This window comes from Hyla sarda, chromosome 5 (assembly GCF_029499605.1).
Source record: "Hyla sarda isolate aHylSar1 chromosome 5, aHylSar1.hap1, whole genome shotgun sequence".
NCBI lineage: Eukaryota > Metazoa > Chordata > Amphibia > Anura > Hylidae > Hyla > Hyla sarda.
The window spans coordinates 91,652,490-91,940,847 of NC_079193.1; the positions used below are offsets into that span (position 1 = coordinate 91,652,490).

General features: G+C 42.7%; 1 protein-coding gene across 3 annotated transcripts; it reads left to right on the forward strand.

Annotated features, from left to right (window-relative positions):
* The first annotated feature begins 22,629 nt into the window (after window positions 1–22,629).
* PLCL2 (phospholipase C like 2) lies at window positions 22,630–230,774 on the forward strand. 3 transcript variants are annotated; one of them, XM_056519927.1, is made up of 7 exons: window positions 22,630–22,780; window positions 26,736–27,188; window positions 136,842–139,322; window positions 151,380–151,583; window positions 183,958–184,033; window positions 214,492–214,601; window positions 230,223–230,774. In XM_056519927.1, exons 2-7 carry the CDS (start codon window positions 26,901–26,903, stop codon window positions 230,400–230,402), a joined length of 3,339 nt encoding a protein of 1,112 aa, XP_056375902.1. In that variant the 5' UTR covers window positions 22,630–22,780; window positions 26,736–26,900; the 3' UTR covers window positions 230,403–230,774. The 3 variants fall into 3 exon arrangements, with proteins under 3 accessions (XP_056375902.1, XP_056375903.1, XP_056375904.1); XM_056519928.1 differs by lacking the exon at window positions 22,630–22,780 and adding an exon at window positions 22,807–23,001; XM_056519929.1 differs by lacking the exon at window positions 22,630–22,780 and adding an exon at window positions 108,468–108,539 and having other exon boundaries at window positions 27,117–27,188.
* The last annotated feature ends 57,584 nt before the right edge of the window (window positions 230,775–288,358 follow it).

Below are 288,358 nucleotides of genomic sequence, written 5' to 3' on the forward strand. Positions count from 1 at the left end.
GTTTTTTTTTATATTACAGGATTATTAGTATTGGATGTAATATTATGCAATTTCAGATGATATCAGAAATAAGGCTCTGACCCTATGTTACATTTCATGCATACACTTTTTTTTTTATACAATATTAAATAAAATTGTAATGTAGTTATTGCATGGGATGTTGCAGTACTATCAATGTGAATACCTAGTCTTCTGAGATTTTCCCCATTCACAATCTGGAGGACATTATGTAGCAAATTTAGGCACATTTTAGCTAGTCAAGGTAAAATCATATCATTATTATGCCTCATAACGCAACTTTATAAAGTTTCGAGCAACTTGTTTTCTAATAGAGAAACATGGAAGTGTCTGGTTATACTTTTGTCCAGATTGCAGATATTTCCAGAGTGGGAATTACAGTGTCGTAATTCCCAATAATAACTCACACGGTATACTGCATTTCATTAGAAAATAGAGTCATGAACTGCTAACTTGATCCATTATGTAAAACATGATGCATTTACCAGTTCATTTGATTCAATTCTGCCAAATAGAATTATTTTATTACACCCTGAATATGTAAGTCCAATAAGATTGAGCAGAAAATGAAAAGCCGTCGGGCACTTTCTGTTGATTTTCAGATTATTTTCTGTTGACATTCCCATTTTCTCAGTGATATTTATGTTTGCATTGTTCTGTTGATCTAGTGCTCTGTACTTACTTGAACTTTTAGATTCTCTGTCATGTCATTGTTTGCGTTCCACACTGAGCTACAACTGGTTTCCTGCGTGTGTTAACAGGATATCCCCTCTGCTTAGGTTGTGCCATCTCTGTCTATTTAAATGGATTTACCACATTTCCTTCCACATGATTCTTAAGGCACCAAAATATTTTTGATACTTCCTCAGCATTTCTGCTTCTTCTTGACACGTAATGGTTAAGAATTATGACTGGATGTGAAACCAGGACTTTTATCCATAGAGTATATCTTCCTCCGGAAGATGTTTGTACCACACCCTTAAATTGTACACATTCCAAAACAGTCAAGACGTTCTGTTGTGCATGCATTAAATGTACGTTATCATTCCAGGTTAAGGTGTGTCTTTTCAGAATGTTTGATATATGACCCTTAAAAATAGATCACTTCACTGGACCATTTATGCCTCTTGCACATTCTTTTTTTGTAGAGTTCTTTTGGTTTAAAAACAAAAGAACAATGTATGCTTTTTTTGTACTTATCCCCTATCCAAAGCCCCGTGGTCACTGGTAATCCGACCCGGAGCGAACATGCTGATTTTAACTGGGGTGCTGCGTGCAAGATCACGGGGGTCCAAAGCGGCGGGTCCCCCGCGATCAGGCATCTTATCTCCTATCCTTTGGATAGGGGATAAGATGTCTAAGCGCCAGAGTACCCCTTTAATGACATTTTAGCATTTTTTCCCCAAAGATAATATTCCACAGTATTGTAGATAGCTTTTCATCACTCAAATTGGCCTCTGTACCCATTGGGGCCCACAAGCTAAATTCCAAATTTACCTATAACAGTATGTTTGTGGGCGGAAACCTACAGAAATACAGGAAGGACATACAAACTCTTGCCTTGATGGGATTTGAACCTAGGACCCCAGTGCCACAAGGGAATAGTACTAACCACTGGGTCACTAAGTGTGTTTTAGTAAACCCTTTTTTGTTGTTGCATTTTTCTGCGGCATTTTTCCCATTACAAGTTATGTATTTTATACTCAGGCGATTCAAAAATTTCTCATAAAGAATGTGAAAAAGAAGCACCAAAAACCACATCATGACAGCACAACACACATTTAGGGTAGGGTCATATGTAACGGATCTGCAGCGTAAAATATGCTGTGGTTCCGCCTGTGACCCGACCCATAGTGTGCCTCCAGCTGTTACAACCGCCCTGCCTCGTTTTGCGTCCTGCTCGCAGCGGCAATCCGCCGCTCCGAGCAGCCACACAGGGGAAGCTCGGATCTGCGGATTGCCGCTGCGAGCAGGCCAGGGGGCGGGGCGAGGTGTTGTTAACAGCTGCAGGCACACTATGGGTGGGGTCACCGGCTAATCCGCAGCATATTGCTGCAGATCTGTTACGTGTGACCCTACTCTTAGTGTACGTTCACACTTGCATATTTTGTTTCATACTTTGCTGCAGATTTTCCACGGTGGATTTTGCTACTCAGTTAAAGGGGTATTCCAGGCAAAAACTTTTTTTTTTATATATCAACTGGCTCCGGAAAGATTTGTAAACAGATTTGTAAATTACTTCTATTAAAAAATCTTAATCCTTCCAATAGTTATTAGCTTCTGAAGTTTTCTGTCTAACTGCTCAATGATGATGTCATGTCCCGGGAGCTGTGCATGATGGGAGAATATCCCCATAGGAACTGCACAGCTCCCGGGACGTGAGGTCATCATTGAGCAGTTAGACAGAAAACAACAACTCAACTTCAGAAGCTAATAACTATTGGAAGGATTAAGATTTTTTAATAGAAGTAATTTACAAATCTGTTTAACTTTTCGGAGCCAGTTTTTTTTCACGTGTGCATATTTTGCTGAAGATTTTCTGATGTTGATTTCACTATGCATTGGCTTCAATGGGTAGAAAAATCATCAGCAGAAAATCTGCAGCAAAATCCACTTATGTGATTGTATCCTTTAGCAGGAAAAAGAACAAGTCTGCTGTTTATAGTTGTAATTGTGACCCCCAGATTTACAGGTCTTTGCTAGAATTTTATGTACATCAGATGGTAAAAAGTGCTAATTGTAGTTTACCACAGATATGCCATTTAAATGGATTATATGTTGCACCCAGGTTAGGCTGGGTTCACACCACGTTTTGTTAAATACGGCTCCCGTATACGGTTGGGAGGAGGGGGGCGGGGCTTAATCGTGGTGCCCGCACTCGGGAACCGTATTTAATGTATGTCTATGAGCCGACCGGAGTGAACCGCAGCCTTCGGTTGGCTTCGTTTTTGGCGTATGCGGTTTCCCAACCGCAAGCAAAAACGTGGTCGACCACGTTTTTGCCTGCGGTCGGGAAACCGCATACGGCCGAAAACGAAGCCGGCCGGAGGCTGCGGTTCACTCTGGTCGGCTCATAGACATACATTAAATACGGTTCCCGAATGCGGCTGAGTGCGGGCGCCACGATTAAGCCCCGCCCCCCTCCTCCCAACCGTATACGGGAGCCGTATGTAACAAAACATGGTGTGAACCCAGCCTTATGCCATCAGGGATACAGTGCAGTTCTCAGATGTGTATACTTAGCCAAACTTGGCGCTGAAATCATAACTCTTTTTTTTCCCTATTGATAGGTAATTCCAAGATTATAACTATTCAGAGGATAGAAGATAAGCCATTGGTGGGGGTCTGAATGCTGAAATCCCATTAATCACAAGAACGGAGGTCCTGAGTGCCACTGTTCAAAGAAAAACGGGCAGCCTGTTCACACTAAACCACAGGAGTCCAACGAGGGCTCACTTACTTAAATATGTCCAGTAGGTCCTGATATATGTCCCCCAGAAGATCCTCTGCTAAATTCAGTAAATTGCACGCAGAAGATCGTCTGCTAAATTTAGTGAATTGTGCCCAGGATGTGGAGTCACAGACAATGGATATGTAAATTGAGCTGGCGAAGCCCCGCCTCCTGAGCACAATTCAATAAATTTAGCAGAGGATCTTCTGGGGGACATATCTCAGGACTTACTGGATATATTCAAGTAAGTGACCCCTCGTTGGACTCCTGTTTACCCACACTATATGCCAGTAGAGATGCAGCGAATTGTTCGCCGGCGAACAGTTCCCGGCGAATTTAGCATGTTCGCGTTCGCCTCGCCGGGCGAACATATGTGAAGTTCGATCCGCCCCTATACTTAAACATTTCGGTAAACTTTGACCCTGTGAGTCAGAGTCAGCAGACACATTACAGCCAGTCAGCAGCAGTCCCTCCCTTCCAGACCCTCCTACCTCTTGCACGGACGCCATTTTACCCTCATTCAGCATGCTGCAGGCTTAGGAAGTGGAGGGTCAGAGAAGCTGCTGCTGCTGTATAGGGAAAGCGATAGCTAGGTTGCTGCTAGGTGGTGTATTCAGGGTCCATTTTACTCCTAAAGCACTAGTCTAACATCTGCTTTAAGGACAGCACCCAAAAAGGCCCTTTTTAGGGCTCAAATATCAGTCCGTGTGTCTTGAAACAGCTGGAGGCACCCTGGTTGGGAGGGAACCGCTGGTTAAAAGGGGTACTCCAGTATAAAACTTAAGTTCTTTCAAGCAACTAACTACTATAGTATTCAAAGGGCTGAAAGATATCAGTCCGTGTGTTTTGCAACAGCTGGAGGCACCCTGGTTGGGGACCACTGCTTAAAAGGGGAACTCCCATTTTACACCTTAGGATCAGAGCATTTTTTGAACATCGGACCACTGTCACTTTAAACATTAATAACTCTGGAATGCTTTTAGTTATCATTCTGATTCCGAGATTGTTTTTTCGTGACATATTCTACTTTAACACGGTGGAAATTTTTTATGGTAACTTGCATCCTTTCTTGGTGAAAAATCCCAAAATTTGATGAAAAAATTTAAAATTTAGCATTTTTCTAACTTTGAAGCTCTCTGCTTGTAAGGAAAATGGAAATTCCTAATACATTTTTTTATTCACATATACAATATGTCTACTTTATGTTTGCATCATAAAATTGACAAGTTTTTACTTTTGGAAGACACCAGAGGGCTTCAAAGTTCAGCAGCAATTTTAAAATTTTTCACAAAATTTTCAAACTCACTATTTTTCAGGGACCAGTTCGGGTTTGAAGTGGACCCCATTATAAAAACTGCACCCCCCCCCCAAAGTATTCAAAATGACATTCAGTCAGCATTTTAACCCTTTAGGTGTTTCACAGGAATATTTCATAATAATAAATAATAAAAAATATTATAAAATTTATACTTGTATTTGTAGCCCAATTTCTCTCAAGTAAGCACATACCTCATATGTCTATGTAAAGGGTTTGGCGGGCGCAGTAGAGGGCTCAGAAGCGAAGGAGCGTTTTTGGGGGGCATGTTGCATTTAATAAGCCCCTATGGTGCCAGAACAGCAAAAAAAAAACACATGGCATACCATTTTGGAAACTAGACCCCTTGAGGAACGTAACAAGGAATTAAGTGAGCTTTAATACCCCACAGGTGTTTCACGACTTTTGCATATGCAAAGAAAAATAAAAAAATTTTCACTAAAATGTGTGTTTCCCCCCAAAATTTCAAATTTTTGCAAGGGTTAATAGCAGAAAATAACCCCCAAAATTTGTAACCCCCATCTCTTCTGAGTATGGAGGTACCCCACAAGTTGACCTGAAGTGCACTACGGGTGAACTACAATGCTCAGAAGAGAAGGAGTCATATTTGGCTTTTTGAGAGCAAATTTTGGTCGGGGGGCATGTCGCATTTAGGAAGCCCCTATGGTGCCAGAACAGCAAAAAAAAAAAAAAACACATGGCATACCATTTTGGAAACTAGACCCCTTGAGGAACGTAACAAGCTGTAAAGTGAGCCTTAATACCCTACAGGGGTTTCACAACTTTTGCATAGGTAAAAAAAAAAGTAAAAAATGTGTGTTTCCCCCAAATTTCACATTTTTGCAAGGGTTAATAGCAGATAATACCCCCCAAAATTAATAACCCCAATTCTTCTGAGTATGGAAATACCCCATGTGTGGACGTCAAGTGCCCTGAGGTCGAACTACAATGCTCAGAAGAGGAGGAGCGTAATTGAGCTTTTGAAGAGTGAATTTGTTTGGAATGGTAGTCAGGGGCCATGTGCGTTTACAAAGCCCCCCATGGTGCCAGAACAGTGGACCCCCCCACATGTGACCCCATTTTGGAAATTACACCCCTCACAGAATTTAATAAGGGATGCAGTGAGTATGTATTCCCCACTGGCATTTGACAGATCTTTGGAACAGTGGGCTGAGCAAATGAAAAATTTAATTTTTCATTTTCACGGACCACTGTTCCAAAAATCTGTCAGACGCCTGTGGGGCGTAAATGCTCACTGCACCCCTTATTACATTACGTGAGGGGTGTAGTTTCTAAAATGGGGTCACATGTTGGGGGGTCCATTCTTCTGGCACTATGGGGGCTTTGTAAACACACGTGGCCTTCAATTCCGGACACATTTTCTCTTCAAAATCCCAATGGCGCTCCTTCTGTTCTGAGCATTGTAGTTCGCCCGCCAACCACTTTACATCCACATTTGGGGTATTTTCTTACTCACAAGAAATGGGGTTATAAATTTCAGGGGGCTTTTTTCCTATTTTCCCTTGTGAAAATAAAAAATTTAGGGTAACACCAGCATTTTAGTGAAAAAAAAAATTTTTTTTTCATTTTCCCATCCAACTTTAGCGAAAATTTGTCAAACACCTGTGGGGTGTTAATGCTCACTATACCCCTTGTTACATTCCGTGAGGGATGTAGTTTCCAAAATGGGGTCACATGTCGGTATTTATTTTTTTGTGTTTATGTCAGAACCGCTGTAAAATTAGCCACCCCTGTGCAAATCACCAATTTAGGCTTCAAATGTACATAGTACGCTCTCACTCCTGAGCCTTGTTGTGCGTCCGCAGAGCATTTCACGCCCACATATGGGGTATTTCCGTACTCAAAAGAAATTGCGTTACAAATTTTGGGGGTCTTTTTTTCCTTTTACCTCTTGTGAAAATAAAAAGTAAAGGGCAACACCAGCATGTTAGTGTGAAAAATTTTTTTTACACCAACAGGCTGGTGTAGACCCCAACTTTTACTTTTCATAAGGGGTAAAAGAAGAAAAAGCCCCCAAAATTTGTAGTGTAATTTCTCCCGAGTACGGAGATACCCCATATGTGGCCCTAAACTGTTTCCTGGAAATACGACACGGCTCCGAAGTGAGAGAGCGCCATGCGCATTTGAGGCCTTAATTAGGGATTGCATAGGGGTGGACATAGGGGTATTCTACGTCATTGATTCCCAAACAGGGTGCCTCCAGCTGTTGCTAAATTCCCAGCATGCCTGGACAGTCAGTGGCTGTCCAGAAATGCTGGGAGTTCTTGTTTTGCAACAGCTGGAAGCTCCGTTTTGGAAATACTGCTGTAAAATAAGTTTTTAATTTTTATTGGGGGGGGGGGGGACAGTGTAAGGGGGTGAATATGTAGTGTTTTACCCTTTATTATGTGGTAGTGTAGTGTTTTTAGAGTACATTCACACTGGCGGAGGTTTACAGTGAGTTCCCAGCTAGGAGTTTGCGCTGCGGCGAAAAATTTGCCGCAGCTCATACTTGAAGCAGAAAACTTACTGTAAGCCTGCCTGTGTGAATGTACCCTGTACGTTCACATGGGGGGGGAAACCTCCAGCTGTTTCAAAACTACAACTCCCAGCATGTACTGACAGACCGTGCATGCTGGGAGTTGTACTTTTGCAACAGCTGGAGGCACACTGGTTGGAAAACCTTCACTTAGGTTCTGTTATCTAACTTAATATTTTCCAACCAGTGTGCCTCCAGCTGTTGCAAAACTACAACTCCCAGCATGTACTGATCACCGAAGGGCATGCTGGGAGATGTAGTTATGCAACAGCTGGAGGGATTGCAACTACAACTCCCAGCATGCTGGGATTTGCAGTTTTGCAACATCTGGAGAGCTAAAGTATAGAGACCACTGCACACTGTGGCCCTCCAGATGCTGCAAAACTACAAATCTCAGCATGCCCAGACAGCAAACAGTTGTGTGGACATGCTAGGAGTTGTAGTTTTGCAAGATCTGGAGGGCTATAGTTCAGAGACTACCATATAGTGGTCTCTAACTGTAGCCCTCCAGCTGTTGCAAAACTACAACTCCCAGTATGCCCAAACAGCTGTCTGGGAATGCTGGGAGTTGTAGTTTTGCAACATTTGGAGTGCTACAGTATAGAGACCACTATATAGTGGTCTCGGACGGCAGCCCTCCAGATGTTGCTAGGCAACTTACTGGCTTCCGTCGGATCTAGGGAGCCTGCTGCACGACATCGCCGCCTGCCGATCTCCGACGCCGATCGTCGCCCGCAGCATCCGCAGTTGGGTAAGTGGACTCCGGCACCGGTCCTCAGTCGTCTCCTCGTCCTGCCCCGCCTATTGTGGGTGGGCAGAACGGGGAAAACGAAAGTTAACCCCCCCGCCCCCAATCTGCTATTGGTGGTCGCGTCTAGACCACCAATAGCAGGGATAGGAGGGGTGGCACCCCTGCCACCTCACTCCTATCTCTTCAGGGGGATTGTGGGTGTCTTAGACACCCGCGATCCCCCTTATATTCCAGGTCACCGGGTCACCATAGACCCGTAATCGCGCAATCGCAAGCCGAAATGGTGGGTCCCGGGACCCCCCTCAGCGTTTGCCTTGGACGCCTGCTGAATGATTTCCGCAGGCGTCCGGTTTTGCAACCCGCCCGGCGTGCGGCGGGATGCGAAATTCGCTGGGACGTATGAGTACGTCCCTGGTCCTTAAGACCCAGGGCGCAGGGACGTACTCATACGTCCGTGGTCCTTAAGGGGTTAAAGCAACTAACTACTACAGTATTCAAAGGGCTGAAATATATCAGTCCGTGTGTTTTGCAACAGCTGGAGGCACCCTGATTGGGGACCACTGCTTAAAAGGGGAACTCTGCTGGCAAGCTTTTTTTCTTTAAAGCAACTAACTACTACAGTATTCAAAGGGCTGAAATATATCAGCCCGTGTGTTTTGCAACAGCTGGAGGCACCCTGGTTGGGGACCACTGCTTAAAAAGGGAACTCCGCTGGCAAGCTTTTTTTCTTTAAAGCAACTAACTACTACAGTATTCAAAGGGCTGAAATATATCAGTCCGTGTGTTTTGCAACAGCTGCAGGCACCCTGGTTGGGGACCACTGCTTAAAAGGGGAACTCCGCTGGCAAGCTTTTTTGCTCATTGTCACACTAGTGCATATCATATTTGGTGTGACAGTTGTGCAAATTAAAAAAAAATACCTTTTTTGGCTGTTAAATAAAACCAGTCACTGTCAGTTCACGTCACAGTTGCCAGTTTTTTTTTTCCTGCAGGGCAAATTGTGTCACCCTAGTTCAAATCACATTTGGTGTGACACTTGTGCAAAAGAAAAAAAAAACTTTTTTGGCTGTGAAATAAAATCAGTCAGTTCACTTCACACTTGGGAGTTTTTTGGCCCTTAGGGCCCATTGTCACACTAGTGCAAATCCTCTTTGGGGTGACCGACCATAGTGTAAATAAAAAAAAAAATACCTTTTTTGGCTGTGAAATAAAATCGGTCAGTTCACTTCACACTTGGGAGTTTTTGGGCCTGCTGGGCTCATTGTCACACTGGTGCAAATCATATGTGGTGTGACTGTAGTGTAAATTTGAAAAAAAAAATCCTTTTTTTGGCTGTGAAATAAAGTCAGTCAGTCCACTTCACACTTGGGAGTTTCTGGGCCTGCTGGGCTCATTGTCACACTAGTGCAAATCATATGTGGTGTGACCGAAGTGTAAATTTGAAAAAAAAAAAAAACTTTTTAGGCTGTGAAATAAAATCAGTCAGTTCACTTCACACTTGGGAGTTTTTGGGCCTGCTGGGCTCATTGTCACACTAGTGCAAATCATATGTGGTGTGACCGTAGTGTGAATTTGAAAAAGAAATCCTTTTTTGGCTGTGAAATAAAATCAGTCAGTTCACTTCACATTTGGGAGTTTTGGGCCTGCTGGGCTCATTGTCACACTAGTGACACTATTCTTTTTCAAATTTACACTACGGTCACACCACACATGATTTATATGTGGTGTGACCGTAGTGTAAATTTGAAAAAAAAAATCCTTTTTTGGCTTTGAAATAAAATCAGTCAGTTCACTTCACACTTGGGAGTTTTTGGGCCTGTTGGGCTCATTGTCACACTAGTGCAAATCATATGTGGTGTGACAGTTGTGTAAATTGAACCAAAAAAAATCTATTTTGACTGTAATAGATTGAATAGCAGTTAGTTGTCTGCAAGCGTGTGTGTCAGGCCTACATCATCTACTCTACGTCTACGCCTGTCAAGGACATGTTTGAGCGTAAGATGCCAATGTCACAAGGTCACCCTCTAGCCCGGCGTCTGACAGCTGGCTTGTCTGAACTTATAGCCCGCCAGCTTTTAAAAAATAAATTTAAAAAAAAATTACAAAATTTAAAAAAAATTTAAATTTTTTTTTATCTATGGGGATACAGCAGTGGAAGGTACCCGGACAAAATTTCTTTGCACAAAAGGCAATCCCCAACCAGTACTCGATTGTGCAACAGGAAGTAATGGCATGTCTGGCACACAGTGTTGGGGCAAGGGTCCATCTGACCACTGATACCTGGTCTGCAAAGCATGGTCAGGGCAGGTATATCACCTACACTGCGCATTGGGTAAACCTGGTGATGCTGTGCAGGGTTGCCGCGGTGGATTTTGAATGAAGACGGCTCTCTTGAAGCTGATTGGTCGCTCGCTGCTGGATGGTATGGGGGTGACCAATCAGGAACGTGCCATACATGGCTGTGTACAGTTACGCTGTCATATGAAAAAGTCGGTGAGGGGATGTCATCCAAACATGGTAGGCTCAACTCTGATTGGCTGTTCGGGATATCGAGTGAGCCAATCAGAGAGGAGACGTATGAGTTCAGGTTGCAAGTCTTAGCCGCTGGTGGCGGCAGGATGTCTTTCAGCCAATCGCTGCTGGGCAGGTCCGGGCAGCGACCAATCAGGTTAAAGACGTATAATTCCTCTATGGGGGATTCCTAGAGGCATCGGCGGCAAATCTTTTTTGGAGAATTCGACCAATCGCTGCTGGGCAGGTCCGGGCGGCGACCAATCAGGGATGAGACGTGTATTTCCTCTTTTGAGGATTCCAAGAGGCATCGGCGGCAACTTTTTTGAAGAATCCGACCAATCACGTTCCGTCTGGGTAAGGTGGCGACCAAGGATGACTTGCATGACTTATCCGCCACCAACTATGGTTCAAGCCGCAATGTTTTAGGGCTCTTTCTGGCTGGGAAACAAACAGAATTTTTTCTGGCTGCTGCTACAGCAGCGGCTGCAACAATACCAAATTTTTTAGCTATGTGTACATCCCTAATTTTTCTCGCCTCTAGTGCTGCACTTTTTCCGCTGCTACAATTTTTCTGGCCGCTGCTACAGCAGCGGCTGCAACAATACCAAATTTTTCAGCCATGTGTACATGCCTAATTTTTCTGGTACTCTCTGCTGACATCTCTGTCCATCATGCCAGTGAGGCGCTTGATTTGCGACAGCCCAACACATTGGAATTCAATGTTCGACCGCCTGCTCCAACAAGAAAAAGCCGTTAACGAATATTTGTATGACCGGGGTGCTAGGACATCATCTGCGGAGCTGGGAATTTTTTTGCCACGTTACTGGACGCTCATGCGCAATGCCTGTAGGCTCATGCCTCCTTTTGAGGAGGTGACAAACCTAGTCAGTCGCACCGAAGGCACCATCAGCGACATCATACCGTTTGTTTTCTTCCTGGAGCGTGCCCTGCGAAGAGTGCTGGATCAGGCAGTAGATGAGCGTGAAGAGGAAGAGTTGTGGTCACCATCACCACCAGAAACAGCCTTATCAGCATCACTTGCTGGACCTGCGGCAACGCTGGAAGAGGATTGTGAGGAAGAGGAGTCAGAGGAGGAATGTGGCTTTGAAGAGGAGGAGGAAGACCAACCACAACAGGCATCCCAGGGTGCTCATTGTCACCTATCTGGTTCCTGTGGTGTTGTACGTGGCTGGGGGGAAGAAGATGATACCTTCCCTGACATCACTGGGGATGAGGAACGGGACATGAGTAGCTCGGCATCCAACCTTGAGCAAATGGGGTCTTTCATGCTCTCGTGCCTGTTGAGGGACCCTTTTATTTTTAAAATGCTATACACATGTTTATTCTCTTTGTGTGTAATAGAACTAAACCAAAAAAGAGAGGAAAAAAAGCAAATTGGACATAGTGTTCCACCAAACTACAAAAATGGGCTGGACAAAATTATTGGCACCCTTAACTTAATATTTGGTTGCATACCCTTTGGTAAAAATAACTGAAATCAGTCGCTTCCTTTAACCATCAATAAGCTTCTTACACCTCTCAGCCGGAATGTTGGACCACTCTTCCTTTGCAAACTGCTCCAGGTCTCTCTTATTGGAAGGGCGCCTTTTCTCAACAGCAATTTTAAGATCTCTCCACAGGTGTTCAGTGGGATTTAGATCTGGACTCATTTCTGGCCACTTCAGAACTCTCCAGCGCTTTGTTACCATCCATTTCTGGGTGCTTTTTGACATATGTTTGGCGCCATTGTCCTGCTTGAAGACCCAAGATCTCGGATGCAAACCCAGCTTTCTGACACTGGGCTGTACAGTGCGACCCAAAATCCGTTGGTAACCCTCAGATGTCATGATGCCTTGCACACATTGAAGGCACCCAGTTGCAGAGGAAGCAGAACAACCCCAAAACATCATTGAACCTCCACCATATTTCACTGTAGGTACTGTGTTATTTTCTTTGTAGGCCTCATTCCATTTTTGGTAAACCGTAGAATGATGTGCTTTACCAAAAAGCTCTATCTTGGTCTCATCTGTCCACAAGATGTTTTCTCAGAAGGATTTTGGCTTACTCAAGTTCATTTTGGCAAAATGTAGTCTTGCTTTTTTATGTCTCTGTGTCAGCAGTGGGGTCCTCCTGCCATAGCGTTTCATTTAATTTAAATGTCGACGGATAGTTCGCGCTGACACTGATGCTCCCTGAGCCTGCAGGACAGCTTGAATATCTTTGGAACTTGTTTGGAGCTGCTTATCCACCATCCGGACTATCCTGTTTTTACACCTTTCATCAATTTTTCTCTTCCATCCACGCCAAGGGAGATAAGCTACAGTTCCATGGGTTGCAAACTTTTTGATAAAGTTGCGCACTGTGGACAAAGGCAAATCTAGATCTCTAGAGATGAACTTGTAACCTTGAGATTGTTGATATTTTTCCACAATTTTGGTTCTCAAGTCCTCAGACGGTTCTCTTCTCCTCTTTCTGTTGTCCATGCTTAGTGTGGCACACAGACACACAATGCAAAGACTAAGTGAACTTCTCTCATTTTTATCTGCTTTCAGGTGGGATTTTTATATTGCCCACACCTGTTACTTGCCCCAGGTGAGTTTAAAGGAGCATCACATGCTTGAAACAATCTTATTTTTCCACAATTTTAAAAGGGTGCCAATAATTTTGTCCACACCATTTTTGGAGTGTGTTGTGATGTTATTTTGCTTTTTTCCCCCCCTTTTTTGGTTTAGTTCCAATTGACGCAAAGGAAATAAACATGTATATAGCAAATCATGTGTTACTGAAATCCTTTTCTGTGATAAATACTTCACTTTCTAGAAAAATTTCGGGGGGCAAACATTTACGGCCATGACTGTATAAATGTACCCCATTGTACCCAAAAGTAGGAAAGCGGCATGAAAAAAGTAATTTTATTCACCCATTCATGTTACAAAGATGCAACGTTTTAGCCTCTCTATGAGGCCTTTCTACATTGTATATGTCTTACCCCCCAATCATTACGATTATGTGTATTCATGCTTTTGAAAATAACAAAACACATTTTTATAAAAAAATAATTATTTTCTTCATTTTTACTGTACTTCTTATTTATTTATTTATTTTAACCTGACATATTTTATGGTCACTGGTCCCATAATGCTTTGCTTATATGATACTTTGATATGCTCAGCATAACAATGCATTATTACTATTCACGTTCTAATAGGCTTAAAGCCATGGCAGTCCTGGTGTCCTTTGTTATGCCTAACATAGCAACCTATCAGAGCCCTGTGATCACGTTGCATGGCACTGATGGTATAAGATATGATGGTCAATAGTGGGTTAAACAGCTGGAACTTATTGCAGATCCTGGCTGCTGAAGAGGGATGTTGGTTCCATATTATAGCTGGCACCCATTACTGTGCCCATGCCAGTAGATCTTGTGCCAATGCCATCCACTGAATGTAGTTGTAAATTCATTTTTGGAAATGCAGTGGCAAAATGGACAAACAGCTAAGCTAGAGCAGGTAAGAATTGGCATGTCACTGCTTTTCATATTGACCATAAAGTCAATGAGAACCTCAGGGCTCAAACACCACATATTTTAAAACATTATTAATCAACTTTTCTTCCTTTTTATTTTTGTGGCCAGATATTACTGTAACCGCTATAGACACCTTTGGAAGAAATTATTTTTTTATTCTTGCTTTGTACATACTATGGTATAAAAAACATTTTTTTATTTCTTACTTTTTGTTTCTTGCAGCTTGCTGTTTGAGCTCTATTTTCTCGCTCTACTCGTACACGGCCTATGTGATTCTTCTTGGCAGACTTCCTTGCATCTGTCCTCCTCTTTCTCTCCAACCTATGTGAGTTGTCCTCCAAGGTTTCTCTCGCCATCTACTCTTTAGGGAAATTTCGGAAAACTACAGTGATCCCTCAACTTACAATGGCCTCAACATACAATAGTTTCAACATACAATGGTCTTTTCTGGACAATTGTAACTTGAAACCAGACTCAACATACAATGCTACAGACAGTCCAGATCTGTGAAACGTGTCACAACTGGAGGAACTGACCAATCAGAATGGGCATTTTACTGGTAAATCACATCTATTATTGAAGTACATGCACTGAATGGCTGTCTGGTAGCGCCCCCTACGGTACAGGGAGGAACTACATACTACTCCTTACCTGTGCCAGGGTTAGCTGCTCCTTTGGACACCAAGTAAGGGCGGCTCCATTTGGGACACTGTGTGTACTGTATAGGACCCTGAAGAAGCTCCTGTCCTCTACATAAACCATTGTTTCCCAACCAGGGTGCCTCCAGCTGTAGCAAAGCTACAACTCCCAGCATGCCCGGACAGCCAACGATCCAGGCTGCTAACGATAGCTGGGACCCTGGGCTAACAGCATTTGGCACCGATCATTGTGCCGCGTGCTGTTAACCCTTCAGACGCGGCGATCATAGTTGACCGCCGCGTCTGAAAACGAAAGTAAACGGTTCCCTGCAGCTCAGTCGGGCTGATGGGGACATCGCAATAACATCGCGATGTTCTGATCAGCTGGGACGCAGGCGGAGGTCTCCTTACCTCTCTCCGCGGCGTTCGATCCGGGATTGATTGCTCCAAGCCTGAGCTACAGGCTTGAGCAATCAAGCCCCTATCTCACTGATCCCTGCAAAGCTATGGCTTAGCAGGGATCAGCATAGGAGATCAGTGTGTGCAGTGTTATAGGTCCCTATGGGAGCTATAACACTGCAAAAAAAAAAAGTTAACAAAGGTCATTTAACCCCTTCCCTACACTAAACTGTGTAAATAAAAATAAACATATGTGGTATCGCCGTGTGCGAAAATGTCCGAACTATAAAAATATATCTCAAGAAGCTAATAACTATTGGAAGGATTAAGATTTTTTTAATAGAAATAATTTACAAATCTGTTTAACTTTCCGGAGCCAGTTGATATATAAAAAAAAGTTTTGGCCTGGAATACCCCTTTAAAGGGTAAAGGGGTAAAATGAAAGGAAATCCCTTACTGGGTCACTATTTTTAAGCTACAGCACAGATCTGCTGCAAAACCTAGCACTCCCTAGATTTCACTGTTGGGTAATCCTTTACTTTCCCTACAGTAAGAATGAGAATTTGCAAAGCAATTCCTTGGCAATAACAGAAGGAGGTTAATATCATCATAGGGGCACATTAACACAGTGGAATTTCTGAGCAGAATTCAGCAGAAAAATTCTGCTTGGAAATTCGGGTGCAGCAGCCTCCCATTGTTTTCAATAGGAATCTGCTGCACTGTGCTGCAGACACGTATTTCCGAGCATTGCTAGCAAGGGCTTGTTCTGCTGGTGTCTGCCGTGCATAGCATGTCCTCCCGGAATTTCACCAGGCGAATATTCTGCCATGTGAAAAAGTCCCTTAGGTCCCACCTATTATGTCAGTGTTGAGGCTGGGGCTACATAGACAGTTTGCTGTAGACAGTAATAAAGAATATTGCCCTGCAACATCTGTGGTCTATAAAAATACACATGGCATGGCCATCTGACACAGGAAACTAAAGTGACGCACAGGTTGCACTTTATTCAATTGTTGTACTCAAGACTAACATTGTGAACTGAAGCTGCCATGTTTCTAAAGTCTGTGTCAGGCTGTGCTAGCAGTAGTTTTTACCTCCATGGTGATAAAGCTCAATAGGAGTGAAACGCGCGTTGGGATGCACATGCTTTGGGTAAGGGCTCTCTACAGGGCAGATATTTGGGCTCTACAATATAGTGACGATCTTTCCTTTGTCCTTACAGTATATATGTTTGTTTAAATTTATAGTGAACTAAAGGGGTAGTCCAGGGAACTAAACATTTTAGACAAGTTAAGGGAGATTTATCAAAACCTGTCCGGAGGAAAAGCTGCTGAGTTGCCCATAGCAACCAATCAGAGCCCTTCTTTCATTTTTCAGAGGCCTTTTAAAAAAATAAAAGGAGTGATCCGATTGCTTACCATGGGTAACTCAGCAACATTATTTCTGGACAGGTTTTGACAAATCCCCCCCCCCCCCCCCCTTCGATATCCACAGGATTAGGGTCTATTCATACGGCAGAAATTCTGAAGTGTGAATGGGAGTGCGGAATCCCATAGAAGAAATTCTGCCGTGTGAACAGACCCTAAGGGATAACTGTCTGATCCAAGGAGATTCCACCGATGGGAACCTGCTACTGACATGTTCTCACTGCACTCTGACCCCCACCTTCCTGGATGGACACAAATTACGGCCCACAATGCCAATCACCGGCTGAGGCTGGACATCGCTGCAGGTGATGATTGGCTGAGCAGACCACCACTAGCTTCCATCCAGGAAAGAGGGGGCCGAAGTGTGCTGAGGGAGCATAAGTGGCCAGGGCCCTGTACAGGAGATCTCGGGGAGTCCCAGTGGTCTGTCTACAACCAACTGCCCCCCCCTCCCAAACCCAATTGGCCACCCCCCCGTCCCCAAAGCCAATCACCCACCCAACAACCCAACTCCCCCCCCACCATTATCAGACACTTATCTCCTACCGTGTGGATAGGGTATAGGCATCTGAACAGTTCAGTCCCCCGGAGTACCCCCTTGAGTATTGATATTCTATTATGCTGCACATCATTTTTCCAATTAGGCACTGATGTTTCATTTTACTATCATCTAAGGCTGCTTTCACACTATAAAATTCATCCGTTTTAAAGATCCATTTGATGTTCCGTTATGAAAACCCTGAAAATCGGCATTAAACGTCCGTTAGAAAAGCCCATTATAGTCTATGGGATTTTTACATAATCCGTTTTAATACGTTATAGTCCGTTATTAATAACGGACATTATTTTGTGCATGCACTATTTCTCCCGTTACTATCTTCCGTCACAAAATAGCAAAATCACTAAATGTTTTATAAATATGTATTTTCAATAAAGTGACATTTTGATCCATTTTTGCTATATTCTGTTGTCAGTGTTTTTGTTTGGAGATAATTATTGATCTCTGCACAGGTCTTTTTTTTATTGTATTGGTTGCCCCACCCTTTTTGTTGGTGATGTTGATGTGATACAAAGATGGTCACATCAAAAGTATTGCTTGTAAAAGTGGCTGCATTTCTTCACATGCCTTTGCCAGCTTCAATGAAAGTTGGGTACGACTGCAGCGATTTACAACATTCTGTTTACACCATTGCAGAACTATATCTGATATAAGGTTGGATAATTGTATTCATTGCCTTTGCAGCCCAAAATAATACAAAAGGTGGGCCTTTTAATAGGATCTAGGTAAAAATCAGACAGATATGGATGGATTAACATGAAATATATTGATTAGTATTCGTGGGAAAAATCAGGAGAGGGTCAAAAACATACAAAAAGGTGCCAAGTTTTGATTGTGCCAGTTAAACTGCTGGTTTTGACTAAAACTACTGAACAAAATGAGGACCAAATTCTGACCAAAATACAGTGTGCATGACCAGAAAGCTATCCCGGATAGATTTTTTACAATTACATTAGCTGCGATGCATTACAATTCAGGGAGCGCAACACAGCGATCTTCAGATGCGCAATCCATGCTGTGGCCAAAGTTGCTCTGTAGCCCTAGTTTAATAGAGCTCAAGTTTTATAGGGCAACATCATCATCCGGTCCACCGGATGATGCGTCATTGAAGTGAAACAGCCTGTCGTTCCTAGGAGCCCCTGCTGACGGCTCCATGCAGACTTCCCTCCCTGCACCGTGGTGATGTTCCTTACATGTCACAATTGATGTTCAATAAACCCAGGGTAGATGTACTAAACTTTTTAGTTTTTTTATTTCTTTTCTTCTCATTTCAGATTCCTGATTGCGGAGGACTACATCAGATTCAGTGGATTGCGACGATGACCAGCGGTTTTAAAATTTCAATAAATGGGTTAACGAGGGATGTGGGGGAGTGTTTTTTTTTAATAAATTTTTTTTTCTTCAATGTGTCATGTTTTTTATAATTGAATTTTTAGGCTTAGTAGTGGAAGCCGTCTTGTAGAAAACAGCTAGCGCTAACCCCCAATTATTACCCCGGTAATCACCGCCACAGGGGTGACAGGAAGAGCCGATACCAACAGGCCCGGAGCGTCAAAAATGTGGCGCTCCTGGGCCTAGGCGGTAACAGGCTGGCGTTATTTATGCTGGGGAGGGCCAGAAACATCAGGCTGTTGCTGCTTGGTTGGTATCTGGCTGATACTGAAAATAGGCGAACCACACACATTTATTTATATATATATATATATATATATATATATATATATATATATACACAGCAACAGACGAATGCAGCAGCACACTGCCAGCACAAGGATATATGTGAAACATGAAAATGCAGTTAAAACATGGAGAGCTATACAGCTATGGTGTAATAGATGCAAATGTGAAACTATGAGATAGTGAGGCACTTAGCTCGCAAATTTGTCTCCGCCGGCGGTCAAATAGCTTGGACCGTCCCACCGCGATAAGGTAGCCTCCTGGGACGGACCCTACACTGTGTATATGCCTCTGTGTGAACAGTTCAGTAAGCATGGCAGGATCTGGAACATCCAAGACACCTTATATACACACCTGATTGAGGTGGGTGGGGTGCAAGGCCAACATGGAGGTAGCCACTCCCCCGTATGTGCAATACAGACAAAGAATAAGTCAGCCAGCACTTCATATATATATATATATATATATGAATAAAAAAAACCTGCAGGGGTTCCTCCTATTTTCATTATCAACCAAGCCGGAACAGCCTGACGTTACCAGGGTGGGCAAGGACCATTGTTACTGGCCCTTCTCAGCATAAATAACGCCAGCCTGTTACCGCCTAGGCCATTTTTGATGCTCCAGGCCTGTTGGTACCAGCTCTTCCCGGCACCCTTGGGGCAGTGGGTACTGAGGTAATAATTGGGGGTTAGTGATAGCTGTTTTTGGGGCTAACTCTAAGCCCCGACTTAGTAATGGATTCCGTCAATAAGATGGCTACCACTACTAAGTGTGAAAAATCAATTATAAAAAACACAACACATTGAAAAAAAATTTATTAAAAAAGACACTCCCCCACATCCCTGGTTAACCCTTTTATTCATTAAACACTGCTGGTCAAAGTCGCAGTCCACCGAATCAGATGTAGTCCTCCGCATTCATGTATCTGAAATCAGAAGAATAAAAAAACACGAAAAATGGGTTAGTAAACTTTTTGCGGTCTACCCTGGGGAGAGCGCACATAATGCAGCGTGTTCCTAAACAAGGAGCCTTCAATCATTGCTAAACTACAACTCCCATCATGGGGGGCTGTAGTAAAGCAACAGCTGGAGTCTCCCTGTTTGGGAACAAACTGGCAGAAAGGCTCTGTTCTGTTATGCAAAACGCATAATGAGAACAGTCAGGTCTGGACTGTGTAGCTCCGCCCCCTAATGACATCATCACTAGGGGGCTGAGCAGTAAAGGTAGCAGGGGTCTCAGGAGGGAGACCCCCCTTTCGATCTGTCCCTCAGCCCCTAGACTATAACTTCCATCATGGACAGAGTTGTAGTACCGCAGCGCTGAGGGATGGATGGCACTTACATATCCCCCGGCTCGGGGACTCTTTTGGGACTTATGACTACTACTTCCATCATGGATAGACTCTGTCCATGATGGAAGTTATAGTCCAGGGGCTGAGGGGCAGATCATTCTCCGGAGACCCAGCACGTTCATACACACATACACTATGGATCCCTGCACGCTCATACACACATACACTGTGGGATCCCTGCACGCTCATACACACATACACGGTGGGATCCCTGCACGCTCATACACACATACACGGTGGGATCTCTGCACGCTCATACACACATACACGGTGGGATCCCTGCACGCTCATACACACATACACGGTGGGATCCCAGCACGTTCATACACACATACACGGTGGGATCCCAGCACGTTCATACACACATACACTATGGATCCCTGCACGCTCATACACACATACACGGTGGGATCCCTGCACGCTCATACACACATACACGGTGGGATCCGGCACGCTCATACACACATACACGGTGAGATCCCTGCACGCTCATACACACATACACGGTGGGATCCGGCACGCTCATACACACATACACGGTGAGATCCCTGCATGCTCATACACACATACACGGTGAGATCCCTGCACGCTCATACACACATACACGGTGGGATCCCAGCACGTTCATACACACATACACGGTGGGATCCCAGCACGTTCATACACTATGGATCCCTGCACGCTCATACACACATACACTGTGGGATCCCTGCACGCTCATACACACATACACTGTGGGATCCCTGCACGCTCATACACACATACACGGTGGGATCCCTGCACGCTCATACACACATACACGGTGAGATCCCTGCACGCTCATACACGGTGAGATCCCTGCACGCTTATACACACATACACGGTGAAATCCCTGCACGCTCATACACACATACACGGTGGGATCCCTGCACGCTCATACACACATACACGGTGGGATCTGGCACGCTCATACACACATACACGGTAAGATCCCTGCACGCTCATACACACATACACGGTGGGATCCGGCACGCTCATACACACATACATGGTGAGATCCCTGCACGCTCATACACACATACACGGTGGGATCCGGCAAGCTCATACACACATACACGGTGGGATCCGGCACGCTCATACACACATACACGGTGGGATCCCTGCACGCTCATACACACATACACGGTGAGATCCCTGCACGCTCATACACACATACACGGTGGGATCCCTGCACGCTCATACACACATACACGGTGGGATCCGGCACACTCATACACACATACACGGTGAGATCCCTGCACGCTCATACACACATACACGGTGAGATCCCTGCACGCTCATACACACATACACGGTGGGATCCGGCACGCTCATACACACATACACGGTGGGATCCAGCACGCTCATACACACATACACGGTGGGATCCCTGCACGCTCATACACACATACACGGTGGGATCCCGGCACGCTCATACACACATACACGGTGGGATCCGGCACGCTCATACACACATACACGGTGGGATCCCTGCACGCTCATACACACATACACGGTGAGATCCCTGCACGCTCATACACACATACACGGTGGGATCCCTGCACGCTCATACACACATACACGGTGGGATCCGGCACGCTCATACACACATACACGGTGAGATCCCTGCACGCTCATACACACATACACGGTGGGATCCGGCACGCTCATACACACATACACGGTGAGATCCCTGCATGCTCATACACACATACACGGTGGGATCCGGCACGCTCATACACACATACACGGTGAGATCCCTGCACGCTCATACACACATACACGGTGGGATCCGGCACGCTCATACACACATACACGGTGAGATCCCTGCACGCTCATACACACATACACGGTGGGATCCCTGCACGCTCATACACACATACACGGTGGGATCCGGCACGCTCATACACACATACACGGTGAGATCCCTGCACGCTCATACACACATACACGGTGGGATCCGGCACGCTCATACACACATACACGGTGAGATCCCTGCACGCTCATACACACATACACGGTGGGATCCGGCACGCTCATACACACATACATGATGGATCCCTGCACGCTCATACACACATACACGGTGAGATCCCTGCACGCTCATACACACATACACGGTGAGATCCCTGCATGCTCATACACACATACACGGTGGGATCCAGCACGCTCATACACACATACACGGTGAGATCCCTGCACGCTCATACACACATACACGGTGGGATCCGGCACGCTCATACACACATACACGGTGAGATCCCTGCACGCTCATACACTCATACACGGTGGGATCCGGCACGCTCATACACACATACACGGTGGGATCCGGCACGCTCGCTCTCCTCCTAGATGCAGCAGCTCACCCTGTAAAAATCCCCGGGGCCGCAGGTGGGCGGGTCCTAGCGCTGACAGGTGGGTGTGGCCAGCAAGCTCATGGGTTGGTTTGTGCTCCAATGAGCAGAGAAGATCCAGATTGACTGGCAGTGGGAGCCCCGCCCCCCACGGGTGTTGTGGTTTCACCCCGGCAGTGCAGAGGCTGCTCAGGGTGCCGGTGGTAGCGGCTGGTGCTACGGCCGGGGAGTCCGGGAATCGGGGTAAGTGCTGAACAGACGGGTGCAGATCGCTGCTGTGCCCGGGAATCTGCATGCACTAATCATGACATGTACAGATCCATAGGTGCCGGGCTGTCTGTGTGTCCGCTACATGTAACCCCTCTCCCCGGAGTCCCAAGTGACAGGCGGGTGTGCACACGTTGTGTGTGACAATAGTGAGGATTACCTACGTGCCGGGTGACACCTCAGTGCAGCAGCATATGGTGTGTACACAACCTTACATTACACACAAAGCCCGGACAGCTGTCATCATATAGTGAATGGACTGGCGGTATAGGAAGGGGAGACGCCTGGCTGTGCTGTGATGTGTAGTGGATGTGATGTGCTTTGTGCAGTGTATTGTTCTTCAGATGTGCTATGCATGTAGCTCTCATGTGTGTGCAGTGTATTGCACTTTATGGGCGCATGTGTGATGTTCTGTATGCAGTGCATAGTATTGTGTGATGTTCTGTATGCAGTGCATAGTATTGTGTGATGTTCTGTATGCAGTGCATAGTATTGTGTGATGTTCTGTATGCAGTGCATAGTATTGTGTGATGTTCTGTATGCAGTGCGTAGTATTGTGTGATGTTCTGTATGCAGTGCGTAGTATTGTGTGATGTTCTGTATGCAGTGCACAGTATTGTGTGATGTTCTGTATGCAGTGCATAGTATTGTGTGATGTTCTGTATGCAGTGCATAGTATTGTGTGATGTTCTGTATGCAGTGCATAGTATTGTGTGATGTTCTGTATGCAGTGCATAGTATTGTGTGATGTTCTGTATGCAGTGCATAGTATTGTGTGATGTTCTGTATGCAGTGCATAGTATTGTGTGGTGTTCTGTATGCAGTGCATAGTATTGTGTGATGTTCTGTATGCAGTGCATAGTATTGTGTGGTGTTCTGTATGCAGTGCATAGTATTGTGTGATGTTCTGTATGCAGTGCACAGTATTGTGTGATGTTCTGTATGCAGTGCATAGTATTGTGTGATGTTCTGTATGCAGTGCATAGTATTGTGTGATGTTCTGTATGCAGTGCGTAGTATTGTGTGATGTTCTGTATGCAGTGCATAGTATTGTGTGATGTTCTGTATGCAGTGCGTAGTATTGTGTGATGTTCTGTATGCAGTGCGTAGTATTGTGTGATGTTCTGTATGCAGTGCGTAGTATTGTGTGATGTTCTGTATGCAGTGCATAGTATTGTGTGATGTTCTGTATGCAGTGCATAGTATTGTGTGATGTTCTGTATGCAGTGCATAGTATTGTGTGATGTTCTGTATGCAGTGCATAGTATTGTGTGATGTTCTGTATGCAGTGCATAGTATTGTGTGATGTTCTGTATGCAGTGCATAGTATTGTGTGATGTTCTGTATGCAGTGCACAGTATTGTGTGATGTTCTGTATGCAGTGCACAGTATTGTGTGATGTTCTGTATGCAGTGCACAGTATTGTGTGATGTTCTGTATGCAGTGCACAGTATTGTGTGATGTTCTGTATGCAGTGCACAGTATTGTGTGATGTTCTGTATGCAGTGCACAGTATTGTGTGATGTTCTGTATGCAGTGCACAGTATTGTGTGATGTTCTGTATGCAGTGCACAGTATTGTGTGATGTTCTGTATGCAGTGCACAGTATTGTGTGATGTTCTGTATGCAGTGCACAGTATTGTGTGATGTTCTGTATGCAGTGCACAGTATTGTGTGATGTTCTGTATGCAGTGCACAGTATTGTGTGATGTTCTGTATGCAGTGCATAGTATTGTGTGATGTTCTGTATGCAGTGCATAGTATTGTGTGATGTTCTGTATGCAGTGCATAGTATTGTGTGATGTTCTGTATGCAGTGCATAGTATTGTGTGATGTTCTGTATGCAGTGCATAGTATTGTGTGATGTTCTGTATGTAGTGCATAGTATTGTGTGATGTTCTGTATGCAGTGCATAGTATTGTGTGATGTTCTGTATGCGGTGCATAGTATTGTGTGATGTTCTGTATGCAGTGCATAGTATTGTGTGATGTGTGTAGTGACTGTGATCTGGGGGATGAGCCCGGGGGTGCTGTGTGCTGTGCATTGTTCTTTAGAATGGATCTATCATGTGCTGTATGTAGCCATGATGTGTGACATGATGTGTGCAGCGTATTGTACTGTATAGACATGAACATGTGTGATGTGCTGCATGTGTGACATGATGTGTGCAGCGTATTGTACTGTATAGACATGAACATGTGTGATGTGCTGCATGTGTGACATGATGTGTGCAGTGTATTGTACTTTGTGTGTGATGTGCTGCATGTGTGATATGATGTGTGCAGCGTATTGTACTGTATAGACATGAACATGTGTGATGTGCTGGATGTGTGACATGATGTGTGCAGTGTATTGTACTTTGTGTGTGATGTGCTGCATGTGTGATATGATGTGTGCAGCGTATTGTACTTTATGTGTGATGTGCTGCATGTGTGATATGATGTGTGCAGCGTATTGTACTGTATAGACATGAACAAGTGTGATGTTCTGCATGTGTGATATGATGTGTGCAGTGTATTGTACTTTGTGTGTGATGTGCTGCATGTGTGATATGATGTGTGCAGCGTATTGTACTGTATAGACATGAACATGTGTGATGTGCTGGATGTGTGACATGATGTGTGCAGTGTATTGTACTTTGTGTGTGATGTGCTGCATGTGTGATATGATGTGTGCAGCGTATTGTACTTTATGTGTGATGTGCTGCATGTGTGATATGATGTGTGCAGCGTATTGTACTGTATAGACATGAACAAGTGTGATGTTCTGCATGTGTGATATGATGTGTGCAGTGTACTGTACTTTGTTTAATGTGCTGCATGTGTGATATGTGTGCAATGTATTGTGCTGCATGTGTCATATGATTTGTGCAGTGTATTGCGCTTTGTGTGTGATGTTCTGCATGTGTGATATGTGTGCAGTGTATTGTGCTTTATGTGTGATGTTCTGCATGTGTGATATGTGTGCAATGTATTGTACTTTGTGTGTGATGTGCTGCATGTGTGATATGTGTGCAATGTATTGTACTTTGTGTGTGATGTTCTGCATGTGTGATATGTGTGCAATGTATTGTACTTTATGTGTGATGTGCTACATGTGTGATATGTGTGCAGTGTATTGTACTTTATGTGTGATGTGCTACATGTGTGATATGTGTGCAGTGTATTGTACTTTATGTGTGATGTTCTGCATGTGTGATATGATGTGTGCAGTGTATTGTACTTTATGTGTGATGTTCTGCATGTGTGATATGATGTGTGCAATGTATTGTACTTTGTGTGTGATGTTCTGCATGTGTGATATGATGTGTGCAATATGTTGTACTTTATGTGTGATGTGCTGCATGTGTGATATGATGTGTGCAATATGTTGTACTTTATGTGTGATGTGCTGCATGTGTGATATGATATGTGCAGTGTATTGTACTTTATAGGTCACTGTTTTCCAAACAGGGTGCCTCCGTCTGTTGCAAAACGACAACTCCCAGCATGCCCGGACAGCCAAAGGCTGTCCGGGCATGCTGGGAGTTGTGGTTTTGCAACAGCTGGAGACACCCTGGTTGGAAATATGGTTATGGGTGCATGTGTGATGTGCTGCATGCCGAGGGGTATGTGGTGTGCTGTGTAATGAAATGAGAGGTTTCATCCAGTAGTTCAGAGGAAGCACCCCCGGGGCTTAGTGTACATGTGTGTGACAGCTGTGGCTGACCGTCTCCCGCCGCCTCCTATATACTTACGTGTCCATTTGTCACCGAATCCCTCAATGCATTATAACGACAGCAATACAGGATGTCGCATTCCTGCCTATTATTTGTTACCATTCCCAATAACCGTTCATGACCATGATGGATGGCGTTCCCCGCTTTATCATTGACAGTCCAGGCCTGGTTATGTCTTTGCAGTTCCTAACATGGTTATTTTCCATATTTCAGGTCACCAATGCTGAGGATTGGATCTGTACATGTCCTCTTACATATTAACCCATTGTAGTTGATGACGGGAGGGACTGGGCTGCGGACTGTCTGCGTTTACCTTGGTACATTACCCTGATCTTGAAGAAGACTTGTTCCAGAAAAGACTCTGCTGTTGACAGCCCCATGGCAGAACCAGGTGGGGGAGGTGGAAGTGCTGGCGAGGGTAGCGTGCCCTTGCCTTTAGAGTCTGCGAACGGTAAATTACCTGGAACCACCAGCAATGGCGACAGAGGAAGCGATGAGAGTAATGGAGGAAAGTGCAAAATTGAGAATACTCCTGGCAGCGGTGTATCCAATGGAGACTGTGCCCGCTCAGATAGCAGAGATGACGGCGGGTCTGGGCAGCCCGAGAGCCCTGGCATTGACAAGGTGGACAAACAAGGATTGCCTCGGAGGAGTAGCATTATCAAGGTGAGGGGGTGTTCTCTCATACTTGTCATCTATCTGTGGGTGACGTCATATTATTTCTCGGTGATGGAGAAGCCTATCTCACGTTGTGTAACATTATTAGGAATGCGCCTTTGATGGTAAATATCCTGCTGTCGGGTGGGGGAGGGGGGGGGGTGACCTATAGATTGGTTTGATATTTGTTATATATTAAAGCGGAAGTGGCCATGTTATCATCTCAACCAATACTTACCAATTCCTGATGATGGGAATAAGCACGGCAAGTCATGGCGAATTGATAAACCTTGGGCATTAACACCAACTGATCTTGAGGAGGTTGTGTGACGCTTTCTTGTTCTGGATTTCGGATCTCACTATATTTATTCCTAATATAAAATATACTATAATAATATATAAATTAGGGATCGACCGATATTGATTTTTTAGAGCCCATACCGATAACCTGTGAACTTTCAGGTCGATAGCCGATAACTTATACCGATATTCCGTGCATTTTAATTCCCCCCCCCCACACAAATATCCTTGGTAAAATGAGGGTGCATGTGTGTGCAGGTATACCCTCATAAACTGTTTGTGGCCCCGCAGAAGCCGCTGCAGATCAATGATTTAAAGCGGGCGCTTTAAATCAATGAACTGCAGCGGCTTTTGCGGGGCCAGAGACTGCCACCCGCTTCTCTCCCCCTGCCTGTCCTTTTGTCCTGAGTCCAACCACCGATGCTGCCCGATTGCCTCCCCCTGCCTATCCTCTGGCCAGAGACTGCCGCCGCTGCTGCCCCATTGTCTCCCCCATCCCCGGTTTTATAATTACCTGTTCCCGGGGTCCGCGCTACTTCTGGCTCCTGCGGCGTCCTGCGCTGTTGCTGTGCGCTGCGCAATGACGAGTGACGCCGCCAGAGCAAGAAGTAGCGCGGACCCCGGGAACAGGTAATTATAAAACCGGGGATGGGGAGGCAATGGGGCAGAAGCGGTCTCTGGCCAGAGGATAGGCAGGGGGAGGCAATGGGGCAGCAACAGTGGTTGGACTCAGGACCTCAGGACAGGCAGGGGGAGAGAAGCGGGTGGCGGTGGTCTCTGGCAGCGGCAGTGGTTGGACTCAGGACAGGCAGGGGGAGAGAAGTGGGTGGCGGCGGTCTCTGGCCCCGCAAAAGCCGCTGCAGTTCATTGATTTAATGTGCTCGCATTATCGGCAGGTTAGATGCCGATACCGAAAAAAATCATGAATATCGACCAATCCGATAATCAGTCGATCCCTAATATATATATATTTAATATATATGTGTGTGCACAGATTAATAATAGGAATAGCATGATAGAGATAGCAGTAAACACCTAGAATCCTTATATTTGTGTTTCCCTATGATTGTGCCTCCTGCTGTTGCAAAACTACAACTCTCAGCATGCCTGGACAGCCTAAGGCTGTCCAGGCATGCTGGGAGTTGTAGTTTTGCAACCGCTAGAGAGACACTGGCTGGGAAATCCAGCCTTATGTAGTGACTTAGTGATAGAATGGGCTACACACTTATGACGGTTATCTCTGCCTCAGGCCGGTTTCACGCCCGTGTATATGTATATGTCGGTAATATGGATCCAAAGATATATTATGGTAGAAATACCATATATTGCATCTTAATTACTGTACAGTAAATACACATAGGTGTCCTCTAGGCTGGAAATTTAATGCAGTATGGATGCATCTGTCATTCAGTCTCTCCCCATAGAGCAGTGTTTCCCATCCCGTGTTGGGAAACACCGCCATAGATTCACATGCTGTGTTCTTAAAAGACGCGCATATTTTATATAACCGTGTGAACAGTCCTATAGATTTAACGTTCACTCCCTATATGGTCTGCAAACAATGGATGAAATATGGGTGCAAAATATGGAGTGAATATACAGCATTTCTATTTTTTGCAATATGTAAGCAGGTTGGGACACATCTAGATGAATAGATACAACTATGTGCATGCCAGTGGCGGCAAGAATTATTATAATTTGGGCCCTTGCGCTGTGTCCTCTGACAGCTCTGAGATCTCATAAGCTGCAGGCATGTATTTCGGCTTTAGTAATACCGTGCAGCGTGTGTGACTTCATCACAACCTGTTATTATGACCCTACACAAAGTCATGCAAGTTACACAACGTGCCGTACAGGCCTGGCAGCCTCACGCAGACCACACCTGTCCGAAATAGCTGCTTTATATGTTCTCCTGCTGCCAGAAATGTGTAACGGTGTGTGGCATTGGGTGGATCTCCTGACAGCGGCTACCACCATCACATGCCAGCCCCTTATCTTGGGTGATCTAGGTAGTTGCCGGTCCTCCCCCTAACCCCGTAAGTGGGGGAGCTTTTACTGTATACTCTTTCACTTCTCACATTCACGTGTTGGTTCATTTCTCCCGTGCCACCCCTGTTCCTATGGTGTTGGTGAAAGTTGTTGAGTGAAAATGTGTTGTTAGTCAGTAGTGCATAGGAATGGGTGTGAGCCTCAGCTTTAGCTATTACTAATGCACCGGATCTCACTAGAGGAACTGGGTGTTAGAGACTTGTGCTTACACCACCTTACTTGTGGTCACTATACTTTAACCATTTGCTTATGTTATCAGGCTGTTCTACATAGCTTAGTAATACCGGCAGCTTCCTGAACTGTCGTGCATTATAAGCTGATTTATATTATTGGTTTTATAAGCCGTATAATTGTCATAAATCGATTGTTACAGTGAATCAACCATGATGTGTGTGTCAGGAAAGAACGACTGATGTTGTTGCAAGGCTCTGTTCACATTGGTGTTATTATTCCCAATCCGTCCCAAGTTTAACTGTGTCAAGAATAACCTAGTAGGCTGTAGTATTCCTGCTGTCATATGTCCTGAACTCTGACAGAAAACTGATTGACCCGGTTATAAGTCATGGGGTCCTTTCAGAATTTGTGGTATCTGCAGGGGTCAAGTCCAGGGAAAACTCATCCAAGATTTCCACTCAAGGGCATGTCCTGCGGGACTCCTGCTAATGGGGACGGTGTTCCTGCTGTGGAAAAAGTGAAGGATCTCAGTTCCCACGCCTTTCTGCAGGACTTGAGCCCTGTGTATCTGTTAGATGGTGCTAACAGCCTTTTTTGTTTGGGTGTTTTCGCTAAAGAAAAATTGACATTAATGCTTTACCTAAGGGTGCTTTCACACCACGTCTTCAGCCTACGGCTGATGGATCTGGCTGGGGGAGGGGAAGACCGTGAGCTCCCTTACCCCAGCCGGATCGGCGCTGAAATCCATTGACTTTAATGAGCCGACCAGAGTCACCGTTTGACTCTGGTCGGCTCATTTTCGACCCGTATCTGGTTTTCTGACCGGACTTAAAACCGTAGTATACTACAGTTTTAGGTCCGGTCACAAAACCTGATATGTGGCTCATTAATGTCTATGGATTTCAGCGCCGGTCCGGCTAGGGTACGGGAGCGCACGGTTTTCCCCTCCCCCAGCCTGATCTGGCAGCTGTAGGCTGAAAATGTGGAGTGAAAGCACCCTTAGACTAGGTTTACACCACAATTGTGCCTTATGGTGGCAAACTGTCCAAATGGGATACCGATGTATATGACATTGGACAGACACAGGCCCCATTGACTTTAGTGACCCAAACATAATCAGCTATTGAGTCCAAAAAATTATAAGAAAATGGACCGCCCTCACCACATTTGCCTATGAAAGTCCATGGGCATGTCCAACCACATACATTTCCAGTAACAATGATCCTTTTGTGGTGCTCACCTGCATGAACAAAGTTTTTCATATAAAGTGCAATTAAAGAAATCTTCTGGGGCACTTACTATACAATCAAGTTATTTTATTGCAAACATCGGTTAATTATATAGCCAAGTAAGGATTCTTCACTGCTTTATCCAGTGACCAATTTTAGCAATAAACATATCGTTTGAATATATGGTGAGTACCCTAGAAGATTCTTTTTTTTTGCACATTATAGTCAGCTATTGCATGTGGTGGGGTACTTTTCCAAACGTACTGGAATATGGCTCAAACACCCATTGCTCAATATGTTCAGGCCATTAAAGAGAATGATACCCATGCCTGTCTGTATACATTGGCATCTGATTTTGACAGGTTGCCAACACATACGTGCCACAGAATGTACCCTAATTCTAAGTCAATCCCATTTTACCGTTAAAGCATAACTGTCATCACGCAGATATGCCAAAAGTTCAGTCTGGGTATTAGTGCTGGAACGCCTTCCGATCAGAGTCCGACTCCTGTAACCAGAGTGACTAAGCGCCGAGACGAGGACTGGCCCGACTCCTGTAACCAGAGTGACTGAGGCCGAGAGTCGGACTCTATAGACTTATAATGAAGCCTGTCTTCTGCGATCATCAGATGGAGTGAGCACCACGCGCACAGCTGCATGCTTCACTAAGCTATATCTAGAGATCAGAGGGGGCCTTGACTGATCAAACCCTTTGACATATCTGTGTATAAGTATTTTAAGGGGCGTTAAAGGGCTTTCCAGGACTTTGTTTATTTTGTTTATTGATGGCCTTTCCTCCAGCAGCTTCTACAGCTAAAGTATCTAGTCCTTATACACTTGCAAATCACTTCCTGAGTAGAAGCAGCATAAGCCTATATACAGGTAAAGGCATTGCTATATCTAGTGGGCAGTAAGCTACTGATAATTTTCCAATTTCCTATTTGGGTTCCTAAGAGTTGGTTGTATGTTCTAATAAAACAGAGGGCAATAATACATGCAAAGATCTGTATGGCTGTATAAGATGAACTGGTGAAAACCATATACTGGGCCGGAAAGTTTAATACAGTCCAATTCATCTTCTCCAGCGAGGATGCTAAAATGTGCCCGACTACTTTTAGATAATCAAGTTTTTTTTATATATACCCTCATACATTGTGTGTTATTTATTTGGCATGAAAATCAACAACGTCCTTGCCGACAAGACTGGATTTCACACATTTTTACAAGTACGGTATATTTCCTCTGCACTAAGGCCAAAGAGTCATCATGCCGGCTTCTAAAGCTAATGATAGAACTGATTTGTCGGTAAATCTAGCCAATTTTGGCAGGAGTTGCCAATTGTCTACCGTCTATTGCCTGTTGTAGATATTGGATTATTCATTAATTCTAACAGATTAGCTGGATGTATCAATTACAATGATTTAGTCCCTAATCTCATGGTTTATTCCTATATAGCCATTTATGGGGACAGGTTAGGCCGTGTCCGTGCTGTATTTCAGTCTTTCTGTTTTGTTATAGTAAAAGAAAAGTGAAAATGACAGGAGTGCAAGAACCTGACATCAATGTTGCCCGACAGATCCCTTTTGGGTTTCTGTCATGGTGTCTTACGAAAAAACTGTGTAGCTAATTTTTCTGGCTTGGGATCTGGAATATTGAATGGAATCTGGAGAGCTCCTAACATAGATATTATCACAACCTTATATTGGGGCTGTGTGAATCCAAGGAGCCAGGTAACCATTGTGTTGTCTGTCTGGCTTGTATAGTTCTTAGTATTTTTTCCACTGCTTTATGTACATACTAGCTGAGTACCCGGCGCTGCCTGGTTTTTCCTTCCTAATCCTTGTTGTGGAGGAAAATCAACAGAGGAAACTTTTGACTTCATATCCCATCCTCATATATTGTTGTCATATCCCGTCCTCCTATCTCGACCTCCTATCTCGACCTCCTATCTCGACCTCCTATCCCGACCACTTATCTTGACCTCCTATCCCGACCCGTAATATGTGTACCAGGTATTGAAATATCTCCAGCTGTACGGAAGTTATGTGGGAACATACATTTCCCATTGATTTGCATGGAACTTTTAAACAAAAACCCCGACCCTCACAAATGGGGGTAGTTAAGGGTTAAATTAACTATCCTATATTTTAAGTGAACATATGAGTAACATGTGACCAAGTATTATCGAAATATCTCCAGCCGTTTGGAAGTTATGCAGGAACATATATTTCCCATAGACTTGTATAGGACTTTAAACAAAAACCCTGACCCTGGCAAATGGGGGTGAGTAAGGGTTAAATTACCTATCCTATGTTTGTTGTTGACATATAAGCAACATGTGTGCCAAGTTTCATGTTAATATCTTTAGCCGTTTGGACGTGATGCTGGAACATACACACACACACACACACACACATTGAGTTTTATATCTATAGATAAATATGGACAAGAGTGTAAAAATAAATGCTATACTCACTGTTGCGTTTGAGATACCACAGTCTACATATCACCTATGGGAAGATTTGCTGAAACTTACCAGTCATAAGACATGGAGGTGGAGGTGTTTTCAGCATTGTACTCACTCATGCTAATACTTAATATTCATGACCGTATTGCATTTTATGGTAGTACGCAAACCCACCATACCACTCGTACACCAAGTGCCCACTCTCAGTACTAGGAGTTGTATTTTTCCACCTTGCCCTTTCCCAAGCCTCCATATTTGCAGTTTCTGAAGGACAATGATTTACATTGGTTACATGTAAAGATAGAGTATTACAGTGTAGCACAGAAATGCAATCCGGCCTGAGTCAACTAAAAATAATGAAACCTGCCTAAGCTGAGAGAAGTTTGGAGTCAGGTTTATGGAGTAGAGTGCCAAAAATCTGTCATGGCATAAAGGAGGAAACAAACCGTGTACAGATTGTGGAATGCGCGCCTTGTTGTCTCCTAATGAACTATGAAAGAAAACAAGTTTGTCCCTTTATAGACCACAAGTCATCCCTTTGAAGATATTGACTGGCATGGTTAAGTGCTATTGTTGTTCTGTATAATTTGGATGCCAGAGATTCCGGTAAACGCTCCCTAGTCGCCTATATGACATATTAAAGTGATGGCTACTTTAAAATGTTGCCCAATGATCTCCTCACGAGAAAGCACAAGATAGGCTCCATCAAAGCAACATGTACCTATCATGGGCTATATTCTAGAATTTGGTTCCTTTTTAAAGCACCCAAAAAATGTTAAGAAATTGTTATCTCACAAGCAACGCTTTTGTTCGCACTTTCAGCTTTTTGGAACTATGAACATTGCACACTTTTGTACATTTTAGTACATTCTTTTGTACTTATTGTACTTACATGTTTGTTCTTGTCTTCTATGATAAAAATTCAATAAAAAGTTCCAAAAAAGAAAATAGAAAAAGTGAAAGTATTTAAATCTGCACTGCAGATTTTTTTAAATTAGTTTTCCTCTTCAAAATATATGGTGAAAATCTACATTTAGTCGTAGTGGTTTCCTTGCAGGTTTTTTCTACAGCACAAGAAGCAATTTCAGGAGAAATGCGGCTGAAAACTTTTACCCTCTCCTGTGCCCAGGCTGTAAAAACAAATAAAAAAAACTTTGTCTCACCTTCCTACGTTCCCCCGTTGCACCAATATCGTCGTCCCGGTACTCCTCCCTGCTTCTTAGGCTAGTGCCGGCGCCCCGCAGTTTGCAAAACATTTGCACGAAGATCATCCATGTAGACATTCCGTCATGTGTTTTTGGTAAATCCATGTAATTTTTCAAAAATTTTCTTCAAACAAAAATAAACACAAACAAGAACAACTTTATTGTTTTTAGTTGTTTAAATGTTCTAGAAAATAATTGACCTTGTGAAATCTTTGTTCTGCCTGATTTTTGCCAAGGATAAATGGGTGATCTGTATATGTTGCAGCTGTGACTCCTATTGTTTCATGTAGTTTACAGACCTTAAGTATTAATTAGCAGTGGGCTGACTGGAGAGAGTGTCACCCAGACGTTTGGGATGAATTGGCACATACCCAGCATCTTTTATGTTATGGTATGATGTAAGATCATTGCCATGTGAAAGGCTTTTGTACCTTTTTTCTTATCCTATGTTTTAATTTAAGCTTCTTCAGAAACCGATAAATGTTTTATTAATTTGGTAATGTGTAATTATTTCGTAGAAGAACCTCCAAATACTTTTTTTATTTTTTTTATTTTTTTTTTTCATCAAAAACAGTAAAACAAGATAAAATAGGCATATAGAGATCAAGGTTTGTTCTGCAGAATAGATGATGATATACTTTCATCTTGATAACTCTGTTGTTGCTCTCCCAGGAATCATCTGATCGCTATCTGTCTACCCTCTGGCAGCCCCAACATACAGTCTTAGAAGAGCCTCCCTAACTGAAAAGCAGGGCCCCTAATAGGACACAGTCAGATGTGTTGGGTCCAGATTAATTTTTGTTTGAAATGTTCCAATCAAATTTGTCCTTTATTCATTTAAACAGGTTGTCTTCATAAAAAAATATTTTTTAATACTCTCCAGCATGCCTGTATTTAAGCCTTAAACCTTGTCTTGCCTACCACCACTCCACTAGTGTTGCTGAAGTCCCCGTCCTCGCCTCCGTTGTTGTCTTCTTCCTGCTTCTGGGGGTAAATACGTAACACTGCCACTCAGCTGGACATAAGCTGAGCAGCAGTGTGATGTATTTGGCCCAATACATGACACTGCTGCTGCAACCAGCCATTAGCTGAGGGGCAGTGTTATGTGTTTACCCCTAGAAACAGGAAGATGACCGCATCAGTGGATGGGCTGGGGATTCTAGTGGCTGTAGGAAAGTCAAGGTTTATTGTTTTAATGCTGTTATTCTAAGAAGAAAAAAAAAAAGGATTAAAGGAAACAACCCCTTTAAACTTCATTCTGGTTTTAACCCCTTAAAGACAGTGATTTTTTATTTTAGCACTTTAGTTTTTTCCTTGTCGCCTTCAAACGTAGCCATAACGCTTTCAATTAAAAGAAAAATTTGAAGAGGGGTGATAAAAAAAATATATATATATTAGGGGCTTATTTACACATTTTATTCCCTATTTATAGTCCCCAAAGGGGACTATTACATTAATTTTTTTTGTACCATTCACTGAAAAATGCTGTCTCATAGCACAGCATTAAAGGGGTACTCAGGGGAACTAAATCCATAGGCCATCCTTTCCCTCTCACCAACCTATGTATTTGTCTAAATATCATTCATTAGCTATATAGCGCAGTTTCCCTCTTTCAGCTGTCACTTACATGCAGCAAGTGAGAGAAAAAACAAATTTTTTTAATCCACTTTTTCTCCTCAGTGAGACCTAGCCCCTCCTTCAAGACTACACCATCTGATTTCTGTCTGATTTCTGTTTGGTCTAGAGCTCTGCCTGTACAGCCACACCTCCCCCCCCCCCCCTCTCTGTGTGAGGAGCTTGTGCGCTGTGAGAGGAGAGCAGTGAAGATTCTCAGTCACAACTGAGCACATTGATTAGATTTTCAGCAGAAAAACAGCAGCTCTGACTTCTGCTATTCATAGCACAGCATGATTTATTACTGAGGAAAGGATAGTCCCAAAGAAAAGACCTGTACAGTGTGTGAGTTGCAGTGTGAACATGCACACAGATAGTGAAAGCAGTTGGCAGGCAGTCATTACACATAGCTGCACTGACTTCTGGGAGTTGTAGTCTGTGCTGCAAACAATGAAAAGCCACCTAGATAACTACAGGGTACGCAGAACAGGTATTGTGGTGGCTTTGGGGCATGTTTATGTTTCTTAAAGGACAACTGTAGTGGAGCACTTTTACATATTCCCGTGCCTCAAAAATAAACTCATACATACCTTCCTACGAGCCCCAGTTGGTCCGGCACAGGCCTCACGGTCCGACAGTACTGACGTCATTCCACTTCCTGTGACATTCCCGTCCCCAGGAAGCAGCAAGAGGATCGCAGTGGAGGACCGTGAGGCCAATACCGGAGCAACAGGGGAACGTAGGAAGGTGAGTTAAAGTTTAGTTTGTTTATTTTTGCAGCTGGGCACAGGAATATGTAAAATGTATGCAGTACAGATGTCCTTTAATATATCTTTGTTATTGGAATTGCTCCCTTTTAAGAAGCTGGGTTTTCTCATAAGATGAATTATGCAGCAAACCTCAGTTTGTAGACTTCTTTGGACCAGTCACTCCCAGGCCGTAAAATAACCCTTTAAGGAATTGCTATGTTAATAATTATCACATTTATATGTATGTGTGTATACTATTTTGATAGTAGTTTATTCTGTGAAGCCACTACGATCTTTACTTATGTATGTGTTGCAGCAACATGAAAACATCTTGGCTGCAAAATAGTTTACAAGCCGATTGTGCCCTTGAGCCTTCCTGTTCTTGTCCGTATTTCAAGTCAGTAGTATCAGACAGTTTTACCTGCCTGGGTAGAGACCTATGATTTCCTCCTCTGTACTAGTGTTTGTCTTGTTTTATTGTGTTCATAGTAGACAGGTTGGTGTCCTGCTCTTCAGGACAGGACATGTGTTACCATAGATTTTAAGCTTCATCTAGTTTGGTGACATTTGTAAAGTAGCTATGTGTTCATTGTTATTAGCGATCTTTCATAGGAACATTGGTCATTTGTAGTCTGTAAGAGAGGAATGGTGTCTTTATTAAGGAAGCAACACTTTAAAGGGATAATCTCATAAGGACAGTCCTTATATAATATTAGAATACAGTATACCGACTTTCAAAGTTTCCCCAACTATGACTCAGGACAGAAAACTGATCTACAGGAAATCCATGTATTACATTAATAGCCATACATTTCAGTGGCTACTGTGTAATATATCTGGCTGGCTGCAGCTTTTTGCAGGGTTGTTGAGAGCCCGACCAATGGCAGCTCTGATAAGAGCTACAGATAATGCTGGATAGCTGTTAGTTTATAGAAGCAAACTGTACCCTTCCAGGGGCTTGATGGTGGTTGCCAAACTTCGATAAAATTGCCTTTTTATTTCTTAAGTGTCAGGGAGGTGTGCCTGAGCTGCTGAAGTGCCACAGCTTGGTATGGCTTCTCGCTCACCCACACCTCCCCACCCCTATTTAAGTGACATACAGAGCTCAAAGAGGAGCTAGGGGTAAGGACAAACCTCAATGTGACACCTTCAGCATATAGATTAAAAATAGGTGAATCAAGGGTTAACTCATCCAAAACGGTTGTGCAAATTCCGGCACAACACGTATATGCCTGAAGAAGAAACCGGTCCGGTTTCATAACGCGTAGCATGTTTTAATAAGTTTTCAACATCACCCCTGGATCTCCTTGTTGGTAGCGCCTTTTATCCTCCGTGGAGTTTGGAATGGTATTGAAACCATATGGACAGTGACTTGGAGCTCTGTTTGCTTTACAACTATAATTTCTCTGAAATGCATCAGGATTTTATAGTAAAACATACATATCTTTGTACAGAGGAAGCCTGTCAGTGTTTCATGCTGCCCGCGGTTAGAGCAGGATGAAACTGATGACAGGTTTTCTTTAAACTATTTTACAACACCGCTCCTTATTGCACTTTGTGTTATGAGCCACAATGCACATTAGGCCAGTTTCACATTTTTTTGGATCCATAATAGAGCCGTATGTTACATCTTGTCAATTAGGCCAAGACTTGTGAACCTTATAGAAAGGAGGCAGAAATGCGTCTGTATTACACTCTTAAGAAATGGACCTTAAATGTATAGGGTTTAACTGTAACAAGAAACGTACAACAAAAAATAAATAAATGTAATTGCTTCAGAATCCACATATGGAGTAAGGGAAAGAAGTTTGTGTAGGTGTCACGAATTCCATGACCGATAGAACCGCACATTCAATGGCCCATGCCTGAAATCCAAACTGTATTGGTTTTCCCATAACAACCAATCATAGCTCAGCTTTTATATCTTTAAAGAGTTTATTCAGGATTAGGAAAGCATACCGTAAATACTCGAGTATAAGCCGAGTTTTTCAACATGATTTTCCGTGCTGAAAACGCCCCCCTCTGCTTATACTCGAGTGAACAAAAAAAAATATCGCTTTAGGCATACCGGTGGGGGGGTGGGCCGGGCCGTCTATCTTCACTGCAGGGACCATCCGCATTCAGGTGGGGAGGGTGAGCTGGTCCGGGCCGTCCATCTTAACCGGGAGGCCTTCTCCACTCCGGGCCGTCCCCGGACTAGTGATGCTGTATTGACGCTGCCGCGCAAGGATGTCCATGCTGGGCAGACATATGACGTCAGGGGCATCCCTGCGCACAGACATCTGCTGCGCACGGACGTCCCTGTGTGGTGGCGTCAATGCAGCGTCACTAGTCCGAGGATGGCCCGGAGCAGAGAAGAAGGTCTCCCGGTGAAGATGGACGGCCCGTACCGGCTCACCCTCCCACCGGAATGCGAACGGTCCCTGCAGTGAAGATCACCCTCCCTGGGCGGTCCCTGCAGTGAAGATGGACGGCCCGGCTCACCCTCCCTGGACGGTCCCTGCAGCTACTAGAGCAACAACTGGGGAAGTGAGAAGAAAACGAAAGGGGGGTCTGGATGATGACAGGGGGTCATATGGACAGGGAGGATATTGACAAGGGGGTCTGGATGATGACAGGGGGTCATATGGACAGGGGGGATATTGACAGGGGGGTCTGGATGATGACAGGGGGTCATATGGACAGGGAGGATATTGACAGGGGGGTCTGGATGATGACAGGGGGTCATATGGACAGGGAGGATATTGACAGGGGGGTCTGGATGATGACAGGGGGTCATATGGACAGGGGGGATATTGATAGGGGGGTCTGGATGATGACAGGGGGTCATATGGACAGGGGGGATATTGACAGGGGGGTCTGGATGATGACAGGGGGTCATATGGACAGGGGGGCATATTGATAGGGGGGTCTGGATGATGACAGGGGGTCATATGGACAGGGGGGCATATTGACAGGGGGGTCTGGATGATGACAGGAGGGATATTGACAGGGGTTCATTTGGACAGGGGGGGTCTGGATGATTACAGGGGTGGGGGGGGATGATGGATGATGACAGGGGAGTGGGGGATGATGACAGGGGGGGATGATGTATTTCCCACCCTAGTTTTCCTAGGTTTTTGGGGTGAAATTAGGGGCCTCGGCTTATATTCGGAACGGCTAATACTTGAGTATATACGGTAGTTGTTTTCTTATATAAAAAAAAGAAAAAGTAAAAAAAAAAACAGCACAGTTCCACATCTGTCCCCTCTGGTTGTTTGAGGTAATACAGCTCAGCTTCATTCACTTCAATGGAACTAAGCTGCAATACCACACATAAGAGGAGGACAAAAGTGGCTCAATTGATAGTCATGGTGTTTTTGTAGTGAACTCGTTATTGGCAGCAGCAGATTCTACATTGCAATTGAGAAAAAGAAAACAATTGATACTGGAAAACATCTGTCACACCAGTAACTAAAGCTGAGTTAATGGGAAATGAAGCATTCTTTCCTTCAGTTTTGTATCTCCATGAGTAAAGATAACACAGTAGGTTTCCCTTCATTCCTGTATAAAATCACAAATAACATACTCCTCAGGATATCATGACAAAGTTTTACAGGCAACTTTCCTCAATTCCGTTCCATTTCACACATTTTCAGTGTTATTGCAAGAGAGTTAACAGGCCTTAGTTGTGAAAGGACACATTTAAAGGAAGAATCGCTCCTTCCTATAGTTATGTGTTATGAAGTATTGGTCAATTGTTACCAGTTGTCTCAAACTGTGGCGCTTAAAGGGGTACTCCAGTGGAAAACAGTTTTTTTTTTTTTTTTTTTTTATCAACTGGTGCCAGAAAGTTAAACAGATTTGTAAATTACTTCTATTAAAAAAAGAGCTCTCTGCTGACATTATGACCACAATGCTCTCTGCTGACATCTCTGTCCATTTTAAGAATTGTCCAGAGTAGGAGAAAATCCCCATAGAAAACATATGCAGCATTGTGGTCATGATGTCAGCAGAGAGCACTGTGTTCCAAAAAGAAAATAATTTCCTATGTAGTATTCAGCAGCTAATAAGTACTGGAAGGATTAAGATTTTTTAATAGAAGTAATTTACAAATCTGTTTAACTTTCTGGCACCAGTTGATTTAAATACAAAATGTTTTCCTCCGGAGTACCCCTTTAAGATGTTGCAAAACCTTAACTCCCAGCATGCCCGGACAGCCAATTGCTGTCTGGGCATGCTGGGAGTTAATGTTTTGCAACATCTGGAGGGCCACAGTTTAAGACCACTGACATACACCATAACTGGGTATGTGATTGATGTGGTGGTATGCTACTTACAGATGAACACTTCATTGACACATAAAAAAAAAATAATAAGGGTACGTTCACACATTGATTACTCCCAGCAGGTTTTCTACTGCAGAAAATCTACTAAGTTTCACTACCATTCACTTTAATGCGTCTACGAAAAATCTGCTATAGTGGCAGCTGGCAGTTTACCCATTGAAGTGAATGGTAGCGAAACTCGCAGCAGGAACGTGTGAACGTACCCTGAAAGTGGGTTTCTATGTTATGAAAGCATAGACAGCTATATGAAAGGTACCACGTGTCTCCACGTGAACATTTTTCTGCTTTTAACGGCCCTTAGCGTGACGGAGCCCAATGGGAGGCATAACAGGCACAGAAGATCCCATTCACTTGAATGGGATTCTCTGACGTCTGTTATTGTGGTCGTTATTCTTCGGGAAGATAGTGGGAGAAAAAGACATTGCAAGCACAAATTTTTCTCCCACTATCTTTTAATGGCCGTCACACTGCCGGGCACCAACAACAATGTGAAAGGAGCCTAAGGCTAACATGGTGCCAACTCTGTGAGATCTCAGTAATCCCATGACGAACACTACAGTCAGCCTCTCCCAGGCCCGGATTGGCTTCTCTGTGTTCAGATGTTGCAGAATTGCTTTCCTAGTCACCTGATGCAGCTGCAGAAACAATCCTATTTAGATGTGTGAAATGGATTTTTCACAGAATTCTCTGTAACCAATCTGCCATATGTAAACTTAGCCTTACATTGAACAATAGTTTGCACTAAAACACACAGCAAATACTGACGTAATAGACTTTAGGTTGATCACTACTAAAAGAGACAAATGTTCTAAATATGAAAGCTTGCATCCTAGAGCTCGTTCACGCTGCAGTTGTGCTCCGATAAAGGGAGCTTTGTTGGTCGGCTTATCGGGAGGACGGGAGTTGAGCAGAGAAAGTTGTGCTCTGACCCATTCTGCTTCCGCCAAACAGACCAGGAAGGGTTGAGACACAACGGCAGTGTGAACTTAACCTTAGGATAACTTCAGTATGCGTTCGGGACTCCCTCTCTGACATACTTATGATTCATGTCAGATCCATCACACATAGGATCCCATGTTAAAAATAATAGAAACACTTTGTGGTATATGAGGACTTTTCCTGAATCTGGATGAAAAGTACAAAAGTCTATCCAGCAAACCCTGACATATACCACCCAAAGAAAGAAAGGAGAGCGCTCCATAGCGTGAAACCACCTACAGGTAATCTAGTATAATAACTAGGAACTCTTACCATCGGTGGTTGCGTGAACCCACACACAACAATGGTCCGGTCTGCAGCCTTCCCAATCACAGAGCTAAAATGGAGAAAAGACTTCCAAAGGATGAATGGCTTTAAACGGCGCTGACCAGGAGCAGGAGCATAAGGTAAAAACAGCAGGTTTATTTAGATTCCCACAATGCAACGTGTTTCACCTCACCTGGGCGGCTTCATCAGTTGCCTGATGAAGCTGCCCAGGTGCGGTGAAATGCGTTGCATTGTGGGAATCTAAATAAACCTGCTGTTTTTACCTTATGCTCCTTCTCCTGGTCAGCGCCATTAAAAGCCATTCATCCTTTGAAAGTCTTTTCTCCATATACCACCCAAGGTCAAAAAGACACTCTTGGCCTACTTCAGAAAATGGGGTCTATGTTTACCATCACCATCATGTAGCTTTTCTTTTTCACAAAATGATATTGAATAACTCCCCTAACATTTTGTATGTTATACATACATATATTTGTGTGTGTATGTGTGTATATATATATATATATATATATATATATCTGTGTGTGATACATTTGCTTTCTCCACTTTTTGTCAGTGTATTTCCACCAATTGATTTTAACTCTGGAGCTCCAGCAACAGTCCGCCACAATACATTGAGTTATATACAATGCTGCAAATGTCACTCCATAGGTAAAATCCATCAGTAGCGCTACAGAGTACTGCAGGCCTTATTCGGAAATGGTTAAAGATTGATAAAAAAATAATAATAATAATTTTGGTTCATTAGCATGAGAGACATTTATCACGAACTGTGTGACATTTCAGAAATATGTAGGAGCCTTCAGTCAAATGAATGTTCTTACACCGTGCCAAATAGCATTAATAAATCTACTCAACTGTATTCTACTATATTCTGCATTGTACGGTGACATTGCAGATGAGACAGGAAAACGTTAGGCTGTTTCTGACATGGTTATGTAATCGCTTGTCTTTAATTTAGGGAAGTGTGTAACAGTATAGGGCTCAAAGTGTACGGCAGATTGTATTGCTTAATATATGGGAATACTAACAAACGTATACATTGGTCAGCCAAATGACGTAAATAACATTGATGATCTTGGGACAAGAACTCCTATATAGAGGTAAGAGGGTGATATCAGACAGAAAGTGATAGGTCAGTTCGATGATGTGTTAGAAGCTGGAAAAATTTGCCAGTTTAAAGATCTAAGAGAATTTGACACAGGACAATTTGTAGTAGATAGATAAATGGATCAGGACATGTCCAAAATAGTAGGTCTTGTAGGGTGCTTATGTTATGCAGTGGCTAGAACTTACCAAAAGTGGTTCAAGAAAACACAACCAGTGGCTTGTTGACATATAGCACACAAGAGCAACTGCAGCACACATGGCTCAAAAAGTTAATTCTGCCTATGAAAGGAAGGCGCCCGAACACATAGGACATCAGAGCTTTTATAGACGAAGATTGCTCAGAGTTCCATGCTGACCCCTGTCCATGGCCGAATTTGGTAGGTGTTCACACTGGTGTGGTACTCTGTAGTGACCATTGTTGCTGTGATGCTTTGTCTGTGGGGTGGTGTGGCCCGGGGGTTTGGTTGGGAAGCAGTGGGACTGCCTGGCCACTTGGTCGTTCCCCCTGTGGGCTCGGTGTTGTGGAGGAAATGGTCGCCGTCCGGCGCAATGCCAGTGTTAGGTTAGGGACCCACTCTGACTTGGTGGCCTTGACATGGCTAATGGGCTGGTACTTTTTGATCAATTTGTATACTAACAACCTGTTAGTTTTTTAAATTATGCTGAGAAGCAAGTAGATCAAAATACTAATTGTGGATGTGCGGCTGTGTTTCTCTATTTGTGTTGTACATGGCTGAATTTGCCTGCAGTTGGCACATGGGAATCACAACTAGAACATGGAGCAGTGGAAGATGGGGTCAAAGTCTAATTAATCACATTCTCTATTACATCATGAGGACAGATGAGTGCGAGTATGTTTTTACTTGGAAAGTTATGGTACCAGAAGCACTATAGGAAATAGGCAAGTCAACAGAGAGTAAATGGTCTAGTGCTCTTAACAGTGCTCTGCTGGGAAAACTTGGGTCCTGGTATTCGTGTCGATGTTACTTTGACGCATGTCACCTACCTACACATTGTTGTAAGCCTGGTACAATCCATCATGGCAAAGGTATTGCCTAATAGCAGTGACATCTTTTAGCAATATAATGAACTTTGCCAAACTGCAAAAAAAAATAGTTCTTGAACGGCTTGAGAAACATGACAAAGAGTTTATGGTGGCAGCCTCCAAATTTCCCAGTTGTATCAAGCATCTGTGGGATGTGCTGAAATAACATGGAGGCCATGCCTTGCATCTTACCGGATTTAGAGGATCTACTGCTAATGTCTTGGTGTTTGATACCACAGGATACCACAGGGGCTTGAGGACTCCATGGTGCATTGCTGCTTGTTTGACATCATAAGATAGACCTACACAGTATTCTGCAGATGGTTTTATTCTTCTGGCTGATCATTGTATAATTTTTCCCCTTCATCAGGGCTTAAGTCCTGCAGGAACGGATTGGGAACAGAGTTTCTGTCCTGCAGGGCCAGCCCTTGAGTGGAAATCTTCGGTGAGTTCCCACGCGTTTTTTCCAAGGACTTGACCCATGCCTTTCCTCTGTCCCAGTTTTGGGGGTATATCCCTATTATGGACACAAAGCCTTTTGCCCTATTTGCCCCTGTTGCCCCACTGCCAGAGATAAGTAATATTCCATTAGCAAGAGCAGGTATTAGTGTGAGACTCTTCTCTCTGGCTCATAGTCTTAACAAGGCATATGGCAAAGGGGTAACTTCATAAGACATAAGAAACCTAGTACATTATTCCAGTGTCCATCTAGTTCTTAAAGGGGTACTCCGCCCCTAGACTTCTTATCCCCTATCCCAGTGGCAGGACCCCCGCGATCTCAGCTGCGGCACCCCAGATATCTGGTGCACGGAGCGAACTTCTAGGCGCTCTAAACGAACGCCAGGTGCAGCAGGGAGAACGTGGGGGTCCCCAGCAGCCGGACTCCGCTTTCAGCAATCTTATCCCCTATCCTTTTGGATAGGGGATGATATGTCTAGGGGCAGAGTACCCCTTTAAGTGGATTATTTCATAATTCCTTGCTATTTCATGCATATACATTTCTATATTCAGCGGATATATTTGTGATTGGTAGGGGAAAAACTATTTGACTATATGGCATAGTGTCTCATTCACACAGTATCTTTTATAAGTGTGAAACGTTGGGAGCTATAGAAATACATGTTCTCTGTTTACTGACTGTAACTGTTGGTATCTTTTCTCTCCACCCAGAGGCTGTAGTTTTGCTGTCTTCCTGATAAGACGTATTTCTCCATTTTTTGCTGACTCCTCATCATCATCAGCCACTTCTGTAACCTGATGATGATGTAACCTGTGGCTTCTAGCAAAGGGAGAAAAAAAAGGAAAGTGTTTTTGTTGTATTCCTCCTTGGAGACTGACCAGAGCCTGGGAAGTTTCATTTGCTGAAACCAGTTATTTAATGGTTACTTGGAAAATGTGCTAAAAAGTGTGTCTCGTGTGATTATATAAAAGCATGAAGAAAACAAGTATATTCACTTTGCACGTAGGGCTACATATATGAAGACAGCTTTCAACCAATGCAGTTTACAAAGAGCTGAGCCTGGATTAGTGGTTTTGGGTTAGGCTGTGGCGGCCTATAGGCTGCGTTCACATTGTCAGGTTTTAATTGCAGTTCTTGAATACAAAGTCAGGATCAGATCATAAAAGGAGAATACATATAAAGATAAGACTGAGACGTATCCTGTTTTTTGATCCTTTTCGGGCTTTCTATTTAATAATTGCATTAAACACAGCCTAAGGCTTTCTGTAGCATTTACTGATTCATTTTAACTATTGAGTGACATAGGCTACAGGTGATATAAAAAAAAAACTCAGTTTCCTTGGGCTGACCAGTTTGTGGGTACATTTACTTGTGGCACAAGGGCTCATTCACACTATGTATTTTCACTATGTTTGTTCATTCTTTCGGTGGAATCCGCTCCTGGCGGTCCTAGCACCGGCTTGTTTTGCCGGTGCCCGCTACAGATGGACTCTCAACCCAGAATATCTCCAGGGCTGATATTCTGTAGTGTGAATAAGCCCTTACTGCACAATGCAAGACTGTATATGTACACTGCTCAAAAAAATAAAGGGAACAACAAAATGTTACTCCAAGTCAATGACACTTCTGTGAAATCACACTGTCCACTCAGGAAGCAACACTGATTGACAATCAATTTCACATGCTGTTGTGCAAATGGAACAGAAAATAGGTGGAAATTATAGGCAATTAGCAAGACACCCCAACAAAGGAGTGGTTCTTCAGGTGGTGACCACAGACCACTTCTCAGTTCTTATGCATCCTGGCTGATGTTTTGGTCACTTTTGAATGCTTGCGGTGCTTTCACTCTAGTGGTAGCACAAGTGGCTCAGGTAGTGCAGCTCATCCAGGATGGCACATCAATGCAAGCTGTGGCAAGAAGGTTTGCTGTGTCTGTCAGCGTAGTGTCCAGAGGAGACAGGCCAGTACATCAGGAGATGTGGAGGAGGCTGTAGGAGGGCAACAACCCAGCAGCAGGACCGCTATCTCCGTCTTTGTGCAAGGAGGAGCAGGAGGAGCACTGCCAGAGCCCCGCAAAATGACCTCCAGCAGGCCACAAATGTGCATGTGTCCACTCAAATGGTCAGAAACAGACTCCATGAGGGTGGTATGAGGGCTCGACGTCCACAGGTGGGGGTTGTGCTTACAGACCAACACTGTGAAGGACGTTTGGCAATTGTCAAAGAACACCAAGATTGGCAAATTTGCCACTGGCGCCCTGTACTCTTCATAGATGAAAGCAGGTTCACACTGAGCACATGTGACAGATGTGACATAGCCTGGAGACGCCGTGGAGAACGTTCTGCTGCCTGCAACATCCTCCAGCATGACCAGTTTGGCAGTGGGTCAGTAATGGAGTGGGGTGTCATTTCTTTGAGGGCTCTCCATGTGCTTGCCAGAGGTAGCCTGACTTCCATTAGGTACAGAGATGAGATCCACAGAACCCTTGTGAGAGTGAGACCATATGCTGGTGCGGTTGGCCCTGGGTTCCTCCTAATGCAAGATAATGCTAGACCTCATGTGGCTGGAGTGTGTCAGCAGTTCCTGCAAGAGGAAGGTATTGATGCTATGGACTGGCCCGCCCGTTCCCCAGACCTGAATAACACATCTGGGACATCATGTCTCGCTCCATCCACCAACGCCACGTAGCACCACAGACTGTCCGCCACCTCATCAGGAGCATGCCCAGGCGTTGTAGGGAGGTCATATGGACATATGGAGGCCACACACACTACTGAGCCTCATTTTGACTTGTTTTGAGGACATTACATCAAAGTTGGATCAGCCTGTAGTGTGGTTTTCCACTTTGATTTTTAGTGTGACTCCATATCCTGACCTCCATGGGTTGATAAATGTGATTTCCATTGATAATTTTTGTGTGATTTTGTTGTCAGCACATTCAACTATGTAAAGACGAAAGTATTTTATACGATTAGTTCATTCATTCGGCTCTAGGATGTGTTATCTTAGTGTTCCCTTTATATTTTTGAGCAGTGTATATATTACATACAAAATAAAAAAAAATTTAAATAAAAAAACCGAAAAAATAAAATAACGGCCACCTCTTCCATGCTGCCCAAAACATGGGTAGCATGAAACAGATACAGACAGCAGGGTGTTGAGATACTATGATTTAAGTCTTTGATGTATCTGAGGAATCATAGATTAAAAAAGACACCAGATGCTGGGTAAGTAGACACATTTTGGGAGAGTTATCAAAACCTGTGCACAGGAAAAGTCAACCTATTGCCCATCGCAATCAATCAGATTGCTTCTTTTATTTTTTGAAGTATTTTTTACAAATGAAAGAAGCGATCTGATTGGTTGATATGGGCAACTGTACCACTTTTCTACTGCACAGATTTTGATAAATCTCCCTCAGTATCTGTATCTGTACAGGTACACACACACATCTGTTTCATGCTGCCCGTAGTTTGGTCAGCATGAAGCAGGTGTACAGTGCAATGCTGCCGCTTTCCCTGAGGCTCCCATTGACTTCAGTGGAAGCTTCAGCACTGAACCACACTTAAAGTGACACCATGCTGTATTGGTCGTGGAATTCAATGTGTTTCCTGCATCAAAAACAGCATGTTTTGTGCTGTGTGAACATACCCTTAGGGCAGTGTTTCCCAACCAGGGTGCCTCCAGCTATTGCCAAACTACATCTCCCAGCATACCCGGAGAGCCAAAGGCTGTCCGGGCATGCTGGGAGTTGTAGTTTTGCAACATCTGGAGGCACCTTGGTTGAGAAAATCTGTCTTTATGGTATTTCACAAAAATATGCAGCATATGCATTACTTGAACTTACCCTTATAGCTTCAGTCCTTCCTGCCAACTGTACTTCCCTGCTGCGATGATTTGCCCGTTCACTTTTTATTTTTGCCCAATCACAATAGTGATCATTGCTTAGGATCCACACTGCCAACCCCCAGCATAGTCGTGCGTTTTTGGGAATGAATGACTGTGCCAGCTGACCTCTTCTTAGCATAGCCAACTTGCAGTTATAATATAATTTATTATTATTATTTTTTTCTTATTCCAAAATAATTATTAATACATTTTTCTCGATTTGCTTTCCGACTAATTCCTGCCACGATCCTTGCGCCTGGCAGCCTGTGCGGAGATTGATGCACAAGTGAATCCTCTTTTAAGTGTCCCATAGGGGCTGTAATTGAATGATACTAAAGTGACTGCTGACATATGAGATGGATTAACTTATTTTAGCCGCTGTTTCGGTGCTTTGCAAAATGCATACTGCACGTGTCTCGGAAGATGGATGAAATTACTTGTCTCCTGTGAAATTAGATTGCACGTAAATGTGAGCACAAATAATCACGGAAATGTGAGGCTCCTCCTGGAGTGTAAGCGAGATGATCTGCTTCTTCGGGGACAGAAGAGGGAACATTTTTCCTGTCTGAAGTTTAATACCAGAGATAAAATCGTCAAAATGAAAACTTACTCATGTTGTTTGTGTTACATACACACACGGCTGATCCATTAAGCCAAAACTCGCCTTCTTTTATTAAAGGGCAAGTCTTTTTCTGACAGCTCCCGTTGATGGTCTGGATGCTACTACATTTCTAATATTTGTCACATTATGTTTGTAGTGTATGGGTGCCAGATCTGGTTGGGAGGAGCGGAAACCAGCCGCTCCCGTATCCTAGCCGGCCTGAGCCCCATTCATTAAAAAAAAAACACAGTTTTAGGTTCGGTTAGAGAACCGTATATGGAGCAAAAATGAGCCGACCGGAGTCAGCGTTTGACTCCAATGGGCTCATTGGAATGAATGGGGTTCAGACCATATCTGGCTGGGATACGGGAGCGGACGGTTTCCGCTCCTCCCAACCGGATCCGGCACCCGTACACTACGAGAGTAGTGTGAACTCACCCTTTTTTTTATATTCAAAAAGTTTTTATTTTATGAAAAAGAATACATACATCATTACATAACACAAAAATACAAATGTTCCTAAAAAAAAAAACCTCCTCTTACCCTCCCACCCATCCCTTACCCCAGCCCACCCCACTACCAGCTAAGCTACCTCCTCCCATTTCTCCCATTCCTTTTCTATTTTCGGGCCCAGTTTTCTCCCTCTGTAGTAGATATCCTCAAATCTTCTCATTTGTTCTACTTCTCTCTGCCATTCAACACAGTTTGGGCCCTCGGGTGCAAACCATCTCCTAAGGATGAATATTCTAGCTAGACCAATGACTTTAAGAATAACACTATTCTTCACCTGCTCCCTTAATCCTATCCCTAAAACCGCAGTTTTAATATCAAATGTTATTTTTACTCTCAATTTCTTCTCCACTGTTTTATAGACTTCTTTCCAAAAAGACTGTAATTTTGGGCATGCCCACAGCATGTGTACCAAATCTGCTTCTTCCATATCGCATTTTGGGCATTTAGAATCAGTTCTTTTCCCTAACCCACCCTAACCCTAAGCAAATAAAGGCTATCCGAGAACCCTTATCACATGGTCAATCTAACATGGGAACACCAAAAACACAGACCATAGTGAAACAAATCAATGCCAAATAGAAATTCATCTTTATTAATATACAATAATATGTAAAAATCACATAAAAGCAGAAAGGGGGAGGGTACATAGAATGCACAAGCAGAAAATTAAGAGGTAAAGATGATAATATACCGTATTTCACATAATGATGCAGATGAATACCTGGAAATGTATCACTGTAGATATATAAATAGTCTACAAATGGCAATTAATGGCTTGATGAGGCCCAAGTGTATACAGGGTATCTATACCAGTATACTGGATGCCATATATCACTATTGGAGGTACCGTACATATCGCAAATATCACAGCAAGAGATAATAAAGTATCACAGTATTCAATAGCAGCATTATGATGTACATAACAGAAACATGACCATGCACCCTATAAGGAACACCCTGTATACACTTGGGCCTCATCAAGCCATTAATTGCCATTTGTAGACTATTTATATATCTACAGTGATACATTTCCAGGTATGTGAAATATATTATCATCTTTACATCTTTATTTGTCAAAATAACGGGGATATTCATCCATTAAGACACACATTATAACATCCGTCATGTACGGTAGTTTTAACACCTCTGCATACAGACTCCCACAGCCGGGACTGCTACTACTCCCACCATGGAACAGTCTTGTTTCCATGATGGGAGTAGTTCCCCGGCTGCGGGAGTCTGCCGGTGGCTGGGGAGGCTACATTAGTGTTTGTACTACTTCCCCCATCATGGAACAGACTCTGTTCCATAATGGGGGTTGTAGTACAGGGGCTGAGGGAATGATCGCACTGGGTCTCACTTCTGAGACCCGATGCGATTAGAAGTTATTAAACAGGGGGGGCGGGCGGCATGCTGCAGTCCCCAGCGATGTACATTGTATTTTACTTTCATTTTTAAATTCCCTGCCGGGAACCCTGAATAGCCAGTACGGATGAGCCATTCAGGGCTCCCGGAGGGGTTTTTAAACTTTAGTGTTCCTAACGTGTTCAGTAACGGCCGTTTGGAAGTTTATATGGGGTCTTTAAACAGAGCAACATATATATAGTGTGAAAGGGGCCTAACATGCTGCCTGCTGATCAGACTGCCTTTTCTACAGGACAGGTCCCGTAATAGTTGGACAAGCTTTAGTAGTGCATGTTTTTGTCATAGAGAAAAGTCCCTGATTTGTGACTGTTGTCTTTAAAGGAGTTATCCGGGGAAATAAACGTATCCCCTATCCACAGGACTGATCGCGGAGGGTGTCTTATCACCGAGAGTCTGACTGCTGGGACTCCCCTCAATTTCTTGTGTGTGTGACTCGGCTCTCCCCACTCTTCTCGCCAGTTTCATTCAGCACTGCATATATCTGGAGATACTGGATAAAAACTAGACCATTGACGGAGTGGTCCTTGATGGGTTTACAACAGCTGAATAGAACAGTGAGAACTATCATGGGCTACAGTGAGGGATTTGTTACATTGTGTTACAAGCAACACCCTGTTGATAGGCTTGAAAGGCAACATTATTAAGAAAGGTGTTAATAGAGGCAGATTTATGTAGGATTATGAGCAGCTCAGTCTTTGACATATTAAGTTTAAGAGGATGAGTAGCAACCATAGGGAAAAAGCAATCTGAGATCTAAGCCTGGCTATCAGCATGTGAGGTTTTAGTGAACGTCCCTGTATATAAAAAAAAAAAATCTCAAGATTAATTCACGTTTATTCAGATGCTTGTAGTTTTGCCACAGCTGGAGGCACCCTGGTTGGGAAACACTGCTCTATGCAGACAATGTGGTGATCATAGCAGCCGGGGCCCATCATTCTGGGTAATAATTTTGTTCTGGGGTGTAACCTTCTAGAATTTGATTGAGAATATGTATAATTGTTGTTCTATACATTGACATTTATCCGAATTATATATCAACTGGCTCCAGAAAGTTAAATTTGTAAATTACTTCTACTAAAAAATCTTAATCCTTTCAGTACTTATGAGCTTCTGAAGTTAAGGTTGTTCTTTTCTGTCTAAGTGCTCTCTGATGACACCTGTCTGAGGAAACGCCCAGTTTAGAAGAGGTTTGCTACGGGGATTTGCTTCTAAACTGGACGTTTAAACTGTTCCAAACGACTGTGTGCGGGCTTGCGTGTTCAGGGCTGCCCCTCATGACGTCACACCCACCCCCTCAACAAAAGTCTATGGGAAGGGGACGTGACGGCCATCGCGCCCCCTTTCCATAGACTTTCGTTGTGGGGGCGGGCGTGACGTCACGAGGGGCGGCCCTGAACACGGAAGCCCGCACACAGCCGTTCGGAACAATAAACTTCCGGATGCTGGCGAGTGGAGCTCCGGAAGCAGGGCAGCGGAGTACCCATTTAACTTTCTGGCACCAGTTGATTAAGGAAAAAAAAATTTCCACCAGAGTACCCCTTTAAAACCCAAAAATATATTAAAATATACACGTAAACAAGCACCCAAATGATTTTCCGACTCAGAGGCAAACATGTTACGAGGGCTGCTAAAAAAAAATCTCTTGTAGTCTCTTTATAGTACATAATAAACACCACCCAAGCTGTAGTAAACATGGTCATACAGTATAGGAAAATAGAAAAAGTTACAAAAATGAATACAAAATGCAAAAGTCACAATTAACCCTTTACAGGTGCTCAGCTTTTTCCAGTTGCTGGTTAGGTAGGGGTAATAAGGGCATCATATAGTGCCAAGGAGGGTCATCCATAACTTTAGTAATAACCAAGGACCTGGGATGATGAAATACAGAACATAATACTCTGCTTCCTATCTATTTTTGCCTTTAGTAAGCTGGCGGTGTCTCATAAATAGTTAATTCTTTCATGATATATCATTGTGCAATGCTGATCTGTTCATGCTTGCATTTAAAGAGATTTCACCTAATATATCCTTGAACAATGCTGTATACACACCAGTGCTGTGTAATGGTGCAGCTCATATCCTCTCTTCAGTGATTCATCCTATTGTAGCCTTGCACTAGTAAAGCGTCGGTATTACACAATCGCATTGGATTAGAAGAGGTTAAGTCTGCTACAAAATCTGATCCTTGTGACTTCTCCATGCAGTGGATTGTGATGGCACCAGCGCACGGTGTCCCTGCATGACTCCCCTGTGTAGCCGCGGGCACGCGCTTACACTACACTAAATGGAGATGAATGTGAATTGATCCTTTGCAGTGTGTAACACTGTGTCTTCCTGAAGGGAGTCTGGTCAATGGCGTCAGGAGACACGTATAAGGACATTTTCAGTCGAGTGCTGGGAATATCAAGGATTATTGCACTATAGTAGTCAGGAGTGTCGCTCTCCAAAGCCTCTGTCTATCCCCATTCTCGTGTGACATTAGAGAATGCAGCAATGTTGACGTAATCTGAATTATTTTGGCACACAGCGTTCTGTACAGTCACACAATGAATTGTTAACAAAGTGAGGGAATATTTTTCTGTGTCTTATCACAAATGGTAGAGGGTAGAAAACACAGCTGCTGAGCCTAAAACAAATGCCTGAAATATTTAGAACATATTTCCCATCCATGACTGAGACTTTTATATAAACCAGTTAAAGTGTACATCCAGTGTTTTGAGCACATTGATGAAAAATTATTATAGTGTTACAGCACTGTGCACAATAATCATTTTTCTATATCACTTTCATTTTCGATTTGGCACTGAATATAAGCCGAGGCCCCTAATTTCACCCCAAAAACCCAGGAAAAGTTATTGACTCGACTATAAGCCTAGGGTGGGAAATACATCATCCCTCCATGTCATCATCCAGACCCCCATCATTAGCAGCCCCATCATCATCACCCCGTCATCATCCTCCCCTTCATCATCACCCCGTCATCATCCTCCCCCTTCATCATCACCGCCTGTCAATCCCCAGTGGTCTTCAACCTGCGGACCTCCACATGTTGCAAAACTACAACTCCCAGCATACCCGGACAGCCATCGGTTGTCCGGGCATGCTGGGAGTTGTAGTTTTGAAACATCTGGAGGTCCGCAGGTTGAAGACCACTGCGGCCTTCATCATCATCCAGACCCCCCTTTTGTTTTCTACTCACCTCCCCTTGGTCTGAAGGAAGGGTGAGCTGGTCCGGGCCATCTATGCTGCAGGGACCGTCCGATGGGGAGAGCTAGTCGTTCCGGGCTGTCCATCTTCACCGGGAGGCCCTCTTCACCGGGCCGGCCCTCTTCTCCGCTCCGGCCCCGGAGTAGTGATGTTGCCTTGTTGACGACGCACACGTCACGTCCGTGCTCATGAACGTCCCTACGCGGTGGCGTCAATGCATCGTCTCTAGTCCGGGCCGGAGCGGAGAAGAGGGCCTCCCGGTGAAGATGGACAGCCCGGAACGACTAGCCCTCCCCACCGGACGGTCCCTGCAGGATAGATGGCCTGGACCAGCTCGCCCTTCCTTGCCACCGAGGGAAGGTGAGTAGAAAACAAAAGGGGGGTCTGGATGATGACGAAGGCCGCAGTGGTCTTCAACCTGCGGACTCCCAGATGTTTCAAAACTACAACTCCCAGCATGCCCGGACAGCCGATGGCTGTCCGGGCATGCTGGGAGTTGTAGTTTTGCAACATCTGGAGGTCCGCAGGTTGAAGACCAATGAGAAGGGATTGACAGGCCACTTTTGTTCACTCGAGTATAAGCCGAGGGGGGTCTTTTCAGCACGAAAAATCATGCTGAAAAACTCAGCTTATACTCGAGTATATACGGTACCTTCAACGAGCGCCTGTTTTCCCTGCTCCCCACCACTGTGCATACAGAGACTCTTGGTATCATATATATATATATATATATATATATATATATATATATATGTGTGTGTATACATATAAATGTGTGTGTGTATGTGTGTATATATATATATATATATATATATATATATATATATATATATATATATAAAACACTTGGTAGTTACTACTGTTACTGTTACTACTGTTGCCTTTCGTTTTCTTTGGAGCTGAAGAAGGAAATTATGAAATTCTTACCGGAACCGTGTCGTTGACTAGTGGGATGATTCACTCAATCACATGATGGATGATGAAGCTGTATACAGTAAAACTACTGACAGATGTGACCGTGTGTGTAAGATACACAAATCTTAATGATGTCTCTTCTAGAGAATTAGAAACATTCACCCTTCAAGGCAAAATACTAGAAGAAAATTAGGTAAAAAAGCTGACGTACTGTGCCGAGTTACTACTGCTTGAAGTTACAGTCCTTTAGGCTCAGTTCACATCTGTGGCAGAGACTCTAGTTTATATGATATCAGGAGTACACACAAGAAAGCAGCTATGTTTCTCTAATCCTGAATAACCCCTTTAACTTGCACATGTACCGTATTTTTCGCCCTATAGGACGCACCAGCGTATAAGACGCACCCAATTTATAGGTGCAAAATCTAAAAAATTAAAGATTTTGAACCCAATAGTGGTGTTCAACCTGCGGACCTCCAGATGTTGCAAAACTACAACTCCCAGCATGCCCGGACAGCCAACGGCTGTCCGGGCATGCTGGGAGTTGTAGTTTTGCAACATCTGGAGGTCCGCAGATTGAAGACCACTGCATAGGAGGTAATACTCACGTGTCCCCGCCGCTTCGGACCCGTCACCTCTGCCCTGGATGTCGCTCCATCGCTGTCGCCGTGTCCCCATCGCTCCGGAACGTCTCTGCTGCCGGCCGGGTATCCTTGCTCTCCGTCGCCGCCATCACGTCGTTACGCACGCCGATGCACGTACGCAACGACGTGATGACGACGTGATACAGGGGATCCCTGAATGGAGAAGACACCGAGGAGGCAGGTAAGGTCCCTCCCGGTGTCCTGTAAGCACTAACCCGGCTATTCAGTCGTGCTGTTCGGGACCGCCGCGGTGAAATCGCGACGGTCCCGAACAGCCCAGCTGCACAGCCGGGTTAGTGTCACTTTCCCTTCAGATGCGGCGGTCAGCTTTGATCGCCGCGTCTGAAGGGTTAATACAGGGCATCACCGCGATCGGTGATGTCCTGTATTAGCCGCGGGTCCCGGCCGTTGATGGCCACAGGGACCGCCGCGATAGGGGTGTATTCGCCATATAAGACGCACCGACTTTTACGGCGAAAAATACGGTATGTCAGACATCTGCCTGGATGATCTTATGAAGGGGAATCACGAAATGCCTTATTGTTAGGCTTCTAGTCATGTCAATAAACATTTGTTCAGCACCTTATGGAACGCAGAGAAATCCTTTTACTTTAAAGGGTTTTTCTGCCCCTAGACATCTTATCCCCTATCCAAAGGAAAGGGTATGAGATGTCTGATCGCGGGGGTCTTGCCACTGAGGACCCCTGCAATCATGGCTGCAGCACCCCAGACATCTGGTGCACAGAGTGAACTTCGCTCCGTCCCGGATGACTGGCAATGCGGAGCGGAGGCTCGTGATGTCACGGCCACGCCCCCTCAATGCAAGTCTATGGGAGGGGGCATGATGGCCATCATGCCCCCTCCCATAGACTTTCATTGAGAGGTTGTGTCCATGACGGCACGAGCGGGGCGTGACCGTGATATCACGAGTCTCTGGTAGCTCTGCACCCAACGTTCGAAACGAATGTTGGGTGCAGCAGGGAGATCACTGGGGTGGTCGTTAGGATAGGGGATAAGATGTCTAGGGGCAGAGTACACCTTTAAGCTGTGCTGTTTATGCTGGACTATGCAATAGGGGACAGGGATGTATAGCTCGTATACAGTGTACAGTACTGCTGAGCGAATTATTGCTATATCAATAACATTTCAGGAATTGTGGAATTGCCATGTATATTAGGGATTGACCGATATCGATTTTTTTAGGGCCGTTACCGATAATCTGTGACCTTTCAGGCCGATAGCCGATAACTTATACCGATATTCCAGTATAAGTTATCGGCTATTTCCCCCCCCCCTCCACCGGGCCCCTCAGAAGCCGCTGCAGATTAATGATTTAAATCGGGCGCTTTCAATTAATGAACTGCAGCGGCTTTTGTGGGTCCAGAGACCGCCGCCGCCACCCGTTTCTCTCCCCCTGCCTGTCCTGGGGTCCTCCCTAGTCCAACCACCACCGCCGCTGCTGCACCATTGCCTCCCCCATCCCGGGTTTTTTAATTAACTGTTCCCGGGGCCCGCGCTACTTCTGGCTCCGGCGGCGTCCTGAGCTGTCACTGTGCGCACGGACGGTGACGTCACAGGACGCCGCCAGAGCCAGAAGTAGTGCGGACCCCGTTCCCCCGGGAACAGGTAATTATAAAATCGGGGATGGGGGAGGCAATGGGACAGCGGCAGCGGTCTCTGGCCGGGGCGGGGGGGCTTAGCATTATCGGCATATCGGCAAGGTAATTGCCGATACCGATAATGTCCAAAATCGTAAATATCGGCCGATAATATCGGCCAAACTGATAATCGGTCGATCCCTAATTTATATGTATCTAAATTGTATAAAAGTCTCAGGCTAGGGCTACATAGTGACCAAATGTTGCAAGTCAATATGGTTGTGTTGCAACATGCAAGTTACAGTGACCATTACCCAACAGCTGTTAGAAATCTACCTGGGATGGATTTCTAGTCATAATATAGTGCATTTACACCACATTTTGTGTCTCTGCAGCAGACCACAGTTTTTTTATGTGACCAAAATCCGGATATGGTTGGAAAATGGCGCAACCGGAGTCACCATCTGCCTGTGTTCGGGTGATTGAATTGAATAGGGTACAGCATGGGTTTGGCAGGGAAATGACAGCAGGCGGATTTGAAATTCTCCTGCGGATCCGGTGCCTAGAGGCACAAAATGTGGTGTCAGTGCACCATAAATGTTGTGTCACTATGCAGTCACATTCACTTTCATTAGTAGAGATGCAGCACTGTGATCTTTGGCTTTACTGTCTATGTCGCAAACAAAGATTCTATGTAGCCCTAGTCTTAACTGTTACTACATAATATTCAATATTTTATAGTATATATTTAGATATAAAAGTGTTCATTCTTTTGCATCCATACTGCTAACACTTTACAAGAATGTGAAATACCCTTGTAGGATGACTCAGCCGCAGCAAGAATGGCCCAAAACTGTGAATTCGGAAATAAAATGTGCTGTTTTCAGCAGGACCCTATGGATATGCTGAGTAGGAAATCATTGAAGCGGCAGTATTCTCGCCTGGACATCTTCTGAAGCGATGAAGCCAAGTTGTGAATTTCTTATAAATCACCTGATACTAAAAGCAGAATAAAAGTATACAAATTGGTAATTGAAAACATTAATCTTGTGGAATGCGCAGCCTTTGCTGCAGTTGGCTGTGGCTGTAGGATGCATGCAGATAAATTACTGTAAGATTCCCCAGGCGGCCATTTATCCAGTGCATTAATTGCGACTTTCTGATACGTAATAGTCAAGTGCCATGCTTTAAGCGTAGCTCCTGTTACCTTCAAGTTATGCTCCCTTCTTTCAGCACACGTTCACCAGATTTATGACTCCCCGAAGCCCTGAAGAGCACATGAAGGTTGCATAACATAACTGGCAACATTTCACAACCCATAAAATAAGAGATTATTTTTGCCTTTTTAAGTGATGTAGTATTTTTAAAGTGTCTTTTTAACAGCCAGGGTAAGTAGGAATTAGGGTTGTTAATATTTTAGGTAAAAGGAGGCAAATTAATCTAAACTTAAGGATCAGGTAGATCACTCCAGGGTCCAATTTGCTTTTCTATACAGCCGGTCAAAGGAAATTGTGGGTACATGCATGCACTGCAGGAATAGTGTGACTACGGAATGTCGCCATGAAACGCACTGTATGCCATGAAAACTCTACCGTGTTAGTGGCATTTCTTAATATCCCATTCAGTACACTGCAATCTTTGTTATGATAAGGTTCTGAAGGTATACATCAAGATACTGTCAAAAATATGTTTTTGATATATACCACAGTGTGTTCCTGGTGTGTCCATAGCGTTAAATGAACCAAATAGGGTTAATGCTTGACTGGTCTGTTTTATACTAATACACAAAAGCATAGTGTAATACACTTTTTTGCCCCACAAGTAAAACGTGTACAAGTACACCATGTTTGGTCTGTTAAACCTCACAGCCGCACGACATTATACAGCATAATTTTTTTATGGTCTTCCTACATATAGCCAAAAAGTGTAGTGAACAGCTTTTTATTGAAAGCAATAAGAGTTCTTTTTATTGGGTTAACATACTAACAGTTTTTTTTTTCTTTTGATATCAAAGGAACATGTACTTTAAAGGGGTATTCCGGACAAAAACATTTTATCCCCATCCAAAGGATAGGGGATAAGATGTCTTATCTCTGGGGGCCCGCCACGATCTCCCTGCAGCACCCACATTCTATGCGGGAGCTGTGGCTCCAGTTTCGGAATCCTCCGGGTTTCCGGGACTGGGGATGTGACGTCATGCCACGCCCCCTCCATTCATGGGGGCGTGATGACGAGCCTATGCATTGAAACATGCAACATGCAGACTAGTGGTTGGGAGGCCTGTGGGGGGGGGGGGGGGTCGCTTGTCTTGGTTTACCCAGGCATTGAGTTCAATCTCCTCTTAAAGGGGTATTCCGGTGCTCGGAGCCGGAGACCGTGATCGTGATTTCACGGCCACGCCCCCTTATGACTCGCCACTCCACCTCCATTCATGTCTATGGGAGGGGGTGTGTTGGCCAACACGTTCCCTCCCTGTGACATGAATGGAGGAGGCGTGGTGTGATGTCACGAAGGGCGTGGCTGCGACGTCACAACCACTGCTGCAGTGAATTTGTATAGAATTCCTAGTGCTGTGGGAGATCATGGGGGACAACTCCAGCCACATGAGGTCTAGCATTGCCTTGCATTAGGAGGAATCCAGGGCCAACCGCACCAGCATATGCTCTCAAAAGGGGTCTGAGGATCTCATCTCGGTACCTAATGGCAGTTAGAATACCTCTGGCAAGCACATGGAGGGCTGTGTGGCTCCCTAAAGAAGTACCACCCCACACAATTACTGACCCACCGCCAAACCGGTCATGCTGAAGGATGTTGCAAGCAGCAGAAGGTTCTCCATGGCATCTCCAGACTCACATGTGCTCAGTGTGAACCTGCTTTCATCTGGGAAGAGCACAGGGCACCAGTGGTGAATTTGCCAATCTAGGTGTTCTCTGGTAAATGCCAAACGTCGTGCATGCTGTAAGCACAACCCCCACCTTTGGACGACTTGCCCTCATACCACCCTCATGGAGTCTGTTTCTGACCGTTTGAATGGACTTATGCACATTTGTGGCCTGCTGGAGGTCATTTTGCAGGGCTCTGGCATTGCTCCTCCTGCTCCTCCTTGCACAAAGGTGGAGGTAGTGGTCCTGCTGCTGGGTTGTTGGCCTCCTCCACGTCTCCTGATGTACTGGCCTGTCTCCTGGTAGCACCTCCATGCTCTGAACACTAAGCTGACAGACATAGCAAACCTTATTGCCACAGCTCGCATTGATGTGCCATCCTGGATGAGCTGCACTACCTGAGCCACTTGTGTGGGTTGTAGATTCTGTCTCATGCTACCAAAACATCAGCCAGGAAGCATAGGGACTGAGAAGTGGTCTGTGGTCACCACCTGCAGAACCACTCCTTTATCCTTAATTTCCACCTGTTGTCTGTTCAATTTTCACAACAGCATGTGAAATTGATTGTCAATCAGTGTTTCTTCCTGAGTGGACAGTGTGATTTCACAGAAGTGTGATTGACCTTGAGTTACATTGTGTTGTTTAAAGAGGCACTGTCATTGTTAAAAACTTTTCATATATTGCCCCCTCCTGCTTGCACAATGAAAAAGTAACTCACCAGCAGATAAATGCTTATATCTCTGGATATATAGGTCCCAGGCACATAAAAATTATATGCACATGATCAGGATTGGGTCCTGAGTAACATATCACTTTTTTTTCCTTTTTTTTTGCACTATGACAGGTATGCTTTAAGTGTTCCCTTTATTTTTTGAGCATGTGTATGTGTGTGTATGTATATACATATATATATATATATATATATATATATATATATATATATATATATATATATATAAAATATATAATATATTGCTGAAAATGTCTTTAGTTTTTTTATGCATTACATTTTTTTTTTTTTTGCATGGATAAGCTGTCAGTCACTTGGGAAAATTGCTATTACCTGTCTGAATGGTGGCAGCCTCTCCTTTCATCCCCCGATATCAGTCAGAACATTTCATCTCCCATTAATACTGTCCTACAAGTCCCATATTTCAACAGGGACTCCCTGAGGTGCAGCTGAATTTTCTTCTTCTTCTACTGTCTGCTTGAAAATAGTTCAGTCATCTCCGTGAAAATTGTTTAAGCCCCCTGCAATTTGAAAGCTGCCCAGGAAAAGGCCTTCCAACCACCAGGCTGCATGTTGTATATTTCTGAGTTTTTGTGTCATTCTTTTTATGGATAAGGATTCTAAAGGTTTACTGTGGTAACAATTTTTTGAGGGCTTTTCCATTTTTTTCTTCTACTTGATACAAGGGTAACACTATATATTCACTAGTATAATATGAATGAATGTTACAAAGCCAACTTTTAGCTATTTTTTCCTTTTCTAATATTGGAATCTGCACACTATTTTTCTAAAATCAGTATAAAATGTAATCCATTTCAGTCAATGGCAATACCATCTATGCCCATAAAGATTTTAACTAAACTGAAGAAGAGAAGTGTAGCATTTTTCAAAGTGTGCAATGTGTAGCATTATATGTAAATTTGTAATATACATTGATTAAAAAAATTCATATATTTTTGGGGTGAAAAAATGCTGGCCCTGTAGGTTTTGCCTGTGTGTCTCTATGAGGAGTCCAAATACAGGAAGTGAGGGTAGGACAAGCAGGGCTCTGTGCAGGTTCCTGACTTGTCAATCATCCTGCTGTGTGAGCCGGGAGCATGTCACAGAGCATTACTGCACAGAGCCCTGCTTGTACTCAGTGTACAGATCCCTGCTTGTCCTCAGTGTACAGAGCCCTGCTCATGCTCAGTACACAGAGCCCTGCTTGTCCTCAGTGTACAGAGCCCTGCTTGTCCTCAGTGTACAGAGCCCTGCTTGTCCTCAGTGTACAGAGCCCTGCTTGTCCTCAGTGTACAGAGCCCTGCTTGTCCTCAGTGTACAGAGCCCTGCTTGTCCTCAGTGTACAGAGCCCCGCTTGTCCTCAGTTTACAGAGCCCCGCTTGTCCTCAGTTTACAGAGCCCCGCTTGTCCTCAGTTTACAGAGCCCCGCTTGTCCTCAGTGCACAGAGCCCCGCTTGTCCTAGGTTTACAGAGCCCCGCTTGTCCTCAGTGCACAGAGCCCCGCTTATCCTCAGTGCATAGGGCCCTGCTTATCCTCAGTGCATAGGGCCCTGCTTGTCCTCAGTGCAAACATTATAAATCTCACAAAGCCAAAATTTATTGAATTGTATACAGTACTGTGAATGGCATTCAACTAGAAAGGATATGTGGGAGGAGCATTGTCATGACGGGCCTGTCAATCACATGCTCTAAACCAATCAACATTTCTGGTAACACTTATCTCTACCTTTAATGTTATTTTCAGCTATATGCTAGGCATAATTTGCTGCCTCCTAAATTCAAATTCTGTAAGATGTACACTTAGTACACATTTAACCCCTTATTAAAAGGTTTGGTTACAACAACATCAATACTGTTTTTCAATATGCTACGTCTGCACATAGGAATGCATGTCGTATCCTTTAATAGCCCTTAGCCAATACATTGTGTACCACCCTCCAGCTAAAACTCTGGAGGCTATAGCCTGCCGTCTGCTGTTATTTCAGTTCCTACTGCAGTTATTTATTTTAGTTTCATAAAGTTAGAGGTGTTCGTACACCTCTTCACAGATCTTTTTTATTGTTAGGCAAAGTTGTTTTTATTTTCTTATCCTACTTTAAAAGGCTTCTGTAGAGGTCTTGGGTGGAGGTTTTCTTACCATGCTCTTTGCTAAAAACAGATTACTCACACCCCGAAGGGCCCTGACAGACTGACGGACTGTAGATAACCAGTGCTGATCACTAGATTGTTTGTGTGACCCTTTATATTCATTTTTCTTAGCCACACATCCCCGGTCTACACAAGCAATGTGCGTTTAATAAAATTTATTTTATTGGTCTTACAGAAGATGTGATTCGCCGACCAACTAACTTGTTTGCTTGTTTGTCAGTGAATCACTAGCCCTTTTACATGGGCCAAGCATTGGGATTGAGCTTGTATACAGAGGCTTTTGCTCTTTATTATATATTATCGGGTTCTATTAGGGCTCAGAAGAAAAAAACATATTATGGCATTATTTTACTGCAACTATACAGGTGATACTGCGCCACTGGAGTCCCCTTTTTGGGTAGGAATGACAAATTTCTTATGGTCTGAGAATCTTGGATCACTCTCCAAGGTTCACCTGAATTTCACATCCTTTCTTCTTGAGATTTAATCATCATACTCCCTCTTTTCCTTGCCATCATCTCCTTTTTTTTTTCATCTATTTTCTTCCTCGTCCTTTCTTTACTGCATTCCAGTGACAACTACAATTGCTGACTCATCTCTTCCCATTTTGTTCACTGGTATTTGGGCTTTTAAGCATTGTGATGTTTAAATGGATACATCTAAGGGTATTAGATTGTTCCTGTTTCCCTTTATCTGTATGTCCCTCCCTTGATGTATTTTTTGCCTATCATTGTGGCTACTTACTCAGGTTTTTTTTCCTTTCCTATTGATGTCCATGTCTTTTGATATTCTTTGTTGCTCTTGGCCCAGCTGGACCTTGTTTCGAATTTCTATATTTGAAAATTTTTAATAAAAACTGATTTAGCATAAAAAGTTGCTGTATTGACCAACTGGACCCGATACCTGAGTCCTGATCTATCTCCTATCTCTGACTGGCTACACAAGACTAAGAAGGTTTATTTAAGGAGTTTGATCAACTTATTTAAAGGGTACCTTTCAGACGCCACAATTTTTTTTTTACTCTGTACCTAATCCTCACTATGTACATCTATTTTTTATGCCTCTAACACCTATATTTATTATAAAAATTCCTCTTTTTATTAGCTCACAGTGTTAGAAATCCTCTCAGGGGTAGGGGGCGTGTCCCTTGTGATTGGTGTGTCTGCTCTTGTAGCCTTGTCCATGAGTCATCTCTTGTCCATGACATATGGACAGGCCTAATGCTGCAGGACTGGTTAGTGTCCCAGTAGATATGGGGACCCATAGTGGTGGGATTTTCAGGAGCTGTTTTCTTTATTAAAAATTGAAAAACTTTAAAACAACCGTATTGCAAAAAGTCTTTAATTTTCATCAGTAGCAACATATCAAAAGTATTTGGATCTGACAGTGCCCATTTAAGGATACCAATTGCTCCAATCTGTTTTTCTCAGACATCCAGACATCAAAGACAGTTTCTAGTTTATGTCTAGGGGTATCTTTTCAAAAAAATCTACTGGTTGTTCTTTCTGTTCTGACATCACATGAGGAAAAATAATAAAGATTTATGCCGGCTGTTCATTTTATCTAAAGACAAACTATTGTGAGACCTGGATAAACATCTCAAATTTATTGGCATCTCTAATCTTTTTCTTCTCAATCAAGAGGTAATTTAGGGAATCGCTTGATATACACTTGTCTACCTTTCATCTTGTGAGAGCACAACATGTCCCGGCTTTGATGTCAAATTAAAGGATAATACAGCACATTAATGGTCTTTGTATTTATTCTGCGTTTCTGTTGGACCTCGGCCTGTTTTAATGGATTGGTGAACTGCCTGCACATAGGAATTGATTTATTTTGGAGCAGTGCACTACTGCACACTTTATAAATACTCCAGAAAGGGTAACTTGAGAAGGGTATGATGCTTTTGATATCATCATCTTTGTTTAATTCTGTGTACAACAAATAAAAGTGCAATGCATTTTTTCACAGAACTGTGGTACCAATTAATCATGGAAATCACTTTGTTATTCTGGGCTCATTTCTTTTTCTTGCTACAATGCTTACCCTGAATAAGAAAAAAATAATCTCTTTTTCTCATTGGCTTGTGAAATTGGGACCAATTTTTGCATGCTATTAAAGGGAACCTGTCACGTTTCAGCGCTTGGTTGATCCTACTAAATGACTGATATCTCTACATGTATGAAGCTGAATGCTTATTTATCTGAAGTTTCTCCTGTTCTCCCTATATTCAGGGGTATAAGAATGCATGAATTCACATTGGGGAATAACCCAAACCCCCATTTACTATAAACAAAGTAAAATCCTGCCGCCAAAATCAGGTATGTCTCAGATTTTTAGGCCATAGGTCACAGCTGAGTTTTCTGATATAAAGAAAAATATCAGTTGTGTAAGCATGTCTTAAGACAAGCAAAAGTGAGAATTATTGCCCAAAATATTTGCTAATTTCTGTTGAAATGTACCAAGCATGTGTTAATACAAGCATTTAAAGTGTACCTGTCATTTTAAGTGACTTTTCAGGATATGGAATTTGTCAGCAGATTTTTGCTCTGCAGGCTTCATCCTCAAATTACATTTCTACCAGAGCTCATGGTTGGAGCTTCCTCCTCCCCTCCCATAGACTTGTTTTGTTTTGTCTTGCAGACCTAGGACAAACTGAGCTGATTTTTAGAATGGAATACAGTCTCACAGGAGAGGGGGAAGAAGGAAAAAGTTTGATAACATGAGAAAGAAGCATTTTTGTCTAATAAGATCTATTACTAAGTTTCATTTATTTACTTGTATTATTAAAGGGAAACTGACAGGCTGCTCAGCTGCACTAAACCCAATATACTGGGTTATAATGCGGGTGAATAGCATTAAAATGTGGGGTCACTTACTAATTGTATTAGTGAACTATAGCCAGCAATAGAGGTCTTTAATCTTAAAGCTGCTGAGCAGGAAATATGGAGGAGACAGGGGAGTGTGGTGAGCTGGCTCACCGCCTCCATTGTACAGAGCTGCACAATGCAACTACAAGAATAAAGACCTCTATTGCTGGCTATACTTCATTAATATGAGGAAGTGACCCTGCATGTTAATATTGTTTACAAACGCTATAATGACATTGGCTAACTCTCAAAACTGATGTTAAAATTGAGCCATTAGCCAGTATATCCTAATATGAAGGACATACCTGAGCCCGCACACCAACACCAAGGTTTCTCAAGTGGCACGGACCTAACACTAAACCTTCCTGTGCCGTATGGGAAAAATCAGGGGCCAGTGGGCAATTACAGCAGCATTAGGTCCGACTCACAGCCTGCTCCCAGTTAACTCCAGTGTGGCTGAGCACACATACAATGGGAGTAGGGAGGCAGACTATAAGCCCCACCCAGCCTCACAGATGAACCTTAATGCCTCCTAGAAAGTGATCAAGGCGCATTAAATGTGGAGTTTATACAACTCCAAATATAAGATTTAAACAACAACAAAGACGTGGTCTCAAATGGCAGGAGGTGCTCAACCCCAAATACAGTTGTGCATTTATGCTGGGGGAGAAGATCCTGTCCTTGTAGTCCGTTGCTAGGGCCGATCCCCAGCATAAAATGCATACAATGGGGGATGCCTGCAGCAGACCACAAGTGCCACAATGGCATCCTACACCCGATGAAAGGTTTGGATGTGTAACATATAGAATAATACAATAATCCTACTACTTTCATCGGGTGTAGGATGCCATTGTGGCACTTGTAGTCTGCTGCAGGCATCCCCCATTGTATGCATTTTATGCTGGGGATTGCCCTTAGCAACAGACCACAAGGGCAGGATCTGCTCCCTCAGCAAAATTCCACAACTGCATTTGGGGTTGAGCACTTCCTGCCATTTGAGACCACGTCTTTGTTGTTGTTTAAATCTTATTCTTGGATGTGTATGAACTCCACATTTAATGCACCTTGATCACTAGTATAGGCAGCATTAAGGCAACACATTAGCCAACTTAAGTGGGGCTCATAGCCTGCCTCCCTTCTCCCATTGAATGTGTGCCCAGCCACACTGGAGGTAACCTGGGAGTAGGCTGTGAGTTGGACCTGATACTGCTGTATTTGCCCACTGGCCCCTGGTATTGCCCATACGGCACAGGTAGGTTTATTGTAGGTAGGACCCGTGCCACCTGAGAAACCTTGGCGTTGGTGTGCGGGCTCTGGTATGTCCTTCATATAAGGATATACTGGCGAATGTCTCAATTTTAACATCAGTGTTGAGGGTTAGTCATATGTCACTGTCTACATCTACCACAGTAGTGCACCTAAATTCCTGTATTATTGTACAAACACTATAAGGGTACGTTCACACGTGCAGATTTAAAGTGTATTTTACGCTGCAGATCCCCCGCTGAAGGACCTCTGGTGCCCTTAAATGTGCCTGCTCTGAGCGGCAATATGCCGCTCAGAGCAGACACACTGCAATGTGCGAGTCGCCGCACGGCGACTCGCACATGGCAGTGTGTCTGCTCGTATCGGCGTATTGCCGCTCCGAGCAGGCACATATAAAGACAGCATATAGGAGGTCCTTCAGCGGCAGATCCGCAGCAAAATCCGCTGCGAAAATCCGCACGTGTGAACGTACCCTTACCCAGAATTTTGGATTAAAGGGGTATTCCAGGGAAAACCTTTTTTTATATACGGTATATCAACTGGCTCCGGAAAGTTAAACAGATTTGTAAATTACTTCTATTAAAAAATCTTAATCCTTCCAATAGTTATTAGCTTCTGAAGTTTTCTGTCTAACTGCTCAATGATGATGTCACGTCCCGGGAGCTGTGCATGATGGGAGAATATCCCCATAGGAGCTGCACAGCTCCCGGGACGTGAGTCATCAGGGAGCAGTTAGACAGAAAACAACAACTCAACTTCAGAAGCTAATAACTATTGGAAGGATTAAGATTTTTTAATAGAAGTAATTTACAAATCTGTTTAACTTTCCGGAGCCAGTTGATATATAAAAAAATGTTTTGGCCTGGAATACCCCTTTAAGTGTGGATGAACAGCCTGTCAGTTTCACATTAATCTATGCAAAGCATGTTCAAATGACAGTTCCTAATTAAAAATCCCTTTACAGCTTCTTAAAAGGTTATGTCACATAGTAAATAGGGAAATAGCGTGCTTTGCTCTTGTACTGATTTTAAGTTGCATGGTGTTTTCTTTCGCCTTTGTGCCAAAAGCTAAAGTCACAATTTTATTGGTTAGCAGGCACCAAAGTGCAGACTATGGTGGGAGCTCAGATGAAGGAGGTCACATGTCTGGCAAATGAATGGGATTAAACTGCTGTCTCTTTATAAGGGAACCAGCTGAAGTTTGTTAGAATCTATATATGAATGGATAAAAAAAAAAAAAAAAAGTTAATGCGAAACAAATACTGAAAGGTCTCGACTTTTCATGTTGAATTTAACTGTTAAATGTTATAAATCAAAATGACTCTTAAAGACTATGATATGTGATAAGGTAATTGCATGTGGTCAAATATGAAGAGATATTAAGAACTTCCTAAAATTGGTGTCGCACAGGGACTTGAAACATGTACAAAAATCTAGCAGTGATTTGATCTCTTCTCTCGCCTGAAATGATCCTGAAACCAATCTTTTTAGCTTTTTTCTTGTATGAAGTAGTTCAGGCTATCAAGTCAAATGAGATCTCCCTCCCCTAACAAATTGTAAGGCTGATGTTTCCATGTGTCATTTTGGGCTATTTTTGGAGCATAGCCCCATGCATAAAATGCTAAAAATAAGGCTGAATATGGACCAAGAAACTGAGTGAGAATATATTCGTATATGTACAAGGATATAGTCTGGACATGGCTATTCTTTAGTTTAAGAAAATTAGGATTTTGGTCACCCAAGAGCAAAATTATTACTTTTGTGTTACTAAGGCTATGTTCATTTTTTTCTTTTACTTGTTTTATGGGCCATAAAATGGCTGTTTTGCTGTTTAAAAAAAACATATAAACTCAATAGTAAAACAGTCCTTTGTTGCCACATGTATAAATTGTATGGCCTTAATTTTTACACACGTAGAAGTAAGCATCATGTCTCTTTTTCATCACTATTTGATGCACCCACCATTTGAACACCCATTTTCACATTGAAAATATAGCCCAAAAACTGTGTATAAACTTAAAGGGGTACTCCACCCCTAGACATCTTATCCCCTATCCAAAGGATAGGGGAAAAGATGTCTGATTGCGAGGGTCTCGCCGCTGGGGACCCCCGCAATATAGCATGCGGCAACCACCTGTTTCTGCTCTGGAAGCGCTGGAGGGTCTGGGTCCCGACCACGGGAACGGAAGTTTGTGATGTCACGTCTCCGCCCCGTGTGACGTCACTCCCCATCCCCTCAATGCAATTCTATGGGAGGGGGCGTGACGGCGTCATGCCCCCTCTCATAGACTTGCGTTGAGCGGACGGGGCGTGACGTCACACGGGGGCGGAGTCATGATGTTACAGACTTCCGTTTCCGTGGTCAGGACCCAGACCCCAGCTATATTGCGGGGGTCCCCAGCGGCGGGACCCCCGCGATCAGACATCTTATCCCCTATCCTTTGGATAGGGGATAAGATGTCTAGGGGTGGAGTACCCCTTTAACCTTAACCTCACAGACTTTTTTACTCAATATTTAAAATCCATTTTGTGGTTGTCAGACTAAATTTCATATACATTTTTGTTCTATTTTATCTCCCCATTGCATCCTTTCTGGTAAGGGGGTTGGGGTGGGGGGGGGGGGGGGTCTATAATTCCAAGATGATCATCCAAAAAATCTAAGGTGGTCAGCAGAACAAAATGCCCTTGTATTTGAAGTTAAAAGATGATCTTCACAAAGATATACATTATTTTATGAATATCTCTCTTTTGAGTCTTGGCTAGTAGCAGCAAGGTATAATAATCATATATAAGGCAACTGCTAGCTAGTCTATGGGAATAACTAGGATGTCACTCTTCTCCTTATTTGCTAAAGGGAAATTCTGCAGTGCAGTTTCCCAATCTCTGCACCAGTATTTGACATCTCCAGTAACAGTGACAAGACATTTTCAAATGTTGTTTTTCAACTTGACACTTTAATTCCCAAGGAGAATAAACCTATATTCTTGGCCCTCAGAGTGGGAGTGCAGAATGCTGTGAATTTGGCTGGTGCCTCAGGCTGGAAAATTTAACATCTCTGCAACTGCATTAACACCTTTGGTATAATATTCACTTCTATATATGAGATTAGTCGATGTTTGAATGCTTCCAGTGCTTCACATACAGGTCTTCTGTTATTGCCTGTTACTCAGTCAGTAGATTGTAATTGACATTTATGAAGAGCCGTTCTACACTATCATCCTCCTCTTCCTATTGCCATTATGTTACAGCTCATCCCTTAAAGGACAACTGCAGCCATAACAACTTATCCCCTATCCACTGGGCCCCCCCTCCCCCGCAATTTCCCAAATGGGCCCCGGCATTGCCGCTCTGTGCCAGTGGCTAATGCGCGTAGCGTCTACCTCAGTGAGGTCGAAAGTACGTCCCCTCCACATACAGCTCTATGCGAGAGGTGGTGAGGCACGAACGCTGGGTCCCCGACTCTCCCATAGAACTGCATGGAGTAGGCGTGTCATGCTGCAGCTTGCACGCCTCCTGCACAGGAGAGCCGCGGCAGAGCCGGGACCCGTGCAGGAAGTCATGGGGGGTCCCAGTGGTCAGACTCCACCAGGATAAGTTGTTAGGGCTGCATATTTCCTTTAACACGTCATGCACAGCAGGTCCTGGCTGCTATCAGCAGTCAGGGACCCGCCGGTAACGGTGGACATCAGCGATCGCACTGATGTACACCATCACGGCATCTTCGGCAGTGTGGCACTTAAAATGGATGATCGGATGGCCCGCATCGCTGCTGCGGGGATATGATCATCCAGCATGGCGGCCGGAGGTCCCCTCATCTGCCTCCGGCCATCTCCAGGGATCTTCTTTTCCGGTCTGAGATCAAGCAGACCAGAGCAGAAGATCGCCGATAATACTGATCAGTGCTATGCCCTATGCATAGCACTGAACAGTATTAGCAATCAACTTATTGCTATAAATAGTCCTCTATGGGGACATAAAAAGTGTATTAAAAAATAAATAAATAAATAAAGTGAAAAATCCCCTCCACCAATAAAAATGTAAATCATCCCTTTTTCCCATTTTACCCCCAAAGAGCGTAAAAAAAAATGTAATAAACATATCTGGTATCGCCGCATGTATAAATGTCCAAACTATCAAAATATAATGTTAATTATACCGTATGGTGAACGGCGTAAACGTTAAAAAAAAAAAAAAAAAGTCTAAAATTGTAGCTTTTTTGTCACATTTTATAAAAAAAAATAAAAATAAAAGGTGATAAAAAAATAAATGTAAGCAAACGTGGTACCAATAAAAACTACAGATCACGGCACAAAAAAATTAGCCCTCTTACCGCCCCGTTTATGGAAAAATGAGAAAGATACTAATTTTGCTAAAATAGTTTGAGATTTTTTTAAAGCGGTAAAATAATAGAAAAGCACATAACATGGGTATGATTTTAATTGTATTGACCCACAGAATAAAGAAAACATGTCATTTTTACCATAAAGTGTACATCGTGAAAACAAAACCTTCCAAAACTTCATAAATTGCAGTTTTCTTTTCAATTTCCCCATATAAATAATGTTTTTTTGTTGCGCCGTACATTTTATGGTAAAATTAGTGATGTCATTACAAAGTAAAGTTGATGACGCAAAAAACAAGCCCTCAAATGGGTCTGTGTATGAAAAAATAAAAGAGTTATGATTTTTAGAAGGTAAGGAGGAAAAAACGAAAATGCAAAAATAAAATTGGCCTGGTCCTTAAGGGATTTAAAAGTACCTCTCACCAAATAAACTGTTCTAAACTACCTCAGGCTATGTTCCCTAACTAGTTCTAACACCCCTCCAGCCCTTAATTTTTTTTTTTAGAGTTTTAAAAAGCTGTGTATCATACCTTTTATGCTTGCTCTCATAGTGCAATCTCCCAGAAGGAGAAAGTGGGCGTTTCCCAGAAGGCATGACATAACTGAAGCCTGCTGGTGGACCACTTCCGCCCTTACATGGTTGCAGTGCTGTGATGAATAGAAGACCTCAGGCTCTGTGTATTTTTCAGTCTGTGTTGCTATCAGTGAGGCTCTCCTGCAGCCTTCAGTCTGTGCAGATTTCTGTGAGAATCTGTGGAGCTTTCACTTTCTGTGCAGCTGTCAATCAAGCTCAGTGCAGAGAAACACTTCCTGAGTTTGGACTCCAGCTAGGCCGGGAGGAAACCAAACTCACTGTATTAATTGTGTCAGGGAACAGAACATCGCCACCTAGTGGCCGTTTTTTCTATTACATTTTAAACATATTTATGTTGATAATTTTAAAAGCAAGTGAATGGGAAAGTGTCTGCTAATTACACCAGGAACACTACATGAAAAGTTTTATTTGGTGACAGCTACTCTTTAAATACACCAAAATATCTACTAACTGTGTGTTAATAAATGATAAGATACAACTCTAGAGTAATGCAAGAATTAATGCAGACTACCAGGAACTGATGGTAGAAGGCCGTGCCCAGACTGTGATGCCAGCCAAACTTTTCGGTGTTACATATAATTGCTTCAATTTAATTTTTGGGGTGATTTTAGTTGTTTGGAGTGGGGTTTCCTTGTATGTCAACTTATATTTGTTGCAGGATTGTGATGTAATCTGTACCACAAGAAGCAACAGCATCTTACAGTCACTAAATTCTTCTTGCATTGACAGCTTACCTCCCGTTTTGTAGGAAGCGCCTGCCGGCAACAATGGCTAAATGATTCCGCTTGTCGCTTTGTATTTGTGACCCTTAATACATGTGGGATTAGAATGAGTTTGATGGACAATTTATATGCACATGTTTACTGCAAAATCAAAATTGCCTTACCGTGTTGCATTCCGCTGCGCTGTAAATGATCTGTTTATCTGATCCTATGATTGGGTGGATTTGTTTGCAAATACTAATTCAATGGCTGCTTGTTTCCTGATAAACACAGCTATGTTTTCAGAGCCAAAAGTCCTTCTGATATTGTCTGACATTGGGGCCTTACTTAGTATGCAGTGTATGTCCTCCATTAATTGTCATTGTCCTTTTTTCTTCATGCCACCCTGTGAAAAGATCCCTTGGGTCTTTGAAGTCTAGCTGAAGAACCTGTAGGGTAATTGCTCCTGCCTTACACTCAGCATGGATAGAGGAATCTGTCTTCCTGGCTTGTCTTTGTAATTAGAACAGACTTCCAACAAATTACCGCCATCTACTTAAAAAAGTGGCTTCAATGTTCATTTGTTAAAGCACTTACTAAGTGTAACATGTACTGAGGTCTGGCGTGCCAAGGTGTTAATCAGTTAAAATGGTTGAAGTTGTATGTTGCATTATTAAGGGGTCTTCAGTAGATTATTTATATTTGGTATGTACAGATGATGTACTGTATTTGGCTATGTTGGATTAGGGAAAAAAAGTCTTTACAGTCTTCACCCCAGGAATTCAACTGCATGCATCAGCCTAATAGGCATTGTAGGGAATTTAATCTGTCTAATTCTTAGATAGTTTAAACTGTTTAGTCTACTGTTTGCACTGTCGAGTTTTGATTTACACCGTTTATTTCTCGCCTTGCTTAAAGGGGTACTCCGCTGCTCAGTGTTTGGAACAAACTGTTCCAAACACTGGAGTCGGAGGCTCGTGACGTCATAGCCCCGCCCCTCATCATGTCATGCCCCACCTCCTCAATGCAAGTCTATGGTAGGGGGCGTGGCATCCGTCACACCCCCTCCCATAGACTTTCATTGAGGGGGTGGGGTTTCATTAGGGGGCGGGGCTATGATGTCACAAGCTCCCAGCTCCAGCGTTCGGAAGAGTTTGTTCCGAACACTGAGCAGCGGATTTTTGTGAGGCTCATTTTCATCTTTTTGTTTGCATACAGCCTAGTAAATGTGTCTCATTTTCATATATGGAGCCTATATTTTGGGGCAATACAATGCCCAGATGTTGTGGCCAATTATTTAGCAAGGAAAACTGCATAATAACTAGCAAAATTATGCAGCCAGTTAGTCACCGAATGTGGGCATGGTGGCAGTGTGAAAACTGGGCCTTAGATATAAATACCCATTGCAGCTCTTAACTTATTGGCTATTCATGTGATTCAGTTTAATGTGATGACACAGGACTTCCCTAAAAGTACAAGGAAAATTACAAAATAGTGTCATAAATGTTTAAAAATATGTTTAACATAAAAACTTGACTAAACAATAGTTTAAATGTATGATTAGGTGAGGTGAAATCTTAGTCATTGCCAAGGGCATACATTTAATAGAGATAGACCTCTCAGCTGCTTGAAGAGAGGGGGTAGCCCTGGTTGGTCCCATTATTTTGCCACTGGTAGGGCTTCTCTTCCAAGGGAACCGCACTGTCAGCAAATTAGGTTTTGATCTTAGGGTCAGGAAATTAAAAGGATTGAAAACACCACCTCTAAAGGCCCCCATACACATGAGAGGCAAGTTGCTGATTTTTGCCAACTGTCATATGTATATGTGGGCCTCCTGACTTTCTCATGACAGCGAACTTATTTAATTTCAATAGCCTAATCTTTTGTTCTGAGGGAGATAAGCAATTGCTAGAAGAGTCCCCATTCATGTAGAGCGCATGAAACCCCAGCTTTGGGGGATCGGAGAGTTAGCTATCAGCTAATAGGAGGTCCATTTTGGACTTTGCTTCTTCTACAAATGCCACTGGTGATTGCTTATTAGTCTTTCCATTATCTAAGGTGTCAGAGAAGAGGCATCAAATATAGATCAATGTCAAAGGTTAGGTTTTTCTGTTAATGCAATTTCCTACTATATTACCACAGGTACACCATGAGTAAAGCTATGATTTAATATGTAAAATTTTTGTTGCATTTATTCACCATCGTTCATTTATGATGTTATCAAACAACAAATTCTGTTGTTTAGGTTTTTTATCTATTTTATCATTATTATTATTGTTCAGGTTTTTTACAGTGCAATTTTGCTTTGGGAATTACTTGTGCCTGACATTGATCTTGTTGTTTGACCTTGCTCACTGCCTTTTCTCAGTAGAAATCCCAATGGAGAGAAATACTGGTCTCCTATAGTGTTAGTGGGCATTGACTGCAATAGAAAATTAAGCAGTTGTGTCAATTACGTGTCTGCTACATTCATCTTGTGTCCTTGACTGTTGGGATCAACAGCCCCCATTCATGTAGAGTACAGTAGAAGATACTTTGACCGTGAGGTTAAGCATAGCTCATTGCAGATATGTGCGTTGCACGTAGCTTCATCATGGGTTACTGACTTTATGGATTTTTATTTCTTCTTGTTTCATGTAAAGGGTTTGTTAGCAGACAGCATGTATTTCCCTGTGGGATAAATCAGACCTGGATTCATAATCAGATTTATCTCTAGGATCCTGCTAAAACTTGCACCAACAACAGCATTGCCTAAAATTGACTCTATATCCTGTGATAATTGAGTATATTCACTAACACATTCCCTATCCATTGGCTTGTGGAGTCAGATAGCTCATTTAAAACCATATGAACCATACTTTTAATGATATTTATATTAAAATGTTTAACAATTCTCTACAACATAGTGAACTAATTCTGGTGGTATGTGAGGAGTATCAATAAAGTATTATAAATCATACACAGTAATGATATATACAAAATACAAATTGACGCCCAGACTATATGATTCTCTGTAGAAATACATACAAACAATCAATAAATATGAAATGAACATCATGTGACTTACAGTTCAGATGGACGTAGGCTTGGAGATTGAGAACCATATGTTCAAGAATGTAACAAACAATGACTGGTATGAACAAAAACAGGAATGAATACAAAACATCCAACGATCCCCAATCAGAAGGAATAACAACGTGTCCTATCTAGAGTCACATAGCAGCTTACCATAAAGCATACCATACGTGGGCATAATACAGTAGTACACTATATGTATACAAGGGCGTCAAATTGAAATGATTAAGACATATGATGATGCATCATCATGCCACCCACAGTGATTAAAAAATTATAACATTAAACCACAGATAAGGAATGTGGAAAGCCACATAAATAATAACCCAGAAAAAAAACAACCTCAACGCATTGGGAGTAAAGAACGCTATCTCATTAGGTAGGGTTCCTCAGGAGGTGTCAAGGATAGGTAAAGAGAGAAAACAAAAAGCTAAGCTCCAAACTCCAAACTCGGGCCCATAATAAGCCAGAGTCCTGTACAGTCTTGGAGCTTAGGGGTGCACACAAATGGTTATGCTTGCCAACGATATGGCCGCATAGCCTGTTTTATATACCTGTGCATGGTGTGCTGTAAGCGTTCATCGTCACCTCCGGTCATCGCAAAATCTCGGCACACCGGAAGTGACGTCTGCGTTCCAAGTTTTACTCGAAAGTGATGTATGCGCTCCAAGCATCACTTGGAGTACCTGGGAGCGAGAATAGCACACACGCTCCAGGTATATTAGACGCAAGAATGCGACCGCATATGATGTAACGAAGCGTCCTGATCTAACTGCTTTCCATCAATAGCCAATAGGAGTCACACATCACTCCACAAGTCCAGCATGTGCATTCACGTCTGCAGAACCGTGGAAAGCACAAACCCTGGATGATTTAAAACCACAGAGAGTAAAATGCACGAACAGATAAATATATGTACATAGATTACAAATATAGATCCACATCTATTTACAAACAACATAGTAATATACTAGTTATAGTGAACAATTTCCATCATATAATGGTGCGTACATTCATATGATAATATATAATATATGACATAATAATAGTAAAACAAGCTAATATACAATATATGACGAAATAATGATCAAACAAGCTAGCACCACATAAACAATGATGTCCATAATGATAAAAATAGTATGTCATAATTTCATAAATATGGATCAATATCAAGACGCGGCATGATAGCCTCAGTATATTAATATATTATATCATAAATATGATGCGCAATTCATATACTGTAATATAAACATGATGGTGTAATTAACAAACAAGATAGACAGAATAACAAATATAATATGGTAACCTTACATTAGTGAGTACAATTGTGTTCAGTGTACAGATGTAACACAAGGAATATAATAATCATGAACAATTAATGGTATAGGTGGATAAACTCCAAAGTAAAAACTGGTGAAGGAACAAATTATGCATGGTAAAATACATATGCACATACAAACTTAATGAAGTTGACATGTTGAGAGAGAAAAGAAGTGAGGGTGTAGATGGCCCACATATAATTAACAAGTTACATGTCACTCACCCCTATAATATTACAAACAGACCCCCAAATCTCTAGCATAGGGGTGATGCTAGTCAAACCGGAAAAAAAAAACCATAGGACACCAAAACAGAAGGACTGGGATGACGAGTAAATATAATTTGTTCTGTAGTATATAGAAGAGCGGGTATAAAATGAAAAAAATCTAACCCAAAACTTATAATCAAAGAAGTGGTTATTCAATAAAGCACTGGAAAGACCACTAGTCATTAAGGCCATTTGGTGATACCGTCCCCATCCTAAAAATCCATTGAGCCTCCTTTTTTAGAATAAATCTGTCCCAATCACCACGACGGGGGTTTTGTCTTACTACCTCAATAATTGTGAATGATAAAGACTTTACATCACCCTGGTGTAGTTCTTGAACATGGTGGGAGATCGAAGTATCCCTACCATGTCTGACATCCCCCAGGTGTTCCCCACTCTTCCTCTAAATGTCTTTTCCAAAGTATTGTTTAGAACAAATACAAGTGACGAGGTAGACTACCCCTTGGTTACGACAATTCGCAAAATCCCTGATTGAATAAATCTGACTTGTCCGAGAGTTACAAATAGTGCGACCAACCTTAATATAGGGGCATGCTATACAGCCACTGCATCTAAACATGCCAAGATGGCGCTGATCCAACCAAGTACCTTTTGGTATGGGGGGTTTATAGTGACTATGTATTCTGTGGTCACCTATCGAGCTACCCCTTCTATAGGTGATCGAAGGTCTCTTGGCAATAACATCCGCAATATCAGGGTCAGCTAGGAGAATCCCACAATGGCGTCGTAGAATAGACATCACCGTCATATTTTTATCATCAAAAGTCCCAACGAGGCGAATTATGTTTTCCTCCTCTTTCTTTACCTTAGGAGTCAGAAGTGTGGATCTCTCTTGACTAAGAGCATTTTTATATGCCTGACAGAGGGGTCTAGATGGATAGCCCCTCTCCAAGAATCTTAACTTTAAGTCAAAGGGCTGATGTTGATAATCATGAACAGTTCCGTCTAATTCTAAGGTATTGACCCTTTTGACTTTTGCCTCTTAGGGCGGTGGCTCTCCCAGTGAAGTAGACTATTAGTTGCAGTAGGTTTACAATATATTTTTCCCAGGGAGCATTGCCTAGTCTATAGGACTACCTATACAAGCTTGGTGGTCTCCACAAGGAGACACATTACCCCCTCAGAGCCTTCAGGAACACATGGTAATAAAGTATGGTGTTCAGAATCTTGGATGCCCACCTTAATGTTTCAGAGACCACTATTATGATCCCTGTTAAAAAAAAAAACTTATATTAGTGAATATAATCAGATTTCACGATGGAGGAACTTGTGGCTTAGTTTGCTGAATTTTAGAGGTGATTTAGGGATATGTCTTCTGTTTTACCTTCTGCTCCTTGTTGCTTTGAGTTTTTATGACTGGGGATGATTCTCTGCCCTGGAGTTCATAAGGGGAAGTAATTTAATATAACAATTTCTGGCTTCAATTTACTCTGTCCTTCATTTTACTGTGGAAAACAAAATATGGGCAGAGACGCAAGACTTGGTTATGGCTATTGTTTTATTGTTATTGGTACAATTAGTAACAGCTGCAGTTTGTAGGATGCCAGAGCCGCGGTCTTTGTCCTCTAAAGACCCGCGTTCCCCTGTACCGACCCTTATCTCTGCTTTATGCTTGTATAGTTATAAATAAAGGAAACAGTGTTAGGATTCTCATTAATGTTATTAGGATACAATTATTACAATATTATGTAAAGCACAGCGGTTTTAATCTCTGCAAAATAAATAAGGTACTTTATTATGCATGCAACATCTTTAATGTTACCCATAGCAACAAGCCAACAGAACCTACAAAGCTATATATTTTTTTTCATTTCTACTTGCAAATCACATAATGGGAATAATATGAATGGCTTTAAGCATTTCTGCATCTTAAAATGTGAAAAAATAACTATGCAGAAAACATTTGGCATATGGGTAATTTATTTATGGCAGCGCGAAATGAACATTGACAGGGTTCTCTAGGAGTAGATACGCAGCATGTTCTCGAAACTCTTACTTTTAAAGTACAGTCATGTGTCAAATTTATGCAACTAAGACTTGGTTTATTACAACTAAATGTTGGAGGGAGGGTTGTATGTGCAGCAGTGCCAGAAACAGTGCCAGGAATTGTTGCAAAATGTCTGCCACATATGAATAAACCCATACATTTCAGACCCAGAATGCAGATCTTGTAGAATATGTCACCTATCTATTCACATATTGAACTTCATGTACTTCCATAAGACCCATGTAAATGCAAGTCCACGATCTTTAGCTCCAGCGTGAGGAAATGCAGGCTATGCTGGACAGTATAGTTGCCGAGGCAACCGTACCACCCTCAGTGAAGTTTCGTACACTAGTCACGTTTATCAGATAAGGGCTCGTGCATGGTACTTTACTGAACATTATACGGTTGCCTCGCCACCCAGCATCTCCCCAGTGGCCATTTTTTCTATTACATTTTAAACATATTTATATTGATAATTTTAAAAGCAAGTGAATGGGAAAGTGTTTGCTAATTACACAAGGAACACTATCAGGGGTGTGGGAAAAAAATACTTGTCCAAGGGACTAAAGAGGAACACAATCTACTTGTCCCTCAAGAAAATCCACTTGTCCTGGTAGATAAAATAATTTAAACCAAAATAGTATGTAAATAAGGTCTTTATTAGTTTTTGCACTTTCCTTTTTTCCTCCTCGCCCTATAATAGCCATAACTCTTATTTTTCCATCTACAGACCCATATGAGGCTTGTTTTTTGCGGGGTCAAGTATACTTTGTAATGACATCTTTCATTTTTCCATAACTTATGCTCTGAAACTAAAAAAAAATTATTTGTGATGTGAAATAAAAAAAAAAAGCAAATTTGGGGTTTTTCTTTTTTTCACCATTCACCTTGTGGTCAAACTTACATATAATTTTGGTACTTTAGGTTGGCCTGATTTGTTTAGTTTCCGTCATGTTTTAATAATTAATTTAAAAAAAAAACTTTTTAAAATTCCCTGACCCCTATAATATTTAAATGTTTCCGTATACTGGGCTGTATGAGGACTAATTTTTTGGGCCATAATATGCTGTTTGTATCGGTACTATTTTGGTATTGATCAGACTTTTTGAACACTACGTTACGTACATTACGTTAACGCCATTTACCGTACGGGATATAAAATGTTATTTTTAATAGTTCGTCAATTACGCACGTGCCAATGCCAAATATGTTTATTTTTATTATGTTTACATATTTTTATATGGAAAAGGGGGTTGATATGAACTTTTAATATGGAAGGGATTAATGGGTGTTTTTAAACTTATTAAACTTTTTTTTTCAAATACACTTTTTTAGGAGGAATCATTTAAATTGAACTCCATTGATCTGTGTTCATTTGCTTGAGCCTGATCAAGGCAGGCTCAATCAAATGCAGATCTATGGGGGCAGCCATGAATGCAGATGCAAGCCTACCTCCACAGGGGATCCCCCCCCCCCCCCCGCGATCGCACTGCGGGGCGGGGGAGGGGTGATCCACCCCGCCATACCACCAGGGATGGTTCAAAGATCCCTTTAGACACCGCTGTCAACTTTGACAGCGGTGATCTATAGGGTTAATAGCTGTCCACGGCAATCACCGCATGCCGGGCTATTAGCGGCAGCCCCCGGCTACTGAAATCAGCCAGGGGCTGCCGAGTATGGAGCGGGCTCGAGTCAGGAGCCTGCTCCATACACCCTGAGTGCCGGTGTGTTGCAGACTTGCGTCCCATGCAAGTCTGCATCCGCTCCTGCACCTCACACCGCATAAAAATAAAAAAAAGGGGGAAGTCGGTCCGGCTCTGCGTGCCCGATACAGGGCTAAATCTATGAAAAATTTGCCTGCCCGGCGATAAGATTTCCACATCCCTGCACTATACGAAAAGTTTAATTTGGTGACAGGTACTCTTTAATGTCAGGTGCCGTATTTATTTAGGAAATCTACATATATACAAATTAGTAAAGATATCACAAAATCTTGTGACTGTTTCTTTTTCAATATTACCACCAACATATGAACCTCCATCTCAATTTTATGGGTTTTCATTTCTTTAGAAAACTTCAGTAGGACTGAATATTAAACTATTTCTTTCTTGTAAATGGTACAGCTATATGTATATGCTTTGATTTTTATTTTTTGTAGTAGTAAATTTTAACTGGGGAATATGTTCTCACGCAAACCTAAAATACTATCACATGTTAATGTTAATGTGTATGTGTAAGTACTTATTACCATCTAACTGTACGAAAATTCAGTCAAACTAGGAAATGGTGCTCTTGTGTGGTTTATTTGCTTTCTATAAAAAGCTGCAAAAGTCAGACAGGAAATGAGACACAAGAACTATTTTCAGGTCATACGATGCACATAAAGACAAGAAGGTTGCATGGTATCTTTTATGGTTCTGAAATTCGTTGATGCTTGTAATTTTAGGATCGGTTTTTGATTAATTCTGTACCGAAAATATATAAATAAGGCAAATTTGTCTTCATCTTGTAGCACGTCCTTTCACCATTTATAAAGCACAATTCTATTTAGCAATACTTGTGATATGATTTCAGTAAAAATTAGTATAGTGATGCACATATTCCATAGATTTTCTTACCAAAGGTAACATCTGTTTTTTGTGTATATTATTGTCCTTTAATCACCGCTACTGTCAGTGATTGGCTGCAGTGGTCACATGTCCATGTCGAGAGGGACCAGGAAGTAGAGACCAGTGGGGGACCTGGAATGTGTCTAAATGGGAGTTACAGGGGGATCAGTGGGGTGCATATTATTTTACAACATTCTTGGCTTGCTTTTTTTTTAAAAACAAAATGGCCAGACAACCCATTTAAAGGACATGTAGACATAATACAGTACATGTTTATTTTTCCTCGGAGTGTTTTTTTAAAGAGAATTCTGCACTGATACACACAAAAGCAAATAGAGTAGAACTAGACCAGGTCAACTTTTCAGCCTATAAATATTAACAATAATAATTCCATTCACTGCCAGCAAATGGAGATCTAATATGGTGGGATTTGAAAAACATGGTAGAACCCTGCATAGTATTTTTATTATTCATTTGTTTATTTACCGTTTGTTTATTTTCATAAGTACTGGAGACTGGAATTCATAGAAAAAAAAAAAAAAAAGGGATTTGGTTTCTTTAGTTAAAATTAAAGATCTGCATCCATAGAACACTTATCCCCCTTTCCGCTGGATAGGGGATAAGTGTCTGATCGCTGGGGGTCTGAATGCTGGGACGCCCGCCTTCTCCTGTACGGGGCCACGGCTCTGCTACGGCTCTCGCGTGCAGGAGACCCGTCGCCACCTCTGAATACCCCCTCCATGTATCTATTTGAACTGAGGTCGATGACTCATTCATTAGCCGAACAGAGCTGCAGTAATGCCGGGTCCCCGTATGGAAAATCCCGGGAGGTCCCAGCAATTGAATCCCCCCGCGATCAGACCCTTATCCCCTATATTGCAAATAGGGGATAAGTGTCTACAGCTGCAGTACTCCTTTAACATTTGCGCTAATGCTGAATTCATCATAGATGTGATATTTAACCCCTTAACGACGCAGGACGTCCTGCACCGACTCCCGCAATATGAAGCGGGATCGGGCCGCGATCCCGCATCATATCGCGTTGGTCCCGGCACTCATCAACGGCTGGGAACTGCGGCTAATACCACACATCGCCGATCGCGGCGATGTGCGGTATTAACCCTTTAGAAGCGGCGGCCAAAGCTGACCGCCGCTTCTAAAGTGAAAGTGACCCGGCTGCTCAGTCGGGCTGTTCGGGACCGCCGTGGTGAACAGCTTACAGGACACCGGGAGGGCCTTTACCTGCCTCCTCAGTGTCCGATCGGCGAATGACTGCTCCGTGCCTGAGATCCAGACAGGAGCAGTCAAGCGCCGATAACACTGATCACAGGCGTGTTAATACACGCCAGTGATCTGTGCAAGAAAAAAGTAAAAAAAAAGTGTTAATAAAGGTCATTTAACCCCTTCCCTAATAAAAGTTTGAATCACCCCCCTTTTCCCATAAAAAAAAATTACAGTGTAAAAAAAAAAATAAATAAACATATGTGGTATTGCCGTGTGCGTAAATGTCTGAACTATAAAAACATATCATTAATTAAACCGCACGGTCAATGGCGTACGTGCAAAAAAATTCCAAAGTCAAAAAGCGCATTTTTTGTCACTTTTTATACCATTAAAAAATGAATAAAAAGTGATCAAAAAGTCTGATCAAAACAAAAATCATATCGATAAAAACTTCAGATCACGGCGCAAAAAAACTGCCCTGTACGTGGAAAAATAAAAAAGTTATAGGGGTCAGAAGATGATATTTTTAAACGTATAAATTTTCCTGCATGTAGTTATGATTTTTTCCAGAAGTGCAACAAAATCAAACCTATATAAGTAGGGCATCATTTTAACCGTATGGACCTACAGAATAATGATAACGTGTAATTTTTACCGAAATATATACTGCGTAGAAACGGAAGCCCCCAAAAGTTACAAAATTGCGTTTTTTCTTCGATTTTGTCGCACAATGATTTTTTTTTCCGTTTCGCCGTGCATTTTTGGGTAAAATGACTAATGTCACTGCAAAGTAGAATTGGCGACACAAAAAATAGGCCATAATATGGATTTTTAGGTGAAAAATTGAAAGGGTTATGATTTTTAAAAGGTAAGGAGGAAAACGAAAGTGCAAAAACTGAAAAACCCTGAGTCCTTAAGGGGTTAAAGCGTACCTGTCATATCCCACAAAAAAAGGTATGTTGCACACTACCTAATCCCGTTCATGTAGATTTTTATGTGTTTAGCATCTACATTTCTCACACAAATACATTGTTGCTGTGTTTGTCATACTTTGGAGGGGTGTGTCCGTCTCTTACCCTCATTCATGAGGTGCATGACTTATCTTCCTTCCTGAATCTCCTGTGCTGTGCTGGTTCACTTCATCCAATCACTGCAGGCTGCACTGTAACACCCTCCTATCTGTTTTCATGCTGCAGGCTGAATTGACAGGAGTGAGCACAGAGTACTAGTCCTGCCCTCACTTCCTGGGCTTCGGGGGACGTTCATCAAAACTTGTGCTGAGGAAAAGTTGGCAAGTTGCCAATAGCAACCAATAAGATCACTTCTTTAATTTTTAAAAAGGCTTCTGAAAAATAAAATCAATCTGATTGGTTGCTATGGCCAATTGGTCAACTTTTCCTCAGCACAGGTCTTGATAAATCACCCCCTTTGTCCCAGCCTGTGCTTCAGCTGGGACAAAGATGATGCTGCAGCTGGACAGGATTATTTCCTTGATGGTATGGGGACCTCTAGTGGTCCTTTTTATATGCCACGATTTCCATTAAAGGGAGATGATAAAAAAAAAAAAAAATGTTTATGAAGTATATTAAAAAGGTTAATGTTTTGCCAAAATGAAAAACTTATAAAAAAAAAAGGTTTGAATCCGACAGTGCCCATTTAAAGGGGTTGTCCAATAAAATGTATTATTTTTCTGTTTTCCCCAGCCTGCCTAAAAAACAAACAAATAAAAAAAGCCACTTTATTTCAACTTCCTCTGCTCGCTCGTAGATCCAGTGTCAGGACGGCCCATCATTGGCTCCATCATCGGCAGTCTGCTTCACGAAGCTGGCCAGAGCTGTAGATGTGACATCACAGTACGCCACTGTCAGTATCCCCGGCTGTAGACTCTATGCTCTGCAGCTCGGGGGAAAACAGACACCTGCTGTGGACGGGGGTATCCTGATACTGGCACTACAAGGGACCAGAGTTTTGTTATTTTATTAGGCAACCTGGTGACAATAGAGAAATAATACATTTTTCCGGACAAAACCTTTAGGCTCTGACCATGATATTCAGAGCTTAAGGGTAGCCCCGTCTTCGGCTGGTGACACTACTTTCCCCAGAGTTACACATTGCAGCACCTGCAGCTGGGGGAACTGACAGTACTGAGACGGGGCACCGCTGGGACCAGTGATTGGCTGAGCAGAATTGTGTGACATCATGTTTACAGCTCTGGCTGCCCCTGGCAAGCAGACTGTCTGGGTCATCCTGATACCTGATGCTATGGGAAGTGGAGGAAGGTAATCTAGGTGAGTTATTTTATTAGGCAGGCTGAAGACATTTCTATTTTCTTTTTCACCGGACAACCCCTCAAAGGGGTTGAGCATTGACTGACAAGGAAGCTACTTCCAATAGATGGCACCAGAGAGAAAGCTACACCAGGTAGTACTTTTTCTGAAGGAGACACATTATTCCCCCAATAATTGATGACAAAAACCTCAGTTTTATTGCCTGGGCTCACCTTACTGATGTATAAATGTTGTGCTGCTCTTAGTCCTTTATGTGTAAACCCCTTCTGATGAAGGGGGCTCTGTGTCTGGAACACTTACCAATATACATTTTCTGGTTAGCCAATAAATGTGTCATTCCTATATGTCTTTTTTGACACAAAGGTATTTAACATCACAAAAATATATTTTTTTCCGACCTCAAAGAAGTTTACAGTGTACTGAAGCTTTTCTTAATGCAGTAAGTAGGCCTAAGTATCTGGCTTCTAAATGATTTATGACCACATGTCCTGGTGAGGTCTTCTCTAGGGCAGCAATATATTTATTGCAGCAGAAAACCCTGTTTGACCTGAAAATGTGACTGATAATTAGTTTGACATGAAGGGAGTTTATTGTGGGTAGCACGGTATGTGCACATTTTATACAGCCCCTGAAAGTACTCCTGTATGGACCTGAACCATACTTTTGATTCCTACAAGAAAGCACAGCATAATGTTTTTAATAATAATTTCTTTATATAGTGCCAACATATTCTGCTACACTGTACAGAGGTCATCACTTCCCTCAATGTCCCCAATGGGTCTCACAGTCTCAATCAGTATGTTCTGATATTTTGGAGGAAACTGGAGTACGCAGAGGAAACCTATGCAAGGCAAAGCCATTGTGCAAATTTGATAAATCTGCACCCTGACTACAGATGTGCCCGATTTAGCAAAATAGATCCTGCTGTTTATAAATCTGTAACATTTTCTAATTGTCTAAGCTAAGTGTAGAACAACTATTAGGGCTCATTCATACTAAAGAATCATCTGCAGCGGGCACCAGCTGAACAAGCCGGCAGTAGGACTGCTTATAAATTGCGCCATCTCCAGGGCTTAAGTTGAGTTGCATTAACACTGTTGCTATGAAATAAAAATGCAGACATCTCTTTCTAATACTAGAAGACAAACCTCTTTTATATCGGCATTTGTACCCAAAGTATCCAATTCACGTAAAGAAAATGAGTGGGCCATACACAATGATTGCCAAGGAAAATCCATAGTCTATGTAATTTGTCCCTTACTTGAAGGTGTTTTCCAAGATTTAGGCATTGGTGACCTATCTTCACGATGGGCTGTCGATGTCTTATCATTGAGGTGCTGACACTGGGCACCCCCGCAAATCAGCTGTTTGGCAGAGCACCCAGATGTACACAGTAAATGGAGCCAGAATCCACAACTCTGTTCATTGTGTAGAGGTTGTGCCGAGTTACTGCAGCTCTGCTTCCATTCACTTCAATAAGAGATGAGCAGCAGTAACCCTGCATGGCCACTAAAAAGTGTATGGAGCCATGTCCTCTAGCTCCATACATTCTGTTTGTCTGTGCACTGTGGTTCTGCTAAATAGCTGCTTGGAGGGGGTGCCAGGTGTCAGCACCTCACTGATCAGATATTGTTGACCCATCCTGAGGGTAGGCCAACAAGTCCTTAAAAAAACCTTTAAGGAAGTCATCATCATTGGATCAAGGATGTTTAAACACATGCACCTTTTTTGTGACAGTGACAATTGCCACAATGGTCTTCTATCATGTATGTTGTGCATCAAGCATAATCCTACAGATCAATAAAACTTGGACATTGACAAGCTGCCTTCTTTTGGAAGGGGCAAAAATACATTTTGTAAGACATAATTTTAAGTCTTAGGTGTTTTACAGCGTGAACAATGCTTATGCATATGGTAGAATAACAAATAGAAACTGTTTAGCAGTAGGAAAAGTATTTATCTTCAACTGAGTCATGTTCAGTAATTTACATTAAACAGCTTATATAACAAGACAATGAATAACAGAGTAGCAAAGACACCTTATCTACATGCCAGCTTGTCTAGACGGAGGGAAAAAAACTGTATAGCAGTGACTCTTCAGCCATAGATATAAATAATGACTGCAGATGGAACTCAAAGCACGGTATCATAGTGTAAGCAAACGGGGCATATGTGGAAAAAGATGTTATGTTATATACAATACTATATGTGTGATGAGCGGTGATACCTATATTGGGTAACTAGAAAAATTATATTTGCAAGTTTTGGGAGCACAGAGGCCCCATTCATCAGGCAGATAGATGAATAGAGAAGTACATTTGTTCTAATACTCAGTGGGTGTTTCAGTGGTTGGACCCTCACCAATAAGCTAGATATCACCTGTTCTATGAATAGTGAATAAATCATAACTCTTGGGACAACCAGTTTATTTTTATTTTTTAAAGCAGTTTGTTTTATTTTTTATTTTTTGTTACAGATGTAAAGGCAGGGTAGGCATAGACCAACAATTGCAGAGATCCGAAGTCAGTCTGGTCCAAGGATATGAAATGTGTCATAAATCTATGTTTTAGTCCTGACTAGACAATGACTGGAATGTTATTAGTTTGAATTCCTAGATTTTCCTTTACATTCTTCAAATGACCTTTAATAATTAAAACCATAAAATCTGTCATACTGTGTCCTGGTCCAGACAAGTGGTTACCCACAGGTGTATCCAGAATTTTCTTATAGCGTGTCTATGTAGATTCATTCAGGATGTAGTTTATGCTTATGTTTTGCTCATATCAGAGTCAAAGTTTCTGTTAGGATCTTCCTTTGCAGATTCCATCCAAAATCCAGCATACCGTGATGAACACCATGACAAAAACCTGGCAGAGACCATTAAAGTCAACGGGCTACATTAGGCAGGATTGTGCTTTAATTTAGAATGTTTCTGAAAAGTCATCACTAAGAGGTAGAGGTCAGAACAACATCAAAAATCAAGGTTGGAAAGAAAAAAATAATGCATCCTCTAAAGGACAATATATGTTCTGTAAAACTAAATCTTCATTTTAAGGTACCCACAGGCTGTAATTGAATGTTTAATCTGTAAGAGTCTCTTGCTATCCCTCTCCTCCACCACTACCGTTCTCTGGAACACGGCGTTCAAATGAACATAGTTAACAGCTGTCTTCATACAAATCAAATGACAACTCATGTTCGCACAGCAGGGAAGAGCACCGCGCTCTTACTATATAATGTTTAATTATTTTAGCAGACGCTAAATATATTTTTTATTTGCTATATTAAGCTTTGACGATCAGGCTTCTACCAGTTGCACAGCTACTAAATCTGGTCGGAATCCAGACAAGTGTTTTGTCAGTCTTCTGTTTTCGTTTTGGGTAATTGGGAGCCCTGTCTAAACTTCGCTCTTACGTTTACAGCATTTATATGAGTTCATGTTTTGAAAATATGTCACATAAATATAATTAGTTCTAAAATCAAGTGGTCTGAACCCTGAGCTTGTGTCTGAGAAAACTGTGAATTCCTTGCTGAGTAACTCCTGTTAATGTTGAGTTGTGGGCTTCTGCTTTTTGAGGAAATTGTTAATTCTTGGAAAATGCAAATAGATTCAATGTAAACTTAGGCTAAAATTTTAATATATTCTTTATGAATATATTCGTTTAGTAATTAAAGGTAATTTTAACCTTAAATGACCTAATCTAAACAGCCCTCCTTCTAAACTTTCATTCACTCGGCATAATTAATTTAAAAACAAGACAGACTAGCAGCTATCTGAGGAAATAATTACATGCTGACAATAGAAGGCTATAGAGAATGGAGGCCTGAGAAGGGAGATGGAAGTGAGTGGAGAAAGACAGAGGCAACACAGACTGCAAAGGGCCTACTGTGATTATTAGATCTCACCCAGTGCTTAATTTACAGCTTAGACTATTTAGTATGGCTCTGTAATGTCCTTCGTGCTGCTGCTTCTGAGGGTGAGCTATTCTGGTATAGAACAGAATCCCCTCCTCTCTGTGCGTGCAGTGTATGGTAGATTATATAGAGATTAGATACCACCAAATGACATAAGGAGAATAAACAATTTAAGATGAAAAATACTGTAGAGAAGTTATGTAATGGCCAATAATAGCACTACACTTCATGTACACAAAACATTTTATCCTGAAAAACTAGCTAAAACAACAGGTATGCTTTAAAATTGAATTGAAAAATTCTACCAAAAGTTTTCAAGGTTCATTGGCCCAGCAATGCATGTCTATAGAGGATTGGTTCATACTTGACGACAGTACTAAACACCTGGGAATCAGTTTTATGTTTTGAATGAGAATGGTCCTGTTATTGACCATTATATAACTTGCAATGCTGTCTCTAAGGGGCTTTTAAAATGGTAAAGGACACCCAACTGACCCCATGCAAAGTCAACGGGATCCATTTGGACCCGGCAGTGCCTGCTGTGCTTTTACCGGTTCAGGGTCTGTTAAGCACAAAAAATCAGAGCCTAATGGACCCTCAACGGGACAGGACATAATGGCGGTGTGAAATTAGCCGAAGAGTGCAGAAACTCTCTCTAAGTATCAGACTGAGGATCAGCTAAATCGAAGGAAATATTTGAAGAAGACTTTTTAGAAAGTTGTTTAAAGGGGTTCTCCGGTGCTTAAACATCTTATCCCCTATCCAAAGGATAGGGGATAAGATGCCTGATCGCGGGAGTCCCGCAGCTGGGGACGCCCGTGATCATGCACGCTGCCCCCCGTTTGTAATCAGTGCCCGGAGCGTTTTCGCTCCGGGACTGATTACCGGCGACCGCAGGGCGGGCGGCGTGTGACGTCATGCCTCCGCCCCCGTGTGACGTCACGCTCCGCCCCTCAATTCAAGCCTACGGGAGGGGGCGTGGTAGCCCGCCCTGTGGTCGATCATAATCAAACCCGGAGCGAACACGCTCCGAGTCGGATTACAAACGGGGTGCCGCGTGCATGATCACGGGGGTCCCCAGCTACGGGACTCCCGTGATCAGGCATCTTATCCCCTATCCTTTGAATAGGGGATGAGATGTTTAAGCATCGGAGTACCCCTTTAATTTTACATTCAAGAAACAAATCAACAAGAAAACTAATCGGTGCAAAAGTGTTTATTACTTTAAAAAAAATAATCACTCATAGCAGGTCCTCTGTGTATATACAGGTCAGCACATGAGGAATGCATACAGTACTTACTAAAGAACCCTACATCATGCTTGCATTATGGACACATTCCAGAAATACTGTATGCTGTGGTTCCCAGTATATGATTTTGGCAGCTAAACTGCTAATAGAAAATATTATAATGCAGGAGCCACTGGGCTCGCCCAAATAAAGCTTATGTGTTGGTGTTGGAGAGCCCCTTAATTGGTTTTAAAAGAATATATTTAAATGTCCATCAAACAATGGCCTTCTTAGTTGTGGAAATTACCCTAAATTCCTTTCTGGTTTTCACAAGACTTATTATGTGTTCATTACATGTTGTTTTTTTTTTATGTGTTTTGGAATCCTTAAAAAAATATAAAAAGTGGCTTGTATGTCTATTAATAGTAAATGTATTTCAGCTTTAAATTTAGTTGCGGAGCTTCATAGTAGTCTCTCTACACTGCAGGCCAGCTCTATGAATGGTGTTCCAAAATATGTTACAGTAAACTTTGATGTTCCTATTTCCCTGCTCGCTTGTTTAATAAATAACCCCATTATGGTTTAGGCTGCAACATCTATAGCAAAAGAAGAGGAAAGTCATGGGACTGGCCAGGGTTGCTATGCCAGAGATTAGTCAAGTATGAATAAATAAAATGAAAACATATCAAAAGTGCCATTTGTGGCAGACATATCCCGCTGTGAGATGAACTTCATGTGGAACAGTTTGTCTACAGATAACTTTACTTCAAGTAGATATTGAGTGTAAATGATTTCAGATCATCCTCGGGCTGAGGCAGAAGGTGTAACCTGGGAAATGGAAAACTGCCTGCAACATTGTCATTGAATCCAACACTTATAACTGTTCTTAAGATTTATAGCAGGGGACTGGGTCCTACGGCAAGTCTTTTAAGGGGGCACAACCCAACCCCGTCTACTTTAGCTGCAATGGACTTTTGGACCTGCGGGGACATCATTGGCTTTACACCAGCCTGTTTGGCTGTGAACAAAGCAGGCGGGCAGCTCTGAGTGTTTAGGACTCCAGCATGAGTCAGAAATGCTTGCTGACAGGACTGATCGGGAAAAATACAATAGAAAGAAGCATATTTTTCATTAACATGCTATTGGAAAGTTATTCAACATTCATTAATCTAAAATATATCAAAAGTTTATTTGATAAGAGGTACCCTTTAAGCCCATTTCTGCAGCCCACTGTTTTCTACAGTTGAGCAAAATTTATCAATTCCTGTGCACCTTTTTAGTAAATTTTTAGCAACTGTGCAAACAATACACCAAGCGAACAGGGGTAAAATCTATTCTACCTTACACCAACATTGATAAATGTCCATGATTACAGCCTGTACCATTGTGACAGATTTGGGCTATGTTGCCATTTCTTATGCAGTGGGTGGATAGGAACTTTACTTTCTGTAGAAAAAGTGAGAAAGGGGCTCAGCACCAAATTTTTTAGGAGCTCCACACACGCTGATCCTGCCCTGACTGGAACCGTTGCTATAAATCTACAGGTTTACAACATTGCATCATTAAATGCAAGTTACTCTTATTGTTAATATACTGCAATTCTACATTATTAATTACATATAGTTCCTGGATTCATATATGGTTTTGTGAGTTGCGAACCCATTTCAGAAGTTACCGCTTTATTAGCGACTATAGAATATGCCTCAAAGCGTTTGTTCGGAATATCATTAAAACACAATTTTATACATGAGTTTCCTTTTGTTCATTTGGCCTAAATGCTAATTGGAGCTTTCTGTATATGCAAAAAATGTATTTGTTATGTAACACGTAGAGTTGTGCCACTTGTGCATTGAAGTGGCTCTAAAAGCAGGTTAAGTTTACCCAAGGAGCTTTGTTGAAGGGGTTGTCGGGCAAAAGAAAATGTTTTTAAATCGAATCAGGTTAACATAGTAAGGAGTAATAAGGAATACTCACCTGCCTGAGCCCCACTTCAGTCATGCTGGCAGTCCCCGGTCCCTGTTCTGGCCAGTAATGATGCATCTGAATGTCCACACAATTGATTGAGCCTTATAAAGGATCAGCAGATAAGCTGCACTGTTGGCCCTCTTGAGCCACTAATTTGGCTGAGCAGGCATTTAGTTAAGATAGGGGCCAGCTACCACCAGAACAGTAGCAGATATTTTTTTCTTAAATGCACATATATACTGAGGCATACTTAAAAAGACTAAAAAGAGTCCACTGAGTTTATAGACTGAATGCTGACAACCAGTGATTATGTTCAGTTCATTTCCAGCATATTTTTTACATGCAAGAAATGGACTAAACATTAGTTGACTGCATTCAGCCCCTTTAAGGGGTATTCTTGTATGGGCGAAAATTTTTTTTTTTTTGTGATGGAGCTGGAGAGGCAGTGAAATAAAAAACAAACAAAACTATACTAACCTATCCCCAAGTCCTTTCTGGTCTTTAGAGTGTCCGTCTGCTTCTGGTCCCCTGATGCTTCTGTCTTCTTCCTGCTTACAAGATGAGAGCTTACAGCAGAACCTGCCTACTCAGTCAGTTACCGGCTGAGCTTGGGCATAGCTGCTAGTAATTGGCTGGCCAGACAGGGCCAGGAGGGGACCAGAAGGAGATGAATTGGCGCTGCAGTGAGGCTAGCAAGGGACTGGGCTAGGTAAATAACATAGCAACCTAGTATTTACTGCCAGTATGCAACAGTATACTTATTTTGACATATTTTGGCAGGTTGGCAACAGATCCCACCAATAATTTGGGGAAATAGGATGTGAACCTAGCCTGTGACAAGATTTTACCCTATTTAACTGGTGGCAGCAGATTGTGTAGGGTAAAATAATGTTTCCTAACATGTCAGTGTAAGGACCCGAAGGGTTAATCTGCACTGAGAGCTTTTGTTTGGTCTGGTTTCTATGGTTACACCTGTCTGCTGAGACTGGTCAGCTTACCTTGATCAGAGCACCTGTTCTGGCTCCTATATAAGCTGGCAGTCTGCTCTCACACCTTGCCTGCTAAAGAGCTCTGTGTACTCCTAGCTAGCATTTAAATTGAATCTGTTATATTGAATCTGTTATAAGGTCATTTTGACCTTTTGGCTCCGCTCTCTGATTCTTCTCCTGGCTCTGTGAATTGGCTTATCTGAAACCTCTTGGTATCGACTCGGACTGTGGGCAGCGACTTATTGTGTGCATGTTTAGTTAGTTTGAGTGATTCCATTCTGTTTCCCAACCTCCATCTGCATTATAGTTTATTATTTCTACTGGACTGCCCTCACTTATTGTAAGTAGGGACCATCACTGTGGTTATGGACCCGGTACCAAGGGTGGGTATGTAAGTAGGCAGGGATAGGGGGAGTGAGCGAGAATAGTGTGCACTCCATCCCTGCCCATAAGTGACATTCAGGAGCACTGTGACTACTTCAGGCGGCCTCATGCTCCGATGTCTACTTGGGCTTTATTAGCTTAGGACATGGGACACTTTTACAACTACTTTTCTACACTAAAGTATGCTCAGGAAGACATCCAGACATGGTAAAAAAAAATACCTCAAATTATCATCCAAGGTATGGCTGAAGTAGACTTTTAAAGCTCTACTGAGCGATGTGTACAGCTTCACAAGCCTATTTTATGTGACAGATGCACTTTAAAGAGGACCTGTTGACTTTCCTGGCATGTTTGTTTTAGTGAATATTTACCTTCCCCATAAATATCAAAAGCATTCTTCCCTTATATTGTTTTTCCTCATGAAAATGTATTAATTAATTGACACCTGTCAACTGACAGCAGAGCATGTGGTTTCCTTATCTCCTTTTTGCATGACAAATATAGATCCCCCTAGGAAAAAGGGTGCCTTCTTAAAACTTAGCTTTTACTGTATTATGTTAAAATAACACCAAAGTAAACAAAAATGTGGATACCCAATAGAGAAATAATATATACATATGTGTACGATAAATTGTCCACCTATGATAAGTCAACTGTTCACTGGTCCGCTAACAATGGGCAATAATACTTTAAGGGGTCAAACAAATGTACATCACTACTTAGTGGCAGTGACTACATAAATGCATAATGAGATTGCACCATACAAATATCATACAACATTCCCAATCCCGACGCGTTTCTGCATGCATATGAATAGAGTATTTATAACGCCTGCTTCCTCAGGGGAAACATGGAGGGACATGTGTTGGCACGAATACCATATGTTATATGGCATAATTGAACACTCAGATAGTATATTAATGTCAGAATGGTATATCAATGTAAAATGAACCCCTCACACACATATATATATATATATATATATATATATATATATATAGTAGTTTAGAACCGTAGCACCACATATTCTCTCCCTGGGGTACAAAGTTATCATGCATATTCATGGATCTGTAAAAGAAACAGAGGGAAATACCACCTTTTAGTTATCCTGCTTACCCCTCATATGATATATAGGGAGCCTTAAGGTATCGGCGCTACCTAAAGTGAGAACATACCATGGATGGACTAGTTAGATAATACAACGAGAACTTAGCTGCTGCTCTAAGTTATATCTATATGTAGAGAATACTTAGAAGTACTCAGACACTATAGTGGCAGCATTCCCGGTGCGTTTGCCCGGGACTGCGCGCTAGTGAGCGCCCCGGCGTGTCTTACATCACGTGAGCGCACCAGTATTTGCCTATAGCTCCGTCCCCAGTGATGCCACACTGAGGAAGAGCCTACTTACAGGATGATGTAGCACCCGTCTGTTAGCCCATTACAAGCGTGGGCGCAAACATGACTGAAACTTATAAAAGCTCAGATTTTAGACCAGCCTTCTCAAGTAGTATATATAATGTAGGTAGTGGACCATTCCATTATTTAGCAAAGTCAGTGACTGGCCTGAAAAACCCTATATTAAAGTCTGTGTAACCTCTAGACATGGGAATGATAAGTTACCAACCAGTGTAGATGTCATACTCATTATAGATAATTTCAGAGTGTAGGGTTAATCCCTAAAGCTAGACAAATAAATATTCCAGACTGATAGTATATTAATATATATATGAATTCGGGTAGAAAAACAGACATGGTGCACATCTACAATCTTGTATAATGATCTGACTTCTTCTCAGCATAATATCAAAAACTAACAGGTTGTTAGTATACATTTTTGATCAAAAAGTACAAGCCCACTCGCCACGTCAAGGCCACCTATTTAGAGTGGGTCCCTAACGTCCCTAGCATAAAATGGCGCAGCACCGGGCGGCGACCACCACCGCCGCGACACCAATGCCCACAGGGGGGAACGACCCACCGGCAGAGCAGCCCCAATGCCACTCAAACCAGTTTATTATCTCCAGTAATAGAATTGGCATAAATAATGCCGGTTAATGTGAGGACCTATCTCAAGGCCCCCACATTGCGACAAACTCTAGCTTGTATTTATCCTCATAAAATTATACAGTTACAGTAATAGAGACTAGTATAAAATAAAATAAATTATGAATTAAGTATATTAGTAGTAAGTAGTAACCTAGTTCCAGTAGGGGATATACCTCCCGGCAATTAATTAATAGGTATGTAAAACCTGGCAACCATATAGTAACTAGAATATGTAGTGTTCAAAGCAAAGGGGACCAGTATTCATAGAAATGGTGCAAAACAAAGTTGCTCATTTAGTCCCCTCAGGGCCAGACTTTGCAGGTAGTATATCCACCTAAATTCTTTCTGCAAGAGCACCTTGTCGATATCCCCTCCCCGGTGTGTGGGAACAACCTGTTCAACTCCCATGAACTTGATCTGTTTAATGTCACCTTGGTGGTGCATGTTTATGTGCAAGGCAACAGGTGTATCCCTACCATTATGGATATCTCCAAGGTGCTCCAACACTCTTACGCAACTCTCGGGTGGTTTTACCTACATAATATTTCTCGCAGGTGCACATGGCCACATATACCACTCCCCTAGTGCTACTATTGATAAAGTGATTAACTGTCTCCCCGTACAGGGGTCTATCACATACTTAGTTTTTAGAACATTTTCACATGCTTTACAGTGTCCGCATTTATTGCAGCCTCGGGCTCGTGCTGCACTAAGCCATGTGCTTGTAGATTTAGAGGTCAGGTGACTGTGTGTAAGGGTATCTCGGAGGCTCTTTCCCCTTCTGTATGTTATTGCTGGTGAAGTGCCTATAACATCAGCTAGGTCTGGGTCAAGCTTGAGTATATCCCAATGTCTGGAAATTATTTGTCTAATTTCCCTTGTGTAGGCATCAAACGTACTGATAATTCTCATTGGTTGTGGAGTAATTTCCTTACGTTTAAGTATGAGGAGTTGTGTTCTATCCTGTGCCAATGCAAAGTTGTATGCTTGTCTAAGAACTGCATCGGGGTACCCATGCTGGTGAAATGGTTCTCTTAAATCTCTGGCTTAGCGGAATTCCTGAGTATTTGAGCAGTTCCTTCTGAGGCGGAGGTACTGCCCCTTGGTATCACCTTATCGTACACATATGTACAGTACAGACCAAAAGTTTGGACACACCTTCTCATTCAAAGAGTTTTCTTTATTTTCATGACAATGAAAATTGTAGATTCACACTGAAAGCATCAAAACTATGAATTAACACATGTGGAATTGTAGACGTAACAAAAAAGTGTGAAACAACTGAAAATATGTCATATCCTGGGTGGAAAGTGTCCCCAAGTGCAGTCACAAAAACCATTAAGAGCTACAAAGAAACTGGCTCACATGCGGAGTGCCCCATGAATGGAAGACCAAGAGTCACCTCTGCTGCGGAGGATAAGTTCATCCGAGTCACCAGCCTCAGAAATCACAGGTTAACAGCAGCTCAGATCAGATTAGAGACCAGGTCAATGCCACACAGAGTTCTAGCAGCAGACACATCTCTAGAACAACTGTTAAGAGAAGACTGTGTGAATCAGGCCTTCATGGTAGAATATCTGCTAGGAAACCACTGCTAAGGACAGGCAACAAGCAGAAGAGACTTGTTTGGGCTAAAGGACACAAGGAATGGACATTAGACCAGTGGAAATCTGTGCGGTCTGATGAGTCCAAATTTGAGATCTTTGGTTCCAACCACCTTGTCTTTGTACAACACAGAAAAGGTGAACGGATGGACTCTACATGCCTGGTTCCCACCGGGAAGCATGGAGGAGGAGGTGTGATGGTGTGGGGGTGCTTTGCTGGTTACACTGTTGGGGATTTATTCAAAATTGAAGGCATGCTGAACCAGCATGGCTACCACAGCATCTTGCAGCGGCATGCTATTCCATCCGGTTTGCGTTAAGTTGGACCATCATTTATTTATACAACAGGACAATGACCCCCAAACACACCTCCAGGCTTTTTAAGGGCTATTTGACCAAGATGGAGAGTGATGGGGTGCTGTGCCAGATGACCTGGCCTCCACAGTCACCAGACCTGAACCCAATGAAGGCAAAAGGGCCAACAAGTGCTAAGCATCTCTGGGAACTCCTTCAAGACTGTTGGAAGACCATTTCAGGTGACTACCTCTTGAAGCTCATCAAGAGAATGCCAAGAGTGTGCAAAGCAGTAATCAAAGCAAAAGGTGGCTACTTTGAAGAACCTAGAATATGACATATTTTCAGTTGTTTCACACTTTTTTGTTATGTCTATAATTTCACATGTGTTAATTCATAATTTTGATGCCTTCAGTGTGAATCTACAATTTTTCATAGTCATGAAAAAAAGAGAAAAAACTCTTTGAATGAGAAGGTGTGTCCAAACTTTTTGTCTGTACTGTATATATTATTTCTCTATTGGGTATCCACGTTTTTGTTTACTTTGGTGTTATTTTAACGTAATACAGTAAAAGATAAGTTTTAAAAACGCACCCTTTCTCCTAGGGGGATCTATATTTGTTTATCATTTATTAAAGGAGCTATATTATTATATTTGTTGGCATACGTGTAGCCGATATACTCTATACACGATATCTCTTCTTTTTGCATGGTGTACGGCTGCATATTGTAATATTTTTTTTTCAGCTGTAATTTTTTTTATGACAAAGCAAAGTAAACAACAGCCAAAGGTATGTCAGGCTTAGTACCTAGGCAAACAAAAGCCTGGGAAGGAACAGGTAGAGAAACTGCAAGTCCAATGAATTTAGCAGAGTAACATCGCAACCAGTACGAAAGAAGGCACTAATATGGAAAGACACGTAGGGTCACCGTATGTGAAGTAGATAGAAATGAGCAATCAGAAGACACAGAAGACTGATAACACGGAAGACTGACAACGCAGAAGACAAAGACCAAAGAGGGCGGGGTGGGGGGGTAGGTATCAGGGAGGTTGCTGATCAGATAAGCGATTTCAAGGTTCCCAAACAGATGAGAACAGAGCAATTGTATTATTCAAGGAGGCAGTGAGCAACTCTAGGGATCAGATCTCCCGCACCCCGACAAGGAGGTTGAACATTGACAGGGGAGAAACCGTCTTCCAGTACTTAGCGATCAAAGTCTTGGCAGCAAGGAGAATGTGGAAGAGCAGCCTAACTTGCCTTTTGCCCAGGGAGGTAGGAGATAAGTGTAGAAGATAGATCTGGAAACATAGGGCAGAGAGGTAGACCCTTACTGGGAGAGTTTTAAAGTAATAGAGTAGCTTAGGGAGGATCGTCATCTTAACTGCACGTTGTAATTCAACATAGCTTATAGAGATGTCACAAACTAAGCTCTGCTACACTGACAAACTTCCGTTTTGCTGTGTTTGTAGTACACAGTGTGGTTGCGTGTAATGTCCAGCATTATATAATTCTAACCTTAATATGTTCCTTTAGAAGCTGTGCAGAGGGCCGGGAAGCTAATATTTAATGTTGATTTAGAGCCAATTCACAGCATGGTTAATTGGCAGAGATGGGAATGAAAATTTATCATGCATCATTTAACAAAATCTTTATATGACATTTTTTGCATCATTTGCTGTCCTTATTGGATTACATTATGGTCAATGATTATACCTATGTAAATGGTGAAAAATATGTAAATGTAAACTTGAAATGTGAAGTAGTATTACTTAAAGGCTTTCTGACTGCAAGGTCTCCTATACTAACCTCCTAGTTCAAAAAAGTATGTTTGGTGAATGGGGGCATTCTCTAGCCCCTAACTGCACCGATATACCTGTCCGGCAGGTTCAGTAAGAACTCCAACTAATTAAATCTGCATAAACTTCCTCAGCAGTGTTGTGGCTACTATGTGTTGTGAGATCAGCTGAGGAGGATTATGTGTCTTTATGTGGGGGCATTATCGAGCCTGCCAGGCAGATGTAGTAGTGCACTAAGGGGCTAGGGAACGCCCTAGTGCACCAATCATACTCATTTGCAAATTAATATTTTTGCCCATATCTCCTAAAAGGTGGAATGTAGAAAAAAAATAAAAATACCTTTGCAATAACCATCACCCTCCCCATTACCCAGTACTAGCAGGTTAGTACTTTATTACATATATTAATGGTTTAAATTAGGGATCGATCGATATCGATTATATAGGGCCGATACTGATACCGATAATCTGTGGAGGTTAGGGCCGATAGCCGATAACTTATACCGATATTCTGGTATAAGTTATCGGCTATTTAACACCCCCCGACACCGCTGCAGATCATTGATTTAAAGCGGGCGCTTTAAATCAATGAGCTGCAGCGGCTTTTGCGGTGCCATAGGCCGCCGCCGCCACCTGCTTCTCTCCCCCTGCCTTTCCGGGGGTCCTCCTGAGTCCTATCACCACCACTGTCCAAGGTAATTGCCGATACCGATAACGCCCAAAATCGTGAATATCGGCCGATAATATCGGCCAAACCAATAATTGGTCGATCCCTAGTTTAAATCATTTAAGTCTTAGTCTTAGTTTGCACTATGTTTTCATAATACAGCTAAGGCTTAGAAAGTACATAGTTATTGCTTACTACAAATAAATGTTTACTGCTACATCAGGATACAACATTATACAATAGATTCAATGAGACCACAGTCTTTAATATTCTTGGTTTTTCATGAGCACCTGACCTAGACTATTCCAATAATGCATCACACGCTGTCCACTGAAATTCGGGGTTAGTGGCTTTAGTAAAGACTTTTACATGATATTTCCTGTTTAAAACACTGTAAAGTTGATGGTATTTTCTTGTAGTGAACACAATAATGACATTTTATAAAGAGCAAGAAATGATAGAAGAGGTCAACAGATCACTGGTTGTAAGCCACCTCTGTCCAGCCAGATCCACCACATTCTATAGACCTGTTGGCTGATCACGTTTTTTATACAGGGCTGACAATCATTGTATGTCAGAAGCCTCTCTCTCAGAATAATGGAACTTGGTGGCTACACAAATAATGGGCAATGCAGCCGTTCAGCCCCAATAATGGCACTGAGTATATGATCCTTTTTTAACAACCGCTAATTCACTTGCTATGTAGTTTAACATCACTCAGATGGCAATTATTTGACCTAGGAAAACAGTAACAAAGTAAATATGGCTGAAAAAGACCTATATCTGCCCAGTTGAAAGTATTACCCCGCAGTGTTGATCCAGAGGAAAGCAATATTGCCCATTGTAGAAGTCAGTTTTCCTTCTGACTGCAAATCTAGGAATGAGGATGAGTTACTAGATGAACAACTCTTCTTCAGAGTCTGTATAGATATTGTTTTAAATTTAGACTTGGTGCTCTTGTAATTGTTACAGTCTTGGGTGCAAATAGATCAGGAAGGGAGAGATCACATTACACAGTATCGTATGTGTGATCTGACTAGTGATTTCTACAGTGATACAACTATGTTTTTTATTTTGTGTTTAAAGGGGTACTCCGCCCCTAGACATCTTATCCCCTATCCAAAGGATAGGGCATAAGATGTCAGATCACTGGGGTCCCGCCGCTGGGGACCACTGGGATCTCGGCTGCAGCACCCACCTGTTGCGGCTTCCGGAAACGACGAAGGCTCCAGCTCCCGACCACGGTGACGTGAGATCGTGATGTCACGACTCCGCCCCGTGTGAAGTCATGCCCAGCCCCTCAATGCACAAGTCTGTGACGGCATAGACTTGCATTGAGGGGGTGGGGTGTGACGTCACACGGGGCGGAGTTGTGACATCATGATCTCACTTCACCGTGGTCATGAGGCGTTAGGATGAGAGCCTCCAGCGCTGCCAGAAGCCGCAACAGGTGGGTGCTGCAGCCCCAACTGCGGCACCCCCGTGATCTGACAACTTATCCTCTATCCTCTCGATAGGGGATAAGATGTCTAGGGGCGGAGTAAAAAAAAACATGTCAAACATAACAAAAAGGAATATTCATATAGACACAATAAAACCCCTTTAAAAAAGGGTACAAAACCCATCAGGACTGGTCCCAAAATAATCTCCCCCTTTAATGTGGGGAGATTATTTTGGGACCAGTCGTGATAGGGTTTGTACCCTTTTTTAAGGGATTTTATTGTGTCTATATGAATATTCCGTTTTATGTTTGACATGTTTTTTTTATATTTCTATTTGATCAGTATGTGGGGTTGATCTGTCAAATAAGTGTTCCTAAGCCTCTAAAGTGAAGGATCAGATCCTTGCTCCCTCTCCCATCCCTATTCTTGCTTTACTTTCTGCTGAAAGACAAGTTCTGTCTTTAAATCTCGTTCCTGCGCTGTAATAAAAATTGGGTGCATGTGGGAGAATTGAAAAAGGTTCCAGGTTCCAGCTTACCGTAAATTAACATGGGACAGGCATGGGGGCGGTGAGGAGGTGTTTCAGCCCTCAGAACTTCGGGGACACTGATGGAGATGGAGGCACTCCTGTTTGGAACATATCAGGGGCTTGGGAACACTTTTTTGACACTTGACACCGGATAACAAAAGCATTTTTTTACATTATGTAAACACAGGCAGATATATGAAGGGTACCATGTGTCTACTTGTCCTAACCACTATCTAACAGTGTCACCAGTATAGAATGTGAATTGCAGATGACAGATTCCCTTTCATTCTTGACATGTTGTTGTTTCTTAAGGGCTGAAGTTGGCACATACTGGTCTGAGATGCATTCACATATGTCTAGCAATCCAGTGTAGTTGTGTAAGATAAAAAAAAAAAATGTTTATCTAGTTAGTGTACAGGTCTGACACCATGCCCATAGGTCTAGCACAAAGCTTCTTCTGAACCTATGAAGTGAGGTGTGCATCGGGTGCAATGTAGGGCTGGGCGGTATGGCCAAATATGTGTTTCGCAGTATTTTTGTAACTTATGGCGTTTCCACAGTGTATAACGCTATTTCCCCCCCCCCCCCCCCCCCAAAAAAAAAAATTATTAGCCCAGCGCTGTGCTGTCCCCATCGGGGTACTACTCACGTCACCCGCAAGCGCTGCCTCCTCGTCCTCCTGTTTGTTGCCGGCGCTGACACTCTATACTGTATCCCTATGCCTGGGCTGCAAATGGTAAACAAAAATAAACTTTAACACATGTTCCTACATTGGCCTTACACTCTTGCTGGGGACGTGAACGTCGGAGAGCCGTCAGCCTATCACTGGTCGCAGCGATGTTCCGCCTCCCCGGTGATAGGCTGAGCCCACTGTCATGTAAGGAGCCGGCTTCTTACATGACAGTGGGCTCAACCTATCACCGGCCGAGGCGGAACATCGCTGTGGCCGGTGATAGCCTGACGGCTTTCCGACGTTCCATTCCCTTGGAAGCTGGTCCGGAATGACGGGGAAGGTGAGTTAAAGTTTATTTTGTTTACCTTATGCAGCCCGGGCATAGGGATACAGTATAGAGCAGTGGTCTTCAACCTACGGACATCTGGAGGTTGAAGACCACTGGTACAGAGTGTCAGCGCTGGCGGCCGCAACAAACAAGAGGGCTGCCCTTGCAGGTGACATATGTGAGTAGTACCCCGATGGGGAAAGCGCTGGGCTGGGCTAAAAAAAATTTTTGGGGGGAGGGGGGGACAGCACAGTGCTGATTCATTCATTCCCGAGGGGGAGCGGCCAAACCAGTAGTGCGGGATGGGTTAAAATTCATATCGTGCAGCACAAAAATGTCGGTATTTGGTATGAACCGGTATACCGCCCAGCCTTAGTGCAATGTATTCAACTTCTTGCATCTGACTTTCCCATCTGGGGCTGTCCAGATCATTGGGTTTATGGAAACTCAACCTGGGCAAATAGAGCAATGTATGGTATTGCTCTTCTTCTTTTCTGCTTGTCTTGTAAATGATTTTGTATACTTTCTTATCAGAAGCAGTAGGAGGCGAGAGAAAACTGTATTTATATATTGTCGTCTTAACATAAGCAGTAGACTGCAGATTATCTAAAATGTGGCTGGCTATCAAGCTTTCTTTAAAATACTCAGTATCTGGAGTTTGTATATCTCTTTACTGTTTTGACTTTACAAGTTAAACTATGCAACTGGAAAATAATAAACCAGCATGACACTTACTTTTGCAATTACAGTACTATAAATGTATTTGGAGTACCTGTAGGTGTTAAATAAAAGCCAGCCGCAGCGACAGATTGTTAGTTCAGTGGTGTGAAGCTTCCCCACAGCAAAAGTGAACAAACTCCTGAAATCCATGTTAAGCATCGACAAATTAGAGGCGACGATTCTCCGGAGCGCCCATCAGAGGCCTTGTTTAGCTACCACCATGTGGCCTGGTAACTCAATACCATTTTATTCTCGTGGTGTTACAAAGAGAAACCTCTTAAGATCACAAGTAGAGGTTTGTATGATCATTTATTTATAGATAAGGCTACAAAACAGTATCGCAGTATCACAATATGTGTGTGTTAGGACTGTTCTTATAAGCAACACTTACTGACTAACAAGAAACATTGATTCCAACTTGGAGTATCTTCAAACCTTTTGAGAAAATGTTAAAAGCAAAATATCCAGAAAATAGGCCACTTTGTAACATGAACATAGGAGAAAAAAGTCATCCAGCGCATTTCAGGCCACTATTTATCATAGTCTGATGAGGGAGGTAACTGGGTGAAACTGTATATACCCCATGTCCCACTTCTCTACTGTGGCCTCAAAAGCTACATCTCTTGTAATACACAACACATTGTATTAAAATCCAACATAACAGAGAGCCAAACAATCACATCTCATTGTTTGAGGTCTGGTAGTGAAGTATAAGTTTGGTCATTTTGAATTGTAGTAGTGGACAAAAATATCTTTCTAGTGAGTTTGGCTTTTAAGATGTTCTTGTTACTATTTAAAGGGGAACTGGTGCCAGAAAGGTAAACAGATCTGTAAATGATATTAAATAGTAGAAAAGAACAAACTCGGCACTGCTTCCTTAATTGTTAGCACCTGACATCCAATGCCTCTGCTGGCTCAACCACGTCTGATGGTGCTCACTGGTAATAGCAAAGTCCAATGCAAACAATCCGTAGAAAAGAGAAAAGAAAACCAGGGCAACTCACCAAATACGTAAACTTCAAGCTTCTTTATTGATCCATGAAGGGTATAAACAGTGCAAGACACGGGTGGACAAACAACAGGGGGACGTTCGTTCGGGCCCCGAACGAACGTCCCCCTGTTGTTTGTCCACCCGTGTCTTGCACTGTTTATACCCTTCATGGATCAATAAAGAAGCTTGAAGTTTACGTATTTGGTGAGTTGCCCTGGTTTTCTTTTCTCTTTTCTACGGATTAGATCTGTAAATGACTTCCATTTAAAAATTTCAATTCTGCCAGTACTTAGCAGTTGTATGCTACAGAGGAAATTCTATTCTTTTTTTATTTTTTTGTCTTGTCCACAGTGCTTTCTGCTGACACCTCTGTCCGTATCAGGAACTGTTCAGAGCAGCATAGGTTTGCTATGGGGATTTTCTCCTGCTCTGGCCAGTTCCTGATACGGGCATCATGTGTCAGCAGAGAGCACTGTGGACAACACAAAAAAAATGTCAAAAAGGAAAGAATTTCCTCTGTAGCAAACAGCTACTAATAAATACTGGAAGGGTAAATATTTTTTGAATAGAAGTAATTTACAAATCTGTTTAACTTTTTGACACCAGTTGATTAAAAAAATAATAATTTCCACCGCAGTACCCCTTTAATCTATAATCTTACCAACAATGCCGTCTTTTATTCTGTAATCCCTGTATACCATCCAAATAGTTTTTTTTTTTCCATAGGCCTAACCTATAAGATTCTGCCAAGAATGTCTTTAAGATTATCCCATGCTGCATTGATTCTCCTGAATGGCCTACTATTATTGAAACCAGCAAGTTCTTCAACCTCTTCTAAAGGGGCTGTCCATAAGGTTGACATAAAAATAATAAAAAACAAAATAAAGTTGTATTTACCTTTTGTCAATCCTCCAAAACTGCTGTCTACATGGTGCTTGGTCTGCAAGGAGTAGTGGTTTCATAGCAGTTACCAGTCTCACCCATTGATTGGCTAGGTCAGCGTATCTTGCATTTTAAAACAGTCAGGACGGATGAAAATGTTTTGTGTAGATAAAGGATGACATAAGCGTCTTCTCTTTTGGAGGACCAAAGGAATTTTAGTTTTACTGACTTAGAAAATCTATGGTGTTTTTGGAGCTTACCAAGGTTAGACACTCCAAGGTCCTGTTCATACAAATTGTACAATGACATTAAAATTATTGAAATTCAACATACCCAATCCAACTTTTGGGTTTTATGGCCACGGTTTAGGGAAAAAAAAAATCATCAGCTAGAACAATGAATGTGATGCCACATGCAAATGCCAAGGATCTGCCCTACTGAATGACAATGGGGGAAGATTTTATGTGGATCCGCATTATATTTGTGGCATATCTGCAGCAAAAATCTACTTGTCATTTGAACATCATTTGTTGGCTGATCCTGATTTAAAGGGGTACTCTCGTGGAAAACTTTTTTTTTTTTTAAATCAACTGGTGCCAGAAAGTTAAACAGATTTGTAAATCACTTCTATCAAAAAATCTTAATCCTTCCAGTACTTTTTAGGGGCTGTATACTAAAGAGAAATCCAAAAAAGAAATGCATTTCCTCTGATGTCATGACCACAGTTCTCTCTGCTGACCTCTGCTCTCCATTTTAGGAACCGTCCAGAGCAGGAGAAAATCCCCATAGCAAATATATGCTGCTCTGGACAGTTCCTAAAATGGACAGCAGAGGTCAGCAGAGAGCACTGTGGTCATGACATCAGAGGAAATGTATTTCTTTTTTGGATTTCTCTTTAGTATACAGCCCCTAAAAAGTACTGGAAGGATTGAGATTTTTTAATAGAAGTGTTTTACAAATCTGTTTAACTTTCTGGCACCAGTTTATTTAAAAAAAAGAAAAAAGGTTTTCCACGGGAGTACCCCTTTAAGCTGCATCCAACCTTATCCACTGTGTATGGCAATTTTACTGATTGTATAGAGATGGACTCTATCAAGTAAAGGTGCTTTACATTGGATGGTTAGCGACTGCTAAAGAAATTCTTGATGCTGTATAAACTGAAAATTATTATAATATATCTACAAGAAATAATTACTTTGATTGGTCTCCAATATCAGTAGTCAAATACCCATCTCTTATTACATTTCTTGAGAGCCATGTGTCTGTTTGATAGCTGAGCCCTAAGCAACAAAACCTAATTAGGTCGACTAAATTTGGGTTCACTCAGGGACACCAAGCCTGATGAAGATACTATTGCCTCTATAAACTCACAGAAAACTTGTTTTAGTGCAGAATGTATATGCCGCTATTGATGCAGTTGCTCATGTTTTCATTTTCTTTCTAAAAAATAGGAACGGTTACCATAATTTGTTATTATTATCATTATCGTAGACCAGTCAAAGGCTGTTCGGGCTTGCTGAGAGTTGTAGTTTTGCAACAGCATGAGGCACGCTGGTTGGTTTGTTGACTATATTCCTTTTTGTTGTGCCCTAAAGGGGTTTTCTGATTTAAATACAAAACAAATGACAGTCTACTATTGGTGTAAAATAAAATACAGAATACCCCCCTTGCTAAGTCCAAGAGTTCTGGTCCACCCTTATCACTTCTGTTTATTTACCCAGATGACGCATCATTAGAGTAAGCAAACAAAGGTATCCGGGACAGATCAGATCACCTGCATGGGAACTGGCAAGGTGAGTATAGTGTATTTTGTAAATACTTTTTAAAATTTTGTAAATTTTATGTCGTTTTTATTTAAATCCTTGTCTTGTGAATTGCTGATGCAATAGGACTGGCTTCTGTGGTGATCAGAAATTTTCCGCTCCCCAGTTTGTGCAGCCCTGGCTTAGGTTATTTACCAACAATAACAAGTTTTCGTTACCGGTGACAAAGGTTGTCACACAATAGCTAAGTGAATAGATATAGTTTATTTAAGTTATAATAACAAATACAAGCAGCAATCTAAAAAAAATTCCAAGGGGCACACGGGCACAGGCAGGGGTAGCCTTAGGTGTGAACACTTGTTCACCCCTTAAATTTCCAACTCACAGGCATGCTAAAGCATATGTTAAAGCACAACTTCAATGTTGGTGCGGCGGCAGGATAACTATTAGAACTCCTGGCAACTCTGTAAGATATGAGTGGGATATCAAAATGCTGAATAAAGGGGTTGTCCAGGGTGAAAAAAAACTGACTGGGGCAGTGTAATGAAAAGCACTGCCACTCCTTGTCTTCATTTACTATCACTACTTCCCGATTCATGTTGACACATTGTCCCTGTATAGAAAGTACCCCGCTCGACCAATCATTGGCCACAGGAGTGTTCCGCCTCAGTCAGTGATTGGTTGAGGACTTCACGCTTGTGTGTCACCAGGAACCAAAAACTAACATTGGTGCTGCAGGGGATTGGGATAGGTGAGTATTCCATCTTGCTTATTCTTGCACTTCTCCCCGATACACATAAAAAATGATTTACCCCCGGACCACCCCCTTTAACACTTGTACAAACACCTGTGCTATTGCAGTGCACACAGACATTCATTGTTTTCAATGGATGTTGACAGGTGTCCAAAAAGTGAGCCTTACGGGACGTCTCTCAAATTGAGAAACAAGACGTCAGCATAGGATAGTCAGATAAGATAAGACACACACCCTTCCTCTTCCACCAGGTCGTTGTCTCATGTTTGTCTCCCCTTGTGAGTCCTGTCTACCGAATAACCCCACCTTCTTTCTATTCTCCCATTTGCCCCACACACCTCATCCTTAGACCCATTCTGTCCAGCTCCGCATCTACTTGGATTCCTCCCCCCCTTACCTCTTTCACATTCCCGCTCCCTCTCTCCTCTCCCCCCCCCCCCACCTTTCTGTCCTCATTTTCCCTCTCTTTACCTCTTCTTCACCCTGTCTTCTACAACTCTCTCTTCTTCTTTGAATCACATGCTAATTCTCTGATTGGATGACAGGCCCTGTACCTATGGCTTCTATCATAATGTCTCTGCGTAGACAATGCCTGTATGTTTTACTATGGACCTGTTGACCCCACGATGTTATTGCCTGGGTGGCGTTGACACCCACCTCATGTTACTGTTTATATACTGTTTCATTTTCTTAAAACAAAAATAAAGAATTGATTTTAAAAAAAAAGACACACACAGCTTTTTTTTCTTAGTCCCCTTTTCCTATAGTGGAAAGCAATTGTGCAAAAGTGTCCATCTCTTCTCCAAGACACTGCACCAGAATCATTGTCATTCCCAGCAGTCACCTCCATTCAGAGATTTATGAGATTTCTACTCAAAACCCTTTTTCAGGCTTTTTAGGGATTTTTTTCAACTCAAAATAGATCCCGCAGAGTTGACTGCATAGTTTACAGCAATTGACAGATGGAAATCAGTCAGACTTGGGGAGTTCTCTAAAAATAACCATCTGTATTATTACACATACAGTCAGTGACGTAGAGTTTTGGAATCCTGCATACAAAACGCCTACACTAAACGATAGCAGGACAACAGGCGAGCCAGAGAGAAGCCTGTGCTGCGGAATGAATGCTTGTGGGAAAGAAAGCTAGTGATTTTTATTTGTATTGTGTCCTTTCCTGGATACGGCCAGTATAAAGCAGAACATAGAGCCTGGAGATCATGTACATTTCTTCTGACTCTTGAAGAACATGAATAATTTACTGTGCACTGTTTTTTTCTTTGGAGGCTTGAATTGTGTGTGAATAATCAAAAAAAAAATTTAATAAAAAAAAAAACACCTCTCTAATATAAATTCTTATTCCTCTTTTTTTTTACAGTGTGAGTACATAATTCCAGAACAGTGTTAGGTCTCATTCAAATCAAATTTTACAGAAGGCTTTTGATATACCGTATATACTCGAGTAAAAGCCGACCCGAATATAAGCCGATGCCCCTAATTTTACCCCAAAAACCCAGGAAAAGTTATTGACTCGACTATAAGCCTAGGGTGGGAAATACATCATCCCCCATGTCATCATCCCCCCTGTCATCATCCAGACCCCCGTCATTAACACCCCCGTCATCATCACCCTGTCATTAACACCCCCGTCATCATCCCCCCCCCCCTTCATCATCACCGCCTGTCAATCCCTTCATCAGTGGTCTTCAACCTGCGGACCTCCAGATGTTGCAAAATTAAAACTCCCAGCATGCTCGGACAGCCATCGGCTGTCCGGGCATGCTGGAAGTTGTAGTTTTGAAACCTCTGGAGGTCCGCAGGTTGAAGACCGCTGCGGCTTTCGTCATCATCCAGAATCCCCTTTAGTTTTCTACTCACCTCCCCTCGATGGGAAGGAAGGGGGAGCTGGTCCGGGCCATCTGTGCTGCAGGGACCGTCCGGTGGGTAGGGTTAGTCGTTCCGGGCTGTCCATTTTCACCGGGAGGCCCTCTTCTCCGCTCCGGGCAGGCCCCGGACTAGTGACGTTGCCTTGACGAAGACGCACAGGGATGTTTATGCGCAGAGATGTCTGCTGCGCACGGACGTCCCTGTGCGTCGTTGTCAAGGCAACGTCACTACGCGGAGAGTTTAGAGTATAAGCCCAGGAGGGGCGTTTTCAGCATGAAAAATCGTGCAGAAAAACTCTGCTTATATTGGAGTATATACGGTAGTTCAGAAATTTGGCTGAATGGCATGCCTTCATATAACACATGTACTTGCGTCGGATCCATTAATTCCAGTAGACAGTCTAAAGGAGTCTAAAGGAGTCTAAAAGTAAATATGTTCCATCCATCTCTCAGTAAATACTATTTCTTTGCGGGCTTCAAGTGAATACACTGTGGTATATGTCTGCATACCACTCAGCTGGTTTTCCACTATACCACTACAATAGCATTGGAACAGATGTGAACAAGGCCCTAAAATCACTTAATGCAGCAGGTTTCTGTTTATCATGACATATTTCATATGAAGAAATACGTATCCCTATACTATACTCTCCTGTTTAAAGGTAGCATACTATGGGAACAAATCTGCTGCACAATTTCTACTCCTTCTAGGAGAAAGAGCTTCGTTTCATACACACAGGACTCCAATGGGGTGAAAATCAATTCTGATTATGTAACGATCACACAATGGCACTAAATAACAACAAGATCCCAGAAAGTCAGTGGGCAAATCCGTATGGTCTAAATTCCCTTGGGGAGTAATCCCCTAAGGCAGTGTTTTCCAACAAGGGTGCCTCCAGCTGTTGCAAAACTACAACTGCTGGGAGATGTATTTTTACAAAAGCTGGACCACCCTGGTTGGAAAACACTGTCCTAAGGGGACTGAAGCCCACTAACTTAATCCCTCACCCTTTAAAAATAACACTTGCATTAAACTTTTTCTACTAAACAGTAGTGTAAAATGGTGTAAAAATGTGTTAAATGGGCACTATCATTTGCAAAAACTTTTTATATAATGTAGAAAATGATATTTTATGTATATTTGTAATATACTTTGGTTAACTAAAAATGCTGTCTTGGGTGAAAAAATGATTTCTTGTCCCTGCAGCTATTGCCTTTGTGGCTGGGACAAAATACAGGAAGTGTAGGTGGACAAGCAGGGCTCTGTGCACCGAGGACAAGCAGGGCTCTGTACACCGAGGGCAAGCAGGGCTCTGTACACCGAGGATAAGCAGGGCTCTGTACACCGAGGACAAGCAGGGCTCTGCACACCGAGGACAAGCAAGGCTCTGTACACCGAGGACAAGCAGGGCTCTGTACACTGAGGACAAGCAGGGCTCTGTACACTGAGGACAAGCAGGGCTCTGTACACTGAGGACAAGCAGGGCTCTGTACACTGAGGTCAAACAGTGCTCTGTGCAGTGAGGACAAAAAGTGCTCTGTGCAGTGAGGACAAGCAGGGCTCTGTACAGTAAGGACAAGCAGGGCTCTGTACACTGAGGACAAGCAGGGCTCTGTACACTGAGGACAAGCAGGGCTCTGTACACTGAGGACAAGCAGGGCTCTGTGGACTGAGGACAAGCAGGGCTCTGTACAGTAAGGACAAGCAGGGCTCTGTGCAGTGAGGACAAGCAGGGCTCTGTACACCGAAGACAAGCAGGGCTCTGTACACCGAGGACAAGCAGGGCTCTGTACACCGAGGATAAGCAGGGCTCTGTACACCGAGGACAAGCAGGGCTCTGTACACCGAGGACAAGCAAGGCTCTGTACACTGAGGACAAGCAGGGCTCTGTACACTGAGGTCAAACAGTGCTCTGTACACTGAGGTCAAACAGTGCTCTGTGCAGTGAGGACAAGCAGGGCTCTGTACACTGAGGACAAGCAGGGCTCTGTACACTGAGGACAAGCAGGGCTCTGTACACTGAGGACAAGCAGGGCTCTGTGGACTGAGGACAAGCAGGGCTCTGTACACTGAGGACAAGCAGGGCTCTGTACACTGAGGACAAGCAGGGCTCTGTACACTGAAGACAAGCAGGGCTCTGTGGACTGAGGACAAGCAGGGCTCTGTACACCGAGGACAAGCAGGGCTCTGTACACCGAGGACAAGCAGGGCTCTGTACACCGAGGACAAGCAGGGCTCTGTTCACTGAGGACAAGCAAGGCTCTGTACACTGAGGACAAGCAGGGCTCTGTACACTGAGGTCAAACAGTGCTCTGTGCAGTGAGGACAAGCAGGGCTCTGTACAGTAAGGACAAGCAGGGCTCTGTACACTGAGGACAAGCAGGGCTCTGTACACTGAGGACAAGCAGGGCTCTGTACACTGAGGACAAGCAGGGCTCTGTACACTGAGGACAAGCAGGGCTCTGTGGACTGAGGACAAGCAGGGCTCTGTACACTGAGGACAAGCAGGGCTCTGTACACTGAGGACAAGCAGGGCTCTGTACACCGAGGACAAGCAGGGCTCTGTACACCGAGGACAAGCAGGGCTCTGTACACCGAGGACAAGCAGGGCTCTGTACACCGAGGACAAGCAGGGCTCTGTACACCGAGGACAAGCAGGGCTCTGTACACTGAGGACAAGCAGGGCTCTGTACACTGAGGACAAGCAGGGCTCTGTACACTGAGGACAAGCAGGGCTCTGTTTAGAGCCCTGCCCTTCCAGTCATGACTTCCTGATTTTTTCCCCAAAAAATATACACATTTTTTAACCAATGTATATAGCAAATATACTTATAATGTTATTATATATATTATATGAATCTTTTTTTTTGCAAATGACAGGTATGATTTAAAAACCCAGCAGGTCCACTAATTTAACTCAATTTATAAGAGAGACTCTCAATAAGTTTCAGTAACACGGTGGCTCCATGGGTAGCTACTGTTGCCTTGCAACTAGGGGTCCTGGGTTTTAAATCCTACCAAGGACAACAACTGCAATAAGTCTGTATGTTCTCCCAGCATTTGAGCGGGTTTCCCTCGGGTGCTCCAGTTTCCTCCCAAACTTCCATAACATACTGATAGGTGAATTTAGTATGTGAGCACCATTGGGGACAGGGACCAATTTCAGTGTACAGCGCTGTAGAATATGTGTGTGCTATATAAATAAAGAATTATTATTATTAACTTTGCCTTTAAAGGGGTACTCCGGTGGAAAACTTTTTTTTTTTATCAACTGGTGCCAGAAAGATAAACAGATTTGTAAATTACTTCTATTAAAAAATCTTAATCCTTCCAGTACTTATTAGCTGCTTAATGCTACAGAGGAAATTCTTTTCTTTTTGGAACACAGAGCTCTCTGCTGACATCACTCACACAGTGCTCTCTGCTGACATCTCTGTCCATTTTAAGAACTGTCCATAGTAAGTTTTCCACCGAGGTACCCCTTTGAAGGCAAAGTTAATAATAATAATAATTCTTTATTTATATAGCACACACATATTCTACAGTGCTGTACACTCAAATTGGTCCCTGTCCCCATTAGTGCTCACATACTAAATTCACCTATCAGTATGTTTTGGAAGTTTGGGAGGAAACTGGAGCACCCGAGGGAAACCCGCTCAAAGTTAGTGGGCTTTAGTCCCACACAGGTACACCTATTGTTTCAGTTACAGTATAGCTATGGGACCAGGAGCCTGAAAATCCACAATAAAGGTTTCTATTGATTGGTCACAAGAAAAATCTATATGAAAATATATGTGAAGAATGTAAAACTTTTGCTTAAATGGGCACTGTCAGATACAAAAACTTTTTATAGGTTGTAAAGCATGTATAACCAATTGGTTTTGCAATTGCTTTCATTAGAAAATTGTCAGTATTTCATACTGAAAAAGCCAGTCAAACAACTGCCCCCCCGCTGCCTGCTTGGACACATACTAGTCCTGCTGTGTCCATGCGTCATGGACACACTTCCTTGATTGACAGCTGTGAGCATGGGGCTCATAGCTGGAGTAAAAATCCTCCCACTGTCAGCTTGTGTCCCGCTACTGTCAGTGAGGACAAGCTGGGAGTTGTAGTTTTGCTAATGCTAGGGGAGATGTGAGCAGACAGCATACTGAGGGAGGGGGCGGAGACCTGCACAGTGAGGCCACACCCCCTCCCTTTGAGAGGAATTTAGACTAGTGAGCTAAATTAAAAGTGTAATAAAAAATAAATAAAGGTGCTAGACACATAAAAATTAGATGTACATGGTCGATTAGGTATTGAGTCATATATTTTAAAAAAAAGTTTTTGTTGGATCTGACGGGTACGCTTTAAGCAGGGAATGAGCTAAAAATTTTATATGTCCACTAAGTTAAGGAAAGTTAAAGGGGTAGTCCACTGCTCAGCATTTGGAACAAACTATTCCAAACGCTTGAGCCGGCGCCGGGAGCTCGTGGCGTCATAGCCCCACCCCCTCATACTGTCGTGCCCCTCCCCCTCAATGTAAGTCTATGGGAGGGGGCGTGACGCCCCTCCCATAGACTTACATTGAGGGGGTGGGGCGTGACATCATGAGGGGGCGGGGCTATTACGTCACATGCTCCCGGCTCCAGCGTTCGGAACAGTTTGTTCCAAACGCTAAGCAGCGGAGTACCCCTTTAAATAGAGGAATTGGTCTACAGAAATGACAGAAAAGGGTAGAGAAAACTGCATACGGATTTATATGGCTCCATATGTAATTATCCATGGATGAACAAGTTCTGGACAGCAAACATCCCCTACAAATAGGACATTGTGGTGCGAGCCCTTGGTATTCTTACAGCAATTATCTAGTTAAAGGTTCATACATGGATCTTATACAGTTTCCTATATTTCCAGTTGCTCACTGTGTTACATAATACTCCTACTGCAATCTACAATTCACCATGTCATGTGTGTTTCGCTTTCAACATAAAAACCACAGGACACATTATGGAGGAGTCTGAATTTCAGTTACAAAGGACATGATGTGCCGGGTTTGCTTTTTCCTAGGATGGAGGAAATCGGTTGTTTTCACATTTTCCTTCTTAATTTTTAAGTAAAGAAATATATAATAACTTTTGTGACTAGAAATGAGTCTATAAACAATAGAAGACATCAGAACTGGAAACATAATGCGGCATGGTGCGCGCTTTACAGTCGCTATACTCAAAGGTCCCTCATAGCAGAAAAAAAGGAAACCAAGACAAAACACCAAGTAAAAACTTGGGTGAATGCATTTTATTTTCTCTTTTTAAGTGCTTGTTGGTTTACAATTTTGTAGAAATTGACTCTGCTAACTTTGCTAGTCTACTCTGTTTCCATGTCTCCGACTCTCCTACAGCGATACATGGAAGTGGCGTGTTGGCTACCGGTTCGTGCCATAGTCAATACACTTCATTCATGCAGAGAGCCGGGGCATCAGGCAGGAGATCATGGGGGGTCCCAGCGGTCAGACCCACCCACGATCTGACACTGATACCCTATCCTGCAGATTTGGTATACATTTTTTTTTTTAGACTGGATAATACATAAAAGTTTAGCACTTGCATAGTAAAAGGATATTCCGAGTTATAACAATTATCCCTTATCCACTGCATAAGTGTCAGATCTGGGAAGGTCTGCTGGGCCCTCTACGATCGTGAGAACAAGGCCCACAGTTTTTGTTTTGAATGTTCTCCACTATCTCTGGAATCTGCATAGAGGGTTAAAGGGGTACTCCGGCCCTAAGACATCTTATCCTCTATCTAAAGGAAAGGGCATAAGATGTCTGATCGTGGGGGTCCCGCTGCCGGGGACACCCACAATCTCATGCAGCATTCACCTGTGTGAGCTGCACGCCAGCGCTGGAGGCTCCATCATGGCCCCCTTCCATAGATTTGCATTGAGGGGGCTGGGCGTGGCGTAATACGGGGGCAGAGTCGTGACGTCACAATATTCTGGCCCCGTAGTCATGAGGCTTCAGACTTTGAGGCGGGACTCCCGCGATCAGACATCTTATCACATATCATTTAGATAGGGGATAAGATGTCTTAGGGCCGGAGTACATCTTTACGAAGGGCCATCCAGGTACAACTCTATTGAAGATAAAGTCTTGGTGCCCCTTTTCAAGATTGTGAAGGGGGTCCCATTAGTCAGATGTCACGCCCCCTCCCGTAGGCTTGCATTGAGGGGTGGAGCGTGACATCACACGGGGGCGGGGGCGTGACGTCACACGCCGCCCGCCCTGTAGTCGCTGGTAATCAGTCCCGGAGCGAACACGCTCCGGGGACTGATTACAAACGGGGTGCCGCGTGCAAGATCACGGGGTCCCCACCGGCGGGACTCCCGCGATCAGGCATATTATCCCCTATCCTTTGGATAGGGGATAAGATGTCTAAGCACCGGAGTACCCCTTTAAAGGGGTTATCCACCACCCACTATTAGGTGATTTTAGTATGTACCTGCCAGACAGTAATAGAGCGTCTTAGGAAGGATCCATGGTTGTCTTGGGGCTAAATGTTGAGAGATTATCAATACACTAAGGAATGGTTATATCCTGTTGGAAATCCCTCTGCCAAACTACAAGTCCCATAATACCTGTGTGAGGTCACATTACTTCCTCCCACACATCAGCCACCCCACCTATTTAACACAGGTGTGCTCCCTTCCATGCTTTGCTGTGAACAATAGACTACAAAACTACAAATCACTGCAGAACGATGTCCTTCCCTCCCAGCGATTGCTCCACCCATTGAAGCAGACAGGCTCCTTGTCATCACCTGACTGGTGATGTAATGTCTCGGGCCGCACTGCAACCTGGGAAAACCTAAGACTACAGTAATTTTGTATGCTGTTAAAAATAAACATTGTGGCAAAGATCACATAAGAATTGCGAGACCACCATCACGCACAGGTACAGACACTATATTATGAACTACACTAACTTTACAGCCCCTGTAGTACACTCAAATAAAAAAAAATCCTGGAATACCCCTTTAACTTTTCTGTATTCATTTTTTAAGCACAATGTAAGCATTGCATTAGCGTGCAGATATTCCTCACATTACTGTAACATAGTTTCTGATGAAGTAGAACATTTTATTATTTATCTTATATGTTTTTTTGATTATTTTATTATCATTTTTTTTAATTTTTGTTACATGGTATAATTTTTTTGTTTGAACATAATGTGATGCCCTTCGTGTGTTCAGATAATTTTGCTATTGGAACATTTTGTTGTCTGCACCATTGTGATTTGTCCTTGAAATAATCCAGGGTCGGCAATCATTAGAGAAGAGCTGCGGAGGATATACTAGTATGTATAGTGTTCATCGGGCAGTAACTGCAGTATGTAAAAAATTCCTGCACAGCAAAACTATGTAAAGAGGCATGGAGTGTATCAAGCGGCAGCTGGATTCTACAATACAGGAGCTGGAATTTTTATTTTTTTTCATTTGTTAGAAATGTGTTGGAAAATTGTTTCTGTATTAAAAAAAAAAATTTAAAAAAAAAATAAAAAGAATCCTTGGCAATGGTGTAGCTATAGCACAATGTTTTCCAAACATTGTGTCTCCAGCTGTTGCAAAACTACAATTCCCAGCATGCCCGGACAGCCAAAGGCTGTCCGAGCATGCTGGGATTTGTAGTTTTGCAACAGCTGAGATTAAGGTTGGAGATTTATCAAAATCTGTGCAAAGGAAAAGTTGCCCATAGCTACCAATCTAAATGCTTCTTTCATTTTGCAGAGGCCTTGTTAAAAAAAAAATGAAAGAAGCGATCTGATTGGTTGCTGTGGGCAACTGAGCATCTTTTCATCTGTATGGTTTTTGATAAATCGCCCCCAAACTGTTTAGAAAAAAAAAATAAAAACTGCTATAGCGGGTGTCGATGAGGCCGCCATGCTTGGGTCCTGGTGACTGTTGAAACCCAAAAACCCTTTTGCCACAAAAGAAGATACTAGAATTACAAGTGGTAAATGGTAATAGATTTTGTATTGGGGTGCAGGAGTTTCAAGGTACTTCTTTTGCTTAGGCCTCTGCTATTCAGTCAGAAGGATGGGAGTTTACTGCAAGCACTTTTTTTTTTTTTCTCCGCTTAATTCTTGTAAAATTACTGGATCACCAACATAATGGGGTCCGTCAGGACCCGGTAGTAGACGTTTGCATCCGACCCATTTTAGGGTCCGATTGAAAATAAAATAGAGCCGATGCGAATGGCAATGTGAACCTAGCCTTTTTTGGTCACTAAATCATTTGCAAAAGGCACCTTTTGTAATTATAGATTAGTATTATAGGGCAAATTTGTTTAGTATATAATCTTATAGTATATATTTTTATTTCACACACTATATCTTGAATAATAATGCACATCAAAATTCATGAATTTTCATAAACCTTGGCCTAAACTCTGACTTACCTCTTCCTAATACCTCAATATCTTATATTGGTGACTTCTTGTCCGCTGGCCAAACACCTACTCCCTGACCACTATACCTGTCTTTAGCAGTGAAGTCCAGATCCTTGCATGTGATTAAAGGGGTACTCCGCCCCTAGACATCTTATCCCCCTATCCATGCTCCACGATCTTGGATGCGGCACCCCAGACATCCGTTGCACGGAGCAAACTTTGCTCCGTCCTGGATGACTGGCGATGCCGAGTGGAGGCTTGAAGCGTCGCTGTCACGCCCCGTTCGTGATTTCATGGCCACGCCCCCTCAAGTCAAGTCTACGGGAGGGGCTGTGACAGCCGTCACGCCCCTCCCGTAGACTTGCATTGAGTGGGCGTGACCGTGACGTCACAAGCGAGGCGTGACTGTGACATCACGAGCCTGCGGAGCTGCACCCAACGCTCTAAATGAACGCCTGGTGCAGCAGGGAGATCGCGGGGGTCCCCAGGGGTGGGAGCCTCACGATCAGACATCTTATGCCCTATCCTTAGGATAGGGGATAAGATGCCTAGGAGCTGAGTACCCCTTTAAATCTAGGGGCTATGTAAACCATGCTGTTAAGAGTTGTTCAAAGCCAGACCAGTTGGGTGACGCAGTGGGTAAACATCCATTGTATGACTGAAGTGTGTCCTTATCCAGATCCAAAGATGATGAACCTAAAGATAGCCAGATCTCTTAATAATAGATAAACATTTGTTTGGCCCAGAATTATCTCTCCCCACCTCCCCACCATTGCATGGCCGAACATTTTGTGTTTCCTCTGTAGGAAGTGAAAGGGGTAAGCCACAGCCAGATGACTCTGACACCAGCTTATCTTTCTCTAAACAATAGGGTTCTGTAGTAAAATTCTAATATGTCTGAAACTTCTCTCCACATCATCTGTCCGGTGAGAGTTGGGAGACTGCCACACAACTTGGTAGGGCGGACCCTCTAAATTAAGCAGGTTTGGACTACTTTAGTCTAGGTACAAGGAGGGAATGGTGTTTTTACCTTAAAAAAAAAAAAAGACCTGCAGTTTAGGGGAAATAATGTGTCCATAAGGTATCTCTGGTTGCCTGAAAACCCTACTAAAATAATGTTTATACACTTAAAATGGTTCTCTGTATTTATTCACATAAAGTTGTTGTTTTTCTTTTCTTTGTTTAGTCTTTCTGGAAGAAGAAAACAATATTTAAATTGACTTAATAATTTGTATTTACAGCGTTCAGCTGTAAAGTGCAGCGAACCTGGTAACACCATCATAAAGGAAACGAAGAGTTACATGGTGCCTGTAAACTCAGTGAGCCCACCCTCTCTAGTAACAGTGTATTTTAATATAGGTTTTTTAAACCAGACAACTCATAGAATATGAAATTATGAACAAGTTGAATTGTATTCGGCCCCTGCTAATGTCATAAGTGTTAGTTGCCAGCTGTGTGTTCATAAACTATTCCGCCATTTCCATATTGACTGTGTTCCATTTACAATAATGTGTTCCTATGTTTGATTCAAGTATTATTCTAATACCACATATTTATTGGTTTAGGTTAAATGATATTTATACCAGCGCTCTTGTTTTGCATTAAAAGCAGGGCTCAAGTCCTGCAGGAACTCTTGGGAATGGAGTTCCTGCACTTTTTTCACAGCAGGAATGCAGTTCCCCTTAGCAGTTCCCATGTCTAGGAGGTTGCTCCGCCTCTAGACATGTTATCTCCTATCCAAAAAATAAGGGATAAGATGTCTGATCGCGAGGGTCTCGGCTGCGGCATCCCAGACATTCGGTGCATGGAGCGAACTTCGCTCCATGCCGGATGACTGGTGATGCAGGACAGAGGCTTGTGACGTCACAGTAATGCCCCCTCAATGCAAGTCTATGGGAGGGGGCGTGACTGCTGTCACGCCTCCTCCCATAGACTTACATTGAGGGGCTGTGACCGTGAGTCATAACCTCTGTCGCTGCACCCAACACTCTAAATGAACATCGGGAGCAGCAGGAGAATGTGGGGGTCCACAGCGGCGGGACCCCCAGGATCAGACATTTTAACCCCTATCCTTTGGATAGGGTATAAGATGTCTAGTACCCCTTTAAGTGGAAATCTAGGGTGAGTTCCCACACTTTTTTTTTCCCATGACTTGACCCCTAATTAAAAGCCTCTTATTCTGTTTATTGGCTTATTATCCATATTTACTTTTTATTAAAAAAAATAAGAGGATTCAACATGGAGCTCCAGAACATTTGTGAGAAGATTTGATTTTACATAGAAAACTGTTACTATATGTCTTGTTCATCCCATATACTTTATGCATTTCATGCCTGCATAGTATCCATAGGGGATCTGTTCTTTGCTAGCCTCCATTATTACTACCAGTGAGATAGCTACTATCAGCTATAAATAGCAAAAAAGGTCAATGTACAGATTTGTTTAAAAAATAAATTATAGTAGATTTTAGAAAACGTATTCAGAGTGTTGAGAATCCATGTCACTTGCAAAGAGAGCCCTCCGCACATGAATCCCCCCCCCCCCCCCCCGGACTCCCAGTGCATTTGGGCTGTTACGTATAAACCAAAGGCTTAATAAAGCAAGGCCATATTCACACATAAAAGACATGCTGCTAAATCATGTCTGTCATCACTTAATTCTGCCCTCGGATAGGCCAACATACTTGTGGTGACAGATTTTATTTACCATTATTGTTTACAGGCTGTAAGTTACACTAAGCATTATGTGTAAATTGAAGTGTCAAATCGAACTATGCAGTTAGTAATGTTCAAAAGTGTGTGTGTGTGTCTGTGTGTATATATATATATATATATATATATATATATGGAATAGCCATTGGAAAATCTTGATAATGCTATAGTGATCTAAAATTTTATCTGGATAAGTCATACTTGCTATGACATTATGGTGGCAATCTGAAAAGTCCTATATTGGCATTAGAATAACTGGCTGACCCTACATCCCCTATCAATTGAGGAGGTGCATTAGCTTGACAATGGATACTCTTTTTTGTTGTTCAGTGTTTTTCAAGTAGAACAGGAGAAATGAGGGATAAAACCTCTTTTTCCCTTTTCTTTCTTTTTTTAAGGAAAGCTTTACTGTATACTACTCTTCTGTGTTTGAAATCTTCTTAGTATTAAACACTTTTCATCCAGAATGTTTTAAACTTCTCCTACCCCCTGGAGTAGCAGTAACATGGCCTCCTCAACCTAGTTAGTTGAAGGGGATAGCCTACAGCTGCTACAACTAGTGAAGGGGAACACCCTGCCCCATAAGTATTAGTATTAGCTGCAGCAGTATGCCGTCAACCATTGGACCATAGTAGAACCTGCTTTATTCTGCCTCCATTACTGTTTCACATAGATTTTAAGACTTAATGGCCACATTATCAAATACAGATGAACATGGATGCTGTCAGGTACATTATCCAGTTCCATGCAATTAGTTGACAAATTTATGTTGGGCTGGAAGTAAGATCTGGTCACCAAGGCCGAAGTTTTAGGTACTATGCCCTGCTTTACATATGCAAAGTATCTCTCCGGTGCCATCTTTTGGCCTATTCTAAAGCTTTTCAAAGAAGCAAAATATTGACTTGGTGGTGCCATATCACAGACTGTAATATATTTAGTTTTTTTGAGAGGAATGTTGGGAGGAGAGGAATGTTGGTGCAGCATGTGGTATAGTGGATACATCAGGCCGCCTGTGGTGTATATTGTACTGTCATTCTTTGTATGATTGTAATTTAATATATGACAAGGGATGCTCGAAATTTCGGCCGCCAAAAATTGTCGGCCGAAAATGTGATCCACTGTGGCAGTAGCCGGAGGGCTTACCTCTCTTTCCCTGGTGCCCTTGGCTCTTCATTTGATTGAGCTTGGCTGAAGCAGGCTCAACCAAATGAACACAGATCAATGGAGTTCTATGGAACTCCACTGATCTGTATGAGGAATCTAATGGATTCCTCCTAAAAATCGCCTAAGGGGACTAATAAAGTGTAAAAAAAAAAAAAGGTTTTAAAAAACACCCATTAACCCCTTCCGTATTAAAAGTTTAAATCACCCTCCTTTCCCATTTTCCATATAAAAATAAACATATTTGGTATCGCCACCTGCGTAATTGTCCCAACTATTACATTATTATGTTTCTGATCCTGCACTGTGAACGGCGTAAACGCAAAAAAAATTCCAAACGCAAAAATTGCTGATCACATCCCAAAAACATAATAAAATGTAACAAAAACTATATTAAAAAAGGGGGCGGGGCAATGCATTTACAGTTTCGTTTTTTTGGCCAAGCACAGTCTAAGTTTTTTGTTTTGGCCCAAAATTTCCCTTTCGGTGCATCCCTATATTTAACTTGGAATGGCGACTGAATGGTCAACCAAGCTCTTTCAGTATTTTATTTTATGGCCATTTTCAAATAGTCTAAGAGTTTGGGTTTAAATATCCTTAATTTTGGCATATACCTGTATGTATACATACATACATACCCAAGTACATATATACTTGCACTCCTTGCTGTGACACAAACCAGCATGGCTTGGTTCTTCACTTTGATATAGAATAATAAACAAGACTCTCTGTGGATTATATACTTTCTCTTAATTGTTCTCGGCATTTCATAGTGTTCTCCTTTTTGTCTAGAACAAATTGGTCTCTGTTCGTCAATTGCAGATTTATCTTTTTAGAAATAAGACAATGCTCATTTAGCCTTAGTCAAGGTAGGGGGTTGAATGTTCTGAAAATAGTTGGCAGATTATCAAGAATTAAATCCACCTCTTTGGTGCTAAATTACTGAGCCAAAGTGCAGATTGTTACATTACATCTCTTCTTACCTGTATGGGAGAATAGAACTTATCAGTGGTAAAGAATCCCACAAGGATGCCACAAACACTGTTTAGTGTTGTATTTTTTCAATCTTTGCCCAAAAAGTATACTTTGACCAAAAAAAAAAAGTCTAAATTTTGCTTTTGATTATAAGAAACGTGGCTGATTTGTCCTAAAATGCAGTGCTTTCCCTATATACAGGTGATATATTAGTGGTTTCAAACTGTGGCCCTCCACTACAATAGCATGCACAACCTGCTCACAGATGTCTTGCTTTTTCTGGAAGAAAACAGTTTTGCTACATTGGGTGATTTCTTTAGGTGTTCTGTTGAATTATTTAATAGTTCTATAAATTGCATACATATGTATGCTGTTATGTATCATCAAATCCCTCACCTGGTCTGCGGTCACCTGTGCCTTGCTGTACACATGACCATTGAAGCCTATCACTGGCCGTAGATGGTACATGCAATCCATACTGACATCACTTCTGCATCTAGTGATTGGCTACCATATTGATGTCCTCTTTGAAGTGGATCTGCAACAAGACCGTCTCCCATAATATAATATGATATAATATTGTAGTCCATTCTAGTTAATTTCAGCTTCTTTGTATCATCATGTTTAGTTGACACTCCGTCAGAGGGAACAGACGAGTACTTTTTTTAAACATTGTGGTTTGGCTGATGAACTTTGGTCATGTTTTAATGCTCTTTTAGAACATTAAAAGGGTACCCAGAGAAATAAACCCATAGCCCATCCCTTTCCTCTCATCAACCTATTTAATTGTCTAAATATCATTAATTAGATATAAAGAGCAGTTTCCCCTCTTTCCACTGTTTTGGTTGTTCCTTACATGCATGAAGTGAGGAATGACATGATCCAGCCATCTCTGTCCAAATCCCTTTCTAAAAGCATCCCCCACCCTCCTGATAGACACAGACCATGTGGTTTCTGCCCTGCACTGCTGAGTCATGTTTTCTTTAATGCTAAGAACTGGGAGGTGTGTGCATCTTTGGCCAATCAGACACTCAGAGCAGGAGGGTGGGTGCTGCTCTCAGAGAGTGAGCTGGCTGGCAGAGCAGAACTTCAATGATTGCTGGTAGATATTGGCAAGATGAGGGAAGGATGGCAAAGAATATCAAGCAGCCAATGAAGACCACAGGGGCCACAGTAGCCATGCATATTGGGCATGAAGGTTTACAGGGAACATATCCAGGTAGTGTGGTGGTTTTGACGCTTTTTTCCATATATATTTACTTCCCTAGAGTACCCCTTTAATTTACAGGGAAGCTACCTCCAGTACGTGACACTAGAGAGCAAATAATTTTTCTTCTGGAGGAGAGCTAATTTGCATGTTTTTCCCAGGGAACATTACCTAGCTTATTAGAATTCCCCTGACAGCTGGCAGTCTCCCCAAGGATACATATTTTGCCTTCAGAACATGTTTATGGTAATTTTACAGAGCAGCAACCTTATATTTTCTCTTATAGATGATAGAGGAATAGGTTAAAACAAATCACTTCCAGTTATAATCCTCAGCTATTTAATTTTGGGCATTTTCGGCTTTTCTACAGAACAAAAATGGGTTAACCATGGAATTAGTAGACACATATAGGCCATATGAAGAGCCAATGTTATGGCTTGCAGGTTATGCTTCACTTGCGTAGTGCGGCAGTAGGTATTGACTAAACTTGAACTTACGACCATATCACGTCAGAATGGTAGGTTGTTTTTCCCCCTAAAATGAGGCAGTAAATGTGTGCGATAATCTTTTGTACATTTAGTCCATGTGTGTTAAGTTACACAGCAAGAGAATATGAGAATCTGGTCATCTGGCTTTAAGTATGTTATTGTAAATATTGGATTTGCTTTTGCTGAGTATATTTGCAATTTGAAACATGACAAGCATCTAGGATGACTATGGAAAGTGCACGGTGCGGGCCGGATCTTAATCACAAGCAGAAGTGCCTAATATACAGTACTTGTGATGAAGACGACAAGGTTTGGGCTAAACACAGGTTTCCATAATTTTTGAAGGGTTTGTTTTATACTTATTAGAAAAAGACAAAGAAGGAGCGCTCAATGGTGTAATATCGCCAAATCAATGTAAGACACTAGGTGGAAAATAGCGCTTACCAAAGCGAGTTGTGCATGGGCCAGCACAACTTGGGTGAAAGCATGTAACAATGGTCCACTGCTGCCGTACCACCAGTGTAGCAATGCAAAACAAAAACCTCCAAGGAACGGGGAGTTCAGGTGCTGAAGGACCACACAGGGTAGAAATGGTAAAACATTTATTCCCAGTATGCAACGCAAAATAGTCCCGCAGCAGGGGGGGATGTGCAAGTGCCGTCTCTCAGCGCTGCGGTACTACAACTACTCCGATCATGGGACAGACTCTTTCCCATGAAGGGAGTAGTAGTCCAAGGGCAGAGGGGCAGATCGAAAGGAGTAGTTGTAGTTTAGCAGTGTTGATGGACGGCTTCTGCATCCCCCGGCTGTCTTGGTAGAGCACTTTCCTACGTGTCCTTTTTGATGGTGTATTTTTGCGTAAGAAAAACTTATGCGTCTAAACAAAAACAAAAAAAGCACATGAGAAATGAGTATCCACTGTAAAATGCATTCCACAATACACAAAAAAATAGAGTACTTGCTGTTTGCTCTATCAAAAAAGATGCACAAAAAAGTGAACGTCACTTCGCAAATTTGTGCAAAAATAATAAAAATAAATACACAAGAAAAAGGGGTAAACTCAATGATAAATCTCCCCCCATGTGTTGTGGACCTGTTCCTATTTAGACTCTTTTTGGACCGCTGTTTGGCAGATTATTTATAAAACATATTTGATTTCCACCCAATGTCTAGTCCTTCAGGAATCCTTCTAATGGGAATGGTGTTCCTGCTGTGGAAAAAGTGCAGGAACTCAGTTGCTATGCATTCTTGCAGTACTTAAGCCCTGGTTATAGTGCTCACTGATAATCCTTCCCTTCACCATATGGGTGAAATAGCTGATGAGTGGTTATTGTATCTAGACAGGAAATTTTCAAAAGGCTATATATCACAAGGCTATATATCACAAGGCTATATATCACAAGGCTTATATGTGCTTTGAAAAACTCTTGTCTCTGGATGACTTTGGGATTTACAAGTCCCTCGCTACTTGGACAGTGCTGCATTTTATCTGACTGCTGTCGCATATGGACTCCTATATTTTTTTTTTTTTATTAATACACAACAACATTATTGTAATATTTAATGTAAGACTTGCTCATTGCTCTATACTTATGTATTTTTTTCCTTTCACTGCTCTGTATTCTTGGATATGTTTTATTAGGGTTTATTGTTAGATGGGGTTGAGGCAGGGGGATTTGATATGTTTTATAGTAGCAAACCTGCAGGCTACTTGCTGTGCAACTAGAAAACCAAATAAAAGGTTGTCTAATTTTTTATTTTATTTTATTCTTTAAGCCAGATCTGCAGTGATCAGCTTATCATATGATTAGCCTTCTGTATATTGAGGTTATCGAGATGAGTCCTATTTATGTTATTTAATATGTTACTAAAGTCTCCCCCAGTCCTCCAGGTAAATACATTTCTCCGCTGTAGTGTTTCCCAAGCCCAGTCCTTTAGTTCCCCCAACAGGTCATGTTTACAGGTTTTAATATTTTGCAGGTGATATCATTATAGTCAGTGCGTTGGGCATTGTAAAATCTATGCTCATGATCCTTTGTCTCGGTCTCTCTCTCTCCAACAGTGTCTGGTCCCGCTTCCTAGCACTGTCTGGTCATTGTCTCAACACAAAGAAATGCCTGCTGAGCCACTGGCTTCTCTGTGTCGAGATATAGGTACCGTATTTTTCGCCCTATAGGACGCACCGGCATATAAGACCACCGCAGGTTGAAGACCACTGGTATAGGAGGTAATAATCACGTGTCCCCGCCGCTCCGGATCGTCACCGCTTGTCACCACTGCCCTGGATGTCGCTCCATCGCTGTCGCCGCATTCCTGTGATGTCCCCGACGCTCTGGACGTCTTCTTCCCCGGGATCCACGCTCTCCCTCGCCGTCATCACGTCGCTACGCACGCCGCTCCTATTGGATGACGGGACGGCGTGCGCGATGACGTCGAAGGAGAGCGCCGGCCATGCAGGGGATCTCAGCACGGAGCAGACACCGAGGAGGCAGGTAAGGTCCCTCCCGGTGTTCTGTAAGCTGTTCAGGACGCCGCGATTTCACCGCAGCGGTCCCGAACAGCCCGACTGAGCAGCCGGGTTCGTGTCACTTTCGCTTCAGACGCGGCGGTCAGCTTTGATCGCCGTGTCTGAAGGGTTAAAGGGGTAGTCCAGTGGTGAAAAACTTATCCCCTATCCTAAGGATAGGGGATAAGTTTGAGATCGCGGGGGGTCCGACCGCTGGGGCCCCCTGCGATGTCTCTGTACGGGGCCCCGGCTCTCCGCCCAGATAGCAGGTGTCGACCCCCGCACGAAGCGGCGGCCGACACGCCCCCTCAATACATCTCAATGGCAGGGCCGGAGATTGCCGAAGGCAGCGCTTTGGCTCTGCCATAGAGTTGTATTGAGGGGGCATGTCGGCCGCCGCCTCGTGCGGAGGTCAACACGCCCCCTTCCGGCCTTTCGGGGCTCCGTACAGGAGATCGCAGGGGGCCCCAGCGGTGGGACCCCCCTGCGATCTGCAACTTATCCCCTATCCTTAGGATAGGGGATAAGTTGCTCACCACAGAGTCACCACTGGACTACTCCTTTAATACAGGGCATCACCGCGATCGGTGATGTCCTGTATTTGCCGCGGGTCCCGACTGTTGATGACCACAGGGACCGTCGCGATAGGTGTGTATTCGCCGTATATGACGCACCAACTTTTCCCCCCCAGTTTTGGGGAAGAAAAAGTGCATCTTATACGGCGAAAAATACGGTAATTAGAAGGGAACAAAAATGGGTCTTGAATGAGCTCTCCTGTGTTTCCCACAATACGATTCTTTAGCCACCCCAGTTGCAATGAGCATAGGTTTATTTGGTATGTATAAAGATGGACCGAACATTTTGCCACTCACTTGCCCCTTCCTCTGGTTCAAAAAAATTGGTTAAAGGCGTTATCCACCATAAGGTGATTTTAATACATACCTGCCAGACTGGAATGGATTACCTTAGGAAGGATCTGTGCTTGTCTTGGGGCTAAATGGCTATGTTGTGAGATTACAATAATGCTGTGGCCATCTTTTTGTCAACTGGGTATTTCCTGTTGAATTTCATTCTCAAACTATACATCCCATAATTCCATGCTTGTAAGTTTGAGGTCACTTTCCTCCCTCCCACATGTCAGCCACCCCACCCATTGAAACACAAATGACTTGCATTCCATTCAGAAGACCAGTGTTTTCTAACCGGGGGGGCCTCCAGATGTTGCAAAATTATCTCTCTCCCACCCAGCGGTCACTCCACTCATTGAAGCAGACAGGCTCCCTATCATCACGTGACTAGTGATATAACGTCTCGACGCACTGCAACCTGGGAAAAGCCGAGACCTTAGTCATTTTGTATGCTGATAAAAATAAATATTGGGGTGAAAATCACATATGAATTGTGCGAAAACCGTCACACACAGGTACAGACACTATATTATGAACTACACTAACTTTTCAGCCCCTGTAGCATAGTCAAATACAAAAATACATGGGATATCCCTTTAATGTAACAGACACTATATTGTGAACGACATTAACTTTACAGCCCCTGTAGCATAGTCAAATAAAAAAAAATCCGGGGATACCCCTTTAATGTAATTTTATTGTGGGGGCAGCATTCTTGGACCCAGGCAGCACAATTCCTTGGGCCAGCCCTGACAGCAGGTACCAGACACTGTTGGCGAGTATGGACTATTTTATTTATTTTTATATTTATTATATTTTAAGCTCAACTTGAGCACTTTTAAAATTAAAGGGGTATTCCAGGAAAAAACTTTATATATATATATATATATATATATATATATATCAACTGGCTCCAGAAAGTTAAACAGAATTGTAAATTACTTCTATTAAAAAATCTTAATCCTTTCAGTACTTATGAGCTTATGAAGTTAAAGGGGTACTCCGGTGAAAACCTTTTTTCTTTTAAATCAACTGGTGGCAGAAAGTTAAACATATTTGTAAATTACTTCTATTAAAAAATCTTAATCCTTCCAGTACTTATTAGCTGCTGAATGCTACAGAGGAAATTCCTTTCTTTTTGGAACATTGATGACATCACGAGCACAGTGCTCTCTGCTGACATCTCTGTCCATTTTAGCAACCGTGCATAGCAGATGTATGTTAAGGGCAGCATGGTGGCTCAGTGGTTAGCACCGCTGCCTTGCAGTGCTGGGGACTTGGGTTCAAATCCCACTAAGGACAACAATAAATAAATAAAGCGTTATTATTATTATAATAACGTCAGCAGAGAGAACTGTGCTCGTGATGTCATCAGAGAGCATTCCAAAAAGACAAGAATTTCCTCTGTAGTATTCAGCAGCGAATAAGTACAGGAAGGATTAAGATTTTTTAATAGAAGTAATTTACAAATATGTTTAACTTTCTGCCACCAGTTGATTTAAAAGAAAAAAGGTTTTCACCGGAGTACCCCTTTAAGGTTGTTCTTTTCTGTCTAAATCCTCTCTGATGACACCTGTCTCGGGAAACGCCCAGTTTAGAAGAGGTTTGCTATGGGGATTTGCTTCTAAACTGGGCGTTTCCCGAGACAGGTGTCATCAGAGAGGATTTAACAGAAAAGAACAACCTTAACTTCAGAATCTCATAAGTACTGAAAGGATTAAGATTTTTTAATAGAAGTAATTTACAAATCTGTTTAAATTTCTGGAGCCAGTTGATATATAAAAAAAAGTTTTTTCCTGGAATACCCCTTTTTTTTTTTTTATAGCTTCAAAAAGTATTTTCAGTTATGTGTAATATATCCCAACAATCTCTTCTAATGAACGTATCACTTGTATTTGGTCAAGACAGGGTTTTTTGTCTTCTTGATGTAAAAATGAGTTAGTGGGTGCTGCTATAATCTGCAAAGCAGAGGACTCTGTGGACCCTATCAGTCGTGTGCAGACCTCTTTGTCACATTACTACCTGTTTTTGCAAAGGTGACAAAGATGCCTCTATATAGTCTGCTCTTGTTCTGTATGTTATGTGGTTTACAGTTCAGTGTGCATCTTGTGTTCATTGTTCTTAGAGGTCTTATTGTACATATTTATAGGAATTGTAAGAGGCAATAGATTATTTTCTGTATGTCTAAGTGACATACTCTCATGTGATGTCACTACAATATTCAAGAGAATGTTACTGGAAAATCGAAAAACTCATACAATTGAGATTGATTCTGTTCTGATTATAATACAATGTATTTTTTGGGGCAAATAATACTTTATTAGCTGTTATGCCAGAATGTCTCATTCAGTATAGCTGGTTGTATAATCTACAGAACAGCCATAAATCAGTAAGTGGCAGAGACTTCCCCATTAAATGTGTGTATCTCTAGCACAGATTTTTCCTCGTCATAACTTTGCAGAGTATATTTCTGCGGCGCCACAGTTTGGCAGCCATGTCTGTGGATCAGTGTCCTGTCATAATGAAATAACTTGGAAGAAGCTATGCTATTTTCTTAACATGTCATCTAATGACATTGCCATGTAAAGCATTGATGGCTTATAGGTGTCTCTAGTTTCTAATGAATGTGCCAAATTGAGATCTAAAAGTAGCATCAAAGTATTCAGCATCTCTCACTTGTGTACTGTTGCAAGTACTTGGCTGATAGAGGCAGCACATCCAGCTCATTGTATTTGGCCTTTATGAGTCTCCAAATGTCATGGACTCGCTGGAAGTTTGATCGGTTAAGAGATGGTGAACTTCATGGGTCTTTGATGTAGCTCATAACTCTGATCAGCCAAACATTTGGAATAAAAACATGAGATTTAAATGGGCACTGTTAGATTGTCAAAAACTTTTTATATGTTGTACATCTTGGCAAAACATTAACATTTTCTTTTAAAGTATATTAGAAAGATAATTTTCCTTTTCATATAAATCATGGCTTAAAAAATCATGGCTTTGTCCAAGCTGAAGCACAGGCATGGACAAAGTATAATAAGTGAGGGTGGGCTAGCACTCCTCTGTGTCTGATATGACGGGCGAGAGCACAGAGGAGTCCTATCAGACAGGAGAGAGGACAGAGGGGTACTATCAGACAGGAGAGAGAGCACAGAGGAGTCCTATCAGACAGGAGAGAGCACAGAGGAGTACTATCAGACAGGAGAGAGGACAGAGGAATACTATCAGACAGGAGAGAGAGCACAGAGGAGTGCTATCAGACAGAAGAGAGGACAGATGAGTACTATCAGACAGGACAGAGCACAGAGGAGTGCTATCAGACAGGAGAGAGCACAGAGGAGTGCTATCAGACAGGACAGAGCACAGAGGAGTGCTATCAGACACTAGAGAACACAGAGGAGTGCTATCAGACAGGAGAGAGCACAGAGGAGTGCTATCAGACAGGAGAGAGCACAGAGGAGTGCTATCAGACAGGAGAGAGCACAGAGGAGTGCTATCAGACAGGAGACAGCACAGAGGAGTGCTATCAGACAGGACAGAGCACAGGGGAGTGCTATCAGACACTAGAGAACACAGAGGAGTGCTATCAGACAGGAGACAGCACAGAGGAGTGCTATCAGACAGGAGAGAGCACAGAGGAGTGCTATCAGACAGGAGAGAGCACAGAGGAGTACTATCAGACAGGAGAGAGCACAGTGGAGTACTATCAGACAGGAGAGAGCACAGAGGAATGCTATCAGACAGGAGAGAGAACAGAGGAGTGCTATCAGACAGGAGAGAGCACAGAGGAATGCTATCAGACAGGAGAGAGCACAGAGGAGTAATATCAGACAGGAGAGAGAACAGAGGAGTGCTATCAGACAGGAGAGAGCACAGAGGAATGCTATCAGATAGGAGAGAGCACAGAAAGCCATGATTTTATAAGCCATGATTTCTATAAAAAGGAAATAAAATTTTCTTATGAAGTATATTGGAAAGGCTAAAGTTTTGCCATGATGTAAAACATTTTTGTATCTGACCGTGCCCATTTAAAAATTTTTTTTTTAATAAGTAGATATAAGTGTGGTGTTACTACTATGCCCCTTTTTAATATATTTTCCGAGATCCACCTTTGTGCTGCACAAGGCCTTTACCTTAGTGATGTAATCTATAGAACAAGCCATCAGCTTTATATCCGTGTCAGTAGAGGGAGGCTATGCTGCTACTGTCAGACCCCTGAGCTCCTGCAGATGTAGACATGAGGGTGGGGGGTGCATGGTGCTCACAAAATCACAAGCGCCACTTTGATCTTGCTATGAGAACTCCTTCGAGTGCATGTAACTGACAGTAAAACTGAAGGCTTATATCAACCCTATTGGTGCAACTTTTTTTTAAACATCTTTTGCATTTCATGTATTTATATCATTAACAGTAATTTCTCATATGTGTTCTTTGTTGTCCTTGTCCTGTTTTAACTTTCTTGTTGGCTCAACATTAGCTTATGAAGTCCAGTCATAGCACAGTGTGTTAATATTAAATCGCCTGGCTCCAACCTAGGCCGACAGCTGCAGCCTCCAAGTGCTTTTTCAAAGTATTCTGAAATATTACATGCCATACTTATAGTTCAACAGAGTTGATGAACTTTGTTGTGGTCTCGTAAATGTCTGTGAACAGATTTAGAAAAGCCACCTCAGCTAAAACACACATTTGATTGAATGCTTGATTTGCTGTGATCTTTATATTCTTATTCTTGGCAACATGCTTTTTACAATTGGTATGATAGGTTTATAAAATTCTATTGACGCTAAAGAATTTTCTAGTGTAGCCTGTCATTGCAGGTGACTTTTCGGGACAGGTTGTTGTGAGTTTACATTTTAACCATTATATAACTTATATATGGCTTTTTTTTTACCAGTTTTTCCCTCTGCAGGCTTCATTTCCTATTAAGAAATGTCTTAATGGGTGGAGCATGGACTCTATGATGGCTCCCATATACTGCACACACGTAAGAGGACCATGCTCCCTTTACTGTGCACCCTAAGAAGTAGGAGCAGCATGGAGGGCATTATACAGCAATAATGAACAGCCTAAGGCTTGGTTCAGACTTGTGTTGGAGCTCCATTGCAGATTTATTTTGCAGTATTTTACTGGACAAGAAATTACTACAAGCAATAATTTTTTGTCCTGTCAAATCCTGCTAAATAGACAGAAACCAGGCAGAAATCCGACAGACCGGAAGTCAATAGGATATCTTTTTTTTAATTTTTTTATTCCATGATTCGATTCATATACTGTTTGATTTTAAAGCACAAGTGGGAGTGAGGAGACGCAGGCCATGCTGAGCGGTACGGTTGCCAAGGCTTGTGCGCAGAACTTTACTGAGCATGGTACAGTTACCTCTGCTACAGCACAGCCCAGCATGACCTGCGTCTCCCCACCCTAATGATTAAGATCACACAGACCTGAAACTTGTGATTTAACGGCAAACTATATATAACATTTTGATATTATTTCACTGCCTTTATGTTGAAAACCTTAATAAAAACTTTTGAAAACCTTGGGATCTCTCTCGGGATTGGCTCCTCTTTCTGGTCTCAAAAGAAGTCTGTAAGGCAGACCCCGGAAGGAGCCCTGATACAAATGTTAACCTAGCCTATACTAGCCTAGCTGTAAATCAAGCCCTGGGTTGAGTTATATTTCTTAGTTAGCTTGTCTAGTCACCCTTTTTGCCCTCTGAACTCACTTCCCTTCCCATCTCACTCCTCCCTACTCCATAGACTTTGTAGTACTAAGGTAAAACAAAAACAGCAGAGCTTCTCATGGGGCAGTATATTAAGCAAAGTGAAAAGGTGCTCACCTTTTGTAGTTGTGTATTTGTACACAACTACCTCAACAGCGTTTGCTGCGTTAATGCGGTGCAGTCGACTGGTACTCGGATCCAGGAGCCTCCTGGCCAAGGGGTGCAGTATCCAGATGGGTGATCCATGGACGTGGAGCAGAAAAATCACTGGTATAGTTCCGCGCCAAACCGCTCTAACACAAGGAAGGTGGTGTAGGTTAAGATAAAGTACTTTATTCCAATGAGCCTTAAAACAAATTCGTTTCATGTCTGTGACCCTTTCTCAATATACAACAGGCATTGAGAAAGGGTCACAGACCCGGAACACGTTTGTTTTAAGGCTCTTTGGAATAAAGGACTTTATCTTAACCTACACCACCTTCCTTGTGTCTGAGCAGTTTGGTGCCGAACTATACCTATAATTTTTCTGCTCCACGTCCATGGAACACCGGTCTGGATACCACTCCATAGACTTGTATTGGCAGCAAGTAACCAGTTATGTGCTAGTCCAACTTGTAAACACATGACTCCATTGCTTTTTTTTTTGAGTGAATGAAAGTTTAGCAGCCAGGGGAAATGGAAATAAGCTTGATAAGTGGAGAAAGAAGCATTTTTTTCTGATAAGGTATATTTATCCTGTATTCACATGTACAATCAATTTATGCAAAGTTTGTTAAAGTGATTATGTGTTTTTGTATGGATAAGATTCCTAAAGCTATTCATTTAAAGAGGTTATCCAGGACTAGAAAACAGAGTTTCTTTCTTTCAAAGACAGCTCCCCGTCTGTCTCCATTTTGGGCATGGTTCTGCAGCTCAGTTCCATTGAATTGAATGGAGCCAAATTGTAAAACCACACCCAATCTGGAGACAGACATGGAGCTGTTTTTGAAAGAAATTAGCCGTGTTATTCTATTCCTGAATAACCCCTTTAATGTAGTAATATATGGTGTCCATTGTAAGTAGCTTTCTGCTTTGCTTTGGCTCATAGAGCAGTAAGCCAAATAGGAACCCCCACTATAACATTCATATGCTTTAATAGAGCATTAGGACTGGGTTTATCCCAATGGAAGAACTGCTTTAAAGAACAAAGATTATAATGCAAAGCTCCATTTTCATTCCTGTACTGAGTACTATATTTGTTGAGTCTACTCCTAAGTTGGTCTTGAACCGTTTAGGTTTTTAAGTAAAATGTTGGTATGAACTTCTATGCTTTTAGACATGTAGCTTATTTGATGTATGTTAGTATTATATGGAAACATACTGTATAAAACCTCTTAAATGTCCCATATTCTCTTCCTGTAAAAATAATCACCTTTTGTAGCTAGGTCAGAGATATACTTTGCAACACATTCAAAAGTACACTGCACCATACTTACCGCATGCCCATTCACTTACACATAACAAACCTAATTGTTTGGGAAAAAAAAGTTTTCCACATTATAATGTATTATAATTTTTTTTAATGATTAATCTGTTTTTATAACTTTCATTTCTAGGATGGCACAAAGCAGAAACGAGAACGAAAGAAGACTGTATCATTCAGCAGTATGCCAGCCGAAAAAAAGATCAGCAGCGCAAGTGATTGCATAAATGCAATGGTTGAAGGATCAGAACTGAAAAAAGTCCGGTCCAACTCCAGGATCTATCACAGATACTTTCTTTTGGATGCGGATATGCAATCCTTGAGGTGGGAGCCTTCCAAGAAAGATTCCGAAAAAGCAAAAATTGACATTAGATCTGTGAAAGAGGTCCGAACTGGAAAAAATACTGATATTTTTCGTAGCAATGGAATTTATGACCAGATTTCAGAAGACTCAGCATTTTCTATTATATATGGAGATAATTATGAAACCCTAGATCTTGTTGCAAACTCTGCTGATGTGGCCAATATTTGGGTTACAGGTTTACGGTATTTAATTTCATACGGGAAGCATACTCTTGATATGATTGAAAGTTTCCAGGATAACATGCGGATGTCATGGCTTTCTCAAATGTTCAGGGAAGTAGATGAGGAGAATGTGGGGCAGGTACCTCTTTGTAAAGCAGTGCAATTTATAAAAACGTTAAACCCGGGTCTTAAAGGTAGCAAAATTGAATTAAAATTCAAAGAATTACAGAAATCTAAAGAAAAAAGCCACACTGATGTGACCCAAGATGAGTTTATTGAAGTTTTCCATGAACTATGCACTAGGCCAGAGATTTACTTTTTGCTTGTGCAGTTCTCAAGCAATAAGGAATACTTGGACACGAAGGACCTCATGATGTTCCTGGAAGCAGAACAAGGTGTGGCAAAAGTAACAGAGGAAATGAGCCTTGACATTATCAAGAAATATGAACCATCTAAAGGCCAGGAGAAAGGTTGTCTGTCTTTGGATGGCTTTACAAATTATCTTATGTCTCCAGATTGTAGTATTTTTGATCCAGAACACAAAAAAGTTTGCCAAGATATGACACAGCCTTTATCCCATTACTATATAAATTCATCCCATAACACGTATTTAATAGAAGATCAGTTTAGAGGTCCTTCAGATATTACAGGTTATATTCGTGCTCTCAAAATGGGGTGTAGAAGTGTTGAACTGGATGTCTGGGATGGTCCAGATAATGAACCGGTGATTTACACTGGCCACACAATGACAACACAGATTGTCTTCCGTAGTGTGATTGACATCATTAACAAATACGTCTTCCATGCATCAGAGTTTCCATTAATTCTTTGTTTAGAAAACCATTGTTCTGTCAAGCAGCAGAAAGTTATGGTCCAACACATGAAAAAAATCTTAGGAGACAAACTTTATACCACTCCTGCCCAAGCAGAAGACTCCTATCTCCCCTCACCGGAGGCTTTAAAAGGCAAAATAATAATGAAGGCTAAAAAGCTCCCACTTGATTGTTCGGGATTTGAAGGTGATGTTACAGACGAAGATGAAGGCTTAGAAATGTCGCAACGGGTGGAAAAAGGAGAAGAACAGCAAAATATTGTTCCTGTTAAGCGAGTACCACTCTGCAAAGAGCTCTCTGACCTTGTTAGTCTTTGTAAGTCTGTTCAGTTCTCTGACTTCCAGACATCGTTTCAGAGCCAGAAGTACTGGGAGATGTCCTCCTTCAATGAAGTTGTAGCTGGCAAATATGCAAATGAAAGTCCTGGTGATTTTGTCAACTATAACAAAAAGTTTCTTTCTCGAATATTCCCAAGCCCAATGAGAATAGACTCCAGCAACATGAACCCGCAAGATTATTGGAAATGTGGTTGTCAAATAGTTGCTATGAATTTTCAAACTCCAGGGTTAATGATGGATCTTAATATTGGCTGGTTTCGACAGAATGGAAATTGTGGATTTGTTTTACGACCTGCTATTATGCGCGAGGAGGTCTCTTTTTTTAGTGCAAACACAAAAGATTCTGTGCCTGGAGTTTCTCCTCAGCTTCTTCATATTAAAATCATAAGTGGGCAGAATTTTCCAAAACCTAAAGGATCAGGCGCTAAAGGAGATGTTGTGGATCCTTATGTCTATGTTGAAATCCATGGAATACCTGCTGACTGTGCTGAGCAGAGAACAAAAACAGTGCATCAGAACGGAGACAATCCAATATTTGATGAAAGTTTTGAATTTCAGATTAATCTTCCAGAACTAACAATGGTTCGCTTTGTGGTGCTAGACGATGACTATATCGGAGATGAGTTTATTGGGCAGTATACTATCCCATTTGAGTGTCTACAACCTGGATACAGACATGTTCCCCTACAATCTTTAACTGGAGATGTTTTGGCTCATGCCTCTTTATTTGTCCATGTAGCCATTACAAACCGCAGGGGTGGAGGAAAGCCTCATAAACGTGGTCTGTCAGTGAGGAAAGCTAAGAAGTCAAGGGATTATGCATCAATGAGGACATTATTGATAAAGTCCATTGATGAAGTCTTCAAAAACGCCATTCAGCCTATAAGAGAAGCCACAGACCTACGTGAAAACATGCAGGTAAGAAAAATATTAAGGGTAGGGAATACATTTACCGCAGGAAGCATACATATTAATATATAAATGCATTTTATTGCGTCTTAAAGGGGTTATCCAGGAAAAAACTTTTTTTATATATCAACTGGCTCCAGAAAGTTAAACAGATTTGTAAATTACTTCTATTAAAAAAAATCTTAATCCTTTCATTACTTATGAGCTGCTGAAGTTGAGTTGTTCTTTTCTGTCCAAGTGCTCTCTGATGACACGTGTCTCGGGAACCGCCCAGTTTAGAAGCAAATCCTCATAGCAAACCTCTCCTACTCTGTGCAGTTCCCGAGACAAGCAGAGATGTCAGCAGAGAGCACTTTTGCCAGATAGAAACCAACAACTCAACTTCAGCAGCTGTTAATTATTGGAAGGATTAGGATTTTTTAATAGAAGTAATTTACAAATCTGTTAAACTTTCTGGAGCCAGTTGATATATATATATATATATATAAAAAAAAAGGTTTTTCCTGGAATACCCCTTTAATGTTTCATCATTTTAGATGTTGTGTGAATTTTTTCTTTTTTCTTTTCTTTTATTTTGTAACTTGAATCACAAAAGCAACTTTCATGAAGACAGTCACAGAAAGCCAAAGAATGGGACTCCCACTCACCCATGGGTTAGAATGGGGAAGATCCCTGTGACAGTACCTGTGGCAGCCTTGAGCCATCTATGTATTACATAGATAGACTTTTATCTAGATAGCATCCATACCAGATGGAAAGGTCTGGCTGCCCGTGGCTTTGCAAAGCAAAATCTGCAGGGACAACTCTAGTGTGAATGGGTTGTCTCATGTGATACAACACATTAAAGGAGTATTCCGGGCAAAAACATTTTATCCCCTATCCAAAGGATAGGGGATAAGATGTCTGATAGTGGGGGGCCTGCTGCGTATACTCCCTGCAGCACCCACTTTCTATCCGGGTGCTGAATCTCAAGTTTTGGAAACCTTGATTCACACCAAACCGTTGATTCACGCCACGCCCCCTCCATTCATGTCTGTGGGAGGGGGCGTGACAGCCGTCACGCCCCCTCCCATAGACATGAATGGAGGGGGCATGGCGTGACGTCACGTCCCCTGTCCCGGAAACCCGGAGGTTTCCGAAACTTGAGATTCAGCACCCGCATAGAAAGTGGGTGCTGCAGGGAGATCACGGGGGGTATCCGCAGCAGGCCCCCCCCACTATCAGACATCTTATCTCCTATCCTTTGGATAGGGGGTAAAATGTTTTTGCCCGGAATACCCCTTTAAAGGTAACTCTTTATACATAGCTTACAGGATTCTAAATGCAAAGGTCATTTGTACTCTAAAGGGCCTCTGTCACATAATAGTAATATAAATAGTAGGTGATATCTGAAGGGTTCATTACAGGTTTAGCATCAGGGTCTGGAAGCTTATTATTACAATCATTCATTAGAATAAATTGTGTTAAACAATGAGGAGGTCACCTTGCTGGGCACTGCAATTTGGTCACAGCCTAAAGTTTCCAGTTTATGTGCCTTCCGTGACATATTCTCTTTAATACTTTCTGCAGCAGTTTGAATACAAGTGGCTGGAACATATTTCTCTTCTTTAAGTCTCACAATGCTAACATGTGGTTTAAATAAATATTTAAGGATCCTGTTCTAATTCACAGGTTTGAAGTTTTGCTTTGTTTGAAAAAGGGAGACATTATTTTACTTTGACATGCACAAGACCATCTGACTTAGTAGTGCACATGCTTCACTGCACCTCCCTAGAGTTAGCCGAAAAAGCACATTATACAGAAATAGCTCAGAGAAACAATGTGATGAATGTGTTTTATTAATAATTCCTACAATAACGTCTGATAAGGTAAGAGATGCGGGTGAGGTACCCAACAGCCTAAGGCTTGGTTTCCATATGGCAGTTCTTTTGAAAACTGCAGTTTTTGAGCCAAAGCCAGAAGTGTATTCAAAAGGAATGAGAAATGTAAAGGAAGGACATCTACTTCTCATTCCTGCTGGATCCACTTCTAATATTTTTGCTCAAAATTGCAGTGGCAGCATAAAAAAAAATAAAAACGCCAAAAAACCTATGTGGAAACCTGGTCTTACACTTCTCCTTCCTCAGGGGTCCACTTTTGGCTTTGGCTCAAAAACCCAGTGGAAACCCAGTTAAAACCCAGTGGAAACCCGTCTTGGAGGCAGCGCCTAGCACAGAATTCCAGGGGCTTCACCGAGATTGTGGGGGTCCCCAGTGTCGGGACCCCTGCAATCATGCATCTTATCCCCTATCCTTTTGGATCGGAGATAAGATGTATAAAGCCAGAATACCCCTTTAAAGGCGTTATGCACGATAACAACAATATGATTTTTTTCCTCTGTAAGCAATGCCAAACTTATCCACAGTTTGTGTGTGGTTTTGCAGCTCAGCCTCATTCAATTCAATTAAACTGAGCTGCAAAACCACACACAAACTGTGGACAACCCCTAAATGATTAACAAACCCCACACACATCTACTTACATGTTTTTATCCTAATAGTTGAGTTGAACAAGTTTGTCACGTAGGCCAGTTGGTTGTATCGTGGGTAAGGGGAACATAACACGCTCACAAAACACTGTTCTGCATTGTATTTAGGGTCTATTCACATGTGCAGTATTCTGAGCAGATTTGATGCGCAGGATTTTCTGCTGCAGATTTTAATGTAAACTGAATGACTGAACACAGCTTGAAATCCTGCGCATCAAATCTGCGCAGAATACTGTACGTGTGAATAGACCCTTAAGGTAAAATTATGGTGGCAGTAGAAGATATAGTGCAGGTTTTAAAACCGTTCTTCAGAACTACTAGAGAAACATGCTGCTATTCCTAGGCAGTGCTTTTACCAGTGTTCCCAATATTACCAATGGTAATGTAGTAATGGGGGTGATTCATTGTCCAATATGTAGGCTTCCCTTTAAGTTAAAGTTTCTGATTTACTTCAGTCTAATGGTCAGTTGTTCCTCATCAATCCTCATGGTAGATACCATTTGATGGTTCTGTTTTTATTAGGCAGAGCTACGAGACTAATAGTGAAAAGGACATCCGGACAGAATAATTCTATTGAGAGGAAAAAGTAGTAATTAGAGAGTACTTCCTATATCTCCCCCCCCCCCCCCAAAAAAAAAAGGAAAAAGTTATATGTTCCTCAGGACCTAACCCTGATCATGTACATATATTTTTATCTGTCTAGTCCTTATATTTCTCTCACATATATCTTCTTGGTTTGTCATACTGTGCTCTGGAAGGGGCATGTCCTCACTCTGCATGACTTATTTTCCTAACTGAGTCTGCTGTGCAGTGGCTAGGTCTCTATATACAATCACTGCAGGCTGCTCTGTAAACCCCTACTCTCTGTTTTTATGCTGCAGTCTGATATGACAGGAGTGAGCACAGAGGAGTACTAGTTCCCCCCTCACTTTCTGGACTTTTTCCTCAGGATTATTTTCTATATCGTATAGAGACCCCTATTGGTCTTTTTTGAATTAGCCATGAAGTATATTAGAAAGGGTATTTTTATGCCAATATGTACAACTTATAAAAAGTTTTTGAACCTGGCATTGCCCATTTAAGTAATTCCCAAAGTAATTGTACTGTCACTACATTAAGCTAGATTTTGTTGGCCCTTGCCCTATTATTTATTATGTTTATTCTGCAGATTAAAGGGTCACTCTCATTAAAACTAATTTTTGCTATTATGTTTTCTATGTTTTATTTGTGCTTAAAAAAGCTCAAGAGCAAATCTTCCCCCAACTCATACACAGACTTTGGACCAAAGTCCAAACACAGGAAGTGCCGCCTGGAGTGCTGAGGGGGGGGGGGGGGTGTCCAGCCTCATCCAATCATAGCTCCTCTCACACATAACTGCCATATGCTGTTGGTTGGACACACACCCCTCAGCACTCCAGGCGGCACTTCCTGTGTTTGGACTTTGGTCCAAAGTCTGTGTATGAGTTGGGGGAAGATGTGCTCTTGAGCTTTTTTAAGCACAAATAAAACAAAGAAAACTTCATTTTTTTTAAACAAAGTATATTAGAAATATTTTTCATTTACCATAAGGAGTGCAATAGCAAAAATTAGTTTTCATGAGAGTGCCCATTTAAAAAAAAACTCTATAAAATTTCCTGACAAGTATGTTTGAGATGTACCTCAGTACTGCTGTGGTGTTTACATGAAAAAAGCTAAGATTGAGAATTAACCCACTATTACAGTTCTTTTGACTGAATATATATATATATATATATATATATATATATATATTTTTTTTTTTTATTCTATGATCATATAGAGGTATTCAGAAGGGACGTATTAAGACTTAGGAAGAGTGGCCAAATTGTGTATGACAGCAATATGTACTGGTTGGTCACAGTTTTGAAATACATCCAGCACAATTCTCCTTGTGTTCAACTTCAAAACTATGTCCCCATGTCCCCTGCTTTTACTTAAATATGATTCATTTATTGCTTAAAAATGTAAAAAAATGTATTACCGTTTTAGTCCGATGTTTAAAGGAGAACTGTAGTGAAAAATGTTTCATTACCTCTGTGCCCGGGCTGCAAAAACTTAAAAAACAAACTTTAACTCACCTTCCGACATTCCTCCATTGCGCCAATGTCGGCGTCCCGGTCCTCTGTAGCTGGTCTTCTTCCTGGGAACGGTGAGTCATACTGCACTCATAGTATCTCTCCGGCCGCAGCGATGTCCCGCCTCGGCCAGTGATAGGCTGAGCGCACTGTCATGTAATGAGCCTGGGCCCGCCTTCTCCCTGCTGCCCGGGTTCCTTACAGTGTGCTCAGCCTATCACCGGCCGAGCTGGGACATCGCTGTGGCCGGCGATACACTGAGTCCAGTATGTCTCACCATCCCCAAGAAGCAGGAAGAAGACCAGCACCAGAGGATCAGGACACCGATATAATTTTTTTTTTGTTTTTGCAGCCCGGGCACAGAGGAAATGAAAATTTTTCACTACAGTTCTCCTTTAAGTAAGATCTGTGTCCAGCCCACCCCTTACTTACCTCTGTCTAACAGCCTAGTCTTGCTTATTGCTTTCCTGGCGTGACCTTCTCTCAGTAGTTCAGTCTACATTTGTCGATGTCTTCCTCAAAATAATGTGTAAGGGTGACTGCCATTTTTAGTAAACAAGAGGCAGAGTCTTTATCCTGCGCATAGACCCTATGACTATACAATTATCTTGTGTTTCCTACCACTGCACCACACTGTGGTGAGCTCTATCCATTATTTTATCTTAATAAAATAATCTGGAAAGGGTTTTATATGCAAGTCCCCTTCCCTCACTCGAGATGTCTTCTTTTTGTAGACTATAATGGCCTTAATGAGGTTACAGTTAAAGTGCAACTGTCACTAATTTGTATCCCCATAAACTAATCCCAGGATGACAAAGTTGTTATCAATTACAACTCAAGCATACCTTTTGCTGCTTTCTAGCAGCTTTAATCAGGCTAAAAAATGCTTTATAAGACGGTCACAAAGGTCCCAGCTCATTGGCTCTTTGTTCTTCTTACATGCAGGCGGCGAGTTTTCTACTGTAGAAGAAAAAACAGTGCCTCTTCTGACTTCCTAGAGTGCACACCGGTGATGCAATGTGGACGCTTGCTCCCGATGGCTCCAGTGCATGGCGAAATGCTAGCAGCAGCACAGAGAGCGCTTGCTGTGAAAACTGGCCGCCCGCATCGCATCACCAGTGTGCACTCTAGGAAGTCAGGAGAGCGGGCAATGTTTTTTCTTCTACAGTAGAAAACTCGCCGCCCTCATATAAAAAGAATAAGGAGCCTATACGCTGGGACCTGTGTGTCAATCACCGGGCCATAGCCACTCCTATCCGACTGTTGCCGAACGTCTTTATAAAGCATTTTTTTTTAGCCTTGTCAAAGCTGCTAGAAAGCAGCAAAAGGTATGCTTGAGTTGTAAATGTTAACAACTTTTTCCTTCTGGGAATAGTTAATGGGAGTATAATTTAATGACAGTTGCACTTTAAGAACAAATCATCTGCTTTTTGACCAGATACAGGGGATAGGTCTTCACTAAGCTGGATTTAAAAGAGACCTACAATTTGATCTGCATTTGCAAAGGAAATTACGGTAATAGTAGACGATGGGTAACACCTTAGACAGACACTTTTATTTGGTCATGTGTTTTTAGCTCAGTAATGCCCACTTTGATTATTTGGGCCTAACTTTCGGGTTTAGTAATGCCCTAGCTTCCAAGAGTTCACAAACAATACATTTTAATGTGGTGGTATACTTGGATGACATCCGTGTAAATTCCCATTGGGAACATGTGCATACTGTTATGGGATGTCTCTGTGAGGGTTGTCTGTTTGTTAAACTTTTTTTTTTTACCTTTTTTGAGATGTCCCAGTTGCCCCTCCTGAGGTACATATTCTCTTGCCAAGAGCTGAAAGTTAATCAGGACAAGCTATCTGTAGATTTTTAGTGACCTCACCCCAGGGGTTTCCTAGAGTTAGGTGAATTTTGTTTATAGTTCATACCCCTTGTTCTTCCCTGATGACACCTATTACAGCTATTACTTTAAAGGGTAAAGCGTCAGTTTTTCACCCAATATATTATTTTTCTTGGTAGTGTATGCCTTGTCAGTGAGAATTTTAGCTGTTCCCACACAGAAAAGGCTTAAGAAAAAACTACAGCATCAGAGGCCAAGAACTTTTGGACATTAAATTCCCCTTTGAGAAATAGAGATGTCTGTTGGAAAGGACTTGTCATCTGGTAACGCTCGTCTATCCTGACCACAAAACTCTATTCCATTTGCAGGCATCACACAAATTAAAGGGGTTATCCAGGAAAAAAATTTTTTTTATATATCAACTGGCTCCAGAAAGTTAAACAGATTTGTAAATGACTTCCATTAAAAAATCTTAATTCTTTCAGTACTTATGAGCTTCTGAAGTTAAGGTTGTTCTTTTCTGTCTAAGTGCTCTCTGATGACACGTGTCTCGGGAAATGCTCAGTTTAGAAGAGGTTTACTATGGGGATTTGCTTCTAAACTGGGCGGTTCCCGAGACACGTGTCATCAGAGAGCACTTAGACAGAAAAGAACAACCTTAACTTCGGAAGCTCATAAGTACTGAAAGGATTAAGATTTTTTAATAGAAGTAATTTACAAATCTGTTTAACTTTCTGGAGCCAGTTTATATATATAAAATTTTTTTTTTTCCTGGAATACCCCTTTGAATCCCCAACAAACTGGGCGTTATTTTTCTCCCTTTTTGATTTTGTCCTACATCACCGTCCAGCTTCCAAGAATGTTAAAGTATTCTCACAATCTTTTGACCCCGAAGATCTGGCTACTCAACCTGTGTATTTCAGTGATCCCTGATGCATATTGCCTGCAGCCCTAGCTGACATTATTTAAAAAAAAAAAACTCTCCAGGAAAGACTTTTTTATTCCTTATAGTTTGAAGGGGAAAAAACACTAGACTATAACAGTATGTACTATAAACACTGGTCATTCCTCCAAACTTGCTGGTCAGTTGGGGGTGCAATAGACATTGAATGCCATCTGCCATTACTGTTGGTAGCCTGCAGTCTATTTGGCTACTTTGTTTATCTAATAGATTTTCTGCCTACAATGACTTCCCATGCACACTTGACCTCCAGAGTCTATTGAAAACTGTGTCAGTTCTTAAATGTCGAAGTGGATTTTCCTCAGCCTCTAATGAACACAATAATCAAATTATGGTAAATTTTCTTCGAAACTTTAATTTCCGTTCAGCAGGGCAGTTTCTTCCATAGGCAAAGTTGGCATACAGCAGCCACATAGAAGAGTCCTCTGAGGTTTCACATCCTTTTATATTGTATGGGCAGCATCTTATATTGCCTCTTTCAGTTCTTACATCCTTTTAAAGGGGTATTCCGGGAAAAAACATTTTATCCCCTATCCAAAGGATAGGGGATAAGATGTCTGATCGCGGGGGGCCCGCCACTGGGACCCGCCGCGATCTCCCTAGAATGCGTGAGCTGTGTCTCCTGTTTCGGAAACCTCCGGGTTTAAACAGATTTGTAAATTACTTCTTTTAAAAAAAAAAATATTAAAGTGGACCTGTCAGCAGGAAAACATGGTCCAGTGACAGGTTATCTTTTTTAAAATCCCAGGGAACTTCTGAGCCCGAGACAATCGCTATCTGATTTGGATTTGCCGGAGATTCAATAAACTTGGGACTGGGACTTTTGGAAAATATGTATTTAGATCACAGTAGTTATGGGTTTATTATTTATACACCTGTTTTTCTGCTGACAGGTGCACTTTAATCCTTCCAATAATTATCAGCTGCTGAAGTTGAGTTGTTCTTTTCTGCACAGGGTAGAAGAGGTTTGCTATGAAGATTTGCTTCTACTCTGGACAGTTTCAAAGACAGGTGTTATCAGAGAGAAGAAAAGAACAACTCAACTTCAGCAGCTAATAAGTACTGGAAGGATTAAGATTTTTTAATAGAAGTAATTTACAAATCTGTTTAACTTTCTGGAGCCAGTTGATATATAAAAAAAAGTTTTTCCTGGATAACCCCATTAAGGTAAACCATGGTCCGTTTTGAGAAGCATGTTCACGAAAATGTACCCATTCTGCCCATTTCAAGCTTGCTACTTCAGTTTTCAGTTTTAAGCAGATTAATAGTCTCCTACGAGTTTCATATTTCAGCATCCTTGTGTGTACTTACCTCTGTGATGTATTCTTTCTCAAACCTCTGGTTCTTAGCCACTTCTCCAAGATGTCTCCTTCTGCACCTTTATCTGCCCATATAATTATTTTTATTTTTTTACTATAATATTTTCACAAATAAATTTACTATGAATGTAAGAATGATTGTAGTAGAAATCCTCAATGAGCGCCTACTGGATCAGTAACCACTTACACTGTACATGGACCCTCTTTTCCACTATGCCCATCTCTATTGCCCTCACGTTTTTCCACCCATTTTAATGTTCTCATTCATTTCTGTTTAAAATAAAAGGAAAAAAAGGAAAACCTCTTTTAAAACCAATATTGTTTTTATTATTATTAATAATAATGATTATAATAATAAAAGCTTTTTACTATGTATTTATGTGGACTGCAGAAAAACATCCCTCAACCACTCTGTATGTTAAAGATGAGAACAACTCTTTTTTATGTTCTGCTGGTGAGGACATTGTAAAGTAGGAATTCTTTATGGCTAGTTACATCCAAATTCCTTTCCTTATTAGTATATATTAGTAAGGCTATACTGTAGATAACGTATACTCAAAGCCTACATTTGCCAGTTTTGCACTTTAAAAAAATATTATAGTTATTTGTTCTACTCTTTTAAAATAGCTTGAGATGGCATACTTCAATATCTGCCAATCAATGAATGTTCAGATGTAAAACACAGCCTATAGGGTTACCACTTTGCAAAGGAAGTTAAAGGGGTATTCCAGGCAAAAAAAACTTTTTTTTTTATATCAACTTGCTCCAGAAAGTTAAACAGATATGTAAATTACTTCTATTAAGAAAATATTAATCCTTTCAATAATTATCAGCTGCTGAAGTTGAGTTGTTGTTTTCTGCCTGGCAACAGTGCTCTCTGCTGACATCTCTGCTTGTCTCGGGAACTGCACAGAGTAGAAGAGGTTTGCTATGGGGATTTGCTTCTAAACTGGGCGGTTCCCGGGACAGGTGTCAACAGAGAGCACTTAGACAGAAAAGAACAACTCAACTTCAGCAGCTCATAAGTACTGGAAGGATTAAGATTTTTTTAATAGAAGTAATTTACAAATCTGTTTAACTTTCTGGAGCCAGTTGATATATAAAAAAAAGTTTTTTCCTGGATTTAAAGGGGTACTCCACCCCTAGACATCTTATCCCCTATCCAAAGGATAGGGGATAAGATGTCTGATTGCAGGGGCCCCGCCGCTGGGGACCCCCGCAATATAGCATACAGCCGTCTGCCCCCTCCCATAGACTTGCATTGAGGGGGCGTGGCGTGATATCACATGGGGGCGGAGTCGTGACATCACAATCTTCCGTTCCCGTGGTCGGGAGCCAGAAACTCCAGCGCTGCCGGAAGCAGATACAGGTGGGTGCTGCATGCTATATTGCGATGGTCCCCAGCGGGGGGAGCCCCGTGATCAGACATCTTATCCCCTATCCTTTGGATAGGGGATAAGATGTTTAGGGGTGGAGTACCCCTTTAAACTGCAGTAGATAATTTATACATTTACTATTTGTTGGCTTCAGATTAGTTTTTGGAAATAAATTGAGTTTTGTATATTTGTGGAACCAAGGGGATAAAATTAAGGTCCCCCCCAACAACCAATTTGTTAAGTTGTTTTTGTTTTATTATTGTAAAATAAAATGGCACTACTTTGTTGGTTGATATTTGTATGCCACAAACATCTTTGTTTTTTATTTTATAAATGCCTCCCATAACTTCCATCTGTGACCTTTTCTGCATTCCAGAACGAAGTTGTCCTTCAAAGTAATTCTTTATTGTTTTTCTTGTACTTTTAATGCTTCCCTCCTCCACCTTTATAATGTTAATTGACTTCTGCTCCATTTCTCCGAGAGCGGCTCTATTGCCGATTAGTTAAACATTTCGTTTTAGATGTCCTAGAGGCAGGCATGTTCTCGAAATGGAGCAGCTTGTTTGTGTTTGGCCAGCACACTTTGCTGTTGAGACACTGCTGCATTAAATGAGTATTGAGTCTACAATCCAATTTAGGATATCTGATTAATCCCCTTGGACATAGTAGTTTGTCAGTGATGATCGACTTTTCATTGCTAAGCTGCTACCCCTCTCCCAGGTAAGTGTTATAATACAGGGATGTAATATAGGCAGTACCCAGTTCCACGGTCCCTAATGTCTAAGAATGACAATTGTGATTGTTTTTTTAATCCTATATTTAAATGTTTATATTTGTAGAACATAGCATATATATATATATATATATATATATATATATTTATATTAGGGCTGGGCGGTATGGCCAAATATGTGTAGTGCGTTATTTTTGCAACTTATGGCGGTTCCACGGTATATAACGGTATTCCCTCCCAAAATTAATTATCAGCCCAGTGCTGCGCTGTCCCCATCGGGGTACTACTCACATCACCCGCAAGCGCTGCTCTCTTCGTCCTCCTGTTTGTTGCGGCCACCGGCGCTGACACTCTATAGCTGTATCCTTATGCCCGGGCTGCAAAAGGTAAACAAAAATAAACTTTAATGCATGTTCCTACGTCGGCCTTACGCTCTTCCTGGGGACGTCAACGTTGGAGAGCCGTCAGCCTATCACCGGCCGCAGCGACCTTGGCCGGTGATAGGTTGAGCCCACTGTCGTGTAAGGAGCCGGCTTCTTACATGACAGTGGGCTCAACCTATCACCGGCCGAGGCGGAACATCGCTGCGGCCGGTGATAGGCTGACGGCTTTCCGACGTTCCATTCCCTAGGGAGCTGGTCCGGACCGACGGGGAAGGTGAGTTAAAGTTTATTTTGTTTACCTTTTGCAGCCCGGGCATAGGTATACAGTATAGAGCAGTGGTCTTCAACCTGCGGACCTCCAGATGTTGCAAAATACAACTCCCAGCATGCCCGGACAGCCAACGGCTGTCCGTGCAGGCTGGGAGTTGTAGTTTCGCAACATCTGGAGGTTGAAGACCACTGGTATAGAGTGTCAGCGCCGGCGGCCGCAACAAACAGGAGGACGAGGAGGGCAGTGCTTGCAGGTGACATATGTGAGTTGTACCCCGATGGGGACAGCACAGCGCTGGGCTAATAATAAATTGAGGGGGCAGAACAGTGCTCGAGGGTCAAATATGATTAGATCCCCGATGTGGGGACAGCGCAGCGCTGGGCTGATAATTCATTCTCGAGGGGGAGCGGCCAAACCGGTATTGCGGTATGGGTTAAAATTCCTATCGTGCAGCACAAACTTTTCGGTATTTGTTATGAACCGGTATACCGCCCAGCCCCTATTTTATATAATGTATATTCTATGCACTTATAAAGTCATTTTGTTTTATCTTTTTAACTACACAGAATGCAGTTGTTTCATTTAAAGAGCTGTGTGGACTTTCACCTGTAGCTAATCTTATGCAGTGCATCATGGCTCTGTCAACCCGCTTAGCTGGACCTGACAACACCCCGGTAATCATCATGAATCTCACTGAACAATATCCCACCATGGAGCTTCAGGGCCCAGTTCCAGAGGTCATGAAAAGGATTTTAACAGCATATGATTCTGTGAGTATTTCTGTCATAATGATGTATTGTATTGAACATGTGAATGTATTTTTGTAGCTGTTGAGATAATGTGAAGGCCCTAACAGGCAATTGATTTCCCCCCCCTCTGTATTAGGCGTCATGCACATGGCTGTATGAACACAGCAGCAATACTAAAAACCATAAAAGTGTTTTGGAATGGTGTGACTTCTCTGCCCCCCCCCCCCCCCCCCCCATGCCAGGAACGGGACTACAGCACAACTCCATTCAAATATATGTGGCCATACTTCAAGCCCAGTTGGCTGGAAATGCTACTGCATAGGGAAAACTCAGAAGGGGTGACAAAGAGTTAAAATAGTCCTAAAGGATGGGCCATCACCAATCATAATGTAATGGCATATTCTAGAGATATGCTTTTGCTTTAAAGGATGGAATATGTTAACATATTCAAGCTATGGGATTAGTAGATGGAAGTCTATAGGTCCCTTTCCATTGGGTATGTATACTGTTCCTCTATGTACCTTTCCTAATTAGGTAGATGCTCCCTGTATGTAGGTGCACCCAGTATGTATTTTCCTTTAGTAAGCTGCCCACTCCCCCCAGTAGGTAGTTCTCACCATTATGCTGGTGTCTTCTGTAAATAATTTCCCTAGTATGTTGTTTCCTCTAGTAGGTAGTTTGTTCTTGGAGGTAGGAACCCCCTTTAGGTAGCTTGCCCACTGAAGGTAGGATCCCCTAGTAGGTAGTTTGTCTCCCTGTATGTCGTTTGCCACATGTAGGTAGGAAACTCCAGAAGGTAGCTTGTCCCTGTAGATAAGACTCCACTGAAGGTAGTATGCCCTCTAGGCAGCATGCCCTGAAGGTAGTTTGCCCCCAGTACTTTGGACCCCCCCTGAAGATAGTTTTGCCCATGTAGGTAGGACCCCTAAAGGTAGTTTGCCTCCTATAGGTAAGCCCCCCCCCCCTCCTTAAGTGTGGACCCCATCGTCAATTATGGAAAAAAAAATCCCCCACTTTCTTGGCTTTTTGCAGTCACCACTGTCTTCTGCTCTTCTTCCTGCAGCCACTAGAGGCAATTAGTGTGTCTACCTTCAGGACATGCAGCTTGAAGTGACCTAATGTACATGTCCTGGAGGAAGGGATGTCCAGCCTCTAGTGACCTTAAAGATTGAATGCGCTAGGCACCTGTGGCAGTGCTAAGACGCCATATTCACCATATTCTCCACTGGAATGCCTTGACATCCCAGTGTGCCATGGCACCCCTTTTCAAAGCCAATGCTAAAATAAATTATTACAATAGGTAAGTCTGGTCTCCCCTTTACCAGGTACAGTCTTGTATATCTCAGCTTACTGTATTAAAGGACATCTGCAGCGTTACAAACACTTATCCCCTATCCTCAAGATAGGGGATAAGTGTTTGATCGTGGGGGGCCGAACGCTGGGGCCCCCGGCGATCTCCTGTACGGGGCCGCGGCTGTCCCCTGCAGGGGGCGTGCCAGCCGCAGCATGACGTTGCGGCCGGCATGCCTCCTCTATACATCTCTATGGGAGAGGCAGCATTCGTGCCTCCCCACATCCCCCATAGAACTGTATGGGGACGGGGAGGAGACGGGGCATCACCGTCGACCTCTAGGTCGACACTACGCGCCTTAGTGCTCACCATGAGCGCTTATGGCGGCGCCCTGTTAGGGAGATCGGGGGGGGTCCCAGCGGTCGGACCCCCCGCGATCAAACACTTATCCCCTATCCTGTGGATAGGGGATAAGTGTAATGCCGCTGCAGTTGTCCTTTAAAAGGAAGAATTTTTTTTGTTTTTGTGAAGCAGTTTTTCTCTTGTCAGTCCTGCTTGTTTATTAGGTTGGGCTCTTCAGCAGAAATGTCTCTGTGCTCTGACAGTCATTTGGTTCCACACAAGATAATAAAGTTACTGCTGGATAGATGCCACTATAATATTACTTGGTACTGTTGCAGGTAACAAGATTTACAACATTTGTTTCTCTGGAGATCTTCTGATACCTTTTATGCATTCCGTAATCCTGTAGCATATGAGCTACAGGTAAATGTTACAGGATGTTGGAGTGACATGATGTCTTATTTTAGTTTATGGTATAGATAAGGCTGTTCTTGATACTGCAGTTCATCTTATGAGTAAATGGGACACGATGCTGGGTTTCAGGGTCCGACAAGCAACATTTTTTAAATGTAAATAAGACCTTAAAAGAATATCCAAAAAACTTGACTAATTCTCATTTTGTTTACTCTTGTATTGTGTCTTTCATTAAAGGAGAAGTATCACGCATAAAAATGTATCCCCTTTCTGCAGACACGCTCTCTATACTGTATATCTTTATGGGAGAGCCGGTGATAACCGAAAGACTCTTCCATAGAGATATAAGGAGGGGGCGTGATGGCCGCCGCTTCGTGCAGGGGTCAACACACCCTGTTCCTAGGGAGAGTCGGGCCCAATACAGAAGATCGTGGTGGGTCCGACTGCTGGGACCTAAAACTTATCCCCTATCCTGCTGATTTTTATGAATAATATATCTCCTTTAAAGGGAATCTGTCTTTAGTGTCATCGGAAATAATCTGTTGCTACAAGCGTGTAGTGCAAATGACGCTGATTATACCAATACTTACCTATCCCCAATCCATGTTTTTGTTCGTCCACTATCTTATTTATTCCAGCAGTAGGCTTGGTGCACAGCAGGAGCGCAATGATGTCACCACTGCTGATTCTCCGCTGGGCCCTACTGCCAGCAGGCTTGGGAAGCAGCAGCTGCTTCTGGTGTCCCGCGCGTGCACCAATCTTGCAACTTGATTAGAGAAGATAACAGACGAACGGGAACATGGATCTGGGGTAATTAAGTATTGTTATAATCAGTGTCACCCGCACTACCTGCCTGTACCAACAGGTTACTACAGGTGACACCGATGATAGATTCCCCTTAAGCTTTCCAGTATCTTGGACTGTTAGAATAATACATTTTCATCTCTACTTTGGCTACAAACACAGCAGTCCTTAATGGAAACTGCCATGATAATGTGATCCTAACTCAGTACTGTCCACTGGAAGGCTTTATTTACAGCTATTTATATTAATGCACACCAAGTTATATCGAATGAGGAGTTCCCCTATTGTGTATCTCTTCCGTTTTCACATTGATGATAAGCAGTTAGCATTTATTTATTTATTCGTCAATGTAATCATTCATTTCAGTATGTGTTTTAACCAAGTTGAATAAGGTGCTATACAGAAGTAGTTAAACATGGTTACATTCTTCCAAAACCGGGCAGCACCTGTCTACAAGTTGTGTATAGCGTTGCAGCTCAGCCTTGTTCCCTTTGGTGGAACCACTTTTATCAGTGGCTGTACATTGGTTGCAGACTATCTGCTTGGAATAAATGAATATAATCGAACGGTTGGCACTGTGGCAAAGTCCAGGTGCACGAGGAAGACACTTGAACAGATGAAGAAGATCCCGGCACACGGTTAGTAGCTTTTTACTCTTTCTTATTAGCGTTTTTCAGCTTTGCGTTACTGCACGAGTTACGGCTCCACCTGAGCCTTTCCCAACAGCTGTTGAGAAAGGCTCAGGTGGAGCCGTAACGCGTGCAGTAATGCAAAGCTGAAAAACTCTAATAAAAAAGAGTAAAAAGCTACTTACCGTGTGCCGGGATCTTCTTCATCTATCTGCTTGGAATAGGCCTCTACTCCTAAAACAGGCTGCGATCTCCTTAGAGAAGATTATACTCCCATGGCTACACGGCTTAGTTCTCAGACCTCTGGAAGCAAGTGGTCGTATGACACTATTTAAGAGAATTACTGTTTATTAGTTTCCCTAATATTTATGTGTACTGTAAAACAAAAATGAAATAAAACATATGTAAGTATGATTTTAAAAATTATTCCATCCATACTGTCAAGATAATTTTTTTCAAGTAAAATATAAAAATACAATCCTCGCCTGAACAGTTGGTACTGGAATGGATAGAAAGGTAATGTTTGAAGGTCCATGTTGTCTCATTTATTGTATTCCTGTATGACTGACATATGGTCAGCGGTGAGAGTGTTAGAAGTTAATAGACATTTGTTAGAATAGTAAAATGTTGATGAGTTTCTTGTGTTCACTTAACTGCTTCAGGTCCAGGGTATTTGGGCCCTTCAGGACCAGACACAGTTTAGCTATTTATAGTTTAGTTCAGCTAGAACTTTTTCACAGCCAATGGCTGTCTTGGCATGCTGGCAGTTGTAGTCTTGCCACATCTGGAGGTCTACAGTTTGGAGACCACGTCTATAGTGGATTACTTTGTATTCATTGACAGTCACATGTTGTTGTTTTTTGTCTGTCATGGTCCTAGTACAAATTCACTGTACAATTTCCTTCTATTTATCACAGTTTACAGCACAGAAATCACCACATTTATGACGTTTCATGCAACAGTAATATAAGATATGGCAGTTTATCTCATGGCCAGTCTGGTCATGTCTTCAGCTGAAGCCTGTATTAGTAATGTCCTTAAAAGTGCAGTCCTGCACAGTGCTACTTATCTCTTTTGTCACATTAAACCAGCAAATCTGCTATCCGCTATGCACCGGCCCAACAAGGAAGGAGTGCTTGTTAACTGACAGCCATGAGTACAGCTTAGCCTAACAAGAAAGCAGTTAATTAGCGCTGTTGATCGGCACTAGTTAACTCCTTGGGAGGGGGTGTATACATTATACAGCCTTCTATATGGCTGTATAATGGATACAGTGAAGAGAGTGATACTTACTATATTGTTGCTGGTCCAGGCCTCTTCTTGTGTAGCCGTGCCTCTAATCATCTAAACATCATGAGGGGGCGGAACTATACAAGAAGAGGCCCGGAACAAGGACAAGATGGGAAGTATCCCTCTCTTCTCTGTATACATTATACAGCCATATAGATGACTGTATAATGTATACACCCCCCCCCCCCATTCCCAAGGAGTTTACTAGTACTGATTAACAGCTCTATTTAACCCCTTCCTTGTTAGGCAAGCACAACTTAGCCCCGACATGCAAGCTGAACCTGGCAATGTTCAAAAGTTCTGCGATCTGCAAACCCACAAAGTTCGGATTGAATCCAAGTTCTGGGGGTCTCAGCTTGCTCAACTCTAATGGTAAGCCACTTTCTCATAGGGGTTCCTAAAAGGGGACCTCCCTATAACTTTTCTCTTAAAGCTGTAGTGAAGAACCACTATCATACTGGTGGACCCATCCAATTTGTGAATGGAGTGTATTCATTGAAAGGGGCACTCTAGTGGAAAACAATTTTTTTTAAATCAACTCATCCCAGAAAGTTAAACAGATTTGTAAATTACTTCTATTTAAAAATCTTAATCCTTCTAGTACTTCAGCTGCTGTATACTACAGAGAAAGTTATTTTCTTTTTTAATTTCTTTTCTGTCACGACCACAGTGCTCTCTGCTGACACTGCTGTCCATGTCAGGAACTGTCCAGAGCAGGAGAGGATTGCTATTGGGATTTGCTCCCACTCTGGACAGTTCCTGACATGGACAGATGTGTCAGCAGAGAGCACTGTGGCCAGGCAGAAAATAAATTAAAAAAGAAAAGAACTTCCTATGGAGCATACAGCAGCTGATAATTACTGGAAGGATTAGGATTTTTAAATAGAAGTCATTTACAAATCTGTTTAACTTCCTGGCACCAGTTGATTAAAAAAAGTTTTTCCACCGAAGTACCCCTTTAAGTAGCCATTATGGAATACTACATTTCTTCAGCTGCAACTTTAAAATCAGCTGAGTGGTTTAGAAAGATGTAGTCTTGGTGAGACAACCTCTTTAAATATCTGTGTAAGGCTAGGTTTCCACACAGGTTTTTTTCTGGCGTTTTTTTGGGGGGGGAAAGGGCCACTGCAGCTTTTGAGCCAAAGCCAGAAGTGTATTTAAAAGGAAGGGGAAATATAAAGAAAGGACTTCATCTTCCTTGACAGACAAACACTTTTTGCTTTGGCTCAAAACCAGTGCCAGTGGCAGCAGGGGTGTACCCAGAGCATTTGACACCCTGGGCGGACCCTTTGTTTGGCACCCCCTCCCCACCTGCATCCCCCTTATTTACACCCGTCCCCCCCCCCTCTAATTACACCCCCTCCCTCCACCCTCCTTAATTACACCCCCTCCTTCCTCCCCTTAATTACACCCCCTCCCACCCCTCCCTTAATTACAACCTCTCCCTCCCCCTTAATTACACCCTCTCCCTCCCCCCTTAATTACACCCCTCCCTCCTTAATTACACCCCCTCCCTTCACATAGAATTATTTACTTACATTTTGATGTTGCCTCCGTCAAACCACTGGTGATGGATCCTTCCGCTCCTTTAAAAGATCCGTGAAGGCTCCTTTAAAAGATTGTGATGTCACGCTGCCCGCTGCCACAACACTCCTCCCCCTGCTGCTCTGACTCCACAGATGCAGGCGGCGGGCAGAAAAGCGTTGTGGTCACGGTGCAGCAGTGGATGGGGGGGGGGGTGACTCCGTCATGGCACCTCCCAGGGGCAGACTGACAACACTCGGGGCCCCCGGACCAAAAAAAGGCAAGGGCCCTACTAGTCTCTGCAGCTTGTCAATCTTCTGCCACGCCCCTATTCCACCCAAATCCCATGCACAATAAACTAAAATTTATATATGTAACAAACCATTTAACATAGGTAATTTTCCATGACCAATAATACTGGCATACAAGGAGTAAATATATACCACCACACAATAACTGGATAATACTGCCATATTGTACTGAATAAAACCACTATACACAGACCAGAATACTATACAGGATCTGTATACAATATAAGTGATTATATACAGGACCATATGGTGGTAGATATCAGCTGTACACAGGATGTGTATACCATATAAGTGATTACAGTTACATTTTGGGACTAACAAGGCCGTCTTTTCTGATCAGCGGTGTCCTCTTTCCTTTTCTTTTCTGTCCGGATAAGACTGCCATGTGGATCCCTTAACATCTGCAGGACAAACATGTCAGACATTTTTTCAGTACACGTCTCTACACAATCTTTCCATCTATAGGCCCACAAACTGTAATAATGCCCTCCTTGGTGTCCTGCACAGTAAAAGGGCAGGTAGGTAGGTAGCCAGGTAAATAGGTAACTAGGTAAGTAGATCAGGAAGCCAGATATGTAGGTAGGTGACAAGCCAGGTAGATAGAGGGCTAGCTAGGTAGTTAGGCAGCTGGGTATGTAGGTAGTTAGATAGCCTGGTATGTAGGTAAGTAGTTAGGCATCAGGTATAAAATTAGGTGCCCCCCCCCTTCCCTGTAGGTATATACAGCAGAGGTAACCCTTCCCCAAAGGTATAGGTAGCAAAGTTAGCCCTCCACCCTTCCCCATAGTTATAGGCAGCAGACTTTACCCCCCTTCCCATAGGTATAGGAACAGAGTTAACCCCCCTTTCTCCTTAGTTATAGGCAGCAGAGTCCCCCCCCCTTTCCCCATAGGTATAGGCAGAGTTAAACCCCCTTTCCCCATAGGTATAGGCAGAGTTACCCCCCCCCCTTTCCCCATAGGTATAGGCATAGTTACCCCCCCCCCCCCCCACACACACACACACACTCACACACTTTCCCCATAGGTATAGGCAGAGTTAACTTTCCCTTTCCCCATAGGTATAGGAAGAGTTACCCCCCCCCCTTTCCCCATAGGTATAGGCAGTGTTACCCCCCCTTTCCCCATAGGTATAGGCCGAGTTACCCCCCATAGGCAGAGTTACCCCCCCCCCCCCTCTTCCCCATAGGTTATAGGCAAAGTAAAAAAAAAATTATGCTCACCTGATGTCCCACACAGCGATTTCCTCAGCAGCAGGGGCCCGTGTCTTCTCCCCTCCACAGTACAGGCGTCATCGGCGCCTGTACTGCGGGGGGGCAGAGGTAACTACTCCTCAGTGTAAGCTGTAGATGCAGCTCAGACAGAGGGAACTCCTTCTCCTGTATGTGTGTATCGCACATACCGGAGAAGGCAGCGCTGTCTGCTGGGGATCTAGGACGAGTGTCCCGGATCCTCAGTAGCGACGGCGGCGGGCCCTTAACCCAGCCGGGCCCTCGCACCCCCCTTGTGAGTGGCACCCGGGGCGGAAAGCCCCCCCCCCCTTGGTACACCACTGAGTGGCAATTTAAGAAAAAAAATGCCCCCCAAAAAAATCTGGGTGGAAATCTAGCCTAACTGTACTTTATATTGTTTCAGTGGATGGATGTGCCTGCTGATCTTGGGAGTGTGAGAGACGCACATTAGTTGTACCATCTTTTATTTGCCCAGCATATTTGACATAAACCCTAAATACTGGCGCTTCTGTCAGAAAGCCACTCTCTGCAAAATGTTTGAGATCTCCATTAAAAAAAGCATATTAGACTTTCTTCTGTGTCACCGATCTGCTCTCCCAAAGGCATAAAATGCCGTTATGATGTGTGCTTAATTGAGAGGGAGCTTCAAGTGCAAAATCCACATTATTACAGATGTAAAACTTAAAAAAAAGATAGAAGTGATCATGCTACAAGCCAAATTCCCCTCTGTACCAAGCCATTTATCTTTATTCTGTAATCTGTTTCAAAAAAGTAAAAAATAAAAGTGTATAATCCCAGTGGGGTAAATTTGCCTGAATTCTAAAATGATTTATTTGTCTTGATGTCGGGTACATATTGTATCAATCATGTAACAAATTATCATACAGAATTATTGAGTGATCTGCTTTTCTCTGTAGAAGATGTTTTACTGTCATTTTGTACTAGTATGAAATTGTAATACTCATAATTTTATACAATCTAATCCTGATCATTCCTGGGAGAGTAATTAATATCTTTTTTTTTTTTCTTTTTTTTACATTTTTTAGCTGTAAAACAGTCCCCGTAACTGTTTTCTCTCATATCTAATTCCTCTAGATATACTGGTTCATAGGGAAAAAAATATCTAAAGGGTTTGTCATTTAAAGGGAACTTTATACCATTTATAACTTGCACATATTGGGCCTCATTTACTAAGAGTGTCGGGTTTTTACTAGTCGAAAATGTTGTTTCAGACTTGCAGGATTCCTCTCTATTCACTATGGGGAAAAGTTGAGAACATTTTCTGACCAGCTTTTTCTAGGTGGAAATTTCCAGTCATTTGTGTATGGATCCCTGCCCAAACTGTATCCACTGGGTATATCTTACACAATAAGGTGGTCATGTCTTTTCTGTGTGGTGAAACTTTTTATATGTACCGTAAATATTATTCTTTCATAATAGAGCATTCATTTATTAAGTTTTGTCTAATATCTGGTAAAACGGACATACATTGTCCTTAAAGAGAGCTGAGTTATAGTCTTAAATTTACTTGTCTTTTTGGCTACATTATAGATTTGGATTAATCTTTTTCCTGTTTACTAAGATACTGGGGATAGTAGATTATATTTGGGAATTGTTGGATATCCAGATTGGATTGGAAGCTTTCCTGTCGGCTTGAAATTGATAGGTGGTGGCAGTGATACCTTTAAATTGGGTGTTTTTTATCATTATTTTCGGTCTAGTGTAGACAAATAGGGGGATATTTATCAAAACCTGTGCAGAGGTAAACTGGTAAACCAATCAGATTGCTTCTTTCATTTTCAAAAAGGCCTCTGAAAAATTAAAGAAGCAATCTGATTGGTTGCTATGGGCAACTGGTCAAGTTTTTCTCTGCACAGGTTTTGATTAATCTCCCCCCCCCCCCCCCCATAGTGATTTTATAGATAACCCTACCACCCACTTTTGTAGGTTCGTGACACAAAGGACTATGTTTCCCCCTTGTAGTGATCAGCAGGGGGTTAACATTTGGCTGATACATTCTATTTGTCTAAACTCCTGTGTTTAAGTGTTGGTTTTTTATGGTCCTGGGTGTGTTGCGGAGTGTTACTAGATCACTTGAAATAACACATCCAGAGAATTATTCTGACTGACATTATTTAGTTAGAAAAAAGTATTCCTAAGAATTCATGAAGGTGTTTATCTTGATGATAGGCTGAACTGGATGGATATATGTACTTTATATCTTTACAAACTGTGATTCCATAAACTTATTTTCTGCAGATTTGTTGCTGACATTTCTGCAGCAGAAATTAAGTTTATGGATTTAACATGCAAAAAATGGATTTCTGATGGGAGTTCTGGGCAAAACTGCTTTTATAAAAGGCATTGTTGGGAAGTCTACTTAAACAACAGTGTGGCCTTTTAAACCTGCACTTAAAACTTATATTCCTAGTAGTTAGTTTAGTATTTGCTTATTTGTGTTTGCTTTTAGATAAGATTACTAAAACTGCTTTAGGTAATGACAAATTTGAAAAGAAAATACAGTTCATTGCTTGCTGATGGAATAATGATAGCATGTGAATATGCTAGCTTATTTTATAGTGGGACTGTAAATGTTCTGATGGACAAAACTATTTACTGAAGATTATGTCACCAAAAAAAAAAAACTGATCAACCAAGGTGTGTGAAGTGTCATATGGTATCTGGCACCAGGACATATCCAGCAGAGCCTTTAAAATGTTGTAGGTTGCCAGGTAAAACCTCTATGGTTCAGACTTTCCAGCATATCCCACGGATGTTCAGTCTGGTTAATATCTGTTGAATTACGAGGCCAAGTCAATACCACAAACGTTTTGTCTTGTTTCTCAAATCATTCTTGAAATTTTATTTTACGGTGGCATTATAACTTTATACTGCTGAGAGAGGCCAATACTATTAGGGAAAATCAGTACCATCAATTTGGTCTGTAACAGTGTTTAGGTATTTGGTGCATGTTAAAGTAACATCCGCATGAATGGCAGGACCCAAAGTTTTGCAGCAGAACAATGTCCAGAGCACCACATTCCCTTCATTGGTTTGTTTTTCTGCCATAGTGCCTCCTGATGCCATCTCTTCCTCAGGTAAGCTTCACACAGACATATGGCCTCCACATGATAAAGAAGAAAATGCGATTCCTTAGACCAGGTCACCTTCCCGGTCCAGTTCCGATGCTCATGTACCTATTGTCAACTTGTATGGTACACCCCACCGAAACAGGACGTCCCCAGTGGTGCAGCTTCAGTGATTGACTTCAAGAACTCAAAATTTCTCTAAAATATATTTTTTTATGCATGATATTGATACATTTCTGGTTTAAAAGGAATCTTCTGTCCAATAAAATGTAGAAGTAGAAGAGGGGAGCAGGGACCTGTCAGATGGCAGCGGCAGGGCATAGGGACAGGTGAGTATGCTGTCTTTTTATTTTCAACACACCTGAGGCATTTACAAATAAACTCCCTGCCTGGAAAGCCCCTTTAATGTTTGGCTGATTGAAATCTATCTGTCACTCATATATATCACTGTATAGAGAACTGATTCCAGCCGATGGGAAAGGTGCTTTTAATACTATCTTGTAAGGCAGTGTACAATAAGAGAATCTACTAACAAGGCAAAGATCAATAATAACCTCATTACAGAATGGCTGAGGTTATGCTTTAGACAGGCTAAGTCAATTTATAATGAAGTGTAATTGACCTCTCCTGCCTTGTTAAAAGAAAGAAAAATACTAGCGGATGGATGTGGATTGGAAACAGAACTGCTGGGTGTAACTTGAAGTGTACAACAAATATGTCTCAGTATCGTGTGAACTTTGGAGACAGCTTGAAAAAATGTAACATTGTATCTGACACATTATCAAAGGAGCAATGAGCAGCATTTTGAAGACGATTATTCAATTATTCAAGGCTCTGCTGTGTGTTTTTTTATTTTTTTTGTAAACTCTGTTTATTGTTTTTTTTTCAATTTTAGAAAGAACAGCAATAAAAATATGTTTAACTACAATGCACAGGTGTAACATACATGAGTAGTGCAGTACCCACACAGTCTAGAAAGTAAAACACACAATAACTGGGCCATAATAGAGAGGTAAAAAATGACTTTGATATCAACCTCTCCAGAGCATCCAACCAGCCATGCACTCTGACAACACAAAGCCAACAAACTTGCACACAAACAGAAAGGCAAGTAGAACAAAATAAAACAAAACAGCACATAAACGAAAAGGAGGGAGAGGGGGGGGGGGGGGGAGGAGGGGGCCAGGAAAGACAAAGAAAAGGAAGAAGAAAGAAGACCTCCATACACATTTAAAACCCCAAGAAGCTCACTCCAGACCAGCTGAGAGACGAAGAGGACCAAGGGTATTACTAAGGGATCCCAGGGAGTACCATTCAGTGTGACGGAAAGGTAACACTATGGCATCAATTTGGGTTCTGGTATAGTGAGAAAACAGGAAAGTATTTCGCTCTCTGTGTCTTTCTGTGTCCAGTCTGTCCACCTCCAAGAAAGTCTTAAGTTATTCTACCACATCGGCTATGACCGTCATGGTAGTCTTTATCCAGTCACACGTAATTATGCGCGTGGCCACCAGGAGAATGACGTGGAGGAATTTTGGGTTAAATCATAGACCCACCTCCTCTGCAACAGAAAGATCAACAGACTGGAATAGAAGTGTCTGAGGAGTCAATGGAACCCGAACGGTCCAATACTTAGCTATATAGTCTACAACATCCCCCCAAAAGCTCTGCGACTTGGAACAGGACCAAATGCCATGATAAAAATTTGTGTCAGGTGTATTGTATCTTGGACAGGCAGTAAGTCTGTCCGCTAATGCAGAGGTAGTCGGGATATTTAAGCCCAAGTAGCCAAAGTGCATTAGCTTAAAAAACGTTTCTCGCCAGTGCTCATTGATGACATTAGCTCTCACTTTTGACCAACCCTCCAATATCCGTTCGCGTACGTCAGGATCCTGAGGAATTGACTCCCATTTAGTAAAATGTGTATGTTTGGAGACAATCATTAAAGCATCTATACAAAGCCAAAATAGATGCCTTCCTAGTTTGTGGACCCACCATGTCTTCAAAAGATGAGGAAAACAATTCGGAGGACGTGTTCCTGAGCCGAGAAGTGCAAAAAGAGAGAAGTTAAGACACTTGGAGAAAATGAGAAGGCGGCAGAGAGAAGTTAGTTAAAATTTCCTGCGGGCAGAGCCAACGTCTTTCCTCGGCATGCATCCCCTTGCTATGCCAAACCTCAAACAAGCTGTTCTCTCTGCCCTGGAGAAATTCCAAATGACACCAGAGATTGAGACGCCCAGATAGCAGAAAAGGTAGATCATAGGCCCTACGAACAGCTTTCCACGTTAAGATAGTGTCCCTAATTACTATCGAATGTTTTATATGGGTGCGAAGGCATGGGATGCGGGTATGGAGACAGGATACCAAATGCCAAGAAGTGAGATCCGCATCCAGAGAATAGTTGGAATGAAAACTAGACTCATGAGGCCAGTCCATGACATGTACAAAGAGACATGAGAGGTTATAGCTACGGAGGTTGGGAAAACCCACACCGCCATAAGCCCTGCTAAGCATCAGTTTTTGTAGGGCAATTCGCAGGCGCTTACCCGCCCATATAAAGCGTGTGAAGGCTGAGTTTAGAGTAGTCACATCCTTATGTTTCAATAAAACAGCCAGTGTTTGTAGCTGGTATAAGAGTAGAGGAAAGCTGATCATTTTGATCAAATGACATATGCCTAGGAAAGAGATTGGTAAATGATGCCAGCGACAAAGCTCATCCTGGATCTGCTTGAACAAAGGGGAATAATTCAAGGTGTAGAGGGAAGAGGGGTCTCTACCAATTTTTATACTTAAGTAAAGGATATGGGGCTTGACAAGATCCCCGGGTATGCCCAGGGTATTCCAGTAAGAGGTAGACCTTAGAGGGTCCCAGAAGGAGTAGTTCACTTTTAGTTGATTGATTTTATACCCAGAAAAGGTACCAAAATGAGCTAAAGTGGACATCAGGGGGGCATAATTGGCACTCGGATTGGCTAGGAATATCAAAACATCCTCCGCGAAAAGGGTACATTTTACCGTTTTGCACTGGATTGCAATGCTCTGATACAAATCAGAGTCCTCCAGATGACGGGTCAGAGGTTCTAGGGCCAGATTGAATAATAGAGGGGACAGGGTCATCCCTGTCACGTCGCTTTAAAAAGAGGGAAGGGGGGAGACAATATGCCTAAAGTGTGAATTTGTGCCTGGGGGAAGCATAAAGTCCCCCTAAAAATGTACGGAAAGGACCAGTAATTCCTACCTTGGGCAACACCATCCCGAGCCAGTCCCACCTGACATTATCAAATACCTTTTTGGCGTCAAGTGCCAGTAACAGTGGTTGTTCCCCAGGCTCGGGACGGTGCTGCACCCTATCCAGGACAGTTAACCTTAGACACTGCTGATCAATTGTATACAAAGCCTACCTGGGAAGGACCTATCAACGAGGACAGAAACACACTGAGGCGATCAGCAAGCATTTTAGACAAAGCATTTTAGACACTAGCTTAAAGGGATATTCCAGGATTTTTTTTATTTGACTATGCTACAGGGGCTGTAAAGTTAGTGTAGTTCATAATATAGTGTCTGTACCTGTATGTGACGGGTTTTCTCACAATTCTTCTGTGATTTTCACCCCACTATTTATTTTTACCAGCATACAAAATTACTGTTGTCTCAGATTTTTCCCAGGTTGCAATGCGGCTAAGACCTGACTCACTAGTCAGCTGATGACAGGGAGCCTGTCTGCTTCAATGGGTGGAGGGATCAATCTGCAACTAATGCAACAGCTGGAGGCACCCTGATTGAAAACCACACTGATTTGAATGGATGCAGCTGATTTATGTTTCAATGGGTGGGGTGGCTGATGTGTGGGAGGGAGGAAGATGGCATTGTGGGATTTGTAGCAAAAAAAAGAAAAGTCAATCAGGAAATACTAGTTCGCAAACAGTTAGCCACAGTGTTATGGTAATCTCACAACATAGCCATTTAGCCCCAAGACAAGCGCAAATCCTTCCTAAGCATGTCCATTACTGTCTGCCAGGTATGTACTAAAATCACCTTATGCTGGATAACCCCTTTAAGGTCTTGCTTAGTAAGGGGTATGGGACGGTAAGATTGGGGCAGGAGGGGATCATTGCCGGGCTTTAGAAGGAGCTTAATGATGGCTGTGTTTGAGTGCAAAGCCACAGAGCCAGATTTGCAGAAGATGGTTGAAGTAAGACGTTAATGGGGGCGTCACTTGATCAATCAAGACCTTATAATATTCACCGGAGAAACCATCAGGGCCCGGCGCTTTCGCATTATGGAGACCTTTAATGGTCCCGCGAACTTCGTCTTCAGTGAAATCCGCATTAAGAGCATCTCGGTGATCAGAGGACAGTGATATAATCTATGCGGAACCAGGAAGAATGACTGAGAAAAGTGGGTAAAATCTCTGCTATCTGGGTGCGTCAATCGCCAAGGGTCTTGGAGATCAGAGGACTCTAGAAAATTGGTGAACACCTTATCACTAGGTCTAGTATGTGTACGGTCTGCAGACCCCTCCTTCCTATCCTCTATCGTGACCGCTACAGCGTTCATGTCACCACCCACCACCTTGTAGGGATTAGTATCAGCTAAAATCATAGTCTCCAATGACTGAAAAAATGGCTTGTTATCCCCATGAGGAGCATAACAATTATACAGGCTATAATCTTGGCCCTCATAACATAAGTGTACCCACACCCATCGACCTTCGTTATCAACCTCCTGGGCTACCACTATACGCCCAAATTTTTTGTGTATAAAAATTAAGCCTTGCCCCCCTACCGCCGGTGCCCCGATAACAGGACCTACCCAGAGTTTGGACATGTGGGTCAGATCTTCAGCGGCTAGATGAGTCTCCTGGAGCATAATGTCACCTGGGTGTAGTCTTTTTCAGGTGACATAGGATTTGCATTCGCTTATTAGGAGAGCGGAGGCCCTTGACATTCCAAGAGTTCAAATGCATGGCTCCAGAGAAAAGGAAACGAGAGGGAGATAGAGAAGAGAAAAGAAAGAAAAAGAGATGAGAGGAGGGAGGGACGACAAACACACACCCACATAAACACTCACACTATTGGGGTCGGGAGAGGGAATCTAGTGGACCAGACAGCACCGTAAAAACCCAGGTACTAGACCCCACCAATTAGGGTCCGTAACTAGAGATGCAAAACACAAATGCAACAATAAACCGTATAATAAACACTCTGTGTACACGGACACTATAGAAGTGGCCTACACCGTGTTAGGGACTTCTCTTTTTTCTGCCGGCACAGAGAGCGCAGCCTCCCGGCGTATAGCAGGAGAAAAAAGGGGCAACATGGAACCCCCCAGAAGGCTCTTTATAAACACTCCCCACGTGGAATACAGGTACATAGGGAAACAGGCCCTCCCACCATACAAAGAATCCCAGGGCCCTGAAGCTGAGATGAAGAGCAACAATATCATGGCTATTCAACATAGGGTCCCGGGCAAGAGGACATAATGGAATGGCCCACATTAAACAAAATAAATCCCCTTAAAGACAAAAAAAAAACATTAAAGTACCCCCATCCCCCTGCCCAGTCACCCGGAGAAGGCTGCCATTTTCAAAGGCACAATAACGGCAGCTACATGAGGTAAATGGCAGATATCACCATTGTGTTCCAGGAAGCAGAACACCCCACAGGGCACAGTCCATCAGGAAACTTCAAGGTGGTAATAAGAAATCAGTAGACCTCACATTGGGAACTGGAACATCGGGGAGAGAAGGTGGAAGGGTCCTCTTGAGAGCGACGTGGGCTCCCTCTCATGCGGTCAGAGCAGATGGACTGTTGCATACAGAGGAAGTGCCATCATCATGGAAGATATGTAGAATAGCAGGGTATTGAAGTTGAAATTAAGTCTTGTGCCTGAACAGTTCAAAGCACACCCCACTGAAAGCTCTGCTCCTCTTTGCCACTGGTGCTGAAAAGTCCTCAAATAGCAAGACCTGACAGTCCCGGATCACTAGAGGAGTGGTGCGTCTCCGGAAAGCCCACAGTATGGCCTGACGGTCATTATAATCCAAAAGTTTAAAGATGACTTGGCAGGGCCGGTTTTGTTGTGAAGATGGGGAGGGTCTCATGGTGTGGTCTAGGCCCAAGGCGTCAGAAAGTTTCTTCTCACAAATAAGCTGGAGATCAAATGCCTTGACCTGTTCAGAGAGCCCCACTATGCGCAGGTTATTCCGGGTCCGAGTAGCGGTTCTCCAGGTCATCTAGTTTAGCCCAAAGGCTGGCATTCTCCTGCTGGAGATCAGAGACATGAGCAGACATATCAGCGTGCCCCCTTTCAAGTTTCTTAAAATCATTCTGGACCTCCGCTACTGTAGCTGTTGTGTGAGCAGGGTCAGACCGAAGTCTGCCAAAGGAAGATTGCAATGTTGCTTCCAGTGTCCTCTGTAAGTCTGGCACTATCTGGGCCATCACTTGAGCAGCCAGAGTCTTAAAATCAAAGAAAGGCTGACCCCCTTGAGCTGAGAAAACTGTAGGTGCTCCCTCAGGGTGGCCCTCTGGCAGAAGCTGGCAGAGTGGCATACTGAACTGAGGTGGCGCATGCGAGTCCCCAGGAGTGTAGGGGGACTGGACATGAGAGGGGATTAGAGACCCTTCCGCCGCCATCTTAGCACCAAAAGATTCAGGGAGGACTGTGGAGGGGGGAGGCCCCGCAATTACAGAGTCCACCTGCTGCTGTGGAGATGCTGGACATGTCCCAAGAGTTCTCTCAGGTAGGTCAGGGTGCGATCCCACCGGAAGCCAGGAGGAGGGATGAGAGGACTGGCTGGTTGCTTTCGCTTTTGCAGCGTGACAACGCTGTGTTGCCGCCAAGCGCTGGGAGGAGGCCGGGCGATCACCGTGCTGGCCCGGGGATTTCTGGCAGCTGTGGAGCAAATATCGCTCCATACAGATCGGCAGGGCCTAGGAGCAGGTACCCGAGCTGTGAGGCCGTTGGGGTGAGCAGGTGCCGGTGAGAGAAAAGCGTTAGGGGCCGAGAGGAGCGGGAGCTCTTTCAGCTGCATCTGTGCATGGCAGCGCCGATACCGGAAGTCGTCGGGTTTTTTTTTTTGCTAGTCTTATTTTTTATTCTCGATAAAGTGTAGGATAACTATATGCAGAAAACTGTAGAGGTAGAATATTAATAAATGAATTGGGTGATAGGCAGACTGACTGTTAGATAGATGCAATGATAAGACTGACGGGGTGGATAGAATTATAATTGTGCCTGTAAAGAGTGAGGTTTTAAATCATAATTTCACCTTAAATGCACTTTCCAACTAACCCTCTACTACATAAACTGGTTGGTAACATAATGTTTTCAACAGTTGGAAATGTGGCAAGAATATAATGCTAATGTACCAGAGACATGTATTCAGAGAGTGGGCTGTGTGACAATGACCAAAGTGGGTCCACGGCATGCTGGCCTGCAGGCCATGCATCTGCTTGCCTCATTTCAATATTCTGTAATACAGATAAACCTGTGCAAGAAAATAGGACCGGTCTCACCTTTATTGGACAATCTCTGTGACTTACATAGGAGCCTTATTAATGGGCCATTAATCTAATTTGAGGACATTGTGGGCATATATTTTAAAGATTTGTTGGTAAGCCACTGCCACCTACTTACAAGCATTTCTTTTAATAACATGAACAACTCCACCCTTTGGTCTTTGTTTATTACTCACAACACTGCCCCATCAGCTCAGGATAAATTGTTCTAGACATGAGTATTAGCCTAGCTAATGTTCACCAATAAGCCCAGCATCTATTGACTGATAAAAAGGGGTATTTCCATATCCAAAAGTTACACCATATCCACAGGATATCGATAAGAAGCTGATCGATGGGAGTCTGACCGTTGGGACCCCCACCATTCACGAGAACAAAGGTAAATTAAAATCTTCCTGAATGAATGGAGCGTACTGCACATGCCTAGTCTACAATGCAGTGGTTGGACCTTATCAGCTTGTTATCCCCTGTCATGTAGATATGGTATAACTGATGGAGATGGGAGAACTGTTTTAAAACATACCTGAACCTTCAAATAATAGTTTTTTTTTAGGATAAACTGTTGTGTGTGCACATTAAAAGTAGTACTATATTTAAACCATTATATACGATGTTCCCCATGCAATGGCCACACATACACCCCTATATTTAGTAGTACTGAAGACTGTAAGCTGTCAATCAAATGCTTTGGTACAATATTACACTTACCAAAGTTTTAGCGAAGTCTCTAAGTATTTTTCTGCCTCTCAATAGCCTCTGCCTCTCCCCTTTCAATACATTTATGTGGCATCTGTAACCAGATCCCTCAGTGAGCTTATCCATATCCATGTGTATATATATATATATATATATATATATATGTGTATATAAATATATATATATATATATATATATATATATATAAACAAACAACAAAAAACGTGGTCTCAAATGGCTGGAGGTGCTCAACCCCAAATGCGGTTGTGCATTTATACTGGGGGAGCAGATCCTGCCCTTGTAGTCCGTTGCTAGGGGCGATCCCCAGCATAAAAATGCATACAATGGAGGATGCCTGCAGCGGACTACAATTGCCACAATAGAATCCTACACCAGATAAACAATGTGGATGTGTAGCAATAAGAATAAGGCAATACAGGAATGACATTGACTATCCCTCAACACTGATGTTAAAATTGAGACATTCGCCAGTGTATCCTTATATGAAGGACACACCAGAGCCCGCACACCAACGCCAAGGTTTCTCAAATTGGCGCGGGACCTACGCTAATCCTACCTGTGCTTGATAAGCAAAACAGGGGCCAGTGGGCAATTACGGCAGCATTCGGTCGACTCACAACTTCAATATATATATGTATGTATATGTATTTGTAATGAACGTTAATTTCCATGAGTCGTGTTATGTTCATCGGCTAAAAGAAAAATTCTAAACTGTTCTCTTTCAGTGATCAGTAATATATGAATGGAAATGTTTTTGTCATTTGTGCCAGTAATTGCAGACGTACATTAGCATTCTCTTTTGCATAATTGTTGTAAATGAAGAGTAAGCTTTGCTTTCATGTCAACCCAGAATTAACCATGTGCTGGATATTCCTTTCCCAATTTTTTTCAATAGATAGAAATTTCTAAATTACAGATCAGATTTGGTTAGCAAAAGTAAAAGCTAACCTAACATGCTGCAGTTTCATTACCATTTTGTACTTACTTTCTGGTTCCTTTTATTTGCAGTAAATAAAAAATGTTGATGCTTCCTGGAAAGTCCTAACAAGCTGCTGTTACTAATCTATCTCTCTCTTCTCTTCTTATGTGTTTCATTGACTTTGAGCCCATGTTCATCTTCTTGTGCCATAAGTTTGATTAATCAGAAAATGATTGAGGAAAAATGGTATCAAAATTGCCAGTTATGGCAGGAATAGCTGACTGTCTTATGTGTATGGAGGTTTTCTGACTCTCTTACAACATATAATGTTCCTGAGAGAAAGCTAGGTCATGTTGTATTTCAACTACCCGATCCAATAAAAAGTCAGCAGCTTACCCGTCCTCTCTCCATTCAGAATACATGAACTCTTAACCAATCTGAAAATTCTTGTGTATGGGGGGGAAGGAAGAGGGAACTGTTTGTTTGTCCAACAGCTATTACTTGTGTATGGGTACCTTTATTTATACCTTAAAGGGGTATTCCGAGCAAAAACAGCTTATCCCCTATCAAAAGGATAGGGGATGGATAAGATGTCTGATCGCTGGGACCCCCCGCGGTCTCCCTGCCGCTGCCCGCATTCTATGCATAGCTGCGTCTGAAGTTTCGGAAACCTCCGAGTTTCCGAGACGGGGATGTGACGTCACGCCACGCCCCCTCCATTCATTTCTATGGGAGGGGGCATAACGGCCACAACGCCCCTCCCATAAACATGAATGGAGGGGGCGTGGTGTGACATCACATCCCCGTCTTGGAAGCCAGGAGGTTTCCGAAACTTCAGACGCAGCTACGCATAGAATGCGGGCTGCTGCAGGGAGATTGCAGGGGGTCCCAGCGGCGGGCCCCCCGCGATCAGACATCTTATCCCCTATCCTTTTGATAGGGGATAAGAAGTTTTTGCCCGGAATACCCCTTTAAAAGTGTTATCTATTTATGGCCACTAGATGAAGGCCCTGGGCATGGAAATCCCGCCTCTTACTAGGTGTGTATAAACTTGTCAAGCTGAGCCAGGTGGGGAAAAGGTAGGGAGACCACCCAGATAGACCTTCACCCCATGTCCCAGCTCTATTTACTAAACTGTTTCAGAATAAAACATGAACGTTTGTGTTTTAAACTTAGTGTTACACTGTTGCTGTTGTTGGAGAAGCTTTGTAAGCCCCCACATACTGAATTCATGAGGATGGTTATCCACTGATGGTAGAAGAGTTTCCTAGAGAGCCTCCACCTATAAGTTATATGTTGTGGATGGTGATCCACCAAATCTCAATAATACTTTGATAGCACAGTGACACCTATTTAAAGAGTACCTGTCACCAAACTAAACATTTAATATATTGTTCCTTATGTAATTATAAGACACTTTGCAATTTACTTGCTGTTTGTGATTGAAAAAAAAATGGCCACTAGGTGGCTCTGTTCTGTTCCCTGCCGCAAGTCAAACAGTTAGTTTGGTCTCCTCCCGGCTTGGCAGGAGACCAAACTCAGGAAGTGCAGGGCATGGCGAGGCACAGCTCTCACGGGCTTCAGTTACGTCACATCAGCTGGGGAACACCCACTTTCTCCTGCCAGTAGCGCACACAATGTGAGCAAGGGGAAAGGTGTGATACACAGCTTTTTTAAAGCTCGGAAATTTTTTTTTAAGGGCAGGAAGGGTGTTAGGAGTAGTTAGGGAATATAGTCTGAGTTAGTTTAGAAAATATGGTTTGATGACATGTAGTCTTTAAAGGGGTACCCCGTCGCTTAGACATCTTATCCCCTATCCAAAGGATAGGGGATAAGATGCCTGATCGTGGAGGTCCCGCTGCTGGGGACCCCCGTGATCTTGTACGCGGCACTCCAGTTAAAATCAGTCCCCGGAGCATGTTCGCTCCGGGTCTGATTACCGGCGACCACGGGGCAGGCGGCGTGTGACGTCATGCCTCCGCCCTGTGTGACATTACGCTCCGCCCCTCAATGCAAGCCTATGGGAGGGGGCGTGACAGCTGATTTTAACTGGGGTGCTGCGTGCAAGATCACGGGGGTCCCCAGCGCCGGGACCCCCGCGATCAGGCATCTTATCCCCTATCTTTTGGATAGGGGATAAGATGTCTAAGTGCCGGAGTACCCCTTTAATCTGTTCCAGTCACCAAGTTATTTTATTGTGTGCAAGGTTAAAGCGTACCTGCCAGATGCAGCAAATTTTTTTTTTACTGCGTACCTAATTCTGACCATGTACATCAAAAATGGTGTGCATTTACCTCTCAGTATTTAAAGGGGTTATCCCAGAAAAAAACTTTTCTTTTTTTATATATATCAACTGGTTCCAGAAAGTTAAACAGATTTGTAAATGACTTCTATTAATTTTTTTTTTATCCTTTCAGTACGTATGAGCTGCTGTAGTTGAGTTGTTCTTTTCTGTCTAAGTGCTCTCTGATGACATCTGTCTCAGAAACCGTCCTGAGTAGAAGCAAAACCCCATAGCAAACCTCTTCTACTCTGTGCAGTTCCCGAGACAAGCAGATATGTCAGCAGAGAGCACTGCTATCAGGCAGAAAAGAACAACTCAACTTCAGCAGCTAATAATTATTGGAAGAATTAAGATTTTTTAATAGAAGTAATGTACAAATCTGTTTAACTTTCTGGAGCCAGTTGATCTAAAAAAATAATTTTTTCCTAGAATACCCTTTTAATGCTGCGCATAGTTCAGACAGCATAAATCTCCTGACAGACTTCATTTAATTCTGTGTGCACTCAAGAATAGAGATACGTAGATCAGAATTTTATTTTTCCTGCAGATACAGTATGTATGATAGTTATGTGCTGTGTTGGCTGAAACAAAAGTGAATTTGTGGAAGTGAAAATGTTCTTTGGTTAGTGTCTAAAATGCAAAAATCCTAAAAATCTCTACTTCTTCAAGAGAATTACATTTAGATTTCGCAATTTTGTGACAATAACCGGCAAATACAATAAAAGAGAAGACATACTACATTTCCATTATGCCCCCAACTGTATGTCTAGAACTACTGGTGTATAGCACAGATATAGCCATCTATGGGAAAAAATGTAATTGGAGGGAGCTTATCTTAGCATTCGGAGATGTATATAACAACTGTGACTGTTTTTACATTAGGCATGTGTCTTTTGGCTATAATATAAAACTTTGTAAATCTAGTACAACCTACAATGTACAGATGATCTGTCATTTTTTTAATCATTAAATTAGTCTCATCTCTTGATGTTATATTGTTTTATATAACATTGTTGTTGTTTTTTTGTTCTTTTTTTTTTTTGCTTTTTATTAAAACTTTATCCATTACTTTACTTATTAGCACATACAAACAAATATTTGTTTGTTAGCATGTATATTTTTTATTCTTTCTCCCTTTCTATACTATGCATGGTTAAAGGGGTAGTCCAGTGGTGAAAAACTTATCCCCTATCCTAAGGATAGGGGATAAGTTTGAGATCGCGGGGGGTCCAACTGCTGGGGCCCCCTGCGATCTCTCTGTACAGGACCCCGGCTCTCCGGCCAGATAGCGGGTGTCGACCCCCGCACGAAGCGGCGGCCCACACGCCCCTCAATACATCTCTATGGAAGAGCCGGAGATTGCTGAAGGCAGCGCTTCGGCTCTGCCATAGAGTTGTATTGAGGGGGCGTGTCGGCCGCCGCTTCGTGCGGAGGTCGACACGCCCCCTTCCCGCGGGCTCTCGGGGCTCCGTACAGGAGATCGCAGGGGGCCCCAGCGGTCGGACCCCCCGCGATCTGCAACTTATCCCCTATCCTTAAGATAGGGGATAAGTTGTTCACCACTGAGTCACCACTGGACTACTCCTTTAAACTGTATTTTTTAGATCTTTGTTGAACCTGTGACCCTCCAGCTGTACTAAAAGTCCTAGTTTTTCAACTGCTGAAGGGCCACATGTTGGGATACATTGTTTTTAGGGTAAAATATTCTTAGATTACTATATAAAGTATAACCATCTGACTGCTTGATAAGTCCTTTTTGGAGTAATAACTTCTATAATATTCTATGAAAACAACAGGTCTGCTAAAAAATACTATCGAAGCATCTAACATATTGTGCCCAACATTGAAGAACTTGTAAAGCGGGGCTTGGATTTCGGAAATGTGCACTTCTGAACCCTATTATTCTTAGAGAATCTCTAGGCCTGTATAGCAGCCTTGTACTGTTGATTTTTGCATCGCTAAGCTGTAAAGCCTTGTTCTCATTACGTGATCTAACGACATCTTATATGTAACCTGTACATGACAATAGCAAGTCAACAAATCTAAATATGCCATTACAGCGTCATTTATGCAAATGAGGAATTTCTTGTTTAAGTCAATGTGGTTAACCATACACCCACATACCTTTAAAAGTATAAGTGGGCTGTGAATGACTTAATAGTTTGCATCATGGGAAAATATGAGCTTTAATAGTTTAAAAATCATAGAGAAATGTGTTTACACAGTGTTTTGTGTGCAAAATGTCAGAGAAGAGCATCTACTTCATATAGCTTTATCTCTTAGTGCTCATAATGTTCGGCAGCTTTCAAGGTTGCAGCGTGGGCACTGCTAAAGCTTTTTCTTTTTTTTTTTGTACTGAAGACGTTTTGGCAGAGTATTTTCAAGGACAGATCTATTACTCACTGTGCACTTGGCATTCTTGAATGGCTCCATACATTGTTACCAATAGGAAGTAATTCATTATTATTGTTGTTTTATGATGTAAATTGCTAATACTGGTAGTTTCATGGGATATTTGTAGGCTGTCTGCTCTGTGCCCCGTCCCACCAAAATCATGGTTTTTCAGTACATGAAAATGACCTGTTTGGTGCACAGGGGGCATTTCCAAATCTCTTTGTGCATGGTGATGTCGGCCAGCAGCTACCTATTAATTCCTCAGCATAGGGGAGGAAGCATTTATAGGAAGATGCCAGACGGACGGCACAGTGCACAGGGAGCTTGGAAACACCCCTTGTGCAGAGGAAACAGAGGGGGGACTGGTAAGTATCAGTGTCATAGGGGATAAGATGCCTGATCGTGGGGTCCCGTCGCTGGGGACCCTTGTGAACTTGCACACCGCACCATGTTAGAATCAGTCCCCGGAGCATGTTCACTCCGGGTCTGATTACTGTCGATCACGGGGACGGAGCATTGTGACGTCACGGCTCCGCCCCCGTGTGATGTCACGCTCCGTCCCCTCAATGCAAGCCTATGGGAGGGGGCGTGACAGCACACGGGGTGGAGCTGTGACATCACAATGCTCCGTCCCCGTGATCGACAGTAATCAGACCCGGAGCGAACGCACTCCGGGGACTGATTCTAACGGGGTGCGGCGTGCAAGATCACGGGGGTCCCCAGCGGCTGGATCGCGGGGGTCCCGCCGCTGGGGACCCCCGTGATCTTGCACGCCGCACCCCGTTAGAATCAGTCCCCGGAGTGCGTTCGCTCCAGGTCTGATTACTGTCGATCACGGGGACGGAGCATTGTGACGTCACGGCTCCGCCCCCGTGTGATGTCACGCTCCGCCCCCTCAATGCAAGCCTATGGGAGGGGGCGTGACAGCACACGGGGTGGAGCTGTGACATCACAATCCTCCGTCCCCGTGATCGACAGTTATCAGACCCGGAGCGAACGCACTCCGGGGACTGATTCTAACGGGGTGCGGCGTGCAAGATCACGGGGGTCCCCAGCGGCGGGACCCCCGCGATCCAGCATCTTATCCCCTATCCTTTGGATAGGGGATAAGATGTCTAAGCACCAGAGTACCCCTTTAAGGATAATTTTATTTTTACGTTTTAGTTTTTTCTTCCTTGCCTTCTAAAAATCATAACTCTCTTATATTTTCATCCAGAGACTAGTATTAGGGCTTGTTTTTTGCATGACCAGTTATCCTTTGTAGTGACATCACTAATTTTACCATAAAATGTATGGCACAACCAAAAAAAATACTATTTGTGTGGGGAAATTGAAATTAAAAGAAAACAGCAATTTTGCAAATTTTGGAAGGTTTTGTTTTCATGCTGTACACTTTACAGTAAAATAGATATGTTTTCTTTATTCTATGTGTCAGTACGATTTAAAATGATACCCATGATTACATACTTTACTATTTATTGTACCGCTTAAAAAAAAATTTGCAAACTTTTAAACCAAATTAGTGCATTTCAAATCCCTCTATTTTGCTGACCTTTAACTTTTAAATCTTTGCATATAAGTGGCGGTACAAGGGTAAATTTTTTTGCGATGTGATCTGTACATTTTTTTATACCTTATTTGCATATATAAAACTTTTAATACATTTTGTATCAAATATTTTTTTTAATAAAATGTTATAAAAAAGCATCAATTTTGGATTATTTTTTTTTTTTTACACTCACGCCATTCACCGTACGGGATAATTAATATTATTTTTAATAGTTTGGATATTTACTCACGCGGCTATACAAAATATGTTTCTTAAAAAAAATTGACACTTTTTTGGGGGTAAAATTGGGAAAAAGGGACAATTTACATTTTTATTGGGGGAGGGGATTTTTCTAATTTTTTTACTTTAATTTTTTCTTTTTTTTCTTTTATTTTTACACTTTAATAGTCCCCATAGGTGACTATTTATAGCAATCATTTGATTGCTAATACGGTTCAGTGCTATGCATATAACATAGCACTGATCAGTGTTATCGGCTATCTTCTGCTCTGGTCTGCTCAATCTCAGACCAGAGCAGAAGATGCCGAGAGACGGACGGAGGCAGGTGAGGGGACCTCTGTCCTCCATTAAAGATGATTGGATTGCCGCAGCAGCGCAGCGGGAGATCTGATCATGCATTTTTCTGACCGCACTCCCACAGATGCCGTGATCTGTATTGATCACGGCATCTGAGGGGTTAATGGCAGACATCCGCGCGATCGGGGATGTCAGCCATTGCCGGCGGGTCCCTGGCTGCTATCATCAGGCGGGAACTGCCGTGCTCACGGTCATGTACAGGACGTAAAAGTACGTCCTGGCGCGTTAAGTACCACCACACCAGGATGTACATGTATGTCATGCGTCGTTAAGGGGTTAAAGGAATTCCGTTAAACAGCAGTTAGGGGATGGAGACACATGGTACCATTCATATATCTGTCTGTGCTTCCATAACATAGACACATACTTTTATTCTCTGGAAGCCAAGCCCTGTTTCCAAATCGTACACCTGCACACAATTTGTATGCACAGTGCAGGAAGAAGATTTGGAAAAAGTTGAGGTGAGATTCATCAAAAATTGTGTAGAGGAAGAGTGGGGCAGTTGCCCACACTAACCAATCAGATCGCTTCCTTCATTTTTCAGTGGTCTCTTTAAAAATAAATGAAGCAATCCAATTGGTTGTTATGGGCAGCTGCACCACTCTTCCTCTACACATGTTTTGATAAATCTCCCCCTAGGTTTCCAGTTGATTGTCAGTCAAGTAGGAAGAGGGATAGAAGGGGCCCAGGAGGCATTTCATGGAGGGGGACTAGAGGCATTGGGAGCTTGGGAACACCTCTTTGACATTTGTCGGCAGAGATTAAAAGTATTTTTAATTGTATAGTAAATCAAGTTTATTAATACCCAAAAATCCCAAAGTATCCCATAAAAAAACACATGGAAAATAGTTTTTCAGGTTTAAAGGGGTACTCCTGTGGAAAACTTTTTAAATCAACTGGTACCAGAAAGTTAAACAGATGTTTAAATCACTTCTATTAAAACATCTTAATCCTTCCAGTACTTTTTAGGGGCTGTATACTAAAGAGAAATCCCAAAAAAGAAATGCATTTCCTCTGATGTCATTACCACAGTGCTCTCTGCTGACCTCTGCTGTCTATTTTAGGAACTGTCCAGAGCAGCATATGTTTGCTATGGGGATTTGGACAGTTCCTAAAATGGACAGCAGAGGTCAGCAGAGAGCACTGTGGTCATGACATCAGAGGAAATGCATTTCTATTTTGGATTTCTCTTTAGTATACAGCCCCTAAAAAGTACTGGAAGGATTAAGATTTTTTTAATAGAAGTAATATACAAATCTGTTTAACCTTCTGGTACCAGTTGATTTAAAAAAAAAAAAAAAAAAAGTTTTCCACGGGAGTACCCCTTTAACCTCTTAAGGACCCATGACGTATGCATACGTCATGAGTCCCGGTCCTGCGACATAACGCGGGGTCACACGGTGACCCCGCATCATATCGCGGCGGGCCCGGCGTCATAGTGAAGCCGGGACCCGCCTCTAATAGCGCGCGGCACTGATCGCTGTGCCGCGCGCTATTAACCCTTTAGCCGCGCGCTCAAAGCTGAGCCGCGCGGCTAAAAACGAAAGTAAAAGTGCCCGGCTAGCTCAGGGAGCTGTTCGGGATCGCCGCGGTATAATCGCGGCATCCCGAACAGCTGTAGCACAGGAGGAGGTCTTCTTACCTTCTCCTGTGCTGTCCGATCGCCGAATGAATGCTTCAAGCCTGAGATCCAGGCTTGAGCATTCAATCGCCGAAAACACTGATTGATCCATTCCTATGGAGATGGATCAATCAGTGTAAAAGATCAGTAAATGCAATGTTATAGCCCCTTATGGGAGCTATAATGTTGCATAAGAAAAGTGTAAAAAAATTACAATTATCCCTTCCCCTACAATTTCAATTATCCCTTCCCCTAATAAAAGTTTGAATCACCCGGCATTTCCAAAAATAAAAAAAACATTATGTAAATAATAATAAAAATAAACATATGTGGTATCGCCGCATGCGGAAATGTCCGATTTATAAAAATATACCGCTTTTTAAACCGCTCGTTCAATGGCGTACGCGCAAAAAAATTCCAAAGTCCAAAATAGCGCATTTTTGATCACTTTTTATACCACAAAAAAGTGAATAAAAAGTGATCAAAAAGTCTGATCAGAACAAAAATGGTACCGCTAAAAACTTCAGATGACGGCGCAAAAAATGAGCCCTCAAAGCGCCCTGAACACAGAAAAATAAAAAAGTTATAGGGGTCAAAAGATGACCATTTTAAACGTATAAATTTTCCTGCATGTATTCATGATTTTTTTCGGAAGTGATACAAATTCAAACCTATACATGTAGGGTATCATTTTAACCGTATGGACCTACAGAATAAAGATAAGGTATCATTTTTGACAAAAAATGTACTGCGTAAAAATAGAAGCCCCCAAAACTTACAAAATAGTGTTTTTTCATCAATTTTGTCGCACATTGATTTTTTTTCCCGTTTCACCGTAGATTTTTGGGTAAAATGACTAATGTCATTACAAAGTAGAATTAGTGACGCAAAAATTAAGCCATTACATATAATTTTAGGTGAAAATTTTTAAGAGTTATGATTTTTTAAAGTTAAGGAGGAAAAATTGAAAATGAAAAAACGGAAAAAGCCCGGGTCCTTAAGGGGTTAAACACAAGGCCGCAACATAACAAAATGTGAAAAAAGGGTCTGTAAACTTTCTGAATCCACTGTATACTGCCCTTCATACTATACGCTCCTGCTTTAATAATACTCTTCTTATCAATAGCATCCTCACCTTTACAATCTTCATAAAGGATTTTAATGCCACCATGTAGTATGGCTTATGCATACCTCTTCCTGGATCACCTCTTGGCACTAGACATCTGTAATCGGCTTCTGCAGGAGGCTTTATGTCATGGATTAAACTTGACAGCAATGAGCATCAGGTGCAGTAGAAATATGTCTGGAAAGATAAGCCATTAAGACTTTTGGCTTGTAAAAGAAGCAATGAATTCACTGGAAAATATAGTCGGCATTTCCAGAGTATACAGATTTGGCATAGGAATGCGTTATGTATTTCTCCCCAGAACCTTTGTTAGGGGGTTGGTATTTTATGACTGTGGTTTCAAAAAGGACAGTTATGGACAATGTTTAATTGTCTTTTAGCCGTGTAAAACTAAAGTGATAATTGATATGACATTTTATAGTGTATATTTACAATAGACTCTCTTTGGAAAACCCAACATAGCACAGATGGTGGTCATGTAGATACTCTCCTTTACAAATGTATGATGCACTGGGTTAAAAGGGGTACTCTGCTGCCCCATTGCTCGGAACATTTTTAGTCCGAATGCTTGGAGCTGGGGTCATGACGTCACGACCAAGCTCTCTCATGACGTCACACCACGCCCCCTCAATGCAAGTCTATGGGAGGGGGCGTGGTCGCCACGCCCCCTCCCATAGACTTGCATTGAGGGGGCGTGGTGTGTCATCTCGAGGGCGTGGTCGTGACATCACGACCCCAGCCGCCGGCACCCAGCATTCTAAATGAACGATGGGTGCTGCACAGAGTTTGCAGGGGGTCCCAGCTGTGGGACCCCCAGGATCAGACATCTTATTTCCTATCCATTGGACAGGGGATAAGATATCGAGGGACCTTTAACTGTTGGATTAGCATGAAGCATGTTCTTTCCTCATAATACATAAGACCACCTTTATGTAACACCTGCATTATGGCAGGTGCCAGGATAAATGCAAAGTTTGCTACATCTGTAGATCTGGGTAGAGACAAAGGCCAAAATGTCTGAAGAAGACATTGTTCATGATTTGACCCAAGTTATGACTTCCCTGTTTAGAAACCTTTTCTATTTGTTTGGTTAAAGAATTTTAAAGCTATGTTCATACACAGTGTTGTTGGCACTTTTTAGAGTTGTTTTACTGGCCAATAAAGGCTGAAAAAAGGGACCAAAGCCTGCAGCATTTCTGCCCTAGCTAAGTGAATGAGTCAAAATACCAGGCATAGGCACTATCCTTGGTAAAAAATTGAGGGAACCCGGTGAATACATTTTTTCCCCGAGGATTCCCCAAATATATGTCTCCACACATTACTGGTTTTCTTCAGTAACCCTCAGTTAGGCACCAGAGATGAGCGAATTTACAGTAATTCGATTTTTCACGAACTTCTCGGCTCGGCAGTTAATGACTTTATCCTGCATAAATTAGTTCAGCTTTCATGTTCTCTGGTGGGCTGGAAAAGGTGGATACAGTCCTAGGAGAGAGTCTCCAGCTCACCGGAGCACCTGAAACCTGAACTAATTTATGCAGGCCAAAGTCAGCAAACGCCGAGCCGAGAAGTTCGTGGCGAATCGAATCACTGTAAATTTGCTCATCTCTATTAGGCACCCCACCCCACCCCCCTATATTAATTCCAGTTAGTTATAAAAATTTCAAGACTAGTACATGTTTATTTGTTATAATTTATGTTTGGTAACAATATACATATATATATATATATATATATATATATATATATATATATATATAATCCAAAAATAAGCAGTACATCAAGAAAGATGAAGGTCTGTAGGCAGGGTGCACACATGCTGGAGCCACGGTCCTCTGGTTCCTTAGTAATAGTAGTAGTAATATGCAGCACACCGGAATGTAATGCAAAGTGCTTTATTCCATGTAGTACAAAAGCGACGTTTCGCCGGCCTCACGCTGGCGTGAGGCCGGCGAAACGTCGCTTTTGTACTACATGGAATAAAGCACTTTGCATTACATTCCGGTGTGCTGCATATTACTACTACTATATATATATATATATATAATATATATATAATTATATATAAAATTATATTTATGTATATTATAAATGTCTGCATAGTAACATATTATCAGATGTGTTAGGCTCCATGTGCACAACAATATTGTCCTGTGGACATAACTGCTGGGAACACTGTTCCATATTGCTTGCTATTTCTTGGACCATGTTCCCCCCTGGGAAGAATACAGTCATAGATATGGTCAGTACAATATACTTTGCATTCCCTCATTGATATGCTATGCCTCCCCGTCCATTATCTGCATGCATGAGCCCTTACTGTAAATCAAGACATTTTGTCTGCACGTCACGTTCTGGAGCAGCAAAAAGGAGAGTTACCAAAGCTTCACGGTCAGTTAAAATCCTCATCTATACTGTAGCCTACTGCATAAAGTGTACCCGCTAGATAGACATGTTTTCTGGTGGGTTCGTGTGCACCAGAAGGAGAATAAACACACAAAGCTTTATTTAAAACTTTAAAAACAGCACCAAGGCAAGAAACGGCTATTGATGAATGCCACTTGTAAACATTTTATTTGAACAAAGCTATATCCATTATTCATAAAGAAGCTAAAAATATGCCTCCCGACATCCCCTTTGTTGCTAAGGAATAATCCTCACAAAATACCTTTCAATCATCTGTACGCATGTGGTGTATATTTTTATGCTTTATATTTGACATTATGTAACGCTTAATCCACAGATAATCCAAAGCAGCAAGGCTCTAATTGAGAATGCGGATGCTGTTTATGAGAGGATAGTACAGTGCCAGAAGACTGGTAAGTCAAATCGTTAGATCCACTGACTTTTACTATCTTGGTCTTATATTGATAATAATGTTGCTTTGGAAACTATGGACACATTGCACCATCATAGACTATTAAATGTTAGGGCACGACGGAAACGTATTTCTTGTTTGAAACATCACTTGAAATAGTTAAATGGCATTATTAACTTGCAGACAACTCGAGGACCTGGGAAGGAGTGATATCTAATGCTATTGACCTTTATTAATTATTAGATTCTCTGGTCTTTTAAAATTGTCTTTATGTCTTTAAAGGGGTACTTTTTTTGTTTGTTTGTTTTTTTTTTTTTTAAATCAACTGGTGCCAGACAGGTAAACAGATTTGTAAATTACTTCTATTAAAAAAAATCTTAATCCTTCCAGTACTTATTAGCTGCTGAATACTACAGAGAAAATGATTTTCTTTTTGGAACACAGATCTCTCTGCTGACATCACTGGCACAGTGCTCTCTGCTGACATCTCTGTCCATTTTAAGAACTGTCCAGAGTAGGAGAAAATCCCCATAGCAAACATATGCTGCTCTGGACAGTTCCTAAAATGGACAGAGATGTCAGCAGAGAGCACTGTGCTCATGATGTCAGCAGAAAGCATTGTGTTCCAAAAAGAAAATAATTTCCTCTGTAGTATTCAGCAGCTAATAAGTACTGGAAGGATTAAGATTTTTTTTTTTTAATAGAAGTAATTTACAAATCTGTTGAATTTTCTGGCACCAGTTGATTAATAAAAAAAAAAAGTTTTCCACCGGAGTACTCCTTTAATTCAGCGCCAGTAGTGATGATCCATTGTAGTCACTTAAGATTAGTCTCTGAGCTAGGATCTCTGAGCTGATGTTTTTATGGTTGTTCATATATGCATGTCCATAATGCAGGGCATGTAAGCCATTTGAAAAATATGTGTAATTACTGCCTAATGCCCAATTGATAATATATTGTTAAAAAAAAAATATATATATATATATATATTATATATATATATATATTTATATACCGTATATATAGAATGATTTGTTTTGTACACAACAACGATGTAAGCCAAAAATTAATATTTACTTTTGAACCTGTCAGCCTCTTTATGCTGCACTCCAAGGGCAGTGGTGACAGACACTTTTATCAGCAGCCTGTGACTTATGGGTGAATATACAGTGATTTTGGTGAAATCTAAGTTTAAAAGGTTTGTCAGGGACATAACATTTTTTTCTATTTTGCTGGCGATGGTGTAAAAATTAAATAAATATATCCCATACTCAACTCTGCCGATCTACCTGGTCTGGTGTTATCCGGTCCTTGTTCCTCCCTACTTCTGGGACAAGCCACCTGAGCAGGAACTGTATGCTCAGCCAATCACTGGCCACAGCAGTTTCCTACCTCAGTCATTGATTGGCTGATCAGGCGGATCCTGCTGAGCTGGTGCATCTCAGAAGCAGGAAGTAGTGGTCAAAAAAAAAAAAAAAAAAGGGCAAGGTGACTTGGAGGTGCAGGGGTTTGGAAGAATTACCTAGTTTTGTATTTTTATACCACCTCCAGCTAAATATAAAAAAAACATATGACCCCACACAGCCCGTTTAATCATTGCAGCGCAATACCATCGTTATGAGGCAGGAGACCAAAGTATTCATGGGATGTAGTCAAATTCTTGACCAATACACCGCCGATGGCCCGCTTTCCCCCATTGCATAGTAATGTTAAAAATCCTTTTACTAAATGATTGGCTGAATAATCAGGATTACGGTCAGGAACTCATAATGGACCTGATGACATCATGTTCATGCAGATACTGCATAGAAAAATATAACTTAAATGCAATAATAATTTTTGTTTAACGAATTAATGTCCACTCCTGAGAAGGTGTAATTGTAAGTGATCATCATATCTCTCCGGGTCCAATGTAACACGTGGCTAGCATTACATATGCACTATCCAAAAAAGTAGTCAAATAGCTACTTAAGAGGAGTAAATGGGAAATCTGATTAACAACATAAATATTTGTAGCAGCCTCGCTGGTAGAATTTGCCAAAAATCAATGACCTAATTGACTATCCATCTCTTCCTTCCACTTTAATCTCTCAGCTGCAGTTACATAACTCGTATTTACATGAATAATAAGAAGGCAAGGTTTAGAACATAACATAATGGATCTGGAAACTGGATACAGACATTTGGTCTCTTTCTCTAATAGAGGAATATTAGATTTTATTTTTTATTATAAATTGGTTTGCTAGGCTTTCATATGCACACAGAGGGAAATGTATCAACACCTGTGTAGAGGAAAAGTTGCCAAGTTGCCCATAACAACCAATCAGATCGCTTCTTTAATTTTTACCAAGGTCTCTGAAAAATAAAAGAAGCAATTTAATTGGTTGCTATGGGTAACTGGTCAACTTTTCCTTGACCTTGACCGGTTTTGATAAATCTCCTTCACAGTGATTTCAGGACCTCTCGCGGACCTTTAAAATGGGATAATGTCGCTGGTAGGAATGATCACAGAAGACATCTGACTTGTATTTAATTGTATCGTTTTTTTATTGGTGTTTTGAGTTTTTTTTAACCTCTTAAGGACGCAGGGCGTATGGATACGCCCTGCATTCCGAGTCCTTAAGGACGCAGGGCGTATCCATACGCCGGTGGGAATTCCGGTCCCCACCGCTAGCCGGTTGGGGACCGGAGCCGGATGCCTGCTGAAATCGTTCAGCAGGCATCCCGGCATATCGCCCAGGGGGGTCATTATGCCCCCCCCCCATGTCGGCGATGGCCGCAGATCGCTGGACAATTCAGTCCAGCGATCTGCGGCGATTCCGGGTCAATCGGGTCTCCAGTGACCCGGTGACCCGGAATTACTGGCTGATCGGGGCCGTCTCTGACGGCCCCGAACAGCCAGAGCCTGCAGGGGTGAGGTGGCACTGGTGCCACCTCACGATCGCCCTGATTCGTCGGCCGACCAATCAGGGCGCCTGCTGCGGGTGTCACTCCCGCACCCGCTCTGCCCCTCTTCCAGAGGGCGTGAGCGGGTGCGGGAAGACGACCCCGGGTGCTGGGGATCCCGATCCCCGGCGTCCATGTTGGGATCGGGGCCCCAGGAGCAGCGGCGGCGGCGAGGGACAGTCCTGTGATGGAGCAGCAGCAGGAGGTGAGTTACAGCCTCCTGCTGTTGCTTAGCAACAGCCCCCAGCATGCAAAAAGGGCATGCTGGGAGCTGTAGTTATGCAACAGCAGGAGGCAGATCACCACAACTCCCAGCATTCTCTTATGGGCATGCTGGGACTTATGGTTTTGCAACAGCTGGAGGCACATTTTTTCTATGGAAAAGTGTACCTTCAGCTGTTGTATAACTACAACTCCCAGCTTGCACAAACAGCTAAAGTGCATGCTGGGAGTTGTAGTGGTGCATCTGTTGGTTGCATAACTACAACTCCCAGCATGCACGTTGGCTGTCGGTGACTGCTGAGAGTTGTAGTTTTGCTGAAGGCACACTGGTTGTGAAACCCATTTTTTTTTTTACTTAACTCAGTGTTTCACGAGCGGTGTGCCTCCAGCTGTTGCAAACTACAACTCCCAGCAGTCACCTTACACCATGCACCGTACATGCTGGGAGTTGTAGTTTTGCAACAGCTGGAGGCACACTGGTTTTGAAACACTGAGTAAGGTCACAAACTCAGTGATACATAACCAGTGTGCCTACAGCTGTTGCAAAACTAAAACTCTCAGCTTGTACAGTCTGTCAGCGCATGCTGGGAGTTGTAGTTTTGCAACAGCTGGATGTCCCCCCCAATGTGAATGTACAGGGTACACTCACATGGGCGGAGGCTTACAGTAAGTATCTGGCTGCAAGTTTGAGCTGCAGCAAATTTTCTGCAACAGCTCAAACTGCCAGCGAGAAACTACTGTGAACCCCCGCCCGTGTGACTGTACCCTAAAAACACTACACTACACTACCACAAAAAATAAAATAAAAAGTAAAAAACACTACATATACACATACCCCTACACAGCCCCCCTCCCCAATAAAAATGAAAAATGCAACAGCTTTCCCAAACGGAGCCTCCAGCTGTTGCAAAACAACAACTCCCAATATTGTCGGACAGCCGTTGACTGTCCAGGCATGCTGGGAGTTTTACAACAGCTGGAGGCACCCTGTTTGGGAATCACTGGCGTAGAATACCCCTATGTCCACCCCTATGCAATCCCTAATTTAGGCCTCAAATGCGCATGGCGCTCTCACTTTGGAGCCCTGTCGTATTTCAAGGCAACAGTTTAGGGTCACATATGGGGTATCGCCGTACTCGGGAGAAATTGTGTTACAAATTTTTGGGGGGCTTTTCTGCTTTTACCCTTTTTAAAAATGTAAAATTTTTGGGAAAAGAAGCATTTTAGGTAAAAAAAAATTTTTTTTTTTACATATGCAATAGTCGTGAAACGCCTGTGGGGTATTAAGGTTCACTTAACCCCTTGTTACGTTCCCCGAGGGGTCTAGTTTCCAAAATGGTATGCCATGTGTTTTTTTTTTTTGCTGTCCTGGCACCATAGGGGCTTCCTAAATGCGGCATGCCCCCAGAGCAAAATTTGCTTTCAAAAAGCCAAATGTGACTCCTTCTCTTCTGAGACCTGTAGTGCGCCAGCAGAGCACTTCGATTGTTTTCTGAATCGGGAGAAATTGGGCTTCAAATTTTGGGGGGTATTTTCTGCTATTACCCTTTTTAAAAATGTAAAACTTTTGGGAAACCAAGCATTTTAGGTAAATTATTTTTTTTTTTTTACATATGCAAAAGTCGTGAATCACCTGTGGGGTATTAAGGTTCACATTACTGCTTGTTACGTTCCCCGAGGGGTCTAGTTTCCAAAATGGTATGCCATGTGGGGTTTTTTGCTGTTCTGGCACCATAGGGGCTTCCTAAAGGTGACATGCCCCCCAAAAACCATTTGTCGCTCCTTCCCTTCTGAGCCCTCTACTGCGCCCGCCGAACAATTAACATAGACATATGAGGTGTGTGCTTACTCGAGAGAAATTGGGTTTCAAATACAAGTAAAAATTTTCTCCTTTTTACCCCTTGCAAAAATTCAAAAATTGGGTCTACAAGAACATGCGAGTGTAAAAAATGAAAATTGTGAATTTTCTCCTTCACTTTGCTGCTATTCCTGTGAAACCCCTAAAGGGTTAAAACGCTTACTGAATGTCATTTTGAATACTTTGGGGGGTGCAGTTTTTATAATGGGGTCATTTATGGGGTATTTCTAATATGAAGACCCTTCAAATCCACTTCAAACCTGAACTGGTCCCTGAAAAAAAGCGAGTTTCAAAATTTTGTGAAAAATTGGAAAATTGCTGCGGAACTTTGAAGCCCTCTGGTGTCTTCCAAAAGTAAAAACACGTCAATTTTATGATGCAAACATAAAGTAGACATATTTGTAAAAAAAAATTATTTGGAATATCCATTTTCTTTACAAGCAGAGAGCTTCAAAGTTAGAAAAATGCAAAATTTTCAAATTTTTCATCAAATTTTGGGATTTTTCACCAAGAAAGGATGCAAGTTACCAACAAATTTTACCACTAAGTTAAAGTAGAATATGTCACGAAAAAACAATCTCGGAATCAGAATGATAACTAAAAGCATTCCAGAGTTATTAATGTTTAAAGTGACAGTGGTCAGATTTGCAAAAAATGTCCGAGTCCTTAAGGTGAAAAAGGGCTCAGTTCTTAAGGGGTTAATATAAAAGCAAAGTAATAATTTAATTCAATGGTACACATGTATGTTGAATGTTGTGTTAATTGGCAAACATAAAAGTATCATAAATTGCATTGGTGCCCTTGGTTGCCGCATATTCCTCATTCAGGCCCTGTAGGCTTGTTTTCCTGCATCTTGCACTTATGAGGCTACTATATTCCTAAAACAGTTTTATATCAATCAGAATGGAGAAGAAATTGAACCCAAATATAAAAAAATGATGCGAGTGCTTGGTTTGTAGTGGAAGATAGAGGCATGTCCCATTTCTTGGGCCCTAATGTTTGAATAGAAGGGGCAGATCCTATTCCTCCTCCCTGTCCAGCCCAGAGGATTACCTAGAGTTCTCACCTCTCAGCAGCAGGACTAAAAATGTTAGCCAGGGTATATAGGGGATCAAGTCTTGCTTTCTGTAAGCTGTCATTCCTCCCGTCACGCCCCCTCCCATAGACTTGCATTGAGGGGGCAGGGCGTGATGTCATGAGGGGGTGGGGCTATGACGTCATGAGCCATCTCTAGCATTTGGAACAGTTTGTTCAAAATCCTGAGCAGCGGAGTACCCCTTTAAAGGCAAACTAATGTTTATGAAGGCTGCAACCCCAAATAGATTTAGCTAGCTTTTTCCCCTGTTCAGTTTTACTGTTTTCTCTTGAATACGTGGCATTGAAGGAATCTGGTAGTTACATGTGTTTATTGATCTCTACATGATTACTATGTTTGCTGAATTAAGTAGACCAATAAGGTAAAAATAAAAAATAAAATTTAAAAAAATGGTCAAAAAAGCTAAAAAAATCTTTTGTCTAACAAATTTTATGACCGTTGTCATATTAGCATCTGCACCAAGTCCCCTTCCATTCATCACAGTCCACACAAGGTACACACCAGGGATTATGAGCTGCCGTAGGGAACAAAAACTAAATATGGATGAGTGGAACCGTTGTCAAGAGAATTGTAGGGTGCCCAATGAGTCCCAAACACTGGTCCATGGTCCCGAGTTAATAGGACTGATGCACAAGATTTTTAAGCCTTTATAAAATTGGATCAGAAACTGTACCGCCTAGGGTGTGTATGCTTTAAAAAAAAATTGCAACATTCTAGCAGTATTAGTTCGGCAATACAGTGATCCCTCAACTTACAATGGCCTCAACATACAATAGTTTCAACATACAATGGTCTTTTCTGGACCATTGTAACTTGAAACCAGACTCAACATACAATGCTAATGGAATCTGCGAAACGCGTCAATGGCTGGAAGAACCAACCAATCGGATGGATATTTCACTGGTAAAACCTGTGTATTCCTAAAGTGCATGCAGTGACTGATGTCTGGTAGCGCCCCCTACAGTACAGGGAGGTATTACATGTTCTGTACTCGTTACCTGTGCCAGGGTTAGCTGCTCCTTTGAACATCAAGTGAGGGCGGCTCCTTTTTCCTTTTTTTAGGACATTGCGTGTTCTTTACAGGACCCTGAAGAAGCTCCTGTCCTCTACACAGACCAGTTTTTCCCAAAGAGGGTGCCTCCAGCTGTGGCAAAACTACAACTCCCAGCATGCCCGGACAGCCGAAGGCTGTCCGGGCATGCTGGGAGTTGTAGTTTTGCCATAGCTGGAAGCACCCTGGTTGGGAAACACTTAAATAGACAGTGATTTACAGCCCCCAGCAGATCTTTCTTACTTTTATATATAAGGATTTGCTTTATCTATATTAGTTTTCTACTTATTTTTCTTTAATCCTCACTTTTTCCAATTTTTGGATGACATTTTGGTGGCTTCAGAACCAATTACCAGGTTTCCATAGAGTTATGGTCTCAACATACAATGGTTTCAACATACAATGGTCGTCCTGGATCCAATTAATATTGTAACTTGAGGGACCACTGTACTTAGTTTAATACAGCGCTTTTTTACAGTCTGTGTACAGATTGGTTTACTGTTTTTTAATCTTTAATGTGCTGTTTGTGCAGTTATCAGGAGAATTTAACATGGCTTTAGTATTCTGTTGTGTTTTCTACCTCTTCATTTGGAAACTGGCTTGATGTTAAAATTGAAGTTGGCAACTGATATGGACGATTAAAGCTGGAATGAATATGCCTTTGGGAACCATAATATACTGAAATGAGCGTTGAGAATAATTGTAGTAGCTGTGGCTGATTGATGGAGGATAATAAAGATTACACATAAATGACAGTGATCCAACTTTATTAGAAGAAAAGAACAAGTGACAAACACTATCATCTTACTTAACTGTAGAGTGAAAATCAAGAAATGTATCCTTCTTAAGGTTCAGCACTCAGGTTAAAGGGAAACTCCATCCACTGCCCCAGCGTTCGGAACATCATGCCGTAACGTCAAGCCCCCTCAATGCAAGTCTTTGGGAGGGGGTGTGGCGGCTGACATAGACATTGCATTGAGGGGGCGTGACGTCACGAGGGGTATGGCTGGGATGTCATGACCCCTGCAGCCCTCACCCAGCGTTCATAACAAAATGTTCAGAACGCTCGGACTGTGGAGTACCCCTTTAGGTAGTTTAAAACATAGTTGTCCTTAACTTTTACTTAGCATCACTTCTCTCAATCCTGTTCCCAGGCAGAGCTGTGCATTTACAGCTACAGTATGCTGTGTGCATATAAGAAGATATATAGCTATATATACAATGTAAGTGTTACATAATAAAAAAGAAAGTTCTTCCACTTTCAAACTTATTTTATATTTTAGTTCCTCACCATTTACAAGATCTCAAAGTGAGAATATTCTTGTTTAAAGCATTGCTATAATACAAAAAAATTGACATGTCACTTGGACATGGTAAAAGTTTAGATCAGTGGGGGTCTCAGTGCTGATTGTTAGAGATAGCCAGGTGAAGCATGTGGCAGCACACTTCACTCCGCCGCTCGGCACTCCCCATTTGATTACAGGAGTCAGGCTCTGTAGACTTATTATGGAACCTGTATCCTGCAATCAGATGGACTGAGCTCCAAGTCACAGACTGAAGTGTGCTGCTGTGTGCTTCAACAGGCTGTATCTAATAATCACAGGGGGACTCCGCATTGAGATTCTGACTGATCAAAACTTTTGACATGTCTGCATAATATGCCATTTATTTATTTTTTTAATGACTGTAACTCCAGTGCCTAAACATGCCTTCAGACCTAATCTTATAGCTGCGAGTTTGCCACAATATATCCAGTCTAGACTACCTTCTATAAGTTAACCCAGTAATGCAAATTTCTCTATCTACTTTCTTAATTGTTACAATCTCTACTGTCCTGAATATGTCGTTAAAATTATCCTTATAAGAAAAGTGTATTACTTGAAGTATAAAGTGCTTAAAGGGGTACTCCGCCCCTAGACATCTTATCCCCTATTCAAAGGATAGGGGATAAGATGTCTGATCGCGGGGGTCCCGCTGCTGGCAACCCCCGGGATCCCAGCTGCAGCACCCCACTGTCATTACTGCACAGAGCTAACTCGCTCAGTGCGTAATGACGGGTGATACATAGTCCGGAGCATCGTGACGTCACGGCCCACCCCCTTAATGCAAGTCTATGGGAGGGGGTGGGACGGCCGCCACGTCCCCTCCCATAGACTTGTATTGAGGGAGTCACGAGGGGGCGGGTCAGGAGGGGACGGAACCGTGACGTCAGGATGCTCCGGCCCCTGTATTGCCCGTCATTACGCACAGAGCGAGTTTGCTCTGTGCAGCAATGACAGAGGGGTGCTGCAGCCGAGATCCCAGGGGTCCCTGGCGGCGGGACCCCTGCGATCAGACATCTTATCCCCTATCCTTTGTCTAGGGACAGCAGGGGTGTGGAAATTTAATTAAAAAACTACTTGTCCACGGGACTAAAATGGAGCAAAATCTATTTGTCCCTCATGACGATCCACTTGTCCGGGCCAATTTTCCCTTTTACACTCTCGTTTTTTCTTCCTCGCCCTATAACAGCCATTATTACCTACTATAATGATACTTTTTGATTTTTCAATAACATATTCTCCAAACCAAGAAAATATATATATCATCGGTGAAGTGAAATTGAAATAGTAAAAGATAGTTTAGCAAATTTGGTGGTTTTCTTTTCTACGCCATTTACCTTGTGGTCAGCTAACATGTTTTTTTTTATACTTTAGGTCGCCTGATTACATCAATACCAGATTTGAATAGTTTCCATCATGTTTTACTAATTAAAAAAAAATTCAGAACTTTTTAGAATTTTTTTAATAGCCATTTTTGGAAAAAATAATTTTGCATACCATGCTGTATGAGGGCAAATTTTTTGCGTCATAATCAGTTTTTTGTATCGGTACCATTTTGGTATTGATATGACTTTTAATAGCTTTTAACTTTATCTGGGATATTATAAAAATTGCAATTCTGTGGTTTGGTATTTTTTTTACATTTACGTCATTTACCGTGTGGGATACATAATGTTATAGTTTAGTAGTTCGTACAATTACGTACGCAGCGATACTAAATATGTTTATTTTTATTATGTTTACATGTTTTTATATAGGAAAAGGGGGTGATTTGAACTTTTAACATGGAAGGGGTTAATGTGTGTCTTTTAAACTTTTATTAAAACTTTTTTTTTTTTTACACTTTATTAGACTTTTTGGAGGAATCATTAGATTCCTCATACAGATCAATAGAGTTCTATTGAGCTCCATTGATCTGTGTGCTCTGTGATCCATTGATAGAGCCTAGTCCAGCCAAGCTCTATTAATGACAGAGCCACGGGACAGCAGGGAACAGTGGTAAGCCCTCCGGCTGCCTCTATAGTGGATCGTCCCCCACGATCGCACTACGGGGGGGGGGGGGGCAATCCACCTCTCTAGCCCACCAGGGAGCATTCACATGTCCCTTTTGACGCCGCTGTCAGCTGTGACAGCGGCGATCTAAAGCGTTAATAGCCAGCCGCAACAATCGCCGCATGCTGGCTACTAGCGGCGGTGTGAGGTGGAAATTTGTGGAGGAGCTGTTGCAAGTCTGCACGGGTTTCAAATTTTCACCTCACAGTGGCCCCCGGCTACTGAGAACAGCGGGGGGCTGCAGAGTATGGAGCGGGCAGGAGTCGGGAGCCTGCACCTTACAGGTCCGGCCCTGCTTGCCCGAAGCCGGACTAAAGGCCGGAAAAATTCACCTGCCTGGCGCCTGGAACTGCATGTCCCGGGCGTCGGGCGATAGGAATTCCACATCCCTGGGCGAAGTACCCCTTTAATTTAGCACTCCAAGCTATTTATTTTTTGTTGCAAACCACTAACATAGGAAGGATAAACTGCTAGATGGATGGCCTTGTTACTGGACTGCTTTACTTCTACTTCTGTTCCAGTCTTGGTGCTATGTGGACCGGAAGTCACTTTTTCTACGGATTTCTTAAAGACTCACTTTGAGTGCCACAACACCGGCCATATGGGCTAGAGTGACTCAAAGGGCATCTGGGCAGAAATGAAACCAAACAGTAAGATGAGCATCAGCAATGTTTTTGTAACTCTAGTACATTACTGGCCAGTAGTAAGAAAAAAAAAATAATGGACAGTTAGTTTTCCAGAAATGAAATCTATTAAACTGTCTAATAAATGAACAAATATTGGTTAATACAGTGGGGCAAAAAAGTATTTAGTCAGCCACCAATTGTGCAAGTTCTCCCACTTAAAAAGATGAGAGAGGCCTGTCATTTTCATCATAGGTACATAATATATACCTAATGAGACATAATGAGAAAAAAAATCCATAAAAATTGTCTGATTTTTAAAGAATTAATTTTCTAATTATGGTGGAAAATAAGTATTTGGTCAATAACAAAAGTTAATAACAAAAGTTAATACCTTGTTATTTACCCTTTGTTGGCAATGACAGAGGTCAAACGTTTTCTGTAAGTCTTCACAAGGTTTCCACACACTGTTGCTGGTATTTTGGCCCATTCCTCCATGCAGATCTCATCTAGAGCAGTGATGTTTTGAGGCTGTCACTGGGCAATGCAGACTTTCTACTCACTCCAAAGGTTTTCTATGGGGTTGACATCTGGAGACTGGTTAGGCCACTCCAGAACCTTGAAATGCTTCTTGCGAAGCCACTCCTTCGTTGCCCGGGCGGTGTGTTTGGGATCATTGTCAAGCTGAAAGACCCAGCCACGTTTCATCTTCAGTGCCCTTGCTGAGGGAAGGAGGTTTACACTCAAATCTCACGATACATGGCCCCATTCATTCTTTGCTTTACACGGATCAGTCCTCCTGGTCCCTTTGCTGAAAAAAAGCCCCAAAGCATGATGTTTACACCCCCATGCTTCACAGTAGGTATGGTGTTCTTTGGATGCAACTCAGCATTCTTTCTCCTCCAAACACGACGAGTTGAGTTTTTACTGAAAAGTTATACGTTGGTTTCTTCTGACCATATGACATTCTCCCAATCCTCTTCTAGATCATCCAAATGCTCTCTAGCAAACTTCAGATGGGCCCGGACATGTACTGACTTAAGCAGGGGGACACGTCTGGCACTGCATGAGTCCCTGGCGATGTAGTGTGTTACTGATGGTAGCCTTTGTTACTTTGGTCCCAGCTGCAGGTCATTCATTATGTTCCCCCCCCCCCCCCCCCCCGTGTGTTTCTGGGATTTTTGCACACCATTGTTGTGGTCATTTTGACACCACAGGGTGAGATCTGGCGTGGAGCCCCAGATCAAGGGACATTATCAGTGGTTTTGTATGTCATCCATTTTCTAATAATTGCTCACACAGTTGATTTCTTCACACCAAGCTGCGTGCCTATTGGAGATTCAGTCTTCCCAGCCTGGTGCAGGTCTACAATTTTGTTTCTGGTGTCCTTCGACAGCTCTTTGGTCTTGGCCATAGTGTAGTTTGGAATGTGACTTGTGAGGTTGTGGACAGGTGTCTTTTATACCAATAAGTTCAAACTGGTGCCATTAATACAGGTAATGCTTGGAGGACAGAGGAGACTCTTAAAGAAAAAGTTACAGGTCTGTGAGAGCCAGAAATCTTGCTTGTTTGTAGGTGACCAAATACTTATTTTACTGAGGAATTTACCAATTAATTCATTAGAAATCCTACAATGTAATTTCCTATTCCCCCCCCCCCCCCCCCCACACACACACATTCTGTCTCTCACAGTTGAAGTGTTCCTATGATGAAAATTACAGGCCTCTCTCATCTTTTAAAGTGGGAGAACCTGCACAATTGGTGGCTGACTTAATCCTTTTGTGTCCCACTGTAATTGCGGCATCTTTCATGCTTTGCTTCTGATGAAAACTGTCTGCTCCTTTGTCTTCATTTCCACACTTCCTGTCTAGTGTACATCCTGTAATGAACTTCCTTTTTCTGCTGTACACTCTAGCTTGGGATTTAACCAACTCTATCACCCTGCCACTATGTAGGAGACCCCTGTGCATGTAGTTGGTGGGTTTATAATCTAGGAGGTATTGTGGGAGGGAGATAGAGCTGGATGAATTGCTGGCTAGAGTGTACAGAAGAACAGGAAGTTCATTACAGGATGTAAAGTAGATAGCAAGTAGGGCAATGAAGACAATGGGGCAGACAGTTTGCATAAGAAGCAGAAGGAAAGCATTAAAGACCACAGAAAGGCAGTACAATAACTTTAATTGCCAGTATTTGTTCATTTATTACACAGTTGGAATTAGGTTTCATTGACAGAAAACGCCAACTCTGTCTTCACATCTGAATTGCAGATTCTATGTAGCGCTGTAATCACTGATTCCATAATATTTGATAGGAAGAAAATATTGTTTTATCTTTGTGATATGTTTTTAATTGTGGCCAGGATAAGTATAGTTAACGCTACACAACATATGACTAAGAAGTCATGAAGTCATGACATTTATCGAAGTCCATTTGGAATACGGAGTTTACTGGTGCTAATTGGGTTCTGCCGTTAGGTGCTAATATGTATATGAAAACAGTCAGTCTGAATAATTAAACGGGTACTCCGTTGGAAACCTTTTTTTTTTTTTTAAATCAACTGGTGCCAGAAAGTTAAACATTCTTAATCCTTCCAGTACTTAACAGCTGCTGTATACTACAAAGGAAATTCTTTTCTTTTGATATTTGTTTTTCTGTCATGACCACAGTGTTCTCTGCTGATACCTCTGTCCATGTCAGGAACTGTCCAGAGCAGGAGAGGTTTGCTATGGGAATTTGCTCCTGCTCTGGACAGTTCCTGATATGGACAGAGGTTTCAGCAGAGAGCACTGTGGTCGTGACAGAAAAGAAATCCAAAAAGAAAAGAATTTCTTCTGTAGTACACAGTGGCTAATAAGTACTGGAAGGATTAATATTTTTTTTTATAGAAGTAATTTACACATCTGTTTAACTTTCTGGCATCGGTTGATTAAAAAAAAAAAAAGTTTTCCACCGGAGCACCCCTTTAAAGACCAGGTTCTTTCTGGTGAAAGTAATGCTATGGCCATTAAAGAGGTATTTCTATCTAATAATATGCATGTTCTAGTCATTTTCTATAATCACATTCTGATGAGTCAGGAGTTTACCTCTGCTGATTGCTCCTGATCCCCAAAAGGACAGAGGTCCCCACAGCAACTCTTCTGTTCCCAACTACCTCTTCTGCAGAGAGATCCAACAGAGGATCAGTGGAGGCCCCCAGTTGTTGGATTTCAGCTGATGAGCAAGAGATTACATAATGTAATGGCAGCAAAACTCTTTTAGAGTACTTTCACACGTACAGAATCTGAAATTTTCTAAAGCTGATTTTGCTTCCCATTGAAGTTAATGGGTAGAAAAATCAGCTGCACAAAATATGCAGCAGATCCTGTATGTTTGAATGTACCCTTAGGGTAGAGTAATACGTAGCGCATTAGAAGCGTATTTGATGCTGCAGATGCACTACTGCCAGTCCCTAGAGTGAACTTCATGCAGTGCCCGTGTGTCCTGCATTGTCTGCTTGTAGCAGCAATCCGCCGCTATGAGCAGACACAGAGGGATCTGCAAGTCTCGGTCGCATGCACAGTGTACTCCTAGACATCACTGCCGCTCTCGATCTAGCTCAGGGAGCAGGGGAAGCGACCACAATATCTGTGAGTACACTGTGCATGTGCTCCGCAGATTCCTGTGTGTCTGTATGTAGTGGCGGATTGCTGCTACAAGCAGATAATGCAGGACACACTGACACAGCAGGAGGCTCACTCTAGGGATGGTCAGTACCGCATCTGCAGCATCAAATTTGCTGCAGATGTACTACATGTGATCCTACCCTTAATGTGTAAAAATCTGCAAATAGCAAACGATGCTCCAAGATGCTAATGAACACTATTAGATATGTCAATTCATTTCTTGCCAATGATGGTAGGAAAATACTGCACTGGTACCACATGGTATGCTATGTGAATATGCAAACTGCACCTCTACATGTTCCTGTTTTAATACTTTTTTTTTAGTGTTCATTATTTTTTTTTTAGTATAATGTTTGGTATAGTTTCTTTGGCCAGAAAGAAGGTTCTCCTCAGTTAAAGACAAATAAAAGCCTGCCTGGAGTGAACTTTTGTTCTACTCTGGATTTGTTTTTTTTTATACTTAGAATATCTCTGCCCTGACCAGTCTCCCTGTCCCAACCACTAAAAAACACCCAGACAGCATGATGCTGCCGCCACCATGCTTCACTGTAGGGATGGCATTGGGCAGGTGATGAGTGTCCGTTAGTTACTCTGGGTTAGTGTCCTTTAGTTACTTATTGGCAAACTCCAGGAAGGCTTTCATGTGTCTTTTACTGAGGAGAGGCTTCTCTGTGGCCATTCTGCCATAAAGCCCAGATTGGTGAAGTGCCACAGTGATGGTTGACCTTTTTAAAGTTTGTCCCATCTGCACACAGTATCTTTGTAGCTCAGCCAGAGTGACCATTGGGTTCTTGGTGACCTCTCTTACCAAGGCCTTTCTCCCCCGATACCTTAGTTTGGTGGGGTATCCAGTTCTAGGAAGATGAAATGTCCTCTAACTCCAGCAGAGTAAATCAAGCGCTGAGACCAGGATAAAATTAAGGAATATTTATTTCCCACAATGCAACGCCTTCAGGCATGAAGAAGCGGAATTTCCGCAAAACGCATTGCATTGTGGGAAAGAAATATCCCTTACTTTTATCCTGGTCTCAGCGCTTGATTTACTCCGCTGGAGTTGGAGGACATTTCATTTTATCATTACCTTGTTGGCGTGGAGTGGCTGCAGAGACTCATCATTACTAAGCTATAATCCATAGTTGTATTTGGATGGAGTACAACTCACTTCGGTAAGCGCAGTTCACATTTTGCGGTATTGTCTTACCTGCGGTATTGCTCACACTACGAAGTGCATCCTGTTGTTTTTTATTTCCACAGTTCTAGGAAGAGTCCTGGTTGTTCCAAACCTCTTCCATTTAAGTATAATGGAGGCCACTCTACTCTTGGGAACTCTTAGTGCAGTAGGATTTTTTTGTACCCTATTCTAGATCTTTGCCTCCACATAAACCTGTCTCTGAGCTTCACATGCAGTTGTTTCCACCTCATGGCTTGGTTTTTGCTCTGATATACATTGTCAGCTGTGAGACCTTATATAGAGAGGGCTGTGTCTTTCCAAATCACGTCCACTCAACTGTTTTACCACATATGACTCCATTTATGGCTTAGAAACATCTCAGAGATGATCAAGGGAGGGTACAGAGCAAAACGTGGTTATAGGTCTAAATACTTATGTCTGTGCAACTATTTTAGTTTTCCTTTGTCATTATGTGACATTGAGTGCAGACTCTTTTTATTTTAGAACAAGGCGGTAACATAACAAAAAGTGAAAGGCACTGGAAACTTTCGTAATTCATTGTAACTCTTATTATCTTAAATAGAAATCTGTTTACAAATCAACCCCCCTAAGTGAGAGCAGCAGGTACCTGAGTATGTGTTCTGTAAATAAAGCATATTGTGAAATGAAGTATATTATGAAAATTTGCCAAATCATTTATAGAATGGAATTAGAACGTTAGGAACACTTTAAAAACATTCTTAAAGGGGTACTCCACCCCTAGACATCTTATCCCGGGAGTCCCGCCGCTGGGACCCCCACAATATAGCATGCAGCGCCCACCTGTATCTGCTTCCGGCAGCGCTGGAGGTTCTGGCTCCCGACCACGGGAATGGAAGATCGTGACATCACGACCCCGCCCCCGTGTGACGTCACGACCCGCCCCCTCAATGCAAGTCTATGAGAGGGGGCGTGACGGCTGTCACACCCCCTCCCATAGACTTGCATTGAGGGGGCGGGCGTGACGTCACGATCTTCCGTTCCCGTGGTCGGGAGCCAGAACCTCCAGCGCTGCCGGAAGCAGATACAGGTGGGTGCTGCATGCTATATTGCGGGGGTCCCCAGCAGCGGGACCCCCGAGATCAGACGTCTTATCCCCTATCCTTTGGATAGGGGTTAAGATGTCTAGGGGTGGAGTACCCCTTTAAAGGTTGCTACATTATAAAGAGCAAGCACTGTATCACAAAAATCATTCCTACTACCAGTATTGTAAAACCCTTAATATGCCCATACAGCTTTAAAGGGGTACTCCGCTACTATACATCTTATCTTTTATCCAAAGGATAGCGGATAAGATTTCTAATCGTAGGGGTTCCGTTGCTGGGACCTCCGTGATCTCTGTGCAGCCAGAAACCTTATCCCCATCCAAAGATGTCTAGGGGCGGAGTACCCCTTTAATAGCTGTCAGCCAAGCCTTGCATGGGGGACAAATAGCTTGTTCGGCCAAGTAGGCATGATTTGTCCGTCTGGAAAATAGAGAAAGCTTATCTTTTGGGAGAACAAAAGGGTTTGATGTAAAATTGATATAGAAGTTCTGCTTATAGGGTCCAGATATCATTGCTTTTTAGAATAATCCATAGCACCTATGTATTCAATAAATAGATACTGAGCTAGGGTTACAGGTGGAATGCTCCTGTCATCCATGACACAGGATTATTGATGTGACACCTGCACACACCCGGTACACAGTAACCTAAAAAGACTCAAACTGTTAGCTTCTGTCTAAGACATGGCGAGAAAATAACCCAAAGAGACCTCTCTTGTGAGCTTGTAAACCCAGTAGTTTTCTTCACAGCAGGACCCTCTTTAATCCTCAATTGAGCTGCTAAGGAGCCACGCTGCTTCTATAAACAGGGTCACACCACACTGCTGTGCTATAAATCTACACAACCACAAAAAGTCACTGCATAACATGATGTTACAGCTGTGTAGAAAGCCTGGTCTTGTCCTTCGTTAACACTTTCATTGCATTTCTCTTTCAGTTACATTAATATTTGTATTCATTTGTGTTTTTATTATAATTATGATACAAAATATAATCAATGTAGATGAGTTATAAAGTATTTTAACATAATTTCCCTAATAGATGTGACATAAAAATAGCTCAATGAATCACCTAAGTATTGTTTTTTTTTGTTTTGTTTTTACAACGAATTAGAATTTCCTCATTCTGCACATTATGTTTTTGTAATTTAGGCAGTGTATAGACAGACAGAGGTGCGGGATCTGCACCTCTGTGTATGCAGTGTATGGCAGACACCATAGATATTAGGCTCTGCCTATCTGCTCGGGGAGAAATAAAAATGATAGATGATGCCTGTAGAGCAGACTGCTAATGAAATGCCTTATACAGGTTATGTAATCACCATAAACATTATCTAAAAAGTCACCTGAAACTACAGTTACACTAGTACACATTAACCCTCTGGTGACACATGACGTACATGTACATCATGCATGCCATCACGGACAATGATGCAAGCTCAGGAGCTGAGCGGCTGGCAGCAGGCAGCACTCACCATTAATGACCAACCAACACCATTGGGCACAATGATATTTACCATTTAACTCTGGCATTTAAAGGTGTAAATGATTTGCAATGCGGATTGGTAATGACTGATTGCCACCCCTGCAACGCGATCGTGAAGTGCCGGTCAGTTAATTTGGCAGGCCATATTGGCTCTGCTAATAGAGCCTGCCTTAGGAGGCAATAGCAATTACATTAGAATCTCCCAATAGCGGACACTCAAGGGGAAAAAAAAAACTGTTCACTATTGAGTGATGTTCCCTATTGGGAAAAAAGACTCAAAAAATCTTTCTAAATTACCAAATACTGTACTGAAATTTTGTCTGCCAAAAATTATCCTCTGAAAATGCAAAATTTCGAGGGGTGTGGCTTAACCCCTTCTCGACCCATGACATACATGTGCATCATGGGTCGGGTGAGGACATGATGCGGACCCGCAGGTCAGGTCCGCGTCATACACGGGTGACGCCTGCTGCTATCAGCAGCTGACATCTGCCTGCAATGACATTGACCATGCCCCACAGCCCCCTGCTAATTCTTGTAGCGGGGGGCCGACACTAATAACCGACATGCGGCGATCGCCGTGGCCGGCTATTAACCCTTTAGACATGTAAATGCTCCCTGGTTGTCCAATGGGGTAGATTGCCCACCTGCAGTACGATTGCGGGGGGCGATGCACTATGGAGGGAGCCAGAGGGCTTACCTCTGCATCATTGGTGTCCATGGCTCTTCATTTGATTGAGCCTGGCTAAGCAGGCTCAATTGAATGAGCACAGATCAATGGACTTCTTTGGAACTCCATTGCTCTGTATGAGGAATCTAATGATTCCTTCTAAAAGTCACCTAAGGGACTAATAAAGTGTAAAAAAAAAAAATATATATATATATATATATATATATATATATATATATATATATGTATACACTTAAAAAACACCATTAACCCCCTCCTTATTAAAAGTTTAAATCGCCCTCCTTTTCCCATTTTCCATATAAAAAATAATAAAAATAAACATATTTGGTATCATCACGTGCGTAACTGTCCCAACTATTAAATTATTGTGTTTCTTATCCTGAAATGTGAACGACATAAATGCAAAAATAGCTGATTTCAGTCACATCACATCCCCCCAAAAAAGTTATAAAATATAACAAAAACTATATTTGAAAAATGGGCACGGGGCAATTCATTTTTTGTTTGTTTTCGGCCAAGCACAGCCTAAATTTTCAGTTTCGGACTAAAATTTCCCTTTCTGTGCATCCCTAGTACTGAACTCACTTCAAAATGTTAACTATCCCCCGTGCTATTTCATTCCCCCTTTATTAGCCTCTCTGTTCATTAATCACCCCCTCTTTACCACCCCCTGTGCCATTGTATTCCCCCCCCACCCCCACCCCTTGTGCCACATCACTTTTCCCATTCCCTCCTTCCCCTGGCCAGCAGGCTCAGGTGCAGGGGCTCTCAGCTCTTGACATTCTCCTGAAGTCCTCTGCGCTGCACTCACTGAGAGGCTGTGAGCAGTAGCGGCTGCGGATACTGATGAGTGACGCTCTTGACGTCACTTGTCAGTGCCCGCAGCCACCGCTGCTGCTCTCAGTAAGTGCAGCGCAGAGGACCTCAGGAGAACATCAAACCTGTTGAGAGCACCTATACCTGCTGGTCAGGTAAGAAGAATAACAGGGGGAGGAAGGAAGGGAAAAAATTATGTGGCACAAGGGTTGAGGGGGTGATTATTTGGCAGGGGGATAAAGGGGGAATGAAATGGCACAGGGGGTTGTAAAGAGGGGTGATGAATTTGCACAGAGGATAATAAAGGGGGAATGAAATGGCAAAGGGGGGGTTAAGGGGAAGTGATGTGACAAAGGTGGTAATAAAGGGGGAATGAAGTGGCACGGGGGAATCAGGAGGGGGTAGTTTTGTCCCCTATTGGGAGTGTTTTGTCCCCTATTGGGAGTGTTTTGTCCCCTATTGGGAGTGTCCCCTATTCGGAGGGTGCAAATACATTAAAGCGGTTATCCAGCATAAGGTGATTTATTACGTACATGGCAGACAGTAATGGACATGCTTAGGAAGGATCTGTGCTTGTCTTGGGCTAAATGGCTATGTTGTGATGTTACCATAACACTGTGGCTAGCTTTCTGTGAACTTGTATTTCCTGTTTTCAGTTTTCTTGTTTGCCTACAAATCCCATGATACCATTTTCCTCCTTCCCACACATCAGCCACCCCACCCATTGAAACATAAATGAGCTGCCCACCTGTGGTTTTCAATCAGGATGCCTACAGCTGTTGCATTAGTTGCAGATTTATCCCTACACCCATTGAAGCAGACAGGCTCCCTGTCATCAGTTGGCTAGTGAGTCAGGTCTCGACCGTATTGCAACCTGGGAAAAATTCTGAGACAACAGTAATTTTATATGCTGTAAAAAATAAATATTGGGGTGAAAATCACATAAGAATTGTGAGAAAACCGTCACACACAGGTACAGACACTATATTATGAATTACACTAATTTTACAGCCCCTGTAGCATAGTCAAATGAAAAAAATTCCCGGAATACCCATTTAAGTCTTATGGGACTCTGCCGGGAAATAAAAAACTGTCCGCTATTGGGAGGTGTCCCCTATTATGAGGAGTCCACTAAGGCTAGGTTTCCACTTGGTTTTTTTTCTGGCAGTTTTTGGAAAACTGCCACTGCAGTTTTTGAGCCAAATTCAGAAGTGGATCCATAAGGGAGGAGAAGTGTAATTTCTTCCTTTATATGTCCTATTCCTTTTGAATACATTTCTGGCTTTGGCTCAAAAACTGCAGTGGCAGTATTCCAAAAACTGCCAGGAAAAAAAACAAGTGGAAACCTAGCCTCAGGGAAATTTTACTGCATCTGTATAAATAAGCAAATGATTACAGAAGTGTAAAAAAAAATGTTTAAATCACTCTCCTGTCTATTTTTCAATAAAAGTAAAGTAATCATTAAAAAAGCAAACAAAAAAAACGATTTGCTATCGCCATGTGTGAAATCACCCTCCTCTGCCTATTTATAAATAAAAATAATGTAATCATAAAAAAAAAGAGAGAAAACAAAACTATTTTGTAAGGACGTGTGTGAAATTGTCCTAACTATTAAAATTTTATGTTTATGATCCTGCACAGTGAACAGCGTAAATGAAAAAAAAAATGCCAGTATTGCAGATTTATGGTCACATCATAAATCAGAATGTTTTTTATCAGTAATAGAAAGTGATCAAAAAGTGTGATAAAATGGAAGGTACCCACAACAACTATAGATGACTGTACAAAAATGTTGCCCTCATACAGCCTCGTAAAATGGAATAAAAAAGTCTTTGGGGTCAGAATAGGACAGGTTTAAGCATATAAATGACCTATTTGCTGAAAATTACAGTGAATAGCAAGACAGCCCATTTAAGCACCGTGGTTGTGAATTTTAAATATGTTGTCTAGGTATAAAAAAAAAAGGGAAATGTATGGCTAGGATTTGTGTGAATGTAAAAGAAAAGCTATACTTACCTACCCTGCCGCATTGTCCCTGCTCATCACTGCTACTTCCTGGCATCATCCCTGCAAGAAGTGCCGCTCAGCTAAGGTGGACAATGCTAATGACTGGCAGAGCAGGGCAGTTCTTGTTGGGGTAGGTGAGTATATATTTTTTTTATTTTTTTACCCACCCCCAGCCATATATAAAAAAATATCATCCCAGAGCAACCCCTATAAAAGGAATTGAGTTGTCATTACCTTAAAGGGGTATTCCGGGCAAAAACATTTTATCCCCTAAAGGATAGGGGATAAGATGTCTGATTGCGGGGGGCCCGCTGCTGAGACCCCCCGCGATCTCCCTGCAGCACCCGCTTTCTATGCGGGTGGTGAATCTCCAGTTTCGGAAACCTCTGGGATTCAGCACCCGCATAGAAAGCGGGTGCTGCAGGGAGATCGTGGGGGGTCTCTGCAGCGGGCCCCCCGTGATCAGACATCTTATCCCCTATCCTTTGGATAGGGGATAAAATGTTTTTGCCTGGAATACCGCTTTAAAATATAAATGTTGCCGTTTTTTCTACTTTTGGGATTGCGTAGATCATCGAATATCATCTAATATCTCATTCACTATAGTGTGACATCTGCATGTTATACAGAGGTGATTGTGTAGCTTTTAGTTTCCAGTGTTCCCTATTGAATTGGAGAAAAGCCACACAATTGAAAATTGTATAGAAAATGTTTCTATGAAGAGTCATCACATTTTTTAAGAATTCTGTATTTTCTAAAGCCACATTATATAGTGGGTGTTACTGTACCATACAGGTGATTATATAGCCCTGTATCCAGCATTGTATCTATGGCGATAATAATAAAGCCTCAATACGGATAGTTATATGCAGGCTCTACAAAAACAGCTGCCCCTATTAAAATGAATGGAAACTGTACACAGGCTCCTGAGTATACGGTGTGTTCAGCCTTTAGGGATGACATGCATTTTACAATACACCCCACTTGTTGCCTATTCATTGGATCCATATATAGTTTAGGTAAAACTATTTCCTTAACTGGTAATTTGCTGATAAATAGACAATACCATATCTGCTGTGTTAGTGCCATAAAGGGCTTTATTACAGATGCATTTTTTTTTGTAACACATAAGTGTCAGTCTTATTGAGCAAACTGTCTAAAAACAACATTTTTAGCATGCAGCTGTACCACATTTAAGGATCTTGTTTAAACACGTGCCGCACATTACATGCAGGCCGCATATCTGATCTGGCAACATGGAAAAGGAAGTGAGAAGGCCAGCAGCTGAATGCTTTGTGCAGCCCATTAAAATATTTCATGCAGCTACACATTGTTGTACGTGAGAAGAAATGCGTATTATATTGTAGAAGGAATGGAAGATGATTTCAGAGAAAACTAAGGAAAAGAACCCTTTTCAGATGCAAAGTATTGTCTGCAAGTTATAAGATTAGTAAAAAAAATAAAAATCTCTCTGCTGCTTAAGAGGAGGAAATCAGATTTACATGTACTGTACTTGTATGTGGTGAAATAAAGGGGGGATTGGTCAAGGCACCCAGAAGCTGCACTGCACAGATTTCCTGTTCTGCAGCTATTGGTTGAAGCTGCACTGCACAGATTTCCTGCTCTGCAGCTATTGGTTGACGTTGCACTGCACAGACCTTCTGCTCTGGAGCTATTGGTTGAAGCTGCACTGCACAGATTTCCTGCTCTGCAGCTATTGGTTGAAGCTGCACTGCACAGACTTCCTGCTCTCCAGCTATTGGTTGAAGTTGCACTGCACAGACCTTCTGCTCTGGAGCTATTGGTTGAAGCTGCACTGCACAGATTTCCTGCTCTGCAGCTATTGGTTGAAGCTGCACTGCACAGACTTCCTGCTCTGGAGCTATTGGTTGAAGTTGCACTGCACAGACCTTCTGCTCTGCAGCTATTGGTTGAAGTTGCACTGCACAGACCTTCTGCTCTGGAGCTATTGGTTGAAGCTGCACTGCACAGACTTCCCACTCTGGAGCTATTGGTTGAAGTTGCACTGCACAGACCTTCTGCTCTGGAGCTATTGGTTGAAGCTGCACTGCACAGACTTCCCGCTCTGCAGCTATTGGTTGAAGCTGCACTGCACAGACCTTCTGCTATTGGTTGAAGCGCTTGAAGCGGTTGAAGCGGCACTGCTCAAACTTCCTGCTCTGCAGCTATTGGTTGAAACTGCACTGCACAGACTTCCTGCTCTGCAGCTATTGGTTGAAACTGCACTGCACAGACTTCCTGCTCTGCAGCTATTGGTTGAAGCTGCACTGCACAGACTTCCTGCTCTGCAGCTATTGGTTGAAGTTGCACTGCACAGACCTTCTGCTCTGGAGCTATTGGTTGAAGCTGCACTGCACAGACTTCCCGCTCTGGAGCTATTGGTTGAAGTTGCACTGTACAGACCTTCTGCTCTGGAGCTATTGGTTGAAGCTGCACTGCACAGACTTCCCGCTCTGCAGCTATTGGTTGAAGCTGCACTGCACAGACCTTCTGCTATTGGTTGAAGCGGTTGAAGCGGTACTGCTCAAACTTCCTGCTCTGCAGCTATTGGTTGAAACTGCACTGCACAGACTTCCTGCTCTGCAGCTATTGGTTGAAGCTGCACTGCACAGACTTGCTGCTCTGCAGCTATTGGTTGAAGCTGCACTGCACAGACTTCCTGCTCTGCAGCTATTGGTTGAAGCTGCACTGCACGGACTTCCTGCTCTGCAGCTATTGGTTGAAGCTGCACTGCACGGACTTCCTGCTCTGCAGCTATTGGTTGAAGCTGCACTGTACAGACTTCCTGCTCTGCAGCTATTGGTTGAAGTTGCACTGCACAGACTTCCTGCTCTGCAGCTATTGGTTGAAGCTACACTGCACAGACTTCCTGCTTTGCTGACCTTCTAAATTAACTCTGCACATAGCACTGTTCATTTAGGGAAAACGTGTTAGACAAGGGGGAGTAGTTTTGACCACTTCTTGAACCAGTAACATGCAGCCATTTTGTTGTTTCCTGTGGTGTTAAGCACCCATAGTGTGCAGGCTACCTTAAGAACCTGCATATGAGGCATTAGCTATTCCCATCAAGAGTGATCTTTCTGAAACCTAAAGTGGGATATGAGTATCAGATACAGTTCACTGGAATTTCTGCACAAACCATGGAAGATCTGCCCTCTTTTAGCTACAGATAATGCTACAACCTGTTACTATGCACATAGCTGTGTTCAATTGCCTTTACAATGCTAAACGCATATTGTGAGCAGTGCCAGCAAAATTGTATTGGGTACAGTGTTTGGACAGTATTCATCCCCAGTACTGTCCAAAATATGGGATCCAGTGCCCCCATTGAAGAGAATGGGTGCTAAGCAGAAATCCAGAACCACCACTCCACAATTAACTGTGCACGGTTTCAGACCCTGTTATTATTTATGTGCCGGAGCTGTGGCTTGCCTGAACAGCTGATCGGCAGGGGTGCTGGGTGTCAGTACACCACCAAACGGCCAATCATGGCCTTTACTTAGGACAGACATCAGTGTTTAATGCCTCGAAAACTCCTTTAACCTGCCCCTTGGGAAGATACAGTATAGAGACTCAGTCAGACTGTGAATGAGTCTCTCCATACTTGCTTTCAGCTTTGTTGACCAATCTGCCATGCCAGGATGTGGCAATCGTCCAAAGTGTCTGACACTACAGCATGGCGTCCAAGAGGACAACAGAAAATGTGTATCAGACAACATGTAATGGTACAACTGGAAACCTATTCTGATGGGCATAAAAAAATACAGGGTAATAAAGGCTCTGTTAGTTTAAATTATTAATGGGCTGCAGGTGACTCTTCTCTGTTCTTTTCAAGCGCAGTGTTCTAGCCGACGTACATTGCATCGTTAGTCATAGATCTAACTTGACATAAGGTAATATTCCTTTATTAAAATGAATGGTGGCAGTAGAATTCTAGAAACGACCTTCTTGTTCTTTCTTCAGAGTACCCCATAAAGACAGTCATTACTCGGAGGACTTTTCTTTCAGAACATTTTGTCCTTGACAGTATTACTGGATTTTATCTTGGATGAGATAAGCAATTAATCTTATATTTCATGTAAATTGTCATCAGGCCCTATACAGGGAATACTATGATAAATGTATTTCTGTTCTATTTATTATTTATTAATTCTAAAAACAATGTACTCCTTGCTTTGAGTTCATTGTAGATCTACCGACTTGCCATTATCCCAAAAACAATATCCAGACATGCTGATTTTTATTTTTTTTTCCCAATGAAAGTCAGTGGCAAGGGCATCCAACTGTATTAGCATCCTGTTGTAGCTGTATGTTTTTTGTTTGCAATAAGCAGTAAAAAAAACCTATACCTTAACTGTATGGAATAAATGTTCTATAAGAAGAAACAGAATGAACAAGATGTAACCTATATCTATGGCTTCAACTGTACGTGGTCTTATTATATAAGAATGGAGGAGAGTAGTCTGATACGGCTTGCAGTGATTCATTGCCATATATAACTGACAAGAAGGGGCAGGGAAGTAGGGAGTGGTAATATTGTAGTCTCATTGAAAAAACGGGGAGTGGATATGGATGACTAAAAGACTGTCCCCAGTTGATGCAAGTGGCCCAAATTTACTATTGCAAATGTACCAAAAAGAACTGGTGTTCATGGTGCACTGCATTTACTAAATGGTGCAGTCAATTACACTGTATTTTTGATACTTTTTAGGCACTTTTGAGCCATGTCTGGCCAAGGGTTGAGCTAACCGAAAAAGTAGCTTTAGGCACCAAAAAAGCACCAGAATTTTTGTGTTTAGTTTTAAGCCAACTAGTCACTGGTCCAAACTTAGAGTAGACAGTGTAAGAATGTGACAGATTTATCAAAAGGCTTGAGCCACTGTTATAAATCTGGCACATTCATAGACTGTCTGTCTAGGTTTCTACTGTCCAAGAACTAGGCAGCTTTAGTAAATCTCCAGTGCAGGAGAGGATTTGGGCATCAAACAGCTGGCACAATTGTTTTGGCTAGTCTACTGTTGAATGGGAGAGGCAGAGCAGATAAAATGCATATGTCAATCCAAGAGTACCCAGATCATCAATGACTTGCCAATATTCTCAAAATGCATTAAAGGGGTACTCCGGTGCTGAGACATCTTATCCCTATCCAAAGGATAGGGGATAAGATGCCTGATCCCAGGAGTCCCGCCACTGGAGGCCCCGGGATCATGCACGCGGCGCCCCGTTTGTAATCAGTCTCTGGAGCATGTTCGCTCCGGGACTGATTACCGGTGACTACAGGGCGGCGTGTGACGTCACGCCCCCGCCCCCGCTCCGCCCCTCAATGCAAGTCTATGTGAGGGGGCGTGACAGCTATCACATGCAGACGTCACACGCCGCCCGCCCTGTAGTTGCCGGTAATCAGTCCCGGAGCGAACACGCTCCGGGGACTGATTACAAACGGGGTGCCGCGTGCATGATCCCGGGGGTCCCCAGCGGCGGGACTCCCGCGATCAGGCATCTTATCCCCTATCCTTTGGATAGGGGAAATAATGTGTAAGCACCAGAGAACCCCTTTAAACTACCAATGGAAAGGAAAAGAGGGAGGGAAGAATGGCACTAGGGGAAATGGGCCTAAAGGATGTGTGGCCCTTAACCCTTTTATGTCCTCTCATGGAATGCCCTACCTCTACTCCTTTGCCTAGGCGGAGTAGATGTCTATAAAAAGATGTCCCTTCTCAGGAACCTACCCCTTGCTCTCCTAGATTTTACCTAGATGTAGGGTAGAAAGAGGTTCTATATGGGGGAGATTTATCAAAACCTGTCCAGAGGAAAAGTCGCTGAGTTGCCCATAGCAACCAACCAGATTGCTTCTTTCATTTATGAGAAAGCCTGTGAAAAATGAAAGAAGCAATCTGATTGGTTGCTATAGGCAACTCAGCAACTTTTCCTCTAGACAGGTTTTGATAAATCTCCCCCATAGGTAACTAATATATACTTTCTAACTGGGATGGATAGGGAGGAGAAATGTTAAGACCTACTATAGAAACTGAGATGAAACAATATGATCGCTTGTGGGCCTACATAGGATAAATCGGAATAGGCTCCATAGGATAAAAGGAATAGGTTAAATAAAGGTCACTGCATAAATAAAATCTACTGTTACTTCTTTTACAATGAGTGTGATAGGGGGACTAATGAGATGTTCATCAAAACATGCTTGGAGAACCAGAGGTCCCAGATAAATATAAATATTCTGAAGCCTCTGATGTAAATGCTATGACCTGATAGATCCAGATATACACTTAAACAACACAATGTAACTCCAAGTCAATCACACTGTGAAATCACACTGTCCACTCAGGAAGCAACACTGATTGACAATCAATTTCACATACTGTTGTGAAAATGGAACAGACAACAGGTGGAAATTATAGGACAATTAGCAAGACACCCCCAATGAAGGAGTGGTTCTGCAGGTGGTGACCACAGACCACTTCTCAGTTCCTATGCTTTCGGGCTGATGTTTTGGTCACTTTTGAATTCTGGCGGTGCTCTCACTCTAGTGGTAGCATGAGACAGAGTCTACAACCCACACATATTGCACCACAGACTGTCCAGGAGTTGACGGATGCTTTAGTCCAGCTCTGGGAGGACATCCATCAGGAGACCATCCCGCACCTTATCAGGAGCATGCCCAGGCGTTGTATGGAGGTCATACTGGCACGTGGAGGCCACACACACTACTGAGCCTCATTTTGACTTGTTTTAAGGACATTACATCAAAGTTGTAGTGGGGTTTTCCACTTTGATTTTGAATGTGACTCCATATCCAGACCTCCATGGGTTGATAAATTTGATTTCCATTGATAATTTTTGTGTGATTTTGTTGTCAGCACATTCAATTATGTAAAGATGAAAGTATTTCATACGATTAGTTCATTCAGATCTAGGATGTGTTATCTTAGTGTTCCCTTTATTTTTTTGAGCAGTGTAATCAGCAGATGTCCAACAAGCTTATATCTTACAAATAGCATCTAGTTCAGTTGCAGGAACCAAAAGTCCCAGAAGGCCAAATATAGTAAAGGGTCAAATATAGAGAGTGTAGGTAGGATATCTTTCTAGCAGTGAGTCTAAAAATATAATTAATTAGAAAAACTACAAGTCCCAGTTAGCCTTGTGGTAAAGGATCAAATCTAGAGAATATTACATGGTATATTCATCCAGCATATGCAGTCCTATTAGTGGAACCAGATAGTAGATCACAGCTTATAGCATACATTTCAGTTAGAGGAACCACAAATCCCAGGTAGCAGATCACCTCAAAAGAAAATTTCATCCTGTGCAATTAGTGGAACCACAAGTCACAGACAGCCCTATTTAGCAAAAGTACTAAAATCATTTATAGTGATTTCCCTAGCACAGTGTTTCCCAACCAGCGTGCCCCCAGCTGTTGCAAAACTACAATTCCTAGCATGCCCGGACAGCCGAAGGCTGTCCGGGCATACTGGGAATTGTAGTTTTTCAACAGCTGAAGGCACACTGGTTGCAAAACACTGCATTAACATCACATATAGCTATGTCATCCAGAAATGACCTGTACTTGTATTTTTCCTATCTATTGTCACATCAGCCTAAGATACTGCCCAAAGCATCAAGCCGATACTATATCACAGTGATTCCTAATGCATATAGGGTGCCAATGGGGACCAGTACAAGTAAGCAGAACAACAATTTCCCATGCCGGTATTTGTAAAGCACTTTTTTGTCTTATTACATGCAGGTTTTGGGGCACTTAAATAAAAAAAAATAAATAAAAAGCTTAAAAAAAAAAAAGGTGTTGAAAAACCCCTTTAAATAAAAATAATTTTTTTTTAGCAAGCAGCCAGTAGTCATAAACTTTCCCAGGTTGTAAATGTATTTACCATTGAGTCGTCATAATACTATAAAATCGACAGATAAGAGATCTGGGGATGTGTCTGGTTTTTCCACTGTATAGCGTTCGCTCACTGATCTCTAAGCCGCACAGCAGGGGTCCGACATTCTATTTCCTTCTCATATAATGACACCATTCACGTGTCATTACGGTCGTCCTCGTGTGCTGTGTTTCCCTCTTGAACGTTAATAAATCCTGTCTGGCCTCTTTTTCTCCTCTGTAAGCTTTTCTTCTTTTTTTTCCTTTTTTTTTTTTAATCAGCTTTTAGTCCTTTTTTTTTGTTCTTAATTCTCGAAATCTTCTCATTTTCTTAATGAACTTCAGATTAGACAGAAGCCGATGACTATAAAAGGGGAAGAGGAGAAACAGGAAATGAAATAAATGGTGCATAAAAACAACTCCAATTGTCTCACATACATTGTTTTTATCTTTTTCAGCCATGGAATTCCACGAGAATCTCAACTCCATCGGGGCGAAAGAAGGTTTGAAAGAGAGGAAGATGCTTAAAGCCATTGAGAGCTTTACATGGAATATAACCATACTGAAGGTAGATATTAGCTGTGTTATTTTAGCTCACATTTTATTACAATCTTATCATAGGGTCCCTTAATGTTCATCACTGGCCAGATTACTCAGATTATTCTCTTTCCTCCTGGACAACTTTGTCCCTGATACAATGAAAAACGTTCCCACAGTCTTCTAAGTCACTTCTGGTTTACTGAGAAAATGAAATATTAGTTTGTAACATCTCTTTTTACAGCCCATAAATGATCCGATTGATTTTGGGGCTGTATCACTTCTTCACTTATTAAAGGAGAACTCCAGCCAAAACCTTATTCACAGTATAGCTGATGAGTAGCTGACTGTAGGGGGGGGTCCGACCGCTGGGTTCCGGAACAGGACCCAGCTCTCAGTGAGGAGCATGTGCTGTAGACTGCTTGCGCTCCATTAATTTCTATGGGAGTGCCAAAGAGACTCAGGCATCCCCTGTGCTCCCATGTAAATGAATAGTGTGCATGCTGTCTATCAGTAGATGATACCGGCTCCTCACTGACAGCCGGGGTCCTGTTCCGGAGATGACAGGGGCCCGACCGCTGGGATCCGCTACTTATTCTGTATCCTGTGGATAGGGGGTAAGTTAGTTTTGTTTGGAGTTCTCCTTTAAAATAGAGGTGTTTAGGCCCCCTTACGAGAGTAGTCTCAGGCTACGTTTTAGACTCGAGAAAAACAGGTGCCAACTGACCGTAATGAAATTTGTCAGATACTGTATTCCAAGTAAATATAAAACTTTATTTGCCACAACAGACACGTTTCAAGGTCAAATCCTTCTCAATGGCATGGCTGATAGGAACAAAGCCGCTAAGACTTATTTATATACAAACAGGAAGACGAGCCAAAACCAGTGATGGTGCGAGTGAGCTAGACACACTAAAACAATGTCAATGACATGATAACCATACAAGACTCATAGATATGACCTAAACATGTAAACAACAATCACAGCAAATTAAGGTATCAAATAAAAGCTAAAAACCTCTACGCAGAGAGCATGCCATATATTTCAATTGGGAACTAAAATCATGGAAAACATTCTATGCAAATAGTAAAACGTGAAACATGTCATATAGACAATAAATACATGTACAGAAATGATACGCCCTTGTGCACACAACGTCAGGATGCATGTCCCTAATGGCCACATTACCAACAGGGAGGGGTAGTAGAATACCTAGGGAAATATGAGAAGACTCCTAACAGGAATATATTATCTGTGATCCTACCTCTTTCTTTAAAGATGCTGTCGCGATCCGGCTCGGAGACAGACCCCTTTAGGCACCAGGGCCTCTGGTGCGACTGCTGCCTCTGCACCCCCTATAGTTACGCCCCTGTGCAGTGGCTCAGTTATCTATAATGATGAGGTGCTACCTGTGTTATGAAATAAACAAAACAAAAGCGGCGCACACCCAAAATATCATTACTAAAGTAAATATCACATTTTATTGAACATAAGTGTAGCAGACAATGACCTGATTAAAACCAATTAAAAAGCCCACAAACAAGAAAAGAGGATAAAAATAGAAGCCTAGGGGGCATGGGACTCTTCAACCTGACATGGCAGATAGGTGCTGTAGCCTTATCATTCTAGCCACAACAATTTTTTGACAAATGGTTACATAATTTACCAATAACATTAATAATATTTTGTCTATTGGGGCTCACAATCATTGTTATTTTATGGGAAAGCAACTATTTACTAAAAAAAATGAGACATGATTTTTTTTTTTTCAAAAACAGGGCCACAGGGTTGTTTGTGGTATTACAACTTGGCTCAATTCACTTTAGTGAAACCGAGCTGCAATACCACACTTAAACTGAGGACAAGAGTGGAGCTCCTTCTGGAAAAAAAAGGAGCTGTTTTTCTAATCATGGATAACCCCTTTAACCTCCAAAACTGATGAAAGGAAAGTCCATTTCCCTGTAAAATCTGCTTTCTTGCTTCAATACAGAATCGTCTGTCTTTCAAGGGATAATTCTACTGGATTCTCATTGACTTTAAGAATCAATACGTTGTTCATTTCATCTTCTTACCTCAAGCATAGGTCACACCAGGGATTTGCTGTAACACCACACTATCTCTCAGAACAGACTTTGCAAGTGTTTATGTAACAATACACGTTTTGGCGGGGTTCACACTATGTAGAGTTTTTTTTCCTCTTATAAAGCTGAACAAAGATCAATTTGTCACAAGGAATCATTATATACATTTGTATAATGTACAGTGGGGCAAAAAAGTATTTAGTCAGCCACCAATTGTGCAAGTTATCCCACTTAAAAAGACAAGAGAGGCCTGTCATTTTCATCATAGGTATACCTCAACTATGAGAGACATAATGAGAAATAAAAATCCCAAATTGTCTGTTTTTTAAAGAATGTATTTGCAAATTATGGTGGAAAATAAGTATTTGGTCAATAACAAAAGTTAATCTCAATACTTTGTTATATACCCTTTGTTGGCAATGACAGAAATCAAATGTTTTCTGTAAGTCTGCACAAGGTTTTCACACACTGTTGCTGGTATTTTGACCCATTTCTCCATGCAGATCTCCTCTAGAGCAGTGATGTTTTGAGGCTGTCGCTGGGCAACACGGACTTTCAACTCCCTCCAAAGGTTTTCTATGGGCTTGAGATCTGGTGACTGGCTAGGTCACTCCAGGACCTTGAAATGTTTCTTACAAAGCCACTCCTTCGTGGCCCGGTGGTGCGTTTGTGATCATTGTCATGCTGAAAGACCCAGCCACGTTTCATCTTCAATGCCCTTGCTGATAGAAGGAGGTTTTCAATCAAAATCTCACGATGCATGGCCCCATTCATTCTTTCCTTTACACGGATCAGTCGTCCTGGTCCCTTTGCTGAAAAACAGCCCCAAAGCATGATGTTTCCACCCCCATGCAACTCGGCATTCTTTCTCCTGCAAACATGACGAGTTGAGTTTTTACCTAAAAGTTTAAAAGTTCTACTTTGGTTTCATCTGACATATGACATTCTCCCAGTACTCTTCTGGATCATCCAAATGCTCTCTAGCAAACTTCAGACTGGTCCGGACATGTACTGGCTTACAGAGGGGGACACGTCTGGCACTGCATATTTTGAGTCTCTGGTGACGTAGTGTGTAACTGATGGTAGCCTTTGTTACCTTGGTCCCAGCTCTTTGAAGGTCATTCACTCTGTCCCAGAGCCCCTTCCCCTCCCGTGTGGTTCTGGGATTTCTGCTCACCGTTCTTTTGATCATTTTGGCACCACTGGGTGAGATCTTACGTGGAGCCCCAGATCGAGGGAGATTGTCAGTGGTCTTGTATGTCTTCCATTTTCGAATAATTGCTCCCACAGTTTATGTCTTCTCACCATGCTCCTTGCCTATGGCAGATTCAGTCTTCCCAGCCTGGTGCAGGTCTACAATTTTGTTTCTGGTGTCCTTCAACAGCTCTTTGGTCTTGGCCTTAGTGGAGTTTGGAATGTGACTGTTTGAGGCTGTGGACAGGTGTCTTTTATACTAATAACAAGTTCAAACAGGTGCCATTAATAGAGGTAACAAGTGGAGGACAGAGAAGACTCTTAAAGAAGAAGTTACTAGTTTTTTTCACCTGCATTTTTCAAATCTAAATAACTCTTTTGAAGGATGTGAGGTGAAAAAACACCAAAAAAAACACACAATTCTATGACCTTATCACTGGTTTCTTAGACCACTTTTGGTGGAAAAGCCAAAAGTTTAGCAACACAGCACAAAAATTTAATCTTAGGCCATATATATCATATAACTGAACACATACAGTGTCTCTTGCTGTGAGACCCTGGACCAACTACCCCACAGGCCTTTCCATGGACTGGTTGACAGGTTCACCCCTTATGTAAAGAAGCTCTTTAAGGTGACTCTCAATAAGCCTTAAAGGGGTACCCCGCTCCTAGACATCTTATCCCCTATCCAAAGGATAGGGGATAAGATGTCTGATCTCGGGTGTCCCGCCGCTGGGAACCCCCATGATCTCATGCATGCCACCGTGACATTCCAAATTTTTATTCCCAATTCTGGGATCGGGTCCGTGGTCATGACGTCACTCCATGCCCCCTCAATTCATGTCTATGGGAGGGAGTGTGGCAGACACCATGCCCCTCCCATAAACATGAATTGAGGGGACGTGGCATGATGTCACAACCACTGCACCAAACCCAGCGTTCAGAATGCCAGGGTGGCATGCAGGAGATCGTGAGGGTTCCCAGTGGCGGGACCCCCAGGATCAGACATCTTATCTGTTATCTGTTGTCTAGGGGTTGAGTACCCCTTTAATAACTTGGCAGTAGGGTGGACGGAGTGGAAGCTCACCCTTCCCTAAAACCAGGGCCCAATTTGGGTTTTGCACACACCCTGGTTTCTTGAAATGTTACACTTTAGTGGCGAAATATGCCACGCCAGCAGCTGCACACTTTTTGTGTCAGCACCACTATTAATTTCTTTACTGTCAATACACCATGTATACTTTTTCGGAGTTCATTATATATCGTGGAGTTGATGGAGGTCAGAGCATTCCAGTCTATGTGCTTGTGAAACTGACTTGCTCTCGTCTGCAAGATCTAATCGCACTCTTTAGCATCTTGGCAATACATCTGAATATGTTTCATTGTGGTTGAACAGTGACCTTTATCTGATCTCATTCTGTTTGCTGATAATAACAAACATTCAGTGCCTATATGGCCCTTCGGCAGTCACATATCATCCCTATGCCTATCAGCTACGGTATCAGCCATGACTGTAGAGATAAAATGCATGGCACATTCAGAACATCGCACACTTTATGACAACTCAGTACACCCTACCCCTTAAATAAGCCCTAGCTGGATTATCGGGGTGGGCTGCGATATAAGCCCTACCCCGAAAATTAGACCTAGACCAGTGGTCTCCAACCTGCGGACCTCCAGATGTTGCAAATGTTTGTAACATCTGGAGGTCCGCAGGTTGAAGACCACTGACCTAGACAATGCCCGGGCTGCAAATATTAAAAAACAAACTTTAACTTACCTTCATCCTCCGTTCCCCGTTGCTAAAGAACTGTCCTCCGCTGTTCTCGCTGCGGTCCTGGGGATGGGAACGTCACAGAGCCTTCAGCCTATCACCGGCCGCAGCGATGTCCTGCCTCGGCCGATGATAGGCTGAGTTCACTGTGAGGTAAGAAGCAGGCCGGCTTCTTACATGACAGTCGGCTCAGCCTATCATCGGCCTAGGCGGGACATCGCTGCGGCCGGTGATAGGCTGAAGGCTCTGTGACGTCCCAACACCAGGAAGCAGCAAGGACAGAAGAGGGACCATGAGGCCGGTTCCTTAGCAACGGGGGAAAGGAGGACGAAGGTAAGTTAAAGTTTGTTTTTAAAATTTGCAGCCCGGGCACAGGAATACAAAATACAGCGCAGCGCCTGATAATTATTTGGCAGGGGGGGAGAGAAGCTGCGCTCGCGGGTGACATACGATTCGCCCCCCCGATGTGGGGTGCAGCGCCGGGCTGATAAACCGGCGGGGGAATGTTGGGGGGCAGAGCTGAGCCAATCACATGATGATAATGGGGGGGGGGGTGTAAATACCATTAAATACCGTGGAACCGCCATGTTGTTTAATGTACATACCGTACCGTAAATAAATAAGCCCTAGTGTGTTTTTTGTGACTAAAATTAATATAAGACCCGGTCTTATTTTCGGAGAAACACTGTAGTCTTTCTTAATATTTTGTGTCCATATCTGTGTCCAGGATAGTTTCATCCGCAAGTGACCGAAAGACCTCCATAGGTTTGCCTAGTGAGTCTATTGTGGTAGCTGTTGAGCTGCTTCTTATTTTGTACATATGGTCCACTTGTTCTGCGCATGAAACAAATTCTGAGTAATAATAATGGTTAAGCAAATCAATCGTTTTAGGGCTGTAAATGGCATAAAAAAAAATGTAAAAACGCCTTGAGGGAAGTTCAATACAGTTTAATGCTAAAAAAAAAAAAAAGTGCATGTTTCTTGGACATTTTACATTTCAATTAAATTGCCAAAATGGTGTGTGTGTGCACAAAGCCCTACTGTGTGTGCTTCTTACAAAGTATCCCAGCATGAACACATGAACCTTCACTAGTATATATCTCTTAGCTGTTTTCATAGGAAGGTCCTTGTTTGCAAGACTTTTTTTAATAGTTAATGAGCCCCTAAAAAAAAATATTTTTTTTCTACTAATCTGAAGTTTTGTTTGCAGCTCATGTTGAAGACCTACGATGCATATAAAAGTCTTCAGATCCTTTAACTTTTTTCACATTTTGTGAGGTTACCGCCTTGTGCTCTAAAAAAAAATACCAAGGTTTCCCTCATTATTCTGCACCTAATATTCCATAATGTCAAATCTTTGAACTATAGAAAAGTAAAAACTACAATATTGCATTGACATAAGTATTCAGACCCTTTACTCAGTACTTAGATGAAGAATCTTTGGCAGAGATTACAGCCTCCAGTCTTCTTGGGCATGATGCCACAAGGTTTGCACTTCTGGAGATCCTCTCATGCTTTGGTCAGGTTGAATGGGTACTATTGGTATACAGCCATTTTCAGGTCGCTACCGAGTTGTTTGATTGGGTTCAAGTTAGCACTCTTACCGGGCCACTCAAGGACATTCACAAAGTTGTCCCTAAGCCATTCCTGTGTTGTCTTGGTTGTGTGCATAGGATTATTGTCTTGTTTAAAGGTGACCCAGTCTGAGGTCCAGAGCACTCTTTTCATTAAGAATATGTCTGTAATGTGCTTCATTCAGTTGTCCCTCAACCCTGACCAGTCTCCCTGTCCCAGCCTCTTAAAAACACCCTCACAGAATGGTTCTGCCACCACCATGAGAAATGGGAGGTCCCTGGAGTGTTATAGCAGAGTCTGAATACTTGCAAATGTTTCATTTTTTCCATTTTTAAAGCAAGATCACAACATAAAATGTAAAAGCTGAAAGAGTCTGAAGACTTTCCAAATGCATTGTATGTGTCTCTATGGTAGCAGATGTTAAACCAGAAGTGAGTAGTCTGATCCTGCAGTCATGTGTCCAGCCATCTGCCTAATGGTAAATTTCCATCATGATGTAAACAATGTGCACTTTAACTGCAGATTTGCATTGGTGAAAATAGGATATCAGTCAAATGAAAGAGATTTTACAAAACCCATCCATACAGATCCTTATCTACAGGGTGGGCCATTTTTATGGATACACCTTAATAAAATGGGAATGCTTGGTGATATTATCTTCCTGTTTGTGGCACATTAGTGAGGGGGGAACGTTTTCAAGATGGGTGGTGACCATGGCGGCCATTTTGAATCCAACTTTTGTTTTTTCAATAGAATTTCAAACATATTGGGAATTTCACAAGAAAAACAATGATGTGCTTGGTTTTAACGTAACTTTATTCTTTCATGAGTTATTTACAAGTTTCTGACCACTTATAAAATGTGTTCAATGTGCTGCCCATTGTGTCGGATTGTCAATGCAACCCTCTTCTCCCACTCTTCACATACTGATAGCAACACCGCAGGAGAAATGCTAGCACAGGCTTCCAGTTTCCGTAGTTTCAGATGCTGCAGAATGCAAAATAAAAATTGGAACAGGACCCTCAGTTAACTCAGAAGATTTTGATCAATGATGAGGCAAACTTTTATGTGAATGGTGAAGTTAACAAACAAAACCACCGCTATTGGTCTGACACTAACCCACATTGGATAGATCCCTCCAAGACTGTTGGAACACAAAAATTTATGTTATGGTGTGGTATATGGGGTACAAAGATAGTGGGGCCATTCTTCATCAATGGAAACCTCAAGGCCACTGGATATGCGAAATTGCTACATGATGATGTGTTTCCCTCTTTATGCACTGAAGCTGGCACGTTCCCTGAGTTTTTCCAGCAAGATGGTGCACCACCACATTATGGGTGTCAGGTCCGAGCATTCCTAGATGAACAGTTTCCTGGAAAGTGGATTGGTTGTCTTGGGCAAGTTATATGGCCCCCAAGGTCTCCCGATCTGACCTCCTTAGACTTTTATCTTTGGGGTAATCTGAAGGCAATTGTCTTTCCTGTGAAGATACGAGATGTGCAGCACCTGAAACTATGGATACTGGAAGCCTGTGCTAGCATCTCTCCTGCAATGTTGCTATCAGTGTGTGAAGAGTGGGAGAAGAGGGTTGCATTGACAATCCAACACAATGGGCAGCACATTGAACACATTTTATAAGTGGTCAGAAACTTGTAAATAAGTCATGAAAGAATAAAGTTACATTAAAACCAAGCACATCATTGTTTTTCTTGTGAAGTTTCCAATAAGTTTGATGTGTCACATGACCCTCTTACTATTGAAAAAACAAAAGTTGGATTCAAAATGGCCACCATGGTCACCATCCTTCTTGAAAAGTTTCCCCCCTCACATATACTAATGTGCCACAAACAGGAAGTTACTATCACCAACCATTCCCATTTTATTAAGGTGTATCCATATAAATAGCCCACCCTGTACTTGACATTTTCCATATTAAAATTGACCTGCAATGTAAACTTTAAAATCTGTAAGCATGTTAACTTGTGTTGAGTCTTCCCATGAATTTCACTTTTTTTTCCAGCACAGCAGGGGTTAATTCCACTAAAAACCCCACATGTCATCAGGGTAGGTCCACATCCGGCAGATATTTTTACCACAAATCCACTGGAGATTTTGCTGATATGTGGACAGCAGATTTGTGGCTGAAAAATCTACTGTGTGAGAACTTACCCTAATTCTGGCTTATCAATTCAGCGGTAGAGGCAGAAGGAAAGGCATGTAAAAACAAGAGGGGGGGGGGAGGGAGTTGGTTGTTACAGTAACTGCTCCACAGTTTTTTGGCACACATTAAAAAAAATTCCCCCAAGATGGTTACTGCATGGTCAGACTATGACATTTGTATGACATCTGCTCCTCAGTAGACTCTAAAAGGGGTACTCTGCTCTTATAAACCTTATCTGGGACCCCTTTCGGTCTTCTGCCTGGCACCCCGGTAATCTGCATGCACTGAGCGATTAGACATATCCGAAGCTGTGGCAGACACGCCCCCTCCATATATCTCTATGGGAGATAGGAGATACTCAAACACTGTATCCCAGTCCCTCCCATAGACATCAATGGAGGGGGCGTGGCAACCACGGCCGCTTCGAAGCCTAGCACAGGCAGAGTTCTGAATATAAATGTAATTGCCATGCCAGAAATCATGGGGGAACCATAGATCAGACCCCTGTGATCAGGCATCTTATTCCCTATCCTTTGGAGTACCCCTTTAAGTAGATATTTTACTTAAATAGCCTGATGCCCCTTGTATAAAACACTTGTATAATCTTATATCTGTCCACTTACTTGGCAGTCATGGGCAGATTGATCGCATGGATGTTCCTTAGGGTCAATAGCCAGAAAGGCTCCAAGCCCAAAACCATGTGTAAAATGGCTGTATGAGTAAGTATTTGGCCAATGAATTCACCCGAAGTCTGTAGGCAGTGATCATAGTAAATTTTGTCTGGCAACAGGTATTTCTGTATATGTAACTTTTTCCACGGAGTGGGTTACAGCCCTTTACATCTTTGGAAATCTATACAATTCTTGTTTTGATTAAATTCAGTCCAATTGTGCCTCAATTTTTTTTTTTAACCTTCACATCTTCTCCCTGACAATGGTTGAACTTGATGGACATGTGTATTTTGTTTACTGTACTTTGTAACAAATACTGCATTTGTTGTATAGGCCTATATATATTCTGATCAACCTTTCCATTAAAACCATTGAGTTGTGATTGGTTGATTATCTCACAACAATGGTACCTACCAGGGGTATTTAAGACAGCAAATGAACTGTCGATTTTTAAAGTTCATGTGTTTAAAGCAGCTAAAAAGTAATGCATAAAGATGCTAAATGACTGATGGCTAAATCAATGGGTCAGAGTATCTCCAGAATGACAGGTCTTGTGGGTTCTTCCTGGTATTTGGTGGTTATGGCCTACAAAAAGTGGTCCAAGGAAAAACAATAGGTAAACCATTTATGGGATAATGGGCGCCGTAGGCTTTCTGATGCATGCCAGATTGAAAACCTAACTTGTTTGGTCCAATGATACAGAGAAAATACTGTGCCAGAACACAAAGTGCATTGCAACGTACTGAATACGAGGCTGCATGGCTGTAGAAAAGCCAAAATCCTGCCCTGTAGCTTCCCGTCTACTGCTGAAAGCACCTATAAGGGAAAAGTGAAATTTAGAAATGGACCATGTAACACTGGAAGCAAGTGGTTTGATCTGATAAATTACATTTTCTTTTAAATCATGTCAGATAACCAAGTACAGTGAATAACTTACTTGGGAACCAGTATGCATTATGGGAAGAAGGTAGGCTGGCAGAGACAGTGTAATGCTCTGGTTAATGTTTGTCTAGGAAACCTTTGGGTCATTACATGCAGGGATGGAATGTAACACCTACCTTAACATTATTGCAGAGCAATAGCATTTCCTAATGGCTGTGGTTTCTTTCAGCAGGATAATACCCCAGCCATACAGCAGAAATTGTTCAGGAATGGTTTAAGGAACATGACAAAGAAATTAAGGCATTTACCCACATTTCCTAGATATCAATCTTATTAAGCATCTGTAGGATGTGCTGTTAAAACATTTCAGATCTATGGCGGCTTCACTTTGCCACTTACCACTGGACACTTTCAAAGGTATTGTTAAAGCAGATCTGTCGGCAGCATTCTGTGCACACCTTTTTTATTTTCATAGTCCTTTCCAGAGCAGAAATATAAGCCTTTTTGTTATTATGCAAATTAAGTTTAAAAGTCCAGGGAGGGGGCGTTTCCCACCATGGCAAGAGCCCAGGTAACTCTAGCCCCTTTATTACTGCCCATGGGCCTTCTTGTATCTACCTACCCCCTTTGACTCATAGCCGCTAGATAAAGTGGACATAGGTCGGACCTACCTGGACTCTTGCCATGCAGGGAAACACTTTCGGGCAATAAAGCCTTTTGTTCACATTAACAAAAATGCATATATTTTGTCACTGGAAAGAGTTATAGTGATAAACTAGGTATGTCTGGAATTCTGATTACTAGCCCTATCAGGGCATTGGCTTAATCCCCACCACCCCCTCCCCTTTATATTATAAAGGATGAATATACAGATGCAGCAGGATTTACTTTGTCACTTATTAATTCTGCCAAATTACTTCTTAACAAAAAATATTGCTTACCCTACAGTTAGACAGCTAACATTACTATCACCATTCGTATTGGTACTTATTGTTAAAAATATGTTCTGCTAAAATACAGATGGTTTTGGAAACAAGTGTATATTTCATAAAGAAGAAGACAAGAATTGCCATTTGAACCTCAGAGGGTCCCTGTGTAGAATGAAATGTCTTGCCTCAGTCCTTCCTCATATCTGGTGTAAATGAAAGCTGGTCTGTGCTTCTAGTTTAATTGGATCTGTAGGCACCTAACCCGATGACATTAACACATCCAGCAGATCGTACAACAGGTCTCTAGTGTGCAGCATGACATGGTACATGATAAGCAGGAGCAGGCCAGTGCATGTTCCCCATATTGTGTCTTATGTCACATGGTGCTGCGAAAAAATGAAATAAAAATTATATATACGGTAATAAAAAACCTGATTGTAACTTGTGTAATAAAGAATATAACTTGTGGGGGGTATAAAAATAAACTCTGCCGAATATTATTTAAAAATATATATATATTTTATATTACCTTTGAATAAATACTAGTTCAGGTTCATTATTGATATCGGGCTCTTTCAGTTGTTGCTAGGCTACAATTCCCAATATGCATGCACAAGGATCATTCAACAGCAAAGGTTATGTTGAATACTTTATATTGTCCACTGTATAATATGGTTTGCCTCTCACACTGCCATAGTTATTGATAATGCCTGGCTATTGACTTTGTGTCTGTAACCCTAAATAACCCCCACTGTCTGATTTGACAAAGTTAAAGGATGACCATGTTATGCCAGCTTTAGATGACCCCCAACATAGTTGCATCTTAGAGTCATAGTATGGCAGCAATACTCAAAGCTTGGCTTAATAAAATTACAAGAGCCATCAATGTTGCAAATATTCAGTTAGGTACCCTCTATCCTGGCCAAGTTGAGTTGGTGCCCCCTATGGCACTCCACGTATGTCCTGCCAGCCTTCCCTGCTACCTATGTCCCTGGAGCCAATATATGATTGGTAAAATGTGGTCCCATTGCAGCTATTAAAAACTAGCCATAATCTCAAAATCTAATATGTGCAGTTATTATGTCTGCATTTATACATCTTCAATTGAAGGGGATTCTGTAATGCTAAAATAATAGGGGGGGGGGGGGAGGAAAGAGAGTGTTTATGGGTTATGGAAGGTTTTGTGAATTATAGGCGCGAAAATGATTTGCCTTAAGAATAAGCTGTATATGACCCTATCTAAAATCTGGATAATAAAATAAGATTTTCTCGCATTTGTGGCCTTTTGAAGTGCTGTCATATTGTTATGCTTCAAAAGATGTGATTAACCGAAAAATGGAATTTGTTATGTGTCGTTTCCACTTTTTCCGCATTTTCTTGTGTTGCATGTTCTGTCAGGTGTGAAAATTGCTAAGGCTTAGGCTGAATGAATCTAGAGAACATGTGACTGTTTATTGGTGCTCGTGTATTCTGCTATAATTTAGAGGCGTTCAGTCAGCCTAGGACTGGTAAGGAGAGTTTCATTTCGTAGACACAAGGTCTAAAAAATAAAGTCAGATGTGAAGGTAAGATTTATTCAATGAAAGTGCAATTGTACATACATGGCAAAGCGAGGGCACAAACGCCATCCACGCTGGCGGTGATCACTACTTCGTGCGCTTGGCAGACTGGTTGGACCGAGGAAGTGCGCCCAGCAGACGAAACAGCTATCACCGCTAGTGTGGATGGTGTCCATTCCCTCCCTTTACCATGTATGCATATCTGCACTTTCATTGAACAAATCTTACCTTCACATCAGGAATCTGGTGAGTGCCATTCATCTTTTTTTTTTTGCATATGACAAAGACTGTCTTTTCCTGGATTGAACACCCCAGAAATTGGAGGTTGTGGATTGTAGTCTGTTGGAATCTTGTATCAGAAGTGGGATTGCTGTATAATGAGCCGTGGTGACATGCAGTGCTGCCAAGTGCTGTCTCTTTAAACAGACTCTAAAAAAATAAAGATTTCACCGAAAAACGTTATGTCTGGTCCGGTGTTATGATTTGTGTAGCTTTGGGTTTCATCAGTGCAAAATAAATGTTATTTTATGTATTCTAAAAAAAAATTCTGTCAATGGTGACTAGTTACTGCCAATACATGATCTTATACTGTACATCAACCCAAGTCATATTGGAAACCCACAATGAATCCACAGAAAATGTTCATTCCATTTCTATGGAAATCCTTGCTGTAGTTAAAGGGGTACTCCGGTGGAAAACCTTTTTTTTTTAAATCAACTGGTGCCCGAAAGTTAAACAGATTTGTAAATTACTTCTATTAAAAAATCTTTACCCTTCCAGTACTTTTTAGCCGCTGTATGCTACAGAGGAAATTCTTTTCTTTTTGAATTTCTTTTTTGTCTTGTCCACAGTGCTTTCTGCTGACACCTAATGCCCGTATCAGGAACTGTCCAGAGCAGGAGAAAATCCCCATAGTAAAACTATGCTGCTCTGGACAGTTCCTGATATGGGCATCAGGTGTCAGCAGAGAGCACTGTAGACAAGACAAAAAGAAAATAATTTACTCTGTAGCATACAGCTGCTTAAAAGTACTAGAAGGGTAAAGATTTTTTAATAGAAGTAATTTACAAATCTGTTTAACTTTCTGGCATCAGTTGATTAAAAAAAAACTGTTTTCCACAGGAGTACCCCTTTAACCCCTTAAGGACCAAGGGCGTACAGGTACGCCCTTGGTCCTGCTCTCCTGATATAATGCGGGGTTACACAGTAACCCCGCGTCATATCACGGCGGGCCCGGCATCATAGTGAAGTCGGGACCCGCCTCTAATAGCGCGCAGCGCCGATCGCGGCGCCGCGCGCTATTAACCCTTTAGCCGCGCGCTCAGAGCTGAGCCGCGCGGCTAAAAGCAAAACATGAAAGTGGCCGGCTAGCTCAGTCGGGCTGTTCGGGATAGCCGTGGCTAATCGCGGCATCCCGAACAGCTGACAGGATTGCGGGAGGGCCCCTACCTGCCTCCTCGCTGTCCGATCGCCGAGTGACTGCTCAGTGCCTGAGATCCAGGCAGAATCGTTGATCACTGGTTTCTTATGAGAAACCAGTGATCAATGATGAAGATCAGTGTGTGCAGTGTTATAGGTCCCTATGGGACCTATAACACTGCAAAAAAAAAGTGAATAAAGATCATTTAACTCCTCCCCTATTAAAAGTTTGAATCACCCCCCTTTTCCAATAAAAAAAAAAAACAGTGTAAATAAAAATAAACATATATGGTATCACCGCGTACGGAAATGTCCAAATTATAAAAATATATCATTAATTAAACCGCTCGGTCAATGGCATGCGCGCAAAAAAATTCCAAAGTCCAAAATAGTGCATTTTTGGTCACTTTTTATATCATTTAAAAATGAATAAAAAGCGATCAATAAGTCCTATCAATGCAAAAATGGTACCGTTAAAAACTTCAGATCACGGCGCAAAAAATGAGCCCTCATACCGCCCCATACACGGAAAAATAAAAAGATATAGGGGTCAGAAGATGACAATTTTAAACGTATTCATTTTCCTGCATGTAGTTATGATTTTTTCCAGAAGTCCGACAAAATCAAACCTATATAAGTAGGGTATCATTTTAATTGTATGGACCTACAGAATAAAGATAAGGTGTCATTTTTACCGAAAAATGTACTACGGAGAAACGGAAGCCCCCAAAAGTTACAAAACTGCATTTTTTTTTTCAATTTTGTCGCACAATGATTTTTTTTCCGTTTCACCGTAGATTTTTGGGCAAAATGACTGACGTCATTACAAAGTAGAATTGGTGGCGCAAAAAATAAGCCATCATATGGATTTTTAGGTGCAAAATTGAAAGAGTTATGATTTTTTAAAGGCAAGGAGCAAAAAACGAAAATACAAAAACGGAAAAACCCACGGTCCTTAAGGGGTTAATATAGCGTGTTTTTTTTTGTTTTGTTTTTTGGAATCCTGTGTGTTAGCTCTGTGTTGGTTGACATTCTATTAGGAAAATTTGATGGACTACAAGGCCTGTCTTCTATGTTTTTATGACCCACTTTAACAATATTTTGTCTACTTTGTTGTGGATGAAAATAGTAAGGAGTTAAGTATAAAAACATGTCAAGGTTTTCATGCAATTCAAAATGGATACCTTGTATTTAATGAAGATATATTTAAACTGAGATCTCTAAACTACCAAGTCGCAAACTATTTATTTGTATCCAATAGAGTTTGGGTTCAGTTGTTAAATTATCATTGATTGAAGTCCTTAAATGCTATTAAATGAGTGTTTTCTCCATAACAATAATTAGAACGACAAATGTTTTAAACAACCTTAGGTAACAACTAATAACCTTTTTGTTTGTTATAGGGACAAGCGGATCTTCTCAAATATGCCAAAACAGAAACCTTGGAAAACTTAAAACAAATTCATTATGCTGCTGTATCATGTGGACTCAACAAGGCAACAGCTGGAAATACAGAGGTATCCAAGCCTAGAAGAAGCCTGGAGGCTATTCCAGAGAAGGCAGGAGATGAAACGGGTGATTGAAAATAAATCAAGGCCCATTGTTCTTGTTGGAATTTCTAAGTCTACGACCAATGTAGCTGCACAAGGTGTTTGCTTTGCACTTACAGGAGAAATCACAGATTCTATTTTTCTTTCTATCCCAAGCACAACTGGAGACTGACCAGTCTGTTATCTGTGAAAGTAACGTAAATCTATCTGATAAATGAAGGATGTCGACAGATTGCAAATGTTATTGCTGGCCAAATGTGAAGACCTGGAAGAAGATGTCTGTATTAGAATAGAATTGAGTAGTGAGGTGCGTGCTGCTTTAAAAAAAAAAAAAAAAAAAAAAAAAAAAAAAAAAGCAAATTTTTTTATTTAGATTTTAATAGTTCTATTTAAATAAAAGAGAAATCCTCACATTTCATAAATCGTGTGCTTATTGTAACATATAGAGTTCTCAAAAGACTGAAATGCGCTGCACTGAAGAGTGAATCTCCAGGCATGGCTAGTCGTTTGTTGTGTTCTGTTTGAGCCATATTGTATATAAATTAAGAACAGAGAATGCAATAAAGCAATGGGCGCTAGATGTTTGTGCACCATAGGTGGCAAACCCAAAGACGTACAATCCACTTTAATCTTATAACATAGATCTTAGTGCCACAAAGTTTTAGAAATGTTAATATCTAATGTAAAAGTGACCAAATTGAAGATTTATTGTAAATATATTAACTTTTTTTTATTTTGTGATGTGTTCACATTAAACAAAGTTTTATTATCTCAATTGTTTTGCAGTCTGGCGTATATTGCAATTTTGTTTCAGTTTAATGAAAAAGATGACAAATAACAGTGGGATGTGTGTTTTACATTTTAAAATGGTAGCAGGGACTTAGCTGTATTTATGAAAAAGAAAAATATTATATTATTTAATCATCAGCAAGAGAAATGTTGATAGGCCACTCACCACATACTGTGCTTCACTTTACTTTATTCTTCGTGCATAAAAACCCCAGCAAAGCAAGACAGGACACCTGGGACCGCTGGGGTTACTGCAGCTCCTCCCAGGCATCCGGTCTTGTCTTACTGGCATTTTTTGGGACTTATTTGTAAACCTCTAGTGATTGAGCACCAACGTGTATCTATCACATTGACTTACAGTCATGGCCGTAAATGTTGGCACCCCTGAAATTTTTCTAGACAATGAAGTATTTCTTTCAGAAAAGGATTGCAGTAACACATGTTATGCTATACACATGTTTATTCCATTTGTGTGTATTGGAACTAAACCAAAAGAGAGGAAAAAAAGCAAATTGGACATAATGTCAGACCAAACTCCAAAAATGGTCTGGACAAAATCATTGGCATCCTTAACTTAATATTTGGTTGCACACCTTTAGAAAAAAATAACTGAAATCAGTCGCTTCCTGTAACCATCAATAAGCTTCTTACACCTCTCAGCCGGAATGTTGGACCACTCTTCCTTTGCAAACTGCTCCAGGTCTCTCTTATTGGGAGGGCGCCTTTTCCCAACAGCAATTTTAAGATCTCTCCACAGGTGTTCAATGGGATTTAGATCTGGTCTCATTGCTTCAGAACTCTCCAGCGCTTTGTTGCCATCCATTTCTGGGGGCTTTTTGACGTATGTTTGGGGTCATTTTCCTGCTGGAAGACCCAAGATCTCGGACGCAAACCCAGCTTTCTGACACTGGGCTGTACAGTGCGACCCAAAATCCGTTAGTAATCCTCAGATTTCATGATGCCTTGCACACATTCAAGACACCCAGTGCCAGAGGCAGCAAAAAAAACCAAAAACATAATTGAACCTCCACCATATAATCACTGGCCCACATGATGGCCCACCTTGGGCAGAATCTTTCTACCTTAAAACTCAAGCCAAAATGTTGTGATCTATCATATTTATTTATGCGTAACATCAAGTGCAACTTTTAGAAATGTATGGCTTGGCGATTCCACTAACTAGTACATCAAAATGAGGAGCCGCGTTTAAAGTATTGTAGAAATGTGTGTAAATCACAATACAGTGCATAGAAATTCTTGCAATTATACTTTCCATTACTGACTAGAAAGTATTATTGCAAGAATTTACAATGCACCATGTTGTGATTTACATGCATAAGAATAGTGGGGAGGGGAACCCCACAGGTGAGCAGTTCACACACTGCTGTTTTGTTTATTCTGTATGTTTGGTCTGTAGAAATCTGCAACATCCTTAGTGCTGTGATGAGCAACACCGTGTACATTATTTAACAACAGGAAACAGTCTACAAAGCTGAAGCTGCATGATGGTGTTTGTGTTCATTGATCACTTACTTAGCTCTGTATAATATACTTTATACAGAGCTAAACTTATATTTTTTTATTCTGCAATCAGACAACCCCCATTTCAATGCTGGTATCTCACCATTCTTTTTGGGCTAGCACCATAAAGAGTTAATGTAATAAAAGTGGTTCTATATATGTGACTGATGGCACATGTTGATCTAGAATTGTGAAATGCCCCTGTAAAAGAAAACAACCACTTCCTCCAAATATTTTACTCCTCTGCAGTACCTTGAGACATCTGTTAAAGGGGTATTCCAGCTTTATACATCTTATCCCCTAACGCACCATGATCTACATTTACATAATAAACATGACTGCGAGCATCGGACCGGTGTTCGCATCATGCACAGCAGGTCCCGGCTGCTTTCAGCAGCCAGGGACCCTCCGGCAATGGCGAACATCAGCGATCGTGCTGATGTCCGCCATTAACTCCTCAGATGCTGTAATCAATACAGATCACGGAATCTGCAGCACTTAAAATGGATGATCGGATCGCCTGCGGCGCTTCTGCGGGGATCCGATCATCTGTAATGGCGGACGGAGGTCCCCTCACCTGCCTCCCTCCATCTCCAGGGGTCTTCTGCTCTGGTCTGAGATCGAGAAGACCAGAGCAGAAGAACAACTATGCATAGCACTGAACAGTATTAGCAATCAAATGATTGCATTAAATATTCCCCTATGGGGACATAATAAAAAATGTGGGAAGAAAAATTGTGAAAAATCCCCTCCTCCAATAAAAATGTAAAACGTCCCTTTTTACCATTTTACCCCCAAAAAGCATAAAAAAAAATATATATTAAACATACTTGGTATCACCTCGGGCGTAAATGTCCCAACTATCAAAATATAATGTTAACTCTCCCGTTTGGTGAATGGCGTAAACTTAAAAAAATTGCGTTTTTCTTTTCAATTTCGCCACACAAATAGTATTTTTTTTTGGTTGTGCCATACATTTTATGGTACAATGAGTGATGTCATTACAAAGGACAATTGGGCATGCAAAAATCAAGCCTTAATACTTGTGGATAAAAATATAAAAGAGTTATGATTTTTAGTATCAAATAGAACAAAGTTTATTAACACTACAGATGTCATCGGACAACGGGAACAATCTGGGATGCATCCTAGAGTCAAAAGTTAGCAGGAAGTAACAAAGAAAATATAATAACATCGGCATACATACAAAAATGTAAAAATAAGGCCAAAATGAGGAGCTCAAAGGGGAGGCACATGAAAAAAGGAACAGGTTACATACAATCAGGTTACAGTTACAGTCAATACAGGGAAAGGGAGAAACTGCCGGGCTTCCGAGACGGGGACGTGACGTCACTCCCCGACCCCTCCCTTCATGTCTATGGGAGGGGGCGTTGCGGCCGTTACGCTCCCTCCCATAGAAATGAATGGAGGGGGCGTGGCGTGACATCACGTCCCCATCTCGGAAGGCCAGCGGTTTCCGAAACTGCAGACGCAGCTACGCACAGAATGCGGGCTGGTGCAGGGAGATCGCGGGGGGTCCCAACGGCGGGCCCCCCGCGATCACACATCTTATCCCCTATCCTTTCGATAGGGGATAAGATGTTTTTGCCCGGAATACCCCTTTAAAGGCCTCCACTGTTAAAAGGCGCTTGTTAGTGACAAAGTCATGGAGGCATTGCAGGTTATTGCAGAGCCACCATGAAAAGGAAGAAGGCTGGAGACCGGGAGGGAAAGAAGAATTAAGAAAAAGAGGAGTGAAGGGTGAAGCACAAGATTGCAGAGAATACTTGAACCGAACCATTCGCCAGAGCGAGAGTGAGGCAGAGGGTAAGCAGAGCAGAGGAAGGAATCAGATGAGAGACTGGGGAAAGAGACCAAAAAAGGACGGATGGGGAGTAAGGGTGAAGCAACAAACATTCCAGTTGGACCCACAGAGCTGCACCAGATGGGGCGTAAAATAACATCAATTGGGCTAACCTAATGAAGTTAGGGACTGAGAGGCCACACAGACATTTATGAAAAAAACATGATGTGTCTAGCGATATAGGGGGCTCTATGTCTCCATATAAATTTGAAAACATCTCGTTGAAGAGCGCGCATGTCAGTGGGGGGGACGGGTGTGAGGAGGGAACGAAATAGGTACAGGAGACCATTTTTGTAGTATGGACCCTTCCCAGCCAGGATAGATGTGGGAAATCCCAAAAACGCAGGTCAGAACGAATAGTTTGGTAAAGAGGCGGGTAATTAGCGGAGTATAGGGAGGAGATAGAGTGAGTTAGAACAGTACAAAGATAGGAAAGTTTAGATTTAGAGTCAGGGAAACCAGAGTTTCAGATTTAGAATTATTGACTCTCAGCCCCGACACACCCGAAAAGTCTGAAAGAATAGGAAACAGATTGGGAAGGGACACTAACGGGTTAGTCAAGGTGAGGAGCAAGTCATTTGTGAACAAACTAAGTTTGGATTCCCTTGGCCCTATCCTAGCACCAGTAACATCAGGACAGGCGTGGATAAGGGCAGCCATGGGCTCCATTGCCAGAGCAAATAAGGCCGGGGACAATGGCCACCTCTGGTGAGTGCCTCTGTAGATCTTAATTGTTTGAGGAACGTCTGTAGGAAGTTTCAGGGCTGAGAGTACAATAGGCGAAGGATGTGTACAAATGTGCCAGAGAAGCCCATAGAAGAAAGAGTGCCAAAGAGATAGGGCCAAGAGACACTATCGAAGGCCTTCTCAATGTCGAGGGCCAGGGCCATTACAGGGGTGGAGGAGGAAGAGCTCCAGTGGAGGACAATAAGGATTTTGTGTACATTGTCAGGGGCCTGACGGCCTGGGATAAAACCAACTTGGTCAGCATGAACCAGACGGGGGAGTAAGGAGTTGAGCCTGTGAGCTAGGATAGAGGTGAGTCTTTTGGTATCTAAATTAATGAGAGAGATGGGATGATAGTTAGAGACTAATTGGGGATCCTTGTGTGGCTTGGGGATGACGGTGATGAGAGCGTCTAAGAACTCAGGGGGAGGGAGGGGGCAGAAAATAAATGGTTGCAGAGGGAAGTGAGGTGGGGAAGAAGGAGTGAAGCAAACTTATTATAATACTGGGCAGAAAGCCCATCTGGGCCGGGGTTCTTACCCAATTTTAAACTCCTGAGCACCAGCGACACTTCTTCTGAGGAGATGGGGCCGTTTAATAGATCCTTATCTTCAGGAGAAAGAGAGGGGAGGGAAGCAGAAGACAAAAGAGAGGATAGACGGGAAGAGAAATTTGGCGAATGGTTCGGTTCTGCATTGAGGCATGTATAGAAGTCGTGAAAAGCCTGAAGAGCTAAATCCTGTGAACATAGTTGAGCATACGCTTCCATTATCACTTTTCTGACTTGTTAGGGAAGCGGTAATACAGAGCGCCCGTCCAACATTATAGCTTTCTCTTTCTTACCAGTAAGACAGAACCGCATCATACTTCAATTTACTGTCCTGCAGTGCCTTAAACAAGTAAAGAGAGGGGTTATTTTGGTGCCCCAGAAACAGTCTAGACAATTTGTGTTCTAACGTGGCCGCATACTTATCCTTGTTTTTCTTGAGGCCTCAAGCTATAGAAATAAGTTTCCCCCGAATATGGGCCTTGTGAGCCGCCCATACCCAAATAGGCTCGCTGTTTGGTAAGGTGTTATGTTTAAAATAAGATGTGAGGGTATCAGACACCTGCCGCTTAACCGTAGGGTTGGTGAGAAGAGCTTCATGCAACCTCCACCGAAATGGAGCAGAAGGGCAGCCCACAAGGTCCACCTCAGCCAGGATCATGTCGTGGTCAGACCACATAGACAAGACATGACGTGCATACAATAAAGAAAGGAGGATGGGGGTGTTAGTAAGTATCCAATCTATACGGGTGTAGTGTTAATGGGAGGGGGAGTAATACGAGTAACCATGGGTAGACCCATTATGTTCCCTCCAAGTGTCAGCTAGGGCCAGAGAGCGGAAGTGGTCCAGGAGCACGCAATGTTGCGTGCCTGAACACCTAAAAGGTGCATCAAGAAGTTAAGCCCCGGTGGCCATGGTACAGTGAGAGATAACATGATATGCCCATAAAGAACATAAGCAACAAGGAATTGGTGGAAGGAAGGTATGCCGAAAACAAAACATATAAAATAACAGAACAATGGAAAAAAATACTGAAAAATATGGAAATCCGAGACATACTGTAGCAGGACTCGGCCTACTATCATCTCGACTTCAGGAGGGAACAAGAAGTCCAGCCACTACCAGCCCCGATCAATAAAAGTGGGAGCTGGACAAAGTCGAATGGTGGGGGAAGAGGAGAGTACTAGCATAAACCAGGTGCTGGATGAGGGAGTCGGAACCTCCGCAGGTGGAGCCTCCAGTTTACTATCAGTCTTGGGGCCCATAGTCCAGGTATGAGAGAAGCATGAGAACCTCTGTGGCAGGGGAGCAGTCTCAGACCAGGAGATATTTTCTTTCAGCAGAGCCTCCTAGGCAGCGGCCAGGGAGCTTACGGTATAGGTATGAGAACCAATTTGAAAAGATAATCGATACTTCACATGTTCTCGCTGGAGAGCCAAGGTAATAGGGCGCAAGTTGTGCCTCCTTTCCAACGTGGAGGGTGCCAGGTCAGAGAAGAGGCGAACCTCAGGAGGCAAATGATATCATGTAGAAAGGTTCCTAGTGGCAGCTAGGAGCAGCTCCCGGACCTCCGCATAATGGAGCTTGAGCACCACGTCCCGAGGGACATCTGGGTTCCTAGGCCGAGCTAGGACCCGATGAATTCTGTCCATGCAAATCAATTCAGGGTCAGTCTGGGGAAGTAGAGCTCCGAGCAAGGATGTGACTGTCTCCTTAAGGTCAGTGATAGACTCTGGGAGGCCCCGAACTCACAGATTAGCTCTGTGTGAGCAATTTTCTAAGTCCTCGAGCTTGAGCTCAAGGGCCTCCAGTTTGTCAGCAAGGGAGTCAATATCATGATGGATAGCTTCCTCCGTGTCAGCCAGTTCGTCCAGCTTATTTTCGTTGTCCGCCACCCTCTGGCCTGGAGCCTGAATTTGCTGGGTGAAATCACCGCCTTGTGCAGTTCATCCCGAAAAAGCTGCTTGATGCTCCTGTACATCTCAAACGGAGTTAGTTGCGAGGGAGCTGCAGCGTCCTCCTTGTTGGAGGGCTGTCCAGAGCATGAAGTAGAAGCAGGTGCCATCTTGGGTGCTGGTGAGGAGCGAAAGAGCTCGGCAATAGACTGAGATAGGATTCGGGTGAACTTCTGCTTATTCTTCCGGGCTGATCTGGACATCATGAGCCACCAGTAGAAGGTGACCCCGAAGCTTTTGGACCCCTATGGGCACTGAAAGGAGCTTAATATAGCGTGGCCGACACAGAGCTCACATCACCAGCATCCGCACTTATGAGCTGCGCGCATGCGCCCCCAAGTTATGATTTTTAGAAGGCGAGGAGGAAAAAAACAAAAATGCAAAAATAAAATTGGCCTGGTCCTTAAGGCCAAAATAGGCTTGGTCCTTAACCTCTCAAGGACCCTTTCCTTTTTTCCTCCTTACCTTTTAAAAATCATAACCGTTTCAATTTTGCACCTAAAATTCCATAGTATGGCTCATTTTGCGCCACCAATTCTACTTTGCAATGACATTAGTCGTCTTACAAAAAAAAACATGGCGAAATGGAAAAAACTATTCATTGTGCGATAACATTGAGAAAAAATGCCATTTTGTAATTTTTGGGGCTTCCGTTTCTACACAGTGCATTTTTCTGTAAAAATGACATGTTTTCTTTATTCTGTAGTTCCATACAATTAAAATGATACCCTACTTATATAGGTTTCATTTTATCTTACTTCTGGAAAAAAAATCATAACTACATCCATGAAAATGAATATGTTTACAATTGTCATATTTTGACCCCTATAACTTTTGTTTTTTCCCACGTACGGGGCAGTATGAGGGTTCATTTTTTGCACCATGATCTGAAGTTTTTAGGGGTACCATTTTTGTATAGATTGGACTTTTTGATCGTTTTTTATTAATTTTTTCATTATATAAAAAGTGACAGAAAAATATGCTAATTTGGACATTCAAATTTTTTTTGTGCGTACGCCATTGACCTTGCAGTTTAATTAAAGGGTACCTCTCATCAAATAAACTTTTCATATATTTTAGATTAATGAATGTTGAATAACTTTCCAATAGCATGTTAATGAAAAATATGCTTCTTTCTATTGTATTTTTCCCGATCAGTCCTGTCAGCAAGCATTTCTGACTCATGCTGGAGTCCTAAACACTCAGAGCTGCCCGCCTGCTTTGTTCACAGCCAAACAGGCTGTGAACAAAGCAGGCTGGCAGCTCTGAGTGTTCTCCTTTGTGAACAAAGCAGACTGGCAGCTCGTAGTGTTTAGGACTCCAGCATGAGTCTGAAATCCTTGCTGCCAGGATTGGTAGGGAGACCCCTAGTGGTCATTTCTTCAAAGTGGAAAGTTAAATAGAAAGAAGCATATTTTTTAATAACATGTAATTGTAAAGTTATTCTGCATACATTAATCTATAATGAAAAAGTTTTTTTGATGAGAGGTACCCTTTAATGTTATATTTTTATAGTTCAGACATTTCCACATGCGGCAATACCACATATGTTTATATTTATTTACACATTTTTTTTTAAATGGGAAAAGGGGGGTGATTCTTACTTTTATTAGGGAAGGGGTTAAATGATCTTTATTAACTTTTTTTTCACACTTTTTTTTTCTTGCAGTGTTATAGACCCCTCTAGTGGCTATAATACTGCACATACTGATATATTCTACACAGATCACTGCAATGCATTAACATGGCAATGATCAGTGTTATCGGCGGTCTACTGCTCAAGCCTAGATTTCAGACTTGGAGCAATCAATCGCCGATCGGATGTGCCCGAGGCAGGTAACGGACCCTCCTCTGGCGTTCTAGCTGATCAAGACATCACGATTTCACTGCGATGGTCCCAATCAGCCCGACTGAGCTGCCGAGAATGCATTTTTGCTACTGTAGATACAGCGATCAACTTTAAACACCGCGTCTAAAGGGTTAATTGTGCAGGGCACAACAATCGGTGCTGCATGCTATTAGCCCAGGGTCCCGGCTTTCATTAGCCACAGCGTGACCCCGCGTTATAGACTGGGACTGGGCACGGGGCGTACAGGTAGGCCCGTAGTCCTTAAGAGGTTAAGGGGTTAATATTCAAAACTAAAATTTTTCATGGACTTATGCATAAAGACAATTTGCTATGACACATAGAATTTAGCTTTGAGGACCTCCCATGTCTTTTGATCCCCTCTGAGATGTTTCTACACCTTGATTGGAGTCACCTGCGGCAAATACAAGTGATTGGACATCATCTATATAAGGTCTCACAGCTGACAATGTATATCAGAGCAAAAAACAAGCCATGAGGTAGAAAGAATTGCCTATAGAGCTCTGAGACAGGGGCTGTCTGTGAATGTCCTTGAGTGGAAGAGTCCTGATTGGAATCCTATCAAATATGTGTCAACAGAAAAGAACCATTCAGCCCATCTAGTATGCCAAATATCCTGAATACTATAAATACTCCCTGGCCCTATTATATATGGAGTATAGCCTTATGCCTATCCCATGCATGCTTAAACTTCTTCACTGTATTTGCAGCGGACCACTTCTACAGGAAGGCTATTCCATGCATCTGCAGAGAAGAATGGCGGAATATCCATCCCCAAATCCAAGTGTGCAAATCTTGTTTTGTTCGTGTTAAGTAAAAGGTCTGAATACTTATGTCAATGCAATATTGTTAATGCAGTACAGCATTGAAGAGCTTATTAGAAGCAGCCCAGAAAGCAGGAATATGTTTGTTTCATAGGAAATAGCCCAGAAACAGTAAGGCCATGTTCACACGTTGGAATTTCCATGCCAGATTCTGCATTGAAATCCAGCATGGAGATTCCGCTGCAGTAGGGTTCTGTTGAATTTAACAGGATTCTGCTGCGCTGTGCACACAGTGGAATTTCCGTGCCGGATGTTTTCCAACACGTTCATTCTTTGTGCGGAGACTGCCCTGAATTCATAGCATGTATATTCACATGGCAGAATTTCCGCATGCAGAATTCTGCACAGTTCCCGACATCTAATTAAAGCCCAGTTTCTAAATAGTCAATTCTAACAGAAAAAAGAGGAGGGGGGGTTTAACATCATAGAGGTGGGGGGAGACGGGAGGATAGCTCACATGGCTTGAAAAAGAGATGAGAGAATATATAAGGCAGGGGAGAAAGTATTTTTATCATTGCAATCAAAAATGTGACATTTCAGTCCAAGAGAACCATCATTGCTGCAAAACCATGCGGGTTATGGAAGGTGCTCATCTTCACAGAAGTCTGTGACAGATGAAGGTCCTCTTTCTCTGGAAGACACAGATGTGCAGAATGTTACTTTTATGTTATATATTCAGGATGAAGAAAATGGTGAAAGATACATATTGGTTTACTTCATATTGTCAATTAAGATTAGAGAAAAAAGTTTGATGTATAAAAAGATCTGATAATATGGTCATATATGGGAGACAACACTCGTGTGATGTCACAGTTTCATGTCCAGAAAAAGGAAGCAGAATTTAATAAAGAACGTGGATCATTGCTCCTATGCTGAAAGGCAAACCAAATTGAGTTTACTTTATTTGAAACCAAGCAGTTTACTTGAGCCATTTATGTAAATATATTCAAGTCTGTTATGGAGAACTAACAGGTAATTCTTTTTCTTTTATTCAAACCATTGACGCATATCACAAGGTCATTCTTTGTGGCTGGATGGAAGCCTTTCCATTGTTATTAGTATAAAATATGTGTGTATAAATCCATATATCATGAGTCTATGTCTGTATTTTCTCCAGTTAAGAAACAAATCCTTGCAATGCTCTAAGACAAAGATATTGAAGTTTTAGCCTGAATACAGTTTAAAGTCTGCATCTAATGTCTGTATTTATCATAGTGTATGTGTCATGATCACTTCACATAAGGCAGGGAAGAAGTGCGCCCTAACTTCCCATAAAGCCGCTGTCCCTTCCTATTGCATATGCGCCCGTCACGGACCTACAACCACGAAGACGGTCCATACACTGAGCTAATGTGCTGGGGCCTCCAAGTCAAAATAATAAATGGAACTGTACAAGGTAGGGGTACAAGTGAAGAACACAAGGGGTTAAAGGGTTACTTACATGAAAAACAATTTATTTTAAATCAACTGGTGCCAGAAAATTTAACAAATTCTTTTTTAATCTGACCACAGTGCTCTCTGCTGACACCTCTGTTCATGTTAGAAACTGTCCAGAGCAGGAGCAAATCTCCATAGCAAACCTATACTGCTCTGGACAGTTCCTGATACGGACAGAGGTGTCAGCAGAGAGCACTGTGGACAGATAGACAAGAAGTTCAAAAAGAATAGAACTTCCTCTGTAGTATAAAGCAGCTGGAAGGATTAAGATTTTTTAATAGAAGTAATTTACAAATTTGTTTAACTTTCTGGAACCAGTTGATTTAAAATAAATTGTTTTCCACCGGAGTACCCCTTTACCACAATAACTAACAAACAGGAATACCAAGGCAAGAAATAGGATACTGACAATCAGTTCAGGAACCAGAGACAAGATAAACTGCATGTATGATAATATGAACAAGAATGATAACAGGATAAATATAAACAGCTAAACAGAACTAGTATATGCATGGGATGAATGGGTTAACTGATGACCAGACACCATACAGGCCAGGATAACTAGAACACAATACACACTAGACCAGGGGTTGGCCACCCCTGGCACGCGTGTGGCACACGTGCCAGGGGTGGCTGACCCCTGGTCAAGTGTGTATTGTGTTCTAGTATTGTGTATTGTGTGCAGCATTTCACGCGGGGTGCTTTTGAGTGGCACGAGGGGCTGGCTCTGGTCGGAGAGGCGCTCGCTATGTTAATGGGGATCCAGGACACTTGTCACTTGACACTTGTTTGCAGGTGACAGGGAGGGGGATGATGATTCGGAAGTGAAGGAGCACTGGCTACTTCCCTACCTTGCTACCTATACAATTATGGAGGGGGGGCTCAAGTGATGATGGGGGGGGGGTGCAAGTGATGATGGGGGAAGGTGGGGTGCAAGTGATTATGGGGGGTTGCAAGTAATGGGTGGTGCAAGTAACAGGGGGGAAGGGGGTGCAAGTGACAGGGGGAAGGGGGGTGAATGTGAAAGAGAGGGGGTGATGGGGAGGGGGATGCAGTTGACAGAGAGGGGGATTATGATTTGGATGTGAAGGAGCATTGGCAACTTCTCTACCTGGCTACCTACACAATTACCTGCCTGGCTACCTACCTTAATAATTTTATAGCAACCTAATTACCTACCTACTTGCTACCTTACTACCTACCTATCTACCCAGGTACCTACCTACATACATAGCTACCCATTTACCTACCTTGCTACCTACCTATGAACTTATCTCCATATCTACTTACCTACCTACAAAGCTACCTACCTACTTATATCCAAGGAAAATCATAGTATAAAGTGCATAATTCAGTGCAGTTTGTTCCATTTCAAACAGTGTTACAGAGCAGGTTACGTTCTGTCGCTTCTCATGCTTGACAAAAAGGTCGCTGAAACGTTGCTTGCTCTATAATGCTGTTTGAAATGGAATAAACTCCACAGAATTTTGCACTTCTGGGGAGTGCACTGGAAAAATGCAGAGACCAAGATGTTTGTCCTGCAGATGCTGCAGTAATGGGTTTTTGCTGGAAGAAGTCGTCATGGTGGTCTGAGCCAGAAGGAGAACAGAAGGAAGGAGGACGCTGCTGACCATAAAAGACGTGAATTGTGATTGAGTTAATGTAACTGTATCTATATTATTGCGACTGGGGTCTGATCCTGGGGTCTGTATTATGGTGACTGTTGATTCTGGGGTCTGTATTATGGTGGGGTCTGATTCTAGGGTCTGTATTATGGAGTGATCTGATTCTGTGGTCTGTATTATGGTGGGGTTTGATTCTGGGGTGTGTATTATGGATGGGTCTGATTCTGGGGTCTGTATATGGTGGGGACTGATTCTGGGGTCTGTATTATGGTGGGTGCTGATTCTGGGGTCTGTATTGTGGGTATTGTGGTGGGGTCTGATTCTGGGGTCTGTATTATGGATAAGTCTGATTCTGGGGTCTGTATATGGTGGGGACTGATTCTGGGGTCTGTATTATGGTGGGTGCTGATTCTGGGGTCTGTATTGTGGTGGAGTCTGATTCTGGGGTCTGTCTTATGGTGGGTGGTGATTCTGTGGTCTGTATTATGGTGGGATCTGATTCTGGGGTCTGTATTATGGTGCGGACTGATTCCTGGGTCTGTATTATACAGGTCTGAGTTAAAAATGGTTGTTCTCATTGTAAGGTTCTTACAGCGAGAACAATATATAGGAACAATTCTGTAACAAACCCACCCTGTGACAAGCCACACCCCCACCCACAGCAAGCCACACCCATGTTGCCGGCACACCAAGTGACTTAAAAATTTTTTTGGACACAGCACTACTATCAGGAATGAAAAGCAGGTGTGAATACACACCAACACAGAAAAAAATGGAAAACAGCTATTACAGTATGATGGGGAGGTCATAAACACTATCTGTAATTCAAGTGCACCAGGGTGAGGGTGGAGTAAAAAATGTGCAAATATGAAGCTTATCACACCATTTTTTTAAATATCTCATTAAAGGGGGTGTCTGCCTTACATCTGTCTGAGTTATATGTTATGTGAAGCGTCAGACTGAAGTTCCTTTGAACCACCAGAGAAAACGATTCTGAGGGCCCACCCTACTTTACTAAGTCTGCTTTAAAGTGTTAATTGCACATCAGTAATTTAATATGATATCTGGTGACTGATCAGCACCAAATGAGGATGCCTTCTGCTAGACCTTTTGGGCCCTATATTTGGGGTTCATTTTTCTGTCAAAGCATGGGCCAGTGGAGGTGACGCTTTGGCCCGGAGTGATGTCAGGGCCCAGTGTGTCATACTGCAGCTTAGCCAATCACTGGTCCCAGCGATGTCCCAACTTGGCCAGTGATTGGCTGAGCGGCAGTATGACACACTGGGCCCCGACATCACTTACTGGGCCCCAACCCCTCACTAAAACAAGTGGGTAGAGAAGCATGATGCTGCTTCCCACTCTCCCCGCTCTGTTTCCATATGAGCAAGATGTTCCAATAGATTTATATTATAAAACTAACTTTCTTGGTCAAGTGACATAGAGCCAGGAGAGAAAGCACTTAGTGCAGATTTCTCCTGGCTCCTTCTAGCCACTGGTTGGGGTCTAAACATGCAGACCCTAACAAATTAAAACTTTGGATATGTCCCTTAAACATGTCAAAAGTTTTTTTGAAAACTCAGTGTCCCTTTAACACTGTTTTGGTGGCACGGTGACTCACACTTAAATCTGTAAATTTGTAATTTTTGGGCCATTTACAGCTAAAACAATTAAAGCAAAAAAATGTATAATAATAAAAAAAAAAAATAATAAAAAAGCTCTGCACCATGGCACTACATCTAATCCTATAGCGTTCCCTGGATGAACAATACAGAGGCTTCAAAGAAGCTCACATACAAGGACAGTGGAAGTTTTCTGGTGTGTTTATGACTTCAGAGCGACGGTGATCTAAGAAAGAAATTAATTAAATGATATAGATCGTTGGCAGGCTAATCCATTTTATCCCTCAAAGAGAGGGAATGACGATACCCCACCATATGATTTCACTTGTGAGTGCCTGAAATTTCTTAATAGGTCAGAAAAAGAGTCAACATTAGATGCACGCTATGAAATGCTACACAGTAATTTGTCAGGCAACAAATAAAACCCTTGTGTGCCAGGTGAAATCGAATCATGCTGAAAGTTTATCTTAATAAGTAACAATTGGTGTTCTGTATATAGCACGGAACAGAAAATTGCACATAATTGTGTTAAAAGGGAAACTAATGTACTAGTAGATGCCTATAAAATAGCAAATTATGCTATTCACAAATATGTTACAGTATATTTTCCATACTGAAGAGGTACAGGTTGGAGTAAATATGAAGGAAATATTTTTCTGAACACAGTAAACATTATTATCTGCATCCACGAGCTAAGCAATTATTTCTCAAAGTAATGTTCTTTAGATATGATAACATATCTGTACTTTAAGTATAGATATACTATAAGTATTAACTTCCTTATATTATGATTTAGGCTTTGTCTGAAGAAGTTAGAAAAAAGACAGAGAACTACCCACACCACAAGTAAAGTGCAAAACACTGGCAAACTGATTCTTATCTCTGACCAACTATAAAGTGGTAGGTAGATGTCCCTTGTGTAAATACTTGTATTCTAACCCTACTACTGTATGTACTAGGGATGCACCGATATATCGGCGGCCGATACATATCGGCCGAAAATAGCTATTTCGGCAAAATGCAGAAACAACAAAAAAAGTGCCGATAATGACCACCTCCCCTGCCCGCCCACAGCACAAGTTACAAACACTGCCAGTGGCAGAGGCACTCGTGGGCGGTGCAGGGGGGGCCGGCCGCAACATCTGGGGGGGGGGATTGCGCTCTCCGGGATAGGATTAGGAATACTTCTTTTTATGTGCCCGGGCCGGCTCCTGTGTGTGGCTGCAGGCGGGGGCCGGCCAGAGCATATAAAAACTAATACTGTGTACTAAAAACCAGGGGGCCTCCAGCTGTTGTGAAACTACAACTCCCAGCATGCCCGGACTGGCAAAGTCTGTCCGGGCATGCTGGGAGTTGTAGTTTCACAACAGCTGGAGGCCCCCTGGTTTTTAGTATACAGTATTCGTTTTTATATGCTCTGGTCGGCCCCCGCCTGCAGCCACACACAGGGGCTGGCCCGGGCACATAAAAAGAAGTATTACTAATCCTATCCCGGACATCCCTGTGTCCCGAAAAATCTTTTCGGGACATAAGGATGTCCGGCGGTCACTCACCAGGCCCCGGCGTCCTCCCGCGATCCTCCTTCGGTCCTTCGCTTCTTCGCCTCTATGGTCGTACGCACGGGACGTCACTGACGTTCCGTGCGTACAACCATAGAGACGCAGGAGGACCGCAGGATCGTCGCGGGAGAACGCACGCTGGCCGGGGCCTGGTAAGTGACCGTGTCATCTTCTTCAGTGTTCCGGTCACCGCTCCCCCGGTCCCGGCACCTACTGCTATGGTCCATGGGCCATAGCAGTAGATGTGACCCCGGGCCGGAGGAGCGGTGACCGGATCACTGTGGGGGGCAGCAGTACAGACATACAGCCTGCAGCCATACACTGTATATGGCTGGAAGCTATATGTCTGTGGGGTGGGGGAACTGCTGACCTAATGTGGGGGGGGGGGAGCTGCCTACAAATGTGGGGGGAGCTGCCTAATATTGTTGGGGGGAGCTGCCTAATATTGTCTGGGGGGGGGAGCTGCCTAATATTGTGTATGTGGGGGGGGCAAGCTGCCTAATATTGTGGGGGGGAGCTGCCTAATATTGTGGGGGGGGGGAGCTGCCTAATATTGTGGGGGGGGGGGAGCTGCCTAATATTGTGGGGGGGGGGGGGGGAAACTGCCTAATATTGTGGGTGGGAGGGAGCTGCCTAATATTGTGGGGGGGGGAGCTGCCTAATATTGTGGGGGGGGGAGCTGCCTAATATTGTGGGGGGGGAGCTGCCTAATATTGTGGGGGGGGAGCTGCCTAATATTGTGGGGGGGGGGGGGAACTGCCTAATATTGTGGGTGGGAGGGAGCTGCCTAATATTGTGGGGGGAGCTGCCTAATATTGTGGGGGGGGGAGCTGTCTAATATTGTGGGGGGGAGGGAGCTGCCTAATATTGTGGGGGGGAGGGAGCTGCCTAATATTGTGGGGGGGAGGGAGCTGCCTAATGTTGTTGGGGGGAGCTGCCTGATATTGTTGGGGGGAGCTGCCTGATATTGTGGGGGGGGGAGCTGCCTAATATTGTGGGGGAGCTGCCTAATATTGTTGGGGGGGAGCTGCCCAATATTGTTGGGGGGAGCTGCCTGATATTGTGGGGGGGGGAGCTGCCTAAAAATGTGGGGGGAGCTGCCTAATATTGTGGGGGAACTGCCTACTATTGTGGGGAACCTGCCTACTATTGTGGGGGAACTGCTGACCTAATGTGGGGGGGGAGCTGCCTACAAATGTGGGGGGAGCTGCCTACAAATGTGGGGGGAGCTGCCTAATATTGTGTGGGAACTGCCTACTATTGTTGGGGGGAGCTGCCTACTATTGTGGGGGAAATGCTGACCTAATGTGGGGGAGCTGCCTACTATTGTGAGGAACCTGCCTACTATTGTGGGGGAACTGCTGACCTAATGTGGGGGGGAGCTGCCTAAAAATGTGGGGGGAGCTGCCTAATATTGTTGTGGGGAGCTGCCTAATATTGTGTGGGAACTGCCTTCTATTGTTGGGTGGAGCTGCCTACTATTGTGGGGAACCTGCCTACTATTGTGGGGGAAATGCTGACCTAATTTGGGAACCTGCCTACTATTGTGGGGGAAATGCTGACCTAATTTGGGAACCTGCTTACTGTTGTGGGGGAGCTGCCTACTGTTGTGGGGAGCTGCCTACTATTGTGGGGGAGCTGCCTACTATTGTGGGGGAGCTGCCTACTATTGTGGGGGAGCTGCCTACTATTGTGGGGGAGCTGCCTACTAATGTGGGGGAACTCCCGACCTACTGTGGGGGAGCTGGCAATCTAATGTGGGGGAGCATGCAATCTAATGTGGGGGAATCTAATCTAATGAGCGGAGCGCTGCATTTTACCAGAAGACGGGGAGAAGTCATTTTCGGTATCGGTATCGGTTTCGGCCGGACATTTTTTTTTATTTCGGTTTCGTTTCGGTTCAGAAATTTCCATTTCGGTGCACCTCTAGTATGTACACAATGTTGCCTCCTAAATGTAATGCCCACCTCCCTTTTGTCTGCAGGCTTGTTATTATAATCATCAGTTGTTGTTTTTTTTTCTTTCTGCTCTCATAAAACCTTGCAAACCTAGTGCATCAATAACCCCATTTATAGTAGTGTACTGTGAAATCATTCCCCAGCACAGTGCCAGCCTGTTCAGTCAAGCATCTCATGATATAGCTGCTGTCTAATGATTGCCCAGACAAGTAATGGAAAGGAAGTCCCCATGTGAATACTGCTGGCAAACAGCCCAGCTCCATTTTTGCCTCCTAAAAAAAAGGAAATGAGAAAAAGCTGTGCACCATGGAAAGCGCTTTCATGGGCTCAGTAACAGTAATAAAATCACCTTGTCATCACCATGCTAAATCTTTAAGCTTCATGTTTCTTTTTTTTTTTTTTTAAGTTTATAAATTTTATTTCAAATTACAAAATTACAATAATGCATTTCAAAATTCGCTTTACACAATATAAATAATCCCACCCACCCACTACCAGCTAGGATGCCTCATCCCATTTCTTCCACTCGTTTTCAACTTTTTGACCTATCTTTTTTCCCTGATAGTAAATAGCTTCAAATCTTCTCATTTGTTGGACTTCCCTTTGCCACTCAACCCAACATGGGCCCTGGGGAGCAAACCATCTCCTAAGAATAATTATTCTAGCTAATCCGAAAGCCTTTATCAGAACACTGTTCTTGCACTGCATCCTAAGTCCTATCCCTAGAATGGCCGTTTTAATATCAAAGCTTATCTTAGTACCCAATTTCGTTTCTACCATATTGTATACCCCTGTCCAAAAGGAAAACAGTTTTGGGCAGCTCCACACCATATGTGACAAATCCGCACCTTCCATATTACATTTCGGGCATTTAGAGTCAAGTCTTTTCCCTATCTTATACAAGAACCCCGGCGTACATGGGATCCTATGTATCAGCTTTATCATAGAGGTTTTATGGTTCATATTGAGAGATGATTGGGAAATATTTATAAATACTTCCCTCCATTCTTCCCCATCAATCTGACCTACTACTTGCTTCCATTTATCCCTACTCTTTGGAGGAAATTTTTCAACGGAAAATCTAACTAGGCCCTTATATAAGTTACCTAATACCTTTGTCGAGAAAAAGCTGTGCACCATGGAAAGCACTTTCATGGGCTCAGTAACAGTAATAAAATCACCTTGTCATCACCATGCTAAATCTTTAAGCTTCATGTTTCTATTTACTAAGGAGGTAAGGATGTTAAATGTACACATCCCTTACGTCATCTTTAGCCCTTTAAAATATTTTTTCTTATGTAACATGATTCAAGCATGCTTATAACATAAGGACTCCTCTTGCTTTAGAGGCCCCATAGCAGTCATGTACAGTCAGGTCCATAAATATTGGGACATCAACGCAATTCTAACATTTTTGGCTCTATACACCACCACAATGGATTAGAAATGAAACAAACAAGATATGCTTTAACTCCAGACTGTCAGCTTTAATTTGAGGGTATTTACATCCAAATCAGGTGAACGGTATAGGAATTACAACAGTTTGCATATGTACATCCCACTTGCTAAGGGACCAAAAGTAATGGGACAGTTGGATTTTCAGCAATGAGCAGATAATGAGCAGATGAAAGGTCTAGAGCTCATTTCAAGTGTGCTATTTGCATTTAGAATATGTTGCTGTCAACTCTCAAGATGAGAGCCAAAGAGTTGTCACTATCAGTGAAGCAAGCCATCATTAGGCTGAAAAAAAAAAAAAAAACATCTGAGAGATAGCCAAAACATTAGGAGTGGCCAAAACAACTGTTTGGAACATCCTTAAAAAGAAGGAATGCACATGTGAGCTCAGCAACACCAAAAGACCCGAAAGCAGTGGCGTTGCTAGGGTTGGTGTCACCCGATGCGGAAGAAAATGGTGTCACCCCCATACCTACCCCCTCCCCCCCCAGTAAGTTTTTAGCCTGTTGTGACAGACACCACTGTTGTAGCGCATTGTGAGAAATTCCAGTATAATAATCAGATATACCAGTTGCCACAGAATAGGAAAGTGTTAAAGAAGTCTGTGCACTGTGGTCAGACAGAAAAGAAATTAAAAAAGAAAAGAACTTCCTGTGAATCGCTTATACAGCAGCTAATAAGTACTGGAAGGATTAAGATTTTTAAATAGAAGTAATTTACAAATCTGTTTAACTTTGTAGCACCAGTTGATTAAAAAAAATGTTTTCCAGTAGATTACCCCTTTATGCAGTGGTAAGGTTATGCTGGGAGTTGTAGTTTCACTCACCATAACTGTAGAACTGACAAGCGACTACAGCTCTGATAGGACATAGAGAGGATAATACACAATGATATCAGTGACTATAGGTGACGTCTTCTCTATAGTCTTCCCTTATCTAATTCAGATGGTACATACCACCTGGTCCTGCTAAAACTTCTGTCTGTAGAATGTGACGCCCAGACGTCTCCTCACTATGTCAGCGCATTCTCATCCTCTATATGAAAACAAGTATTATTAGAAACCTGCCAGACACTGTATCCTCTAAATATAATACTACTATACACTATACTCTTTGATTATAAACCTTCCATACACCATACCCACTGAATATAATACTACCACACACTGTACATTCTTAATATAATACCAACACATACTGTACACTCTGAATATAAATCTGCCACATACTGTACCCCTGAATATAATACCGCCACACACTGTACCCTCTGAATATAATACTACCACAAACTCCGCCTTCTGAATATAATACTACCACAAACTGCGCCTTCTAAATATAATGTTGCCATACAGTGCACCCTCTGAATATAATACCACAACCGCAGTAACACCCCTCAACATCTGTTAGCTGATGCTATTACCACGGGAGGGGGGTATTGGTGGTGTTGCTAGTGGATGATGGGGGTGCTACTACTGGGGGGGTGTTGCTGGAGGATGATGAGGGTGCTACTGGCCATCCCCCCTGGCAGTATCACCCCCATCATCCATCGGCAGGATCATTCTCCTGGCAGGAGCACCGCCATCATCCACCATCAGGATCTGCTGATGGAGGTGCTGCTGCTGGGGGGGGGGGTTTGCTGGTGGATGATGAGGCTGCTACTGCCAGGGGGGAGCATTTGGTAGGCAGCAGTTCCCCCACTTTAGGTCGGCAGCAGTCCCCCCACATTAGGTAGGTAGCAGTTTCCCCACATTAGGTAGCATATTTTCCCCACATTTGGTACAAGTTCCCCCACATTAGGTAGGTACCAGTTACCCCACATTAGGTAGCACAGATTCCCCACATTAGGTAGCACAGATTCCCCACATTAGGTAGCACAGATTCCCCACATTAGGTAGCAGTTTCCCCACATTAGGTAGCATAGATTCCCCACATTCGGTAGCACAGATTCCCCACATTAGGTAGCATAGACTCCCCACATTTAGTAGCACAGATTCCCCACATTAGGTAGCAGTTTCCCCACATTAGGTAGCATAGACTACCCACATTAGGTAGCATAGACTCCGCACATTTGGTAGTAGTTTCCCCACATTAGGCTGCAGGTTCCCAAAATGGGTCAAAGTCTTCCCACATTAGATCGCTGGTTCAAACAAACCCCCCCCCCCCCCCCCCCCCAAAAAAAAAAAAAAAAACATACAACACAGAGAGACACACACACAAACACACACACAGTCAGAGAGACACACACTCACAGACAGACACACACACAGAGTCACACAGTCACACACACACAAACAGAGTCGCACAAACACACACACAGAGTCACACAGTCACACACAGAGTCACCCAGTCACACACACACAGAGTCACACAAACACACACAGAGTCACACACACACAGTCACACACACAGTCACAAACACACACACAGAGTCACACAAACACACACACACACACACACACAGAGTCACACACAGACAGAGACACACAGACAGAGATAGAGACAGACAGAGAGACAGACACACACACACTCACCCATCCAGCGCAGCAATCCTTCTCTCTGGGCGCCCTGCGAGTGACATCACTGACGTCCTCCTGCGCGGCCATGCGGTGGGACGTCAGGCCGGCGTAACCGAAGACGTGGGAGCGGAGGACGGGCACACAGTGCAGGTGAAGGCCGGGGGGTTGCTGACGGATGGGCGCACAGCGGCGATGAAGGCCGGGGGGGCGGGGTGCTGACAGACGGGCACACCACACAGCGCAGGTGAAGGCGGGGGGGTGCTGACGGCCGGTCGGCCAGTCGGGCACAGATGGGGGGTGTCGGTGTAGCTGGGGAGGGGGGTGGGAGCTGCGGAGCGTCTTGGTGTCACCCCATTAGGTTGGTGTCACCCGGTATGGGCCGCACCCCCACACCCAGGTCGCAACGCCACTGCCCGGAAGACCAAGGAAAACAACTGTGGAGGATGACCGAAGAATTCTTTCCCTAGTGAAGAAAACTCCCTTCACAACAGTTGGCCAGATGAAGAACACTCTCCAGGAGATAGGTGTATGTCTGTCAAAGTCAACAATGAAGAGAAGACTTCACCAGAGTGAATACAGAGAGTTCACCACAAGATGGAAACCATTGGTGAGCATCAAAAACAGGAAGGCCAGATTAGAGTTTGCCAAACAACATCTAAAAAAGCCTTGACAGTTCTGTAACAACATCCTATGGACAGATGAGACCAAGCAGTGGCGTTGCTAAGGTTGGTGTCACCCGGTGCGATGGAAAATGGTGTCACCCCATACCTACCCCCCCACTCCCACCCCAGTAAGGTGAGGACGTGAGGTTGGCAGGTGGTGCACATGCAGCCACGCACATGAGGACTGGGGGGGGGTGAGGGGGGCAGGGCCAGCCCCAGGCATTGTGCTGCCTGGGTCCAAGAATGGAATGCTGCCCCCCCCCCCCAAAAAAAAAGAAAGAACAAACACGCATGTATATATATGACAGTTTACCTCACAGCTCCCCCCCAATACAGTGACCATATAGAGGTATATACCATCTGTACACAGGATTTATATACCATGTAAGTGATTATAAACAGCACCATATAGAGATATATACCAGCTGTATACAGATCTGTATACCATAGTATAAGTGATTGCAATTGCATTTAGGAACTCACAGTTACATGTTTACTGATCAGCGTCGTCCTCTTTTCTTTTCTTCTCCATCCGGCTCAAGCCGCCATGATGTCTTCTTCCAGAGAAAACTTCCTTTCTTCCGCATCTGCGGGACAAACATGTTAGATATTTTTCCAGCGCTCTCCATTGCCAACCTCATCTTTGCCATTTCAATTCTAAACCCCCACCCCTTCTGAACCATTTCAATTCCCCCTTCTTATCCCCTCTTTGCCATTTTAATCCCCCTCCTCCTTCTGATAGGGGGAGGGGAAGAAATGGCATGGGGGGGGGGGGGGGGGTAATTGAAATGGCATAGGGGGGATTGGAAATTGAGATGGCCCCTCTGATCCCCCTGTGCATTTCATTAATCCCTGTCCTCCCTTCTGTGACATTTCATAAACCCCACTCCTCCCCTGTGCCATTATATTAACCCCCACCCACCTGTGCCATTTAATTTACCCCTTCAACAACTCTCATGATGGGAGTTGTAGTTTAGCAACAGCTGGGGGCACCCTGTTCCTAAACTACAAATCCCACGGTGAGAGTTGTAGTTTAGCAACAGCTGGGGGCACCCTGTTCCTAAACTACAAATCCCCTGGTGAGAGTTGTAGTTTAGCAACAGCTGGGGGCACCCTGTTCCTAAACTATAAATCCCATGGTGGGAGGTGTAGTTTAGCAACAGCTGGGGGCACCCTGTTCCTAAACTACAAATCCCATGGTGGGAGGTGTAGTTTAGCAACAGCTGGAGGCACCCTGTTCCTAAACTACAAATCCCATGGTGGGAGTTGTAGTTTAGCAACAGCTGGTGTAAAAATGCCCCCAGCATGCCCTTACAGTGAGGACATGCTGGGAGTTGTAGTTTTTCCCCTTTGCTTTTACTTACCTCAGTCTGGACCAGACCGGATAAGTTCGGTAGGGTTGCGGCGGCTGTAACTGGCTCCTCTATGGGCGCGCGCACTGCCTTATGCTTTGAACAGGCCCACGCTCAGGCCGGCCGCCGATGTGACGTGAGCTCACGTCACTCTCTCCCAAGCAGCTGGACGTGTGTACATGAGGACCGGGGGGGGGGGGTGCTGCCGCCCGTGGTGTCACCCCTCCAGGCTGGTGTCACCCGGTGCGCTCCGCACCCCCCGTACCCGGGTCGCAACGCCACTGAGACCAAGATCAACTTGTATCAGAGTGATGGGAAGAGAAGAGTATGGAAAAGGAAAGGAACTGCTCATGATCCTAATCATACCATCTCATCAGTGAAGCATGGTGGTGGTAGTGTCATGGTATAGTGGGCATGTATGTCTGCCAGTGGAACTGGTTCTCTTGTATTTATTGATGATGTGACAAAAGCAGCAGGATGAAGTTTTTCGGGCAATATTATCTGCTCATATTCAACAAAATGCTTCAGAACTCATTGGATGGCGCTTCACAGTGCAAATGGACAATGACCCAAAGCATACAGCAAAAGTAACCAAAGAGTTTTTTAAGGGAAATAAGTGGAATGTTATGCAATGGCCAAGTCAATCACCTGACCTGATTCCGACTGAGCATGCATTTAACTTTCTGAAGACAAAACTGAATGGAAACTGCCCCAAGAACAAGCAGGAACTGAAGACAGTTGCAGTAGAGGCCTGGCAGAGCATCACCAGGGGTGAAACCCAACGTCGTCTGATGTCTATGCGTTCCAGACTTCAGGCTGTAATTGACTGCAAAGGATTTGCAACCAAATATTAAAAATTGAAAGTTTGATTTATGATTCTTACTCTGTACCATTACTTTTAGTCCCTTAACACGAGGGATGTACAAATGCAACCTGTTGTAATTCCTACACCATTCACCTGATTTGGATGTAAATACCCTCAAATTAAAGCTGACAGTCTGCAGTTAAAGCACATCTTGTTTGTTTCATTTCAAATCCATTGTGGTGGTGAATAGAGCCAAAAATTTTAGAATTGTGTCGATGTCCCAATATTTATGGACCTGACTGTAACTAAGCATTGTGGATGCATTTAGTTAATGTATAAAAAAAAAATCTCCACAAATGAATGGCGTGGATGCTGTATGGTACTCCATTTTGGCAATGTATAAAGACTACTTATAAATATATTATAAAAAATATTTTAGGAGAGACACTAACTTTTTTTTTATTTCTGTGGATTTTTTGTTTATTTTTTTGAATAGAATACTTTGACCTTTAACTGTGGTATTATGTTTCCTATATTGCACAATACACTATTTTTTTTTATCTACCACAAAACAGAAATATAGACCTCAAGCTGAAATGTATAGCAGCAAAAAAAAAACAATTTAAAGAGTACCTGTAACTAAGCTAAACTTTTAATATATTGTCCCTTGTGTAATTATAAGACACTTTGCTATTTACTTGCTGTTAAAATTCTCAACCTTTGTATGTTTTTAATGTGATTGTAAAAATGGCCACTAGGTGGCTCTTTTCTGTTCCCTGCACAAGTCAAACAGTTTGTTTGGTCTCCTCCCAGCCTTGCAGAAGACCAAACTCAGGAACTGCATTCGGGGCATGGCGAGGCATAGCTCTCTCAGGCTTCATTGATGTTGCGCCTGCTGGTGAACACCCAGTTTCTCCTGCCAGGAGGGGTGTTAGGAATAGTTAGGGAACATAATCTGAGTTGGTTTAGAAAATATGGTTTGATGAAAGGTACTCTTTAAATGTTAAATGGGCACTGTAATTAAAAAAAAAAACTTTAGGTGAGTCAAAGTCTGACTCCCACTCACTGATCACTAGTAGGAGAGTGTTCTCTCCCAGCTTTGTGCATTTGAGACAAACTTCGAAAATAATTCCATGGGACCGCCTCCTGTCGTGGGCACAGCTAAATATTAGCAGTACGTACCAAGACAAGTATGTTATGCAAAAAATACATTGGTCATAATGACAGGCAACCATGCATACAGTTAAAATGCAGAGGGGAGAAAAGCCAAATACTACACAGCATGAGCACTGGTCAAAAATTTTAAGCAGCGTGCACCAAGGGCAAAAGCAATTTTAGCAGCAAAATCCTTGAAAATGCTAAGTAAAAAGGATCCTGGTCTAAACTGTAGACAGGCATGACACAGACTGAAATCCTAAGAAGACAGGTCCTCGCAAAAATGCTAAGCACCAAGAAGCTGAGTCAAGGGCTAAAGAGGGAGATTTATCAAAAAGTGTAGATGAAGGGTGGAGCAGTTGCCCATAGCAACCAATCAGATTGCTTCTTTATTTTTTTTAACCCCTTAACGACGCAGGACGTATATTTACGTCCTGCGCCGGCTCCCGCGATATGAAGCGGGATCGCGCCGCGATCCCGCATCATATCGCGTCGGTCCCGGCGCTAATCAACGGCCGGGACCCGCGGCTAATACCACACATCGCCGATCGCGGCGATGTGCGGTATTAACCCTTTAGAAGCGGCGGTCAAAGCTGACCGCCGCTTCTAAAGTGAAAGTGAAAGTGACCCGGCTGCTCAGTCGGGCTGTTCGGGACCGCCGCGGTGAAATCGCGGCGTCCCGAACAGCTGATCGGACACCGGGAGGGCTCTTACCTGCCTCCCCGGTGTCCGATCGACGAATGACTGCTCCGTGCCTGAGATCCAGGCAGGAGCAGTCAAGCGCCGATAATGCTGATCACAGGCGTGTTAATGCACGCCAGTGATCAGCATTAGAGATCAGTGTGTGCAGTGTTATAGGTCCCTATGGGACCTATAACACTGCAAAAAAAAATGTAAAAAAAAAGTGTTAATAAAGGTCATTTAACCCCTTCCCTAATAAAAGTTTGAATCACCCCCCTTTTCCCATAAAAAAAATAAAACAGTGTAAAAAAAATAAAAAATAAACATATGTGGTATCGCCGCGTGCGTAAATGTCCGAACTATAAAAATATATCATTAATTAAGCCGTACGGTCAATGGCGTATGCACCAAAAAATTCCAAAGTCCAAAAACGTATTTTGGTCACTTTTTATATCATTAAAAAATGAATAAAAAGTGATCAAAAAGTCCGATCAAAACAAAAATCATACCGATAAAAACTTCAGATCACGGCGCAAAAAATGAGTCCTCATACCACCCCATACATGGAAAAATAAAAAAGTTATAGGGGTCAGAAGATGACATTTTTAAACGTATAAATTTTCCTGCATGTAGTTATGATTTTTTCCAGAAGTGCGACAAAATCAAACCTATATAAGTAGGGTATCATTTTAACCGTATGGACCTACAGAATAATGATAAGGTGTAATTTTTACCGAAATATGCACTGCGTAGAAACGAAAGCCCCCAAAAGTTACAAAATGGCGTTTTTTTTTCGATTTTGTCGCACAATGATTTTTTTTTCCGTTTCGCCGTGCATTTTTGGGTAAAATGACTAATGTCACTGCAAAGTAGAATTGGCGACGCAAAAAATAAGCCATAATATGGATTTTTAGGTGGAAAATTGAAAGGGTTATGATTTTTAAAAGGTAAGGAGGAAAAAACGAAAGTGCAAAAACGGAAAAACCCTGAGTCCTTAAGGGGTTAAAGGCCCTAGAAAAATAAGTGATCTGATTGGTTGCTATGGGCAACCACACCACTCTTTTTCTACATAAGTTTTGATAAATCTCCCCCTAAGTCCCCAGCTGAAATGCTATAAAACAAGTACCAAGGTAAATATTTTAAATAACAAGCACCCTGGCCAAAATTCTACTTAGCCAGGACCTCAGTCAAAATGTTAAGCAGTCAGGACTCCGATCAAAATGTTAAGCAGTAAGGATTTTGTATGCAAAACTGAAAAATGTGTGCCAAGGCCAAATTGCTAAGCAGCCATGACCTGGTCAGAAATGCTTAACGGAAAGGAGCCTGGCCAATATTCTAAATAGCAAAGGCCAAGGCCAGAACTTAAGCATTAACAACAGTACTTTAGTTTAAATCATAAGCAACAAAGACTCCAGGTGAAATGCTAAGCCTACAGTAACCTGGTCAAAATGCTAAAGCCCAACCAGAAAACCTACACTACCTTATATCCAGTACTAGCACAAAAGGATACATCAAAACAAAAGTCCAACATATTTAGGGTGACAATAAACAGGTAAAAAACTCCAAGGTGTGGACAGGATACACGGGCGCTCGACAACCAGGTAACAGGATAAAAAGGTTTATTTTCCCATAATTCTACGCGTTTCACAGCACAGCTGCTTCATCAGGCCTGATGAAGCTGCTGTGCTGGGAAACGCGTTGCATTATGGGAAAATAAACCTTTTTATCCTGTTACCTGGTTGTCGAGCGCCCGTGTATCCTGTCCACACCTTGGAGTTTTTTACCTGTTTATTGTCACATTTTATTGAGACGAGGAGTGGCTGCCTGACACCTTATTTTCTATTCTACGCCTTGATCCATTGTTGCACTTGGTGAAGTGTAACCCATTGGGGTAAGAGCAACACTCACTTTTACTAATTTCTCTGTGCAACTACGGTATTATACGATAGAGCGCTGTCTATCTTTTGTCTCAACATATTTAGGGGGAGATTTATCAAAACCTGTGCAGAGGAAAAGTTGATATGATTTCGGAAGCTTAGAGGAGTACTCCGGGATGCAAAAATTGCCATTCAGACTGGCGGCAGTAAAAAAAAATAGAGAGATACATACCTGCTGTCGCTCGCCAGGTGCTGGGGCCGAAAACATCACACTGCCGATCAGCCTATGGAACTTCGCTGCGCCGGTGATTGGCTGAGTGCAGTATGACTCACCGACCACTGGCAACCAGGAAGAGGATCGTGGCAGAGGCCAGATCAGGTTACCGGAGGCACCGGGGAGAGATGGCACTTATGTTTCTCTTTATTTTTTTACTGCCGCCAGTCTGAATTACAATTTTTGCATCCCCGGGGTACTCCTTTAAATCGGCTGTCCGTGTCAAAAATCTTATGCACTGCGAAAATGAACCAATCGTAGTCACTAGTGGAGAGATTTATCAAGCTGTTCCCATCATTTTTTTTGTCTGTGTGATTTTGCTCTTTTTCCTTTTTTTTTTTTTTGCGCCTTTTTGAAATAATCAATTTTTGAAAATCTGTCTGTGTGCTGCAGGGCTGTGCAGTTGCCCATGCAGAGTACAGTATTAACTGCGCCTTTGTTAAAAAGGCACAAGTATTTTGTAGAAGCATGTTAAAAACACTGCAAATGTAGACCATGACCAACTTGGCTTTATAAAATGTCAGACCCAAGTGAAATTACATTCAAGCATGGGGGACCAGTTATTTAGTAAGGGGTCATCTGTTCTAATAGAGTAAGCAAAATCTCATAAGAACTAAGCACCAAGCAGGGATCTAATCTGATCTTCTAATATATCAATATATTATTCTTCACAAAGATCAATATATTAATAAAAATTATTACATACCATTAGGACATGCCAAACAAGCTACTATTGTCATGCTGGATTTTCTTTCGCATTTGGCAACAGCTGGAGACACCACTGCTATCTTATTTTCTTACAACCAGCTGTAGAAAGTATTCATGCCTTTTGGTTGCTCCGTGACTCAAATTGCCATAAATTGTTGCTCACCTAATAAACTGGAGAGCGCAAAGTGAGAGACCCAAGTTTTGAGACCAGGGAGCGGTGACAATTCTAACCACAATGGCCTAGGTGTTGAAAACACTGCAGGGGAGACAGCTCGGTAACAGGAAAGCTGCTTTTAGTCTGATATTCCAACTTGGGGCATGCCAGGTTATTATGTTATTGAACAATTGGCGATTAAGCAGGGCCAACTCTGTCTGAGAGTAAATAGGCAGAAAAGAACCTGCAACATACAAATAGTAAAAAAAAATTAGACAGGCAGAAACACTTTATAACATTAAACACTTACAAGTAGGGCAACCTGCTATTACAGCACCTTCTGTACGGAGCACACAGGTCTCTGGAGCACAGGCAACTCAGTCTGAGGGAAAATGAAAGAAAACTTCCAATTTGGCAGCTCACAAACATTTGTGAGGTGAAATAAAATATTTATTAAAGTCCTTGAGCCTTTTTCATAAATTCGGCACACAGCAAAAAACAGCGCAAAATAAAACCACACTAAAAGGACTTTGCACGGGAAAACAATGATAAGTCTTCCTAGCTGACTACGATCAGGTCCACTGCCCCATAGAAGTTAATGGGTCCGTACCTGTCCGTGCACAGATACGATTTCAGCCGATTTGAGCTTCCGAAATCATATCTGGGCATCAGAGGCTCAAATTTTTATGCGAACCCAGCCTTAGTCCTTATTAAGTCATAGTTGCTCAATAATGCATAAAACATAAAAAATGGCATGCACAAGAATAAGAGTAAGAGGTAGGTGCACTGGGTGCTGATAGAACTAACAAGTATACATATAATATATTGCATGTCAACAATGATGGGTACAAGATGAAAATATTGCTGAGCAAAAAGAATAAAATATACTGAATTCAAAATGAGTTGAATGGCACTAACTTAATTCCCATATACCACAAATAAGGTAGATGAACAATAATCAATTATGTTTTGTCAATTGGGGATGTCCGATTGCTATTAATAATTGACATTCAAACCTCTTTTCCATTATATCTACTGCTCAAGGGAATTGCTATGGGAGCAACTTGTGTGACTGTATATGCAACTTGGTTCCTAGGGCTGTGGGAGACTAGTGATGTAATGTCTCGGGCCGCACTGCAACCTGGGAAAACATACAGGTACAGACACTATATTATGAACTACACTAACTTTACAGCTCCTAAAGCACAGTCAAATAAACAATAAGGTGATAAAAGGAAAAAAGGGGTACAGTATATACTCGAGTATAAGCCGACCCGAGTATAAGCCGAGGCCCCTAATTTCAACCCAAAATCCCAGGAAAAGTTATTGACTCGAGTATAAGCCTAGGGTGGGAAATACATCATCCCCCCCTGTCATCATCCAGACCCCCGTCATTAACATCCTCATCATCATGACCGCCTGTCATCATTCAGACCCTCATCATCATCACCTGTCATCATCCCCTTGTCATCATCCCACACCCCCCCCTTCATCATCCCCTTGTCATCATCCCCTTGTAATCATCCCACACAACCCCCTTCATCATCCCCTTCATCATCCCCTTGTAATCATCCCACACCCCCCCCCCTTCATCATCCCCTTGTAATCATCCCCCCCCTTCATCATCCCCTTGTCATCATCCCCACCCCCCTTCATCATCCCACCCCCCCCCTTCATCATCCTCTTGTCATCATCCGCCCTCAGTGGTTTTCAACCTGCGGACCTCCAGAGGTTTCAAAACTACAACTCCCAGCAAGCCCGTGCAGCCATCGGCTGTCCGTGCTTGCTGGGAGTTGTAGTTTTGTAACCTCCAGAGGTCCGCAGGTTGAAGACCACTGCGGCCTTCGACATTATCCAGCCCCCTCTCACCCCCTTTAGTTCTGTACAGTACTCGCCTCCGCTCGGCGCTGGTCCGGTGCTGCAGGGCTGTCCGGAGAGGAGGTCGTCCGGTGGGATAGTGGTTCCGGGCTGCTATCTTCACCGGGGAGGCCTCTTCTCCGCGCTGCGGGCCCGGAATAGAGGCGTTGCCTGGATGATGACGCAGGAGTACGTTGGTAATGAACGTACCTCTGCGTCGTTGTCAAGGCAACGTGACTATTCTGGGGCCGGGCCCGAAGCGCTTAGAAGAGGCCTCCCCGGTGAAGATAGCAGCCCGGAACCACTATCCCACCGGACCACCTCCTCTCAGGACAGTCCTGCAGCACCGGACCAGCGCCGAGCGGAGGCGAGTACTGTACAGAACTAAAGGGGGTGAGAGGGGGCTGGATGATGTCGAAGGCCGCAGTGGTCTTCAACCTGCGGACCTCCGGAAGTTTCAAAACTACAACTCCCAGCAAGCCCGGACAGCCGATGGCTGCCCGGGCTTGCTGGGAGTTGTAGTTTTGAAACCTCTGGAGGTCCGCAGGTTGAAGACCACTGCGGGTGGAGAGTTCACTCGAGTATAAGCCGAGGGGGGTGTTTTCAGCACGAAAAATCGTGCTGAAAAACTCGGCTTATACTCGAGTATATACGGTACTTGTGCAACCACCAATAAATAAAAAAAAAGAGAGATGAACATGACGAAAGTTCAATAGAATGGCTAAAATGCCACACAAAGTGAATAGCGCAAAAGGTATAAATAATATATAAAAATATGATAAAATATATTCCAATAAAATATAATCCAATACAATTAAATAGCGCACAAGTCTGAAAAGAATATTACAAACTTAAAAAGAAAAAACAATTATTACATTTTTTTTCACATAATAAAAAGGCAGCAAAATAGTTCCCAAAAAAAGACTTCAATTAGTTATTGCACATAGATCATATAATAAAAGGAAAAGAAAACAAAAGGAATAGACGAAGAAAAACAAACAAAAGAAAAAATAAGTATAACAAGGACAATGAATTAAAAACAGTTAAAACCAAAAAAGCTGAATAAAACATATATATATATATATATATATTAAAAAATAAAATTAAAAAACTGAAAAAGCCATATTACAAAAATGGGACAAAGCTGTTATTTGTGTTGTTAAGACCCAAGGGAGTGCTGGTCTTTAACGTAAAAATCCATTTAGTTTCCTTTTGCGCCAGCACCTATTTCCAATTCCCACCAATGCTCTATCAATCCCCCTTACCTTTAACAGGTTGCTGTCACACGCATGGTGGTCCCTAAGGTTTCTTGTGGGGTTTTCAGAGTAGAGGGATTCTGAACCCGCTCCAGTGAGTCTTTTCAGTCTGACTGTTGCTGCTTTTTTAAAATATGTTTTATTGTATTGTCTGTTTTTGTCCAATAAAACTTGTCAATTTTTGCATGAATAAATGTTTTGATCTGTTGTTGGATATCTCTATACTGTATATAAGCATATATAAGCTGACCCGCATATAAGCCGAGGCCCCTAATTTCACCCCAAAAACCTGGAAAAAATTTTGCTTGAGTATAAGCCTAGGGGGGGGGAAATACATCATCCCCCTGCTGTCATCATCTATCATCCCCCCTCCCCTGTCATCATCCCCCTGCTGTCATCATCCCTCCATCATCATCCAGACCCTCCCTGTCATCATCACCCCCTGTCAACCCCCCGTCATCATCCAGACCCCCCTGTCATCATCACCTCCTTTCAATATCTCCCCCTTGTCATCATCCAGACCCCCCTGTCATTATCACACACTGTCATCATCCCTCCGTCATCATCCAGACCCTCCATGTCATCATCCCCATCATCATCACCCCCTGTCAACCCCCCCATTATCATCCAGACCCCCCTGTCTTTATCACCCCCTGTCAATATCCCCCTTGTCATCATCCAGACCCCCCTGTCATCATCACCCCCTGTCATCATCCAGATCCTCCCTGTCATCATCCCCCGTCATCATCCCCCCTGTCATCATCACCCCCTGTCAATATCCCCCACTTGTCATTCAGACCTCCCCCCCCTCCATCATCATACAGATTGTGTCTACTCACCTCCCCAGTTGTTGCTCTCTCGATCCTTTCCAATTGCCTAGCAGCCATCCATCTTTGCCCATTTACACTGCAGGGACTGTCTGCACACCAGTGGGGAGGGTGAGCCGGACCAGGCCATCCATTTTCACTGGAAGGCCCTCTTCTCCACTCTGGGCTGGCCATGAACACACAGGGACATCCGTGCTCAGCAGGTGTCAATGCAGTGTCACTAGTCCAGGGTCAGCCTGAAGTGGAGAAGAGGGCCCCTGGTGAAGATGGACAGCCAGGACCAGCTCACCCTCCCCACCGGAATGCGGGTGTTTCCTGTAGTGTAGATGGGTGAAGATGGATGGCCCGGACACCTGTGCTACTTCCATTCAATGGACCAGTGTTTTCTAACCAGGGTGCCGGACAGTCTTCAGTCCTTAATCCCATAGAATATCTGTGGAGCCAAAGGTTTGACTTGCCAAATATAAGCCCTAAAACCTTAATTACTTCGAGAGGATTTTACTACCAGACCACGTTTTTTGTTGTTGTTTTACTACCATGTACTGAGTCATGTTTTGCAAACGAGTCAAATACAAGTTTTACTGAATAAAATGTAACTAACCATTCCCTAGCCAAGCACCTACATGCGAAACAGGCATAGGGTATGTTCACACTGAGGAATTGGCGAGGAATTCTCGATTAAAAATTCCCCCACCGAATTGCCATTTTTTCTTGCGCAGAATTTTCCCAGAATTCATGCAGAAATTTCGCGGCATTGATGCGGAATTCCACATGGATTTTTCACGCGTAATGTATAAGGAAACTGTTTTTTTTCACTGGACGAATAGAATTTCCCTTTTTTTTGCGTGTAAAACGCATTCGGCAGGATAAAAAATAACATTGCGGTCCATGGGGATTTACACGCGAATTCCACATGAACAAAGAACATGTTCATTCTTCATGCGGAACGGAATTCCGCGTTGGAATTTCACATGCGGAAATTCCTCAGTGTTAACTGAGGAGCGGAATTCTATTTAAATCAATGGGGTATGGCACTGCTGAATGAATTGGAGAGGAATAAGTGAGCGGAATTTCTCGTGGAAATTCCTCTCCAATTCCTCAGTGTGAGCATAGCTATTACACCATATACTTCTGTTGGTATTTTTTAAAATGCTTTAAAATGATTATTGTTCAATCAACCTTAATTGTATTCTATTGGATTAGTGCCACTGACTCCATTTTTATATTTAAATACTGCACACTTTTACGCAGCATATTATCATAAATAGTCCGATTGCTCAGCATTTTTTTTAAATATGTACTTAGTGTTGGCACGCAATATATTCTACATATACTTTTTTTTTTCCAGTTATTTTTTTAAACCTATGACCTAATAAAGTCTTTGCATTCTGGACTTTTTTCAATGTGTCTTTTTTTGTCATAGTATATAGGTTATGATTCATTGTTTTAGGCACAGTGGGGTGTGATAGATTTGAGAGGGTGGCAGGAGGGTCCTTACCTGCCTCCTTGCCTTCCGATCTGTGCTTTGAAGCTCCCTGCCAGCCATGGCATAGCACTGATCAGTGTATGCAATCAAAAGATTGCATGTTATAGTCCCCTATGGGGACTTAAAAAAAGTAAACAGTGTAAAAAAAAAAAAGATAATAAATGTGAACAAGCTCCTCCCCTAATAAAAGTTTTAATCACCCCCATTTCCCATTTTTTAAAATAAAATAATGTAATTCAAAATAAACAAAAACATATGTGGTATAGCCGCGTGTGAAAATGTCCCAACTATTAAAATATAAGGTTAGTTAAACCGCATGGTTCATGGCGTACAAGTAAAAAAATACCAAAGTCCAAAATTGTGCATTTTTGGTCACTTCATATACCATAAAAATATTAAGATATAATATTACTATTAAAAAGTCCCAGCAAAACAAATATGGTACCAATAAAAACTACAGACCACAGCACAAAAAATGAGCCCTCATATAGCCCCGTATGCAGACAAACATAGTATGCAAGCATACAAATTTTGGTGCATGTAATTCACATATTTTTAAGTAGTAAAATAAAACAACACCTACATGGCCCCACTGCTGCCCGACCAAGCCCCTGGCTCCGGTCCACCCCACCCCACAGATAAAGCACAACAGTAACAATGACCGCCGCAGTGCAACCACACCAATGTGAATACCTACCAAGTGCTCCCTGCCAGAGGGCTGGGAAAATGCTAGGAGGAAACCCTAATGCAGTCTCCTGCTAATGTATACTAACAACCTGTTAATGTTTTAAATTATGCTGAGAAGCAAGTAGATAAAAATACAAATGGTGGCTATGTTTCTCTATTTGTGTTGTACATTTTTAGTCTCTCCCTTCTTCCATGGCCAGCACTCCACTCCACCCATTCGGCTCAGGTGTTTTTAATTAGCAGGAGACTGCATAAGGGTTTCCTCCTAACATTCTCCCAGCCCTCTGATAGGGAGCACATGGTACGTGTTCACACTGGTGTGGTTCTCTGTGGCGGCCATTGTTTCTGTGATGCTTTGTCTGTGGGGTGGTGCGGCCCAAAGCCAGGGGCTTGGTCTGGTAGCAGTGGGGCTGCCAGGCCACTGGTTTATTCCCCCTGTGGGCATGGTGTCTCGGAGGCAGTGGTCACCGCCTGGCGCTACGCCATTGTTAGGTTAGGGACCCACTCTGACTAGGTGGCCTTGACATGGCAAGTGGGCTTGTACTTTTTGTTCAAAATGTATACTAACAACCTGTTAGTTTTTTCAATTATGCTGAGAAGCAAGTAGACCAAAATACAAATGGTGGATGTGTGGCTATGTTTCTCTATTTGTGTTGTACATTTTTAGCCTCTCTCTTCTTCCATGGCCAGTAATCCACTCCACCCATTCGGCCCAGGCGTTTTTAATTAGCAGAAGACTGCATAAGGGTTTCCTCCTAACATTCTCCCAGCCCTCTGATAGGGAGCACATGGTAGGTGTTCACACTGGTGTGGTTCTCTGTGTATACTAACAACCTGTTAGTTTTTAAAATTATGCTGAGAAGAAAGTAGATCAAAATACAAATGGTGGATGTGCGGCTGTGTTTCTCTATTTGTATTCTATATATGCACGGTGTTAGATAAATGTTTTGCAATGTGACAACACAATAGTAAATATCAAAATATCCCATTAGGGAGACCCATTCATTATATAAATTAAACTAATTTATATAACACTGAAAATTCTTCCTCCAGGTCAGGGGTTGTCCGATGGGGGCCAAATTCTTGCTCTCATTGGCCAACTGCTAAATGGCCTGGTGGGAGGAAAGATGCATCTACACATCCGAGAATCCCCACTGGACCTTGGACATGTCTTACGATTTTTTACATTATTTGAATTAAAATGCAGATAATTTATGTTTCACTATAACAGTGGACAGAGTTCAAATTGGTTTTCTAGATGTGCAGCTGATTGGGGATCCAACCACAATCGAGACTGTTTAGGAATACTATTTCAGGAAATACATTGTTACACGCTACCAGTTCCCACAAAAAACATACTATAAAAAATCTACCCAAAGGAGAATTTATCAGGGCAAGATGCATTTGTTCTATTGATAACCATTGCAGATCATCAAGGGTTAATGTAAGTAGAGTTTGGTAGCATTCAGGTGTGAATTGATTTTTGGGTGGATTTACTGTTTTGTATTTATTCAGAGTCGGAGGCCGATATGCTTATGCCTTGAAAAAAGCCTTTACGAAATGCGTTGGTTTTTATTCAATTTTTATAATCCACCAGGACATTATTTTATCTTCCTATGGGAGTGCCAGAGTCCTTCTGTAGACTTCCTTCTTGAATACCTACCACATACGGCTTTGTGTTTAGGTGCCCCCAACAAGAAGATGATTTGACACGTCTTTCAGCATGCGGGGTGAGCTGAATATCCATTAAATTTTTCTTACTAAGTAACAAAGTCCCTGGCAAGTAACAAATGGTAAGCATAAGCATCCCTGACCTTGGTAGGCAAAAAAAAAGTTGTTATGGGAAAGTTCCATGCTAGCAATATATATATATTGCTAAAACGATGGCGCCATTGTTATTACAGAGGGCAACATTACCACCAGTGTAGATTAAGTTCTGTACCTGGTAAGTAAATTAAAGTCCACTAGTTGACAATAGAGATATTGCCAAAATAAACTGTAGTAAAGCACATGCCATGTTTCCCCATTGATGCAAAAACAATAAATGTCCTTGACCTAAAAAATGGCAACTCCACTACGTTCCTCTGTGTGCTAATAGTTAAAACAACCACTCTCATTGCTTTTAAGGAAAGCATCCAAACCATGTTAGAATAGTTTACCAGTTTGTCATGTCTATGGCATTAAGTGATGCTACAGCAGTCAAATTTGTTTTGCAGAGATTTTAGTGAGGTTGTTCGGAGGACAAATAGCAAACCTACCAGTAAGCTGATTATACTAAATCTACTTACTGTAATGTAACCGATAATATTAATCCAAGATAATGATGTCATGTATTTATGAAATATTCTTCATAAATATGAATATTTTGTCTCTTCCTGTATTGATATGTCAGCCATGGAATAATATCAATATAATCCTATAAATATGGTCAAATATTAGCTGCAAACTTTAAATGGTTTCTTCCAGACTCTTACATCCTTAGGATTTAATGGTTGACAAGTAGTAGTAAGACCTCCGGAACTTTCTTGTAATGATCACAATGGAGAAGCCACAGCCTCTTTATTCTGTACGTAAGCATAGCTGCTCCCCTGTTGAAGTGCCAGTATGTAGTACTGATGGTGATTTTATGTCAGTGAAGACAATGGGGGAGGTTTATCAAAACCTGTGCAAGGGGAAAAGTTGCCCAGTTGCCCATAGCAACCAATCAGATTACTTCTTTCATTTTAAAAAAAGACCTCCGCAAAATGTGGCAATCTGATTGGTTGCTATGGACAACTGGGTAACTTTTCCTCTGTGCATGTTTTGATAAATCTCCCCCATTGTGCTTACCTAAAGTATCACTGTCATTTATAAAAAACTTTTGACATGTCTTATCGGGACCCCGTCAGCTCACAAAAAAGGGTCTTCACAGCAGGATACCAGTAGTTAGATACCTACAGTACAGCTCACCTTGACCTTCTCATCTCGCTTAAAGAAATAAAGGTTTCTGAATAATTGACAGCTTCTCTATACAATACTTTGGACATCATCCAAGTTGTATGATACCCTTACGACTACTTTTATATTGTAAGTGGTCACCGAGAAAGCCCTGTTTTATTGGATGTACTGTTATATTTCTTCCCCACCTTCTGTTTGTCTCTTCTGTCTTATTTTCCTCCATGTTTTGTACTTCATGGTATTTCTTCCTTTTTTCTTCTTTTTCTTCTACATACAGTATGTAAAACTTGGCATTTTGTTAAATATGCCTCTAAAATCAATACAGCTGACCCTACTCATAGGTTTCAGTCATATGGATTGATGGACTAAACTATCCAAACAATGACTTTGCTCGGGAATGGGGTGTGTTGACCCCTGCAGGAAGCGACAGCCGACATGCCCCCTGCATGTATCTCTACAGGAGAGCTGGAAATACAGCCTATGGCTTTCTCTGACTCTCCCATAGAGATACATGGAGGGGGAGTGTCAGCACCGCTTTAGGCAGGGAGTGTCGGGCTGCTTTGTGCGAGGCGCAACGCGCTCCATTCCTGGGGAGAGCCGGAGTCCCATGCAGGAGATTTCAGGGGGCCCCAGCGGTCGGACTGCCCTTTACCTAAAACTTAACCTCTATCCTCTGGATACATTTTTTGTACATAATAGTTATCCTTTAAGAGATCTCTGTACTGCCCCATTATATTTATACATACAGTCATGGCCATAAATGTTTGCACCTCTGAAATTTTTCAAGAAAATTAAGTATTTCTCACAAAAAAGGATTGCAGTAACACATGTTTTGCTATACACGTTTATTTCCTTTGTATTGGAACTAAACCAAAAAAGGGAGGAAAAAAAGCTAATTGGACATAAAGTCACACCAAACTCCAAAAATGGGCTGAACAAAATTATTAGCACCCTTAACTTAATATTTGGTTGCACACCCTTTGGAAAAAAAATAACTGAAATCAGTCGCTTCCTATAACCATCAATAAGCTTCTTACACCTCTGAGCCGGTATGTTGGACCACTTTTCCTTTGCAAACTGCTCCAGGTCTTATTGGAAGGGCGCCTTTTCCCAACAGCAATTTTAAGATTTCTCCACATGTGTTCAATGGGAATTAGATCTGGACTCATTGCTGGCCACTTCAGAACTCTCCAGCACTTTGTTGCCATCCATTTCTGGGTGCTTTTATATGTATGTTTGGAGTCATTGTCCTGCTGGAAGACCCAAGATCTCGGACATAAACCCATAGAAACATAGAATGTGTCAGCAGATAAGAACCATTTGGCCCATCTAGTCTGCCCAATAATCTGAATCCTATCAATAGTCCCTGGCCCTATCTTATATGAAGGATAGCCTTATGCCTATCCCATGCATGCTTAAACTCCTTCACTGTATTTCCAGCTACCACATCTGCAGGAAGGCTATTCCATGCATCCACTACTCTCTCAGTAAAGTAATACTTCCTGGGTTTTCTCCAAGGAGCTGATGTCAAGCAAATCTTACAGATTTTTTTGACTGGGTGACTAAAATAATAGATGGCAGAGGGGTAGTAGACATTGCATATCTAGATTTTAGTAAAGCTTTTGACCCTATCCCACATAGAAGACTAATCAATAAACTGAGGTCATTGAGCTTGGACTCCTATTGTTGAGTGGATTAGGCAGTGGCTGAGAGACAGACAACAGAGGGTTGTAGTCAATGGAGAATATTCAGAACAAGGTCTTGTTACCAGAGGGGTACCTCAGGGATTTGTACTGGGACCAATTTTGTTTAATATCTTCATTAGTGATATCGCAAAAGGTCTCGATGGTAAGGTATGTCTTTTTGCTGATGACACAAAGATATGTAACAGGGTTGATGTTCCTGGAGGGATACGCCAAATGGAAAAGGATTTAGGAAAACTAGAAGAATGGTCAGAACTCTGGCAACTGAAATTTAATGTGGATACGTGCAAAATAATGCACCTGGGGCGTAAAAACCTTTGGGCAGAATATAGAATATTTGACACAGTTCTGACCTCAGTATCTGAGGAAAGTGATTTAGGAGTAATTATTTCAGAAGACTTAAAGGTAGGAAGACATTGTAATAGAGCAGCAGGAAAAGCTAGCAGAATACTTGGATGTATAGGGAGAGGTATAAGCAGTAGAAAGAGAGAAGTGCTCATCCCGCTGTACAAAGCACTGGTGAGACCTCACTTGGAGTATTGTGCGCAGTACTGCAGACCATATCTCCAGAAGGATATAGATACTCTAGAGAGAGTTCAGAGAAGAGCTAATAAACTAGTACATGGTTTGCAGGATTAAACTTACAGGAAAGATTAAAGGACCTTAACATATATAGCTGGGAAGAAAGAAGAGATAGAGGGCATATGAGACAAACTTTCAAATACATAAAGGGAATCAACTGGGTAAAGGAGGAGAGCATGATTAAAAGAATAAAAACTACAATAAGACAACATAGTTTTAAATTAGAGGGGCAAAGGTTTAAAAGTAATATCATGTTATTTTTCATCTTTCAAATCATGGGATTTTAGATGTCCCACAATCCTATCTTTTAGTAGGGTTTCAGTTAATTTCCCCACTATTGATGTCAGACTTAGTGACCTATAGTTGCTTGATTCCTCCCTACTACCTTTCTTGTGATGGGCACAACATTTGCTAATTTCCAATCTTCTGGGACAACTCCTGTTACCAATGATTGGTTAAATAAATCTGTTATCGGTTTTGCTAGCTCACCACTAAGCTCTTTTGGGTGTATCCCCTCAGGCCCCTGTGAATTATTTGTCTTCACTTTAGACAGCAAACACAGAACCTCTTCCTCTGTAAAGACACATGCATCAAACAATTAATTAGTCTTCCTCCCTAATTGAGGTCCTTTTCCTTCTTTTTCATCTGTAAAAATTAAACAGAAGTATTCATTAGACAGTCGGCTAGCCCTTTATTCGCTTCTACATACCTTCCTTCCTTTGTTTTTAATTTAGTTATTTCTTGTTTTTTTTTTTTTTATTATTCAAATGAGCTTTATTGACAGAAGGGAAAGTAAGTGTACAATACATTAAAGATCCGACATAATGCAGTAGCGCAATGCACATATAACAACGGTACAGCTTATCAATCACCATGCCAATAGCATCACTACACTATATGAGTAGATGGAACTTCAAAAAGGAGTGTCGAAGACACTCTCAAATATGGAACAAGACACTAGGGAGAGGGGGGGGAGTAGGGGGGAGGGAGTGTAAGGGGGAGGGAGTGTAGGGGGGAGGGAAGGGCAAGGGAGCCACGGGAAAGAGAAGGAAGGAAACAAGCCGACATACCAGGTAAAGGAGAGAAAAAATCTGAACCACAAAAGGAGGGAAAGGGGAAAGGTAGGAGCACATGGGTAGGGAAAGAGAGAGAGAAAGACAGGCTCTGCAATCCAGTACATACCTCCTCTCCAGCAGCCATTGCCCCTCCGCTCCGGTCCAACCGCCAGCCGGACACACAACTCTCATACTAAGCTAGTGGGTCGGGAGAAAACTGACTCATGAAGAGGTGGGGTGACCAGCGTGGAGGGGGGGGGGGGGTTAGCGGGAGACTAGGGCTCTCTAAACAGGGGAGATTCAACAAAGGACAGCCAGGGTTGCCACACTGAAATAAATTTGTCCTGCCTATTGCATGAGTCTGCCATCAGTTCCTCCATACGGCAGACAAAGAGAATCTCCTTGTACCACTCAGAGATTGTCGGGGGCGAAACAGATTTCCATTTCCTGGGGATGACCGCCCTAGCTGCCATAAGGAGGAAGTTAGCCAGGGTCTTTGCTGGCGTCTTACGAGACGCCGGTTGAATAGACAGCAACAGCGTCTTAGCATCATTGGGGAAGGTATAACCCGTAATGTGTGCAATACGCGAAATAACCACTACCCAATAGGGGGCAAGAGAGGGACACTCCCACCATATATGGGACATGGTGCCACGGGATCCTCCGCACCGCCAGCACTGGTCTGGAACTGAGGGATACATTTTGTGTAGCACCGAGGGGACCCGGTACCAACTAGATAAAATTTTATAATTGGTCTCCTGCGACCTACAAGAGACCAAGACACCGTGGCACATGGCAAAGGCCGCAGCCCAGTCAGACGGAGCAAATGTAGTGCGCAGCTCCGCCTCCCACGCCCCCACGAACGGTAAGGGAGTCTGAGCAGCCTCATCCAGGAGAATAGCATAAATTTGGGAGACCGCCCCCGAGGGCTGAGAGGCGGAGACACACAGCTCTTCAAAAGGCAAAAGAGGTCGGAGCAATTGCAGGGAGCAGCCTGTGGTGTCAACAAAATGTCGGAGCTGTAAGTACTGCATGTACCTAGTAGGCGTGCGGAGGGGGCCCGGCACCAGATCCTCATATGCCCTAACTATCGTGCCATGTAGGAAGTTCCTGATAGGGAGAGTGGGGGGATCAGTAACACCCAGAAAGGGGGGGCCACACAAGCCCGGTGGGAATAAGGGGTTGTAGGTCAGTGGTGTCAGTGGCCCATCCTGGGAGAGCGTCTTGGAGCTACATAGGTATCTACGGAGAGTCGTCAAGAGTTCACCCACCACCCACGGCAGTCCAGTCGTGTGTTTGTCCAGATGGGACGAAGAAAACAACCAAGGGAGAGACGTGACCTCAAACGAGGAGTCCCCCAACTCAACTGCCACCCAACGTTTGGAAGTGCACCCGTGGAAGAAATCCAACAACCGTGTCAGAGTGGCCGCTAGATAGTAAGCTCGGCAGTCCGAGACCGCCAAGCCCCCGGAGCGTTTCCTCCTGGTGAGGACCGTCTTGGAGATCCTCGACGGGCGCCCCATCCAAAGGAATTTCCTGATCGCTCTATCTAGGGATAGGAAGAAGGGACGGGGAATGGCGACAGGGACCGCCTGGAAAAGGTACAGCAACCGGGGCAGGAAGTTCATTTTTAGTACATTAACCCTGCCTAACCACGAGAACGTTCCCTTAGACCATCTCTCCAGGTCCCGCAAGAGGATTTGTAGGGTCGGGGCAAAATTGAGCCGAAAACTAGCAACTGGATCAGCCGGAACCTGGACTCCAAGGTATTTTATGGAACCCACAGCCCACTGAAAGGGATGATCTTTTTGTAGACGCCGCACATCGGACAAGGGCAGGGAAACGTTTAGGGCTACACTCTTGGACATGTTGACTTTGTGATTGCTGAAGAACGAATAGTAGCGGAGCTCTGTCTGAATTGCCGGGAGGGAAGTATGAGGGGAGGAGACATAGAGGAGGAGGTCGTCGGCGAACGCCGAGCAGAGATGCACGCCCCCCCCACTGGCAAAACCCTCAATGTCTGGGTTCGCACAGAGCGCATTAAGGAGATGTTCCATACAGACAGTGTAGAGAAGGGGGGAGAGCGGGCATCCCTGGCGGGTTCCATTTCGTATCCTAACAGGTGCGGACAGTGAGCCATTTACACTAACTCTGGCCAGGGGGTCGGTATAAAGGGCCATGACTCGGCCCATCATGTGGGGGCCCAGCCCCACTTGTAGTAGTGAAGCCTCCATGAACCCCCAATCCACCCGATCGAATGCCTTCTCAGCATCAAGGGATAATAACATGAGCGGACGCTTGTGTTTGGAAGCACTGTGCACCAGCAAGAAGACCCGTATAGTGTTATCACGAGCCTCTCTAGTGCGCATGAAACCAGTTTGATCAGGGTGGATCAGGGGTCCAAGGACCGCCGCCAAGCGATTCGCCAACAATTTGGCAAACAGTTTCGTGTCTGTGTTAAGGAGCGAGATGGGGCGATAGCTGGCACATTGATTTGGGTCCCTACCCTCCTTGAGAATGACCGTTATGTGGGCACTTAGCGACTGTGTTGGAAAGTGGGTAGTAGAGTCAATAGCATTGAAGATTTTAGTCAGGATGGGAGTAAGCTCAGTCCTGAGCAGTTTATAGAACCGGGCCGTATGGCCATCTGGGCCCGGACTTTTACCCGACGGTAAGTTGGAAATAGCGGCCGCTATCTCCTCCTCCGAAAAGGGCACCTCCAGAGCCTCAGTGTCCTTGGGCATAAGCCTAGGTAATGCTGTGTGATGAATGTAGTCTGAGAGAGCGATGTGAGGGGTCTGGGGTAAGGGTACGCGCCCCGGCGGAGGGAGATTATAGAGATCCGTGTAGTAAGCCCGAAACGCTTCAAGAATGTCCTCAGTGAGGAAGGACTTCCCTCCCTGCGGGCTGCTGATTGAGGGGACATATAACAAAGCCCTTTTGTCTCTGAGAGCCCTAGCCAGTAACCTCCCAGGCCTATTACCCCATTCGTAAAACGCCCTAGAACAGCATTGGTGATATTGTTTATAGGAGGAATTGAGGATCTCACTGATGTCATGTCGCAGCTTGAGGAGGTCGCGTAATGTCGCCTCCTGCAAGGTGCGTTTGTGTTGCGCTTCTAGTGCCGCCAACTGCGAGAACAAAGAATGCAACTTAGCCATTTTAGCCCTCTTCAGGTGGGAGCCGTGACTAATCAGGGTGCCCCTCAGTACGCATTTCAGTGTTTCCCACTGTGTCGAGAGTGGGGTCTCGTCTAGTGCGTGTGTGGCGAGGAAAGTTGTAATCACCGATCTCAAATCAGATAAGCATAGTGAATCCTGGAGGAGCGACTCGTTGAGACGCCACGAGAACTGTGGAACACTAAGGGAGGGGACATGTATAGTACAATAGACGGGTGCGTGGTCCGAGAGGAAAAGGTGGCCAATTTGAGAGGAGGAGAGTCGGGTCAGGAAGTGGTGTTGTAAGAAAATGTAGTCAATCCTACTATATCTCCTATGTGGGTTGGAATAGTGAGTGTAGTCCCTGTCCTCCGGATGTTGTAGGCGCCACACGTCACATAACTGGAGCGAGTGCATGAGCATACCCTGAGAAAAGTCAGATAAGGATTCGAGTGTCGCCAGCAAATAGGGGACCTGATCGCTATTGGGGGCGTAAATAGAGGCGACAGTCACCACCTGGTCCAAGATCGTGCCCCGAACAAAAAGGTATCGGGCCGCAGGATCAGTCCTCACCGCCTGCACTGTGAAGGGCAAACTTTTGTGGAAGCCGATAGAGACCCCCTTTGAGCTGGCTTCAGAATTTGGACTATGAAACCAGGTGGTGAAATATCGACTCATGCGTTCTGGAATATGGCCCTCCCTAAAGTGGGTTTCCTGTAGACAGGCTATCTTAACTCTCTGTTTGTGTAGGTGGTACAATACCTGAGACCTCTATTCTGGGATATTGAATCCCTGGACGTTGAACGTTGCAACCTTTACTTCAGCCATTGTGCAACACGGCGGTCCGACGGACCGGAGAGGGAGGGGAGAAGAGCAGCCGGAGAATCACAGAACCAGTAGGGACAAAAGAAAAAACGTAAGAGAGAGGACAAAGAGACAGGGAAGAAGGGCAGGCAAGACACAGCAGGGAGGGCGGGAGAGAAGGGTAGGTAACAAATGCAAATCAAAAAGCAAGCTAACTTGCACGGGAGAACTAACGGCAGCCTCTAACCGCTGCCTAAACGGTGTACTCAAAGCACACCGGACCTAAGTGGGGGTCCAACAATCATGCAGAATTCAACATCGGACGCAGGAACCTATATACGTTAAGTATGGTACTATCAATATAGCAGCACATCAGCGTCCGCCCACGGCCATGGTGGGCAAAGGAGGCCTAGTCCCGGAGGAGCCAGGCTGAGTGATGAGAAGGGGATATATGAGCAAAAATAACAGCAGTCCAGGGCAGGGACCAGCCAAGAACAAAAAACAAAACCAGAGGTCCAGGAGAAAGCTAACAGGCAGAAATCTATACAGTCCAAGATCTCATCTCAGGGGAATGGATGAACAGGAGCACCGCCGCAGTCACCGAACCCCTTTAGTGTTCCGGACGGGAATCCCTGGAGCGGTTCCGCGGTCGTCGCTGACGCTGAGGTTGAGGCCACCCAGGGTTAGGGCGCCTAGCCGTGGATCTCTGGAAACCTCCCCCGACAGCGGGAGTAGCATAGGGATTGGTCAGGAACTCAGTCCACTCAGGCAGGGAGATAGAGGGCAGTGCCAAGGTCGAGAGGAAGAGCGGCAAGTGCTCCGGTACTCGTAGGGAAGCCACAGTATTGCCAGTAGAAACCTGGAGGGCAAAGGGGAAACCCCATCGGTAAGGAATGGACCATTCTTGCAACATCTGGAGCAGGGGTCTCAACAGGGCCCTCTGGCGCAATGTGCGCCGCGACAGGTCAGGGTAAAGGTGTAAATTAGCGCCATCAAAGTCCACCGCTCCGTTTTGACGGACCTTAAACATGATCTGCTCCTTCAGAGTGCAGCGGTGCACCCTGCAAATAACGTCCCGGGGTCTGGCGGGGTCTGTGCTTGGAGCACGCAAGGCACGATGCACACGGTCAATTTCAATAGGAGTCTCCGGTGGCCTCTCCAGCAGCATGTTAAATACTCCGGTTACTGTGGGGAGCAAGTCTTGCGCACGGGTGGCCTCTGGGAGACCGCGAATACGGATGTTATTCTGGCGACTCCTGTTTTCCACATCATCCAGGTGGTTCGCCATAGCCTGAGTAATAGATGACTGCAAGGTAGCAGATGACTGAATATCACGGATAGAGTCCATAACCGTAGTTTGAAAACTCTCCAGGGTGCGTACTCTGGTCTGGAGGTCTGACACATCACGTTTAACGGGCTGGAGATCCTGTCTCCAGGCATGCTTTAAATCTAGAGACAGGGCAGATAGATCCGATTTGGTAAGCAGCAATGAAAGCAGGGCCTGGAGTTCAGGGTGACCCTTGAGGAGCACCACAGCCTGAGCGGGAGGGGGGAGAGAAGAGGCCAGCGGGTCCCCACAAGATCGATGAACACAGTCCACTTCCAGGGGTAGTGGGGTGGACCCCAGAGAACTCGAGGTGTGCCTCCCAGCAGCTGGCTCAAGTGGGAGACCATCCGCAGACAATTATCCCAGAGCCAACGGGAGGACAGGGGCCTCAGTTAAGGGTGAGACCGCAGGTCGTGGGGTGGGAGCCCGTTCATCATTGCGGCCCCCCGCAGCACTTCCAGATGGAGAGGGTGGTGAGCCTGGAGAGCTGCCAGGGCTTCTGAAGATTGAGGGCACACTATTGGAGGGGGAAGGGGCCTCAGCTCCGGAGCCCGGAGGGGTGCGGGGTGGGGTTGCCTCAGCAGTTGCGGTGTTTGAAAGTCCCTGGCCACCCCGCTCACCTACCTCCACAGAGCCATCTTCTTGCAGGCCATCTGCCAGCTCAATCCATCCGTCAACAGAGGACGGGACGGAGAACCGGGGCCGCCGCAGCGCTGTATCCTCCACACAGTTCGGCGCACTCATCCGTGCGCCAGCGGTCGCCGCGGCGGGTCCGGACACGTGGGATCCCGTCGAGGCACTCGGGCCCCGACCAGCTGTGTCCGCTCGCCATTCGCTCCGGTGTGTAGCCGTTCCGGACACCGGAGCCCGTGTAGGTAGGTCCAGGAGGGCTGGCAGGTGTTTCTTCTGCTGGGTGGCCGCTGCGGAGCTCCTCCTCATGTGTGGCGGGGAGAGGACAGGGGCTCCATTGGCTGGAGGTTCCGGCGCCATCTTGGATTGGCCGGTCATCGGCTCCTCCGGCTCTGAGAGGTCTTGGACCGGGCTAAAAAAGTTGGAGATCGGTATCTCCGATGACTGGGATGTTCTCCTGGGCTTTCGGCTCCTTCCCTGCTTCCTGGAGCGCATTAGTGGTTAGTTTTTCCCCAAGTTTAGGGCCGTATGTGCGGAGCTCAGGCTTCCTGCGTCTAGTCTCTCTGCATGGCAAACCACGCCCCCCGTTATTTCTTGTTTTAATTTCCTTTTTTCATTTATATATCTGAAGAATGTCTTATTCCCTTTTTTTCAAAGGCTGAGCTAGTTTTTCTGCCTGCACTTTAGAAGTTTTTACAACTTGCTTGGCCTCTTTTTGCCTAATCTTGTAGATTTCACTGTCTACATTGTTCTGTTTTTTTTTTTTTTTTTTTTTATAATTACTAAATTTAAACTTTTTGGTTTTTATGATTTTGGCCACTTCTGCTGAGTACCACAGTGGTCTGTTCCTTTTACTGCTTTTACTGACAAGTCTAATGCAGTTTTCTGTTGCCTTCAATAATGCGTATTTTATGTATTCCCACTTCTCCTGGACTCCATGTAATCTGTTCCAGTCTGATAGAGACTCATTTATAACTAATCTCATTTTTAGAAAAAGTCTGTTTTTTGAAAATCTAAAACTTTTGTTTTTGTGTGGTGTGACTGCTTCACTGTTCTTATATTAAACCATCACTAGATCCCAAGCTTTCACCTACAGTAACATCATATACCAAATCCCCATTTGTGAATACAAAATCCTCCCTACGGGTTGGCTCCTCAACCACTTGTTGTAGAGATAATCCCAGTAGGGAATTTAGAATATCTGTACTCCTGACAGAACAAGCTATTTTGGCTTTCCAGTTTATATCCGGAAGATTGAAGTCTCCCATAATGATAACTTCTCATTTCATTGTCATTTTAGCTATTTCCTCAACTAGTAGATCATCTAATTCTTTAACTTGGCCTGGTGATCTATATATCACACATACATGAGTTACTGCATGGTTACCAAACTGCAACGTAACCCAAACTGACTCTATGTTGGCCTCACTAACTTGTATTAGGTTAGATTTTATGCTATCTGTAACATACAGGGCCACTCCTCCTCTTTTCTTGCCTTATCTGTCTCTTCTGTATAACGAGTATCCTGGTATGGTTGTGTCCCAGTCATTACTTTCATTAAACCATGTCTCAGTAACAGCCACTAAATCTACACTCTCAGATGCCATTATTGACGCAAGTTCATTGATTTTATTACCTAAATTGTGAGCACTTGTAGACAGGACTCTGAGCTTGTCATATCTTAACCTCTGTGCTACTGACATGTTCTGGCATTGTTTTGGGGGAGGGGGCAATTGGACTCATGGATTTTCACTCTTTTGCCCCCATCCTAGTTTAAATACTCCTTAGCAAATTCTTGGAGAGAAAGATGCAAACCATCTTTTTTTTTCAGTTCCTTTCTATTCCAAGTAAAGCTATCATGGAATAAGAGGGTGAAAAAGGAGACAGAGAAAACGGCGCTTTGATAGTGTAGTAAATTGTGATGATATAGGTGTGTGAAAAAAGGGCAAAAAAAAAAAGCGCTCACCTTGTTACTTTGTGCTAATGGCAGGTACAACTCTGAGTAGCGCTTAAAGTAGGTTGTGGCACGGTCCAGGAGCCGCCGATCGTCGGTACCGCTGGCAGCAGTCAGGAACATAGCTGCAGGCAGGTTGCGGGAATCCCTGGAAGGGGTGATACCAATATTCTGACTTGCGGGATCAGCGCTTCATTGGGATGTTGAAGAAGTTTTGGCAGGCATACAGAGGCAAACTGGTTTACACAGATAGCTGAGTTGGGTCCTGCCTCTTTCTGTTGTCCAAGCTTAATGTGGCACACAGAGACACACAATGCGAAGATTAAGTAAACTTCTCTAATTTTTATCTGCTTTCAGGTGTGATTTTTATATCGCCCACACCTGTTACCTGACCCAGGTGAGTTTAAAGTAGCATCACATGGTTGAAACAATCTTATTTTGCCACAATTTTGAAGGGATGCCAATAATTTTGTCCTGCCCATTTTTGGTGTGACATTATGTCCAAGTTGCTTTTTTTCCTCCCTTTTTTGATTTAGTTCCAATACACAAAAAGGGAATAAACATGTGTATAGCAAAACATGTGTTACTGCAATCCTTTTCTGTGAGAAATACTTAATTTTCTAGAAAAATTTCAGGGGTGCAAACATTTACGACCATGACTGTAGTTATCAGGTCGCTCCTAAATCCTCTTGAGGCTAAGTTTCTACTTAGTTTTTTGTCCTGCGTTTTCCTGTTTTCCTGCGTCTGGCGTTTTTTCTGACATTTTTTCATTTGTGTGGAAATTGCATTTGTGGCCCCATTGGTGTATTTTTTTTTGGTACCCAAAATTTGTTGGGTACCAAAAAAAAAAAAAAAAAGGATGTTCTATTCACATCACTGGCCGGAGTAGAGAGCAGAGATGTGAGCGCTATATAGAGCCGCTCCACATCTCTGCAATAGATAGGATGATTGCAGCGGATGTCACTTCTGACACCCGCTGTGATCCTCCTGTATAATGTATAGATGCATATTCATATTTCCCACAGAGTGTTGTGATTGGCTGGAACCATCTGCGGGAAATATGAATAGGAGTATATATACGTCAGTGCAGGGGACCATAGAAGAGCGGCCGCTGCATCTATACATTATACAGGAGGATCACAGCGGGTGTCAGAAATACAGGTACTACTACTCCCATCATGGAACAGTGTGTGTTCCATGCTGGGAGCAGTAGTACCACATCAAAAAATAAAGAATAAAAAGTGAAAAACACACATTCACTACATTTTTATTATTGTCGGCTATATTTTTAGTGCCCTGCCCACCCACATAAATTGATCCCTGTTTAAAAATTTATTAAAATGTTGTTATAAAAAAGATACATTTTGTTAAATACGATTTTTTCCATAACTACTGTGTCTTTTTTATTATTTTTTTAATGGTATCCTACGAAATTTTATTGAAAAAGGTGTCTCCATCACGTTTTTTGGATCGCTAAAGTCCAAAAGAGAATAAAAACCGCCTGAAAAAATGGCAAATTTAAAACTCACATGGCGTTTTTCTTGGAAATTTTTTACTCCCATAGACTTTTATAGGAGAAAAATGGCAGTGGCTCAACATGCTGCGATTTTGCAAAACCACCAAGGAGCTGAAAAACAACTATAAAGAGTGAAAAAACGGCAAAAGGATAAAAAAAAAGCCAAACTGAAAAACAGCAAGTGGAAAAATAATTTAGCGATTTCTCATTGATTTACAGCTAACATCTTGCCGCAGCATTTTTTTGTCCGAAAAAACGCGGCAGAATTGGTGTTTTTCTTGGTGTTTAAAAAAAAAAAAACAAGTAGAAACTTAGCCAAATTCTAAACTAAATAACCCTAATTTTGATACTTTTTTTTCATGTACTGCAGTCCTCTTTTCCATGTATTACCCTGGTTTCCCTGTCTTTGAACATATCCCCCCCTCCCCCAAACTCCACAATATCTTAAATTTTTTTTTTTCGGGCACTGTTGCCTAGTGTTCCTAGTTTTTGTTTTTTTCTTTCTATGTTTAGTTTCTTTAAGCTTCTATCTGGCCAAGTATGGACTATATATATATATATATTGCCTTGCATTCCTAGAGGCTAGCAGAACCTTAAACAAAGTATAAATTAAAAACAGATTGTGCGTGAGGGTCTCTACCTTCCACCATACATATTTCCTTACAGGTCTTAATAATTTAATTCAAGATGATTTTCTCTGGGCAGAAATCCAAAATATGGGCATGCATCTATGAATTTATTAGACAGACAAATAGCCTAGTTTGTGAAAACAGATCTTTTCCATTCATCCACATATTTTCCACTTCCACAAAACTCTGTAATCTTGTTGGTAGCCCAAGGCTACATTGCAACATTGAATGAGATTATGGCTGGGGAACTTGACATAACAGGAAGTACCTGCACAAACAGTTTATCAAGTGATTGGATATACATGTCTCATAGTCGGCACACACGCCCTCTGCTCTGCTGAACTACTTACAAGATGGGCCCTCGTGGTTTCCAGTCAAGTCAAGCACAGTCAAGTCATCTCAGGGAGGATTGCAAAGAAAGATAACATACAGTATCTATTATAAGGCTGGAGGAGGGTAATCAGTGGTGCACACATAGGTAGGGGTCTGATAGGTCTGAACTTACCAGTCACCCTGTGTACCCAGTGCCCTTTTGTTCTCTTAAACTGGTTGTGGAACAGGGAAGAGGAAAAATGCTGACACAGATCCGATATCTTAAATTAGTTTTTGTATCTTGAGTCCTTAAATGGGCACTGTCATCAACTTTTTTTTTGATATGTTGTAGTACATATGTGCTACAACTTATCTCTAATATATTTTCATTATTTATTTTTTTTATTAATATTTTGCAATTTACGTTTGAAAACCGGCCACTAGGGGGTCTCCCCCCTAGTGGCCGGCTGCAGGCTGGCGTGACGTCACGCCTGAATTCGGACCAATGCCGGCCGGGCAATCGGTCCGAATTCATTCAGCCTGCGCTCGCTGAGAGTGCATTGGCTCCCTGGCCTCACATGCCAGCCCCGCCTCCCGGCATCTACACGCAGCTGCTGCTGCTCTGCACTCGGGTATGTCTTTTGCGGGGAGGGGGAAGAGCGGGGGTTCGGGGTAGCGCCGCGGCCCTAAAACTATTGTTTTCAACAGGGGGGGAGAGCGGGATTCAGGGTAGCGCTGCAGCCCTAACAAAACTATTGTTTTCAACAGGGGGGGGGGGGGGGAGAGCGGGGTTCGGGGTAGCACCGCGGTCATGGCCCTAACAAAGTTATTGCTTTCAACACAGTGTGCCTCCAGTTGTTTAATGCCCTGACAGCATACCCTGACAGTCAATAGATGTCAGGGCAAGCTGAGAGTTGTATTAGTGAAACAGCTGGAGGCACCCTGTATAGATGAACAAAGGGCGGAAGTGTCGGCCCCAGCAGGCATCAGTGACATTGCGCCTGCTGGGGAAGTCTGCCTGGTAGTGGGCACACTATCAGGCAGACAAAAAGCCATTTTTAATATAGTAAAAAAAAATGTAAAGGCAGGGAGGGGGTTAGGGATAGATGGGCAATAGGCAGGGCCAGACAAAAAAAGGATGTTGGGAGCTACTCTTTAAGATTAGGATAACATTGAATTTAACCCCTTAAGGATGCAGGGCGTATGAATACGCCCCTGTTCCCAAGTCCTGTTCCCCTAGTCCCAAGACTCAGGGTGTACCTGAATGTCCCTGAGTACGCGGCTCACCGGGCAGGGACCGGGTCAGGTTACAGTTGAAATCCTCGCTCTGACCGCCCCTGGATGTCGGGCAGAGTGGGGGGGGGGAGATGGCGGTGGGTACCGGAGTCCACGAGGAAGCCAAGGGATCGAGGATCGCGACGAGACCGGCGGCAGGCTGCGGTGGAGGCAGCAGTGAAGATCAATGGTAAGTGATCTTCACTGCTGCCTTCTAGAAATTGCCAAACTGCAACTCCCAGCATGCCCAGACAGCCAAAGGCTGTCTGGGCATGCTGGGAGTTGTAGTTTTGCAACTTCTGGGGGGCCATAGTTTGGAGAACACTATACAGTGGGGCGCAAGCTGTAGCCCTACAGATGTTGCAAAACTATAACTCCCAGCATGCCCAGACAGTCCAGGCATGCTGGGAGTTGTAGTTCTGTAACATCTGGCTCTTCAGATGTTGCAGAAAAACAACTCCCAGCATGCCTTGACAGTATCAGCATGCTGAGAGTTATAGTTTTTTTTTTCTGAAAGAGCACAGTTTGGAGACCACTATACAGTGGTGCCCAAACTGTAGCGCTCCAGATGTTACCAAACTACAACTCCCAGCATGCCTGGGCAGTCTGAGCATGCTTGAAGTTGTAGTTTTGCTACATCTGGAGGGCTACAGTTTGGACACCACTACACAGTGGCCTCCAAACTGTTCTCCTCCAGTTGTTGCATAACTACAACTCCAAACATGCCCTTTGGCTTTCGTTGCATGCTGGGAGATGTAGTTTTGCAACAACTGGAGGCACACTGGTTGGGAAACATTGTCTGTTTCCTAACTCAGTGTTTCCCAACCCGTGTGCCTCCAGCTGTTGCAAAACTATAACTCCCAGCATGCACTGACAGACCATGCATGCTGGGAGTTGTAGTTTTGCAACAGCTGGAGGCACACATGTTGAGAAACACTGAGTTAAGTAACAAACTCTCAGTGTTTTGCAACCAGTGTGCCTCCAGCTGTTGTATAACTACAACCCCCAGCATGCAACGACTGCCAAAGGGCATGCTGGAAGTTGTAGTAGTATGCCTCCAGCTGTTGCAAAACAGAGCCTAAAGCTGTTTCAAAACAACAACTCCCAGTGTTGCCGGACAGCCATTGACTGTCCAGGAATGCTGGGAGTTTTGCAACAGCTGGAGGCACCCTATTTGGCAAACACTGCCGTAGGGTATTTTTGTATCAGAGGCAAGTGTAATTCTTGTATCCGGGTCTGTCCCTATGCAAATCCCTAATCCCTTCGGAGCCCTGTCATATTTCAAGGCAACAGTTTAGGGCCACATATGGGTTATTTTGGGGAGCTTTTTCTCCTTTTACCCCTTATGAAAAGGTAAAGTTGGGGTCTACACTTGCATGTTATTGTAAAAAAAAAATTTTTTACACTAACATGCTGGTGTTGCCCCATATTTTTTATTTTCACAAGAAGTAAAAGGAAAAAAGATCCCCAAAATTTGTTACACAATTTCTTATGGAAATACCCCATGTGTGGACGTAAAGTTGTCTGCGGGCGCACAACAAGGCTCAGGAGTGAGAGCGCTATGTACATTTGAGGTGATTTACACAGAAGTGGCTGACCATTACAGCGGTTCTGACATAAACGAAAAAAATAAAACACCCACATGACCCCTACACCCCTCAAGGGGTATAGTGAGCCTTAACACCCCAAAGATGTTTAAAGAATTTTCGTTAAAGTTGGACTTGAAAATGAAAAATTTGTATTTTTTTTCACTAAAATGCTGGTGTTATCCCAAATTTTTCATTTTCACAAGGGGTAATAGGAAAAAATCCCCCCAAAATTTGTAACCCCATTTCTTTTCAGTATGGAAATACCCAATATATGGATGTAAAGTGCTCTGCAGGCGAACTACAATGCTCAGAAGAGAAGGAGCGCCATTGGGCTTTTGGAGAGAAAATGTGTCTGGAATTGAAGGCCATGTGTGTTTACAAAGCCCCCATGGTGCCAGAACAGTGGACCCGCCCACATGTGACCCCATTTTGAAAACTACACCCCTCACGGAATGTAATAAGGGGTGCAGTGAGCATTTACACCCCACATGTGTCTGACAGATTTTTGGAACAATGGTCCGTGAAAATGAAAAATTTTATTTTTCATTTGCACAGCCCCCTGTTCCAAAGATCTGTCAAACGCCAGTGGGATGTAAATGCTCACTCCACCCCTTATTCAATTCTGTGAGGGGTGTAGTTTCCAAAATGGGTCACATGTAGGGGGGTTCATTGTTCTGGAACCACAGGGGGGCTTTGTAAATGCACATGGACCCCAACTTCCATTCCAAACAAATTCTCTCTCCAAAAGCCCAATGGCGCTCCTTCTCTTCTGGGCATTGTTGTTCGCCCACAGAGCACTTTACATCCACATATGGGGTATTTCCATACTCAGAAGAAACAGGGTTAAACATTTTTGGAGGCTTTTTCTCCTATTACCCCTTGTGAAAATAAAAAAATTGGGGTAACACCAGCATTTTAGTGAAAAAAAATCAAAATTTTCATTTTCACTTCCAAATTTACCTGAAATTTGTCAAACACCTGTGGGGTGTAAAGGCTCACTTTACCTGTTGTTCCATTCGGTGAGGGGTGTTGTTTCCCAAATAGTGTGCCATGTGGGGCTTTTTTGCTGTTCTGGCACCATAGGGGCTTCCTAAATGCAACATACCCCCCAAAAACCATTTCAGCAAAATTTGCTTTCCAAGAGCATAATTTTACTCCTTCTCTTCTGAGCATTGTAGTGCGTCCGCAGTGCACTTTACGTCCACACATGGGGTATTTCCATACTGAGAAGAGATGGGGTTACAAATTTTGGGGGGGCATTTTCTCCTATTACCCCTTGATAAATGTAAAATTTGGGGTAAAAACTGCATTTTTGTGAAATAAAAACATTCATTTACACAATCAAATTTTACGAAAAGTCGTCAAACACTCGTTGGGTGTTAAGGCTCACTATACCCCCTGTTACGTTACTTGAGGGGTTTAATTTCCAAAATAGTATGCCATGTGGGGTTTTTCTTGTGGTTCTGGCCCCATAGGGGCCTCCTAAATGCGACATGACCCCCAAAAACCATTTCAGCAAAATCTGCTTTCCAAAAGCCAAATGTGACTCCTCTTCTGAGCATTGTAGTGCACACATCCAACTTTAACGAAAAGTTATCAAACACCTGTGGGGTTTTAAGGCTCACTGTACCCCTTGTAATGTTCCTTGAGGGGTGTAATTTCCAAAATAGTATGCCATGTGTGTTTTTTTTTGGGGCTGTTCTGGCACCATAGGGGCTTCCTAAATGCGACATGCGCCCCAAAAATCATTTCAGCAAAATTTGCTTTCCAAAAGCCAATTGTGACTCCTTCTCTTCTGAGCATTGTAGAAGGAGTCTACACATCCAACGTTAACGAAAAGTCATCAAACACCTGTGGGGTGTTGAGGTTCACTGTACCAATGTACACTGAACATGCGAGTGTAAAAAATGAAGATTTTGAATCTTCTCCTTCATATTGCTGCTATACCTGTGAAACACTTAAAGGGTTAACACACTTTCTGAATGTCATTTTGAATACTTTGAGGGTGCAGTTTTTATAATTGGGTCATTTATGAGGTGTTTCTAATATTAAGGCCCCTCAAATCCACTTCAAAACTGAACTGGTCCCTGAAAAATTTTGAAAATTTTGTGAAAAAGTGGAAAATTGCTGATGAACTTTGAAGCCCTCTGATGTCTTCCAAAAGTAAAAACATGTCAACTTTATGATGCAAACATAAAGTAGACATATTGGCCCTGATTTACTGAGTGGAGCATTTATTATGGTGTGATTTCAATATCACTCGTCTTTTTTTAATTTACTTTTATTTTTACACTTTAATAGTCCCCATAGGGGACTATTTATAGCAATCATTTGATTGCTAATACTATTCAGGGCTATGCATAGGGCATAGCACTGATCAGTATTATCAGTCATCTTCTGCTCTGGTCTGCTCGATCTCAGCAACAGGAAGGCGACAGAGGCAGGTGAGGGGACTTCCGTCCACGTTCTGGATGA

What these genes read in the sequence shown, in the direction of transcription:
- PLCL2 (XM_056519927.1), top strand. Translation starts at nt 26,901, where the DNA reads ATGGCAGAACCAGGTGGGGGAGGTGGAAGTGCTGGCGAGGGTAGCGTG. An exon ending in GGAGGAGTAGCATTATCAAG is followed by an intron (nt 27,189 to 136,841) that starts GTGAGGGGGTGT and finishes TTTCATTTCTAG; the next exon opens with GATGGCACAAAGCAGAAACG. An exon ending in GGAATATAACCATACTGAAG is followed by an intron (nt 214,602 to 230,222) that starts GTAGATATTAGC and finishes TGTTTGTTATAG; the next exon opens with GGACAAGCGGATCTTCTCAA.